General features: G+C 35.7%; 36 protein-coding genes, 1 long non-coding RNA gene and 1 pseudogene across 54 annotated transcripts in view; 24 read left to right on the top strand and 14 right to left on the bottom strand.

Annotated features, from left to right (window-relative positions):
- LOC110228607 overlaps nt 1-691 on the bottom strand; it is a 2,323-nt gene extending 1,632 nt beyond the window's left edge. Inside the window, 1 exon segment of the mRNA XM_021026362.1 lies at nt 9-691. Within this exon segment, the coding sequence (XP_020882021.1) occupies nt 9-651 (643 nt within the window). The 5' untranslated portion in view covers nt 652-691.
- Nucleotides 1-6,807, bottom strand: part of LOC110228606 (probable pre-mRNA-splicing factor ATP-dependent RNA helicase DEAH5) — a 9,688-nt gene extending 2,881 nt beyond the window's left edge. Inside the window, exons 1-3 of one of the 4 annotated variants that reach the window (XM_021026358.1) lie at nt 3,560-6,806; nt 3,057-3,466; nt 2,038-2,617 (exon numbers count right to left, since the gene is read on the bottom strand). In XM_021026358.1, coding sequence (XP_020882017.1) covers nt 3,073-3,466; nt 3,560-6,666 — 3,501 coding nt within the window. In that variant the 5' untranslated portion in view covers nt 6,667-6,806 and the 3' untranslated portion in view covers nt 2,038-2,617; nt 3,057-3,072. Of the gene's footprint in view, nt 1-2,037; nt 2,664-2,819; nt 3,467-3,559 lie in introns of those variants that run through there. The other 3 variants (XM_021026357.1, XM_021026359.1, XM_021026356.1) reach the window with 3 other exon arrangements.
- Nucleotides 6,808-13,478: 6,671 nt separating this feature from the next.
- On the top strand, nt 13,479-15,848 carry LOC9313052 (inorganic phosphate transporter 2-1, chloroplastic). 2 transcript variants are annotated; one of them, XM_021024434.1, is made up of 4 exons: nt 13,479-13,622; nt 13,694-14,445; nt 14,571-14,762; nt 14,880-15,848. In XM_021024434.1, the coding sequence occupies exons 1-4, from the start codon at nt 13,553-13,555 to the stop codon at nt 15,696-15,698; spliced, it is 1,833 nt and encodes a 610-aa protein (XP_020880093.1). In that variant the 5' UTR covers nt 13,479-13,552; the 3' UTR covers nt 15,699-15,848. The 2 variants fall into 2 exon arrangements, with proteins under 2 accessions (XP_020880093.1, XP_002875322.1); XM_002875276.2 differs by having other exon boundaries at nt 13,480-14,445.
- A 304-nt stretch (nt 15,849-16,152) lies between these two features.
- LOC9311391 lies at nt 16,153-17,884 on the top strand. Its single transcript, XM_021024435.1, has 4 exons — nt 16,153-16,757; nt 16,961-17,113; nt 17,209-17,414; nt 17,511-17,884. Exons 1-4 carry the CDS (start codon nt 16,275-16,277, stop codon nt 17,716-17,718), a joined length of 1,050 nt encoding a protein of 349 aa, XP_020880094.1. The 5' UTR covers nt 16,153-16,274; the 3' UTR covers nt 17,719-17,884.
- Nucleotides 17,885-25,440: 7,556 nt separating this feature from the next.
- LOC9311393 (protein DETOXIFICATION 29) lies at nt 25,441-29,129 on the bottom strand. Of its 2 annotated transcripts, XM_002876938.2 has the most exons (8): nt 28,769-29,129; nt 27,626-28,167; nt 27,466-27,552; nt 26,672-26,728; nt 26,341-26,579; nt 26,059-26,177; nt 25,843-25,929; nt 25,441-25,750 (listed from the first exon to the last, which is right to left on the bottom strand). In XM_002876938.2, exons 1-8 carry the CDS (start codon nt 29,066-29,068, stop codon nt 25,679-25,681), a joined length of 1,503 nt encoding a protein of 500 aa, XP_002876984.1. In that variant the 5' UTR covers nt 29,069-29,129; the 3' UTR covers nt 25,441-25,678. The 2 variants fall into 2 exon arrangements, with proteins under 2 accessions (XP_002876984.1, XP_020881702.1); XM_021026043.1 differs by lacking the exon at nt 25,441-25,750 and having other exon boundaries at nt 26,059-26,229.
- A 1,964-nt stretch (nt 29,130-31,093) lies between these two features.
- LOC110228440 lies at nt 31,094-32,201 on the bottom strand. The gene has a single exon (XM_021025997.1). The coding sequence runs from the start codon at nt 32,128-32,130 to the stop codon at nt 31,141-31,143; it is 990 nt and encodes a 329-aa protein (XP_020881656.1). The 5' UTR covers nt 32,131-32,201; the 3' UTR covers nt 31,094-31,140.
- A 3,153-nt stretch (nt 32,202-35,354) lies between these two features.
- LOC9313053 lies at nt 35,355-37,562 on the top strand. The gene has a single exon (XM_002875279.2). The coding sequence runs from the start codon at nt 35,529-35,531 to the stop codon at nt 37,371-37,373; it is 1,845 nt and encodes a 614-aa protein (XP_002875325.1). The 5' UTR covers nt 35,355-35,528; the 3' UTR covers nt 37,374-37,562.
- Nucleotides 37,563-42,812: 5,250 nt separating this feature from the next.
- On the top strand, nt 42,813-48,272 carry LOC9311394 (polygalacturonase At1g48100). Its single transcript, XM_021024323.1, has 7 exons — nt 42,813-43,638; nt 43,856-44,149; nt 44,329-44,364; nt 44,450-44,657; nt 47,026-47,107; nt 47,221-47,329; nt 47,697-48,272. The coding sequence occupies exons 1-7, from the start codon at nt 43,387-43,389 to the stop codon at nt 48,126-48,128; spliced, it is 1,413 nt and encodes a 470-aa protein (XP_020879982.1). The 5' UTR covers nt 42,813-43,386; the 3' UTR covers nt 48,129-48,272.
- Nucleotides 48,273-65,963: 17,691 nt separating this feature from the next.
- Nucleotides 65,964-66,813, top strand: LOC110228601. Its single transcript, XM_021026346.1, has 2 exons — nt 65,964-66,446; nt 66,540-66,813. The coding sequence occupies exons 1-2, from the start codon at nt 66,029-66,031 to the stop codon at nt 66,749-66,751; spliced, it is 630 nt and encodes a 209-aa protein (XP_020882005.1). The 5' UTR covers nt 65,964-66,028; the 3' UTR covers nt 66,752-66,813.
- A 3,604-nt stretch (nt 66,814-70,417) lies between these two features.
- On the top strand, nt 70,418-72,255 carry LOC9311395 (eukaryotic peptide chain release factor subunit 1-3). 2 transcript variants are annotated; one of them, XM_021024576.1, is made up of 2 exons: nt 70,418-70,511; nt 70,726-72,247. In XM_021024576.1, the coding sequence occupies exon 2, from the start codon at nt 70,743-70,745 to the stop codon at nt 72,048-72,050; it is 1,308 nt and encodes a 435-aa protein (XP_020880235.1). In that variant the 5' UTR covers nt 70,418-70,511; nt 70,726-70,742; the 3' UTR covers nt 72,051-72,247. The 2 variants fall into 2 exon arrangements, with proteins under 2 accessions (XP_020880235.1, XP_002875327.1); XM_002875281.2 differs by having other exon boundaries at nt 70,429-70,511; nt 70,700-72,255.
- Nucleotides 72,256-72,330: 75 nt separating this feature from the next.
- LOC9311396 (LOB domain-containing protein 24) lies at nt 72,331-73,222 on the top strand. Its single transcript, XM_002875282.2, has 2 exons — nt 72,331-72,653; nt 72,770-73,222. The coding sequence occupies exons 1-2, from the start codon at nt 72,501-72,503 to the stop codon at nt 72,980-72,982; spliced, it is 366 nt and encodes a 121-aa protein (XP_002875328.1). The 5' UTR covers nt 72,331-72,500; the 3' UTR covers nt 72,983-73,222.
- Nucleotides 73,131-74,840, bottom strand: LOC9311397 (pentatricopeptide repeat-containing protein At3g26630, chloroplastic). The gene has a single exon (XM_002876939.2). It carries the CDS (start codon nt 74,783-74,785, stop codon nt 73,430-73,432), a length of 1,356 nt encoding a protein of 451 aa, XP_002876985.1. The 5' UTR covers nt 74,786-74,840; the 3' UTR covers nt 73,131-73,429.
- A 306-nt stretch (nt 74,841-75,146) lies between these two features.
- Nucleotides 75,147-76,643, top strand: LOC9313054 (WD repeat-containing protein LWD2). Its single transcript, XM_002875283.2, has one exon. The coding sequence runs from the start codon at nt 75,199-75,201 to the stop codon at nt 76,237-76,239; it is 1,041 nt and encodes a 346-aa protein (XP_002875329.1). The 5' UTR covers nt 75,147-75,198; the 3' UTR covers nt 76,240-76,643.
- A 200-nt stretch (nt 76,644-76,843) lies between these two features.
- LOC9311398 (glyceraldehyde-3-phosphate dehydrogenase GAPA1, chloroplastic) lies at nt 76,844-78,979 on the top strand. 2 transcript variants are annotated; one of them, XM_002875284.2, is made up of 5 exons: nt 76,844-77,227; nt 77,296-77,403; nt 77,595-77,899; nt 77,984-78,228; nt 78,316-78,979. In XM_002875284.2, exons 1-5 carry the CDS (start codon nt 77,198-77,200, stop codon nt 78,816-78,818), a joined length of 1,191 nt encoding a protein of 396 aa, XP_002875330.1. In that variant the 5' UTR covers nt 76,844-77,197; the 3' UTR covers nt 78,819-78,979. The 2 variants fall into 2 exon arrangements, with proteins under 2 accessions (XP_002875330.1, XP_020880236.1); XM_021024577.1 differs by lacking the exons at nt 76,844-77,227; nt 77,296-77,403 and having other exon boundaries at nt 77,698-77,903.
- Nucleotides 78,980-84,192: 5,213 nt separating this feature from the next.
- On the bottom strand, nt 84,193-87,343 carry LOC9311399 (probable magnesium transporter NIPA8). 5 transcript variants are annotated; one of them, XM_021024575.1, is made up of 14 exons: nt 87,165-87,343; nt 87,024-87,064; nt 86,659-86,797; nt 86,494-86,572; nt 86,349-86,410; nt 86,168-86,253; nt 86,002-86,075; nt 85,825-85,927; nt 85,613-85,741; nt 85,438-85,537; nt 85,218-85,337; nt 84,913-85,076; nt 84,734-84,833; nt 84,193-84,653 (listed from the first exon to the last, which is right to left on the bottom strand). In XM_021024575.1, the coding sequence occupies exons 3-14, from the start codon at nt 86,749-86,751 to the stop codon at nt 84,438-84,440; spliced, it is 1,326 nt and encodes a 441-aa protein (XP_020880234.1). In that variant the 5' UTR covers nt 86,752-86,797; nt 87,024-87,064; nt 87,165-87,343; the 3' UTR covers nt 84,193-84,437. The 5 variants fall into 5 exon arrangements, with proteins under 5 accessions (XP_020880234.1, XP_020880233.1, XP_020880231.1 ...); XM_021024574.1 differs by having other exon boundaries at nt 86,659-86,804; XM_021024572.1 differs by having other exon boundaries at nt 86,659-86,857.
- Nucleotides 87,243-90,473, top strand: LOC9313055 (DNA cross-link repair protein SNM1). Its single transcript, XM_021024570.1, has 10 exons — nt 87,243-87,995; nt 88,082-88,262; nt 88,352-88,591; nt 88,685-88,829; nt 88,911-89,045; nt 89,135-89,201; nt 89,279-89,356; nt 89,496-89,548; nt 89,635-89,746; nt 89,832-90,473. The coding sequence occupies exons 1-9, from the start codon at nt 87,542-87,544 to the stop codon at nt 89,731-89,733; spliced, it is 1,452 nt and encodes a 483-aa protein (XP_020880229.1). The 5' UTR covers nt 87,243-87,541; the 3' UTR covers nt 89,734-89,746; nt 89,832-90,473.
- A 480-nt stretch (nt 90,474-90,953) lies between these two features.
- LOC9311401 (nudix hydrolase 13, mitochondrial) lies at nt 90,954-92,516 on the bottom strand. The gene is made up of 5 exons (XM_002876941.2): nt 92,034-92,516; nt 91,776-91,896; nt 91,611-91,694; nt 91,375-91,530; nt 90,954-91,281 (listed from the first exon to the last, which is right to left on the bottom strand). The coding sequence occupies exons 1-5, from the start codon at nt 92,102-92,104 to the stop codon at nt 91,105-91,107; spliced, it is 609 nt and encodes a 202-aa protein (XP_002876987.1). The 5' UTR covers nt 92,105-92,516; the 3' UTR covers nt 90,954-91,104.
- A 1,899-nt stretch (nt 92,517-94,415) lies between these two features.
- On the top strand, nt 94,416-97,524 carry LOC9313056 (nodulation receptor kinase). Of its 2 annotated transcripts, none has more exons than XM_021025531.1 (8): nt 94,416-94,715; nt 95,425-95,653; nt 95,771-95,979; nt 96,063-96,189; nt 96,303-96,377; nt 96,457-96,640; nt 96,719-96,851; nt 96,935-97,524. In XM_021025531.1, exons 2-8 carry the CDS (start codon nt 95,434-95,436, stop codon nt 97,196-97,198), a joined length of 1,212 nt encoding a protein of 403 aa, XP_020881190.1. In that variant the 5' UTR covers nt 94,416-94,715; nt 95,425-95,433; the 3' UTR covers nt 97,199-97,524. The 2 variants fall into 2 exon arrangements, with proteins under 2 accessions (XP_020881190.1, XP_020881189.1); XM_021025530.1 differs by lacking the exon at nt 94,416-94,715 and adding an exon at nt 94,731-95,205.
- Nucleotides 97,525-98,101: 577 nt separating this feature from the next.
- LOC9311402 (protein COFACTOR ASSEMBLY OF COMPLEX C SUBUNIT B CCB1, chloroplastic) lies at nt 98,102-99,652 on the top strand. The gene is made up of 4 exons (XM_021025532.1): nt 98,102-98,753; nt 98,850-98,971; nt 99,048-99,200; nt 99,290-99,652. Exons 1-4 carry the CDS (start codon nt 98,418-98,420, stop codon nt 99,480-99,482), a joined length of 804 nt encoding a protein of 267 aa, XP_020881191.1. The 5' UTR covers nt 98,102-98,417; the 3' UTR covers nt 99,483-99,652.
- Nucleotides 99,653-102,888: 3,236 nt separating this feature from the next.
- LOC9313057 (alpha-mannosidase At3g26720) lies at nt 102,889-109,483 on the top strand. The gene is made up of 29 exons (XM_021025504.1): nt 102,889-103,208; nt 103,300-103,383; nt 103,469-103,557; nt 103,640-103,814; nt 103,931-104,050; nt 104,133-104,216; nt 104,293-104,364; nt 104,450-104,563; nt 104,663-104,763; nt 104,845-104,938; nt 105,028-105,195; nt 105,291-105,380; nt 105,620-105,685; nt 105,779-105,835; nt 105,939-106,158; nt 106,328-106,461; nt 106,551-106,613; nt 106,701-106,760; nt 106,847-106,918; nt 107,024-107,071; nt 107,151-107,270; nt 107,367-107,432; nt 107,539-107,651; nt 107,738-107,822; nt 107,977-108,087; nt 108,175-108,270; nt 108,352-108,399; nt 108,960-109,028; nt 109,116-109,483. The coding sequence occupies exons 1-29, from the start codon at nt 103,005-103,007 to the stop codon at nt 109,347-109,349; spliced, it is 3,057 nt and encodes a 1,018-aa protein (XP_020881163.1). The 5' UTR covers nt 102,889-103,004; the 3' UTR covers nt 109,350-109,483.
- A 520-nt stretch (nt 109,484-110,003) lies between these two features.
- Nucleotides 110,004-113,844, top strand: LOC9311404 (RING finger protein 10). Of its 2 annotated transcripts, none has more exons than XM_021024547.1 (9): nt 110,004-110,296; nt 110,483-110,517; nt 110,617-111,924; nt 112,150-112,238; nt 112,543-112,645; nt 112,738-112,842; nt 113,065-113,185; nt 113,269-113,439; nt 113,506-113,844. In XM_021024547.1, exons 1-9 carry the CDS (start codon nt 110,110-110,112, stop codon nt 113,652-113,654), a joined length of 2,268 nt encoding a protein of 755 aa, XP_020880206.1. In that variant the 5' UTR covers nt 110,004-110,109; the 3' UTR covers nt 113,655-113,844. The 2 variants fall into 2 exon arrangements, with proteins under 2 accessions (XP_020880206.1, XP_020880204.1); XM_021024545.1 differs by having other exon boundaries at nt 110,005-110,296; nt 110,468-110,517.
- A 233-nt stretch (nt 113,845-114,077) lies between these two features.
- LOC9311405 (light-regulated protein) lies at nt 114,078-114,859 on the top strand. The gene is made up of 3 exons (XM_002875291.2): nt 114,078-114,343; nt 114,415-114,567; nt 114,666-114,859. Exons 1-3 carry the CDS (start codon nt 114,153-114,155, stop codon nt 114,739-114,741), a joined length of 420 nt encoding a protein of 139 aa, XP_002875337.1. The 5' UTR covers nt 114,078-114,152; the 3' UTR covers nt 114,742-114,859.
- A 5,069-nt stretch (nt 114,860-119,928) lies between these two features.
- LOC9311406 (transcription factor ICE1) lies at nt 119,929-122,441 on the bottom strand. Of its 2 annotated transcripts, none has more exons than XM_021025688.1 (5): nt 122,325-122,441; nt 121,013-122,086; nt 120,621-120,845; nt 120,358-120,528; nt 119,929-120,274 (listed from the first exon to the last, which is right to left on the bottom strand). In XM_021025688.1, exons 2-5 carry the CDS (start codon nt 122,015-122,017, stop codon nt 120,191-120,193), a joined length of 1,485 nt encoding a protein of 494 aa, XP_020881347.1. In that variant the 5' UTR covers nt 122,018-122,086; nt 122,325-122,441; the 3' UTR covers nt 119,929-120,190. The 2 variants fall into 2 exon arrangements, with proteins under 2 accessions (XP_020881347.1, XP_020881348.1); XM_021025689.1 differs by having other exon boundaries at nt 122,295-122,441.
- Nucleotides 122,442-124,732: 2,291 nt separating this feature from the next.
- On the bottom strand, nt 124,733-126,512 carry LOC9313058. The gene has a single exon (XM_021026811.1). It carries the CDS (start codon nt 126,428-126,430, stop codon nt 124,895-124,897), a length of 1,536 nt encoding a protein of 511 aa, XP_020882470.1. The 5' UTR covers nt 126,431-126,512; the 3' UTR covers nt 124,733-124,894.
- Nucleotides 126,513-138,974: 12,462 nt separating this feature from the next.
- Nucleotides 138,975-140,589, top strand: LOC9313060 (secoisolariciresinol dehydrogenase). Its single transcript, XM_021024106.1, has 4 exons — nt 138,975-139,167; nt 139,268-139,348; nt 139,450-139,718; nt 139,873-140,589. Exons 1-4 carry the CDS (start codon nt 139,148-139,150, stop codon nt 140,403-140,405), a joined length of 903 nt encoding a protein of 300 aa, XP_020879765.1. The 5' UTR covers nt 138,975-139,147; the 3' UTR covers nt 140,406-140,589.
- A 6,734-nt stretch (nt 140,590-147,323) lies between these two features.
- LOC9311407 (sex determination protein tasselseed-2) lies at nt 147,324-149,215 on the top strand. The gene is given in 5 exon segments (XM_021024229.1): nt 147,324-147,567; nt 147,691-147,768; nt 148,048-148,083; nt 148,085-148,419; nt 148,728-149,215. Coding segments are annotated over 5 exon segments (858 nt in total). The 5' UTR covers nt 147,324-147,535; the 3' UTR covers nt 149,105-149,215.
- An 85-nt stretch (nt 149,216-149,300) lies between these two features.
- On the bottom strand, nt 149,301-150,955 carry LOC110228085 (annotated as a pseudogene).
- A 1,513-nt stretch (nt 150,956-152,468) lies between these two features.
- On the top strand, nt 152,469-154,301 carry LOC9311408. Its single transcript, XM_002875294.2, has 2 exons — nt 152,469-153,116; nt 153,477-154,301. The coding sequence occupies exons 1-2, from the start codon at nt 152,589-152,591 to the stop codon at nt 154,131-154,133; spliced, it is 1,185 nt and encodes a 394-aa protein (XP_002875340.1). The 5' UTR covers nt 152,469-152,588; the 3' UTR covers nt 154,134-154,301.
- Nucleotides 154,302-154,440: 139 nt separating this feature from the next.
- Nucleotides 154,441-156,939, top strand: LOC9311409 (pentatricopeptide repeat-containing protein At3g26782, mitochondrial). The gene is made up of 2 exons (XM_021025366.1): nt 154,441-155,435; nt 155,534-156,939. The coding sequence occupies exons 1-2, from the start codon at nt 154,488-154,490 to the stop codon at nt 156,575-156,577; spliced, it is 1,992 nt and encodes a 663-aa protein (XP_020881025.1). The 5' UTR covers nt 154,441-154,487; the 3' UTR covers nt 156,578-156,939.
- Nucleotides 156,940-161,723: 4,784 nt separating this feature from the next.
- On the bottom strand, nt 161,724-168,788 carry LOC9311411 (B3 domain-containing transcription factor FUS3). 2 transcript variants are annotated; one of them, XM_021023960.1, is made up of 7 exons: nt 167,997-168,788; nt 163,500-163,778; nt 163,218-163,307; nt 163,017-163,117; nt 162,589-162,635; nt 162,406-162,482; nt 161,724-162,323 (listed from the first exon to the last, which is right to left on the bottom strand). In XM_021023960.1, exons 2-7 carry the CDS (start codon nt 163,749-163,751, stop codon nt 161,946-161,948), a joined length of 945 nt encoding a protein of 314 aa, XP_020879619.1. In that variant the 5' UTR covers nt 163,752-163,778; nt 167,997-168,788; the 3' UTR covers nt 161,724-161,945. The 2 variants fall into 2 exon arrangements, with proteins under 2 accessions (XP_020879619.1, XP_002876992.1); XM_002876946.2 differs by having other exon boundaries at nt 163,500-163,812.
- A 10,072-nt stretch (nt 168,789-178,860) lies between these two features.
- On the top strand, nt 178,861-181,826 carry LOC9313061 (protein AUXIN SIGNALING F-BOX 2). Its single transcript, XM_021025375.1, has 3 exons — nt 178,861-179,986; nt 180,249-180,744; nt 180,824-181,826. The coding sequence occupies exons 1-3, from the start codon at nt 179,535-179,537 to the stop codon at nt 181,601-181,603; spliced, it is 1,728 nt and encodes a 575-aa protein (XP_020881034.1). The 5' UTR covers nt 178,861-179,534; the 3' UTR covers nt 181,604-181,826.
- Nucleotides 181,827-185,840: 4,014 nt separating this feature from the next.
- Nucleotides 185,841-187,538, bottom strand: LOC110228425. The gene is made up of 2 exons (XR_002331974.1): nt 186,184-187,538; nt 185,841-185,954 (listed from the first exon to the last, which is right to left on the bottom strand). It is a non-coding gene; the product is annotated as an uncharacterized LOC110228425 (long non-coding RNA).
- Nucleotides 187,539-189,092: 1,554 nt separating this feature from the next.
- LOC110228263 lies at nt 189,093-192,566 on the top strand. Its single transcript, XM_021025042.1, has 5 exons — nt 189,093-189,144; nt 189,422-189,970; nt 190,011-190,018; nt 191,840-192,002; nt 192,105-192,566. Exons 2-5 carry the CDS (start codon nt 189,431-189,433, stop codon nt 192,384-192,386), a joined length of 993 nt encoding a protein of 330 aa, XP_020880701.1. The 5' UTR covers nt 189,093-189,144; nt 189,422-189,430; the 3' UTR covers nt 192,387-192,566.
- Nucleotides 192,567-209,013: 16,447 nt separating this feature from the next.
- Nucleotides 209,014-210,910, bottom strand: LOC110228264. The gene is made up of 4 exons (XM_021025043.1): nt 210,550-210,910; nt 209,751-210,050; nt 209,440-209,568; nt 209,014-209,350 (listed from the first exon to the last, which is right to left on the bottom strand). Exons 1-3 carry the CDS (start codon nt 210,908-210,910, stop codon nt 209,552-209,554), a joined length of 678 nt encoding a protein of 225 aa, XP_020880702.1. The 3' UTR covers nt 209,014-209,350; nt 209,440-209,551.
- A 3,451-nt stretch (nt 210,911-214,361) lies between these two features.
- Nucleotides 214,362-229,425, top strand: LOC9311413 (acyltransferase-like protein At3g26840, chloroplastic). Of its 3 annotated transcripts, XM_002875299.2 has the most exons (15): nt 214,362-214,901; nt 215,221-215,272; nt 215,488-215,543; nt 215,633-215,791; nt 215,888-215,992; nt 216,241-216,356; nt 216,482-216,603; nt 216,709-216,817; nt 216,984-217,114; nt 217,216-217,582; nt 217,684-217,797; nt 217,985-218,070; nt 218,157-218,266; nt 218,360-218,512; nt 229,177-229,425. In XM_002875299.2, exons 1-15 carry the CDS (start codon nt 214,511-214,513, stop codon nt 229,212-229,214), a joined length of 2,109 nt encoding a protein of 702 aa, XP_002875345.2. In that variant the 5' UTR covers nt 214,362-214,510; the 3' UTR covers nt 229,215-229,425. The 3 variants fall into 3 exon arrangements, with proteins under 3 accessions (XP_002875345.2, XP_020879818.1, XP_020879817.1); XM_021024159.1 differs by lacking the exons at nt 214,362-214,901; nt 215,221-215,272; nt 215,488-215,543; ... (9 more) ...; nt 218,157-218,266; nt 218,360-218,512 and adding exons at nt 225,426-225,834; nt 225,983-226,013; nt 226,153-226,208; ... (8 more) ...; nt 228,655-228,740; nt 228,831-228,940 and having other exon boundaries at nt 229,024-229,425; XM_021024158.1 differs by lacking the exons at nt 214,362-214,901; nt 215,221-215,272; nt 215,488-215,543; ... (9 more) ...; nt 218,157-218,266; nt 218,360-218,512 and adding exons at nt 225,427-225,834; nt 225,962-226,013; nt 226,153-226,208; ... (8 more) ...; nt 228,655-228,740; nt 228,831-228,940 and having other exon boundaries at nt 229,024-229,425.
- Nucleotides 219,939-221,691, top strand: LOC9311414 (bifunctional dihydrocamalexate synthase/camalexin synthase). The gene is made up of 2 exons (XM_002875300.2): nt 219,939-220,882; nt 220,983-221,691. The coding sequence occupies exons 1-2, from the start codon at nt 219,992-219,994 to the stop codon at nt 221,574-221,576; spliced, it is 1,485 nt and encodes a 494-aa protein (XP_002875346.1). The 5' UTR covers nt 219,939-219,991; the 3' UTR covers nt 221,577-221,691.
- Nucleotides 229,426-231,121: 1,696 nt separating the features above from the next.
- Nucleotides 231,122-235,445, top strand: LOC110228056 (acyltransferase-like protein At3g26840, chloroplastic). Its single transcript, XM_021024157.1, has 14 exons — nt 231,122-231,716; nt 232,033-232,084; nt 232,280-232,335; nt 232,420-232,578; nt 232,659-232,763; nt 232,910-233,025; nt 233,129-233,250; nt 233,360-233,468; nt 233,604-233,734; nt 233,853-234,219; nt 234,308-234,421; nt 234,685-234,770; nt 234,863-234,972; nt 235,061-235,445. Exons 1-14 carry the CDS (start codon nt 231,170-231,172, stop codon nt 235,249-235,251), a joined length of 2,265 nt encoding a protein of 754 aa, XP_020879816.1. The 5' UTR covers nt 231,122-231,169; the 3' UTR covers nt 235,252-235,445.
- LOC9311417 (zinc finger CCCH domain-containing protein 38) lies at nt 235,371-237,065 on the bottom strand. Its single transcript, XM_002876947.2, has 3 exons — nt 236,821-237,065; nt 235,772-236,619; nt 235,371-235,696 (listed from the first exon to the last, which is right to left on the bottom strand). Exons 2-3 carry the CDS (start codon nt 236,540-236,542, stop codon nt 235,667-235,669), a joined length of 801 nt encoding a protein of 266 aa, XP_002876993.1. The 5' UTR covers nt 236,543-236,619; nt 236,821-237,065; the 3' UTR covers nt 235,371-235,666.
- Between the last annotated feature and the right edge of the window lie 13,744 nt (nt 237,066-250,809).

Raw genomic sequence — 250,809 nt, forward strand, 5'->3', positions numbered from 1 at the left:
TTTAGGATGGTCGACAACAAAGGGTATCGGTTCCATTGCACAGATCGGGTCCATACTCAAATCGCATGTCGCACAATGATAAAACATGTTGGACACAAGTCTTCCACAACAGATGCACACCATATGCGTTGGATGACTATAAAGTCGAAGAGAGTGAAAAGGGTGGGAAGGGTGTTTGATCTCAAGGGGAGACTCTACACATTCTTTGTGAAACTTTTTTCCACATTCAAGACATGCATAATAGCTTGTGCTGGCCATTGACTCTTCGCATGCACCGCACTCGAATTCGTTACTATCAGGTTTTTTATTGTTGCACCAAAACAGAGGGACTACAGGGAACTTACAGATACTATGGTGGTCGCAATCAAGCAAATATTCGCCTTGTTGATCACCACTTCCTGTGCTTGGGAAGTGAGGGTAAGAATTGAATGGATGAAACTTGAAAAAATTAACACCATCATAGTTCTTCTCTACTTTGAGCTGATGAGATCTGATACGTGCATAAGGACATGAAAAAAGAGGTTGGAGAGAGAGCTCATCACCACTAGAATCCACAACGGAAGAGGTTGGGTGGTCTGTTTGTGTTGATGTGTATACTAAATACGACTTTTCATCTATTTCCACCTTATGAAATGCACCCACGGAACTCATGGCTGCTACAATGGTGATTTGGATTTTTGTAATACTCTTCTTCTCCTTCTCTCCCTTTATATATATATATATATATATATATTTTTCTTATAAGCTCGTAGTTGGTCTTAAACCTTGTTTGAAAAATCGCTAGGCGCTAGTCGGTCGCTCGGTATGGGCCTAGCGATTAATCGGAAAATCGGATTAAAATCGGAGATTAATCGGGAATTAGTTTTAGGGTTATTTTAATATTTTTATTGCAGTAAATACATAAAACTATATTTTGAGATAAATTTTTATGAGTTTTATCACAAATATATGATTTTTATTAAAAATTTGAACATAACTTATTGTAAAACGTCATAAACTCCCAATTTAAATGATTGAATAACAAAAATAAAAAGTTTTTTTATACTTGCAATCCAAAAATAATCGAGATATGTAAAATTAGGCGGGAAGTAATCGGATTAGGCGGGAAGTAATCGGGTAACTAATTTCTTTAGGGAATTAGTCATTAATCGAGGTAGATAGGGTGGATCTAGTGATTAAACGGAGAATAATCGGAGTAGGAGGAGATTTTTAGAATAGGATCTTGAATATAAAACTTGGGAATACAGTTAAGCTTGGTATTTTTATATTCTTTGTTATGGAAAAGTTGGTATTAATTGATTTCGAGTGACTGGCAAACGAAATAAACAATCTTTTTTCTTATTTCTTAATTATTAAACGGTTAGTTTATAAACGAAGTGGGTTGGTGACCGTATCTTCCGGATCTTGTCCCTAAAGTTTAGTTTTATAGTATATTATTAGGGCTGCCGGTAGCAATCCACCTATAACAATTTATCTGTAGTATATTATTAGGGCTGCTGGTAGCAATCTTAGGTAATAAGCAATCTTAGGTTCATATAATTGATGTCTATCTTTTCTTTTATGCATTAGTTGGTACAAAAGAGTAAACCACAATACCTTTTTTTCATCAAAACAGTGTTTAGACACAAATACTTAAATTTAAAAAATCGGATACTTCAAGCTAGGTCGTTTGAGCTAGAGTTTTTCCTAAGCTCGACCGGATATGAGTCAATACGAAAGCCCCGAACATAACTAACATTGATTGTCAAAATCCATTTTGTTGTTATACACTATTTTGTTGTCTGAATCTAACAAAAAAAAAAAATTCGATTTGGCACTTCAATTATCTAAGATTTGTAAAAGAAAAAAAAATCTAAAATAATTTTGTAGCCTTGCCCGGATCGAATCGAGCTTTAAAATATGAGCCCGCAAGTTTTGGTTGCTCCTACCACTCTCGGCTTGAGCTCGCTCAGCAGTTTATAAAATTTCAACTATCTATCCCATTTCCACTAATACCAATCACACTCTTAATGTTGTACATAAATTAAACACAGGATGTTCTTCAAATTCATTCTTATTACAAGACAATGACATAAACATACAATCGCACGGATGCTCATGGTTGTTTGTACACATCTGCGTTTGTACGAATACAGGCACAACTTACAATTGCTTATCTCTGTTTAAAGGATTTTTTTTTTTTTTTGGGCAAATGCTAATTTCATTAAGATAGTACTTAGATTGAATACAAAGAGACAGAAGATAAAGCAGCTTTCACTATCTCATCAGCCCTACCATTTTTCTCTCAAAGGGATAAAGATGAAGCTAGCTTCTGCGAAAACAATTGATAGAAAAAAGATATCGTGGAGAATCCCACAGAGCTCCTTCGGTTGGGCTCCCAAATTAAATGCTTTGATCAGCTATTGCGAATTTGAAGCAAATGAAATTGTTGTGTATCCAAGTTCTAAGGCTCTTTGGATAGCTGGAAGGAGGGTCGTAGCTTCCGCCATTAGAGGGGATTCCACATTCTTAGCTGCAGATCTTCCTTGGCTTTCATTCTCCTGGAGATGATCGGTAAAGGATCCAACCGAAGCCAGCGTCGTAGCTGATGAATTAGTGTTCTGGGCTAGAAACCAGGCTGATAAAGGATTCATTTTCTATGTTACTAGAAAATAAGGAAAATTCTGGAAAGAAAAGAAGAAAATCAAAATTTGTCGTACAATCTTTGATAAAAGCAAATCCAGCACGTAAACATTCAACTGCTCTATTATCATAGTTCTGAACTTCTGATTTGACATATCTAATAACTAATCACAAAAATGCCAATACTCACATCATACTTCATCTATATCCCTCTATATGAGTAAATAAACATATACCTAAATGTCCTACACAGATTTATAATCAATTTGGAGTAGCACAAGGAAAGATGAATTTTCATACATGTCAAGAAAAAACGATGATGCAGCTGTATTCTATGGCTCATCCATCACTTCTGTTAGCTTTTAGCTTTCAATACATAAAAAGAGTACATTTGAAGATGGCAAAACAAACGCAAGGAAGAAGAATAGATTTACCGAAAGGAAAAGTCTCTCAAGCACGTCTTTTGCTGAGACGCCATGAGTTAGGCTCGTGGTAACGATCATACAAAGGCTCAATCCGTTCTTGGCGCTTACGCTTGCTCATTTTTGTTGGGTCAGAGACTTTAAAGAACCTTGGAGCTAACTCAACAAGCCACTTTGGGTCAATCACAGTCACTTCCCTCATGTACTCTTTCGTAGTCATCACAAGATCATGATATATAACCCAGTCTGGTTGTCTCTGGAACAGCGCGCTGCTCGGGTGTATATAAACCGGTTGATTCTCCACCAGCGTCCTGTAACCTTCCTGTGGATCTTTTCTTGCTCCGTGGAAGAAGAATCCTGCCGTGATTGCTTTCCTTATCTTCGTGAAATTCTTTCCAGCACTTACCACGTCTAGTTTATACCTGCAAACATAGGAATCAAACGTTGAGAAACTGGACTTCGATTGTCATACATCATCATTACAAGCTGAGCTCAATAATAGTTTAAATACTTACTTGTCCATGATGCTGAGAAGTTGTTTCCTCACGTCTTGAGCACGTCGTAACGATCGTGACTGAATGAAGTTTTCAAAACACCATGGACCTGAGAAGTTTTTAGCCTTCCAAGCTTCATATACAGCTAGCAAAGTCAAGTGATCACCTTCGGGCTGGAAAAACTTTGCCCTTTTTTGGTCTGCTTGAGCTTGCTTCTCCCTTGGTCTATAAAATATGTTACCCGTCTGGATCATAGCAATCATCGTTAAAATCTCATCGCTGCACCCGAGATCCACACTAGCTAGCAACATTTTAGAGAGCGGCGGTTCAAGAGGAAACTCCGCCATTTTTCTACCTAGCTTTGTCAACAATCCTTCCTCATCCAAAGCTCCCAGGCTGTACAACTGTTCCATTGCAGATATCAGTGCTTGCGGCTGGGGTGGATCCATGAAGTCAAACGATAACAGGTCATTAATGCCCATTGCTTTCATGGTCAGGGTTGTCATTCCAAGATTGATTCTTTGGATTTCAGGGATTGATGTAGGAGGCATCTCATTACGATATGCGCTCTCTGTGTACAGACGATAACATTTCCCTGGCCCAGTACGACCAGCACGTCCAGCCCTTTGCTTCGCCGATGCCTGGGAAATTGGAGTAATGACTAGCGATTCCAGCCCTTGCTTTGGATTGTACACGTTCTGCTTAGCAAACCCAGGATCAACAACATAGTATATCCCATCTATTGTTAAAGAAGCTTCTGCAATATTTGTAGCTACAACCACTTTCCGTTTACCAGGAGGGGGAGGATCAAAAATTCTAGACTGCATTTCACTAGGAAGGGCACTGTAAACTGGAAGTATGATGAGTTCAGGAACATTTTTACCTAGACCTTTCATCCTCTCGTACAGAGACTGGCACGCAGAATCAATTTCTTCCTGTCCCGTCAAAAAGACCAGAATGTCACCCTCAGGTTCAGTCAAGTGTATCTGAAGGACTGTGATCAGAGCTGCATCCAAGTAATCTGTTTCTGGCTGTTTGGTATATAGTATCTCAACAGGAAAGGTTCTTCCAGGAATGGTAAAAATGTTACAGTTGAAGAAATACCCAGAGAACTTCTCTGCATCCAATGTGGCAGATGTGACTATCAGGCGAAGGTCGAGTCTACGTTTCATCAGCTTCTTTAGAAGACCAAACAGCACATCAGTGTGGATTGTCCGCTCGTGAGCTTCGTCAAGCATGATTACGGAGTATTGAGAGAGGTTTTCATCTATCAGAATCTCCCTAAGAAGCATACCATCAGTCATGTACTTGATCACTGTATCCGGTCCAGTACAATCCTCAAACCGAATCGCATACCCTACCTCCTCTCCTAAACGACAACCAAACTCCTCAGCTACTCTCTTGGCAACCGACATTGCAGCAACCCTACGAGGCTGAGTACACCCAATCTTTCCTTTTGTTGTGTAACCTGCTTCAGCAAGGTACTGAGTCACCTGCGTTGTCTTCCCAGACCCAGTCTCACCAATGACCACCAAAACTTGATTATCGTGCACAGCCTGTATCAGCTCCTTTTTCAACTTGTATATCGGAAGGCTCTCCCTTTGCTCCTGAATAGAAAGCTTTGATCTCTGCCCAAAGGTCGGAGTTTTACCAAAGGCATCCTTCTTCCACTCAGGCATGTCATAAGCTGATAACCCAACACCCCTAAGCTCTTGAGCAAGATGCCTTTCACCAGTTTCAGGCATAGGGTCCTCCCAGGGACGATTCAGATCCTTGGGGATTGAGTCAAGCATTGTTCTTTGCTGCTGTTCCCTCATTTCTCTCCTTTCCTTAGTGAGAGCGGACTGAAGTGCAGCTGCACGACTCAAGGAACCTTCTGGATTTTTAAAGATCTTAACCGGAGACATGTCAACAGAGTACCTGGTCTGCCCTTGCAAGAAAGCAGGTTCGTCTTCATTCATCTCAATCTCAAGTTCTTCTTCAGCACCTTCCTCTTGATAAAGCATCCCATCTCCATCCTCATCATACATTGGAAACTCATCCACTCTCAAAACACCAGAGGCAATCAACTGCTTCGCTTCCCATCTCTCAGGAGAGCTCATCTTCTTCAATGGTCTACGTGAAGGCGCAACATCATTCTCCTCCACAATCCTGATCCCCGAAATCCCAGTCTTAGTCACATGACCATCCTTAGTTCTATACGACGGATTACTCCTGGATGAATCATCTTCATCTGACGGCTTCCTCAAAGGAATCAAATCTCTACCAGTATTCTGATCAACATCTCTCATAGAAAGACTATATTTATCATTCGAAATAGATATAACTTTCACATAAACCTCCATATCCCTCTTCACAAACTCCTTAGCCTTATCAACCCTTCTAGTAGCCATCTGAGAAACATGAACTAAACCTTCTTTTCCTCTAAACTTATCAAACTGAACAAAACAACCCGCATCCATAACCCTAGTAACCCTCCCTTTATATACCTGATACAACTCCGGCTCATTCGCACCGCCTCTATCCTCCTCCACATACTCATCCTTCGCACGCCTATCTCTACGCCTATCTTCACCTTCATCATCACCACCACGAGCTCTTTCTCTATGCCTCCTATCACTTCTTCTATCTTCACCTTCATCATCTCCACGATTCCTCTCTCTATCCCTATGTCGATCTCTTCTATCATCACGATTCCTATCTCTATCTCTATCCCTACCCGAATCCCTCCGATCTCTATCCCTATTTCGATCCTCCTCTCTCCGTCGCTCTTCAGCTTCTCTTTCAATCTCTTTCTCAAGCTCCTTAACTTTATCCTTAGTATCCTTAATCGCCAAACCTTTGAATTTCTGATCATCACCTTCCTCTTTCTTCTTCTCCGACTTCGGCTTCGGAGGATAAATCCCGTGGATTGTAGTTAACAACGACCGGACGAAGTAATCCGGCATCTCTGCACCTTCCTCCTTAAGCTTCTTATCGAATTCATCGACAGTCTCAGAGTGACGACCAAGATCGATAATGAATTCAGCCAAAACTTTTTCTGCAGATCCTAGATGCGTTTCCAGTTCGTTGCAGACATTGGAGACGAGAGAGAGATGATTCAATTTGTTAAGCTCTTCTTTTTCCATTGACGATACCAAGGAAGGCAACAATAAGAGAGAATGGAAGAAGAAGAAGACACTGGGTTTCTGGATAATCGATTTCTAGGGTTTGTTTCTGATAGACGCTCGCAGATTACTGCTTTTGCTTCATTTTTTCTGAAATAGCCGACTCTTGAAATGCTGCGTTTTATTTTTAAACACAAAAACTTTTTTCTTTAGGTTTTGTATTTGGGCCGATGCAAACAGCTTTAAAATTTAATGGGCTTTTACAGTTACCTTTCAATTTGTATAATTGTCAGGGCCGGTCCAACAATAAAAAAAAAACATCTAGCTATTACTTTTTAAAACAACAAATTATTTGAAAAAATTTAGGGAAAAACTACTTTTTATAATAAAGAATTTTGGTTTAAATTTCTTCTTATTCTCAAATGAATAAATTTCTAATGAACAATTTGTTATTGACGATAGGAAGTAGTTTTTTTTTTTTTGAGAAAATGACAAGAGAAATCTATAATTTTTAGGATTTTTTTATTTGGTAAAGTTTTATAATTAGATATAATTCTTCTTTTGCTTCGAATTTGTATTATTTTTAATATATTGATAAGTGATAAATGCTATAATCAAATAAAAAGGGGAATATATACAAAAACGAAAGAAAACAAAATGGAAAACATGAAAAGAGTACATAGAAAGATATACTCGAACTCAAAACTTTAAAGTAAATGTAAGAAAAGTATAATAAGGCTAATCTAAGAAGTTAATTAAGTGCTCCCAAAATCCTTATTATAATGTGTGTCCCTAATCTTTTGCTTAGGTGGCTTGCCCAGCGGACCGACCCTTAATTATTATTGATTAATATATCTTAAGCGTTATTACATATTACATTGTTTAGAGAATAAAAAGAGGGAAATAAACAGCTTATCCCCAATAACATACACACATTAATGACAAAGTTTCCTGATCAAATAAGAATCAGATCTAACCATATCCAAAATCGCAAATAAGTATATGCGTGAAAGAAAATAATACTTTGTTATTAATCTTACAATGTCTTTCCTGAACTTACTGAAGAAGGCATCACATGTTTGCATTGTTTGGTAGGAAATCTTTACCAACGTTAAATTTTTGTTTATAGAATAGAGATTTATAAACAAGAAAGCAACAAATTGTATAAAAAAGTCGAAATACTAATCAAAAATTTCCTCTCTTCAGATGTGATCATGTCGTCTGAATCATTTACATACTACAATCTATAATATGGATAACAGTTATGAATTTGCTCGTCTTTTATATTCACATCTCTAGTAACATTTTTTCCCACAATTTTTTTTTATCTATGTTTTGGTAGAGTTATATCTAACTTAATGGCTCATATTTCTCCTTCTATCTAGAAAGACCGCAGAAGCATTGATCAAATCACAATGACAAAATCCCAACATAAGGGATGACCTTTTTGATTCCTTATGTATCCGGCAACAAACATGAACATGGTCAAACCTATCCCGTTCATAAGGCAGCCAAATCATCAGATTTAGGCCACCAAACATAAAGAAAAGTTTAGGCCCATATGTTTAAGGGGTTTGCTTTGGTCAGTTGGTTATGTATTTCACTAGATTTTAACCCGCGGTACACCGTGGGTCGACTTTTTAACTAAAAAGTTTTGAATTTTAAGTTGTAATTATTTTGTTAATATTATTTGTTTTGTTTAGTGTTTAAGATTATATATTGAATTTTGATTATTATTTCTAGGATTTTAACCCGTGGTATATCTTCCGGTATTATTATCGATCTAAACCCGTTCCACCATATAACCCCGTCCCGTGAAATTAAACATCATTTTTTTTTTAATAACACATTTGTTTAGAAAACATATAATTCGAGTCAATTTAAAAGTTTGCTTTTAAGTGGTTCCATAGTATAAATATTTATAATTTTTATAGTGTTCAAATATTATTAATATTATAAACTTTTTATGGAATTAAATATTATAGATACTTTAAATATTATTAATTTATACTTCTTATAAGGTTAAAATATTTATAATATTTGAAACCTTATAAATAATAATAATCTAAAGCAACATATTATTCTTTAGACATAAATAATCTTTATATATTTGGTAATAATTTTTTGGGGGTTAATCTAATTTATAAATAAACATTATTTATTGCCAAAATGAGTTTGGTTTAAAATAAGTAATATAGCCAAATGAGTTTGTCAAATAACGAATAGTAACCATAATTTAACTAATCTACATTAAAATAAATATATTTAGAAAATGATTTACTCAAAAAATTGATAAATATAGATTAATCTATAAAGGTTATTTTATCACATGATTTTTTCATTTGATGGTAAACCACTAAATATTTTTTAGTAAACAAACCAAAGAAAATTTTCAAATCAATACTAAGAGCATCTCCAAATCAATATTAAGAAGCTACAACGGATTATGGTTAACCCTGCAAATATTTTCACACTCAAACATGAACCAATATACCAAAACAATAAAAATCAGAATCATTTCCTCATTTGTCCAAACACAAAAACATGTAGATTAAGGTAACGTAGAAGGACCAGTTTCCGAATACACTGGGAAGCTCCTCAATTCAACGTGAGGCTATCAAACATAAAGCCATAGAAAGATGAAAGTGAGTGATTTATCAAAAAAAAAAAAGAGATGTAAGTGATTCAAATCAAAGAAGAATAGGAAGAACCTTAGTCCAAGACATGTAGAAAATTAGGTCTGAATCTATTAGAAAGAGGGAAATGAGTAGACTGTGGCGCTTAAGTGAAATTTTTGGCCAAAGTATTAGCGGAATAAATGATTTTACATTTCCATTTGCTAATTTGGTATCTTAACGTTGTTTCAATGCTATAATATAGTAATCAAATAATTTTTTTAGTTTTTATAGCAGTTGCGGAAAATGAGCTATGCTCACGTGCTATCAATGTGGATATTTCTTGTAGTGTTCTGTAATTGTTTTAGGAAATTATTTATTTTGCAATACATTTGTCGTTAGAAAGTTTTTAAAATAAAAGGAAATTATTGTTTTTATTTATTATTGCAATTAATGATGGATCTTTAATTATGAGAAATCATACCAAATATATTTGAAGATTACAGTAAATCACGGAATAGTTATTATCGAGATTTTTAAAGTAATTAGTTGGAGGAGATTTGAGGAACGATCTTTAGAATAATATCTTTAATTAATTTTTTCAAATCTTAAGAATTAACTCCAATGGCATTGTTTGTAAATACATTCCAACTCCAGGATTTATTTGCTAAAAGTCATCCAAAAATGTATATATAGATTATTGAGTCAACATGTGCCGGAGTAGAGATAATGTTTTAAATTCATTTACTAATTTTTGGTTTAATTCCTTTTTATTTTAACATCAAAATCTCCAAATATTTGATTTACCTTGGCTACTAGGTATTATGATGTTTAACTTCTTAAACAAAACTAAATTTAGACAATATTTTTAACATTAGTTTTTTTTACGTAGAAAATCACATTATTTAACTTTGCTTTAGACTACCAAAATCCAGTGTTCAAGAAAGCGCTAGGCGCTAAGCGGGCGGTGACCCAGTGCCTAGCGCCTAGAACGCCTAATCGGGGCCTAGACGATTTTTTAGGCGGTTTAGACGTTTATAACATAAAACATTATAAATATGATATTATATATAAAGGTTATATAAAATATCTATATAAAACTAAAAATTATAAAATTATAAACAAAAACTAGATAAAACATTTATTTATATTTATATTAAACAATATAAGAATATTTATAACTATATATATAAATAAAACTCTAATTGAAATTTTAAAAAAATATTAAACAAGATGTATGTAGTTTTAGGCGGTCAAAGCGGTTATCTAGGCGTCGCATGAGAGCCTAGCGCCTAGTCGGGGCCTAGGCGACCGCCTAGACCGCTTTTTAGAACATTGCCAAAATCCAAGGACGGGCTATGTATGGTTGTAGTTTCCTTCTTTGAAAAAAAAATTGAAGACAATAACCCAATACATGTGCATTTTTCATTAGAATCAAGGAGCATCAACTTCTCATATCCTTATATCTTTCCAGCACAAAGTTGTATCTTTCTTCACCAAGACAAAGTCTTACATAATAACGGCTGACGAAGTTTTGTATAGTAACGGCTGACAGAGGTTGATCTATTTTTTTCTTTCTCTTTCTATAACAAGGACATAATCGATATGTTCAACAAATCAGTTTAGAAAAGAACAAGTTAAATACCAAAGGATTAACAAAGAGTTTGGATTAAAATTAAAATCAATATCGGTATCAAATTGAACTACATAAACCTCCGAAGTAAATACCTAAATCTTATTTTATGCATTGATTTTAAATTTCTTCATCTGTTTGCTGATGTCCTAGTGTTGATGTTAAAATAAATGGGGTTATTACTGATTTAGGGCTTTATTGGCCCAAAACTTAAGAAAAAGGAACAAGTATCGGGACTTATAGTTTTAGGTATTTGTGGGTTTGGTGTTATGATTGTTTTGTCCCTATCATCTGTAACTCTTCTTCCTTGTTTCCTCCATCTCCATCGTGGGCAGTTCTCCGACCACCACCTTCTTTTTTCCGACCATAACCTTTACTTCTCATTGTCATGCTTCATTAACGCTATCTCCGTCACCTCCATCAACTTCATCACTTTCAACGCCATCAACACCATCTCTTTCATCTCCGATGCAAAAAACGTTTTCGTCACCAACACCGATCTCCTCCGATGAACTCATTCAATTGATTTCGTTTTGAATAAAAGAAGCTAAACCCTAAGGGGGTCGTGTGGCTAGTAAACCCAAGGGCTCCAATCATAGAAATTGATTGAATCAAATTTTCTAATTTATTATCAAATCTAAACAAAAATTGAAAATCAAATTTATAGATATATGAAAGAGATGGGTTTGAAGCTTTAATCTCTTGATCTTAACTTTTTCATTCCCCTGCGCTTAAATCCACTTCGTCACCGTATCTTCATCTTCAACAATATCTCTCACATCTCTCTTTCACAGACATGAAAGTTTTTAGCAGCTCTGTGTAAGGGTAAAGGAGACATTTCACCTAGGTTGGAAATGCCTAAAATGAAAGGTTTGGCAGATATACCGGATGTCGTAAGTTTGGCTGAGAAAAAGCCCATTCCCGTAATTTATTCTAAAATAAATTCAAAGAGAGAGAAAATAATGCAATATCCAGTAGCTGATGAGGACTTTTCATCACTATAAAAGTCGAGGATGAATAATTTTTCAATTCATTATATATAGTTAACTAAATTCAAAGAGAGAGAGAGAATAATGCAATATCCAGTAGCTGCAATGAGGACTTTTCATCACTATACCCCCAAAAAGTCGAGGATGAATAATTTTTCAATTCATTATATATAGTTAACTAAATACCGAGCATGTTCTCAAACTAACACTTGAATTACTATAATTTCTAACTGATGTGAACCGAACATGTTAATTTTATCGAGTGTTTGTAGTTCTATTTATGTACTAGGGATCTTTCAAAACGAATTTAACTCAAGATTTAACTTAAGATTACTCGTTAAAATATCCATGATAGGAAGATGATTGAATTAAAATGATCTCTTCTCTTACTCAAGAAAATTTTGGGCCGAAAACTCGAAATATTTTGGTAAAATCATGAAGAGGTTAAATTAATCCCCGGTTTTATTTTGTGTAATTATAGTATGATGGTTTTCAAATGACAAATTATAGATAAGTCGTTGCTTTTTTTTGAAATATAAGTTTCAACTGAATTTGTTGATCAATATGTGTATGCGATCGGTCCATCCCAATCTTCCACAAACGATCTTATATACTTTGGTCTAAAAATAGTTCAAAACATTTCTAAGGCATGATCTTTGGACCGTGATAAGAACTGGACCGATTTGGTCGACATGCATTAGGTCGGCCAAACCATTTTTTTTAATAGAAACACCACAAGTTTTAGATAAACCAAACTGAATGAAACTAAACAGATTCGAATATTTAAAAACCAAGCTGGGTAAGTCTATTAAAGTTTTGATGGAAAATGTATTAAAGATTTTTGATAAAAAAAAAAAAAAAAAGAAGCCATAATGGTAAGAGAAGATGGTGTCACCTAACTACCCAGCCTCACCTACCTCATAAACCACATGAAGAAATAGAGTTACCCATTGACACACTCCTGCCTCAACTCCAACTTTTTTTTATAACTGAAAATTTTGGTTTGACAATTTGTATATGTAATTGATCCGATTGTGTAAAAATTGGAGATTGATTTACTTTGACATAAGAGATATAATATCATTTTTGTTAAATCTTATATATATATATATATATATATATATATATATATATATATATATATAAATTTATGAGTGTAACATCTCAAACCGAAAATTTGTGTTTGAAACAAATTCAATTGTTTTGACTGATTTATAGAAACCACAAAATAAATTTTACAAAAACGCAAGCTTTGTGAGTGTGACTTCAGTTTTGAAAATGAGAAATTGGCTAAAATACTATATTTTATGTTTTTAAGATATTCAAAAATACTAAACTGAAAGTTAAAAAAAAAAGCTGATTTGCTTTAGAATGTGACAACAATTTAAGAAGTGAATCTAATTCTCTTCTTTCACTTCTTTGACTACATCCAAACAAAGAACAAAATTCCCAAATATATTTTTTTCTTCTTTTTTCCAAGTGGGCATTTGTGAGGTTGTGAGGCCCAACCAAAAGAGCCTCTCACTACATTCCACAAGAACCACACAAATTCAAAAGTCTCACTCTAACACAAAGAAGCATCCAAACGCAATCCTCTCACCTCCACCTCACATTCCCCTGTGCCACCATCACTTACCCTTTTCTCGTCTCTCCTGAAATCAAAATCCATTATGCAAATCCATTTTCATCAATATCATCACCATCTTCATTCTCATCATCCATGGCCCATTTCTCATCTATGTAGATTCTCATCTCTCTACCTTCTTCTCATTTTCTCCTCTTGATTCCCTCATTTTTCTTCTCCTTTTCAGACATGACTCTTCCTTATCGTTTCTCTTCGGTTAGAAACCACTCGCTACTACTTAAGACTTCTCATCTCTACACACCAAGATCAGCTCTTGGTTGTTTCTCTCCCAAGGAATCTCCTTTCTTCAAGAAGAACACTGCCCAATTCCTTTCTCCTCAGAAACACACTTCTCTTCCTCTGAAACTTGTCTGCCCTTTAGCTAGTTTCTCTTCTTATGCGGATTCTGAGGAAGAAGAGCAACACCATGCTGATCAACCGATACAGAATTCTCACGAATCTTCAACCGTTTCGAGTGGATCAGATGGGAAAGGTAATGCAGAAGCTACTGGCGACTTTTCTGGAATGGCTCAAGCCTTTCACATTTCGTCCACCACAGCGAGGGCAATCTCCATAGTCATCGCCTTCTCTGCTCTCACCCTTCCAATCTTCATGAAGTCCCTGGGACAAGGACTGGCTCTCAAGACCAAGCTTCTCTCTTACGCCACACTACTCTTTGGTTTCTACATGGCCTGGAACATCGGAGCTAATGATGTCGCCAATGCTATGGGGACTTCTGTTGGATCTGGAGCACTAACTATAAGACAAGCTGTGATGACGGCTGCAGTTCTTGAATTCTCAGGTGCCCTTTTGATGGGAACTCACGTGACGAGCACGATGCAGAAAGGGATTCTCATGGCTAATGTGTTCCAAGGGAAAGATATGTTGCTCTTTGCTGGTCTCCTCTCTTCCTTGGCTGCAGCTGGAACTTGGTTACAGGTTCCAACTTATCTTTTGCTTCTTCATCACTAGCTTCAAGACAGGATTTTAGTAAAGTTATTACCTTTTTAGGTTCACAAATGATACAAGTAGAGAACCTAATTGTGAAATTGTGAATATAACAGGTGGCTTCTTACTATGGATGGCCAGTATCGACCACTCACTGTATCGTCGGATCAATGGTTGGGTTTGGGCTTGTTTACGGAGGAGCTGGTGCTGTTTTTTGGAGTTCTCTAGCTAAAGTAGCTTCATCTTGGGTTATCTCTCCTCTATTGGGAGCTCTTGTCTCCTTTCTTGTCTACAAATGCATTAGGAGAGTAAGTAAACAAAACCAAACCAAACCAAGGAACTAAATTTCAATTTATGACACTACAATTCATGATGCTCAAGCTACCTTATGCAACTTTTGCACACTCTTCTCTTGTTCTGTGCAGTTTGTTTACAGTGCACCAAACCCGGGACAAGCAGCAGCTGCGGCTGCTCCGGTCGCTGTGTTCGTAGGTGTGGCCAGTATCTCCTCAGCCGCATTGCCTCTAAGTAAGATCTTTCCAATAGCTCTATCACAAGCCTTAGCCTGTGGAGTAGCAGGAGCCATTGTCTTCGACAGAATCATCCGCAAACAGCTCGGTCACCTTCTAGCTAAAACCAAATCACCAGAAACATCTCAAAACCAGCCCAAAACCATTGGTTTCCTCTCCGATATCGCAGGACCAACAGGTACACAACTCGAAATAGTCTACGGAATCTTTGGCTATATGCAAGTCCTCTCCGCTTGCTTCATGTCATTCGCTCACGGAGGCAACGATGTATCCAACGCAATCGGACCATTAGCCGCCGCATTAAGCATCCTCCAAAACGGAGCAGCTGCAGGAGGAGCCGAAATCGTTATCCCCATGGATGTTCTCGCTTGGGGAGGATTCGGAATCGTTGCTGGTCTCACAATGTGGGGATACAGAGTCATTGCAACGATAGGGAAGAAAATCACTGAGCTAACACCAACAAGAGGATTCGCGGCGGAATTCGCCGCCGCGTCGGTGGTTTTGTTTGCTTCGAAATTAGGGCTTCCGATTTCTGCGACTCATACACTTGTTGGAGCTGTGATGGGTGTTGGTTTCGCTAGAGGGCTTAATAGTGTCAGAGCTGAGACTGTGAGAGAAATTGTTGCTTCGTGGCTCGTCACCATTCCCGTCGGAGCTACACTCTCCGTCATCTACACTTGGATTTTCACCAAGATCTTATCTTTTGTGTTGTGAGTTTCGTTTTTTTTGGTTTTGTGATACGAAGAACATGAAATTGATCTTCTTCTATGTTCGTTTGAATGATTCGAATTTGAAAAAACCATAAAGTTATGATCTTTGGATTCAAATCTGAGTTTTTCACCCATCGGTGAAGCTATGATCAAAGCTTGAAGCTTTCTTTCTTGTTCAATGTTACCAAGAGAAAGATTCCAAACCAGCATACGCAAAGCAAAGAGCGGAAAGGTGCTTTGTACCTCATTTCGTTAATTCGAATTAGAGTGGATGTTGTTTTTTTTCCTTTAAAAACGTCTTGTTGTTTGTTTCTTAAACGTAAAAACGTCATAACTTTTTAAACGACATCGTTTTGTTTTCGAGTAAACGTGAGACGCGCGCATCTCTTGCTTTTCGTACACGCGTCTCAAACAAAGACTGACATGATTATCTTGTCTAATGACGAAACTACCCTTGCACGACATCCACATTAGCGATAAAATCGGAGGGTATTTGAGTCAAATAAAGAAATAGAAATATCTCTCTTGCTTCTCTGGTTCTACTTGTTCCTCTGTTTGGATTGTGGTGGTGGTGGTTCTCATGGCGGCGGTTATTGGTAACGTGGCGTTGTTACTAGACGTTAACTCTCACCGTACGGTGGTAACTGATCGGAGAATTCGTTTAACGGTGGTTGACGTCGTTCTGAATTTACCAAAGAGAGATTCGCACAGTCACGTTTCTCACTACGCTGCTCTTTCCTCCAATAAGCCTCTTGAATCAGACGGAGAGGCTCGGATTCGCCGGTTTTTAACTCGAGGTAAGGCGAATTCCAGGGCTAACGCCGTCGATTTCGACGATGCGGGATCCAGCGACGAGGAAAGCAGTGACGGAGGCGGTGGTGGTGGTGACGAGGAGGAGGAGGAAGACTTTGATGTGGAGAAGGAGAGGAAGAGGAGAGCTAAGGAATTTCAGGATATGAAGGAGCTTGAGAGGAAAGCAGAGGAGTTGCAGTATAAGATTGATGAAGAAGGAGATGATTCAGAGGAGAAGAAGAGGATGAGAGTGAAACGAGAGCTCCAAAAGGTTCGTTTCACATTCGTATTAGTTTAAAGCCTCCTGAATATGAAGTTTTTTGGCCATAGGCTCATAGTAGCAGTCTTAGATTAGTGTAGTTTACCTTAGTGAAGGCCATTTTCAGGATTCGAAGTCGAATTGTTTAAGAAAGTGTAAGTTAGTGGTGAGGTTTTAAGAGTTGATATGCTTATGGAAGAGGTTGGTGAGAGCAGGTAGCTCAGGAGCAAGCAGAGAGGAGAAAAACAGCAGAATTGATGTTTGAATTGGGTCAAAAGGCTTATGGTAAAGGAATGTACGGACGCGCGATCGAGTTTTTAGAAGGAGCTCTTACGATTATCCCAAGGCCAACGCTCTTTGGTGGTGAGGTTGGTTGAAAACACCAGAGTTTAGGTACCTTTTTTTTTTGGTTTTTGAAAGAGTTTTGATTGCTAATGTTCTGTGGGGGGGTTGATTTGGCCAGATTCAAATTTGGTTAGCTATGGCATATGAGGCCAATAATCGCCACGCTGATTGCATTGATCTTTATCAGCAATTAGAGAAGAAACATCCGAGTCCTGGTATTCGTCGTCAAGCTTCTGAGCTTCGGTATATCTTGCAAGCTCCTAAGCTTAAGATATCTCAGGAGGAAATGGTTACTATTCCCATGATCGGTTCAAGTTACGACAGGTAACACAAAAAGTTTCCAAATCAGTCACAATTCACTTCTCATGGCTAATGCATATATCGACATAACTTGAAATGGTCTTTGTGGTGTGTTCACAGCTATGCAGTGACATGGAGTGACAAGGACAGGGATAAGGAGCGGCGAATGAATGAATCGACTACGAATCAGCTCAACTCGAGTGAAGACTTTCTTGGAAAGCTCTTGGTATGGCGACCAGCGGTTGGTATGGAGAAGAACCGAGTCTTTTGGCTTGCTTTGACACTATGGTTTGGTTTGGTTGGTGCAGCACTCATCTTACAAAGATAAGTAGAAAGACATGTAAAAAACGTTTTTCATCGCTTTCAATTATGGTTTGGTACTGTTTCTTCTACATGTCGTGAAATTATATTTGATTTCATGTATAAATTTGTAAGCAGATGAATTCGTTGTATATATATATATATATATAGTATTTGATGGAAATATATATATATATATATATATATATTTATGTATTTGATTATGTGTTCTCTTTTTATAGTTAAATTGATCTTTTTTATTTATTTATTTGCGTTTGACAAGTATTATGGATTAAAAAAATTCCTAGTATTAGGCTCCAGTTATATTAATCACGCATATTATTAAGAGCAAAAAAAGGTTTCAATTATTTATTTCTCTATGCGACTCCTCCGCCGGCGATTTCATTGAAATCACTCTGTAAGTTCTTTTCCGAAATATATTCTTTACTTTTCGTCTGATTTTTGTTTTCTGAAATCGATGATTTATAAGAAGTTAGTAATTTTCGTAGTTGCGTTTTCAGAGTTTCAAAATTGCGTTCGAGTTTAATCGAAGACTTTCTTCTTCATCGAATTGTCTTCTTAGGGTTTCTGAATCTCTATAATCATTTTTGTTTTGATCAACTCGATTTCCTGGAAAATTAATCGAAAAGATCAACTTGTTAGGGTTTCAAAACCCAAGTATTCGAGTTAATTTCTTTCTCTCGCTTTTTGTGTTTCATTTACACTTAATTAACGATTTCTGCTTTTTGTTGTTGTTGTTGTTGCAGTTGAAAGTGGTATTTTTGGATCACAGAGAATTTCTCGAGGATACTTCTACAACAACAGTCTCCATAATCTCTTTAGGTACACTCTCTAAATTATGGTTTCCAATCCCAAAAGATGAAGCATACGAAATTGGAATGATAGTACCCACGACTTAAACCATTTTTCGGTTCAAAGGCTTAAAGATATCCCACAGATGTTTCCTAAATAAACACACTTTCATGCTGTGCCTGATTGGAGTTGCTTGTAAAGCCCACGGGCTTAAATTAGAAAGATAGTACATCTCCAACCCTACTCTATCTATACTAGTATAATCGCAGCACTTTTTGTGACGGATGGGTAAAAAAGCTTTCGGGTATATCGGATATCCGACCTATTTTAAAAAAAATTTCACAAAAAATTTGTTGGGTCGGGTTATATTTAACCCAACTCATACACCGGATATTCCATATATAATAATTTAGATTTTTAGAAGATTTGATTAAGATTTATAATTATGATTCTCCTATTATCTTTGTTTGATTTGTTTTTAGGGAGACTCATAAAAATGCCCTTTTTTCAATACCCCTTTTCAAAAATGCCCCCTTTGGATGTCCATTTTTAAAAATACCCATTTTATGTACAAAATGACTAAATTACCCTTCTTTTAATAAAAGATATCATAAATATATAAGGAAATATAACAAAATTAGGTCCACAAAATACAAAATATTTTTTGGCGGGAAAAGTGATCCCCCAATTTTTCCCGCCAAAACACTTGTAAAAATTTGTAAAATCTTTAAAATACCTTGTAAAATTTTCCCGTAAAATTTTTTCCCGCCAAAAAATTTTTTTTGCGGGAAAAGTGATTCCGCAAATTTTTTGGCGTTAAATTTTTGGCGGGAAAAATTTTCCCGCCAAAAATTTACAAGGTATTTTAAAGGTTTTTTACAAGATATTTATAAGGTTTTACAATGTATTTTAAAAGGTTTTACAACGTATTTACAAGGTATTTATAAGATATTATAAGATTTTACAAGCTATTTTATAAGGTTTTTACAAGTTATAAGGTTTTACAAGTTTTTTATAAGGTTTTACAAGTTATAAATACCTTATAAAACCTTATAAGTACCTTGTAAAACCTTTTAAAATACATTGTAAAACCTTACAAAACACTTGTAAATACTCTGTAAAACTTTAAAATACCTTGTAAATTTTTCCCGCCAAAAATTTTCCCGCCAAAAAAATTTCGCAAAAAAAAAATTGCGGAATCACTTTTCCCGCAAAAAAAATTTTTTGGCGGGAAAATTTTTTGGCGGGAAAAATTTTTACGGGAAAATTTTACAAGGTTTTTTAAAGGTTTTTACAAGTGTTTTGGCGGGAAAATTGCGGGATCACTTTTCCCGCCAAAAAATATTTTGTATTTTGTGGACCTAATTTTGTTTCAAATAAGGGTAAAATGGTCATTAAAAATTAAAAGAGGGCAAACTTAAAAATGGACTCTCAAAAGGGGCATTTTTGAAAAGGGGTATTGAAAAAGGGGCATTTTTAACAATTTCTCTTGTTTTTAACTGTTTTGAATCATCATATAATACATAAAGTAAAAAAAAATCAATTTTTTTTTCTGCATTTACTGTGATCGAAATTTTAAAAACGGACATATATTATCTAATTGACGAAAATGTGTGTTCAACGTTCTACATCGATTAAAATATTTAGACAATGATTCAGAATCATATCATAAATAAGAACATTAATAAAATAAATGAGTTTTTTGGCGGGATGGGTTTGGCGGGACGGGTTTTTGAATCAACAATAATAAAAAGGATTAAAATATCATTAATCCGCCGCTTCAATACGGATTTAATCCTTATTTTTTTTAATACAAATCACAGAACGGGTTAAGAAATTATGGAACGGGTTATATTTCGGAAATGATTTATATGGCGGACGAATTTGAATCAATATTTATATACCGCTTTAATACGGGTTAAATCCTCAGTTTATTAATAATTATCTCGTGGACTCGTGGTATACCGTTACTTAATAAAAATTGTAAACTATAATATAAATAAATATGTTATAAGGAGATACACTTTACAAAATATTTTTATACTAACTTTAAAATTAAATCATCCCGCGGTGTACCGCGGGTTAAAATCTAGTTTTAGAGTAAAAATGTGAAATTCTTCTCCAACTCTACTCTATAATTGACTCTAAAATAGAGATTTCTGCAGATTGACTCTATATATAGAGCAACTCTATTCTCAACTCTATTTTTGAGTTCAACTTTTTTATTTATACTTTAGTCCCTCAAATTTAAACTTTTTTATTTAATACATATAATCATTTTATAAACAACAATTACAACACATAACTTTATAAACTTAACAAGCAAACAAGTACTAAATTTAAAATAAACAACATAAGAAAACTAAAACATAAAACTAGTAATTTAATAGTTCGGTAAATTGCTTGTAGATCCGCCAAGATAGTTAAAATATTGTCCAAATGAAGTGGATGGAGGAGGAGTTTTTTTATCTTGATCTTGTTGTTGGACATGTCGTTTTTGTAAAATCCGTGCTTGTTCACTCTCAAAATATGCCCGAACATTTGGGTTTTGAAAGGAATTCAAATCACATTTATTTTGTTTTCTTCCTTTATCTCATTCAAAGCATAATATCCGGTTTCAAGAGTTTCTTGGTAGATTTAAAAAAATCAAAGATAAAGAAGCTCATTTCTCACTACCAAATGCTTTAATTGATCGTATGTAGGAAAAATATTCTAATGGTGTTATTTAAAATAAAATTTGTAATGTTTATTATTGTTATATGATGTAATGTTTTTTTTTTTAATAAATAATTAGTGTTTAATTTAAATAATTTCATATTTTATGGGAATTTTGCAAATCTATAATATATGGGGTCAAATTGTAAATTATATAATTAAAAAGCATTAGTATATAAAATAGAAATAGAATATTTCTAAGAATATTTTTTTTTAGAGTAGAAAATAGAGATATACATTGGAGAGAAACCCTCCTCTAAAATAGAGTAAGATATAGAGCTCTACATTGGAGATGGTCTTAGTCCCTTTTTCGGTTCAAAATCAAAAGTGGGGTATGGAATTTTGCAAAAGCTCCCTAAGAGCATGTGCAGTGGGGAGAACCCCTCTTAGTCTCTCAAATATATTATTTTAATAATTTTTATGTAAAATTTTATTTTATTTAAAATTTAAACTATAAATAAAATTTATAATCAATTATGTTGAGACATGTGTTAAATGAGTCTCTCACAAGGTTTTCAAAGTCTCTCATTTGATTCTCTCTCTTACTTTTTGATTATTTTATATTGTTTTGAGTGTGAAAGATTCATTGAGAGACTCCTACTAAACATGCTTTAAATGTTGTCACACAAGTCGCTGTCCCATCTGAGTTGATATCACAAAACCATCGGCTTAAAGTCGGTTTTCCGGTTTGAAATCAAAAGGGGTATGGGAATAGCAAAATGCTCCCTAAAGCTTATCACACAAGTCGTAATGTGTGAGCTCTATAATTAGAGTTGTCCCATCAGTTTTGGTATCACAAAACCAACGGCTTAAAGTCGGTTTTTCAGTTCGAAATCAAAGGGGGTATGGGGAATAGCAAGATGCTCCCTAAAGCTTAATAGTGCGATAACACAAAGAGGAAATAAGAACAGCAAAAGCCCCCAAATGGGGAATAGCAAAAGCTTACTAACTCGTCTGATTTTTTTGGGAGCTCTTTAACTAGAACAGTCCCATGAGAGTTGCCTTATGGTAACATAAACCAACGGCTTCAACCGGGACACAATTGTCTTGAAACTAGAAAGAAAAAACTCACGGCTTAGACCGTTTTTCGGTTCAAAATCAAAGGGGGTATGGGAATTGCAAAAGACCCAAAAGCTTATCACAAGTCAGAAAGTGTGAGCTCTATCATTAGAGTTGTCCCATCGGAGTTGCCTATTTATATAAAGAACCTGCGGCTTAGAATCGATTTTTCGGTTCGAAAAAACAAAGGGGTTATGGGAATTGCAGAACGCTCCTTAAAGCTTAACAATGTGAGCTTCTGAAGTTAAAACATCCCCATATTAAGTTGCCTAACAATCATAAAGGATTGTCCTGAAATTGGAAAGATAGTACCCACGGCTTAAACACACTGGGGGAAATGGGAATAGAAAAAGCCCCTAACTGTTCAAGTTTCAGAGTTCAAACACACTAACTCGTCTGTTTTTGTGAGCACTTTAATGAGAACAGTCCCATGGAAATTGCCTTATGGTAACATAAACAAGCGGCAAAACGCTTGAATATGAGAACTCTTAGAGAGAATGAAGTGTTCTTATAAAAATACAAACCTGCGGCTTAAAGGTGCTTGGACTATACACTTTATTAACGCAAAGGTAGTCCTTAAGAGAAATGAGAATTGCTAAAGCCTAAAGCCAGCTTATACACACTGAGATCACAAAAGCTCTAATAAAAGCAGTCATGATGTGATGTTCCTCAATTGATAACACAAACTAAAGGGAAATGAGAATTTTGAAAGCCTCTAAGAAGCTTCATGGGAGATTCTTAAATTAATAACACAAACCAACGAGTTAAAGAACTCTTTGGTTCGAAAATCAAGAGGATATGGAAATTGCAAAAGCCTCAAGCTAGCTTCTGGTTTTTGAGGAACTAAAGCAGTCTTTTTTTTTTTTTTTTTTTTCAGATATTTTGGAGACTCCGGAGAGATTTCAAAGTGTCTATAGACTTCAAGATAAGTATGTGTGATCTCCTGAACTTGTATTTATTAGTTTATATAGTTACAAACTTAAATTATGGCAGATATTAAAAAGCATATATATACAACAAGATCGTTATCATAATTAGATAACAAGTTTGGTTCTCTTACATTCTTGGTGATGATTAGAAACTATTTGATATAAGAATATGAAACTAGTGTAGGATAAGTCTATGTTTGTATTTGATTAGTTGATATTGTTACTAATGATAGAAATCTGAAGTTGACAAGCTTCTGCTTTGGATACAGTTCTGAAGTGAGCAACCACTCTTCTTAGTGACTGGATCGATGAGTTACAGTTGAGACATGTGACTGATGTTTTAAACAAAATCACAAGTTAAAGTATAGAGACATGTACATAATGTAAATATATAATTTTTCATGGAGCTGCTTGATAAGGTGTACAAATTCTTGGCGACGGTAAAAAGATTTCAAGCATAGAAAACGTTTTTGACACATAAGTGCTTCAATGTTAGGAATGAAATGCAGGGTATAGAATGAAAACATCAACTAAGATACTACAAGATCAGAATCAAAACATGAATCTGATAAAAGTGAAGTTGTTGCATTAAATGTAACCCTCTCAGGTAAGTAAACGGTTTAGACGAAAGTTATCCCTTACTTGTTAAGTATTACTACACAACTTTAGATTTTATAGTATCATTTTTATATTGGCATATGCATTGATTTTATTGGTTTTATTGGTTTTTTATGGTCTATTTCATGGGGCATCATTTATGCTTTGAAGTCATGGCTTTTGGTTTCTGTATAACAGTATAAGCATATGTGCTTTGATTCCAAAAAATTCTTGAATATGTTGTTTGGAGATTGAATATACTGATTTATGCATAGTCTATGATCGGAACCCATGACTTGAATTCTTTTGGTTGTTCTATGGTCTATGCTTCCAAGTTATGGCTTGAATCTTTTGGTTGTTTCGTGCTTTTTTCCTTACTTGAATTTGTGTGTTGTGTGATCGAATGCTAACTTGAATACGTTGGTTGCTTGCGTGGATTATGCTTTGACGATATGGCTTGAATCTGTTGGTTTGTGTTATTAATATAAGAATCTCCCAGGAGGCTTTTTAGAGGCTTTCAAAATTCTCATTTCCCTAAAAAAACACTACAAAAAATTGATAGAGAATAATCTATAACTCGTTTGCTTTATTTGTTGTTACATTTAACATTGAGTAGAGGTACTAATATAATTGGTGTATTTCTATTGTATCTTGTTCTATTGTAGTTTACATATAAAATCAAATGCAAAAGGAAGGTTATGGTTTATATGAAAGGGAACAAAACATTCATAACAAAAAAAAAAAAAAAAAAAAAAACATTCATAACAATATAACATGTATGAACTTGTTTTGTCGGCACAATTAAAGAGAAAATAAATATCCGTATGTGTTAGATAGAAAATAGAGGTGTACCTAATTAAGGCTCAATAATACAGAGGATCAGTACGACTACGATTCGTTTTTCACAGCTACTTTCATGTCTCTATCAAGTACTTCATTGAATAACTATTAAATTGTCTACAAAATGAAATTGGAAACTATAAGTTATATAATTAGTGATAATGGACATGATTGGTAACAGCTGTAGCTTTATATTTTTTGCTGTAGAAATATGACTGTAGGTTTATTTGTTGTGGCTGTAGATTTTATTGCTGTAGTATTTTGACTGTAGAATTTAAAATTTTGGAAAGTTGAAAATTATTTGTTTTAGGAAAAAAGGTTTTCTACAGCCAAAAAAATGAATTAAGAAAATATTTTGGCTATGAAAAAAAAAAAGCCAAAACTTCTAAAGCTTGATTGGATGTATTTCAAATCTTTAGAAATTTTTTTGCTTTGTAAAGACTTTAAAGCACTTGCCAGTCAGGCCCAATGATTAGAAAGAAATCAACTTTGTGGTTTTTATCTTCTCTTGAGTTTCTTTAGCTTGATGGGCTTGTTTGAGGCCCACTTGTTGTTTATCACTTACAATTAGTAGTAGTATTAGCAAACAGAATAAAGCTTTTAGTATGTTTTGTGGAGAAATATCCTACCTTGAAAAGAAGGAAAGAGACTTGAGTAATATATTAAGGATATGAACTTAATATAATAGTTTTGGCTTTGAATCCATTGAAATACCGTAAGATTTTTGAATTACTGAAGATCTTATTTTAATGTTTGGTAGAATTTGAAGATAATTTGTCTATAAAAGGTATAATCTCTTATAGAATTTAAATTTACATTTTTTTTTGGTTTTAATTTAAATTACATTAAAACTAAATCTTTATAGAGATGTTTAAGCGCATTAAAAAGAAAAAGAAAAAAAGAAAAGAAAAAACAGAAGGTGCTAATAATGTAATTTAGAGAAACTCTATCAAAGAGTTAACCAAAACAAAATAAAGATCTATTGTGACCAAACTACAAAGAGTGGGATAGATTTTCTATGAATACTAATGTCTTTTAGTTTATGAGTTGCTTTATTTCGGATACTTCTCCTCCCCATTCTCTTATCCTATCCTCAGCCATTGAAGCCTACATGACCACACATATCGCTTACATTAAAACATCGAAGGCTCAAGTCGAGACAACATATTGATTGATTTTAATATAAAAAAATTACTGACCTCTGTGTCCCAATTTGTTTTGCAGATCATCCATGTTAAAACTATTGTCTGAACCACGGTTCCCGTCAACATTCCACACCAGATTCCCTATTTTCGCATATTATCGGTCTTTTAGTTATGCTTCTTTAATATTTTCAAAGATTTGCAATGATGAAGATTTAAGATTCATTACCATAAAAAAAAAAAAAAAAAAAAAAAAAAAAAAAGATTCATTACCATTACACCAAAGTTAAGCTTGTATCCCAATAATAGACCAAATGGTATTCCAAACACGTAATAACAGACGATGTTCACGTAGGCCACCACTGCTTGCCATCCAGCTCCGACAGCCACACCTAATATTCCAGTTTATTACCACAGTGCCATCGAATTCATTAAGTTTCTTACCTAACCAAAGTCGTTTTTGTCAAATTTTCCTATTTAGTTAAACCGTATCAAATCAAACGAAATGACATTTTTTCAAACCGATTTGATTTGTGAGTTAAATAGACTGATTACCTGATAAGACAGGTTGGACATTGTTGATGACAATGGAGAGTGCAAGTATTGGCGTGAGTTCTTTAACAAGATTGATGACTTCTTCGTCTTTCACAAAAAGCGATGGATATTGATCTCTAAAGATGAGTAGAATCATTGATACAGTGAATCCGATCAACGTCGATGTTATCACTGCCACTAGTAGTGAAAATTTCGCGGTTCTTGGATGGTTAGCTCCTAGTTCATTAGACACTCTCACGCTGCACCATTTTAAGATTATGTTTAAGTTGTTATAGTATAATACCAAAGAGAGGTTTAGACAAAAAGAGTTTTGACTTTTGCACGTGTTTACCTTACGGCTGTGTTCATCCCAATAGCAATCATAGCAGTCCATCCCAAAATATTCATGCTTCATTTTCCATATTGTTTACAAGACCCAAAAAAAAGAAAGATTAAGAGTTAGTCGTGGATCCAAAAACTTATTCTTATGTATATAAATTTTAATAAAAAATAGTTACTATGAATAAAAATGTGCTGTGCACGTAGTGGGGTCACATAAGGACAAACAATCAACTAGTAACTTTATTTTTTACATTTTTATACATTTAAAAAATTATAATGATTGAACCGTTGTCAAATTTATAAAGGACCTATATAAAGTTAATATAAACTAGTTGTTAAAAAAAAAAAAGAAGTTAATATCAACTGTCAAATGTGTCCTTCTCGTTTCAACATAATTATTTCATGGGAGTACACAATTATTTACTTTTCTTATAACTAAAGAAGAAGAAAAACTATGATGAACAAGAAAACACATTTGACAGTCGATTTTTAGCTTTATTTTGTTTCTTTTGGGTTTATATATTTGTATAACTATATATGTCTAAAATTATAATGTTGCAGACAAACGGAATAAAACAAAAAAAGGTTCACAATTATAAATACAGGAAATTGTTTCACTGCCCAAGAAACCAACGACTAATTTAGTTGACAACGATACGATATAAGTCTACTACACACGACGAGTTAGTGCTACTTCCTAGAGATTCTTTATTAGAAACTGAACCAATCAAACAACGAATCTTATTAGAAACCTTAAATTACTTTATCACAATGAATACGTATTATTAAAAAAATTAAATTTACCAGATGGAGAGGGCAGCTACGGAGATTTCAGCATTCTTCAAATATCCAGCAAATAATATGATTGCCATAAAATACCACACCTCCAAACTTAAAAAATAATCAAATTAACAAATACATTATTAAATAATTGTTATAAAAAATTATCAAAAAAAAGACTCACCAGAGCATAACAGCAGAAGCCAAAGACAATCTAACGAAACTCCACAAATTATGAAAAGCTTCCCATGATAAACCAGACCAAGCTTCACCACACGTACCACTAAATATGTACACGAGCTGAGCCATGTCAATGAACACCCACGACGCGTTAAGCACGATGGCTAGACCCGGCATACCCCAATGGAGCTTCACAATGACAAACCACGTGAGAGGCACGTGTATAACAAGTGCAACAGCCGAGATCGCGGCCATGACCATTATCTTGCTTTGTGATTGCAAGAATTTAGCGGTTGGGAAATTAATCGCGTATGCGAAAATCTGAGGGATCATGTAGATGGAAAATATTCCGGCGGCGCTAGAGATCGCCGCCGTTTGACCTATGGACGCGAGGATTGGGGCGGCGAAAATGTATAGGAGAGAGAGGATAAGAGCGGTCACGTTTAGTATCACCCATGAACGTTGCAAGTAAATGCCGAGCATTGACAATTTCCCTGCTCCAAACGCTTGTCCACATAGCGTTTCTAACGCACTTCCCATTCCAAGCTAGTTGCGTTCACAAACACACACATTACAACTCAAATAAAAACAAAAATTTATCAAAAAAAACAAAATTTTATAAAAATTACAAAAATAGTAATAATAAGAATGTGAAATTTTTACAAAAATATTTATTATTATTATTTATCTCTTAAACTGTATAAAAATAATCCATTTGATAAAAAAATTATACTTTTGACTACAAACTGAATAATCACGAATTCAATTCTTTTTTTTAGGCGTTTGTATTTACATTTGTTAATGTTTATATGTGAATTTAACAATGGTTATTTTTAGTTTTGTTATTTTTGTGTTTTTTATTCCCTTTTCGAAATGATCTTTTGAAATGTTCTCTCTTTCTTTCTCTCATTTTGACGAAAAAAACAAAATATGATATTTTTGATAAAAAAATAATAAAATTAGAGAATTTTGCTTATAAAAATGTAGAATAAAACATTTTGAATGATTTAGACATCTCCCAACTTTTGGATCTTTGTGTGTTTTTAAGTTATTATATGAAACTTAGTCAAAGAAAGAAAAAAATGAAACCCACATTTTGGATAATAAATGTAAACCACAAATGTTTAAAGTTGTGGATGTAATTTACCATGATGCCGAATGAGAAGCCGGCAACGACGGAGTTTTCGACGGAGACGGCCGCAAGAGCGATGGTGCTGATGTGACCGGCGAAGACCTGAGTAATAGCGCCGAGAGAATATTGGTTCACGGACGTGAAAATGGCGGGGCCGGCCAAGTACCATAGCTTTTTGGTTTCCACGTTGAACTCCCTAACGAAGCCACCGACGGTGGTGATCGGAGGAATATCGTCGACGGATAAGAAAGGAAGATCAGGACGTTCTTCCGCCGCAGTGAGAAGCGTCTCCGTTATATCTTTGTCTTTTACCATCTTGAGAGAGAGAGGGGGATGGAGAGATTAAAGGAGGTCAAAGACGAAGAACCAACGAGTGCGGATCTTATGAGTTATGATTAATCATTCATGAATTATATAGATTTTTTAAAATATTTTTTTTACAAAAAATGCTTTAAGAAAGCATAGTATATATAAAGGGAAATAAATTATGTACCAACTAGCATTCAATAGATATCAATCACCAAATGTAGAAAAATAATGTTGTACATGTTGATAAAATTATAATAAAAATTGGATGTATTCAAATGTGTTTTGGTAATATTATTAAATGATATGTGTCAGTACTGAGTTTTGGTTTTTGGTTAAAACTCTGGTCAAATAATACTAATAATAGTCTACTACTAGGAATCATTTTTCATATTTATATTTATGTTAAAATGTTTAACCATTTTGAATAAGAAAATGTTGATGTTGTTCTACAAAAATAGCAAGAAAACAAAAATTTTATTTGAATTAATAATTATTTATTTGAATAACAAATTTGACGACATTATTTGAATCTTTTTTTTTTTTTTTTTTGGACAAGACACGGTTAATCTATTATATCGAAATACAGTAAACTTTTTAGAGGCTGCTATATGCGCTAATTTATCAATTAATTAATTGCGAGACTTTGAGTAAAAAACCCTACAAGTGTTAACAGAAAGCCAATCAACGACTTTTGCCTTTTAACCAACTACATGTGTAAAACGAAGAAAACTTATGTTTCATCTTTCTTAAAAACTATAATATATATCCACTAACCAATGTCTTTCACTCTCAACATAACTTGTTGTGTTACAAGACTCTCCCTTATATAAAGGATTACAAGTGGTTTAGACTTAACTATAAGATTATGATGAAATGTAACCAATCCGGTTAAACTCTCTAGCTAGTCTAATAATTTAACTGTTGATGTTCTTGTTATATTTTTAAGAGACGTATCTTTTTCAAGGATCTGATATACCAGTGGGTCGGAACAATTTCAGGTAAGTCCTCCAGACAATATTAATGATGATAACGAGTACGTCCTCGTGGTGGGAGCATCGTTTTGGTGTGAAAGAAGAAAACTGCGACATGACCATATGATTATGGTGGTTTAGAGTTATTACCGGAAATCAAAATGCGATTTTTAAGAATATATCATGTGATGATGGTACTACTAACCATTGATTGAAAAATCGCTAGGGGCTAGTCGAGCGTTCGATATAGATCTAGCGATTAATCGGAAAATCGGATTAAAATCGTGGATTAATCAGAGGCTAGTTTTAAGATTATTTTAATATTTTAGTATTATATTAATCTAATATTATTTTCAAAATTACATTAAACACATAAAAATATATTTTATGTGTTTATTGCAAAAGTGGTGTTTATTGCAAAAGTGGTGAAACCAGAGAAGATAACACAGTTCCGACCAATCAGCTTGTGCAACGTTCTGTTTAAGATAGGCCTGGGCATTCGGAAATTTGGGTCGGGTTTTTCGGGTTCGGGTTTTTCGGGTTTAGAAGACTAAGATCCGTTCGGATATTTTAAAACTTCGGGTTCGGGTCGGGTTCGGATCAGATATATATTTCGGGTTCGGATTCGGGTTTACCCGAAGTATCTACATATATTTTTAACTATGTACTTATATTTCGGTTATGTTCGGATACTTGTTCGGATTAGGGTTCGGATCGGATTCGGGTTCCGGTTTTCGGGTTGTGAAGTTTAGAATCCGTTCGGGTATTTTATAACATCGGTTCGGATTCGGATCGGGTTTTTCGGGTCGGGTTCGGTTCGGTTCTTCGGGTTTGGGTAATATGTCCAGGCCTAGTTTAAGACTTCATTTAGATTGATAAAATCTGACATAAACCCAAAATCTCACAATGCAAAAGTAACGTGACTATATCTAGAATCGAATTCTCTAATAGAGGTCGCAGAAATGGTCTTTTTTTTTTTTTTTTTTTTTTTTTAATTTTAAATTTCCATTAAATAAACATTACAAGGCCTAAGCCCAACAAAGTCACATGACCCAAAATAAAAACACAAACTGCAGACAACCTGCACGACAACAACAAACAAACAAGTTAAAGCGAAGCACCCCTGGTTTGAAACACACCAAACCAGGAGGAAAGGAGAGACCCTAAAGAAGAGGAGGGACGTCGAGCCCTAGACAAAGGATCGAGCCTGGCTCGAATCGTGAGGTTGATTTCCTTGATGATGGACTGAGAGGATCGATTTGAATCCGAATGTATGCGAGAATTTCGCTCCCTCCAAATAGCATAAATGGAGGCCTGAAATAGGAGTTTAGGAATGTAAGAGACATTCCTTTCGCGAGAAGCAGTCTGAAGCCAAATTAGGCAGTCCATAAATTGACTTGGAGGAGTTAAATTCGCCTTGCGTGTGTAATAACTCCAGATTCCAGAGCTAAACGCACACCTAAAAAAGAGATGGTCGCGAGATTCATCATGTGAGGAGCACAAAACGCAGGCAGAAGGGACAACCATGTTCCAGCTGCGGAGCCTATCCCGAGTGGGAAGACGATTCCATGCCACCACCCAGCAAATGAAAGCGTGTTTCGGGATCCGATCCTTAAACCAGACAGATTTGTGCCAAGGAATGATTGGGCTAATCGGGTTAAGAGCTAACCAAGTTTTTGCCGTGGAGAACCGGTTAGACGGTGCGTTTTGATCAGGTTTCCACAAATAAGTGTCGTCCTGCTCACAATCAACCATATTCTCAGGAGAAGGTAACAAATTCCGTAAGAGAGTAATTACTGGATTCCTGCTTCTGGAAGAAGAGATCCACCAGCTGCGACCCCTCAGTGCATCCCGCACCACAGCATTCGTAGGCAGTCCAGTAACACGAGGACCAAGAGGCCCAACCAGATCGATTAAAGGCCCATAATCAGTCCAGTTATCGTGCCAGAAGCTCGCGGTAATTCCGGACCCAATATCACAGACCAAAAAAGGCCTAGCACACATTCTTAGCTTACATAAGCTCCTCCAAATCCAACTTCCAGAAGTAGCGGGGTTTAGTTCCCAAAAATTCCTATTTCTTATCAAGTTAAGCCTCATCCAAGAAACCCAAAGAGATCCAGCAGCTGAAAAAAGAAGCCAAATCAATTTGAGACCAAAAATCTTGTTCCACTGAGTTAGACATTTCAGTCCCAAACCACCATTCTCTTTAGGAGAGCAAACAGTTTCCCAAGATATCTTTGCACCCCTAGCAGAATTGGGAGCACCACTCCACAAAAAAAGCATTACACATTTGCTCGAGCTTAAGAAGGCACTGGTTAGGGAGGAGGAAAACAGAATTCCAGAAGTTTATAGTGGAATAGATGACAGACTTGAGAAGCTGAAGGCGACCTGCAAAAGACAAATGCCTAGCAGTCCAAGAGGAGAACCGGTGGTTAACCTTGTCCAAGAGAGGCTGATAATCTTGGCGTCTCATCTTTTGAGACATTAAAGGGACCCCTAGATACCTGACAGGGAGAGCACCCTGAGAAACCCCAAACGTGATAGCCAGCTCCCTGGTCCTCTCAAAATCCCCTCCATCAATTAACAGAGAAGATTTCAGGCGGTTGATACCTAAGCTAGAGCCCTGCTTAAACTCCTCAACTATGTTAAGAATACCATTGAGAGAAAAATCAGATCCATCAAAAAATACCAGAACATCATCCGCAAAGCTAAGGTGAGTGATCATAGGTGCAAGGCAGTTTGGATGAAGATTAAAAAACCCGTTGACCGCACCGGAATCCAGTGACTTGGCCAAGATATCCATGACAAGGACAAAAAGATGAGAAGACATAGGATCACCTTGTCGAATGCCCTTCTTGCCTTGAAAGAAGCCAATAAGCTCACCGTTGAAAGCAATGCTATAAGAAGGAGAGGAGATGCAAACCCAAATCCAATTGATAAACTTAGCAGGTAGTTCCATCGCCTTAAGAATGTTAATGAGGAATTCCCAATTAACATTGTCGTAAGCCTTTGTAAGATCAATCTGCAGACACCCTCTAGAGACGTTACCAAGCACATGAAAATCCTGAACCAACTCCGAGGCAAGCAATACGTTTTCGCATAAAAGACGCCCCTTAATGAAGCCAACCTGGTTTGCTTGAACCGCGTCATCAACAAAGAGCTTGAGCCTCCTGGAAATGAGACGAGTGATAACTTTGTAGATGGTGGTACAACAGGCCACATGCCTAAACTGAGAAAGATGATCAGCACCTGTGATCTTAGGAATGAGCGTTATGGCTGTGGCATTGAATTTCTTGAGCAAATGGCCTGTAAGGAAGAACTCTTGGACCGCAGCAATAACAGAATCTTTAGCCACATGCCAAGTTTCCCAAAAGAACTCAATAGGAAAACCGTCAGGGCCAGGAGCCTTGCTTCTAGGCATAGAGAAGACAGTCTGAATAATCTCCTCAGCAGAAGGGATATCAACTAGCTGAGCAGCCAAAGAAGAATTACACCTGAAGGGATGAAGGCTCTGGATTCTGTCAACAGAGTAAGGATGTTGGATCTCACTCTCGGTCCCAAGAAGGTGAGTGTAATAAGTAACAATCATCTCTTTAACCTGTCCAACATTCTCGACTCTCACATCATCCACCCCTCTGAGGTATTTAATCAAGTTTTTTGCCTGATGAGCTAGCACAGCACGATGAAAAAATTTGGTGTTAGCATCACCCTCTTTATACCATCTGATACGCGATTTTCTGCCTGAAAAAAGATTCCTGAGCAGCAGCAAAGAAATCCCATTTCTTTCTTGCAATATGTTCCTCTCTGAACAGGGCATCAGTGGGATTGGAGAGAAGGGAAACCTGAACAGTTTCAAGATGGGACAGAGCATCACTGGTCCTCTTCTGAATGTTGCTGAAACTCTGCCTGTTAAAAGATCTACAGCAAGACTTAGCCGCTTTGAGGCGCTCACCCAGGGAGAACATAGCAGAACCAACCAAAGTCTCTTCCTCCCAAGAAGCCAACACAGAGGGAAGGAAGTTTGGATGTGAAGACAAAAAGGAAAAATATCTGAAACACTTCCTTGACCTTTCTGGAAGATTTTCCAAGACAATGATACAAGGAGCATGGTCAGAATCTCCTGGAGGATCGAAGATAGCCATTGCACTCGGAAAGGAAGAAAACCACTCTCCATTAGCCAAAGCTCTATCCAACTTCCGGATAATTGGATTATCCTCTTGATGATTTGACCAAGTATAAAACACGCCACGGCTGGGCATATCGGATAAATCACTATCCCGGAGGCAAGTCTGCAGATCCTCCATTCCCCGCAGAGGTAAGGAGGACTGAATAATAGAAAAGTGTTCGTTAGTAGAGGCAATTTGATTAAAATCCCCTACAAGAACCCAAGGAGTAGCTTGAAGCAAGGAAGAAGAAGCAAGAAGAGAAATATCATCCCAAAGGAGTCTTCTCTCAAGCTCCGTATTCCTCCCATAAACAAAAGCAACAACAATGGTCTTCTCTATGGGCTGAACTAAAAATGCCCACTACTAGCAAAACTAAAGCCCACGAAATATATTCAAAGTTCCACACGTGTAAAGCATATTCGAAAATCTATAATCAAATTATGGCAAATAAAAAAACTCACTCCACACGTTATTCTAGATCTTTTGCACTAAACGCAAACATAAAATTAGGCCTGGACAAATGTACTGAACCGAAACCGAAGTAAAAAAAATCGAATCGAACCGAACCAAAAATTTGAAAATAACCAAATGGATACTAAATTCTATAACCGTAACCGAATCGGTACCGAAGCGAAATATTTCGGGTAACCGAAATACCCGAAATACAATTATATTTTCAAAATAATTAGTTATTTATAGACCAAATAATCAAAAATATTTGAAAAATATATAAAAAAATAGTAAAAATACTCGAAAATAACCGAAATATATCCAAAAATATCCGAAAATACTCAAAAATAACCAAAATATCCTAAGCAAAATAACCGAATGGTTACTAAATTTTAAAACCGAAAGAACCAGAACCGAACCGAAACCGAACCGAAATTTCAAAATATCCGAATGGATACTAAATTTTGAAACCGAAAGAACCGAATCCGAATGGACCCAACCGATAACCGAACGGTTAACCGAAAGCCCAGGCCTACATAAAATTACCCATTTCCTAAAAATGATAAGAATATTTATGATCCTAATTAACCTCATTAACGCTTCTTAATTTTTACTTAAATCTTTCCAACGCATTAATTGTTCAAAAAGCAAACACACGTAAACCGTGTAGTTCACGCGCCGGTCAAATCGAAACTGTAGAAAAATCAAAGAAAAGAAGAAAAAAAACGGACTTGACTTAAAGAGAAAGACTTAACAATGGCGAAGAAGACGATGAACAACAACAACAATACACTAGTAACAACAGTAGCATCACCTTGAAAGAGAGAACAAATCCCTAGAAATCGAGAGAGATTGGTGGAAGATTTTCACCAGATTTTAATGGGAGAAGAGAGTCGAATTGGAGACGAGCTTTCGATTTTGGTACTCACGGCAGAGCGACTCCGTGTAGCGGTGGATGAAGCTGAATCGTTCAAAACAGAGTGCGGCGAGGTTGGTAAACAAGTAGATCGGCTTGCTCAAATGCTTCGAACACTTGCTCGATTCGTCTCTAGTTCTTCTCAACAGGTTTATGATCGGCCGATTCGTAGAGTTATCGTCGATGTTAAGAAGAATCTAGAACGAGGTTTTTCTCTGGTTCGTAAGTGTAGGAGACACAATATTATCCGGCGAGTTTGTACTATCATCAACGCTGCTGATTTTCGTAAGGTGATTAATCTTCTCGAATCTTCTAATGGTGATGTGAAATGGATTCTGAGTGTGTTTGATTCCGATGGAGATGGAAGTTTTGGTGGTGGAATTGTGATTTCGCTTCCTCCGATTGCTACGAATGATCCGATTTTGCCTTGGGTTTGGTCTTTGGTTGCGTCGATACAGATGGGGAAATTGGTGGATAAGATTGATGCGGCGAATCAGCTTGGTTCTCTTGCCGGAGATAATGATCGGAATAAGAAGATTATTGTTGATGAAGGTGGTGTTGCTCCGTTGTTGAGGCTTTTAAAGGAGAGTTCATCGGCGGAGGGGCAAATCGCGGCGGCTACTGCGTTAGGGTTATTGGCTTGTGATGAAGATAAGGTTAGGTCTATTGTTAATGAACTCGGTGTTCCGATTATTGTTCAGGTTCTTGGGGATGCTTCGGTTAGAGTTCAGATTAAGGTAGCTACATTGGTTGCTAGAATGGCTGAACATGATCCTGTTGCTCAAGATGAGTTTGCTAGGCAGAGTGTGATTAAGCCGCTAGTTACGTTGCTTTCGCTTGATGTTTTCTTCGATGATATTCATTTGAGTAAGCATAATAGTATTCACTCTCTTGTTCAGATGAACAAAGAGGTTGAGAAAGATCCGTCTTCGAAATTTTATAGGCCGCTTAAGAGTTCTAAGTCGAATGTGTATCGTGAGATTGGTGGTAGTGGAAGTAGAACTGGGAATTTCAAGAAAGAGAGGGATAATGAGAATCCTGAGGTGAAACATGAGCTTAAGGTTAATTGCGCGGAAGCTTTGTGGATGCTTGCTAGAGGGAATGTAGCGAATAGTAGGAGGATAACGGAAACAAAAGGGCTGCTTTCTTTGGCGAAGATAGTGGAAAAAGAAGTTGGAGAGTTGCAATACAATTGTTTGATGACTCTGATGGAGATAACCGCTGCTGCGGAGTCGAACGCTGACCTTAGACGAGCAGCTTTCAAGACCAATTCCCCGGCTGCTAAAGCTGTTATTGACCAGATGTTATGGATAATCAAAGAAGTTGATAACCCAATTTTGAAAATCCCAGCGATTCAATCTATCGGATCATTGGCACGGACATTCCCAGCAAGAGAAACGAGAATGATCCAGCCGTTGGTCGAGAAACTCGGTAGCAGCAACCAAGAAGTGGCGATAACAGCTGTAATTTCATTGCAGAAATTCGTCTGTCCTGAGAACTTCCTCTGCGCAGAGCACTCGAAGAACATAATCGAATACGGGGCAATCCCGTTACTGATGAAACTGATAAGAAACTTCGAGCAGCAAATGCAGTTACAGTGTCTAGCTCTGCTCTGTTACCTTTCAATAAACGCTAGTAACCACGAGCAATTGGAACAGGCCAAGGTTTTGACTGTGCTCGAAGGTGCAGAACGCTTGGCGGGTTTGCAGAATATGGAGTTGAGAGAACTCGTGTCGAAAGCGATATATCAGCTAAGTCTATACAATGCAGGAAGTCACAGTCAAATGCTATCGTATGTTGGTCCTTAAAGCAAGATACAGTTTATAGTGTGTTGGATTCATATGGTATAGGCAGAGATTCTTCATTGTTAGATTTACAGAGAAAGAGCAAAAGCAGAATCTCTCATTTTGTGATCGTTGATTGATCAAATCCTTCATTGTAAATGAAATGGAACAAAGATAATTAGATGGAAGGGTAATAAAACTAGCTTTACTCTCTCTGGTTTGCTTGGTTATGATGATTCCGAATTTTCTGGTATAGTTTTTTCATGATCTAAATTTTTGGAAAATGGTTTTTGTTGTAAATGTGGGAATGTGGGCTTTATTTTATTTTCTCTCCATCTAGAGTGTCCACATAGGCGACACATCAGCGTACACGTCATCATACATTTTTAATAGGTATAAAATGTTACCAAAAAGATTCGAACCCCTTACCCAATACATTTAATAGGTGCATTTCAAACCAAATTGCCATTTAAATCGTTTTGATTGATATCAAAATTTAAATTATATATATGACTTTATAAAACTTCCACTCAATTTATTTATTAAACGAAGAAACATTAAAAAAAAATTCACATACTTTTATATTATCATCTTTTAATAAAAGAAAATATTTTTTCATAAACAATAACATTGTTTAATATAAATAAAAAGTAATATAATATAACACACAAAAATATGTGAATAGAAGTTAATATACAAATAGATAATTCAAAAATAGAAGTTAATGAATTAATAAAACACAGCACAAAAATATATAAGATAAAAATATGAATAAAAATTAGAAGCATATAGATAATTTTCAAATACATATAATTTATATATGAGAAGTAGAAAACAAAAAAATATGTTATCACGCTAGAAAGACATTAACCTTTTCAAGAGTTATAAAATATTTAGATTAAAAAAAGGGAGACTCACAAAAATGCCCCTTTTTCAATACCCCTTTTCAAAAATGCCCCCTTTGGCTGTCCATTTTTAAAAATATCCCTTTTTATGTACAAAATGACTAAATTACCCTTCTTTTAATAAAAGATATCACAAATATATAAGGAAATATAACAAAATTAGGTCCACAAAATACAAAATATTTTTTGGCGGGAAAAGTGATCCCTCAATTTTTCCCGCCAAAACACTTGTAAAAAACCTTTAAAATACCTTGTAAAATTTTCCCGTAAAATTTTTTCCCGCCAAAAATTTTTCCCGCCAAAAAATTTTTTTTGCGGGAAAAGTGATTCCGTAATTTTTTTGGCGTTAAATTTTTGGCGGGAAAATTTTTGGCGGGAAAAATTTACAAGGTATTTTAAAGGTTTTTTACAGGGTATTTATAAGGTTTTACAATGTATTTTAAAAGGTTTTACAACGTATTTATAAGGTATTTATAAGATATTATAAGATTTTACAAGCTATTTTATAAAGTTTTACAAGTTATAAGATTTTACAAGTTTTTTATAAGGTTTTACAAGTTTTTTACAAGTTATAAATTCCTTATAAAACTTTATAAGTACCTTGTAAAACCTATTAATATACATTGTAAAACCTTACAAAACACTTGTAAATACTTCGTAAAACCTTTAAAATACCTTGTAAATTTTTCCCGCCAAAAAAATTTCGCCAAAAAAATTGCGGAATCACTTTTCCCGCAAAAAAAATTTTTTGGCGGGAAAATTTTTTGGCGGGAAAAATTTTTACGGGAAAATTTTACAAGGTATTTTAAAGGTTTTTTACAAGTGTTTTGGCGGAAAAATTGCGGGATCACTTTTCCTGCCAAAAAGTATTTTGTATTTTGTAGACCTAATTTTGTTTCAAATAAGAGTAAAATGGTCATTAAAAATTAAAAGAGGGCAAACTTAAAAATGGACTCTCAAAGGGGGCATTTTTGAAAAGGGGTATTGAAAAAGGGGCATTTTTAACAATTTTTCTTAAAAAAAGTTTATATGATAGTAAACTATAGAATTTAGATTACACGAAATAATAATATCTATTTTTCAAGAAAAAGTATGTATCCAAAATCAAGATAAAATATATATATAATTGTATAATATATTTAAGGAAAGAATTGTGATTTAAAAGTACAATTAGATACAAGATTTCTTTAAACAATAACGTTAGAGTGCAATGTTTCATGGAAAATGCAATGTATGAGAATAGGAAGAATCCAAATATAAAATTTAATATGTAGGAAAAAGAACATTTTATAATAGACAAGAAAAAATAAAATATAAAAATGAAATAGATAAAGAGAATATAATTTTAATATAAGTTTATAATGAATCAAAAATTTAATCAATTATTTTAACGAAAAGAACGTGAAAAGAGATAAAATGTCGCGAGGTGGACGACTGCATATTAGAATATGACGAATAAAATGACAGCGAAATAATTTCAAGAGAAATTGACTAAATTCAAAAAGATGTATGAACATGACATGGTCGAGATTGTATTATATTTCTCTGAATTTTTTCAACTAATTTTTTACCACGTGTTACCTAAAAATTTGTTGTTTTTTTCAAGAGAAACATTATTCTCAATAAAATCTATGTTATATATCATTTCATAAATAGGTTTATGTCATTATAGATTTATCTTTTAAAATTCAATATATATATTTATATTCACGGCTTATATTGTTAATAGCTTATAAGTAAAATCCCGCGCATTGCGCGGGGTCACAAATCTAGTCATCATAACCAAGCAAACCAGAGAGAGAGCAAAGCTAGTTTTAGTGTTCGGGTTCATTACAAAATATCAAAAATAGAGGCGTGTTGTTTTAGCCGTCATAAAATTTAGCAACCAATGGGGATCTGTTACGACATAATCGCTTAATGACATAAATTGCAAAAATAAAAATTTACAGTATAATTTTTTGCTGAATGAAAAATTACATAATAAAATAAGGGTGAATTAAAAATATATACCTAGACGACCAAATAATTAAGAATTTATACATGAAGACCGTTTATTTAGGTGGCTTTTTTTTTGCAAAATTAATATGACGAAAATACCCCTACATTACTGAAAAATTGTTACTGTTAAATATTTATGATTTAGTGTATAACTGTTTGGTTAACATGCTAAAACATATGATATCGCAATAAGTTTATATATTATGTGTTAAATACATGTTTATCTATTTAAATTTGTGAATCAATGTTTTATATTTATGTAAATATTAGTTTAATAAAAAAGAATTAGTCTTTTTCTTACACGATTAACATGATAACAATTATAATAACATGTTATATAAAATGATAACGTGCTAACATATTAAATATTCGAATAACATTTGTTTGAACATAGTAATATTTATATTAATGTGTAACCAAGAGCTGACATTCTACTTGATCGCCTCATCCATGGCTTCTTCCACACCTCTCACAAAATACTTTGAAACAGTCTGCTGCGATTTCTCCTCTAAATTTGGTTCGAGAGGAATAAGCTCAGCAGAATCAAACCAACCATAACTACTACCTCCGAAAAACGCAACAAGAACATGATCAATCCTCCTCATACGACGAACATAAGGAGACACAAAATTTTTAGTAAATATATGACCAGGTCACCAAGGCGGAGACTTTACCTTACCCAAACCAAATCTCCAACTTCAAACCCATAACTCAATGCCCTTGAAACTCCATGACCCATTTTCTCACTCGCAACATAATCATCAAACTCATATAAGAGAGATTTGTAATTAGAAACTCCTCGTTTCTCTTCCTTCAACCCCAAATCCAATTCTTTCTCATCAGTTTCAGAACCAAGCTCACTAGATTGATCATCAGAGCAATCATCATCTTCTTCTTCTTCTTTAAGCTTAGAAGTCTCATCATCTTTATCAATTGAAATATCTTTGCTTTTAATCTCAGATTTCGTTTCACTCATTATCATCTTCTTCCTCACTCCCTACGACACCATTTTTCTCCGATTTCTCACTTTCATAAACTCTAGCAACGCCATCGTCATTTGTAACCGTCGAATCGAGCTCCATAGGTGAAGAACCTCCAGCGTCATCATTCATCTTCAGTAGCTTCAATAGAATTTTTGATTTTTCCCCAAATTTGTTTTCTCTGGTCATAAATTAGATTTGCTAAAGGAATAAGGGTAAAAGAGTCAACAACATAGCTACAATAATGGCAAACAGTAACAAATATGTGTCAGTTAATTTCATGATCTTCTGAGTATAGATCTTGTAAATACCCATAAAATAAACAATTTTAAATTTATTTATTTGCATAGTGAGTTTTTATTGTATTTTTAAGAGAAAACGTAAATTCTATGTTTTGGTCCTTATTGTTTTCATTCTTATGAATATAATAACATAAGAATTCTAATTGGTACAGTATTTTAATTTCTATAATTGGTGAGCATTGTTTGCAATTTTTAAATTTATATGACCTCAACTTTACAATTTAAATTTATTAAATACTCACTAAAGCTCATTAGAGAAGTAGTGATGTATTGTCAACTTAAGTTTGTCCTAAACTCATAACTTTATAAATTCACCAAACTTTGGTTTTTGTCTTCTTTTGGCAAATTAATACTATTCAACTTTTGGATTAAGATATAAAAGGTGACAATTATTATTTGTGTACTAGATAATTAAGTGTTTCTTTCTATAGTTCATGTTTGTCTCTCCATATATAAATACTAATAAATTATTGTTTCGGAAAGTTTTTGTTACTTTATTCATTATTCTTTGTCTACAATTGAATTAACATACTAATATATCACATAAATCATGGATTGATCCGCAGTAACACGAAAACAATGGTAGTGGAAAGTGGAAACAATTAGATTTTACATATTTTCTTGACTTAACCGTAATAACAGATGTAAATTAATTTTCGTATACCTACAAGATATAATTTTTAAAAATGTATTATTTTATTAAAATTTAGATTTAATATAATGTTTCTTGATTAATTAAGCTAATTAAGCACATTTGAATTAGTTGAACTAGTGAAGTACATTTAAGATATTTAAATAATATTTGGGACCAAGTACTATTATTAATTTTTGGATAAGGTCTTTTTAGTTTTAAAATGTACTGAAGTGTACATAACGGTTGCTTATGATTGAGGAACATCAATTGCTACAGATCATTCCCCCCATTAACTCATTTTTATAATTATTACTCAACAATTCACCACCTTTTCTATTATTATTATCCATAACATAATCTATTTCATATTATTAATTATCAGCTCTTGGTTTTCTTTTTCCTACTAATATGTAGCCACCTTTCTTTATATAAAGTTAATTAAAATTAGGAGGTTTCATGCATCTTTTCTTAAACATATAAAGAATACATAGACATACATAAATACGGCATTGCAGATTCCTGATCATTTCAACGCTTTTCAGTTGGCATTTGTGTTACCATTTTGGATTTTGTGTAGCAACACATTAAAAATTGGTTCTTATCGTTAATTTTATTAATTTGGAACTAATTCTAGCATAAAAAAGGCTTAAAAATATTGTTCATAAGAATTATCAATTAACAATGGACCGAAAGAATGTATTTTAAGCCTCTGAAAAAGTGTTGAAGAAAGAAATTAAGTGTGTGTTTACACTAATTAAGATGTGTACATTGTACCTAAGTGTGTGTTTTTTTGTCGAGGAAATAAATTTTGTTGATCTTTTCGTAGATAAATGAGAATGCCAAGTTCTGAGGAGTGCAGTATTAGAACTTTAGAAGTAGGAGGGCAACAAAATAAAACTTTGGTTGTTGTGAATTTGTAATTCATATATGTTTATGGTACATGTAGGCAAATTATATGAGGGAATTGGCGTGAAAAATCTCTAGTTTATATATAAGTTATAACAATTGGGAGTTAGGACAGAAGATAAAAAAAAATTGGGATTTAGGACTTTCATAACATAAACTTTTTCTTTTCTTTAAAGGGCATTTCTGAAAATAACACAAGAGAAAAGGTCTATTAGTAAAACTATTGCTATATAATACCATTCATGTAACCATTTCCTTTCACCATACACCAAACAAAAATAATCAAAACATAACAAAAGGTTATAAGAAAATATGAAGACAGTAAAGAGTTTACCTCTTTTAGCTATGCTACTCGGTGTCATAATTGTAGCCGCAGCCATCTCCACCATCTCCGTCGAGGGCCGTAAACATCACGTCAAGAAGATTAAACCCAAACACCGTCGTCATTCCAAAAACACCCCTACCGGCTCACCGGCACCAGCTCCTTACCCGTCCACCCACGAGGGCGTTTTCAACATTATCTCCTTTGGTGCCAAGGGTGATGGAGTCTCCGACGACTCAAAGGTACTTCCATATATTTCAAACATCAACTTGATGTCGTCAAAGAAAAAATAAATGTTAGTATCTCAATTAATGTTTATATACGTTTGCGTTTGATTTTTCGTTTATATTTAGTGTCTAAAGTTTTTTTCCAAGTGAACTAATAATTACATAAAATATAATCATATCAACCAAAACTGTTTTTGTAATTGTACAACAAAATTAATAATTGAGTGGGCAGGCATTGGTAAGAGCGTGGAAGGCGGCTTGTGAAGTTGTCGGAGGGAAGGTGGAGATTCCGGCAGGGAAACAGTTTTTGGTGAAGGCAGTGACACTGCAAGGGCCGTGCAAGGAGGAGACGGTGGTTCAAATAGAAGGAACCTTAGTGGCTCCAGAGAAGATAGGGTCATGGCCTAAGTCAAGCTTGTTTCAATGGCTTAACATCAAATGGGTCAGTCATGTGACCATCCAAGGCTCAGGGACTCTTAACGGTCGTGGCTCTAACTGGTGGAACTTAGACACTTATCAAATTCAGGTACGCTTTATTTTTATTTAAGCCGTATACTAGGGACTTGATTCAACATAGTAAAAATCACTATACTAAATTAAAATCTTTTACTATACTTTGAAAGAAAGAAAAAAATTAAATGTTTTGTTATATGTTTTCAAATTGTATTTTGAGAAATTTAATTTTGGTTTGTTTTCTTTTTGCAGACAAGAAATAAGTATATCCCACCAATGAAACCAACGGTAAGTCTAGGCACTTTCACTAAATCATTTTATTTTCAGGATTTGTAAAATGTTTATTGATGGCTTATGTGAATTATTTGTATAGGCACTTAGATTTTATGCAGCTCATAACGTGACAGTCCGTGATATAAGTATCGTGAACAGTCCACTGTGCCATTTGAAGTTCGATGATTCCGACGGAGTCAAAGTCAACAACATAACGATTTCTTCGCCGGAGAACAGCCCTAACACCGACGGCATCCACCTCCAGAACACACGTAACGTCGAGATTCAACACTCTAACATCGCTTGTGGTAATTCATATTTGCTTACTTTAAATTTCATTTATTTGCTATATTAAGTAACTATATATATAGTTCCATAGATCATTAAAGATTAAATAAGGATTTAACATTAAAACGATTTTCTTAAGATATAAACCAGAACTTATAACTAAAAAAAGAAGATATTGTTATTACATTCATCATACAGTTATGAAATGATTTTTTTCTACCATAAATCATTCCATTGTCCTAGTATAATGCGACTCTTATCATTCTGAAATTTGAAATACATATATAGAAAAATACATGTATATATAATTGCACATAGTGGTTGTCACGTTGTAGACGCCAAAGTGAAAAAAATGTTAGGACGAAAAGATAATGTAATTTTTTCGTAAAGTATTGTAGAATAAAGAAAGGCATAAAACAGGAGAAGACATCATCTCTATACTATTAAAAGAAAAGTACAAATGAAAATGAATCAGGTTAAAATCAGAAAATTGACATGAAATTCTGAAATCGGATCTTTGAAATTTTTTTGGAATATAAATTCGAATTAATAATGAAAAATCGAAATAAAATCAAATATTTATGGAAATCAAATAAAATCTGATTGTACTTATGATAACTAATAATAAAAGCATATTCCAAACAATCTCTATACTATTAAAAGAGAAGTACAAATGAAAATGGGTCGGGTTAAAATCAGAAAATTGACCCGAAATTCTGAAATCGGATCTTTGAAATTTTTTTGGAATATAAATTTGAATTAATAATGAAAAATCGAAATAAAATCAAATATTTATGGAAATCAAATAAAATTTGATTGTACTTATGGTAACTAATAATAAAAGCATATTTCAAACAATATTATACATTAATTACGTATAATAAATTTGTTCATATATTTTTGGAACTAATTCCATAACAATCAACGTTTTTGTCATTAATTTCGCTCATTTTAGTCAATTATCATTAATTGAAAGATATTTTACTTGCTTCTAAAGATTTCTAGAAAATTTATCACAAATAATCCATCTGTTTTATAAATTAAATTAATATTTTTATTTTGGTCGTGTAAATTAAATAGATATTTTTATTTTAGTCGTGTAAATTAAATAGATATGAAATCCATGTAACTAATTTTAATTTAATTAGATTAAATCGAAATTATGATATTTTCATACCTATAGCTTACCAAAGAAGTTTAATTTTCAATTTATAAAGATTTCTTGAATATGATTTTAGAATTATTCAACAAGATGATAAGTATTTATTAAATTTTGTGAATAATGAAAAATAATAATTAATTTTTAATCATTATACTTCATCTTTCAATCTCTCATCTAACAAATAAGATACATATTCTATTATTAATATGTCCAAACTTCATTTTGTTGTATGACTAAATAATATTCCCATTATAACTGTCAAAACGAGTTGATTCGTCCCATTAAGTCCGTTTTGCGATAGACAAAAAATATTTTGACTTGTAGTTAGTCGGTCCGCACGACCCGCGGGTAGCATATATGAAATACAAACCCGTCCCGCGAATGTATGCGGATTTGCGGGATTATCCATGGATTTTGTTTAAATAATTTTAAAGTAACCAAAATTTAAAATACTACTAAAATAAATAAATAAATCAAAATACTATTAAAAGTTTGTTTAAATTACCACATGTTGAATAAATTATAATTTTACCAATAAATACTAATATGCGGGCTGATCCGCCAACCCGCGGATGAAAACTGATTAAACCTATGACCCACTGCGAATTAATCCATGTGGCCCGCTTATTTGCGGGTTTAATATATTTTCCCAAATCTGCCCCATAGTGAGATGATGTGGGCTGGACCCGCGGTTTTTGACCTATTTTGACTGCTCTAATTCCCTTACAATTTTAAAACACAAAATTCTATTTTGTAAATCATAATTATTACGATGGGTATATTTATAAACAATTTTACATTTTCTCTACAATTCGTTATTATGAATATTTATAAGTATACTACACGATTCGTTCTACTAAAAAACACACACAATATTAAACGCAACATATGTAAACCAATATTTTCCCGCGGTGGACCGCGGATCCGATCCTAGTTGGCTTAATTAAAAAAACAACATTTAATAACGGTATAACTGCCCCAAACTAACTTTTTATGCAAACAAGCAAGCATGCAGAGTGAAAAAGCTCACTTTTCTTTAATTTATTGCTAATAAATTAAGAAAGGTTACATGGTGGAGAGATTCTAAATGTTTAAATACAAAACACAAATCATATTATAATAACTTTAATAATCAACAATATGTTATATACATTCATCTATTTTGGGCAGGATTTAATTCTAAATTTCTATTTCAATCTTTTTAATAAGCATATTTTTATATACAGGAGATGACTGTGTATCCATTCAAACTGGTTCCTCCAATGTACATATTCACCACATCAATTGTGGCCCTGGCCATGGCATTAGGTATGTATACATATTAATAAATCTACAATTAACTTTCAATATATTATACCTTTTTCATTTTTTACTGATTTTTTGTTTGTTTGGTATATATTTGTTTTGGTTTGTGATCACAGCATAGGTGGACTAGGGAAAGATAAGAGTGTGGCATGTGTTTCTGATATCATTGTAGAGGATATCTCTATACAAAACACTCTTGCTGGTGTTCGAATCAAGACTTGGCAGGTACATATATATTCTAAATATAGAGACCACATTATAGCTTATAAAAAATGATATTATGATCCACAAGTAAATATATATGGTTCTAAAATTTGATATTATTGAAATATACAAAATAAAATAAAAAACTAAAACTAAAAGATATAAATGAGAGTATGAGACATTTGATGAAAATTTGTGTTTCTGAGAAAACGCATTAATCAACGCAAGCCTTTCAACAAAAATTTGTGTTCAATTTTTATGTTTTAATTTGCAGTTTTTTTTATATACATGAATCACGTTTATGTATGGTTTAATTCAGTTATTTTTTTATTAGATTGTAAAAAATGTTTGGTGAATGACGTGTATATTATGTTATATGTATTCGCAGGGAGGATTAGGAGTCGTCAAGAACCTAACATTTTCGAACATTCAAGTAACGGACGTGAAGGTACCGATAGTAATAGACCAATATTACTGCGACAAGTCCAAGTGTAAGAATCAGACCCGTGCTGTGTCGATTTCCGGTATTAAATACAACAACATTGTCGGTAGTTTCACGGTGCAACCAGTACGTATCGCATGCAGCAACAACGTGCCATGCATGGACGTGGATCTTATGGATATAAGGCTAAGACCTTCCGGAGGAATCAGAGGGTTACAAACTCATCAGCAACAACAAGCTTTGTGTTGGAACTCGTACGGCAAAACACAAGGGCCTTTGGTTCCTTCAAGTATTGGCTATTGCTTGAGGAAGAGTAATATTGGTGGTTATTATTCACAAAAAGTTTCTCGGTCCTATGACAAGATTTGCCCTTCATAAAAGTATAAAACCTTAAATCGAAATTCAATATTTAGGTTTTCGGCTAGAGGTCATCAGATAAATTCTAGATCAGTAATGCCATGCATCGATTCTAGGTATCTATGTTTTACTATATTTGCTATTTAATTTGTGTTTATTTTGGGAGGTCATGATGTATCCTTTTGCTTCCCTTCTGCAACTTTTTGTGGATGTGAGTGTAAGTGCACTCTATACCAGGAGCTCAGATAAGTGCACAAGTTGCCGGAACAGGATTGAAGCTGTTCTTGGATACAGGAGTAATGACTAAGTAATTGTCGCTGACGTGGAATAGGCGCCAAATGAATGAATGACGTGGTGATCACAACAGAATAAGTTCAGTTTGGCAAGAAGATATTCGATGGAGATTTGGAGAGATCCAAGATCGAGAAGACTAAACCTAGAAGATCTGAAGACCTCGTGAATATAAAAGGGGTGCTAAGGCTCTTGCTAGGGTTAGCCGTTTCTGAAGCAAAAAAGTATCGCAAGCTTTTTTGTTCTGTTAGAGAGTAAGTTTTACTCTGTTTGAGTTGCAAGAGAGATTAGAGAGTGTGTTCTTGTAATTCTCTTGTGAGTCTTAGAAATCTCAGGTGACAAGCTAAAAGTAGTTTTAGGTCTTGTGTAAAACCAGTTAAGAGAGTTGTAACTTCTTAACCAGATTTCTAATAAAGTAATACTCAGTGTTTCTGAGTTTGGGAAATACGGTTCTGAGTTCATCCAAATTTCACTTGGTATCAGAGCAGGCATCTGAACTAAGTTGTACTTGACAACAGGTGAGGATCCTGCGGAGAGGATGGACTACCCCAAGGAGTTTATTGCTATCGGTAAGTCAATCATGCTGGAAAAAGGAAACTACGGTCATTGGAAGGTGAAGATGAGAGCACTCATCCGTGGACTTGGAAAGGAAGCTTGGATTGCTACTAGCGTTGGATGGAAGCCCCCAGTCACTAAAGGTGAAGATGAAAAGGATGTGATTAAGTCAGAAGATCAGTGGACTGACGCAGAAGAAAAAACAGCTACAACAAACTCAAAAGCTTTGTCTCTGATTTTCAACTCTGTGAATCAGAATCAGTTTAAACGAATCCAAAACTGTGAATCTGCTAAGGAGGCTTGGGATAAACTTGCTAAAGCGTATGAAGGAACAAGCAGTGTAAAGCGATCTCGGATAGATATGTTGGCATCGCAGTTTGAAAATCTGACCATGGATGAGATGGAGACCATTGAGGAGTTTAGCGGCAAGATCAGTGCTATAGCTAGTGAAGCACACAACCTTGGTAAGCAGTATAAGGACAAGAAACTGGTTAAAAAACTACTGAGGTGTCTTCCTTCAAGGTTTGAGAGCAAGAGAACTGCTATGGGAACTTCACTGGACACGGATACAATTGAGTTTGAAGAAGTGGTTGGCATGCTTCAGGCATATGAGCTAGAAATCACTACTGGTAAAGGTGGTTCCTCTAAGGGCTTGGCCCTAACTGCGTCTGGTGAAAGGAATGAGATTCAAGAACTGAAGGATGAAATGAGCTTGATGGCTAAAAACTTTAATCGAGCAATCAGACGAGTCGAGAAGAGAGGATTTGTAAGAGGTCAGGGAGCTGATAGAGACAGAGATCGGAGTGGAAAGAGAAATGAGGTTCAATGCCATGAATGTCAGGGCTACGGACACATTAAAGCTGAGTGTCCATCTCTGAAGAGAAAAGAGCTGAAATGCTCAGAGTGTAAGGGAACTGGACACTCGAAATTTGACTGTGTTGGATCAAAATCCAAGCCGGAGAGATCATACATTGTTGAGAGCGATAGTGAATCTGAAGATGACGATTCAGATGATGATGTGAAAGGTTTCGTTTCATTTGTAGGAATCATAGAAAAAAACTCTGACAGTGATGTAGAAGACAGAGATAGTATTGTCCAAGCTGATGATGAATCAGAAATGGAAAAGGATCTTGATATTGATGGACAGTTCAGGAAAATGTATGACAACTGGTGTCTTCTGAGTAAAGAGAAGATTGCTTGGATGGAAGAGAAGCTAGCAATTTTGGAACTAAATGAAAAACTGAAAGCTGACTTGGCTCTGGAGAATCAGAAGAATAGTGAACTCGTTCAGAAACTCGGGTTGGAAGAGGAGAATGTCAGAGTGCTTTCTCAAGAACTCAGCGATACCCGCAAGAAGATACACATGTTGAACAGTGGAACAAAGAACTTGGATAGCATCTTAGCTTCTGGAAGAACAGGAAAATCCAACTTTGGATTGGGGTATCAAGGAGGAGAAACAAGTGGTAAGACGAATTTTGTTCCAAGCAAAGCTGTACCTGGTGTTCGAAGTCAGACAGGATTCAGAAACCAGACCAGAGCTGTTCCAGCAAGACAACAGTATCAGAACTACAATTATCGTCAGACAGGGTTTCAAAACCAGGCTGGAGCTGTTCCAGCAAGACGACAGTACCAGAACTTCAATCACAGGTCAGTGACAGGTTACGAATGCTACTACTGTGGACGACATGGTCACATTCAGAGATTCTGCTACAGATATGCAGCTAAGGTAAACCAGTTGAAACGACAAGGTAAGCTCTATCCACATCAACACAGAGCTTCAAAGATGTATGTTAAAAGGGACGATCTGTACTGTCATGTAGCATACACTTCAGCTGAAGCAGGTGGGTCAAGGCCGTGGTACTTTGACAGTGGAGCATCTCGACACATGACGGGAAGTCAGTCTAATCTTAACAACTACACTACTGTTAAGGAGAGTAAAGTCACATTCGGTGGTGGAGCTAAAGGAAGAATTAGAGGAAAAGGAGACTTGACTGAAGCTGAGAAACTGCAACTCACAAATGTTTACTTTGTGGAGGGACTTACTGCAAACTTGATAAGTGTAAGTCAGCTATGTGATGAAGGATTAACAGTGAGCTTCAACAGAGTCAAGTGTTGGGCTACAGATGAGAAGAATCAGAATGCTCTTTCAGGTGTTAGAACCGGTAACGACTGCTACATGTGGGAAGAACCAAAAGTTTGTCTTAGAGCTGAAAAAGATGACCCTGTCTTGTGGCATCAACGTCTTGGCCACATGAATGTCAGAAGCAAGTCCAAGCTGGTCAATAAGGAAATGGTTAGAGGTGTACCGGAGTTAAAGCATCTTGACAAGATCGTGTGTAGTGCTTGCAACCAAGGAAAACAGATTAGAGTTCAACACAAGAAGGTGGAGGGAGTGCAGACCACTCAAGTTTTAGATCTCATTCACATGGACCTAATGGGACCAATGCAGACAGAAAGCATTGCCGGAAAGAGATATGTTTTTGTCTTGGTTGATGATTTCTCACGTTATACTTGGGTAAGATTTATCAGGGAAAAATCTGAGACTGCCAACAGCTTCAAGATCTTAGCTCTTCAGCTGAAAAATGAGAAGAAGATGGGAATAAAACAAATCAGAAGTGATCGCGGAGGTGAGTTTCTAAGTGAAGCCTTTAACAGCTTCTGTGAGTCTCAAGGAATTTTCCACCAATACTCAGCACCTAGAACTCCACAGTCTAATGGTGTTGTTGAAAGGAAAAATCGAACTCTTCAAGAAATGGCCAGAGCCATGATTCATGGGAATGGAGTCCCTGAGAAGTTTTGGGCTGATGCCATTAGTACTGCATGCTATGTCATAAACCGAGTGTATGTCAGGATAGGGTCTGATAAAACTCCCTATGAGATCTGGAAGGGGAAGAAGCCAAATCTAAGTTACTTCTGAGTATTTGGATGTGTCTGTTACATCATGAATGATAAGGATCAGCTGGGAAAATTTGATTCTCGCAGTGAAGAAGGTTTCTTTCTTGGTTATGCTACCAACAGTTTGGCATATCGAGTTTGGAACAAGAGGAGGGGAAAGATAGAAGAGTCAATGAACGTTGTCTTTGATGATGGAAGTATGCCCACTTTGCAAATAATTGCAAGTAATAGTGGTGAAGCTCACAACTCAACTCCAAGGATCCAAGAAGTGGAAGGAAATGAGAATCAAAATGTCAGTGAAGCAAATGAATCAGAAGAAGAATCTGATGAGGAAGTTCACTCAATCCAAGTACACCGTAATCATTCTGCTGGGGATGTAATCGGAGATCTGAATGGTGAAAGAGTAACTGTGGAAGTCGAAACTAACACAATCGAGATTTGTCTAGGGTTTTCATTTAGGGATACGATTTGCGAGAATTCTCAAAGAACGACAGAATCAATTGATACCAAAGATGGTGTTCTTGATATTATTAAGAAAAAGATGACTTTGATCGTACAAGAGTTTGATCGTAAAAGAAAAAGGTGTTTGTGCTGTGAGAGCTTTGCGTAGTGTAAATTCTAGAGCGATATCCCTTGCCCCTTCGTTTGAGCCTTGAGTCTCTTTATATAGGGATGATAAACCGCCTCTCCAGCGATATTCTCGGAAGATTTCCATTTATCTTGAAGTCGGCCAGAATATCGCGGATTAGGACAATTTCCTTATTCTTCGGAGTTTTCGGAAGATTTCCTAATTTGAGTTGATCTTTCGCGATTCTTCCTTATCATTTCCGAGTTTATCGGAAATGATCCTTCTTTTTCGGAAATGATAACTTGCTTGGAAATGATACCTTTAGAGAAGAATATTTACTAAGTCTTTGCTTCGGGCGATGATGAAGACTTCGCCTCGGGGAACTTGTGCAACCGGCTCGGGGACAGGAGAGGCATGGCCCAGGTTCCCGAGGGAAACCGGCTCGGGTTTACAGAAAGAGCCAGCTCGGGGGTCTCGACACGAACCGGCTCGGTTTCTCGGAGTGAACTGGCTCGGGCACTTGAAGGGAGCCGGCTCGGGTTCACAAGCTTGCTGACGGACCCGAACAGACCACGGGTGTTCCCCAAGGCAACCAATGCAGTCTGACCCGAGGTGAATGGCAGTCTGACCCGAGGTGAATGGCAGTTTGACCCGAGGTGAATGACTGTTTGACCCGAGGTGAATGACAGTTTACACCGAGGTGTCTTCAGAAGTTCCCTGAGGCGTTCGAAGTTCGGCTCGGTGCTATGGGATGAAATCCGACCCCAACAGTTAGCCCCCCAGCTCGTTGGTTCGAAGAGCAACCGATGAGCTTCACGACTGTTAGTCCGAGCCGTTTTAAACTTTGTTCCGAGCCCATCCTTTGAAAATTTCGCGAAGCGTCCTTCGGTGATTAGTGTTCTTGACGACTCAAATCTCTTTGACGCTTCATCTTCTCCTAGCGCGTGTGACGGTTGAGATTCTACCTCGAGAAGTGGAAAAGTCTTCTGCTGATTCCCGAGACCCGTGCGGATGCGAAGTAGTTTAGTGTTGGTTACGCGCACCCGACGCGCCCGAGACTTGGGCGGATGCGAAATATTATTAAACTCGTGTGTACCCGACGCGCTGAAGCATTCTATAAATATCCGACTTCTGCTTCATTTTCTCATTTCGCAATCTGCAAGGAAAATTTCTAAGGTTCGCTTCTTTTCTCTCTGATCTTGATCTCTTTAATTTCCTCTGCTTTGCTTTATTTTCCGTCGTCCCTCCGCCGTGCCAGATCTTAGATTTGGTTTTTCCGATTTCGAATCTTCTTTTTCCGATTTCGAATCTTGTTTTTCCGATTCTTTTTGATTCACCCGAGCCGAAGATATCACTCTCTGATTCAAGTGATTCGTCCCGAGGCAGAAACATTCCTGTTCACGAAAGGAAAATGGTCTGGAGCAGTCCCTCGGAAGGAGCCGAGGCTAGTTTTTCAGATTGCTCCGAGCGGAACGGCGATAGTGAATCAAGGTCGTCACCTGTGGACCAAGATCCGAGCCGATTCATGGCTCGGGAAGATACAGTTGCGAATGTGGCTCGGGATTAGGATCTTCCTGATGATCCCGAGGCAACTTTAATTACGGGGAGAACGCATCCTCCGTCTAAGGACGAAGCTGGGGGCTCTTGTTGGCAAAAGGCGCCCGAGCCGTCTTCGCTCCCTGTAAAGGCCGAGGCGGTTTCCTATGATTCCGATGCAGAGGCGAGAATGCTTCAGGCCAGGATGCAGGCAGCTAAGGCTCTGCAGCTGAAGACGAAGCGAGCCAGAAAAGTAAAAAGGCCCGACCCCCCTGGTTCTACGCTATCCACCGAGGACTCCCTCAGAGAATTAAGAGCTCGGTTTGGTTTCAGCGAAGGAGTAACGATGAGGCTTCCGACTCCGAGTGAACGAGCCGATAATCCTCCCGAGGGGTTCTTCACGCTGTACGAGGGATTTTTCAGTTTTTGTTTCCTGTGGTTCCCTCTCCCGAGGCTGATCGTTGAGTATTTGTGGTCGTACAAGATTGCGTTGGCTCAGATCTCAACCCGCGGACTGCGGCATCTCATCGGGATTTTAGTTAGGAGTTTCGAGGCGGATAAAGTTTTGTCCCTCGGGCATCTAAGGAATTTCCTGGAGGTTCGTCGTAGCCCGGGTCCTCTGGAAAGATACTACATCTCGCCGAGCAAAAATAAAAAGATCATTGGCGGGTTCCCGAACAAGGACGAGAAATACACCGATCATTTCTTCTTCGTCGCGATTGACGAGGACTCCGTCCCCGAGGGATGCCTTGATAAAATTGTTGCGAAATGGGGCACAATCGGTAGTTTACCCGAAGCGTTTGAGTTTTTTTTTTTTTTTTTTTTTTTTTTTTTTTTTTTTTGTCGCGATTTGATCGATTTATTCTAACCGGTTTTGTTTTCGTTTTCAGATCGTAATCCGGCGTTCCTCGAGCTTATCCCCGAAGATCTTCTAGAAATTCACGAGGAGTTAGCTTCGCGGAAGTGTAACTGGACCAAACATTTCACGCTCAAAAGAGTTGAGAAAGCGTTGAGATTACTCCGAGGCGTGTCCTGTTCATCCTCGTCATCTTCTTCGGATCACCGACTAAGCGGCTACATGGAGATGCAAAAGGCGAAGATGACACTAAGGGAGAAAAAGGCTGCCGAGAAGGAAGCGGCCGAGCAGAAAAGAGCTCTCGAGGCGGCCTTCAAACCTTTGAGCAAGGGGTCTAGAAGGCCCGAGGCGGCCGATCTTCCCGAGGCATCTCGCAGGCCCGAAGCGGTTAAGAGCCCCGAACGATCTGGGGTTGACCGAGCGGTTAATTCGGTTCCTCCCGAAGCGGTTGACGATGTCCCAGCTGGGGACAGTGGAGTTCAAGCTCCCAAGGTCGAACACACCGAGGTTGTGGTTGGCTTGGCTGCTGGTAGACAGGCCAAGTCTAAAGGAAAGCGTCCTCGGGGCGAACACTCTACTGATAGGAGGAAAAGGTCGAAGAGCGACCACGGCAGCTCTCGACCGATTTACAAGGACAAGGTGGCTTCGGCCAATCTTGTCGCTTCGTGTGCATGGCCGTTGTTGACGGCCCTTGAGAATCTGGCCGAGGCGGAGAGATACGCCGAGACTTCGGCTAACTTTCTGAAGGTAATGATTTTTTGTTGAACCTCTTGTTTCGAAGTTCTTTTCCGTTCCTAACATGTCATTTTATCCCCAGGCTTTCTCCTCAATGAACACGCTGGTTCGTTCTTACGAATCCGTGAACCGTCAGCATGAAGCTGCCAACGAGCGGCTTGAAATAGCCCGTGCGGAATCGGAGAGGAGAATAGCCGAGGCGGCTACGGCGAGAGAAAATGCGGAGGCCCTTGTCGCAGCTGAGCAAGAGGCGAGGCAGAAAGAGGCCAAGGAGAATGCTCGAATTCGGCAAAAAACCGAAGCAGAGGTCGAGCGCCTCAAACGCCTGCTCGCCGAGGAGAAGTCTCTTCGGGAGGTCGAGGTAGCCCGAGCCAGGAAAGCTGCGAAAAGGGCGGTTACTGAGGAGTTCGCCAAGCAGATCGGGACGATCGAGGCGAAACTGGAACAGTTTGACCAAGTTACCGATCGTTACATGTACTTCTCCCAGGCCAAAGCAAACGCCGAGCTGATCGCCGAGCTCGAAGGGGGAAAGTCGATCGAGGATGAGAAGAAGGAGGTAGAGGCATGGAAAGAAGAGTTCGGGGATGCCGAAGCGGAGTATTCCTGGCTTGCGGTTGAATTGCTCGGAACCTTGAAGGTTCCTCCGGTTTCACCCGACTCCGCTCATGATAGCCTCGGAAATAGGTCGGTGGAAGGCGACACGACCGAAATCGGAGTTACCGATCAAGCAGGAACGTTCCTGGATCCTACGGCGACGCATGCCGAAGAGCGAGACGAATAAGCCCGAGGCGTCTCTAAAACTCCTTTTTCTTCTGTTTTGTTTTTTTTTTTTTTTTGTAAAACTTACGTCTGGACGGCTTTATCCATCCGAATGCAGTGTTGAGTAACTGGGTTTATGACATGCCCGTCGAGCCGTTTTAACTTCCCAATAGTATTAACTTCCGAACCGAATTATACACCAATGTCAACGTAATTGGGTTTTGGTAAAAATGAGTTTCGTCTCAGTAGAAGTTATCTTTCGGAATAGCGAACCAGTGTTAAGATAACTGGGTGATGTGAAAAAGCTAATTCTCCCGAACCGTTTCCACTTCCGAACTGAAAGCGAAATGGATCGTTCACCAATGTTAAGATAACTGGGTTTTGGTTATATAGGACTAATCTCTATCGGTTGCGACCCGAGCTGATATAGTCGAAGCCAGTGCTTAGAAGCGAACTGGGGTACCAGTGTCGAAGTCAACTGGGTTTTCTGAAGACAATTTCTTTATGGCAGGATATCTCCGACCGAATCGTCTCGATTGTTTATATAGCGCGCTGTAACCGAGGCGGTGAAAAGAGCTTTTTCTGTCCGAGGACGTGGCCATCGTCCGAACGAACTTTTAGCTTTATAGATCGATAAGATGACCGTTAAAATCTCCGAGGTGGATAAGATTGGTAACCCGAAGGGTAAAAACTTAGAGAATTTGAAAAATTTAGTGGGAGTATATAAGTATACGGACCCACTCCCCCCTTTTTTAATTAGGGGGGTAGCTGAACTCGTCCGAGGACGAGCTGCCTACGTACCCTTTTCAGGGATCAAGCCACCCCGTAGTTCAAGTACATGCGTACCTTAGGTTTTTAGCGGTAGTATTTCCTTAGATGCATTGCATTCCAGGATCTAGGTACCGCTTTGCCGTTCATGTTGATGAGTTCGTAGACACCGGGACGGATTACCTTTGCGATCGTGTAAGGTCCCTCCCAATTCGCGCCGAGTTTGCCTGCGTTCTGCTCGGCGGTATTCTGGAAAACTTTGCGCAGTACGAGATCTCCTTCGTGGAAACGGCGATGTTTAACGTGAGAGTTGTAATACCGAGCCGTTGCATTCTGATAGTTCTGCATTCGGACCAAAGCCGAATCTCTTCTTTCGTCAATTAAGTCCAGCTCGTCCAGCATCATCTGAGTGTTGGAATTTTCCTGCTCGGGGAGAAAACGTCTTCTCAGTCCCGGGATCTCGGCTTCGGTGGGAATCACACACTCCGTGCCGTAGACAAGGGCGAAAGGTGTTTCTCCCGTGGCTCGCCGTGGCGTGGTTCTGTGTGACCAGAGTACTCCTTCTAATTCGTCGGCCCAGCGGCCTTTCTTTGCGTCGAGGCGCTTTTTTATTCCGTCGAGAATCGTCTTGTTTGCCGCTTCGGCCTGTCCGTTCCCCTGAGGATACCGAGGCGTAGATTTGCTGAGGCGAATTCCCCATTTCTCACAGAATCCTTCGAACCGAGCCGAAATAAACTGCGATCCGTTGTCTGTAACGATCTCATAAGGTATCCCGTGGCGGCATATGATGTTCTTCCAGACGAAGTTTTCGACCTGCGCGTCTTTGATGCTGGCGTAGGAGTCTGCCTCGATCCACTTGGAGAAGTAGTCTGTTAGTACGAGGACCATCGCATGAACGGATAAGGCGAAGTGATGGAAGAGAGGAGCTCGGCGGGTTGATGAATGGTTGGTGCGTGCCTCTGGCATTTATCACACCGTTGAGAAAATTTCTCGCAGTCTTTGACCATCGTCGGCCAAAAATATCCGTGGCGTTTGATCTTTATGGCTAGGGCTCTCCCGCCGGAATGGTTTCCACAAGATCCGCCGTGTACTTCTTCCATGACTCTCCGAGCTTCGTTTCCTTCGACACAGATAAGGAGAGGACCAGAAAATCGCCATTTAAAGAGCTCTCCGTCGATCAGAGTATACCGAGCCGCTTTGGCCTTAAGCTTCCGAGCTGACATTACTACAACGAGGGCGAGCTTTTCAGTTTGCGGGTAGCGTGTTTCCGCGTTGGTGAAAGTTTGCGAGACATAAAATATCGGCTTCTGCTCTCCTCTGTCTTCCCTGACTATGACTCCACTTATAGCCGTATCAGAGACTGCGATGTACAGGAATAACGGCTCGCCCGGGACTGGTTTCGCTAAAACCGGTGGATTGGCCAAATACTTCTTTAGTTCCTGGAAAGCTTCTTCGCAGCGATCGGTCCATTCGAATTTCTTGTTCCCGCGCAGAGTATCGTAGAAAGCCAGGCATTTGTCAGTGGATCGCGAGATGAATCGGTTCAAGGCTGCAACTCTCCCGGTGAGACGTTGGACTTCGCGCTTGTTCTGCGGTGAGGGCATGTTTAGTAGAGCATCGATCTGCTTCGGGTTTGCCTCGATGCCTCGGTGAGTTACAAGATATCCCAAGAATTCTCCAGACTTTACCGCGAAACGACATTTTGCCGGGTTAAGCTTCATGTTGTGCTTATTGAGCTGACGGAAACAGTCGCGTAGATGGCCTATGTGATCGCTTTCTTGAAGGGATTTGACTAACATGTCGTCGATATAAACTTCCATCATCTTCCCGAGCTGTTCGGAGAACATCCTGTTGACGAGTCGCTGATACGTCGCGCCGGCGTTCTTGAGTCCGAAGGGCATGACTTTGTAACAGTAGATACCTCGGTCTGTGATGAATGCTGTCTTCTCGCGATCGTCGGGGTGCATGAGAATCTGATTGTATCCTGCGAAAGCATCCATGAATGATAGCAACTTATTTCCCGCGGTTGCTTCCACTAAACGATCGATATGTGGGAGCGGAAAACTATCTTTAGGGCAAGCTTTATTCAGATCGGTGAAATCGACGCAGACTCTCCACTTGCCGTTTTTCTTTTTAACCACGACAGGATTTGCTAACCAGTCCGGATATCTTGCTTCAGAGATCGAGCCGATCTTTAGGAGCTTTTCTACTTCAGCGTTCACTGCATCTGCGCGATCCCGACCCAATTTTCTTCGCTTCTGCTTGATGGGCTTGAAAGATGGGTCAACATTCAGCTCGTGGCAGATTACGTCGATGTTTACCCCAGGTAGATCTTCAGCCGAGCAGGCGAAGGTGTCGATGTTCTCTTTGAGGAATGAGATGAGCTCGGTCTTGATCTCCTCGGTTAAGTCGCTGCCAATTTCCACACATCAATCAGGCCGTTCGTCGTCAAGGCTAATGGAGATTACAGGTTCCGAGGTAGGCTTCTTCTCCTCGCGCGCCTCCTCGATCTGTAATTGCTATAACTGTTTTGATATAGCCTTCTCTTCACTCCGGCCAAGTTTTGATTTCTTGTGATCCGTTTCAGCCTTCACTTCAGTGACAGGGTTTCGGAGTTTGTGTGCTGCCATGAAACACATCCGAGAATTTTTCTGACTGCCCCATATCGTTTTCACGCCATTAGGGGTCGGGAACTTGACACACAGATGGTATGTTGATGCGACAGCTCGCATTAGGTTTAACCACGGGGTTCCCATTATGACGTTGTAGATGGTAGGTCGATCGGTGACTGAGAAGTTGACTATCTTTGTTACCCCGCCGGCTCGGACTGGTAGTTGGATGGTTCCAAGCGTCATCAAAGTTTCCCCTGAAAATCCGAGGACAGGCCTCGGGGTCGGAACCACCTGTGACATGTCGATGTTCATTCGTTGGAGCGTTTCGCGAAAGATCACGTCAATGGTGCTGCCGGTGTCAATTAATACTCGGTAAATATCGTGGTCTCCTATTGCTAAAGTGACGACGATTGGATCGTTATGAGGCATATCGAGCCCGTTTGTCTCGTTTTCTTCGAATGTGATCACGTCGTTAGGTCGATCAAAGCGTCTTGTCCAGTTGCTAGGTGTGTCGGCTCGGCGTTGATAAGCTTTGATTGCCGCTACAGTGTCAGGACAGTATGGCGATCCACCCATTATGGTAAGAACCTTCTTCCGCGTACCATCTCGGTCTTCGTCTTCCGACCCCCGGGTTCTTTTCTGAGACTCCTGGTTCCTTGGTTCGGGGTCTCTTCCTGGGTTGGTCTGCTCGGGCTCTGGTTCTGGCTCGAGGTCCTTAAGGGTTACGTTTGTCCCGAGCTCTCCAGCTAGGAATTTGGTTGCTAACTTGGCTCCGAGGCTTCGGCATCTCGAGGTATGATGGCCGAAAATTTTGTGGTGTTCGCAATATTCTTGATCATTGCTCGGTGGCTGATCCCTCGTCCAAGTGAAGGACTCTCTTCCACGCCCACGGCCTCGGCCTCTGCCGCGACCACGGCCTCGGGGCGTGTCAATCTGGTAGCTATGGTATCCTGAGAAATTGCGCCCTTCGTGATGCGTATACGTACCGCTCTCACGAGTTTTCTTCTGGACCGGAGGTATCGCTTGGGCTTTCTCGGTTTTCTCGGTTCGGGGCGCCTGTTTTGTTGGCTCGTGCCTCTTTGCTAATAGCGCCATTTCTTCTTCGTGGGCAACGAAATCCGAGGCTCGATGCAGCGCGTCGCGAATTGGTGTTGGTTTAGACAGGTTTAACTCTTTCCTGAATTCTGACTTGTACCAGAGAGCTTTCTTCAAAGCTGAGAGAGCTGCTACATCTGTAATTCCTTCGACCTTAGCTAGCGTCGATTTGAAGGTCTTGAGGAAATCCCTTAATGGCTCGGTGGGCTGCTGAGACAAGGACCACAGATCCGCGTCGGAAGTTCCAGGCTGGCTCTTTCTGATTCCTCGGCCCACCTTATGTTCTCCTCAGTTTCTTCATCGTCAGTGAGATCTGTTCGCTCGGCGGAGTTAGCTCCGGCTCGGGTACGCTCATCTTGCAGATCGTCTGGCTCGTCCGTTAAATCCACTGCGTCTGGCTCGGTGTGGTCATCTTGGTTCTCGCGTCTGGCAGGGTCGGCTCGGGTCGCGACTCTTGTGTTGCCGGTTAGTGTCGCGAACGTAAGTCTTGTCGGGTTGATGCCAGGTAAATCCCTCCGAGCTCGTGACGGCCGAGTCTGGAAACGCGTCGTTTTTGGTTGCCCACGCGTTGCGATTTCGTCGACTCGCTGCGCCAAGGTTTTGTTAGCTTTCTCTTGATCGTCAGCTTTCTTCTGGAATTTAACCATCAGGTCTTTCAGTTCGGCTAGAGTCGCTAGGATCGTTGGATCGGCTTGAGGATTCTGAGGGTTCGGAGGGTTTGGGATCCCTCCTCCAGCTGGTGGCGTCTGACGACCGTCTTCGTTCATCATCCTTTTCAGTAATCGAGTTCTGCGTCTTAGGGTAAGAGAATTCTAAAGTATCCCCACAGACGGCGCCAAACTGTGGAAGTCGAAACTAACACAATCGAGATTTGTCTAGGGTTTTCATTTAGGGATACGATTTGCGAGAATTCTCAAAGAACGACAGAATCAATTGATACCAAAGATGGTGTTCTTGATATTATTAAGAAAAAGATGACTTTGATCGTACAAGAGTTTGATCGTAAAAGAAAAAGGTGTTTGTGCTGTGAGAGCTTTGCGTAGTGTAAATTCTAGAGCGATATCCCTTGCCCCTTCGTTTGAGCCTTGAGTCTCTTTATATAGGGATGATAAACCGCCTCTCCAGCGATATTCTCGGAAGATTTCCATTTATCTTGAAGTCGGCCAGAATATCGCGGATTAGGACAATTTCCTTATTCTTCGGAGTTTTCGGAAGATTTCCTGATTTGAGTTGATCCTTCGCGATTCTTCCTTATCATTTCCGAGTTTATCGGAAATGATCCTTCTTTTTCGGAAATGATAACTTGCTTGGAAATGATACCTTTGGAGAAGAATATTTACTAAGTCTTTGCTTCGGGCGATGATGAAGACTTCGCCTCGGGGAACTTGTGCAACCGGCTCGGGGACAGGAGAGGCATGGCCCAGGTTCCCGAGGGAAACCGGCTCGGGTTTACAGAAAGAGCCAGCTCGGGGGTCTCGACACGAACCGGCTCGGTTTCTCGGAGTGAACCGGCTCGGGCACTTGAAGGGAGCCGGCTCGGGTTCACAAGCTTGCTGACGGACCCGAACAGACCACGGGTGTTCCCCGAGGCAACCAATGCAGTCTGACCCGAGGTGAATGGCAGTCTGACCCGAGGTGAATGGCAGTTTGACCCGAGGTGAATGACTGTTTGACCCGAGGTGAATGACAGTTTACACCGAGGTGTCTTCAGAAGTTCCCTGAGGCGTTCGAAGTTCGGCTCGGTGCTATGGGATGAAATCCGACCCCAACAGTAACAAGAGGGATAAAACAGAACTACAGACAAATGGCTTCGTTTGCAGGCTTTGAAGAGATCATGTTTTCATGTTTTGTTTCCATGACAGAACCTAAGAATGTCAAAGAAGCTTTGGATGATCATTTCTGGACTCTTGCAATGGAGGATGAATTAGAAGAATTCTCAAGAAATCAAGTTTGGTATTTGGTTCCACGGCCTCCAAAAGTGAATGTTATTGGAACTAAGTGGATCTTCAAAAACAAAAGTGATGAAGAAGGAAATATCATCAGAAACAAAGCTAGGCTTGTGGCACAAGGATACACTCAAGTTGAGGGACTAGACTACGATGAAACCTTTGCTCCGGTTGCAAGGCTCGAATGCATAAGGTTTCTTCTTGGCACAGCATGTGGTATGGGGTTTAAACTGCAGCAGATGGATGTCAAGAGCGCCTTTTTGAATGGCATCATACAGGAGGAAGTGTATGTAGAGCAGCCCAAAGGATTTGAGAGTCTTGAGTTTCCGGATCATGTGTTTAAATTGGAAAAAGCTCTGTACGGTTTGAAACAAGCACCTCGCGCATGGTATGAGAGACTTACTACTTTTCTGACTGTGGAAGGATACGTACGTGGGAGCGTTGATAAGACACTGTTTGTCAAAAGGGATAGTCATGGGATGATCATCATACAAATTTATGTAGATGATATCGTTTTTGGAGGAACATCCGACAAACTTGTCAAATCATTTGTAAAGGCAATGACAACTGAGTTCAAGATGAGTATGGTAGGAGAACTCAAGTATTTTTTGGGGTTGCAAGTGAACCAGACGGATGAAGGCATTACCATCTCACAGAGCACATATGCTCAAAATCTTGTAAAACGGTTTGGAATGTGTTCTAGCAAGTCCGCCAGAACTCCCATGAGTACTACGATGAAACTCTCCAAGGATGAGGCTGGTGAAAAGGTGGATGAAAAGGCATACAGAGGTATGATTGGAAGTCTCCTCTATCTCACTGCAAGTAGGCCGGACTTATGTCTCAGCGTAGGACTGTGTGCAAGATATCAAGCCAATCCCAAGGCTTCTCACTTAGCAGCTGTGAAGAGAATTGTCAAATATGTGAAAGGAACAGTGAACTACGGGCTTAGTTACACCAGGGATACTAGTCTGGCACTAGTTGGCTACTGTGACGCTGACTGGGCAGGGAATCTTGATGATCGTCGGAGTACTACTGGTGGTTTTTTTTTTCTAGGAAACAATCTCATCTCATGGCACAGTAAGAAGCAGAATTCTGTAGCACTGTCTACAGCCGAGTCTGAATATATTGCCCTTGGCAGCTGCTGCACTCAATCCTCTGGATGAAACAAATGGGCCTGGACTATGGTATGTCATTTCCTGAACCTTTACTTGTTAAATGTGATAATCAAAGTGCAATTGACATCTCTAAGAATCCTGTGCAGCATTCTAGAACTAAACACATTGAGATAAGGCATCATTTTGTTAGAGAATTAGTTGAAGAGAAACAAGTTATCATAGAACATGTACCCACTGGAATCCAACTTGCTGATATTTTCACTAAGCCTTTAGACTTTGACACGTTTGTGAACTTGCAAAAGTCCCTGGGTGTTTGTGAACTCTGACTATCTTCTCGTTGAGTGTTTGTGCTGAAACAGGGTTGGTTGTACAGTGAGAAGTGTGTTTTTCCAAGTGTTTCTGTGATTCACAAGTGTTTTGTTTAAAATTTTTTGCTGAAAAGTTCATCAAGAGAAAGAGCTACCTATCATGTGTTGGAGCTGCAAAGTCAGTAAATTGTGAGATGGACAATGTGTGTAGAGCATTCAGGAAGGCGTGAAATGCAGAAAGGAGCAGAAAGAGCATTTCATGTCATAAGATGAAACATGAGCTTATCTAAGTCACGGGGGACAAAGGAGAAATCTTGTCACTAACCCGAGGGAACAAAGGAGAAATCTTGTTTACCTAACAATATGTGAGAGGAGCAAACATCAATCAAAATAAAAGAGGTTCAGAAGCAGTCTTGTCATAATAAAAAGAAAAAAAAAAAAAAAAAAAAAGGAACTGCTGTCCTCTGGTTGCAATCTTCTCTCACTGCAGAAAGGAGCAGTATGATGCACATTCACAAGGTCTGAAACGCATTCTCAGCCTTGTGGTTACATAGAGCCTGAATGCTGCTGCACAGTCTATCACATTCCTTGTCAAAGGACTCGCTAGCTCTCTGATCCATGACAGTGTGAAGACTACTCTTGAAGAATCAACATTCTCATATGTGTTGGAACAGCAGATTATGTGTTTTTTTTTTAAAAAAAGGGGAAGCTTAGCACTGTACAATTAGCTTTGGGACTGCACAGATGTCAACATGTGGAAGAGACGGTTGCTGTTCTGAGTACACTGATAGGGACTTGTTCTATGTCAATCACTGTCTTGCATCAGAAAATTGAGTTGGATCTTCAGAGATACCGTGTTTAAAATTTTTTTAAAAAAAAAAAACTAAGAACTCTGTGTTTTCTTTTAGTGCTTACTCTGATTGATTCTTGATTAAACCGGTTTTATACCCGGTTAGCACTAATTTTTGGTTTTGAGTTTTTTGTTTGTCTAAAAGGAGAACACGCGGGATATCACAAGTTTTTGTGTTTCTTTCTTTTTGAGAGTCGTTCCCAATTCCTCTCTCAAACCCTAGCCATGGCGAGAACTCGCGCTGCTACTAAGCGCTCTCATCCCGATCGATTGGAGCTCAATGATTCTGATAGTTCAATTGAGGAAGTTCCCCCGAAAGCAGCTCGTCGATCCTCGAGTTCTGCTCCGCCACCAGATGCTGCGACTGACTCCGGCTCTGCTCCGCCAGACAAATCGATGCCATCTTCTTCGAAAGCGGCTGGCCACAAATCTGCACCGTCCTCCTCGCATCCCCCAATCAACGATCCGGTGCCAGATCTGCTGAAGAACTTCATGAAGACCCGCGGGAACGTTCCGTACAACTCATCAGACCGCTGCAGCATGCATCGCTATCATCAGGCAAAGAGGGATGCGGCTGACCCTTCGATTTGGAAGCCGCCCTATGCTCCGATGAACATTCGCTTCCTCACATCTCAGGGAATTGAAAGGTACAAAGATTTCACACACCGTGAATTTCATGACCAAAGGTATGTTCCGCGTGGTCCTGCTAGTACTACTGAGATGATGAAATTGATAGAGGAGAATCACTTGTCTGATACTGTTAGTGAGATTGATCCGTATGTCAAAGAAGTTGTGCTAGAATTTTACTCAAATTTCCACATATTCAATGAGGTAACCAAGAAGTCGCCTGTGTTTGTTCGAGGGAAAATGTACGAATTCTCACCACAGATGATCAACAAAGCGTTTCGTACTCCTGCTATCAAGTGGCATGCCAAGGCTGAGTATGAAAGAGCTGCATTGTCGAAGCATGCCTTTGCTAAGTATCTGTCAGAAGGTAAAGTTGTTACCTGGAAGGACCTGCGTACTCCTGTGATGCCTACACATCTAGCTGGCCTGTACTTGATTTGCTGCATTAATTGGCTTCCATCAAAGAACAATTCAAATGTGACGATTGATCGGGCTAAGCTTCTGTATCTTATCAATGAGAAAATCCCTTTCAATTATGGGAAGCTGGTATATGATCAAGTGGAAAGAGCTGCTCGCTTTCCAGGTCAGATTCTAAACATTCTGCCATTCCCGAACTTGATCTATCGGGTACTTATGTTTCAGAGGGAGATTACCTTGGAGAACTTTGAAAAACCTGATCCACCTCCAAAGAAGTTCAATCCAGAAGTGAGAGGTGGTATAGATCACCCAAGACGTCGAGGAGAGTATGTGTTTGGAACCTCATTGGCAGGAGACCTGAGACACGCATCCACTCTCCTGCTGAACATGGCTGTCCGGTTGGAAGGTACGTTTTCAAGTTTCTTTACTAGAGTCTTGAGTGCATAGGTGTAATCCTGGTAGAAGTTTTGTTTTTGACTCAATTGTGTCATACAAGCAGGGGGAGATTATGGGTTAGTACATCCTTCTTCTGATCAGTCTCAGGGTGTGAATGCTGATGCCGAGGCTCAAGGTTCTGAACCTGAAGCTGATGACTCTTATGCTGAGCCCGTTGATGAAGGCTGGCCTTCAGAGAACTCTAATTCGGATTCATTTGTGGATTCATTGGATGTTGACAATGAAGAAGGGTTTGAAGACACTCAGTCAGGATAATATAGACTAGTTTTGGAGACTGAGTGGTCTAGGATTTAGGGGGAGTCTTAACTTTTGGCATTACTTCGGATTGTTTTTTGTATGTATGCCATGTTTTCTCTGTTTTTTAGTATTTTGCGAACAAGGATCCTGTGTCTGAATATTTTTCGGAGTTAAGACTTAATTTTAATAATTCCGCTGTGCCTTGTTTTTCGTTGATATGATGTGTGCTTGTGAATCTTGAGAGAATCATTGCAGGATGGCTTGAATTGACAAATTGAATCAAAAAGGGGGAGATTGTAAGTGCACTCTATACCAGGAGCTCAGATAAGTGCACAAGTTGCCGGAACAGGATTGAAGCTGTTCTTGGATACAGGAGTAATGACTAAGTAATTGTCGCTGACGTGGAATAGGCGCCAAATGAATGAATGACGTGGTGATCACAACAGAATAAGTTCAGTTTGGCAAGAAGATATTCGATGGAGATTTGGAGAGATCCAAGATCGAGAAGACTAAACCTAGAAGATCTGAAGACCTCGTGAATATAAAAGGGGTGCTAAGGCTCTTGCTAGGGTTAGCCGTTTCTGAAGCAAAAAAGTATCGGAAGCTTTTTTGTTCTGTTAGAGAGTAAGCTTTACTCTGTTTGAGTTGCAAGAGAGATTAGAGAGTGTGTTCTTGTAATTTTCTTGTGAGTCTTAGAAATCTCAGGTGACAAGCTAAAAGTAGTTTTAGGTCTTGTGTAAAACCAGTTAAGAGAGTTGTAACTTCTTAACTAGATTTCTAATAAAGTAATACTCAGTGTTTCTGAGTTTGGGAAATACGGTTCTGAGTTCATCCAAATTTCAGTGAGAAGGTGATGGCTATTGCATCAGCTTTTTATTTTATTCCATAGACAATGCATAGTGTTATAATGTATGATTCCAATTTCAGAGGTTTAATATTGTTTTACATATGGCTTGTTATGTTTATTTAATATTAATGTTTTTTGAGTTTCTTATCTAATAGTTATCACTAATTATATAGGTACTATATATATTTCACCATCTAATTAGTCCAATGGAGTGTGGTATGTAAATTAACCGGAAATTGTTCATTTAGTTTCAAATATTGTTCAAGATTTATAACATCTTGGTTAAGCTATTTTTAATAGTTTATTAATATGCTAGTTGATATCTAAAAAGAAACAACACTGTAAAGTAAATGTGCAAGCTTTTCTTTTTATAAAAATTAAATTAGCAAGTTGACCATATTTATGTACGAAGAAAAGAAAACTAGAAAATGCTTCAACAAAAAACGTGGAAATTTGGGAAAGAAAATAGAAAAGAAAAAAAAAAGGCTTCATAAGTCAGAATTGAGAGAATATTATATACTCATTCACAAAAATATGAACGTAAGAACTTTTAATTTCATAAAAAGCTTCAAACAAAAAAGAGTCTTATAAATGATTTCTTAGTGGAGTTCAAACCAACTGATGATAATACTTTGCCTTTGGTGGAAAGGCCACATTCTCTTGTATAATAATGCTACTAACTAGGAAACCTAACTTCTAATATATATATATATTTTTTTGTTAATTACCTAACTTCTAATATAACGATAATCATCCATCAATCACAATATAGATTTGTTGTTCGAAAACTAAAATACATACTTATGTGTGAGCAAATCTCTCTGACGTTTTTTAGTGTCGAGTTGTAAAAAAAAATGAATTGTTATATACTAATTCGAATGATATTTTTGATATTCTGAAGTTCAAATTAGACAGAAGTTTTTAACTAAGAAAATCACATTTGAATGTAAAACACATACCCCGACTCGAATAATGTGGAAAGAAATTTGAGCAATTGAAGGTGGATTAAATCTACATATTTATGAATACAAAAGTCATGAGTATTGAGTAATGTGAGAGTCATATAGTGTCTTCACCGTCCATTTAGGCTCTCTCTTTAATCAAAATCTATGTCGCACGCGTATGTGATATGTATATCTTTTTTATTAGTTTCTACTTTAATTTCTACCAATATCTTTTACCTTTTTTCCTTTCTTTTTCCTTAATCTTTTTTCCAATTATATATTCCAACAAACATTATATTTTGTCTTCTATTAATTAGTTAAAGACTTGTGATACATTGTTTATATATATGTTAGGAGTTCACTTTCTAAATGCAACTTCTTGTAACATGGATGATTGATTGGGTTAGAGACTTTTTTTATTTTTTGGGTAGAGAATATTATTTATAGTTTAAGTTGCTGAGAGCATAAGATTTTACTGGTCTTAGGAATGTATGTATGGTAGTGTATAATCATCTGCCTTTGGTTTAGACTGTTAGCTAGATAAGGACTCGGTTACATAGTTCATCTCTTATATTATAAAGCACAAGTCACTTGTGCAATCAAATGTGGACATGTGAAAAAGAAACTAAATTTTTAAAAAATTACAAAAGAAAAAAAAACATGTTTTATTTCTTATTATCACATATGTAAACAACATTCCCAAGAAATAACTCTTTTGAGCGTTAATTGATTTTGGATGACAAAAAAAAAAAAAATTGAACTCTCCCTTTGAACTCCCCACTAACACTATGATCAAAATAACTTCTCCACGACTCCACCTCTTTTCTAAAAATAGTTACTCCTTTTCAGCAAATATTTCCATGTTACAAAAATCAACAAAAATTTATGCTAAGCAATAAATGTCGTCCATTATAATAAATGTTAAATGTTTTATCAAATAAATGTTTCAATATTGCTCAAAAAGCAAATTCTTTAAAATAATTTAAAAAAAAATTTACGATCCAAAATTTGTGATAAACATATTTAGTTTAATATTGTGTCAATCAATTTATTTTCCCAGGGGGAGAACAGGGGCGGAAGGAGAGAAGATTCATAGGGGTCAATTGACCCCGGTAAAATTTTTAAAAATAGTTGAACTTTTATATAAAAAAAATTATTGACCCCAATCCAATAAAAATATTGACCCCTATAAAAAAAATTTATGTTACAAACCCAATAATTACAAGAAAACATCTTTCACATCTTTTAGTATATCGACTTATAAAGCTACTTTTTATGCATCTTTTAGAAAGAAAAAAAAATTTGACCCCGATGAATAGATTTTCTGGCTCCGCCACTGGGGGAGAATACTAGTATAATCATATGTTAGGAGTTCATATTTGAAATGCAACTTCTTATAACATGGATGGAACATGATTACATGTATTCATCATCAATGAAGAACTTTTTACTTTCAACACATATTTGAAAGGAAAGAAAACATGAGAGATTCTCGGAAGTTCATGTTCGAGCATACCAATTTGAGCCATACCAATCGATCTACGCGCTTTTTTGTAGGGATGGGCACGGTAATTCGCGGGTAAACAAATATCATATCCTTTATTCGACTCAAAGCTGAATCGAATAATGAAATCAAGGATAGACGACGGGGTATAAATTCCAAGTCCTAATTGATATCAACATATCATATACCAAATAGGAATCATTCTTTTCGCAAGAAAATTACAAAAAATCAGTTCAAGAAAATACATTGTCCGTTTATAATGGGCTTTTCACGTTAAAGACAAGCCCATACATGATACATGACAGCCTATCCAATTTAGTACTGTAATTTTGGATTTAGGAAAGAATAATCCGTCCCGCGTTAAAAAAACAGAATCGAAATTACTTTAGATTTTCACGTGACAGTCACGTGTTCGGTACCAGGGGAAAAAAAACCCTAAAGGAGTCTCATTTCTGGATAGAGAAGAGAGATAGACTCACACAGGTACGTAAATCTCCACGCTTTCGATCTCTCTGTGTATCAAATCAATCTGTTCTTGTTAAAGTTTTGATTTTTTCTTCCAATTTCAATCTGGGTCTACTTAAATCAATCGAAATCGTTTCCTCCGTTTACTTAATTTCAAGCTGATGCTTACTTCTTCTAGAAAGTTTCGATTTTTGTTGTTGTTGTAGTTTTGATTCGCGTGCTCTGTCTTAAGCTTGAAGGGGGGAGAACATGGCGGACCAAGAATCAGATAAGAACATTGAGATTTGGAAGATTAAGAAGCTAATCAAAGGACTTGAAACCGCTAGAGGTAATGGAACAAGTATGATCTCTCTTATTATGCCTCCTAGAGATCAAGTAGCTCGTGTTACTAAGATGCTTGCTGATGAATACGGAACCGCCTCAAACATTAAGAGTCGAGTGAATCGTCAATCTGTTTTATCTGCCATTACTTCAGCTCAACAAAGATTGAAGCTTTACAACAAAGTTCCTCCCAATGGTCTTGTTCTGTATACTGGAACCATTGTTACTGATGATGGTAAAGAGAAGAAAGTGACGATTGATTTCGAGCCTTTTAAACCGATTAATGCTTCGTTGTATCTGTGTGACAATAAGTTTCATACCGAGCCTTTGAATGAGCTTTTGGAGTCTGATGATAAGTTTGGTTTCATTGTTATGGATGGAAATGGAACTCTGTTTGGTACTTTGAGTGGGAATACTAGAGAGGTTCTTCACAAGTTCACTGTCGATCTTCCTAAAAAGCACGGAAGAGGAGGACAATCTGCGTTGCGTTTTGCTCGTCTTAGGATGGAGAAGAGACATAACTATGTGAGGAAAACCGCGGAGCTTGCCACTCAGTTTTACATTAATCCAGCTACAAGTCAGCCTAATGTCTCTGGTCTTATACTTGCTGGTTCAGCGGATTTCAAGACTGAGCTAAGTCAATCAGAACTGTTTGATCCTCGTCTTCAGGCTAAGATATTGAATGTGGTTGATGTTTCTTACGGAGGAGAGAATGGTTTCAACCAAGCAATTGAGCTGTCTGCTGAGATTCTATCTAATGTGAAGTTCATACAGGAAAAGAAATTGATTGGGAAGTACTTTGAGGAGATCAGTCAAGACACTGGGAAATATGTTTTCGGTGTTGAGGATACTTTAAAGGCTCTAGAAATGGGTGCTGTTGAAACTCTTATAGTGTGGGAGAATCTAGATATCAATAGGTATGAGTTAAAGAACAACACGACCGGAGAAATTGTGATTAAGCATTTGGGAAAAGATCAAGAGAACAACCAAAGCAATTTCCATGAAGCAGAGACCAATGCGGAGTTAGAGGTTCAGGAGAAGATACCTCTGCTTGAATGGTTTGCTAATGAGTATAAACGTTTCGGTTGTACACTTGAGTTTGTGACTAACAAGTCCCAAGAAGGATCACAATTTTGCAGAGGCTTTGGCGGAATCGGTGGATTGTTGCGATACCAGCTTGATATGAGGACGTTCGACGAATTATCAGATGGTGATGTTTATGAAGATTCCGATTAAGTAAGAGAAAATGTGGTTTAAGATCTGAAGAAGGATTTGAAGTTTGGGGAAAAAAGAAAGACTCAGAACTTTTGTTTGTTTTACTTTGTCTCTCTCTATTATCTTCCATTTTCATGTTGCCTCTTCTTAAGTTTTTCTGAAACACTTTTGTTAAAATGTATGAAAAATTTGAGCTTCTATTTTGAAGACATTTCTTATTGGCTAATTGAGAATTACACAGCATTAATATTGCCTCAACGGTAATATTAGTCTAATCAGTCTCAATGAGAATCAACATAAATAGTGTTACCATAAGTAAATGTTCTCAGAATTCAGAAACTGGAAAGTAGCCGTTGGATTAATTGGAAAAGAAAGGAAACGAAAAGGGATACAAATAGCAAAATCTTTGGTATAAGATTTCACAATCTTTTGTGTTCTTTCTTTATATTTGTTTTCTGAGAAAATCTTGAGATGAATCCAAAAAGATGTGCAGCTTGCAAATATCTGAGAAGAAGATGTCCAAAAGATTGCATTTTCTCACCATATTTCCCCCCAAACGATCCTGCAAAATTTGCATGCATCCACAGAATCTATGGTGCTGGTAATGTTTCCAAAATGCTTCAGGTATTATATCTACACATCTTTTAGTGTATCATCTATTCTAAAATCCTACATAAGATCACGTTTATGCATATATTAAAGCATTTCATGGTTGGATTTTGGTGATCCTTTTTTGACAGCAACTTCCTGATCAGACAAGAGCAGAAGCAGTGGAATCTTTGTGCTTTGAAGCAAAATGCAGAGTAGATGATCCTGTTTATGGTTGTGTTGGCATTATTCATTTACTTCAAACTCAAATTCAGCAAACTCAGAATCAGTTGGCCAAAACTCAAGCTGAGATTGCTGTTGCTCAAACCAAATTTAGCCAAACCCATAATTCTGATTTTATGTAATATCTCTCTGTTTCATCAACACTTTCTTAATAGAATAATCGCGTTTTCTGTTTCTGATTGCGTCTACTAAAAAGATAATTATCCTCTTAGAATTCCACTAACTTTGATCAAGAGGCCATTAGCTACACTATAAACACAAAATGTAAACAAGTTTGAATCGAGTTTATTATTATCAAAAATCCATAACTCAGCTACAATTATACATTCTTGACCGATATTTTGAGAATCATAATGTAAAAAGATAAATGAAGATCTGTTTACAAAATACATGACATTATTACAAATCGAATTTACTATTTTCACTGCTTAAGCATATCTAAACTCCATTCCCTTTACAAGTACATGGGATTACACTACTTTTGCAGGAGATTTTCTTTTATAGTTACAAAGATGATCAATGAATTTGTTTAACGGACGAAAAAATATATGTCAAGAGACGCTGAACCTTCAAAATCGGCCTGTATCCCACTTGGAGAACATAATTTGATGCTGGCTCGGAGTTTCGTGCCTTTCATTCACTCGATCCGTGTATTCATTACCAAATGAAGAATTGAAGTTTGGATCAGAATCCATGGAATCAGAAGCTTTTTCCATTTCGAGCGCTTGCTCCAACAATTGGATCATACAAGCATTATGTTCCCGAATCGGAGAGATACCGTAAACTTGGATCATCCGTGTGAAGTACCTCAAACCATCCTTTACATTCCCGGTATTTGCACAAGCCGATAAGACACCAACAAACGTGATAGCATCTGGTTCTACACTTGCTTCTTCTTCCATCTCTTCAAACAGATACAAAGCTTCTTCTCCACATCCATGTACTCCCAAACTAGTGATCATCGAATTCCAAGTTGCTAAACTCTTACTCTGCATTACATCAAAGACTTTCCTTGCATCCTGCAAGCTTCCACATTTGCTATACATATCGATCAAAGCGGTTCCAAGATAACAATCAAGCACAAAACCATTTTTATGAGCATAGTCATGAACCCATCTTCCCATAGACAAGCTTCCTAATTGAGTAGAAGCTTGCAACAAATTAACAATCGTAAACTCATTAGGCTTAACATCATCAACCTGCATTCTCCTAAAGAGCTGAAACGCCTCATCGGGTCTACGGTTCTTGACATAAGCAGTGATCATCGCAGTCCACGAAACAACGTTTCTCGTTGGCATTTGATTGAATACAATCTCTGCAGAATCTAACTGAGAATTAGATACAAGACCATAAAGCATAGTAGTCCATGAAACAATACTTCTCCCAGGCATTTTATCAAACACCTTACGTCCACAATCTGGTTTCCCACACTTAAAGTAAAGATCCATAAGAGTGTTTTGGAAGAACACATCATTAAAAAACCCAGCTTTAATAGCTAAACCATGAACTTGAGTTCCTAAACGAAGAGAAGAAGAAGCGAGACAAGCTTTGATAACAAAAGGGAAAGTGAATTTATCAAACTGAGGTTGATGAGAGAGCATAAGAATAAAGAGAAGAAGAGCTTCACGAGGCTTGTGATTGAGTGAGAGAGATCGTATCATAAGGTTCCAAGTAAACGTAGAAGGAGATTGAAGTTGATTAAAGACGAGAGAAGCGTACTGGGTTTCTCCGAAGGAAGAAGAAACACTTATGAGCTGACGAACTAGTAATTGATCGTTGGTGAGATTGTGTTTGATGATTTTGGTGTGAATTTGTTTCAATTGAGAGAAATTTGAACAAGTTCGGAGAAAGTAAGAAGCTTCGGGAGATCGGAATGGTGGAGGAGAGAGAAGGTTTGGTGGCGAAGACGGCGACGGAGCCGCCATTGATTAACGATAATCTCTCTCCCCTCGATTGATCGTCTGTGGATGGATGACGATGAAGCTAGGCGTCGACTTATAAACCGAACCGAACCATAACTTAATTTGACTATTTCGGTTTAGTGTTAAACCAATCGGCCAGAGTAATGAAATGCTTCGATAACCGGTTCGGTTCAGAACCAAATTATCGAAATTTCACGTAAGTTTAAGGAAATTAAATGGATATTACCAAAATTAAATCGAAGTTTTGAAATTTATGTTAATATTAACCGAAATTGAATCAATTACCGAACTAAACCGAAATGTACCAAAGTTAACCGAAATATCTTCGCACTTAAACGTCGTCGTTTAGTCGAATATATCCATTAGAAGAAGACGAAGCAGAGGAATCTAGGGTTTATGCTTTCATTAAAGCAAAGATGGTAACGAGCAGCGATCAAATCCAAAATGGTTCCGATGAGCAATCAAAAAGATCAGAGATTTACACATACGAAGCACCATGGCAGATCTACGCAATGAACTGGAGCATTCGTCGAGACAAGAAGTATCGACTCGCAATCACAAGCCTCATCGAGCAATATCCGAATCGAGTCGAAATTGTTCAGCTTGACGAATCAAATGGTGAGATTCAATCAGATCCAAATCTTTGCTTCGAGCATCCTTACCCACCAACGAAAACCAGTTTCATTCCCGATAAAGAATGTCAAAGTCCCGATCTTTTAGCTACTTCTAGTGATTTTCTTCGTTTATGGCGAATCTCTGATGATGAATCTCGTGTTGAGCTTAGGTCTTGTCTTAGTAGTGATAAGAATAATGAGTTTAGTGGTCCAATTACTTCATTTGATTGGAATGAAGCTGAGCCTAGACGAATTGGGACTTCTAGTATTGATACGACTTGTACTATTTGGGATATAGAGCGTGAAGTTGTTGATACTCAGCTTATTGCTCATGATAAAGAGGTTTATGACATTGCTTGGGGTGGAGTTGGTGTTTTCGCCTCTGTTTCAGAAGATGGTTCCGTTAGAGTGTTCGATCTCCGTGATAAGGAGCATTCGACGATTATCTATGAGAGTGGCGAGCCGAGTACTCCTTTGGTGCGGCTTAGTTGGAACAAGCAGGATCCGAGGTATATGGCTACTGTTATCATGGGCAGTGCTAAAATTGTGGTGTTGGATATTCGGTTTCCGGCTCTTCCTGTTGTGGAGCTTCAGCGACATCAGGCTAGTGTCAATGCTATAGCTTGGGCTCCTCATAGCTCTTCCCACATCTGCACTGCTGGAGATGATTCTCAGGCGTTGATTTGGGATATTTCTTCAATGGGACAGCATGTTGAAGGTGGTTTGGATCCGATTCTGGCTTACACAGCCGGCGCTGAGGTTGAGCAGCTGCAATGGTCTTCTTCCCAGCCTGATTGGGTTGCCATTGCCTTCTCTAACAAGCTGCAGATTCTCAGGGTCTGATTATGGTTTCCAGATTTCTGTCAAATGTAAAAGACTCTTCGCTGTTGTTGATCCTTTGATCTTTGACTTTAAGCCTCAATCCTCATTGAGTTTCTTCTCATAGTATGATCTGTACATGGACTATGTACCTTCAAAATTGTGAATAACTAGCTTTAGCTTTGGGTTTGATTACATAACGGAGAACATGAAAACATCAGCATTTATGTTTCTATGCCCTCGAGCTGTTGGAGTTGCAGGATTCTGAAGGCGTGTATGAAGGTAGTTTTTAACAGAGTAATTTGTCTGTCTCATCATTGTATGAAATGTGTAGATTTCTTTGTTAGTTGTTGTAAGCTTTGTCTCTGATGTCCATGCCATATTTGCAAAGATACTTAAACACTTTACGGGTGTGTAGAACTGCGAAATCAGGCATTAGCAACAGTAAGTACAGATGATGTTCATTACTTGACATCAACAAAGGGCTAAAGACTCTCTGTCCAACTGAAAAATGACTAGGAGAGCTTCTATCGGCATCTTTAGACTATGGCAAACAAGTTCTTTGTGATTACCAAAGCCCGCTTTCTTTAATCCTTTGGCGGAGTTTGGCCAGTAGAGACTTATAAGAACCTCTTCTCCAAAAGTCTGAACTTTGAAAGGCAGACAAATGAAGACCAGCCTTATCCTCCTTATATAACCGTGACCACACACACAAATGAAGAAGCCCAAATGAAAGGCCCAAAAATCTAAAAAGAGGTGAAGGAGAGACTTTGTGAATGTGTGATCATAGAAAGTTAGAAACATGAAGAGACAAGAGAGTGATAAAACCACAACCATAGAAACAAGTAAGAAAGCTATCCAGAATCTAATCTTATTTGCCTCCAAGTCATCAATTCTTTATCCTATATTACCAATCTCTGCTTCACCAATCCTTTTTGCTCTCTGTCTGCTACAACCTTAACTTGGATTCTTTCTGGTCACCATGGCTTCGCTTACTTTCTCTGTGCCCAAGGTACCTCCCTTCTTCTCCTTTATGGTTTCTCTAACACAAGCTAAGTAAATGTTGTGTTTTGTTTTCAGGGTTTCACTGAATTCTCAGGATTGCGAAGCTCCTCTGCTTCTCTTCCCTTTGGCAAGAAACTTTCTTCCGATGAGTTTGTTTCCATCGTATCCTTCCAGACTTCTGCAGTGAGTACTCTGTTTTCCTCCAACATTGTCTATAGCTTGCGTGTTGTGCCTTATGATGATCATCAACTGTATGAAATGTTTGCACCTATAAGCATGTCTATCGATAAATTCTGTGATCAGACTTTGATCGTTTGCATCTGTTTCTCGCGGTTTTTTAAACTATTTGGATGGTTGTTTTGTTCGTGTGCCAGATGGGAAGCAGTGGTGGATACAGGAAAGGTGTGACTGAGGCCAAGCTTAAGGTGGCCATCAATGGATTCGGTAGGATTGGGAGGAACTTCTTGAGATGTTGGCATGGTCGCAAAGACTCTCCTCTTGATATCATTGCCATTAATGACACTGGTGGCGTCAAGCAGGCTTCCCATCTCCTTAAATACGACTCTACTCTCGGAATCTTTGATGCTGATGTCAAACCTTCTGGAGAGACTGCAATCTCTGTTGATGGAAAGATCATCCAAGTTGTTTCTAACCGAAACCCGTCTCTTCTCCCCTGGAAGTAAGTTGAAAAAGTACTTATGTGATCAGTCTTTATCTTATGTCCTAGATAAGCATTTGAATTTGGATATGGTTGATATCTTAGGGAGTTAGGAATTGACATTGTCATCGAAGGAACCGGAGTGTTTGTTGATAGAGAAGGTGCAGGGAAACACATTGAAGCTGGAGCCAAGAAGGTTATCATTACCGCTCCAGGGAAAGGAGATATTCCAACTTACGTCGTTGGTGTCAATGCAGATGCTTACAGTCATGATGAACCAATCATCAGCAATGCATCTTGCACTACTAACTGTCTTGCTCCCTTTGTCAAAGTTCTTGACCAGAAATTTGGTATGCAACAGTTCCGCTTTCGCTTTTCGTGTTCTCTCACGGGATCAATAAAACGATTTTTAATGTGTTTGTTTGTAACACTTGCAGGTATCATAAAGGGTACAATGACGACTACTCACTCTTACACCGGTGACCAGAGGTTGCTAGACGCAAGTCACCGTGATCTAAGGAGAGCAAGAGCAGCTGCTTTGAACATTGTTCCTACATCTACAGGAGCAGCTAAAGCCGTGGCTCTTGTGCTCCCTAACCTCAAGGGAAAACTCAACGGAATCGCTCTCCGTGTACCTACACCAAATGTATCAGTCGTTGATCTCGTTGTGCAGGTCTCAAAGAAAACTTTTGCTGAGGAAGTTAACGCTGCTTTCAGAGATTCTGCTGAGAAAGAGCTTAAAGGTATACTCGATGTCTGCGATGAGCCACTAGTGTCAGTTGATTTCAGATGCTCAGATTATTCAACGACCATTGATTCATCACTCACTATGGTTATGGGAGATGATATGGTTAAGGTGATTGCTTGGTATGATAATGAATGGGGTTACTCACAGAGAGTTGTTGACTTGGCTGACATTGTTGCCAACAACTGGAAGTGAATGTAACTTTTGAAATCAACTTTGTTTCATGTTTTTCCATTTTTTCTCTTTTCTCTTTTTTTTTTTTACATTATGATTCTCAAAATATCGGTGAAGACTGTATAATTGTAGTCCTGAGTTATGGATTTGTAATAATAATAAACTATTCAAACTTGTTTACATTTTGTGTTTTATGAAACACTTTTATAGTGTAGCTTATGGCTTCTTGATTAGTTTGATATATTAAAGTTGGAAATTAAAGAGGGTCATTATATTTTAATTAGACGCAATCAGAAACAGAAATTTTATTGAGAAAGTGTTGATGAAACTGAGAGATATTACATAAAATCAGAATTATGGGTTTGGCTAAGTTTGGTTTGAGCAACAGCAATCTCAGCTTGAGTTTTGGCCAACTGATTCTGAGTTTGCTGAATTTGAGTTTGAAGTAAATGAATAATGCCAACACAACCATAAACAGGATCATCTACTCTGCATTTTGCTTCAAAGCACAAAGATTCCGCTGCTTCAGCTCTTGTCTGATCAGGAAGTTGCTGTCAAAAAAGGATCACCAAAATCCAACCATGAATACTTACTTATATATATGCATAAACGTGATCTTATATAGGATTTTAGAATAGATGATACACTAAAAGATGTGTAGATATAAATACCTGAAGCATTTTGGAAACATTACCAGCACCATAGATTCTGTGGATGCATGCAAATTTTGCAGGATCGTTTGGAGGGAAATATGGTGAGAAAATGCAATCTTTTGGACATCTTCTTCTCAGATATTTGCAAGCTGCACATCTTTTTGGATTCATCTCAGATTTTCTCAGAAAACAAATATAAAGAAAGAACACAAAAGATTGTGAAATCTTAGACAAAGATTTGGCTATTTGTATCCCTTTTCGTTTCCTTTCTTTTCCAATTAATCCAACGGCTACTTTCCAGTTTCAGAATTCTGAGAACATTTACTTAAGGTAACACTATTTATGTTGATTCTCATTGAGACTAATTACACTAATATTACCGTTAGTATTACTGTTATGGCAATATTCATGTTGTGTAATTCTCTTTAGAGAAAATAAATTGCAGTGGGACAGAGTGGAGGAATTTGGCTTTTATGGAGGTCTGGTTTCGGCGACGGTGAGGTTGTGTCGAGTTCCACACAGTTCATACATGCCAAAGTGAAGACAGATACTGAGTGTATCCGATTAATTGTTGTTTACGCTGCCCCGTCTGTGACCCGAAGATGTGGTTTGTGGGACGAGCTGCGGAACACGTTGCAAAATGTAACAGATCCAGTGATAATTGGAGGAGATTTTAACACAATTGTCCGCCTGGATGAGAGAACAGGGGGCAATGGATGTTTGTCGCCGGATTCAATTGCTTTTGGTGATTGGATAAATGATTTATCCTTGATTGATATGGGGTATAAAGGGAACAAGTTCACTTGGAAGAGAGGGAGAGAGGAAAGAAATTTTGTTGCTAAGAGATTGGATAGGGTACTCTGTTGTGCGAGTACAAGACTGAGATGGCAAGAAGCTATTGTGACGCATCTCCCATTTCTATCTTCTGATCACACACCATTATTTATTCAGTTAGCCCCCGAAGCGAAAGGAAACCCAAGTAGAAGACCGTTTCGCTTCGAAGCCGCATGGCTGCAGCATGAGAGTTTTAAGGAATTGCTAGTAGCTTCTTGGAGTAATGACTTGTCAACTCCGGTTGCTTTAAGCAGGTTGAAAGAACAGCTCAAAAGGTGGAATAAGGAAGTGTTTGGAGATGTTCAAAAGAAGAAGGAGAAGCTGATGCATGAGATCAAGTGCATTCAAGATCAGTTAGACATCCACCAGACAGACGCCTTACTTGCTACGGAGGGAGAGCTGATTAAGGAGTTTGATGTGGTACTAGAGCAAGAAGAGATGATATGGTATCAGAAATCACGGGAAAAGTGGATAGCTTTTGGAGATCGAAATACAACATATTTTCACACATCCACAATAATCCGACGACGGCGAAATCGGATTGAAATGCTGAGAGCGGATGATGGGAGATGGGTTTCAGATGCTCACGAATTAGAGACATTAGCAGTAGATTATTACAAAAGGCTGTACTCGATGGTTGATGTAGATCAAGATGTCCCGCAGCTCCCGCAGGCAGGATTTGCGCAGATTACAGAATCTGACTTGACTGAGCTAAATAAGTCGTTTACACCAATGGAAGTAGAACGGTCTATACGAAGCATGGGAAAGTATAAGGCGCCAGGCCCGGATGGCTTTCAACCAGTCTTTTATCAGGAGTGTTGGGATGTGGTTGGGTCTTCAGTGGTGCAGTTTGTTCTGAACTTTTTTGAAACAGGAGAAATGCCGGCTGGAATGAATGATGCATTGGTAGTACTGATTGCTAAGGTGACAAAGCCGGAGAGAATAATGCAATTTAGACCAATAAGCTTGTGTAATGTCTTATTTAAGACAGTTACCAAAGCCATGGTTCTGCGTTTAAAGCGTGTGATGCCTTTGTTAATTGGACCGGCTCAAGCTAGTTTTATCCCGGGAAGACTTAGTACGGATAATATACTGATTGTCCAAGAAGCGGTTCATTCGATGAAAAGGAAGAAAGGTATGCAGGGTCGGATGTTACTTAAGCTGGATTTGGAGAAAGCTTATGATAGAATACGGTGGGATTTTCTTAAAGAAACTCTACAAGCAGCCAGGCTTCCGGATAATTGGATTGAATGGATTATGAAATGTGTAACTGGTCCGTCTATGAGTCTTCTATGGAATGGGGAAAAGACTGAAGAATTTAAGCCATCGAGAGGGCTTCGTCAAGGTGACCCATTGTCACCCTACCTCTTTGTTCTATGTCTTGAGAGACTTTGTCATCTAATTACGGAAGCTGTTGGTTTGAAGAAGTGGAAACCAATTAGCTTATCGAGGGGAGGGCCGAAGTTGTCTCACATATGTTTTGCGGATGATCTCATTTTGTTTGCGGAGGCTTCGGTAACATAAATAAGAGTCATTCGGCGGGTCTTGGAGCGATTTTGTGTAGCTTCCGGCCAAAAGGTGAGTCTTGAAAAGTCAAAAGTTTTCTTTTCTGACAATGTGAGTCGAGACCTATCGAAGCTTATTGTTGATGAAAGCGGAATCAAGTCCACAAGAGATCTTGGTAAGTATTTGGGTATGCCGGTTTTGCAGAAGCGATTGAACAAGGATACGTTTGGAGATGTGGTTGAAAGAGTGTCAACACGGTTATCAGGTTGGAAGGGACGGGTTTTGAGCCTTGCGGGTAGAATTACTTTGGCTAAAGCTGTCATACAAGCCATACCAATCCACTCTATGAGCACGATTTGTATGCCTAAGTCCACATTGGCAAGACTGGACAAGGTCTCTAGGAATTTTGTTTGGGGAAGCACAAGAGAAAAAAAGAAACAACATCTTATGTCCTGGAAGAGGCTGTGTAAGCCAAAAGCTGAAGGTGGTCTGGGGTTTAGAGCGGCGGAAGCTATGAACAAAGCTTTGGTAGCTAAAATTGGTTGGCGGATTATCAAGGAGAATACGGGGCTGTGGGCACGGGTGCTGCGAAGTAAATATAAAGTCGGGGATGTTTTTGATACTTCGTGGACCGCGGTGAAAAGTAATTGGTCCTCGACTTGGAGAAGTGTGGGAAGTGGTTTACGGGATGTGGTGTTGCCAGGAATGAGCTGGGTTCTTGGAGATGGGAGATGCATAAAGTTTTGGAAGGATAATTGGTTATTAAAAGATTCACTCAGGGATTGGTCTACGAGTGATGTGCCTCCGGAGTTGGTGGATCTAACAGTGCGAGACTTATGGATTGATGGCATTGGCTGGGATTGGGTACGAATCACACCGTGGGTCTCGCAATATGTCAGGTTGAATTTATCGGCGGTGGTCGTGGATACAGTGACTGGTGCAAAGGATAGGGTCGCATGGGGGTGGTCTCCGGAGGGCAAATTCTCAGTCAAGTCAGCTTATTCATTCTTGACTAGGGATACGTCTCCGAGACCAAACATGGAGACACTGTTTAAAAAGGTTTGGGGACTAATGGTTCCGGAAAGGGTGCGTGTCTTCTTCTGGTTAGCAGTAAACCAAGTGATCATGACCGATGAGGAGAGGAGACGGCGGCACTTGTGTGCATCTGGTATTTGTCAGGTTTGCAAGGGTGGTGTAGAAACAATATTACATGTCCTACGTGATTGCCCCGCGATGTCGGGTATTTGGGACCGCATTGTTCCAGCGAGTAAGAGGCGGGTTTTCTTTGATCAGTCCTTACTTGAATGGATTAATGGTAATATCATTGATGTTACAATGAGGGATGGCACACCGTGGGCTATACTCTTTGGTATGGCAGCTTGGTGGGGGTGGAAGTGGAGGTGTGGGAATGTTTTTGGTGAAAATGGGAAGTGCCGGGATAGAGTTCGATTTGTGAGGGATCTAGCCAAAGAGGTTTATCAAGCGTGGTGCTTTAGTGATGGCGGGACAGAGCAAAGTACACGGGTTGATAGGATGATTGGTTGGTTTCCTCCGTCGGTTGGCTGGGTCAAACTGAACACGGATGGTGCCTCACGCGGTAATCCAGGTTTGGCAACAGCGGGTGGAGTTATCAGGGATGGAGAGGGCCAATGGATTCAGGGATTCACCTTGAATATTGGTTTCTGCTCGGCACCGTTAGCGGAGCTATGGGGAGTATATTATGGGCTTTACTTAGCTTGGGACAAGCGGATTGCAAGGTTGGAGTTGGAAGTGGATTCGGAGACGGTGGTAGGGTTCCTAACGACGGGGATAAGTGATACTCATCCTTTGTCCTTCCTAGTACGACTGTGCTATGGCTTTCTTCAAAAGGACTGGTTAGTCCGTATATCACATGTGTATAGGGAGGCTAATCATCTTGCTGATGGGTTAGCGAACTATGCATTTGATCGACCTTTGGGCTTGCAGCTGTTGGACTCATGCCCGGAGAGTGTTTCTTCTGTTTTGTTAGACGATGCTCGTGGGTCTTCCTGGCCGCGGAGTGTTCGATTGTAATTTCTTTTTTCTTATGTTTTTAATAAATTAGGGGAGGCATTGCCTCCCCCATTCCTACCAAAAAAAAAAACTGTCTCGCTCCCTTTATCAAAGTTCTGGATCAGAAAATTTGGTATTCCCTTCCATAGTTCCGCTTCCACTTTCGTCCTCTCGGATCAATGAAACGGTATTTAATGTGGTTGTAATATTTGCAGGTATCATAAAGGGTTCAATGACGAATACTCGTCTTTAGATCGGTGACCAGAGGTTGTTAGACGTTTATTATCGAGCTCTAAGGAGAGCAAGCACAGCTGTTTACATTATGATTTTCAAAATATTGGCCGAGACTGTATAATTATATACCTGAGGTATGGATTTGTAATAACAATAAACTCGATTCAAACTTGGTTACATTTTGTGCATTATGAAACACTTTTCACAGGTCTCAAACAAAAAAATGAATATACAGAGATGTTATGTAATACAATTTGGTTCTTACAAGAATACACAATCGTGGGATGGTTTCCTAAGAACAGATTTTGCTACTAAAGCCATATATGATAAGAGAAGAATGTACATGAGATTCTGTCTCATGCTATCCGTTTTAACTACCTACTTAAGCCTTTGAAGACATGGTCTTTTCAAGCATTCTTGTTCCTTCTTCTTCCATGGCTAGTTTGCTCCATCCTGACCCTCTCATGGACAAAATCTTAGCCCGTTCGAGTCCATTTCCTCTAAACCCTGTAATCTTCGAAGATACCATTGGCATCACGAGAATCGCAGATGCATTTATAGAGTCTTCGCCAAAGCCCAATGCTGCTAAACAAGCAGCCTGCAACACAATGAAGTAAAGAGTTTTAACTAGTACTTTTGAATAAGCTCACAAATGAAGATGCTTTTGCTAGTGGGTACCTTTGTCTTGGCAATTAAATCAGCTGCTTTCATATACATTCCTTGTACAACTACTCTTGTGTCTTTGCTGTGTCCATCTTCAGATGATTGTGGCATCAACCTGTTTTTAAAGATCAAAATGGTTATAGTAGCTAATTCATGAAAAATTTCTGAATTTCTAATGAGAACACGTTTTTTACCTGTCCTCCTCAGTTGGCACACTCGAGGACACGATGGAGTCAAGAGATGATGAATTATCTCTTGTCTCATTGCCTCTTGTATCATCAGGTGCTAGTAAAGAAATGCCTATGAATACACACATCATTCCTAATATGAACATTGTTGTTCTCAGTGCATCGAAAACCTGTTTAAGGAAGAAGAAAATTATCTAAGCCTAAACCCACACCATTCTGTGACAAAATGATCAAACTAATCATCTAGATCCGTTTTAGCCCGAAGATAAAGAATGAGAGGAAAAACATCACGATGTAGTTAATAGATGAACCTGAAACTCTTGAAAGTAGATGAATCCTGTACAAATGGAGAAGAAAGTCCAAGCAATCTGAAACATCGGAACTATGAGAATTGCATCATATAGAGACAATCCTTCATTCAATCTTGTCATCTGCAACAGAAGCACATGAAAGACCTTTTTACTTCAGTAACTTTATCGTCTCAACGGCACAACGAAGCACCAAAAATTTCAGTAGCTTTACGGTTTTTACCCAGAATCCGGCTGTACTAAGAAATAAAAGAAGCATAGAGTATGTGAACCAGCTGTGCAATTGATAGCTACTAGACATGGCCAACCTCAGCAAGTTTGAGCTGCAAAATGAAACTCAAATTTAGCACCTGAAACTCTCTGATTTTCAAGTAAAGCCACTAGATTTGCAAACTCACAGTGACTTGGCAAATAATACCGAACATGATCCTATAGCACCCGAGACCACAGCATATGAGAAAGGAAGCAGCATTTTCCAATAGGAGCTGATTTCTTGTCCAGGTATAGATATCAAAACTTCTCCCTTCCTGAATATTTCGATTAAACTGATCACAAAAGAGGTCCGATAGTTGAAAAATAGTCGAGGAACAATTTCAAATGCAGGACTCACCTATAGAGGAAATGGTGCACGGCTACTATTAAAATCAAAATACCACAGTAGACCAAGAATGTTACATTGCTATATTTCTCTGCCAACTGTTCGGGTGTGAAAACTGAGGACAGAAGACTTCCATTAGGTCACGCTTCGTGAAAAAAAAGATAGACCAATCTGTTCAAGAACAGTTACCTGGTGACTGGTGATTACCAAAAGCAACAAGGAAAACGTTTCCAAGAACTATAAAGGCTGTAGCAACGAGTACTCTGTGACCAAGGCATACCAAATATATTAGAGGAGCAGAGACTTAGTAAATCGGTAATGCATGTTAAAGATTGCAGCGAGGTTGTTTGCATACTTGACAGTCACCATTTTGTTCAATACAACATAGGCAAATGCTATGTTAGATACAAATTGAATAGATCCAAGAGCTGCTAGAAGGGACTGCAAAGAGAGTGCGTAAAGGTAAGAAAACCAAAGAGAAACCAAAGAAATCTGAAAAATCGCGCAAGTAGGCAGTGTCGAGCAGATCATTTTACCTGAGCAGCATAACCAAAAGAAATGAAATTGAGGCAATTCCCAAGAAGAAAGACAAGAATCCCTGTAAAGATTCAAACAACATTGGACACAGAACTAGCTTCATAAAAACTTGCTAAGGGGAAAAAGTTTAAGACCAGAGCATACCAACTCTCCAAGTCTGAAAATGTATAATTGGCTTCAATGGCATCTTTCCTCCGCCATCTTGTAGAGCTAACCTTTCTCTCTGATAATACACAAAGTAAGAAAATACGCTTCACGTGACGAGATTAAATGTAATCAAACAGTAGTGGGGCTGAGGCAAATGCAGACCTCATTATGTCCCAATTTGAGAAGGTTTGTGCCAAAATTAATAGCAACACTTCCAAAAATGTTGATGAAAGCTCCGATGACCCACTCTCCCATTGGTAATTAAAGAATGAAGATGGCTTAGTTAAAGGATCATCTAAAGCTGCAAACTTGAAGCAATCAACTAGCTCAGGCCCTCATTTAAAATCTTAGCCTTCAAAATCTACAAGAGAAGAAGCATAAAACCTAAGAATGGCTATTTCATGGTTATTGCAAACACAAGCTTGTAGCTTTAACAAGGCAATAAAGAGAAACCCCTTCCCAAAATTGAATCCAATTGAAACAGAGATCAAATGGACAAAATTGAAACAAGGGTTTTCGGAGATTACCTGCGAAGAGACGATAGAGGAGCTTCAGATCCAGATCGACTCTAACAAAAGATGCAGATTGATTACAAGTCCTCTCCCAAACAAAGAAAACAAACAAAAAAAAAAAAACAATTTTTTTCCTTTATGAGATTTAAGCTTTACCAAACAAAATGGCGTCGAATAAAAGGAAGAAGAATAAAAATTGGATCTTTCCCCAAAAAATTGAAAATTCTAAAAGTTTTGATTTTTCGTAAGGAAGACCCAATCGCCGATAAAGCTTCAAGACGACGGTGACGGGAGACGACGACGATGGCGATTTTGGATGATAAAAATGACGTAGTGGTTGGGCCCTTTTGTGTTGTTAAATCTGTCTTCTTGCTGCTCCTCACGTTTTGTTTTGGGCTTTTTACCATTTTTACTCTCTTCTCTATTCTCTCTCTCGTTGAGAGACACTCAATGGCCAAATAGCAACCTTTGGTGGGCGGGTAAAAGTTGACTCTTTTGACCTTTCATTTTCATTGAATCTCTCTGGAGAAAAAATGGATTTTTCTGATGAAGAAGACGAAGACTGGTTTGGTTCTCGTTTCAACGACGGTGTTAATGAAGAAGAAGAAGAGGGTTTTGTGTTTTACGACGATGTTGGAGAAAATGAAGAAGAGGAGGGTTTTGCGTCTGATTTCTATAAGGCTGGTTCTGATTGGTCTTGTTTGGTGGAAGATGAAGAGACTGTTTGTTCTTCTGAGAAGAATAAGAAGATGAAACAAGCGAACTTGTTTCAGATTTGGGGTTTACAGGAGAATTCTCCTGATACAACGAAGAAGATGAAACAAACTGATTTGTTTCAGAGTTGGGGTTTGCAAAAGCCTTCTCCCTTCACTTCCCCTGCTTCGAATTCGTCGAAAAAGACGACGAGTGCTCTTGGAAAGAGACGTAGAGACTCTTCGTTTGGCAATGACTCACCACGACCATGTCCTTTTTACAAGAAACTTCCAGGTCTCTCTCTCTTTTTCATTGCATTCATATACATAAATGTGCTTCTCTCTTTGCCAATTTCATGAAGTTTATTTGATTATGTGTAGGAACACCGTTTACTGTGGATGCTTTTCGTTATGGTTGTGTTCAAGGATGTTCTGCTTATTTCCTTACTCATTTTCACGCTGATCATTACATTGGTCTCACTAAAGCTTGGTCTCATGGTCCTATTTACTGCTCCTCTCTCACTAGTCGTCTTCTTAGACTTAGTCTCTCTGTCGATCCCTCGTAAGCTTTATGTTAATGCTATCTATGTCTAAGGACTTGCTTCTTCAAATTGGTGTATTGAGTGTCTGTGTGGTGAATTCTGTGTGTAGGTTTATTCATCCATTGGAGCTAGATGTTGAATACACTATTAATGGGATTAAAGTCACTTTAATTGAAGCTAATCATTGCCCTGGTGCTGCTCTTATTCACTTTCGGCTCTTAGATGGAACGTGTTATCTGCATACTGGAGATTTCAGGGCTTCTAAAAAGATGCAAACGCATCCTCTCCTCTTTAACCAACGAGTTCATGTTCTGTATTTGGATACAACATATTGCAATCCGAGATACAAGTGAGAGCAAGAATTTTTCAAATAGAACTTATGATGGATTTGATGGAGCGTGCTCGTAATGTTTGTTCCAACGTTTTTCATGGTTTTGTTTAGATTCCCCTCTAAAGAAGATGTGTTAAGTTATGTTGTGAGAATCACAAAGGATTTCCTCAGGAAGCAACCGAAGACTCTGATTGTGGTTGGTTCTTATAGCATCGGAAAAGAATGTGTTTATCTTGCTATTGCCAAAGCTCTTGGGGTAAAAAAAATTGCTGGCATTCTCTTTCCGTTTTAGCCATCTTTTCTGGAATTGTATTTTCTAACTTTGTGGGTTTTTCAGGTTAAGATATTTGCAAATGCTTCAAGAAGACGGATACTGCAATCTTTTGGTTGGGATGATATTTCGAAGAATCTTTCTACAGATGGGAAAGCAACATGTCTTCACGTTCTGCCTATGTCATCACTGAAAGTTGAAGTATTTCTCTAAAACCTTAAGTATTCTTACATAGCTTCTCCATGTCAGCCTCTCATAATCTTATCTATGTGCTGATAACTTCTCTGAAGAGACTCGACGAACACTTGAAAGTTTATAGAGAACAGTATGGAGCAGTTTTGGCATTTAGGCCCACAGGTGAATTGTTTGCCTTGCTGTTCTATTTAAAGGTTTTTTAAAAAACTATTGGTAAGAAAAGTAAAGTTCATTTTCAGGTTGGACTTACTCCGAGAAGATAGGTGAACACCTTGATCTGATAAAACCAACTTGTAAGGGGAAAATCACCATTTATGGTAAGTTTGATTTTTGTAATGCACATTCTCTAGCAGCTTCAATGATATAATAAGCCCATTGCTCTAAGTATCATCGTGATATTATGATGACTCGTGGAGGCCGATTTGTCTGACTGTCGGTGATTATGTATCTTTCTAGGGGTTCCATATAGTGAGCATTCAAGCTTCACAGAACTTCGTGAGTTTGTTCAAGTATGTACTAGGAATGTTGATCATTTTATCTGTCCTGGATAAGTTTTACACTTCTTTTAGCATTAACTGATTTTGTGACGACGCAGTTTTTAAGGCCAGATAAGATTATTCCTACGGTGAACAATGCAAATGCTGGAACTCGTGAGAAAATGCAATCATGTTTCAGAGAATGGCTCAGACGCTGAGATTCAACTCTAGGTTGATGGATGATATTGCTTCCTATTAGTAAGAAAATCAATGGTTTGGGCCGTTCTATTTCTAATACTTTTTCCTTTCTCTGCAGTTTCTGAATCCCAATATGTTGATCATTGAAGCTTTTAAGGGAGGCTTGGTGCTTCTGTAAGATTTTGATATTGCAGTTGGTGAATACAGTAGAACTGAAGCACTTGAAGGATTCATAATATTCTTTGATCCAGAGGTTTTATTCTTCTCTTATACTAATCAAGTATATCTTCAAGTGGCTAATTCGATTAGTTATGAGGGTTGGGAAAGAGAAGAGTTCAAAGAGTAGACAATGCAAAGAGAGAATAAGGTAACCAAATCAGATACAAGAAGAGGGAGATTCAGAATCTGAAGATAAAGGATTGCCATTAACTTCATTGCAAAACTTGAATAGAGAACTCCGAAGATGGTTTCTATTGTAGTCATATTCAAAGCAATTAGCTTCATCTTACTTATCTCAGAAAGTTGCAAACGCCATAGCCGATAAGGCAATTTCCTTCCCCTATTTATGAGGTTATTCTTGAGAAGGATAAACATTGAACTTTGTACAGCTGAGATAAGCAGAGATGGGGTTGTTTGGATTCAGGGGATCCTTTAGCTTCCTACAAAACGTGAATGCAGTTAGTTTTTTTTTGTGTATTGTTTACTAACAAACATTAACTCTCAGCACTTTAATGGATTCAATTACAGTTACTATTAGTCAGTTTGCAGCCTTTATCTATCTATCATCTTAAGATTCTTAACTGTTATTCTACAACATGAAAGAATCTACAAATCTCACATGGAGTGAATTAGATAGTTGACAAATTCTATAGACAAGCCACTTTTCTCCCATTTTTTCTGGTGTAGAGCTGCGATCATTGGGGGATTCTTCATTATTAAAGCAGATTAAAATGTAATGTGGGTGCAGCTTGGAAGAATGATTTGAATACAAGTGGCATAGGTTGGGTTTTGAGAGTTGAGATAGGAGATATATGATGCTTTGGTGCTAAAAAGCCTTCCCTCATCGAGAACTTATTCAAGCAGTATCACAACCATAGGAATGAACGAGATTGCGAAGCTTTACACAAGAGATTGGTACTCAAGTGAGCAGGAATCTAAGCATCTTTACTTTCATCGGGAGATTAGCATTGGTCTATGAGTCCTAAAATCTGTTGGTTGTTTCAGAGAGCATCTAAAACAATGGATCCTCTGAATTATCTTTTTACTTTTGAGAAACCAATTAATCACAAGGTCTGAAATCATTTGCTTCTCAACTTTGTTTACAGAAGAAGTCTTTCAAGATGAATATATAACAATTGACAAGTTTGATATGCCTAGAGAAACCAAACTAGTTAGACTACAAAGCAGTACCAAGGATCAATTTGACGCTCTCCTCGATTTGAAATGCTGGAAATGGAAAGAGAGTCTTCCTTTGTGGTTCCTTCTTCTGCCATTACTCTTAGAAACTCTTCAAGAGCGCTCTGCATCCACTCATACCGACACAGTTCCAAAGCTTCTTTAACATTCAGCTGTGGCATTTACACAAACCCTTATCAGTCATTCATTCATATAACATATCTACTTTCCTCGCGGTTATCAAAAGCAAAGATTTGCGGTTTTACCCATCTCCTCTCGCGGTTATCTTGCTCTGGCCATGTAGCAAGTTCTTCCTTAACCTCTAACGCAAACATATAACCTTTGCATCCACCACCTAAGCAGCAATCAGCTTCCAAACTACTACTCTTGCTTCTAAATTCCCAAACTCCTAATGGATCTTCCTACATAACACACCAAAATACAATCCAATCTTAAAATCTATACAAGAACTTTCGAATAACGAATGACCGTGGAAACTTACTCTTAGTATTCCTTTAACTCCTGCTTCTTCCATAGCTTCACGAGAAGCAGCTTCAAGAACAGTTTCATCATCTTCCCATCCTCCCTAAACAAAACACACAAGTAAAAGATTTCATACAATAGCACTTTGCATTATAGTTTCAAGAATTTAAAGGAAAAGAAATACCTTAGGGAAGACAAGATCGTGTCGATTGGGAGATGAAATCATAAGAACTTGAAGCTTGTTTTCAAAGTCAACACTTGTTGAGTCCTCTTCTTCATCTTTCACCAGCCTATACGGAATGCATCTGTCATATCCCAATAATGGTTTGGATTAAAAAAGAACCAAACCAATAAAATATCAAATCAAGAAAGATTCAAGCTTTAAGGTCAACGACATGAAAGTGAAAGGAGATGTAAAAAAATGATGAAAAGGATTTAGTACCCAGAAACAAGACGGAAGTTGTTGTCATAACGTTGATGGTCTCGTCCTGTTCTTGCTGAAAGATTCGACATTTTTCTGTAAGATTGAATAAATCGAGAGAAAAAAAACAGAGAGGGAGTTACGGTGAAAATGCAGGTCCTAAGCTTTGAAAAAATCGTGTCTTTGTTTGTTGGTGTCAGCAAGAAACATCATCAAAGCTTGCATCCATGGCGAATCATCTTCTTGTTTCAAAAAAAAAAAATTATAATTTACCCAGAAGAACTAAAGAACCGATAACAGGTGAAACACAACCAAAAGCAAAACAAGAAAAATGGAAAAAGAAAGGAACGGTTTTGGTTTGTTGGCCCATACAGAGGAAGAAGGCAAAAGATGAGGTTTTTCCGGGGACAAAGTTAAGAGAGTCAGCTGACGAAGCAGAGCTTTTTTTATTTATTAGAAAAAAATGAATTGTTTACATTTTCGAAAACAGTGTTACCAACATTTTATTAGGAAAAATATTTTAAATTATGATATAATGAAACATTTTGGATTGTTTAATTTAGATTAAATCGAACAGAAAAAATAATATCAATCAGAAGGCGGGTTATAGCAGTAATTGTTTTTTTTTTTTTTTTTTTTGATATTTCTGGATCGACAAAGTTCGATCCATAGCCAAAATGCTACTATGCGGGGTAACGAGATTTAGTGGAATCGAACTCTGGTGAGAAAGACGGAGTCAAATGGACTTAACCACTTGACTAAAGGCACATCTCCAACGACATTAGTTACATATTAAAGATTGGCGAAATGAAAACTTTGAACAATGAGTTAGTTGGATCGATCTTATATGTTTATGGTACGTGACGAAAGAATAAGATTTACATTACTAAAAAAAAAATTGAACCAAAATCTGAATTGAATACCTCTACTTCTCTAGCTACGAATTCAAAAACTTAAGCAACAAGTAGGGATGAAAGAGACCAAGCACCAAACTAAACCAGGTTGACCCGGTTTGATTTGTTGATATCTTGGTTTTTTAGTAGCTTACCATAAAGGTTAAACCACAAACAAATCCAAAGATACTGAATAAGCCCAATAAATTGGCTAGATAGCCCATTAAGTTTCATTGTATGTAGAACGAATGTCCCATTTGATCAACAAAAAAAAAAACAACTTACTGGGCCTAAAATGGGCCTTTAAAATCGAGCTAGACGGTTGGTGCAGAAGACTATGATTGATTTGATTTTTTGAGTCACTTTTTCAATCATTTCCGATTTGTATGATTTATTCATGATGATGACCACGACCGCCGTTTCAATCATTGGTCTAATATTCCGAAATTCTCTAATTTTAAAAATGAAATAAAAAAAAAGTTTGAAAAAAAAGAAGAGAATAAAAAAAAAGTCAAGAGAAACGTTAAAACGCAGATTGAAACAAAACATAGAAAAACGCGACGCAGATCGTGGAAATGTGAGTTTTTGAAAAGTTAGCGTCAGAGAGAAGAAGCAAATGTATGTCGATACAGCTGGATTACGACCCCACCATTTTTACACTGTCGATGTGAGAAGAATTGTGGTCCTATATAATTATTTAATTTTGTTAAAAGTGAGTTTGTTGAATATTTTATGAATGTTTGTTCGCTGGATAATCTATTTGTCATTAATAACCACAAAAGGGTAATTATTTAATTTGCTTTCTAATAGTACTAGTTAAAACTACAGTTCTTTTTGCTATTATTGTTGGTGTATTTATGTTTTAATTAGTAGCAGTCTAAGATGTCCAAAAACTAAAATAAAAAAAAAATTAATAGCAGCAGATGTGAGTCATGTGACATCTAAACTATAAGAAACATGAACACTAGTATGAAAGATAATTAAATATTCTGCTTTGATTTATAACATTTTTAAATTATAATTTTGTATCAAAACGGTGAAATTATAAAATAATAATTTTTGATTGAACTAAAAAATTGTATTAATATAAACGCTCGATTTAGTAAAAAGAAGTATGATTAATAAATTGACTCATATTTTTAAGAACATAGAATGAACAAATCAATTGATAAGAACATAGTGTTATAACAAGTTTAAGCTCTTTTCCCTAAACCGAATACTATGCTAATATTTCACATATTGCAAATAAAAATCTTAAACTAAATGTAAATCTATGACATGACATAATCCTTTCTTTTATGTAATAAACATTAGAATAATAAGATAGTGCACAAAAAGCTGTGATTCCAATATAATTATGTGACTGATTGACTCAAAAAAAAACATATGAACTCTATAAAATTCTGTAGTTATGAATCCCATCTATCATTGGTTGCTTATTAATTTATGAGAAGAAAAAAAATTATAGAAAAACAAATAATTTTTTTTTTTTTTGGTAGTCTTAATATTCAGGTACGCATTTATTAAAGTAATAAAATAACCCATTTTAAGGACAAAAGAAAAACATACGAAAAAAAGAAAAAAAAGAAAAAAACAGAGAGATTTGCGGAGTAAAATAAAAAAAAAGGAGAAGAAGGCAGAGACAGAGTGGTGGTCTTGTTCTTCTTCTTTTAAAACTTGCGGCGGCGGAAACTGCGTTTCACGGCGGTCTTAGTTTCTTCTTTCTTTGAAAAAATAATAAAAAAGTTTGCTTTCGCTGTAATTGCAAACTGGCGAAGTACCCCACTTGCTTCTACTCTTGTCTTCAAAGGTTCTCTTTTTATTCCTTCTTTTTTTTTTCTCAAATTAAACAAATGGGTTTGGTGGTTGCACAAGAGTAATAACTAACCAAAGTAAAAAGCTTGATTCTTGTTGTTGTTGTTGCTGTTGATTCTTAGTTAAGTAAGTAAAATTTTCAGTGAGAGTCTTAAGAGAGAGAGAGTTGTTGTCTGAAACGATGTCACTTTCTGTCGGCATTGTCTGCGTTCCGACACAAGACTTGATTTCTTCTTCTTCTTACCCTTTACCTTCGAGTTCTAGAAGAAACTGCGGCGGTTTGATTTGATGTTTCATTGCTCTTCTTCTTCTTCTTCTTCTTGATAATCCCTTTTCCATTTTCACACAAAGCTTCTGATTAGAAAAAGAATTTGATTTCTTGAATCTGCCGATTTTAAGGAATGTGGGGAATCACGTCATCGATTGTTGAATTTTTGTGATATTTAATCGCCGATGAAGTTGAGATTTTCTGGAGATCTGTCAAGGTTTTTAAAAATCTTATATTTTACTTACTACTGCATGTTGATTGCTTGATTTTCACTAAAGAATCTTTATTCAATTTTTACAAAGTTGACAACTTTTTTTTTTTTTTAACCTCTTAAGCTCTGTTTGTTTTTAAAATTGTCTCTTCTTCTTCTTCTTCTTCTTTTTTTTTTTCTTTTCGCCGACATTCTTGTTTTATTCTTTCTTTTTTTTTTCTCCAGGGTTATCGCATGGTAGTAGTAGCTTGGAGCATCGGTGAGAAAAAGAGAAAGAGAGAGAGGGGCTGTTTTGTTTTCCAAATGTCAGCAATTCTTGCAGCTGCCATTGGTGGTGCTGTAGGAGCTCTTGCATTGATTGCTTTGTTTGTTTTTCTCCTTTGGTTTTGTGTCTTTCGTCGTAAGAATCTGTCAAGAACTTCTGAGACTGGCTCTTCTGATCCATCTACTCAAGGTAAATGTACAAATCACAAATCCCATCAATTCAATTCCTCTCTCTCTCTCTCTCTCTCTCTCTCTATTGACTTTCTTGGATGATAGCAAAATGATTTAGACTTTTTGCTTATTTCAGAAGGAAGAAATGTTGCAATTGAGTTATCAATGAGAGAAGCTAGAAGATTTGAAATGGAGGAACTTGCTCAAGCCACAAAGAGTTTTACCAATAAAAGTCTTATTGGTATTGGCAAATTCGGCGAGGTTTACAAAGGTTTGCTTCAAGATGGTGTTCTTGTAGCTATCAAGAAAAGACCTGGTTTGCCTACACAAGAATTCGTTAACGAGGTTTCTATAAATAAATCTTGTTCAAATGGTTGCTTATAGTCTTAGAGCAAGTGTTTTGATTGAGAGGATATGGTTTTTTTCAGGTTCGTTACCTATCATCTATCCATCACCGTAATCTTGTTACTCTTTTGGGGTTTTGCCAAGAAAGTAACACACAGTTTCTTGTCTACGAGTATGTTCCTAATGGAAGTGTTTCCAGTCACCTGTACGGTAACTCTCTGTCCTTAATAATAGAGATTAATGTTGTTCTCATTTGGTATTTAATCAGTTTGAGAAATGAGTTTGGACAATGTAAGCATCATTTAGGTCTTTTCCTCTATTAGGTGCTGGTGGTAAAGTACCTGGAAATAGACTAGAATTCAGACATAGGCTTGCAATATCTATAGGAGCTGCTAAAGGTAAATCCTCTGCAAAAGCTCATTGAAGCCAGCTCTAGCTTGTATCCTGATCTTGCATATACCCTTTTGTTATCTCTAGGCTTGGCACATCTTCACTCGTTGAGTCCTCGATTGATACACAAGGACTTCAAAACCGCTAATGTTCTGGTGGATGAAAATTTCATTGCTAAGGTTGCGGATGCAGGAGTTCGTAATTTCTTAGGAAGAGAGGAAGTTGGTACATCGTCTCACATTGTTGCAGATCAGATTTTCCTCTCCCCAGAGTAAATTAGATTTCACCTTTTAGGCTCTCATATGCTTCTTTTTGTATCAAAGTTTCTTAGATCCTCCCCTTTCTTCAGGGTTCAAGAGTTCAAAAGATTTTCAGAGAAAAGTGATGTCTATGCTTTTGGTGTATTCCTCTTGGAATTAGTAAGTGGAAGAGAAGCATCAGAACCATCCCCTTCAAGCTCAACGCAAACTCTAGTTGAATGGGTAATGTCTAATCAATCTCAGATCACGTAATGTTGCCAATGTAATCTATTTTGAATCTCACTTGTATGCACTGGGAGCTGCAGATGCAAAACTTAACGGATTACGCAGATATACCAGTGATGATCGATGAGCGACTAGGAGGTACATACACAGCAGAAGGAGTTGAGGAGCTTATTACATTGACACTAAGATGTGTTGATGTATCAAGTGAAAAGAGACCAACAATGAGTTTTGTTGTGACAGAGCTTGAGAGAATATTGGATAAGGAAGTGAGCTTAACAACAGTAATGGGTGAAGGTACTCCAACTGTTACTCTTGGAAGTCAGCTTTTTAAAGCAACCAAGTGATTATAAAGGAACCATCTTTTTACATATATATATATATATATACATATATATATATTATAAGATCTCTGAGACAAAAACCAATCAGAGAACTTAAGGAGGAGGAAGAAGAAGAAGACTGATCAGCTGTTTTGTGTTAAGTGTATAAAGAACAGCTGAGCTTATTATTATTATTCGTTTGTTTTTTTTTCTTTTCCTCCTTTTTTACTTCCTTTGGAGGTTATTATTTTCAGCAATTATTTTTTTGACAATGAGTGCAGAAAAATATAACTTTGTAAAAACATTATTTATATTGATATAAAGGAAGCAAAGAGTGGAATGTTGTGTGATTCTTTGTTCATTTGTTACATTTTACTTTCTCTACAAAAATGTCATAAACTTGTGGGAAATTTTGAACTTAGCTTCAAAGACTTTATTGCCAAGTTGGTTGGTTGAATAAGTTTTGATCAAAAGATTCCAATTGGCTAACTGTTGAACTAACAGAAGGTGATAACTCCCTGTCTGAAGAACTCTAATTATTATGTTTGTACAGAAAAACTCAGAGCTACTTTTTCCTATAAAGTAGCAATTTTGGGAAAGATTTTGACCTTTAGCTTCAACCTACCTATGCTTTATAGCCTTTATTGCCAAAGGGAGATATAATAACCAAGTTGGTCTCTAAAGTTTTGATCAAAGATTCCAATTGGATAACAACACTCTTGGACTAGTATAGTTCCTACATTTCTCCATTTGCTACTAGTGAAAATAATCTCATTGCTCTGATTTATTACTGTCCCTAGTTTTGCTAAAAACCTTTGTGGGCACACAGAACTATAAACAAACAGTCTTTGAGCAGTTTGCAATATCAAAATCATGTTTGGTCTGATTTTATGTCGGGAGAGAAGATCTAATGATAAAGACTCTTCTTCTGTAGATGGTGAACTCGTTAATGAATGAATTAGTGGGTCTCTCATTTAATCTTACCTTCCTGATTTTGACCTCACAGAAGAAAAAACACAGTACTGATTGAAAAGCTTAGAAAAGAAATTACAAAACCAGAGATTGTTTGATTCTTAGTTCTTAGATAGAAACAGAGCTAATGTTTTGTCATAAATATTAAAAACCATAAAAGTTTTATTTTTAATTGAGAAAAAATGAGAACCACTCGATTTTGGATAGACCCATCATGTAAAGGTTTAAGCTTTGTTAGCCAAAGCGAAAGCTTTTTTTAGTTCTCTTGACAATGGCGACGAAGCTGATTTCACCGCCGTTGTCTTGTCCATGGGTTACTTCAAGAGAGGTGTCAATCAAAGGGCTTCCACGGCGGAGAAGAGAATGGATGGTCACGAAGCGAAACAGAGTCTCTGCTGTCACCGCCATGTTTGTGGAGCCACTCTCTGTTGTTTCTTCTTCAGCGATTCAGATTCATCAATGGTGGGAACAAAACCCTAATTCGTTACTGTTAATGACGGAGGCTACTGGTGGTTACTCATTGGCTAGCTATTACACGTCTTTGGGTTTGTTTGTTATCTCTGTTCCTGGTCTTTGGTCTCTAATCAAACGCTCTGTTAAATCTAAGGTTCGAACTTTTCGAATTACAAAAACCCTAATTTTCACACCCAATTCACAGTTTCTTTGACTTTAAAAGTTTGAATCTAATGTTGGGGATTTGCAGATAGTGAGAAAGACGTTTGTTGTTAATGAAGTCAAGAAGGAACCAAAGCAAGTAGCTGGAGAGATTCTATCTTTCTTCACAAGGAAGAATTTTAACATCACTGATCGTGGAGAGACGATCACGTAAGCCACAAAAATATTTCATTTGGGGTTTTGTGTTTAGTTACTGACATTGTTGTGGGGGTTTTGATAAAATAAGGTTTGAAGGAAAGATGGTTCCAAGTAGAGGACAAGCTGCTCTGCTTACGTTTTGTACATGTATAAGCTTAGCAAGTGTTGGTCTTGTCTTAACCATTACAGTGCCTGATTTTGGAAACAATTGGTTCTTCATCATTCTCCTCAGCCCACTTGCGTGAGCTCTCTCTCTCTCTCTGTCTCTCTTTAAGGTCTCTGAGACTGTGTTTTTGTCAATGAAATGTGATATTTGTGTGTGTGTTGCAGAGGAGTGTATTACTGGAAAAAGGCGTCCAGGAAAGAGGAGATAAAAGTGAAGATGATGGTGGGAGAAAAAGGGAAATTGGATGAGATTGTGGTTCAAGGAGATGATGTTCAAGTAGAAGAAATGAGGAAGGAGCTTCAGCTTAGTGAGAAAGGCATGGTGTATGTTAAAGGTCTTTTTGAGAGATCATCATGATAACATTTTAGCCTCTCCCAATTTTGCCTTTTGGGGAATGTGTTTATACTTTAAGGATGAGATTTAATGACTTTTTAACTCATTTTCCATACTTCATACTAAACAAATCGATTTGAATATAATGTCATGAGGATGTAACGTTGATAAATATAGTTCATTTGATTGAGCAATTTTGTTATTTTGAAAGTGAAAATCCATTCTTTAATTACCAAACCCAACCAAAAAGCCACAAATTTACTAAGAATCGGTAAGTATGGTCTTCATGAGTGATCCGCTAGTACATGATTACCAAAGCCAAGGTTGGTTCAGTATATGTCCTCCTGTGATCCTCGATCAACTGTTCCACGAATTGGTTTAAAAACTCTCTTAAGATGCGTTCATAGTTTCTCGTCATGAGTTTATTTGGTACGATGGGTATGGTTTGTATTTGGTACTTGTGATTTCACCAGCTATAATATGGATGCCAAAATCAAGATGGAAAAGCTGAAACAAGAACCATATAGAGCTGGAAATAATGAACAATTCTTGAGTTCATCTCTAGGGTGAATCCTTTTATTCACCTCCTCTTATTCTAAATCAAAATCTCACATCTAATAAAAATAAATAAACTCATTTAATTGTAAAATCTAAACTCTAACCACAATTTTAAACCGATATTTAACCTCGTTTAATTGTAAAATCTCAACCCTAATTGTTCTTTATAAACCGTGCCCAAACCAACATTTAATCCCGTTTAATTGTAAAATCTAAACCCGTTTATAAATGCAAACCAATATTTAACCTTGTTTAATTAGAAAATATAAACCCTAACCCTCTCTTATAAACCTAAACCGATATATAATTTCGTTTTGTTGACAAATTAGATTTTACAATTAGATATATATATATATATATATATATATATATATATATATTTTTTTTTTTATTATTATTATTATTATTTTTAATTCAAAACAGAGTAGATATCATTGACTGTTTTGGAATAGAATATGTCTAAACGAACCACCAAACTCTTAGAATGGGATCAATAAGAGCAAAGGGGTAATGGAAATATTAATAGGAATAGAATATGTCTAAACGAAGTCTAGCACTTTATTACAAAATTTCATCAGATCTGAGTGTTCTCCGGTGCATTCTTGTCTTCAGGCTAAGTCTCATCCACGTCACTTTCATCAATGTCAGAAGATCCTAAGTGGGGAGGAGGAGATACCGACTCCAACTTGTCCCCCCACTCAAGCACACCAACAAACACGCTCTCCTTTTCTCCTTCAATCACCGCTTCCTCTTCTCCTCCAGTCTCCTTTGCTTCCTCAAACACACAAACAAACACATTCTCCTCTTCTCCTTCAGTCACCGCTTCCTCTTCTCCTCCAATGATCACCACTTCCTCAATCATCACCCTCTCCTCCATTCTTCTTAGCTTGCTTGATCATATGTCTCACGTAACCGAAAGTGATTGGATAAATTAGTGAATTTACCGAAACAACAAGCTGGTGGTTAGCAGCTTCGGGAGTAACATATGCTGGATCAAACGGCTTATTCAGCAAGAAATGTTTAAAGGTATCTTTTGGCCTGCTTTGATGGTGAGGCTCCCACCCGAAGATTGAAACAAGCGGAACAAGGTGAGCTATGGGATTGAATGAGAAGTTTTCGGGCCTGTCTCTTCCGGAGGCTGAAATTTGCTGAGTTCCCTTTTCAAGGTTACCAAGTCATCACTCGCCAAAGCACTCTAAAGATGATATCGAGAGCCGATAGTCCATAACCTTCTTCTGTCGGCTCGCAATAACGAGCTCATGCTTTAGTAGTTTTTTTGTCGTCTCATGGATGAGAGCGTGAACTTTCAGTTCAGCCTCTCTTAGCTGCTGAATTTTTTTTTTTTATTATGTGGCAGATTCTAATTGGTTGGATAAGGAGGAGCTGAACAAAAGGATTCACCCCTAACGAAAACTAGATCTCGCCAGATATATTGATCTCATGGTCAATCAGAATATTCACAATATATTACTTGTCAAAAGTAATATCACTAAATATATCCACTCATACTTGAGCAAGCAAAATTTTGTGGAGGTATGTTAATGGTATTCTCTACCTACCCACTTGTGTCATTTTCTCTATTTCTTACCTTTTACTTTTCAATTTTTAAAATGTTGCTTATTTTCTTAACTTTCTCTATGTTGAGATATGAGTGTAAGACATCAAACACATTTTCTTACTCATTTTCCTTTTGTTTAGTGAATGCAAACTTTGTGCATTCGATGTACATAAGTTTATATAGTTTGAATGATGTTAGTCACATTGTGTTTCATGTAAGGTTTTAGTGTCAAGTTTGTGACTAACAATATTCGAATTATGAATTTATGTATAATATTGACGGTGTTGAAAATAATAAAATGAAGATTTAACCGTATTGAAGCGGCGGATTAATGATATTTTAAATTTTTATTAATATTGATTCACACCCATCTTGCCATATAACATGTCCCGTGTTATTTTAATTTTTTTTTCATATGTTCAAATGTTCATAATATTTTAAACTTTTTACTGATTTTAAATATATTAATTATAATATGTTAAAATTTAATATTTGCGGTAAAATTAAATAGTCTAACTAAAAAACGAATTAAACCGTATACAAATTTTCAATTTGGATGCTTGTTAAGTTAAGTTTCCTTCTCATTCAAGTTTGAGTTCGTTTTGATTTTATATATAATATGACTCTGAATCATTCTAAACATTTTTAGACGATGTGAGACGTTGAGCATACAATTTTTTATTAATTGAGTAATATATGTCCCTTTTAAAAATTTCGAATCATAATTTATGGAGAGACAAAATTTGAGATTTTTCTTAGATTTATGTATTATATGACGATTTAAAACAGTTAAAAAAAATAAAAATAGGAGAATCATAATTTTAAATCTTAACCAAATCTTCTAAATATCTATATTATTATATATAGAATATTATATGGATATTTTTTTATTATTTTGTAATCATTATAGGTGCAAAGCATATACCATAAATATTTCCGAAAATTAGTATAGATATTCGGTTCACAATTTTGGATATTTATTTGACCCATCTAAGTACATCTTTAAAAAGGAAAATCATCAGCAATCATTCCATTAATTTATCTTGCAATATACAACTAAATTGGACCATCATTCCATTAATTTGTCTTGCAATATACAACTAAATTGGACCATTTGATCACTTCTTTCACAAGCAAACTCTACAGTTTTTTGTACTTTTAAGAAACACATTATTGAATTAGACTTTAATTATCTATATTGTCTCTTATTGGTTAGGAAGTGGATAAGATAAAGTCTAATCTAAATTAAATCATTAATACAAATAAGTTAAGACAAAAAAAATTAATTTAAATAAATTATCAGAAGAAGAGTGATAGTGATTCTTCACGCGCGTCTCTCTCTTCTTCGTCTTCTACAAAAACACTTGTCCTACATATTGTTCTTCACGATCCTCTCTGTATCATCTTCTGAGAAGCTCTCGCTCGTGTCTATGGAGGTAAACTATTTCTCTCTTTATCTGATTCTGGCGGCGATTGTAATCGGCGGCGTCAACTCTGAGTACATAGAGTACAACACAAAACCGAGAATCGTCCCTGAGAAAATCAATGTTCACTTAGTTCCTCACTCACACGACGACGTTGGTTGGCTTAAGACCGTTGATCAGTACTACGTCGGAGCTAATAACTCCATTAGGGTACTACTCTCTTCACATCTCTCTGTCTCTTTTCATGGATTCTGCGAATTTTTAGGGATTTGAGTTTTGTTTTGAATTTGATTTGAATCAGGGAGCTTGTGTTCAGAATGTATTGGATTCTGTAATTGCTTCATTGCTTGATGATGAAAATAGAAAGTTTATTTATGTTGAGATGGTAAGATTCAGATATTACCAAAAATGGAGATTTTGTTCTTTTGTCTTGCTTGATGAAATTAGTTATGGTTGAGTATTGTTTTTAGGCGTTTTTTCAAAGATGGTGGAGGCAACAAAGCAATGCTAAGAAAGTTAAAGTCAAGAAGCTTGTTGACTCTGGTCAACTAGAGTTCATGTGCGTTTGAGTGATCTTATCTTTTTTTGATGTCTCGTATGTATCTGTTGCTCTGTTGTGTTGATGTGTGTGGTTTTTGTAGAAATGGGGGAATGTGTATGCATGATGAGGCGACTCCACATTATATTGATATGATTGATCAGACTACATTAGGCCATCACTTTATTAAAACTGAGTTTGGTCAGGTTCCTAGAGTTGGTTGGCAGATTGATCCCTTTGGACATTCTGCAGTGCAAGCTTACTTGCTTGGTGCAGAGGTATAATTTGTTCATTTCGCTTCACAGAGAGTTTAGATGAGTTCAGTATGTGAGTGATTAGCCTATTTATCAGCTTAAGTTATTCTGATTGGACAACCTTTTGGTTTCTTCTACAGTTTGGCTTTGACTCGCTGTTTTTCGCTAGAATTGACTACCAAGATCGTGCAAAGAGATTGAGAGAGAAGACACTTGAGGTTATTTGGCAAGGTTCCAAGTCTCTTGGCTCATCTTCACAGGTTTAAACCATTAAACCTCACATTATAGTTCTGATGTTTCCATAGATAGCTTTGTCTCATTGCTATTTGATGTTACTTGTAGATATTCACTGGTGTATTCCCAAGACATTATGACCCTCCTGAAGGGTTCGTGTTTGAAATAAATGATGTATCAGCTCCTATCCAGGTAAAAGCAATTGAATCGACTGTGATGTTTTTTGAACTTTGTTTGAACCTGCACTGATGAAGCATATTGAATATAGGACGATTCTCTCCTTTTTGACTACAATGTTCAAGAGCGAGTCAACGACTTTGTAGCTGCAGCCCTCGCTCAGGTAAAAGATCATATCCATTTTTTCTTGAAATTAGCAAAAATCAAAGAAGCTTTGCTGTGATGTGACTTGGATGTCCCTTTTCAAGGTTAATGTGACCAGGACAAATCATATCATGTGGTTAATGGGAACTGACTTCCGTTACCAGTATGCATATTCTTGGTTCAGACAGATGGACAAGTTTATTCACTATGTTAACAAGGTACACTGGCTTTCTAGCAAACTCATATCAGTTGGATTTCACTAGTTTCAAGGTAAGAGAGATACCAATCTTGATTCTCTTGTCGTTTGGACAATCCAGGATGGGCGTCTCAATGTTCTGTACTCGACACCATCTATCTACACTGATGCAAAATATGCTGCAAACGAGTCCTGGCCCTTAAAGACTGATGATTTCTTCCCGTGAGTTTGATAGCTCAGGTTTTACTTTCAACAAATGCAATTGCGTGTTGACCAAATAAATAATACATGTACCTGTGCCAGATATGCGGACAAACCTAATGCATACTGGACAGGGTACTTTACGAGCAGGCCGGCCTTTAAAAAATACGTGAGGGATTTAAGTGGTTACTATCTGGTATGGCCTACAGTATTGTTTTAAAATTTGCAGAGATTTGTGGTTTTTTTTTTCTCCATTCTTACATGGCCTTATCTGTTTTGAAACAGGCAGCTCGACAATTAGAGTTCTTGAGAGGTAGGAATAGTTCAGGACCAACAACTGATATGCTAGCCGATGCTTTGGCAATTGCTCAACACCATGATGCAGTTAGTGGTACACAAAGACAGCATGTGGCTGCAGATTATGCTCTTAGACTCTCAATGGGTTATCTGCAGGTGCGTTTTAGTTAGGCATCTCATGTGTTGTTCATGCAATTTTTGTTTCTCTTGTGGGTACAGCGGTTTAAGAATTTCTCTATGATCATTACTAGGCCGAGAAATTGGTTGCATCTTCCCTTTCCTTTCTATCAGCAGCAAAATCAAGTACTGAAAAGAAGAATCCTGGCACAAAATTTCAGCAGGTAATGTGCTTGTTTAAGATTTTTCTAGGATTCTAATAATACTATGGCCGTGTTAGAAGAGTTGAAAAGACATTGAGATCGAATTTTGGTGGTGAAGGCAACATAGTTAGTAAGCTGTTGCCGAAGGCAACGTAGAAGTTTTAGTAAGCTGCTTTGTAGCATTTTCATAACTTGAACTCAAGTTCCAAAGACAGTGTCCTAAATTAAGCTGATTCTTATTTTGTACATCAAATTGGCAGTGTCCCCTGCTTAATATCAGTTACTGTCCTGCATCTGAAGCTCGTCTGTCCAGCGGGAAAAGCTTGGTAAGTCTATCAGACAGGCTTACTTTGAGTCTATGAAGTCTTGGACCTCTTGGTTAGTTTTTATCTTCTGTTCACATTGATCTCTCCTTGTAGGTGGTTGTTGCTTACAATTCTCTAGGATGGAAACGAGAGGAAGTTGTCCGAGTTCCTGTAAGTATTTTATTATCTACTTGGTTGACCAGTGTAGTTCTCACTTTATCTTTGTTTGTTATCCAATATTACTTACCAAATCTACCTTATAACTTCTTTATAGGTGTCGTCTGAAAATGTTATTGTGAAAGATGCATCTGGGAAAGAAGTCGTGTCTCAGCTTCTACCTCTTTCAGACATCGCTTTGAGAATAAGAAACGAGTATGTCAAAGCGTATCTGGGAGGATCACCAAGGGATACTGCAAAACACGTGCTTGCATTTACAGCTTCGGTACCACCTCTTGGGTTTAGCTCGTATGTCATCTCAGACACTGGACGAACAGGTATGTTTCAGAATTTTTAATATTGTGTCATATATTTATTGTGAATTATAGGATCTTGAATACAACTTCAGATGTTCTAGCTCTACTAGCCACAACTTCATATGGTTCGCCACTGATACCAACGGATGTTATGTATTTACTTGCATCTTCGTTTTCTAATTTGATTAAGCGCGTGGACTATCTGCTTCATATGTTACTTCTGGAAGCATGAATGAAAATGTAGAAGTTGGCCAGGGAAATCTAATGTTACGCTATTCGGAAGAGGGAGTGAAAATGACTCGTCACTTAAGTACTAAAAATCAGGTGTGTCTGTTTTTTTAAATCTTAACTTAACTATTTTTCCATTCGGATATGTAAACATCATATGATGTTGATTTGTGGTGCATTTTAAGGTTACTGCAGAACAATCATATGCTTATTACATTGGAAGCAATGGAACTGATAAGGATCCTCAGGTAGCTCAGCTCTTTAACAGATACAACCTTATCTACTTAGCTATCTTTTTGTTGTGTGTCTGAACCATTCTCATATACTTTTATAAGGCTTCTGGAGCTTACGTTTTTCGACCAGATGGTGTGCTTCCAATTAAATCTGTAGGAGAGGTAATACATATAAGTTGCATCTATAACCTTATTTCCGGACAGTATGTGAAAACACAAAAGAAAACTAATTGTCTTGCTTGACTCAGGCTCAATTAACTATTGTTCGAGGACCTCTGTTCGATGAAGTGCACCAGGAGCTTAACTCCTGGATATCACAGGTTTTTTTTCTCTTTGCAACTATTTATTGCTCTCGAACAGTTTAATTTCATCACAGTAGCTATAACTGTTTTGATCCATCTGGTTATGGGTCTGTTAATTTGCAGATTACCAGAGTGTACAAGGGAAAAAACCATGCTGAAATTGAGTTCACAGTGAGTTGATCTCTTTTCACAATTCTTCCTGTTAAACTGATGAAGAGAAATTTCAGTATTATTATTTCCTACTTTCTAGGTTGGGCCTATACCAGCTGATGATGGTATTAGCAAGGAGGTTATCACTAAACTTACAACCACCATGAAGACAAATGGAACATTTTACACAGACTCTAATGGCCGTGACTTCATCAAAAGGGTATTAGATGCAAACTTCATGTGTAGTAGTTTGTTTTTATTTTTGTAACAACTGTATTGTTTTTTATTGTAAGATACTTTGTTAAATTTCTTGCAGATTCGAGACTTCAGAACAGATTGGGACTTGCAAGTGTACCAACCGGTTGCTGGGAACTATTATCCCGTAAGGCATCAAATCCATCTGAGATTCCTTCTCGTTGTGTACTTAGGTCTCACACTCGACTGAGCCACATTATATATGCCTTTTGTATAATATATTTCTCTTTCAGATTAATCTCGGGATATACATGCAAGATAAAACCTCAGAGCTATCGGTGTTGGTGGATCGAGCTGTAGGTGGATCCAGCTTAGAGAACGGCCAGATTGAGTTGATGCTTCATCGGTCTGTCAACTAACTTTCTCTATATAAGCAAGACAAGCATATGTGTTTTTCTTGTGTTTTACCTTTTTTTTTTTTCATTCACCTAGGAGAATGCAGCATGATGACATTAGAGGTGTTGGCGAGATTCTTAATGAAACCGTCTGTCTCCCTGAAGGATGCAAAGGATTAACGGTAAGTTTAAGTTCTCATATCATTTTTAGCCGTCTAAGTTGCAATGTATCAGCTTTTAAGGGAACATGTGACAGAGCTCATTCCAAGGTGGTATTAAATCGGTTCTTTTTAGTTGGTATTATAACAGTTAAGGTAACTTTGAGTTGTTTTTCAGATACAAGGGAAGTTTTATGTACAGATAGATAAACCCGGAGATGGGGCAAAATGGCGTCGAACATTTGGTCAAGAAATTTATTCTCCACTACTTCTAGCATTCACAGAACAGGTTGCTCTTAAAATAGAAATATTTACATCCCTCCACTTCTATTAGATAGTGAGGTGAGATTAGGTACTTTTTTTTATTTTTTTGTAGGAAGGTGATAGTTGGATTAGTTCACATAAGACGACATTCTCCGCGTTTGAACCGTCATACTCATTACCAAAAAACGTCGCATTACTCACCCTCCAGGTTAGTTGGACTGTGTTCTGTAAATATATCAAAAAGACGTTTTATTAGTGACCACACTATGATTAATTCTGACATTTTCAGGAATTGGAAAATGGGGAAGTTCTTCTAAGGCTTGCTCACTTATTCGAGGTTCTTACGTGTTCTCTCTACGCGTTTCCACCGTTAATGTGTTATAGCTATGTGCTTTTTGGTTGTGGAAATGTAGTTTAACACTAGGCTGATTAAGATAGCGAGTAATTAGAGATATTGACAAACTTGCATTACTTAGAAAACCCAAATCTTGCAGTGCCAGGTAACCAAAACAATTTCTTGTATAAAATTAGTTCTTAGAACCAAACCGTAACGTTTAGAGTGTAATTTTAACCCAAATCAAACTGTTTTCATGCTTATACTTCTCAAAAACTGACTATGCAGTTGTTCTTCGTGCTATGTCATTTCTCACGACGATTATGTTTGGTTTATCTTAGTAAGATGAGACCTAAAGTAATCTAGAAGGCACATGGTCCAGTTCAATCATTACTAATTCGTTTCAAATTGAGAACCCATGAACTGTGACAGTTTTACCTTTTTAGAAACCTTTGGATCACTAAGCAGCGGTTAAAATCTAAAGTGGAATTTTTTTTATCTCCTCTTAATGGTTTCATTGAAGTTGAATCCTTCTGAGTCACTGTCTTGTTAACATTGTGAAGGTTGGGGAGGATAGTGAGTACTCAGTTTTGGCAAAAGTAGAGCTCAAGAAACTATTCCACAACAACAAGGTACGCCAAAAAAAGACGAGCCATCTCTTATTTGTCTTACTGTGTTTAACAAAAACAATTGCTGTTCTGTTTTATTTGTTTGCACAGATAAGCCAAGTGACGGAGACAAGTCTTTCAGGGAACCAAGAGAAGGCGGAGATGGAGAAAAGACGGCTAATCTGGAAAGTAGAAGGCTCGGCCGGGGAGGAAGTGAAGAGAGGAGAAGCGGTGGATGTGGAGAAGCTAGTGGTTGAGCTTGTTCCCATGGAAATCCGAACCTTCTTGATCAAGTTTGATAATCACATTGAAATGGTTGGTGACAAAGAGCAGCAACATACATAGGTTTTGAAATAACACACGTTGTGATCTAGAAAACAAAACAGTTTGAATGAAAGTGTCTGATGCAAGTTTAATTTGCATTGGTCTTTTAAATAAATCAATAAATGGATCAACCGTGGTCGGCGTATTTCGGGTAATTGCAACGATGACGAACGCAATTTTTGCGTTTAATAAGTTAATATACTTCCTCCGATTAAAAAAATCTACTTTTAAAAGTTCAACCAAACATAAAATGAACTGTATAATATAAATAATCATAAAATATTAAAATAATATACTTAACTTACATAGAAACTCTAAAATAATTTATATTGGAAAACAAAAATCTTTATCCAAAACGCTTATATGATAAAAACGAGAAAGTATATTATACTTTTTAGAAAATTCAGATACTTTAAAGTCTTTTTTTCTAACAATAAAAAGTTATTTAAAATGTAAACCCTCATTAACTAGGGTTTAAGGTTAAACTCTACATGTGTTGCATGTTGACAAAATATATATATTATCAAACCGAACACAAAAGTAGATAAACTCAAACCGGTGTTTTATTACATTAACTGTGTGATAAAGATTCGGGTATATCCGCCCGCGTAGGAATCATATTACGGGTTAACGGATCCGGGTCGGGTACGCAGAGCAGACTCTAAAAGAAAAATCAAAAGACGACGAGTTTTTTGGCCTTGGTTAAAAAAATTTAAAGTGAACACAGAAGAAGCGGTGGCTCTGAGCCGGCGAAATTCCCTCTCTCATCCCTAAAATTTTCATGTCCATCTTGCCTCCTCCGATTATCCAAGGTCACAATTCGTCTTCTTCTTCTTCTTCAGATTCCTCTCTAAACCCTAGCTCTGAGCATGGCAACAACTCTTCTCCTTCCCGGATCTCTTCTTCCACCGGAACTCGATTCGCCGCACATTCTGAATCCACTCACAATTTCTCCGGTGGCTCTAGGGGTAATGGAATTGATTGATAAACTTAGCTACTCGATTTTGCCCTAAATTTTAGGTTTTTTTTTTTTACATTGATTTTGTCTTTAGGGTTTCTTTTTAGCTTCTGGAGATATTTATAGTGTGTTATAGCTCACTTTATGTCTCAATTATGATTCTTTTTGTTTTTAACTGTAGAACCGATTGTTGCAGCTGAGGAGGGACATAGCCGTGGATCTTCCAAAGAGGTAAACTTTAGATACTTCTCAGTAAATGAGGAGACTTTAAGTTTAGTTTGCTTTGAATTTTTGTTGAATGATCGGTTCATTGTTGTTTCTATGCTGTAGATGACGCTAAATGGAGCAGGGAAGGAGAGTTTTTCCCCACCTAATGCAGATAAGCGTGACCATTTCCGATATGATGGTCGAAGGAATAGGTCTCGAGGGAGAGGTACTGGAGCTGCTGGTTCTTCTTCTTCTTCTTCTCAATTGCAGCATAATACCAGACCTTTTAATTCTCCTAGAGGCGGTGTTTCGCATCATAATCCAACTGGTAGAAGAGCTAATATGATAAGTGGGAATCATTTACTGAATTTTCAGTATGATCCGATTTCGCCGCCACAATCTAGGGGTCCTCCACCGCAAAGAAGGCAACAGTATAAGGGGAGGCCTTTTAACAAGGATTTGTTTCTTAAGGCCAATTATAAGTTTGTTGTTTTGGACACTGGAGATCATTCTCCTGATTCCATGGATCCTGATAAAATGCTGCAGTGGGATGATATTATTTGTGTTAGGTATTCTACTCCGTCTCCTGTCCAGTGCCCGATTTGCTTGGAGTATCCTCTATGTCCGCAGATAACTGCCTGTGGGCATATTTTCTGTTTCCCGTGTATTCTACAGTACCTGTTGATTGGTGTTGATAACCACAAGGTGGACTGCGTCAAGAGGTGTCCTTTGTGCTTTGTGATGATTTCTCCAAGAGAGTTATACACTGTTTATATCGAAAACGTCAAGCAGTGTTCTGTTGGAGATCCCATCGAGTTTGTACTTTTGACCCGCAAGAAAGATTCTTTTGCTCCAACTCGGAAAAATGAGCATGACTCGGCTGTTCCTAATGGTGAAAATGAGATATATGATCCGTTCTCAAAGTTCACTTTTACCCAAGATGTTGATCTCTCTGTCAGACAAGCAGTTTTGGAGTTAGACAGTTGGATTGCAAGAGCAGATCCCGAGCTCGTTGAAGACTTGGAGAAGCATCTATTTGTAAATGCTGCTTTGGAGCGTTTGGAGCAGAGAAAAATGTACTGGAATGAGCATAAGCTCTCTTATTACAGCAAATTGAGCACAACGGCTAGAAATCAGACACAATCATTCTCACCTCCTGATGTTTCTCGAGTTGGTTATCAAGCACCCAGCTGGGCGCATGGAGCAACAGATAGCGGCTCCAATGATCAAGATAAATCAGCTGAAGATTCTTCAGTGGATAAGTCCGATGGAGAATCTCAATCTAGTTTGGAAAAGAGTTGTGATAATGGTCATCCTCTAGATGACGTAGACGCACCATCATCTTCCTCATGCAATGAAAGTAAAGGTTTCCTGTCGCACCAAAATGACACCAAAGACCTGAAGGACAATGATGCTTACAACTTTTATCAGGTAATCAGTTTCTGATGCATACTGTTGTGTTTTCATAAAGTACTAATGAGCTGCATAATGTATGTTTTATTGCTATAGGCTGGTCGTTGAATATATTAGAGTCGGTCTCTTTAATGTTATTATCTGTTTTCGATAATCTAGGTGGTTTTGTTTAATAACTGTGGTGGTTCTATCGTAGATACTTAATTTTTCTTACCTTTGTGCTCTGGTTGTGTACCTATACAGTCTGTTGATGGTCAGCACATTATCCTTCACCCTTTGAATTTGAAGTGCCTTATGCATCACTATGGCAGCTATGACTTTCTTCCACCAAGGTAAGAGTCCCGGTCTGTAATATATCACAATTCTCATTTGTCAAAGACTAGGGAATAAGTTGCAATGGAAGCGTCTTCATTACCTAATCATTTCTGCATGGATTTGGGATGCTGATTCAAAAGTGTATGATATATGGCACCTTTCGTTTATTAATCAAGAACAAGAACAATAAAGACTCAACTGTTATTTAGTATGAAAAGCAAAACGGACAATACATTCAAGTAAAACTTGTTCAGTACAAGATGTTATCATTTGTAGTTTGTGGTCCTAATAGAGTTCTGATTTTGATCCATGAAACGATAGAGTGAGTGGAAAGATACTGGAAATGGAGACCGTTACCCAGTCAGAAGCGATAAGGAGACGCTACCGCTTTTTAAGTCATTTTTCTTTAACAACTACGTTTCAGGTATATGTTCTCTTGGTTACTCCTATCTTCGCATATGTTTCTAATCTTTACATTTTCTCATGAAGTTATCCTTGGTTTGGTAATCTTTTCAGATATGTGAGATTGATATGAGGGAATCTTTGCCTCCTGATGCCTTCGCTCCATTTATAGATGAAATTAAGAAGCGTGAGAAGCAGAGGAAAGACCGTGCTAGGAAGGTATTCCTCTTTCTAACCATGAAACACAAGTCATGGTCTCTTTATCTAATATCTTTCAGATTCCAACCTCCATTTGGCTTTGTTTGTTCACTTTTGTTAGTATTTTTTTTTCTTAACTTGATTACATATAGCAAATGATCCTGCTTTGTGTCTTACTCTCCTTTGAATTCTATTGTTAAAGGAAAATTCAGGGCTAAAAATCATATGATGTTCATTTTTCAGGATCGAAAAAATAAAATCAAAGCTGAAGTAGCTGCAGCTGCAGAGCTAGTACCATTGATGTCCAGTTTTGGACAGTCCTCTCGTGATGACTTTCCTCCATTTTCCTTGGATGACTTTGAAGGTAAACAATAAGAATCTCTGGCCTCTTAATTGGATTTTAGGTTTCGTGATCTAATAAGAAGCTTTTGTTGTGTTAATCTTAAGCTCTTGGAAACTCTGCCCCAATATCATCAAGCCCTCCAAACATTGGAGAGAGAAGTTCCTTCTCACATGTGACAAGGCTTGGTTTCGCAGCAGGCCATGACTCTCCCAACTTCAGTAAAGAGCCAACAAACGCTCAAAGCAGCAGCAGCGTAGTCACAAACGCAACCACAGGTAACCACTGTTTTAGCTCTGCAAATTCTTATATGATTCTCTGATGACCTCTAAACATGTTTTCAGGTGCAAGAAACACAAACATAACATCATTCGCAAGTGTAACATCAAGAACAACAACACCACCAATCGCACCAACCATCAAAGAGCCCGGAAAGAGAGGGAAGAAACCAAGCCGAGTGCTTCTATCGACAACCAGTGTACGCCGTTACTGAAAAGGACTTGAAAGAGCTATAGATTTGTTGTGTTATGTATAATAATCTTTTCTCCTAAGAAAAACTGAATAAATAAAGAACCAGAAATTGTGGTGAGTAAGTTTAAACTCAAACTTGGGCTTTGTTTCTTTTTGCAACCCATATGACTGATAATGAAGATGTCTCTCAGAGGACAATTATTGAGACTCAATCATATGATTTTGCTGACTCAGAGGAGTAGAAAAAACACATAAAATTCCAAAAAAGATTGGATAACTATCCGGTGATTTTCGTTCTCACATGTTACAACAACAAAGCATGAACCTTATCCTTTTAAAAATATATCTTCCTTCTGATCAAACTTTTATCTTCTTTGTTAAATAAATGTAGGAATCAAGTTTGGACCATTGATTTTAGTCTCTTTTGTTTGAAAAGTCTTCTATAATAAAGCATAAACTGTTCCAAAACAGAACCAAAATATCTAAAATCACTAAACGAAAAGATCAACTGATTACAAAAATGCAGGGCTCTCTGTTCATCAAACCAACAATTCTTCTTCCTCTTCCTTCTTCAGTTTCTTCTCCAAAGCTCACTTTTCTTCTTCCTCACGCAACCAAAGCTTCAAGACTCTCATCTCTCAGATCAAACAACGCATCATCTCCTTCAACTTCTGATCCTAACACCGTCGACTACAACTCCTCCCTCCTTTCGTAAGTCCTTGGATTACTTTTCCTCTTCTTTCTTTTCTCGTCTACTGACTCAATCACATCTGTATACTCAGTGTTTTCCCAGCTGAAGCATGCGAAGTAATTAGTGGATACGCTTGTTCTGCTGACATATACCCTGAAGTCAAGCTCGACACAAAGCCCGTCTCACGTCCCGTGGCTTCAGAGCCCGTTGACAGAGAATACGAAGAGTATAACAACCCTAAAACGTAAACTTCACGTTTTCTAAAACCCTTTCCTTTTCCTTATCTCTGATTCTTAGCTTGATTTTAAGTCTCTAATTGTGTGTTTTTGGACTTGGAAACAGGGTTTTCCGCGAAGAGGCCTGCGATGATCTTGGAGGAGAATTCTGTGAACCGGGCTATCAAAAAGATGCCAACTAGAAGAAACAAGATTTTATGTCATGTGAATATGTGTTTGTATCTCTAGAAGTCTTTGTAACCACTCCTTAATTAATGATATCTAGCTTCACTACTTAATCAAGATTGATGTTATGGATCAGACCCGAGTTCCCAAAGTTATTCAAACAGTATTTAATCGAATACTTGATAATTAAAATGATGAGAAATTTTGCATACTAAAAGGGTAGATCAAAGCTTTGTTCCATAGGCAATGTTCGTTTGTTCATCTGGATGATACATCCACATGATCCATTCAAATGATCCATCTAGATAATTTCATGTGGATATTGTTTGTTTCTGAATTAATTTGGTTGTGCATCTGGATGAACCATCTGAACGAAACTTTGTTCGATTTGTTTAGGTTGTAACAATTTGCATTTGCATATGAATGTATATGTAATATCAAAATGACTAAAATAGACATGTTTTTATCTTAAATATATTTTCATGATTAAAATTACATTTACTGCTAAATTATTATCAAATTATATATATATATATATATATATATAATAATTATTTTCTTATTACATTAAAAAAAAACTAGAGAAAATGTTTTAAATACATATTGTACTAAATTATAATTAAAAATGTACAATAATAAATAGAAATGCAAATCGTTAATACAAAATAGAAGTACACAAACACACATTTTGGTAAATTGTTTTCGTCTAAATAATCGCTAATATGGACGTCGATGTCCTCTTGTACTCTATTGATTGATTGTTTTGTCCTCGGTAACAAAAGTGGAGTTTTGGATGAGTTTGGTTTCAAATGTTAGGATCGTGTAGCATTGGTAATATGGTGTGTGTGAATTAGATTAAGTGCTTGGATGTTGTGCTCGAGAGGAATTAGCTTAGGCTAATATTAAGTTGGAATTTTGGGTTCTGAATTTTGAATTACTCGGTGTTGTTATTGATTATTGGTCTTGGATTCAATCTTTAACGAACGCTTAGCATTGAGTATTTTACTTCATGTCCTGATCGTGGCATTGCATTGACTTGTAGATGTGATCGTGGCATTGCATTGACTTGTAGAGTTGTGAATTGATGAATGATTTGTTGACGACATAAACAAACGCAACAAGCTCATCGGTCCAGAGGTAAACGAAGCTTGTTTTGGTTTCTTGATGTAGTTTTATTTGTTGAGAATCAATCAGATGTAAATCATCAGCTTTTGGTTTCTTTTTGGTTTAAATCTTGTTTTACAATTCTTCCATGTTCAAATACTTTTGGTTTATGAAGGTATACTAATTCAATTCTTCAATGTTCAAATATTAAGATGAGATTTTATTGTCCAGTTTAAAGGTAGCATTGCTTTGTCCAGCTAAAGTATTATAGTAGATTCATTAAGCCATTTGCATCGATCCATCTTTTGTTTCTTCACCTCAAAATGTGTTTATCAACACTTAAACACCAAACTTCACTTGTCTCTTCTCTATCTTTCTTTTCAAAACCTCGAAACAACAAACACCAAATAAAACTTTGAAATTGTTAAGAGCCCTACCATTGGACAAGATAATTGTTAAGAGCCCCAGTGAAGTTTCTAAACTTTAAAATTGTTAAAATTTAAAATTATAAAAATGGTAAGAGCCCCTCATGGCACTTACCATTGGAGATGGTCTAATATGCTGTGTTAAAAACCGTTTTCCATAAGATAGTTCTACATGTTTTTAAGAACTTGAAATGTGGATGGCCTATATTAGAAGTTTTTGATCAAACGGTATAAGTTCACCTTAAAAATAACATCAAGTGGTAAATAAATTTTTAAAAATTGGTAAAAATAAAATCATAGATAGTATAAAATACAATAAATAAGAAATATTGGCTAAAAACAACAAATAAGAAAAGGAATCTACATATTTTAAGAACTTGAAACGTGAACGACATATATTAGAAGACTTTAATCTAACGGTAGATGTTCACTTCGAAAATCAAGTCAATTTGGTAGAAATATTAATAAATAGATAGTAATATAAGAAATAATAATATAAAAACGTTGACCAAAAAAACAAATAAGAAATTTTTTTTACATATTTTAAAAAACTTGAAACGTGGACGTTATATATTAGAAGACTTTGATCTAACGGTAGATGTTCACCTCGAAAATTACCTCAATTTGGTAAAAATATTACTAAATAGATAGTAATATAAGAAACAATAAATAAAAACCGTTGACCAAGAAAACAAATAAGAAACAAAATCTACATGTTTTAAAAAACTTGAAACGTAGACGGCATATATTAGAAAACTTTGATCTAACGGTAGATTTTCACCTCGAAAATCATGTCAATTTGGTAAAAACATTTCTAAATAGATAGTAATATAAGAAACAATAAATAGAAAACGTTGACCAAGGAAACAAATAAGAAACAAAATCAACATGTTTTTTAAAAAAACTTGAAACGTGGACGGCATATATTAAAAAACTTTGATCTAACGGTAGATGTTCATCTCGAAAATTATGTCAATTTGGTAAAAATATTACTAAATAGATAGTAACATATGAAATAATAAATAAAAAAACGTTGACCAAGAAAACAAATAAGAAACAAAATCTATATGTTTAAAAAATTTGAAACGTGGATGGCATATATTAGAAGACTTTGATCTAACGGTAGATGTTCACCTCGAAAATCACGTCGATTTGGTAAAAACATTACTAAATAGATAGTAATTAAAAAAAAAGAAAAAACCTTGACTAAGAAAACAAATAAGAAACAAAATCTACATGTTTTACAAAAACTTGAAATGTGGACGGCATATATTAGAAGATTTTGATCTAACGGTAAATGTTTACCACGAAAATCACGTCAATTTGGTAAAAACATTACTAAATAGATAGTCATATAAGAAACAATAAATAAAAAACGTTGACCAAGAAAAAAATAAGAAACAAAATCTACATGTTTTTAAAAAAACTTGAAACGTGGATGACATATATCAGAAAACATTGATCCAACGGTAGATGTTCACCTTAAAAATAACACCAAATTAATTCTAAAACGCTATAAATTGAGGTTTTCGTTTTTCTTTCTTCTTCACACTTACATATCAAAAATCTATTCTCTGTTACATCCTTATTTTATTCACAATTTCATTCATTCTTTAAAACCTTTAAGAAAAAGTTATCCTTTCCCTCCCTTTCTATTGCTTACTATTTTTTTCAAAACTCTTAAGTCTCGTTCTAGTCTTTGAAGTAGTGATCATGAACATGTTTTCTCTCCTGCTCTTTGTTTTATCTTTTAGAAATCCAAATTTTCATTTCTCGTCTTCATTGTGTGATAATTTGAACCGTTTCTTTATATATTGTATTTATGTTATAACTTTTTTAAAAAAGTTCTTGTATCGATTGGAATCATATATTGATCTTTTATTTACTGACCTCATGGGAATGAATTTTTGTCTCTCATATTCTTATTGAATGTGAACAGAACACAAAGGTGAATTATGTTTTCGCATTAAACTTTTTCTTTTATTATTATTATTATTATTATTTGAAACATGTTTTACTATTGACAGAGTAAATATCTGATTATAGAAATCTTCTTATTTTTATCATAGATTCATAGGGATGAACCTCACTTCTGACTACTCTCATTTCATCATTCTCATTTCTTATATTTGATGTTAATGCAAGATTCCGTTTTCACTCTTTTTGTCACATGGTTGACCATTAGTGTATGCGCTTTCCCATTTCCCGTACTAACTAAATCCTCAAGATTCTAGAGAGTTTATATACGGAGATTGCGAAAGCGTAAACAAGAACGGTCAAGCATCTGATTAGGAGATTGCAAAGGGAATTGCCTAAGAAGCAAGTATAAAGACATGTAATGGAAGTGTGTGAGTGATCAAAGGCGACGAACATCCAAATGATAAAAGAGAAGATTTATAGCTTTGATTGGCTTTACTATGTTTAGGATTATATAGGAAAGCGAAAAAAAAAAAAAAAAAAACTAGTTTCAATGAGTTGAAGTTCAAAATGTTGATGAAATGTTGGGGTTCTTGTCCTTTACTTTTTAGTTGCAAAAATAAAGTTTTTTCACCATGTTAAAATTTTGTTTGGAAGTGCTTAAGACTGAAAACTACGGTTGGGGATTACTTTCTTGAGAACCAACTCGAACGGAAACTTTAATTTCCGAATTGGCTGGTGTTATTAAACTACAAGAGGAATTAATTAAGGTGATGAATACATGTTTGATATATACTTCTCGAGTTTAATAGCAAGTTTAGATGGAACAGTATTGTTCCATTGAAACGTGTTATAAACTCGAGAAGTATATAGTATCAAACATGTATATCCATCATCTTCTACCTCTTCTAGATTTCAAAGTTATTATTCTTAACCAGAAAGAAAGGGAAGAAACTTTTTTGTGACATGATATTGACAACAACTGATCTAAAGCCTATCATTGAGCTTCTTCCTCCTTCTCTCAGCCATTCTTTAGCTCATGGACTCGTACGTCTTGGTGGTAAAAACACAGGATTTGGAAATCGTGTTGAGATAAAATGATGAGTAAAAAGTAGTTTTTTTTTTACCGGAAAAGTTGAAAAGTTTGAATCCTTAAACGAGAAAGACTTTGGCAGAGAAAACGTTACATAAAAGAGTAGGAAACGGCTTGAATCATCAAAAACTAGAATCACGAGGACTTCATTAATACTAGAAAAGATAAATCATAGAAAATTCAGAGAAGCTAGCTAAAACCCTAAAAAAAAGGTTAGGTTTTTTGAAAGATTCAAAGGACCTACCACTTTTACTTTTCTTCTTTCATACTTCATCACATCCTCTACCTTCTCGTGACTCTCTCTTTCTATCTCTTCTGTCTCTAACCGCCATTAACTCTGTCTCCTCTCTATCTCTCTAAATCTTTATTTTGTACGGATACATACAACGTATGTATATAAAAGTTTTTAATTAAGCATTTAAAGAAAGAAGAAAAAAAAAACAAAATTTGTAGGGTTCTATTCTTTGCTCTGCCTCTTCCTTTACCATTCTTTTTCTCTGTTTATTCTTAAAATCTGAGTGTGTTCTTCATTCTTACATCATCTAAAAGCTCCAAGATTTTTATCATCAACTAATACCAAAACCTAAGTGTTTTGTCTGAATATGTGCAAATGTTTTGTCCATCTTCTTTGAGAAGTTCACTCATGAGAGCAAAGTTGAAGGAAATTCTTGATCATAGCTCTAAGATGAAACATAAATGGAAGTTAACATTGATAAAAAAAACAGGTTGAAGTTATGTATCCAACAACAACAACCCCAAGTTCTCAAAAGCTTAATTAAAAACAACTCTCATTTGCAATTGCATTACATGCTTAAATTGAAGTTAAGAAAAGAAAAAAAGTTGAGAAGAAAACTGCAGATTTAAAGGGACTTAGTTCTTCTAGCTCTGCTTCAACAGATGCTTAATGGACTCCAACTCAGGATCAGATCAGATCATACCAGCGTACCCTGCTGTATCGAAAAGCACTGCTTTGATTTGATCAGGCAATATCTCTTGCCCTTCTTGGCATTGCTGAATAGACAGAAAAATAAAACATGTTACTACTAAAATCTTCTACAAATCCTTAACTGTTTTAAGTTAGAGTAGATGATCACCTCAGCGCGGAAGACATCCAATGCAAACCCGTTGAAACAGCTGATCACGGCTTGTTGAACATCCAATCCAAGATTATCCAGAGCTTTCATGGTAGCGAGTAAGAGACCCGGTCTACGACCACAGAACATATGAATGTTCACTGCTCTTCCTTCCCTTAATCTAACCTCAACCTGCGAAAAAGAAGCAGAGTAAAGTATCAAACATGAATTTTTGTTTTCTTCTGTCCAGTCTAAGCAAAAGTTATACAGAATATAGTCCTTACTCTAGCTTGCTGGCCTTTAGGACTTGGCAAAGAAGATGGACATAACTCTTCTTTGACCCGGCAAGAAAGAGTCTGCGGTGTAGGCGTTAACGGATGGAAGCTTGATGAAGTTGGAGGCAAAGATCCAGGAGGAGTTGACTCAAGTTCGTTGTGAAGATCATTGATCCTTTGTAAAAGTTCCTTGAGATAATCAATTGCATCTCCAAGTATTGATGCTCTATCCATCTGCAAATTTATCCAAAATCCATAAAACACTATCACAAGCCTCTTCCTCAAAAGCTAATTGTTGTGTTCAAAAGCTACAACACAACAATTCTTTCTAACTAAGAGCAATAAGTAAATGATGAAGACAAAGCCCTTAAGGAGATAAAAGAAGAGAAGTAAGTGTTTACTTTGCTTATCTTGGGGACGACTGATCTAAGCATATAAAGCCTATCATTAAGCTTCTTCCTCCTTCTCCTCTCAGCCATCAGATTCTTAGCAGGCATTCCTTTCTTCTTACCCTTACCTCCTCCTCCAATCTGAACACTCTCAGCCGCTTTACCGCTCTCATTTAGCTCATCAGACTCATAATTCAACCCTGAAACCTCAATCCCAGTCTCATCCATATCTCCATCATCACTAAACCTCCTCATTCCCGAACTCTCCGAGTTTCCCATTTTGCTTCCAGAGCTCTGACGCATAGCTGCACGTTTCTGGAACAGAGTAGGCTGTGCACCAGACGATGCTAACACCTCCAAAGGCTTCAGAACTTTCGCTCTGTTCCCGACAAAACCGCCATTAGCAGGACTCCCAAATCCTTCTAACTCCAATGGAGCAGTGAATCCACCTCCTCCACCACATAACATTGTGTTGTTGTTGTTGCTTTCCGGCCCAAGAAGCGACCGAGCAGACAAGAAATCAGGAACAGAACTCAAATCCCGGTTCCCCAATTGTGTCAAAGAACCAAACCCCATCGAAATAGGAGCATGAATTTGACCAAGAAAACCAGATTCAGAACCAAACTCAAAAGCATTATCAAAAGGGTTTGCAGAAGAAGGAACATTGAGAAGACAAGACTTGTTATTAGTGGACAAGAACTGATTTTGCTGAGAAGGGTCAAGACTAAAAGCTTGAGAAGGAGAACAAGAAGAAGACGAATCAATAGAGTGTTGAAGAAGAAGATTATCATTAGGGTTAAAAGGAAAACCACCAAGAAATCTGAAATCTGGTTGATTCTGTAAAATTTGAAGATCTTGTGGATGTGTTTGGTTACTAAACCAATCACCTTCAAGCATTGGCTTGAACTGAGAAGAACCATCTTCTTGATTCCTACCCCATGAACCTTCCTCGTTCTCTTCCCTTTCTCCACCACCACCTAACCAAACCCCTCCACCATTGTTTCCGTCAAGAACCATCGCCAAAGTTGAGACCTTTACCACAAAGTCTCAACCTTTTAACTGAAATTTGGAAGCTTGAAGACAATTCTGCAAAAGTTTTACTTTGAATATTCAGAGACTTAAAAGTAAAAGAAGCATTAAAGTAGAATCACGAGTATTTCATGAATTGAAGAAGCGAAATCTGAAAAGGAAGATAGAGATAGAGAGAGAGAATGATAGATTCATTTCTCATAGCTTTCAAAAATTGAAACTTTTTTTTAGGTAAAAGAAGAAGATGGATTCAATTTTCGCCCACCATGAAATTGCTTTATCATTGAACACATACCCCAGATTTCTCGTGACTCTCTTTGCTTTGCTTCGCTTCGATTACAGTCTCTCTCACCGTCACTATTTCTCCATTTTTGTTTAATTTGGCTTAAGCTTATCTCTCTGTCTCTGTTGTCACTGTCTCTGTCTTTATATAGAGAGTGTTAAAGTAAGTTAATGATGATAATTTGTGTCATTAGCATCGTTCATGCAACGCGTGTCTTCCATGCATTTCCTTAACTGATATTATTACCTAATTATTAGTATGTTCAAATTATTTCAATTTAATTTTGTAAAACAAAAAATTGTTTTGCATTTTTATTATTTTGGAATTAATCATGTTGTAACGCTTCAGTTCTATGCTGATATTTTTTTATTCAAGCATCAAGTATGGTGTGGTGTGCATTCTATCTGTTTTATGTGAATATTGATTTTGTAAGTTTGTACACATTAACTTTTTTTTTTTTTTTGTTCAAATCATTATTTTAATACTCCCTCTCTTCCTCCTAATTTGATGTTTTAGTTTATTATTTTGTTCCACAAAAATTGATGTTTCTACAAAACATCATTACTATTTTCATTTGAAACCAATAGAAGGGAGAAAGAAATAGAATTAACATTATTAAAATAACAAAAAAAAATAATAAAATATAAGTATAAATTTTTTTTTTTTTTTTAAATTGTGTGAAAACCCAAAACATCATTCTTTGAAAAACAGAGAGGGTACTTTTTCTAATCATTATATACATGCATGATTTCAATACAAAACACTTCCCAATAATTATAAACCAATATTCGCTCTGTTTAAAATTGTGTGTCGTTTGAAAATAATTTTTTATTTTAAATACAAAATTTAGTATAAATCTAAGTTAACCTCAAATCTATTGAAAAATAGAATACCAAGAATCAATTTAATTTTATAGGGTATAGTAAAAATATTAATATGTTTCCTCAATTTATTGGAAAAGTGTCAAAATGACATTTAGTGTAAAACAGAGACAGTAGACATGTCGATTAAGGCTAAAGTTTACGGTATATTCCGGTCTAATCCTAAAAAACAGCGGGTTCAGATTTAAGAATATATATATATATATATATATATCAAAACACTCGAGAAGGTGAAATTTTGAATTAGAGCGATTTCAAACCGTATAAAGCGGTACAAAACAATTTATATGATTAGTATCAAACAATGTTCAAGAAAGCGCTAGACACTAAGCGGGCGATGACTCATCTTCTAGAACGTTTAATTGGGGCTTACGCGATTTTAAGTGGTGTAGGCGTTACAACATAAAACATTATAAATATAATATTATATGTAAAAAGTATACCAAAACATCCATTAGAAAAATAAAAATACTAAATCATAGAAAAAAACATTCATATCAAACAACATATGAATGTTTATACTTTATAATCATGTATGAGTTAAAACATATAAATATAAACCTATGTAGTTTGAAATTGGAAAAATACACCACTTAAAAGCACTTAGGATCGCTTTAAACCCCTTGAATCCGTTTAATAACAAAAATGCATAATCCCAACTAGGCCTGGGCAAAATACCCGGAACCGAATACCCGAACCGAAAAATCCGAACAATACCCGAACCGAACCCGAACCCGATTTTTAAAAATACCCGAATGAGTCCTAACCTCCTACCCGAAAAAAACCCGAACCGAACCCGAACCGAATCCAATACCCGAATGTACCCGAATACAAATATACACCTAAAAATATTAGTTATTTTTATATTTATAATACCCGAAATACCTAAAATTACAATCATAAATCCGAATATATTAGGTATTTTAGATATTTTTGGTTATATTTGGATAAAGAGTAACCAATGTATTTTCGAGAAATCGGATATTTCGGTTAGATTTGGGTATATATGAGTTATAAACCCGAACCCGACCCGAACCCGAAAATATTCCGGGTATTTTTTTGTTATTTTCGGGTATTTTGCTTTTTTATTAAAATACCCGAACCGACCCGAACCCGAACCGAACCCGAACCGAATTTTTAGAATATCCGAATGGGTCTTGACCCCCTACCCGAATAGACCCGATACCCGAAAAAAAAGAACCGAACCCGAACGGGTACCCGAATGCCCATGCCTAATCCCAACATGTAGAAAGTAACCGCCACGGTCTAGGCAGACACGTCTAGGTGTTGCTTGAGCGTCTGGCCTAAACGACCTCCTAAACCGCTTTTAACACTGGTATCAAACAAACACGTGTTGCCGCAACCGCCTGTCAAGTTGGCGGCAAACCAATCAAGCTCTAGACTGTAATTTTGCACCCGTTTCAATTAAACAGAGGAAAACACATTTTCACTTCATCTCCTCTGTTAGCTTTCGATCCCAGGTTTAACATCAGTTTATATTTCAAACTTCAGATCTTGAATCATTATCAGAGAAGACAATGTGGAAGAAATATTCCTTTCATTCAATTGAAAACAGGCAAAAAAGCGTACAAAAGTTAGAAACAAAGTCAATAACCAAAACTAAACCAAAACCAAATGTTGTTACTAAACAAGTCAAAACTGAACCAGAAAAAACTTGAAAAAGTGAAGAAAGATTCATTATCATCGATGCATTGATGAGACAAGTGAGCCCTGAAGATATGTATACGAAGATGGAAGACATTTGCTCGCATATTTTATTAACTCTATCAACTCCTCTCCTTGTCCCTTCAAAATGTAAACTTCTTCATCAATCTTCTTTGCTACCGAGCTGTTGCAATCTGAAAACAGAACCTTCACAATAGCGCTTAACTCTAATGTGGAATCTGGTTCATCTCGGCTCGAGCAAAGACCAGTCGAGGACCAAGAGTTTGGATTCAGGATAACGATATTGAACAGAGGGGATTTGGTTGTCAGATCTTTGACCAACACATGAAATGATAACTCTTCTTTGGCGCATTCCACTAGCTGATTGGTAAACATTCTTTCCAATGTGTATTTCCTGAAAACATTTAAGGATTCACCCGTCACCGATGATGTAGAAATATAACATTTGAAGAGTCTAACTCCACCATCTATGGGTTTATCCTTGCTTCCACCACCAGAAGGATAAGCTCCAAGAGGAGAGTAACACTTTGGGCAAGCAAATTCAATCCAGTCGACATTCTTCGACACATTCGATGCTTTCGCCATAAAAACATCCTCAAGAAACCCATCAAGAAGAAACTTCTTATCAAGTGTAAGTTTCTGCTCCAACTGAAAACTCTCATTAGAGTCAGGCAAGTCATGTACACAACATCCAGGTAGTGATTCATTACCTATACAACGCAAAATCGAGTCATCCGCTTGACCACAAACACTCTCACTTCCATTCTCATGACTCTCAGCATTTCCTTCACTACTTCTAGAACCCGGTTCAACTACACCAAGATCACAACTCAGAGCTAAACTCGAATCAAATTCGTCTACAATTCCACCTTTATCAGAAAAGCTACACTCTACAAGATCATCCTTGCTAAGCAAAACAGTAGTAGCACTAAGTAAACACAACCCACTAGAGCAAGTATACGAATTCGTGTACTTAACTACCATCTTCTCACTAATTCCACCAAATGAACAACAACAAGTACCAAACCAATTATCAGCAGATTCTCTCCAATTAATAGACGGCATTTCAGAGAAATCGAAAAGTTCCTTCTTTGTTAACCTATTTGAGCAATTTCTACAGTAAAAGTGAACTCCTCCCATTAAAGATAGAGTCTTTAGATCATAACCCATCACTAAAGGCTTCGACTTTTCTCTAGAATCAGTCACTAAATTGAAGTCTGAGACTAGAGGATGATCAACAGGGAGTAACAGAACAAGTCTTACCTCGATGTGATCCTCTAAAGCTTTGAAATTTACATGAGATTCAGTATCAAGTAAAACCTTAGGAATCGGAACATGAAGAGAAACAATCTCTTCTTTGCGTGTGGCTTCTTCATTGATCCATGTGACGAGAAGTTGAGATTTTTCGAGGATGATTGAGACATTGAGGATTTTGCAGTGGATCTTAGGGTTTGTTGTGGAATCGAAAAGAAAGAGACGAAGATTAGGAGAATGAGATTGAGCTTCCCATGTGTATCTCCATGTCCTCTGGGTTTTAGGGTTTTGCTCCATTGAAAATTGCTCTGTTTCGATGTTTTTCCATTGATAAATTAGACGGGTTTTCAAACCCGACCTGGTTCAACCCGACCCGTATTCATCTTGAGTTTTTAATTTGTTTTTGTGCAAATCATATACTCTCTCTATTCATGGAAGTTTGATGTTATAGTGGGTCTGATTGGTAACAAGCTGTTAGCTGTTAGCTGGAGCGGTTAGCTGGAGCTGTTAGCTGTTAGAGAATACTGCAAAGCTGTACAAAAGAATAAAACACGAAAGCTGTACAAAAAATTAACGCAGAACAAATTTTAAAATTTATTCTGATTGGAAACATCATAGCGGTACACATAATAAATAATATTAAGAATTTAGAAAGAAAGAAAAAATTATATAGAAATATACTTTAGTATATAATTATATATGAAAATTAAGATTATATAGAATGAACAATATTTTATTGTTAGAATAATAATATGAATTTACTAGTCCTATAATAAATAAAATTTTCTTTATTTTGAGCAATATAACATTCCAAAATAATTTTTTGAGAAAAAAACCATTATTTCTAATGAGATTTTTTCATAGGCTGTATTATTTACTTTTTCGGAAATCTTTATCTGAACATTCGAGACTTTTTTTTTTGCATTATACATAGTTACAATTATATTTTATAAAGTTTAATTATGCGGTTAATAATACGGTTAACCATGCGGCTAATCGTACTGTTAAATAACGGTTTTGATACGTTTCCGGTATATTAACGGTTACAGTTAGTATATTTTTTTTAACCATAACTAATTTAGTTTTACGGTGAATGGTTATGGTTTTCAACTGTTTTATACAGTTACGGTTGAAAAACGGTCCAGTTACGATCCAAAATACGGTTATGGTTAGCTTTTGGTCATGCTTACTAGGCATGACCAAAAGCTAACCGTAACCATATGTTGTACCGTAACCGGACCGTTTCTCAACCGTAACCGTATAAAATGGTTAAAAACCGTAACCGTAAAAAATAATTAGTTACAGTTAAAAAATATATTAACCGTAACCGTTAATTAACGGTAAATATATGAAAACCGTTATTTAACCATATGGTTAACCGCATAGTTAAAACTTTAAAAATATAATTGTAACTCCATATAATGCAAAAAAATTATCGAATATTCAGATTAAGATTTTCAAAAAAGTAAATGATACCGCATATGAAAAAATCTACGTTCTAAAAAATGGTCTTTTTCTCAAACAAATATGTTATACTGTTATTTTGCTCGAAATGAAGAAAATTTGGTTTGTAACATATTTTTTGATTTATGAAAAGTATTATAATAAGTTAGGTAACTCGTAAGATTTTGCCTCCGATATTAACCGTATTGTAGTCATCAAATAACTATAACCATAATTATCCGTAACCGTTGTAACCGTAACCGTATTTAACCGTAACTGTTATAACCGTATTTAACCGTAACTGTTATAACCGTATTTAACCGTAACCGTTATAACCGTATTTAACCGTAACCGTTATAACCGTATTTAATCGTAACTGTATTTAACCGTAACCGTTTTAATTTATTTTTGTTTTTGTCCAAAAAAACAGTTTTTTTTTTATAGTGTACCGCTTTTCATAAAGTTTTTGTGATTGGTAACTGTCAAAGCTGTATAAAGCTGTACAGCTTTAAAATTGGATACCAATAATAGCCAGTGTTTTTTTTTTTTTTTTGTCATCCGCAATTAATTAGAGCTCAAAAGACTCATTCCTGAGGAATGTTGTTTACATAGGTGATATGAAGCGGTTCTGTACGAACTTTTCGTGCCAGATTATCCGCCTTACTATTAGCCCTACGAGAAATTAAAGATAAAGAAAAAGATGAAAACTCCTCTTTGTCGCTATGAAATTCCTCCAAATACACTGAAAACGTCGGCCATTCGGTTGGAGAAGACACCATCTTCACTAGGTCTGAACAGTCTGTAAAGAACGCTACCTCTTGGTTATCTACACCAATCATACACATCATCGCCCAGAGAAGGGCCTCGACTTCGGCATGTAGTGGAGATAGACTTCTACGGAGTTTCGCAGCTCCCATGGTTGGCGGCTCTCCATTTGACGATGTACAGAACCAGCCTGTACCAGAGAACCTATCACATTCTTTCCATGATCCATCCACAAAACAACGGTATTCCGAATACTCCGCCTCAAGTGAAATATCCCTCACTCGATCTTCATTTACCAAGTCCACAGAACCATGATTTTCATTATGGAGCTCAATTTGAGCTGACTGCCACAATTGTGCCTCTTTTTCCGCTAATCGTAATACTTCTGCTGGGTCTGTATCTATGTTTTCAAAGATCTTTTCGTTCCTTGCTTTCCAAATATACCAAATAATCCATGGGAAGGCTGATGAATCAAATTCCGTAGGTATTCTCCAAAATAAATGATCCAAATTCGTAAAATTAGATTCTGTGGGGAAAATCCCCATAGCCGTAGGAATCTGTGAAAGTGCCCAAATCTGTCGTGCCGAGTGGCACTGAAAGAGTGTATGATTGATCGTTTCCTCTGATGCGCCACATCTGGCACACCCCGTGTCACAATCAATTCCTCTTTTCTGCAGATTTTCCGAAACCGGTACACATCCCGTTAAGATTTGCCATATGAAATGGCGTATCTTAGGTGGACACTACACTTGCCAAGAATATGCTTTTAACGGGTTGATGTTAGAGCCAAAAAAGTTTAAATTGGTCTCCGACTTCTCCATCCGTGTAGAATGATATCCCGATTTGACTGTATATTTTCCGGATTTTGTAAAATGCCAACCCAAAGAATCTTCTTTTGTTGGCGCACCCACAGGTATGGCGCTTATTAGAGCGACATCTTCTAGATTAAAGATCGCTTTTAAGAGATCAATATTCCAAAAGTTCGACCGACTATCTATAAGGTCTTTGACTTTTAAAGATGGGTCAGTAACTGAACCATTACTTTTTGCTGGTCTCGGGAATTGAGCTGGAATCCAGGGATCCTCCCACACTGAGATGGATGTCCCAGATCCGACTCTTTTAATAAGTCCTTTATTAACCAGAGATCTAGCTGAACATATACTCCGCCATCCATATGATGGAGAATATGATTTTATATTTTCCAAAGGATTGGATTTCCTAAAATATCGTCCTTTAAACACTTTTGCGAATAGAGAATCTGGAATCGTAATCAACCCCCATAATTGTTTTGCTAGTAAAGCTGAATTAAAATCGTCCACATTCCGAAATCCTAACCCCCCGTCCGATTTGCTATTGCACAATTTGTTCCATGCCATCCAGTGCATACCTCTGGAGTCACCATTTGAGCTCCACCAGAAATTTGCTACCGCGCTAGTAAGTTTATAAGTGATTGTTTTCGGTAGTCTGAAGCACGACATAACATAAGTTGGTAGTGCTGCAGCTACCGATTTAATCATCACTTCTTTTCCCCCTTTTGATAAAAATTTGCCGACCATCCGTTAATCCTTGTTTGTAGTCTATCTCTGACAAAAGAGAAAATTTTTGTCTTAGAGCCCCCTAAACTCTCCGGCAATCCGAGATAAGAACCCATACCACCGATATTAGTGATACCTAAGGTAGATTTGATTTTTTCCTTGATATCATCATCTACCTTGTGTCCAAACTGAATCGAGGATTTTAAAAAATTGATCTGCTGTCCCGAGACCTCTTCATACTTCTTTAAAATCCCCAAAATTATCCCGCATTGGTCCTTGTTAGCCTTGCAAAAAAATAAACTATCATCCGCAAATAACAAATGTGAAACCGAAGGGCTTGCATTTGCCACTTTGATGCCCGTTATTAATATTTCCCGTTCAGCTTTCCGAATATTTGCAATGAGCACTTCTGTGCAAAGGATGAATAAATAAGGTGAGAGCGGGTCTCCTTGCCGTAAACCCCTCTCTGGTACTATTAGTCTTCTAGGTTGTCCATTAAGGAGAACTCTATATTGGACCGTTGTAATACACCACATTATCCATTTAATCCATTTCACGGAAACCCAACTTTCTTAAGACCTTCTCGATGAAAATCCATTATACCCTATCGTAAGCCTTGCTCATATCCGTTTTAATGGCCATAAATTTGCCTTTACAAGACGGGTTAGTTCTCAACCCATGGAACATCTCTTTTGCAATGAGAATATTATCCGAAATCAAGCGTCCTTCTACAAAAGCCGATTGTGTTTCCGAAATCAGTTTTGGGAGCACCGTCTTAAGTCTTTGGCAAAGGATCTTTGATATAATTTTATACCCAACATTGCAAAGACTAATAGGCCGTAATTCCGTCATCCGTGTTGGTCTTTCCGTTTTTGGAATCAGACAAATATTAGTCGTATTTAGCCGTTTATCAAAAATTTCATCCTCTAAAAAGGAGTTAACCAGACAAAGAAGATCTGTTTTAATAGTAAACCAAGCCTTTTGGAAAAATAAAGCTGTCATACCATCAGGTCCAGGCGCTTTTTCCGGGTGCATCATAAACAGAGCCGTTCTCACCTCACACTCCGTCGCGGGTACCGTTAGAAAATTATTAATTTGATCCGTAATCAAAGTTTGCACTTCTGCGAAAGATTCCTCAAAAGCCTCAGGATTAGTTGTAGTAAATAATTCCTTAAAATAAGACACCGCTATATTTTGAACATCTTTATCCTTTGCCGACCAAACCCCGTTTTCATCATGTAACCCCGTTATTCGATTCCTAGCCCGTCTTTGTTTTGTTAGTGCATGGAAATAATTTGAATTATTATCCCCTAATTGCATCCAACAGCACCTACTTTTCTGATGCCAATACAATTCCTCATCTCGATAAGCCTCTTGCAACCGCAAAGTTAATTCTGTAATCTCCTCCCTTGGTCTCTTATCATCTCTCTGTGCCACAAGTAATTCCGATTTTAATTCCTCAATTGTTTGCCGCCCATAGGGAGTTAAATCTCTCATCCACTGCGAGATAGCCCGCCTACAATTCTTCAAGTTTTCCACAAAATTTTCCTCTCCTAACTTAGAATTCCAACCATTTGAAATTGCCTCGAGTAATCCTTCTTTCCCAATCCATCTTTTATCAAACCTGAAATTTCTTTTTCCACGTGGGACCTTATCCATAAGCGTAGCTACCACCGGTGAATGGTCGGAAGCTACCATTGGTAAATATTCAATGAACGAATTGCAGAATAATTCATGCCAATCTTCGTTTGCTAAAGCTCTATCCAAACGACACCGAATTGGTTTCTTATCCCGCCAACCCCGCCATGATAACCAATCTCCGATATATGGGAATTCCAAAAGACTGCAATTCTGGATCATTAAATTAAAAGGGATAAAAGAAGATGCATGTCTTAAATTACCCCCTCTTTTCTCGTGATTTCCAGTTAACTCATTAAAATCGCCTATTAAAAACCAGGGTGTGTCTCTAATCAAAGCGATCCGTGTTAACCGTTCCCAAACTTGATCTCTATTTTTCGGGACCGGATCACCATAAACAAAAGTAAGATGTATTGTTTTTCCTTTTACCACCGCCTCAACATCAATTAAACGATTACTTTCATAAATAATTGAAACATTAAAATCATTATTATAATAAAGAGCTAAACCGCCACTACAACCAATAGGATCAACCGTTTTTAAATTTTTGTAACCAAAATGACCGATAAATTTTTCCATAAACCAAGAAGGTTGTTTTGTTTCTGAGAGAAATAAAAAGTCTGGCCGGTATTGTTTCCATATATCCCGAAGATAACCGATAGTTGCCTTATTCCCAAATCTTTGACAGTTCCAACTCAAAACCTTCATAAAATAATTTGATATTTTTGTGAGAATTGCACCTTCCCAGGTACAACACTTCTCTTTTCCCGGGATCTCCAGGTTGCATCTATGACCGATTTATAATTCATTTTCATTTCCTTCCCCAGACGAACCATGAATACTCCATAAATTAAAAACCTTATTGTAGGAGTAGACAACGTAATTATATAAATCCATCCCCAAAGCGCAATATATATCCATAAGAACCATCTACTATTAACATATTTTTGTTTCCACATTAAAACCCAAGATTCCAAAATAATGTATAACCGATAAAATATGAAAATAAACAAAGTTGTCTCCAAACTCCAAACCCACATTGTATCCGAGAATTTGTCTTGCCCTGCTGATGCATTTCCCAGTTGATTCCATAAGCCAATCACCTCTATGAACTTTCGTATCACCCCTAAATTTGAAATCCGGTTATACCTATTAGATAGACCATGAAAGAGAACCAGCTTACTCCTCCGCTGTAGAAAACGATAGTAACACAAATCGATCATTTGTCTACATACACCACCGAGTACAAGCAGTCCGAGACATGATGTACCCAAATCCACCAGCACGATAGCCAACCCCAATTGACAATTCCCCGGATCTTTTCTCTCTGACTCCGATATTGATATTCTTGCATTTTCCATGGCTACCGGAGCTTGCAGATCCTTACAGAAAAGAAGCCAAACGTACCCGGAAATCTCCTTCATCATTTGTAACCGAGCAGAGTCTGGTTTCACTACCAAGACCCCTTTGCCAATTGAAACGGCCTCACAAGCCAGCATCAACAAAGCCCGATCGGAACCCTTTAAGCCACCGAGACTCGAAATCATGTACGCAAAACCCCAAATTTCCTCAACTCCTCTCCAGATCTGATGAAAATTCACCGAATAAAGCCATAGTTTTCTGAAAACAAACCAGAACATGAAGGATTTTGTCCTTTCCCCAAAACAAAACCTGATAATCCGAGACTCAAGATCCAATTGAACCTTGAAAAAACTAAACCATCCGAAACCACCGCACAAACCATACAATCCGACAAAAAACCATGATAAAACCATAGAAAGACCACCGGAGCAACGCCGCTCATCGTCGGGAATCAGCTCCCTAGAGTCTCCACCGTCATCGTCTTTTCAGTTTTGAGTTTGTTCCACAAAAATTGATTTTATAGATTTTATTTTTTAATTAATTGATTTTAATAAATAGTAGATTTCAAGACGTAATGATTAACTGTTTCAGATTACTATTGGTTTATAGTTTATTAAAAAATATTTAATAAAAGTAAATAATTAAACAATGATTGTTTCTTAAGAAATATGAAATTTCTAAAAAATCAATCTTCTAGGAACAGAAGTAGTATCATTTTATTAAGATACTAGAATTTAACCCGCGGTGTACCGCGGGACTATATTTTTTTTTAAAATGTAACGTTATTTTTTAAAAGATTAACTGAAGATATATCATATAAGTTTTTATTTTAAAATATATATATATCTATCTATGTATTATTTAGTGTATAATTACTATTGTTTAGGTTAATTTTTAAGTATAGATACGAAAACATACATTTTTTTAAGTAACGATGTATGGTCAATTTTAAAATTTTGAATATTTTACTCTGCGGTATATTGTGGGTCGATTTTTTTATTACTAAAATTTTTAAATTTTAAGTTGTATTTGTTTTGTAAATATTATATGTTTTGTTTTGTGTTTAAGGTTATATAATTATATTTTGATTGTTAATTTTAAGACTACTATTGGTGACAAAAAAAGAACAATAGGAACATGAAAAAAAAAAGAATGAAAATGAATAAAAAGGAAAGGAAACTAACCAAAATCAGGAACCAAAAGGAACATAAGAATTGAACAAATGATTATGGTAAAGGGAGACTCACAAAAATGCCCCTTTTTCAATACCCCTTTTCAAAAATGCCCTATTTGGCTGTCTATTTTTAAAAATACCCTTTTTTATGTACAAAATGACTAAATTACCCTTCTTTTAATAAAAGATATCACAAATATATAAGGAAAACATGAGAATGTGCACACATCAAAATTACAAATTTGATTTTGTAAAAACTTGTAAAACCTTTAAAATACCTTGTAAAATTTTCCCGTTAAAAGTTTTCCCGCCAAAAATTTTTTTTTGCGGGAAAAGTGATTCCGCAATTTTTTTGGCGTTAAATTTTTGGCGGGAAATTTTTTGGCGGGAAAAATTTACAAGATATTTTAAAGGTTTTTTACAGGATATTTATAAGGTTTTACAATGTATTTTAAAAGGTTTTACAACGTATTTATAAGGTATTTATAAGATATTATAAGATTTTACAAGCTATTTTATAAGGTTTTACAAATTATAAGGTTTTACAAGTTTTTTATAAGGTTTAACAAGTTATAAATACCTTATAAAACCTTATAAGTACCTTGTAAAACCTTTTAAAATACATTGTAAAACCTTACAAAACACTTGTAAATACTCTGTAAAACCTTTAAAATACCTTGTAAATTTTTCCCGCCAAAAAAATTGCTGAATCACTTTTCCCGCAAAAAACATTTTTTGGCGGGAAAAATTTTTACGGGAAAATTTTACAAGGTATTTTAAAGGTTTTACAAGTTTTTACAAGTGTTTTGGCGGGAAAATTGCGATATCACTTTTCCCGCCAAAAAATATTTTGTATTTTGTGGACCTAATTTTGTTTCAAATAAGGGTAAAATGGTCATTAAAAATTAAAAGAGGGCAAACTTAAAAATGGACTCTCAAAGGGGGCATTTTTTTAAAGGGGTATTGAAAAATGGGCATTTTTAACAATTTCTCTACGGTAAATGGTAACAAAAAAATTGAATAAATATTTAACATAATAATTATTAAAAAAATCATATAATTTATTTAGTTTATAAATTTTATTTAAAATTAATGTTTTATATAAATTTAAATAAAATATGGAATAAATTCAAATATTTTATTTAAAAAATAATATAAATTTCACTTGAAATCATTTATTTAAGTATAAATACTAATTTAAAACAAAGTCATAACATTCATTTAAATTAAATTTTTGATAAAAAAAATTTTATACATAAATATATAATAAAAATATAGAAAATATTTATGTATAGAAATGTAAATATTATAATAAAAGCTATTTTAAAATTATTTAAAAATTTAAAACGAATTTTTAATTGTTGTTCCTTTTTGTTCCTCTATAATTTTTGGGAGGAACAATTTTGTTCTATCATTCTTTTTTTTTTTGGTGGAATAAAGAGGAAAAATGTAGGACCCACATCTCTGAAAATGGAACAAAAATTCCTTATAAATGGTACTCAAAAAAAAATGAGGAACATATAGAATATGACATTCCTACTCATTATTTTCCTCAAAATTGGTTACCAATTGGAGCCTAAGATTTCATCATTGATATACCGTTCTTTATTAATATCGACCCAAACCCGTCATCTCATATAAACTCATCTATATTATCCCGTTAGCTAAATTATTAGTATTATAAAATATAAGAAAATAAATTATTATTATTATAAACTCCAATAATTTTAGGATCTCACTCGTGGTATACCGTTCCTTGAACGATTTTAAATTTATACTACTAATATATATTTCAAATTTATCATATAAATTATATGATTTTTCTATGAATATTTTGATTATTATAAATTAATAGTTTTATTTTTATGCAAAATGTTAATATAAATATTTGCTATAAATCGGTTTTATGCATATTTTGTGGAGTAAAATTCACGAAATTTTTTTTTGAAGATATATGCAAAGATTGTGTAGAGAGATTTTTAGAAACAAATTAGGCAAGATATCGAATGGTTAATATCTTTTATTTAAATTTTGTAAAACTAAATAATAAATGCCAATGACATGGACTCATAAATAAAGTGGAACTCCAGGATTTATTTGCTAAAGATACTCCAAAAATGTATATATAGGTAAGGCTCTCTTCAAGAGAGAGTTGATCCATAACTAGTCCTGGGCGTTCGGTTGTTCGGTTCGGTTCGGTTCGGTTATTCATAACTAGGCACTTGGGATCCATAAGAGAACCGAAAACATTTTGGTTCGGTTCGGTTAGCCTTCAGTTCAGTTCGATTTGAATACTTGAGAAGAGAACCATAAGATACCTGAAATACCTTCGGGTATGGTTTGGTTTGGATATTTACCCACCAAATAACCGAACAATCCAAATAACCGAACCATTACCCGAATAAAAAGAGATTGTAATACTAATAATGTATGCCAATATGAACCAAAAGCTTCAAAATGCAATAATTCAAGTTGCAAATCCAAAAAAAGAGTCTACACATTTCATTCCAGAGAGATCCGATCCATAACAAACTAACAATATTCTAGAGTTCCTCCGGAACAAAATAACAAAGTTCAAACTTCAAAGAGACTTAAGAGTTGAAACCGCAACAAAATAATCAAGTTCAAAAGAGACTTGAGAAAGAAAGAAAGAGAGAAAGATAGATTAGAGTATAGATTATTAGATCCTACAAGCATCTTCAAGTCCTTTGTGATAAACCGAAGATGATGAATTGATGAGGTGAAGAACCGAAAATGATGACTGGTGAATGGATTTGGAGGTGATGAGTGGTGAATGAAAGGGTTTCGTTTTTGTGATCTGGGGATCGGGACTCGGGAATCGGGAGAAGATAAAGACGAGTGAAATGTTTTGTTGTTGTGTCGTGGGTAGGGTTAGGGTATAAGGCAAAAAGGGTTTGGGCTTAATGGGTTTAGGGGATAAGAGAAATGAGTTTGGGCTTAATGGGTTTAGGTGTAGGCCTCTTTAGTCAAATGTGTTTGGTTTAAAATGGATATCCATGGATATCGGTTCGGTTCGGTTAATAACCGATATCCATGGATAGTTAAGATGAGAACCATTCGGTTATTTAGCAATACCCGAAACCGAAAATTTCAGATACTCTCGATTCGGTTCGGTTCGGTTTTTCGGATTCGGTTTTTATGCCCAAGGCTATCCATAACCGATGAGTTTACATGAAAAAATAAAGAACCTCGTGCTTTTGCTCTCTTTTGAATCATAATCTCTTACTTTTGATTCTAGATTAACCGTCATGTTAACTAAACATGTTTGTTTTTGAGTTGTGTGGCAAATACCGCGATAACGATGCATGGGACAAGGCTTGTGATTCACAAGGCTTTGCCACCTAGTTAATCAAAAAAAATTTCGTTGTTGATAAAGATTCACTCTCACAAAAATCGTCATGACAACTTGTCAACTTCTAATATACTTATTATTGTTGCGTGAATTGTTGTTCAGAAATTATCCTTAACTTCACAAAAGATTCTGAAATTCTACGAATTATTCATTACACTTATGTTAAAGCTGATTTTTACCGAACTATTGAGAGCTTAAATAGTGGTTTTTAGTTATCAGAATTTCTTGATTTTATCTTATCATCCAATTCCGTCATATTGACACCCCTAATTAAGATAAGAAGATCAGCCCAAGAAGAATATGTGTTTAGGCCTATAGAAGTCTTATACATTTAGGGCCCGTGGTGGATCAAAATCACGTGTACCCACGTGACCAAAAAAAGAGAGAGATACTGTTGCTGTAGTAAAACGAGACAAAAAGTCTATAAAAAGACAAGAGTGATAGAGCTTGCTTTGTCTAAAGGCTGTCTCCTTCCATACGGAAGATGACAAAACAAAAGAGGTTTTGATTTTATCCAAGATTTTTAATCAATAAGTTACCCAATAATTTCACACTGATTAGTTATCTTAATCGTAACTAAAATCATAGAAAAAGAGAGGTTTGTGAGTTGTGGAGAAGTAAAGCCTGTAAAACGGTGTGTTATTGCCTTTATTGTCTCTAGAAATGTAGACAAAACTCTCTATTTTTATAACATGATTAAACCTACTCAACAAAAGTTAGTGGCCACTAACATGAATTATTTTTCATTTGTTAATCCTTTTTTATCTTTCGGTTTTAGGTCAACCACTTTTCAGTGGATTTTAGCTAGCTTTTTGAGAATCTCTGTCTTATCCAAGATTCTCTTCTTCTTCTTCATTTTTTAATGATTTCTTTTATATATTCTTATCTGCTCGATGTGTACATTGGTTGAATGAATTAATGGAGAGTCAGCATCGTTATTTGGGTTTAAATTAGTCTAAGATTTTTTGTATTATTAAAGCACTAGAATGAAAAGAATATGTGTACTAACTAACTAATCAAGTATATATATATAATGCTAAAGTATAACTTTTCTTTTTAGAAGAATGTGTGAAATTTTTACATTGCACCGACTCTAAAAAATTCACACACGTATGTTATGTATATTCGATCCTCTAACAAAATTCAGTCCAACGAAACAAAAACAAATTAAAATGTATCTTTAAACGACATACTAAAAAGGTTTATATATTTCAGTTGGTGTAAATATAATTAATTTAAAATGTGTTTTGATGCAAAATTAAAGTTTTCAAACAAAACAAAAAAATCTGAATGCCATAAAAAATAATCCACCAGTCAATTCTAGTTTTTTTGAGTATTCATTCAAAGCCTTACATTGAGAAAGATATATAGAATGATCAAGTATAGAACATTATAAATTATATTTATTCATTTTCATTTGATTGAAAATATAGAATTCAATAAACCTTTCATTTTTTTTACTTATAAATCATGTGTTATTAGATGCATAGCTAAGCTATGTGGAAAGTGGAATGAAACTTTGAAGATTAAAGAATGTAAAAGAATAATAGAAAGAAAAAGAAAATATTTGTTAATGAAAATGGGATCTCGATAGATATAATCTACACTGCTTCTCCCAACCTTTTCTCTCGTTGTTTCCCATGATAAAAAACTTTAAGACTCTTGCACCAAAAAGATCTCAATTCACGTTCACATAGTAATTAAGAAGAGGCAGAAGCAAAAAAATGTTGAGGTCATTCGCAAGGTAAAAACACTCGCAAGACATGCGTCTAATCTCTTCTTAATTACCTAATAAAAAAATTCGTCTCCATTTCAATTTTCTCCTCCGTGGCTTCTCTTTGCAGAAGCTTCAAACTCATTAATGTGCCAAATGGTTTGATATCCAAGCCAATTAGCTCCACTCTCCTCTATTCAACTTCTTCAAGGTCGATCTTATATATATAAACGAGATTCGATCTTTTAATCTTTGTTTAAACAGAAAAAAACCCTCTTAACATTTTTGCTTCGAATATATATGTATTTATAGAAAGTTAGAAGGAAAAGTAGCGGTCATAACCGGCGGTGCAAGCGGCCTAGGGAAGGCCACTGCGGAGGAATTTGTGAGCCAAGGTGCGCAAGTGTTTATCGTAGATATAGATGAAGAGACTGGTCATAAGGTCGCGACCGAACTTGGCTCAGCCGCACATTTCTTAAGATGTGATGTCACTGAGGAGGAACAAATCGCTAAGGCCGTGGAGACCGCCGTTTCTCGTCATGGGAAGCTTGACATAATGCTCAACAGTGCTGGAATATCATGTAAGAACACATAAAAGAATCAAATCTGAATTTATTTTTCAAAATTTATTTATACGTATTAAGATAAAAAAAAATCAAACATTACTTCTATAATTCTATATATACATATCTTTATAAAATTAAATTGCTCATGTATGTTCGACATACAATGCAGGCTCCATATCACCACCAAGCATAGCGGACCTAGACATGGACACTTACGACAAAGTGATGCGTCTCAACGTGCGAGGTACTGTCTTAGGGATAAAGCACGCGGCTCGAGCCATGATCCCCGCAGGCTCGGGTTCCATCCTTTGCCTCTCTAGCATCAGCGGCTTGATGGGCGGTCTAGGCCCACACGCATACTCAATCTCTAAATTCACAATCCCTGGTGTGGTCAAGACGGTTGCTAGCGAGCTGTGTAAGCACGGATTGAGAATCAATTGTATATCACCCGCGGGCATCCCGACGCCTCTAACCCTGAGGATGTTTCGGGAGGCGTTTGCGGGTCATAACATTCCGGAGGAACAACTTTTGGGGATTGTGAACGCGACGGGAGAGCTAAAGGGAGAGAAGTGTGAGGAGATAGATGTGGCTAAAGCGGCTTTGTATTTGGCATCGGATGATGCTAAGTTTGTGACGGGGCATAACCTTGTTGTTGATGGTGGATTTACTTGTTTCAAGTCTCTGAATCTCCCTTCTGCTTAATTAATTAATAAAGTTAACTAAAGTCTTTTTTTTCTTTTTAGTTCTCTCATGTGGTTATTATGAGTGTTTTGGCCTTTTGGGTCATTGTTGATGTGATCGTTTGTAATCTATGGGACACTAGTCACACTATATGTATGGTTGGAACTTTGGAATTATAAATTTAGCTCTCTTTGGAGTTTCAACATTTATATCACTAGTATAGTTGACCATATTAGTGATAAAATATTTTGCATGGGGCACAATATTTTTTTGTTATAAAAAATTGATTCAAAATACTTAATATATCATATATTATTGAAATATTACATACTTGCAAAATTTATTGTTTAACTAACTAAAGACAGAATAATAAAAATAAATTTAGATTTGACATTTAAATAACTAATTTAATAAACTGTTTAGAAAAATGAAAAGTAAAAACAACAGAAAGAGAGGAAGATGTGATCGAACTTGAGATGTGAGGGAAACATTGATATGACACAACCAAAAATGCATAATCAGTTCATTCAATCCTTAACACAAAAACACAAAGATATAAATTTAGGCCCTGAATGGTGACAAGGAAAGGTGCGGAATTCAAGTGTAGTTTTTGAAAAACGTCTTTTGTCACCAATCAGTTATCTTTTTAGGTAATCTGTGGTTTTTTAAAAAGAAAGAAAAAATTTGTTCACGGTTTTCAAAACAAGGTTTTAACACTTGGACCGCAGTAGTGTTTTCCAACAACCAATTACCCAGTGGTTTTACAAATTCCGCAGTAGATAAAACGAAATATTAATCTCTTTATTTATTTTTATTTTTTTTAACAACTGAAACAGTCACTAATTTCTAAATAGGTAGTACAAAAAGCAAAATAACCAAAATGGTGGTCACGTGTAAGTTTGATACAGAGAGCATAATGTGAAAGCTTATTAATTTATAGAATAATTAGTAAATAGGAGTTAATTTTTTTTTTCAGAATAAATGGGAGTTAATAACCACCACATATTTTAAGTTTTTAACAAAAAAACTCTTAATAATGCATAATTTTTTAAACATGTCTTTTTTAGAATTTTTTTTAACTTACTTCACTATTTTTCATAAACTATAAAATAATCAGTTTTATTACGGAAAAAAACAGATTTATAGAAATATAAAGAAACTATAGTCATTTTTGTTAAAAATATGGTTAAATGATTTCATATTAATTATATAATAAATATTTAAATTATTTTTTTGTTAAATAATTTTAGTGTAAATAATATACTTACTAAATGATCTACTATATTTCATATTGTGATATTAACATATTGATTTATAATATATGGTTTAAATTTTAAAACAAAAAATTAAATTTATATTTTGATCAATTTGTGTATTACTAATGATTTATAAATTTATGTTATTGTTTATTTATTAACAAAAAAATTAATTATTAATATATATATATAAAACCGCACTTGTCCCGCAAATAGCTTTTTTCACCAATCAAATTTTATTTCGTACCGCTTATTTTATACAAACCGCACTTGTCCCGCAAATATATTTCTCCCGCACGTCCCGCAGTTGAACCGTACGGCAATGTAATACTGCACTTCTCCCGTACCGCAAAACGCAGTTACCATTCGGAGCCTTAGTGTGCTCCACCTCCCTCTAACCTACATCCTCCCTGATATCAGTCAACTTAGTATTAGTCTATTAGATAATCATTATGTGTAATTGTGAGAGTGATTCATTTTTTCTTTTTCTTAAAATGATAATTATATTGTCGGGCTAGAATAAGTGTGTTTTTTCTAAAACCTCAGAGTTTTTCAAATTCTATTATATTAATGAGAAACTTACAGAATCTCTCCCCAATAAAAGAAAAAAATAAAATAAAAAACCTTTTAATATTAAGAATAATAATATTATATTAATAAAAGATTTAATAGATATTTCACCAATACATGCTCTTACATGCTACAACTACAAGCTTCAACGCCTCAAGACTCGCATCAACAGTACGTTTGACATTACTAAACTGTACCGTACAGTTTACCATTTACAAGAAAACCACATTTTAGGACTACATGTTTTGACTTTTTTTTGGTCCCAAATATTTGTAATTATTTTGCGACTAATAAACGACTACACAAAGAATAGTAACATACCAATCACAAATTTATGACTAAAACATGTAGTCAGCAAATAGTCTCATATTCGAGACTGTTATCAGACTATTAGTTGATTGTATTGTTGTGGTTACAAAATAATCGTAAATTGAGACGAATTAGAGACAATTTTTTAGGCGGAATATTTAGTCACAATGTAGTCCCAAATTTGAACGTATTTGTGACTTCAAGTGTTTTAGCCATATCAAGTTTTTACTCATTAAACTGAGATCTCATTTAGAATTCTAACATTGAGTGATTGTAGAATCATATGTACATTTTTTTTACTCTTATACTTTAACATTCATGTGGTTTGTGTCATAAAATAGAAGATTACTCTTATAGTACTATTTTGCGACTACGCTGCAACCCTCGTGATTTTATTTAGATATTTACCAATAGAAAATTATGAATATGTTAAGTTTTAAGGTTTTACAACATTTGAACTACTATAGATACTGAATCATGATAATACCAAAGAAAGACTTGAAGGTTTTAATGTTTTAAACAATTTTCTAAACTAATATAAATATTATATGTGATGTTAACTAATGATTTTTGAAATTTCTTAATTTTCTTTGCATTTCATGTTTTTGAGACACAACATACCTTTATGTTTCCACTTTTGTATATTATATTGGGTTGGCTGATTTTTCAACCCTAAACTATTTGCAAACTCAACGTTCTCCGGCCCCTATACTTTTTCGCTCTTAAAAAACAAACAATAACTACATTTTTCTCAATAAACCAACATATACTTTCGGATTGATCTTAAAAAATATGCCTCCAATTGAACCGGTCATTAAACCGGGTTTAACCACAAATCCGCGTTTACTATACCGCGATTAGGATTGCCCATGTAATTATTCAGGACCCGTTAAGCAACGACGTCGTTTTACAATTGGTTTTACTTCTCAAAAACTAAGCGAAAATGACGTCTTTGTTATTTATTCTTGTATATAAAATCGATTTGGAGTTGTCTCCTCCTCCATCACTATCACCGTCGGAGTCGTCTCCTCCTTCACTATCGTTCTCGCCATCTCCCTCATCTCTGCTTTCACTTCCACTGTCGACCACATCACTCTCACTCTCCGGATCCTCGAATTCAGGATCATCATGACCGCTCTGATAAACTAATTCTTTCCACGGCGTCTAATCCGATGTATCCCCAACCCAGAAAGACATAATTTCAAACTCTAAACCCAGAAATCGCAAAAATTCCCTTTCCCCTTTTCTCTGAAGAACCCTAATTTTGAAATTAAACAATGACGATTCTCGATTCAAGATTAACCTAAGTTTGTCAACTATGTATACGACGTCGTTTTGGTTTCGTTTTAAGAAATTGAGAGAAGAGTGAAATGACATCTTTTCTTAGCGGGTCTTGGATAATTAAATGGGCAATCCTTATCGCGGTACAATAAACGCGGATTTGTGGTTAAACCCGATTTAATGACCGGTTCAATTGGAGGCATATTTTTCAAGATGAATCCGAAAGTATATGTTGGTTTATTGAGAAAAATGTTAGTTGTTGGTGGTTTTTAAGAGCGAAAATATAGGGGAGAAAGTTGAGTTTGCAAATAGTTTAGGGCTAAAAAATCAGTCAACCCTATATTTATGAAAACTCTTTTAAGGATAGTTAAAAACTTAAAATGCTTGTAGTAAGATAATTGAATAATCTTAGAGAATATAAAGTATAATTTTTAATGTATTTTTCGGTTGTAAAAAAGATAATTTGTTATAGAGTATAGAGTCATTAATATTTGAGTGCTCTCAGTTCCAAATAAGATAAGTTTGGTCTTAGGTGGATGAATTGTATAAGGGGCAGTTAGGGACATATTTTGGAGCCTCTAAATGAAGAAGATGATCTTTTGGTTTCTATACAAAGCCTTGGGATACGCCCAACTAAAGAAAAATGCAACTTTCCTTAAGCGGCTTTGCGTATCATGCGCGAGAAGATTGGAGGATCCAAGGTCGAGTCAAGTAAGGTATTGGTTTGGTCTCCATTGGCATGGTCTAGTTGTCAAGAATGCATACCTGATTTTTTCGGGGTTGACCGGATTTGTATGGTTTTGAATACTTCAAAGGTTGCCATACTAATTTGTGAGTATGGGTAACCCGTAACCGGAATGCGTGTGGTCTTTTTGGCCATCTCTTGATTTAGTCCAATCCGTGGTATTATTTTTTTTGATAAATGGTTTCAAAATTATCGGGTAGGTTGGCAATGAATTTGAAAACCGAAGTGAATTTATCATTACAGTTAACGTTTGATCGATAACCAAATATTTACCATCTAAGATTTTTGATATTTCTACAAAACAACAATCAAAATTAGAAGTTTAATTACTTATGCATTTGCATAATATAGCAAATCAGTATATTGATTCATTTACAATTACCATACGATACTAAAGCATATAATATTACAACTACAAAGTTCTTGCTCGTATTGAAATTTTACATATATATATATATGTTTGCATAGCTAAAACACTTTTGAAGCATAGTACACCAACTGGTAAATAATAATATATTATAAAAAAAAATCTTCCCTCTGTTCTTAAAAGATTGTTGTTCTACATTTTATTGGTTGTTTCACAAAGATTGATTTTCTAGCATTTTTCTTTATTTTTATTAACTTATAATATAGTAAATTGTAAATTTCAAGATATAATGATTATAAATCATTAATTTTTTTAGACTACTTTTGGTTGATAATTATTAAAAATATTTAAAACTAAAACCAATGTTAAAATAATTAAACAATGATTGAGTTTTTAATATGTGTGAAAACTTCAAAACATCAAACTATTAGGAACAGATGGAGTATAGAATAACCCTCCGAGAAAAGCTGGACATAACTAACATTAATTTTTTTTTTTTTTTTTAATGAATCATGAGACAAATCATGTAGAGCATGAGCATCATGATTTCTATCAATTTCATTAATAACGAAATTATATGGAATCGAAATAAAATCAAATACAAAAATGACTAAAAAATTGTATATTGTATACGTTATCATATAAGTATTTAACCCGTTGTTAGTTTGTCACTATGCATGCATGGACAGTAATACCTTTTCTTTTTCTTTTTTGGCTAAAGGTGTACAACGTTCAACTTCACTTTGAAGAAAAACATAAATCAAAGGCTTCTCGAATGAATTAATTACGGGAATGAGCTTTTTCCCCAGGAAAATTATCAATTTAGGACTGATTGCAAGGTCTTACGTATTTAGGAATTTCTACTATAAGGGAAAAGACATTTTTACCCTCCCCTTCTCACATCCTCAACCTCTGTTATCTCTCTTTCTCTCTTCTCGCCTCTGTTATCTCTCTCTCTCTCCCAAGCCAAATTTCCTTTTAGCTACACAAAATCAAACGAAATTTTGAGCTTCTATCTAATTTGGAAAGATATTTTCACTACGACCTCGGATCTACGATTTCGATTCAGAATTTTGAGGAGTGAAATTCAGATTGATCTGGGCACGTATAAGATACCGATCCGGTGATGACGATGATGAGATCCAGTGAACGAGATTGTGGTGACGCTGATTAGATCTCCGATGAGATCCGGTAACGATGACGATGGTGAGCTCCGAATCGATTATGGTGACGATCGCCGTCAAAGCTTCAATCGTCTCGCCGTGAAGAGCTTCAATCGTCTCGCTTGATTTTCTTCAAGATTTGTCAATTGCAAACATGTAATTTTTTTAATTTGGTTTAGATTTAAATATGAATTGGAAATTTGATTTGATAAGAGTTTATGATAGAAGCCCTTGGGTTTACTAAATATTATCCTAGGGTTTAGTTTTCTTCTTCAAAAAGCAATAATTGTTGTGGCCGGAAAATCAAAATTGTCATCGGAGAAATACGGTGGTTGTGGTCGGAGAAGAAGAAGCAATGAGTAGATTGTACAAAAGGAAAGGATAGATTGGTAATAACACTTACTCAAGAAATGCCTAAAACGTGAAGACCTGATATCCATTCCATTTCTCAAATTTTTGGAGCAAAAAATGCTCAAATCAGCAATATTCCCCTTCTCGAATTGTCGTCTCTATAACACTTTACTTTTTATTTTGTTAGGGTTATTTATGTGACTGCCGTCATCAGGAAGCTAGTAATTAGAGGCTTAGATTATGTAATATAATATCCTATCTTGTTAAAGCAATGATTGAATACTTCTAGTTTTTTTGGTGAAGCTCAATAATTTAGCCTTTTTTTATATACACATCCAAATCACTAACAATTTAATATATATATATATATATATATATATATATATATATATATATATAGACTGAAAAAGGAAAATTTTCATTTTTGTGGAGGCCATTGGCCTATTTGTGAAAGCCTTAAAGGTTTTAAAATTCTTGGTTCAATTCTTAGAGGACGCAAGTTTTTGCAGAATATTTATGAAAAGCTTATCGGAGGTTTCAAAACATACTGCAAGCAGAGGTATTCATCGTGGTCCCAAGAGTTATAAGGATAGATTGTCCATCAAATAACATATATGCAGAACCGTCAGTTGTGGATTCTAGTATTGCAGAAAAATCTGCATCGTAGAATCGTTGTTCATGAAAATTGTTCATCGTAATCGTATATATTGTTTGTAGTCTAGCTATCATTATAATAAGATTAGATTAAATATTTATAATGATAATATAACAGACGACAAAAGCAAAACTAATTTATAAAGTGTAAAGAAAAAAACTTCTATATTTTATATTGAATTTTTACTTCATTTCTTTATATATATAAAACAGCCTATCTATAACTTCTTGCATAATTTTTTTTTTTTATGTATTTCTACTTATGGTCATATGAGATTATAGAGATGCATCCACGTGATATAGTATTTTCACTGCATCCAAATATAGAATATTAAAATATTGTAACTAATAGGTAATATTGTACCTATTAGGTGCCACACTGCCACTACACCAAGCTCTTCTGACTTTGTATCCATCAATACTAGAAACTCTTTGATCTCAACAAGCAGTCTTCCATGGCGGCCGTACTGATCAGATCCGTCGTTAGGTAAATTTAGATCATCTCTCGATTACTACTAATTACGTACTATTTACTAATTTGTTTTAATAATTTATTTTCCTAATTAAAAGGCTAAAGATCAGCTTAATTTTGTTTCTTCTTCTCATTCAGAAACTTTAAACGGCCAGCCACCGCAGCCTCAGCCGCTTACTCGACAGGTGGTGGTGGCTGCGGTTGTACTTTTACGAAGTAAGTCTCTTCTTCTGTCTCTCATCTCTGATTTTGATTGGACCAAATCGATCGATCTTATAGTATCACATTTAAATGAAAAAGCACCTATTGATCAAAATTTTAACTCAATGGGTCTTGATCTAATCTATATTATATATTGATCGTAACTCCTAAGTCAACTTTAATTAGATAGATTTTTTATAAATTTGAATTATAGCACGGTGAGGACATTAATACAAATCACTAAGATTATATATATATACATGTTGCACTAATACAAATCACTAAATTATGCAGTAAAAAGCTAGAAGGAAAAATAGCTCTCATAACTGGTAGTGATCGCCGACTTAGATGCGGAAACCGGGATTATAACCGCTAAAGAGCTGGGCTCAGCGGCAGAGTTTGTGCGGTGTGATGTCACGGTGGAGGCGGATATCGCTAGAGCTGTGGAAATGACGGTGGAGCGGTACGGGAAGCTAGACGTGATGTACAATAACGCTGGGATTGTTGGACCCATGACTCCGGCCAGCATATCGGAGCTTGATATGAAGGAGTTCGAGAGAGTGATGAGGGTTAATGTTTTTGGGGTTGCCTCCGGCATCAAACACGCCGCCAAGTTTATGATTCCGGCTAGGTCAGGATGCATTTTGTGCACATCAAGCGTTGCAGGTATTAACATTAAATTAGATTAGATAGAAGTACCTTACATTAAACCAAAAAAATGGTTAATTAGTACATTTAACAACTGCATAAGTTTATGGAATCTTAGTCAGAAACCATACTTCCATTTTACATTTATCTTTTTAATTTTAAGTGTTTAAGTTTTTGTGACTTTGGTCATTATGAAGCGTTTTAGATTTTTAATTAAAGCTTAATATAATAGCCTACCGTATTAATCAACGCTTGGTTAAATACTTCAAATTTCAATTTGTGGTCGACGCTCAAATTTGACTTTTGTTATGGACCAAACAATGCAGGCGTGACTGGAGGGTTGGCTCCACATTCATATACAATCTCAAAGTTCACAATTCCCGGAATAGTCAAGTCGGCAGCAAGCGAGCTCTGCCAACACGGAGTGCGTATCAACTGTATCTCACCGGCTACGGTGGCTACACCGCTCACTCTCCGTTACCTTCGTAAAGTGTTCCCGAAGGTATCGGAGGAGAAGCTACGCGAAACAGTGAAAGGAATGGGTGAGTTAAAAGGAGCTGAGTGTGAAGAAGCTGACGTTGCTAAAGCTGCTCTGTATTTGGCCTCCAACGACGGTAAATACGTTACTGGCCATAACTTGGTCGTGGACGGTGGCATGACTGCTTTCAAAATAGCTGGTTTTCCTTTTCCTTCGGAATCATGATCTATCATTTGTATCTTCTATAAATAAGTTTTGTGTTCAAGATTTCAAATCCGGATTTTAACATTTAATAAATTTTAAAAGCAACTCTCCAAATACATAAGTTCATTTGAATTATTGAATACAAGCTGGCATGAACTTGAAGCCTTGATCACAGTTTCCAACTCCTCGACCATCGCAACTCTCTCTTCCGAGGTAAGGTGTTTTATGAAGAAAGTTGCTTTCTCCAAACGACTTGCGTTACTAAGGATATATTTCGTCACCTCTTTTCATTTTCTTGCCATTCGTAATCTTTCCATACTAATGTCTTGAGATTGAGTACCAAACATTTAGGAACATTCTTTGGCTGAATCCATTTTCCCAAGGGTGCGCCAAATACAACCTTATGCCATAACTGTGGCTGAGACCAATAGCGAGTAAACACAAAGTAAATTATATATATTAAATCATCAAACCCCAATATAAGCGGGAAAATTGCTAAAAGGTGAATTTACAATGCTTACACCGATGAGCTTGAGGACTTGTAAATTAGGAGAAGTATCGAGCATGAACGTTAGTAGATTCCACCAATCTGCTCTATTTATACACATCTCCAAATATACTAACTGGTAAAATATACTACCAGTAGGAAATGGAATCTATACATGAAGGCAATATTATTAGTAGAGTAACAATGCGATAATAAGTAAACTAAATAATTACAAGAAAACTTTACCTCCAAGGCTAATATGTTCAAGGAGAGACGTTTGACTGAAGTGAGTGATCCCATAATGAAACTTGTATCATTGGTGACAATATTTGCCTCCAACAGCATAGGTGCATTCTCAATAAGACAAGACCCAATACCATCAAGCCACATAATATTCAAGTATTTCAAAGAAGGAGCATTTATCACATAGCCCGCATGCCGTATATCATTACTATGACAAATTGATAGTCTTTGTAAGGATGGAATTGCAATAGTGAAAGGCTTCACACTGCCTTTTGGTGTTCCATGCATATCCAAGTTTTCAAGATTAGGACAGCCAGATAAAAGGTTAAGAGCTGATGTGTCGTTTATGAAGTCCACATATATAGTGAAGGTGCAGAGTTCTAAGAGATTTAAGAGAAACTGAAGAAGGGACAACCATAAGAACCGAAAACTTGACTTTCAAGGACTCTAGTGTTTCACAATTGTACAAGCTTTCAGGAAATATGAACCGTTCCCCAAGTTCAACTTCAAGTACCAGCTTGCGCACATTGCGGGAAAATGCAATTCCGATCAACATTGCAGTGTCCTTTGCATTACATTTATCTAAACTAATTTTGAGATGCAAACTCTGTAGAACCGTGTTAGAATTTGTGTCCATGATTAAATCTTGTAATATCATATATGTTATATATAGTTTGTATGTAAAGTCAACGGATGTTATGTGCTACATGTTACTTACTACGAAAGGGTGTGAGTAAGACACGTAACTTGTCGGAAAAGTTACAACTCTTACCAACGGTTACGTAGAGTAGTTAGTTATGTACACATCTATATAAGTGTGTATGTTGTCTTATGTAAAAACTGTCGAGAATAATAAAGAAGTTTTTCCACTTTTCAATTCTTTGTTTTCTCTACCATGCTCTGTATTTGAAGCAATGACTTCTACAATTATACAAGAGCAAAAACACCAACAAACCGGAGCCATATATGAAAGCAAAGCCTTGCGAACATTCTTTGAAAATGTCCCGAGTTCACCATTGTGATCATTATAATTAAATTCGAGTTTAGGCAACATCTTCCAAAGAGACTGCCATCGTTTAGACAAAACACTCGTGGCTATACCTTTTTTTGTAGGAAGATGAGACAATATCTCCAGAATCAAAGCTTCATGCAACTCACTGATCCTGTCTGCATTCACAACATCTTGGTTTCTCATACTCTCCCTATCTCTTTTGCTGCCAAACACCATAACAAAACACGAGTTTGTTTTGAAGTTTTGGAGATGACACTTAATTAATGAATCTAGAGCATACAAAGAAACTAACCATTGTTTCATTGGCAAAGCTTGAATAGAAGAATTTTCTGTGGTGCTGTTCAACGCTTTTTCGACCTCCAAACACAGATGGTGAAATTCAATTGCGATGAGAGAATAAGAAATTAATCGGCAGAGATGACATAACTATACGGCGTTAGTTAGGGTTAGGGTTTCGGAGGAGGAGGTTGCGACTGGGTAGGGTTTTGAGATTTTACCCTCTCGTTCTAGCTACATAAATGAAAGTTTGACAATGTATATTCCTCCAAAATTCGAAAATCGAGTTGTATCCCCTTCTCGTTAATGGCTAACAATTTATACACAAATAACTATGTATTATATATATTTTTTTTTTGATAATCCAGTATCCAGATCACACAGTGATCTGACTAGCCCACTGGGCCTAAGCCCACGTCACAGGGATTTTTAAGCCTCCACTTAAGGGCCCCCTGATAAACTGGTGGTCTGGGGTTGCGACTGGGTAGGGTTTTGAGATTTTACCCTCTCGTTCTAGCTACATAAATGAAAGTTTGACAATGTATATTCCTCCAACATTCGAAAATCGAGTTGTATCCCCTTCTCGTTAATGGCTAACAATTTATACACAAATAACTATGTATTATATTATCGATCATTTTCGAACGAGAAACAACATTCAAAGAAATTGGGATTGGGATTAACAAAATTAATTTTGTATAGAAAGTGATTTTTAGGTGCTAAAAAGATTTATAAGAAAATATATATTTGTCATTTTAATTGAGGTTAAAATGAATTCATTAAATTTAAAAATGACGCTCTATTTATGTAACAAAAATTTTATGCTAAAATGATTTTTTTGTGAATGGATTATTTTACTAAAACAGAAAAAGTTAACAAACAGAAATTTAGAACATAACTTAAGGTTTTAGAGTCCTATCCGATCTTCGATCCGATCCGGTCTGAAAATTACGATATGTAGAGTTTTCGAATCCAAAGCTGTTTTTTTAAATATAATTTGTATATATATATATATACAGTATATTGCAAGTTAGAAATATATTTATAAATTGATATGTATATATTATATAATTAATAGAATTAAAATATGTCAAAATATCATCAAAAATAAACTTTTATGCTACAAAATTTAGTGTATTTTTAGAAACCAAATACTAAAATGTTCTAAAAATTAATGAAAATAAATTTAAAATCTTAATATAACATTTTCTAATAATTATTACTATTATTTTAGTATTTTTTAGCTACATTGAACTGGATATCGCGGATTAGCTACTATAAAATTCCAGCGTATACAAGGCCAGACGTTTTACCCTGTAACGGGCCGGGCCCAATATTTAAACCTGTTAGCTGACACAGAGGTTTTGCTTTAGATCTGTTAAATGGTGGAGCCATCAAAGCAAAGCCATGTGATGTGATCGCTTTAAGCTAAAACAAAAAGCTCTCTTCTTCTTCTTCAGTTTCTCCGATCACTATTGACAAAGAAGATGGGTTCTTCACAATCTGCGGAAGTAGGAGACGAAGGTGAAGAAGAGGAAACTGACAATGAAGAAGAAGAAGAAGAAGATAATGGCAGATCAAACACAAGAGAATTAGACAATCTCCTAGTAAAGAAAGTTCTAGAACAAGAGCCTGAGATGTTACCATGTCATGCTTCAGCTTCACCACTCTCACCACAACTATCATCTCTCGGAACTCCAAGGCTTGGACCATCGATTAAAATCTGGGATCCTTATAACGTCCTCTCTCCGCCGCCGTCTATCTTCTCTCGCATCGCGTCTGGTGATGAAGATCGAGCTGTGACGGAGGTTTATCTGATTAGTCATGGTGAGTGTGATCTTAATCTAAGACCTGATTTGATTGGTGGGAGATGTCATGTAGCTGCTCTTACTGGTAATGGTAAACGTCAAGCTAGGGCTCTTGCTGTTTTCTTTAAATCTCAAGGTGTTCGATTCAATTCTGTTTTCTCTTCTCCTTTGGATCGAGCTAGATCCATGGCTGTTTTGGTTTGTCAGGTAAAGTTTCTTAGTCTCTTCTCTTGGATCTAAGTTTTAACAATGTTGCCTAATTTGTTGAGATTGATCTGAGAAATTTCTTGGGAATGAATTTGGTAAGAGTTGATTGTTATAATGTTGAAGAGACTTGAGCAACATAAATCCATTGAAACCACTAAGTACTACTGTTAGTGCTCTTTGTTTTAGCTTTATAGCCGTGTTCGTTTGCCTGTCGCTGGAAAATACAGAGCCTATCTTGTTCATGGTTTATTAAGGAAGGCACGATTCGTTGTTTGTTAGTCTTTATATATCAATGGATCCTTTAGTGAAAGAAATGAGTATGAAAGTGGTTATTGAATTGCACACATTTTGTTTTTGAAGGAAATGAGTTTTCCGGAGGAGCATGTACAATCGTCAGATGCTATTATTGAGATGAGTTTAGGGGATTGGGAAGGTTGCAATCAAGCAGAGATTTATATTCCCGAGACTTTGAGTTTGATTGAAAGATGCCAGCCTGATTTTACTGCTCCATCTGGAGAATCACTCAGGCAAGTAGAGTTTCGAATGGTTCAGTTTCTAAACGGGACAGTCTCAGGACTTGCAGAGAAGCTCAGGTCTGATTATTCGTCCACTACAAATCACAATGAAACCCATGAGCGTGATGGTGGTTCGTCACTTCCTTTGACTAACTGGGACTTACTTCACAAGCATCGTCCCAGTCTTACAAGGAAGAAATCTGGTAAAAGCAGACTTCAAGTAATGACCAATCACGAACCTGAAGATGAATCCCCAAGGGAAGATGTTAATCGCAATCACAATGACCTAAGTGATTCCGCTTCGTTAATCACGAATTGCATCGGGGTTTTCACGCATTCTTTGCCTATAAAGTGTCTTCTAACCGGAATCCTCGGTTGCAGTCCGGTAATGACTCACAAAATCTGTGTAGAAGACTCTTCAGTGACTGTATTACAACATTCATGGAGAAATGGGTGGCAGATCAAACGAATGAATGATACTGCTCATCTTAGATTGTTGTAGCGTTATTTACCGATAAATTATTTGGAAAAACGAGGATCCATATATGTATACACCATGAATCTGCAGAAGCTCAAGAACAAAGGTTTCACAGATGATGAAATGCCACGGCCTCTTTGTAATGTTTTGTTTGTGAAATGAGTAAAAAAGATAACAAAAACGATTTATTGATTTTGATATTTGTTCTTGTTTTTGGTTTTGCAAGCTTTATGATTTACTATTTTTTTGTCATGTACTAGATTAAGAACAAAAGCATTTGTGTTATTGCTTAATTCTCGAACAAAATAAAATAATCGAATTTTGTCTGATATTTAAGTATGAAATTAGTCAAAATATTAATTTGAGACAAAAGAATGAATGAAGGTTCCGAGTAAAAAAGCACTGTTCTGTTCCGTCTCTCGTCTTCTCCACACGGAGAGACACACAGAGAGACAAAACCTAACGACTTTGTTCAACAGATATGTCGACAAAACAGATGTCTTCTCATGGAACTCTGTCATCGCCGACCTCGCTCGTAGCGGTGATTCTGCTGAAGCTCTTCGAGCTTTTTCCTCAATGCGAAAACTCTCTCTATACCCAACTCGCTCTAGCTTTCCTTGCGCCATTAAAGCATGTTCGTCTCTTCTTGATATCTTCTCCGGAAAACAGACCCATCAGCAAGCTTTTGTCTTCGGTTATCAATCTGACATCTTTGTGTCTTCGGCTTTGATCGTTATGTATTCAACTTGTGGGAAACTTGAGGATGCACGGAAGGTGTTCGACGAAATTCCCAAGAGAAATATTGTTTCTTGGACTTCGATGATTCGAGGGTATGATCTTAACGGTAACGCCCTTGATGCTGTTTCTCTATTTAAGGATTTATTGATCGAAGAAAATGATGTAGATCATGAGGATGACGCTACAATGTTTCTTGATTCTATGGGTATGGTTTCGGTAATCTCGGCTTGTTCTCGTGTTGCTGCTAAGGGTTTAACGGAATCTATCCATAGCTTTGTGATAAAAAGAGGGTTTGATAGAGGAGTGAGTGTTGGTAATACTCTTTTGGATGCTTATGCCAAGGGTGGAGAAGGAGGTGTAGCTGTGGCGAGAAAAATCTTTGATCAGATTGTGGATAAGGATCGTGTTTCGTATAATTCGATTATGAGTGTGTATGCTCAGAGTGGGATGTCTAATGAGGCTTTTGATGTTTTTCGTAGACTGATTAAGGAGAAAGTTGTGACCTTTAACTGCATTACATTGTCTACTGTGTTGTTAGCGGTTTCGCATTCGGGTGCTCTCCGTATTGGAAAGTGTATACATGATCAGGTGATTTGACTCTTGTCATAATTTCAAATTATTTTGGATGATGTGTATGTGTATCGATGAATGTGTCTAATTTGCAAAGATATAATGTGCATATGCAGGTAATAAGGATGGGTCTTGAGGATGACGTGATAGTTGGGACATCGATAATTGATATGTATTGCAAATGTGGAAGAGTGGAGACGGCAAGATTAGCATTTGATCGAATGAAAAACAAGAATGTTAGGTCGTGGACCGCCATGATTGCTGGATATGGAATGCATGGCCATGCGGCTAAAGCGTTAGAGTTATTCCCTGCTATGATCGATTCAGGGGTTAGACCAAATTACATTACTTTTGTATCGGTGTTAGCCGCTTGCAGTCACGCGGGTCTTCATGATGTAGGCTGGCACTGGTTTAACGCGATGAAGGGAAGATTTGGTGTGGAACCGGGTTTAGAACACTACGGTTGTATGGTTGATCTTCTAGGTCGAGCTGGGTTTCTTCAAAAAGCTTATGATTTGATTCAGAAAATGAAGATGGAGCCGGACTCTATCATCTGGAGCTCACTTCTTGCAGCTTGTAGAATTCACAAGAATGTGGAGCTCGCTGAGATATCCGTGGCACGTTTGTTCGAATTGGATCCTTCGAACTGCGGTTATTACATGCTGCTTTCGCATATCTACGCTGATTCGGGGCGTTGGAAAGATGTTGAGAGGGTGAGAATGACAATGAAGAATCGTGGATTGGTGAAACCCCCGGGTTTTAGCCTACTTGAGTTAAATGGTGAGGTTCATGTGTTCTTGATAGGAGACGAAGAGCATCCTCAACGCGAGAAGATTTACGAGTTTTTAGCAGAACTGAACAGGAAGCTGTTAGAGGCAGGTTACGTATCGAACACGTCATCTGTATGTCATGATGTTGATGAGGAAGAAAAAGAGATGACACTGAGAGTTCACAGCGAGAAACTAGCGATTGCGTTTGGGATCATGAACACGGTTCCTGGCTCGACGGTTAATGTGGTTAAGAATCTGAGAGTTTGCAGCGATTGTCACAATGTGATCAAGTTGATTTCAAAGATTGTTGATAGAGAGTTTGTGGTTAGAGATGCGAAGCGGTTTCACCATTTCAAAGATGGGTTTTGTTCTTGTGGAGATTATTGGTGATTCGATATTATTATAATTTCGTTGGGTTTCGAATTTGATGAGTAATTTTTTCTCGTGTTTAATCGGATTAGTGTAAGAAAGTACTAAAACGATTTTGCAAATCTATTGGTTTTGTTAACCTTTAAACTTAAAAATATGGTACTTGACTAGAGTCTAGCTGATACAATAAAACAAAGTAAAGGTGATACGTAACGCCGAACTCTTGTAGTTCGTCTGGTCTGCGATGGCACTCTAAGTGCTACGTGTGACAAGTTCGATGCTTGAGTAAGGCATTGAGAGAGAGAGAGACAAAGAAAGAGAAGAAGAAGAAGATGATAAAATCAAAACAGTGATCATATGAGGTATTATTAAATATCTCTTTTTTTTTTGAAAAAAACAAAGTACATCCCAGAAAATATTTTTAAAATTCTTTTACTTCAAATGTGTAGCTATATTTTTGTATTGTATTTGAACAAATTAATCAAACTTCTTTTAAATGAAGTAATTAATTAATATAAGTATATAAATCAAGAAATTCATCATAATAATTAAAATAAATTAACATATGCGAGAAATTAAATCATTTATTTAATAACAACTTATTATGTTTTATATTTGACTAGAACGTTATCATTTGTAGAAACATTATCATCTTTTGTATTCTTCTCACATCTTTAATTTCTCTTGTCGATAAAAACAGTTTGTAAAGGTTTTTTTAAGTAATCAATTTCACATTTCATCAAAAAAAAAAAAAACATTATCATCTGGTATGAGATAAAAGGAGAAGAATTTTCTCAATTTTTTTTTTACTAAAAGAAAATTTCTACTAAAAAAATAAAAATTTATTCGATAACAAAAATATTTTTCTTATCATGCAAATAATTTTTTTTTCTAATATGGTGGGGGAGATGGGTTATTTTTCTTCTCTTTACCATATTAGTTGATGTGTTCTAAATTGTTTGCCTTTTTTAATTAGTGATACAGTAACTAGATTTTGTCTACAACATGTACGGGATTAAATTTCTAGTAAATTCCATATAACTAGATTTTGTACCTGCGCGTTGCGCGGGATTTTAATTTTTAAAATTTCTTTTACTAATACAAAATTTGAGCATAAAATAATGTGAATATACCCAATTTATGAACATTATTTAGTGTAAAAACACATCTATAATATCATGTTGCTATAACCGTTTTAGCAAAGCTTTTTTTACCCACTGAAGCAAGTGCATGGTGCTATAAGAGAATTCTCGACTAAGTTATCAATGTGTCTATTTTATCTAACTTTTCATGATTACACGACCAAACGGTTAATCCCAACTTTGAATCTAATAATCTGTTTAATAATGTGTGTCATGTATTTTTAAAAAAACTCATTCGTTTCACACAATGCATGAAATCTCAAAGAATTTGACCTTATTCATGTGCATTATATTTCTAAGTTTTAGAAATTTATTTTCAAACACTTTTAACTACCAATTCTTTCGTCATCTTCTATGATGCACTCGTTGACTCTCGACATCTACTTTCTTTTCACCTTCTATTAACTCATATATTATATATATTGGACTATAAATTGATTTTCAAGACATATCATTAACTATTTCTCCTTAATTACTATCTTTCAATACTCAAATTTTTGGGTTCAAAGCATTTGATTCAATTGAGGAATATCAATCTTGTTTTTCTTTTCGATCATGTTATAAACTTGTAGTTGCACTTGAGAATATGCTATACAAATTTCATATCACTTTTTTTAATGGCTTACATTTCATTTTCTGTATAGTTTGTGTAGAACTCATGAATAATGTGATTCGTAAATTAGAGTTGAGTTTAGTAATCTTTTATTTTTATTTAAGTAAAAATTTAATACTAAATAAAAATATGTGGTATATTTATTTAGAAGCTAATGGTTCAGTTTAAATTTTATTTTCTTGTTTAAAATCTAACATATAGAATTACATAGATTTTTTTTATTCTACCATGTATTTAAAATATACTTCTATTCTAAAACTCATTAACACATTTAAAGATTTGAAGTATGATCATTTGTAATTTTTATCTATTAAAAATGGAAGTATATTATTACTATTAATAATATTTTTATAGTTTTTTTATTATTTTAACATCTCATTTATTTTACATAATTCGTTTTTTATTTATTTCTTTTTTTTATTAATTATAAGGAACATAAATATGCACTAAATGAGTGTTTAAAATGTATTTTAATGTAAAATAAATAATATTGCTTAGGTGGATGCTTAGGTGGATAGACTAGATGAAGAGAAGACTCTCCCATTACATATATAGATTTATAGATACAGATAACATTGATGTAGCTTAATACAAACTTTACAAGCATGAAATGATTTTATCAACATATAAATTTTCTATAGTATTTTTTGTTAATATGTAAAACTTTATAAGTCTCTCTCCATCACGAAGACGCCTGTTCACCAACAATACCCCTCTGATCTCCATAGTTTCCGGCCGGCGTCGGCTTCTCTGGCGTCGGTCGGCACCTCTCTCCTCCTTTAGTCTCTTCACATAGTTTTTGCATAGATTTCGTTTCTAATAATGGCTAATCGTGAACATCAAAATCACGCCCTTTGCCTCTTAGAATCCGTGGTGGTACATGTCTTCATTCCGGCGATCTCAATTCAAATGCCGACTTCGATACTGGCACCATCTTTTCTTCTCCATACCCTTTCTCCGTTGAAAGATGTCTATTTATGCGATCATCGTATTCGTTTTCTCTTCATCCAGAAGAGTGTTTGTCCGGAATCTGTTTTCTGTTTTCATTGGATCAGACATGTCGGTGTTAGTCCGTTGAGTGAAATCTCTGACGGTTGGTGGAAATTATCCCTCTTGGATAAAGTTCGATCCCCTAAGCCACCATGGATGTCCTCTACTTTTCACGCCTCTTCGAGACTATGGGATAGAACCACAATCTTCATATTGCGTGCAAGGAGGATCACTATTGTCGGTAAGACCAATGGTGGTTGTGAATTATATCGACGACGCCTTCACCGTTTGAGATGCTTTGTCAAGGATTACGATCGGGGTAAAGTTGGATTGGAATTATTCCTTCACATGTCTCATGTGGTGGATTTGGATTACAGAATTTGTTCTACTCAAACGTATGACGTGCGTTGGATGGGAACTCATGAATCTAGTCTGAAATATTTGGAAGATGCTCTTGGTTTTGAAAAATATCTGACGCAACAACTGTGGAAGAGAGGGCATTGTGGAAGGAAGGAGAAAACCATAGCCAATATGCGGAAACGACATCAAAGGTTGATTTCAAAGAAAATAATCTCAAAGTTAAATCTCCATAGAACGACTCGGTTACGGATGTGTTGGTATCCGATAGTCATAGCTCCAGAATGTATGATGGAAGCATTAGGTTTAACCATGCAGTGTGCAATTTGGAGATCAGGCCAAGAAAAGCTATCCACGCACACAGTTCGCATCATAGCGAGATCGAACATAGAGAAAAAAAATAATAGATTTAATAATCCGTTAGCGAATAAGGCTTATCTGCGGAAAGCATCGTCAAATTTACTTCTTTTGTGTATCTCTCATTATATGGCGCATATATCTGCTTATGTAATAATTTGTTTCTAAAAGTTTCTGTACCGACTTTGTAACCTTGATTTGATATCAATGAATTTAGAAGGGAAAAAAAAACAAAAAAAAAATGTAAAACTTTATAAGTAATGAGTATAAATATATATATAGTTTAGTTGAATGCGCATATTATGATTTAATTATAAGTTAGATGTGTTGCTTTGCTTAAAACAAAAATGTATTATTTATTTTTAAACTTTTTTGACATCTTTGGATCGACAAGATCCGATCCATAACTAATTCCTATTACGCGGGATAACGCGATTTAGTGGAATCGAATTCCGGTGGAGAAAGCGGAGTCAAATGGACTTGACTAAAGACACATCTCCATTGATGCGGAAAAAGTTTACATTGAATCTTTTCAATCCTTAATTTGTCAAACCTATTGATGCGGAAAAAAAGTTGTGATCTCTTTTCCCAAATTATAGAATGCGACAAGGTCTGTTCACGAAAAAAGAAATTATTTTTATCAGATACCATTCGTGTTAAGGTTTGTCAGCGTCTTTCATTGAAAAGAACTCCAAAAAGTTAAACCTCGACATTCTTGGCTTCCCGTTGTTCTTCCTCGCAAGATTATTATATCTCAAATTCAGTGCCGGCTCAGATAGGAGGGCGGGCGGTGCGACGGCCAGGGGTCCAACCCCGTGTTCTAATAATTAAAGGGTCCATTTAAAATTTTTTTATTTATAAAAGTGTTAAAAAATTAGAATATAACATAAAAATAAAATTTAGAAGGGCCCATAATTTTTTTTATTTGTTGTTTTTAGTATTAATAATTATTTTTGTTAATATAAATAGCATACAAATTTTTTTTATAGGAAAAAACATTTAAAAAAACAAAATTAAAGGCCCAAATTTTTTTTTTGCTCCAGGGCCCATAAAAATGTTGAGCCGGTCCTGCTCGAATTCTCGATTATGGATTACAAAGCTAATACTCCCTCTGTATTTGAAAAAATGTCGTTTCAACTGTTTTTGGGTGAATTAAGAAAGGGCACAGAATTTTATGAAAATCGATTCGTATCTGTAGTTTTGGTAATTTAGACTGATTAATTATGATCAATTAATTGAGGGTAATTTAGGAAATTTTATGCAAAAGTTGTTAAAATGACAACTAATTAAAAACACAGAAAAAAGGCTAGAACGACATTTATTCAAATACGGAGGGAGTATTGATAACGAGAGTCTAAGATTACAGCTGGAATATAGATTTATAGAAAAATGGAAATATATAGAGTGGGTTTACAATAGATACAATTCTATTATGATCATTTAAGCACTTCTATCTTAAGTTGCATATATTGTAAACAAGGTCTTTTTTCGTTGAATAAAATTTAACATTTTAATTTGAAAATTTAATTCTAACACTTCAAAATCGTGATAAAATTAATTTTAATGTATTATTTTTAAACTGGAACCCATTTATCATGTGGTTTTAATCTAGTATATAATGGTTAACAATGCAAGAGAAACAAAAAATCTCCCATAAAAATAAAAGTATTATATATCTTCTTTTTTTTCTGTTGGGCAAGGATTAATATATTAAAGCCGTTACACTAAATAACATTTATTCATCAAACACAACACAACACACCTTCATATGACTCCCATCTAGCTATAATTTTCATATAAACTGTAATGTAATACTGAACACTTGATAATATATATGCCAAATGCACTTAATTCTTATAGGGTATCTATTATAAGGAAATAAAATAGTTGATCACCATTAACAATCATCATGAGCCCATCGATTGATCATCTAGTAGAAGTCATCGAGAGATATATTCTCAACGGAGCCCAAACCATCGAATGTTCCAAACTTGGAATAATAATTATTAGTAGTCGTCGTATGTCCACCCAAAAAATCGAGAGGAGTGTCGTTGGAGGTTAAAGCCGTCGTGTCGTAGACAAAAGAACCAGTGGTTGTAGTGACATCGTCGATGATGGGATAATAGTAAGAACATTTGTTGCTGTTGTTGTTGTTGTTGTTGTTGTTGGTGTTGTGATGATTAAAATCTTGGAGGAGAAGATCGTTAACGACCGTGTTTTCGATCCTTGTTAAGTTTGTGTAAACGTCGTCTTCTTCAACATTGGTTACGTCTCCTTCTTCTTCTGATGCCTTTCTTGCTTGTATAACCTAAATTAAAATAAATGAATAAAATTGGGCATAACATGTAACACGTTTTGTAGAATATTCTTTTTAGTAGCGTGTAACGTACGTAATTGTTTGAGTAGAGATCTTGGTAAACCATGATGAAGTCACCTAGCTGCAGACCATGAGCGTTCACAAAATCGCCTGGAAATAATACCCAGCTCGACCCGATAATTTTAACAATTGATTCCATTGTTTATTTTCGGGATATAATTATAAAAAAAGAAACCAGGATTGTCGGTAAGGTTACCTGTGTTTTCTAGCACGTACATTCTGCTATTGTTGTTTGGCCAGTACCTAATGATCACAACATTAGGCCAAGACTCAAACATCAAATTTCTTTTAAAGATCTCATTTACTTTAGGTTAGTCTTAAATGAAATGATGCTATATTATTCCATCATGGAGACGAATTGAAAGCTCCTAGCTATTAGTTATAAAGACTATGGATATATCATATATATATATATATATATATTTTGAAGATCTTAAGATCGACATGGATAAGTGAATGCTTTCAAAATGATTGATCTACCAAGAATTATCCATATAGATTCGTACTAGCCAATTTTGAAATTCTTGCTAACTAAATTTGTAACTGAATAGTTGATTCAACTATATAACCTATGCTTTGTTACATAACATTGATTAAGAGTAAAATGATCAAAGGTAAAAGTACCTATACTTGAAGGTCCAAACGTGAAGACCATTCAAATCTTCCATTCTTATTGGAATCCCTTCCTTGCATTCCAGTGCCGGCAAGTGAGCCTCTGCCGCTTTCTACATCGATCATCATCATCATCAAGACATCAACATCATTATCATCATCATCATCATCAAAAGTTCAAAACCATCATGATCAAATATAATCAAAGATCACCTTGGGGAGTATCATACGGCGGAGGGAGCTGACGTCACTGTTCTTGAGTTCCTTTTGGAAGAGGAATCTTAGCTTTGTTGGGTCAATTTTCTGACATCATCACAATTTTCATTAATTGAATCTTTTTAATAAAAGCAATCCAATAGAAATATACAAAACTCTAAATCTATTTTTATTTGGATCCACACAGATTTTATAAAAATAACATAAATAGTTTTGTTTTTTTTTTGAATTAATAATATTTAGAGAGAGAGGGGGAAAGTATAAGATTGAGGAGCTTACACGTGCGGGGAGAGGAGTTTGCACGTGGGAAATAGGAGGCATAGGAGGAGGAAAAGAGAGAAGGTTAAAGGAAGAAGAAGATCGTCTCTGTCTTGGCATCCTTCTCTTCTTCCAGTTAACACCAAGCAGAGGCACAGACGCCGATAACCCATGATGATCATGACCCGACCCGGATCCAAACCCATGATGATCATGATCAACACTTGCCACTAAAGTAGAGGCCTTGGTTTCCACATTTTCATCAACCATCATTTTTCTCTCTCAATTGGTTAACACTGCCTAGTAAAAAGGAAGTGTGGAAGAAAACAGTTCTCTGTATGAAGGAAAAAAGAACAAATGGTGGATCTCTTTGGGTTTCAGTGATAGAGATAGAGAGAGAGAAAGAGAAGATAGAGAGAGACTGTGGTTTGTGTTGTGTTGTGTGTATGTGTGTTGTGCAGATCGAAACAGAGGCTTAAAATGGACGCTGGGCAATCAGAGATTTGGGTTTACCATAACAAAGTTTTTGATTTTGATTTTTTATTTTTTACTATTTATGGTAAGGAAGTGACATTTGTATAACCTACATTCATGAATCTAGGGTTTTGTAAGAGTAAGATTTTCAAAATCTTGATAAGATTATTATGATGATAGTAACGCAACAAGATCTAATGTCACTTAATTAACACTCAACCATAGTTTAGAAGATAGGTTAGGTTAAAGTTTGAAACCAAGAGCAAAGAGACGAGTGGAATTTGCATGGTGAACAAGTGTTGCAAAAGTTCTGTATCTTCCTTTTTTCCAGAATTCAATGGCGTCTTCCTCTCTCTCTCTACCACATTAAACTCTAGGTTTTAAAGTCCATTTAACTCTCATTACTTACTGGTCAACATGTGATTTGTATATACGTAGATTCTACGACTTATTTTTAGGGGAAAAGAACATTTTGTGACCAAGAATAAAGGCTTTTTGTTTCTACAGACTCAGACGATAACTGATTTGGAAGAGAAGAGGAGGATTCATTGTACCTTTGAGATTACTTGACTTAGGTTGAAATAGCAAATTTGTCTCATAGCTTAAAGCTAGAATATCAAACTCCATACGAAAATCGTTACTTGATTTTCATTTAGTAACGCCCGTATCAGAGAAAAAATGGAAAGTGAATGGAACAATATATATTAGTTATACAGAAAGAAAAAAAAATGTAATCCACCAAAGATATGTTTTTTTATTAAAATTAAATCATAGAAAATAAAGAAACATGAATTGGAATTTGTAAAGTTATGCATCTAGATAATACTATGGAAATGTGTTATCATTCGTTAATCATTCAATATTCTACGAATTGTAGATTACGACATAGTTATGATATTTGTTAGTACAACCTGACAACAATTACTTTATTATATACTTAGATTGACAAAAAAAATTAAATCAGTGCTATTATTTATCAATCTATATTGTTGTTATTTTTACTAACAAATACCATTTATATGTCATAATCTATAATTCGTGGAATGATTTTTTTTTCTTTTTGTCAACAACTTTTAATTAAAAATAAAAAAAATCATTCCTGGGAAATGTTGTTTACATAAGTGATATGATGCGGTTCGGTACGAACTTTTCGTGCCAAATTATCCGCTTTAACATTTGCACTACGAGGAATTCGTGGAATGATTGATTAACGAAATGAATAACACATTTTCCATGGTTTTTAAACTAGATGCATAATTTTTCAAAATTTCAATTATTGTTTCGTTATTTTTCTATGATTTAAATTTAACAAAAAAAACATATATGTTTGGTCGATGAAGATTTTTTTCTCTGAAATTTAATAAATATATTGTTCCATTCTACTTTAATTTCCATTTTTCCTGATAAGGGAGTTACTAAATGAAAATCAGGTAACGATTTTGGCAATCTAAGTAATATACTAAAATAATTTTCGACTCTGTACGGAATATTTTCGGGGAAAGTATGGGGTGAGGACAAGTGGAAACGATTCTCTCCAAATTTAATAAAAGATTCTTCTCTCTTTTTATCATGACTTTAAAACTCTAATTAATCTGCTAAAACAAAAAGAATATTAAATAGTTATTCATTTTAGCGTACACTGTATATGTATAATGAATTTTTTTTACAACTATAATGATAGTTCATGATTTTTGAATGAAAACTCGTCAATCAATATTGACAACTAAGTAAAGAATCCTTTAGTTATAATTTTAAAGTTCATAAAGAAAGAAAAAGAAAAATTCACTCATTAAATTTGGAGAGAATGGTTTCCACTTATCCATGAAACATTTTTCATTATAACACAAAAGACGTATAATTAGCAAATCGAAGCTATATTTCATTTGATTTTACTTGACTTTTGTTTGATTAGAAAACTATCTCAGGTCTTAATATAAACTCAACATTATAGATTGCATATTAATCGGAGACTAATTAAACTTTTTCCAGTAAGCTACAAAAATATACTTAAATAATTCTTCGACTCTAAATGGATACTTTTTGGAATGGTGTTGGATGGGGAGGAATCTACTATACATTTTTGCAGCAGTTTTTGGGGTATCCAAATCGGGTCAAATTTATTTAATTTTGACCCGGCAATCTTCAATCGGATCTTTCCTTAAATTTTGGCAAAATTAAAAAACGAAAATAATTAATAAAATCTAAAATATATATACTTTCTCAACTAATTACTATATTTAAACGCTTTATTTATGGTATATTCTCCACGATTTTTATAGATAAAGAAATCAAATATGATGATTTAATGCTAATATAACAAATTTGCACTAATTTCCTAAAACCTCTACCTAATTTAAACATAAATATATGATTCTTATTTCACTTTTATTTGATCTTATATTTATATTATTTTAAATTATTATAAAATATATAAATAGTTAGTAAATTTTAGTTTTTTTTTTCTGCATATGTTACAATTCAAATTTTTTTAAAAGGACATATATTACTCAATCGATGAATAAAAATATGTGTGTAATCTATATTAACATTTTTAAGAACAAATTGAGCATTTAATCATGTCGTTATTTTATTCAGACCCGAAATTGAGTCATTCGGATCTTTCTTTAATTTTTATAATTATCTAAAATGGGACAGTATATCACGGGTGAAATCCTAATTAGTATTTTAAGATACAATTATAAATTGTTTTTACGGGTTGGTCCAAAAACACACACTAATTTAAAAATATACATGGAAACTATTTGAAAGCAACTTTCAAATTAACTCGAATTATATAACATTTAAATAAAAGTGTTATTAAAAAAATAACAAAATGATGTTTAATTTCATTTTAGATTATATGGTTGGACGGGTTTGGGTCAATATTAATACGAGACAATATACCAATACAACTTAAACATTAAACAAAACAAATACAACTTAAATTTTTTTATTTTAGATACAACGCATGTTACCCGCGGTATACAACAAAAAATATTATACACAATAAATTCATCAATTTATAAAAATAAAAAAATCAAATAATTAACCCGCGGTGTACCGCGGATCATAACCTAGTTGAAGAGTTAAAAATATATTAAAATAATCTCAAACTGGGTAAGAAAAAAAAAAAAAAAAAAATTCTCTCATTAAGTTTAGAGAGATTACATGCCACTTTCCATGCACAAAAGTAGCATGTAATCTCTATAAACTTAATGAGAGAATCTTTTTTTTTTTTTGGGTTCTTTCTTACTCACTCAAAAATTTAGTTAAGTAATAGTATATGAAATAGAGATACATAAATATATTTGACTACTATAATATGCACATGTATTTAAAAGAGAAATATTGTATTGATTTTCTTTTTAAAATAAACAGTATTGTATATACATATGATATACTGTATTGGAACATAAACGTGTATCATGCAAGAGGAGTAACGTCTATTTCAATTATGATCTGAAACTCTGAAACTTTTAGTTTAAATTTTTTAAGTTTTTAAGAATTTGTTAATAAATTTAGAAATTCTATGTATGATTAGGATTTTTAAAAATATACTTAGAAAATTCGTTTTCTTTCCATATAATTTAATATTTTTTATTTAAATACTAATACTTTTTATTAAAAAGTTGAAAAAAGTTAAATAGACGTTAAAAAAAAACTAATTTTTTTCAACTTTTTATTATATTTAACGTCTATTCTAATAAACTATAGAATATATTATATTTCATAGAATTTTAACTCCACTAATTTTTTTTGATGCTCTATATGAAATTGTGTTTTCTTATATATCTTTGTTTTGCTTTTGGTTTTCATTTATCTTAATTTTTACTGTTATTTATGTATTATTTAGATTATTTTTCAAAATCAAAAATCAAAAGATATGTTTATTGTATTATAACATTATTCCAAAAGATATGTTTCTACTATTTAAAAATTATTATATTTGTTTTAGTTAATATAATATTTATATAGTAGAAACATATCTTTTGGAATAATGTTATAATACAATGAATTAAATATATAAGCGATTCCACCACATACCTATTTTTCGGAAAAAAACGCATCGGCGATTCCAGATGTTTCACTTTCGTGTACTCACTTCCAATTTCATGCAACCTACAATCAATTATCATTCAAGCTTAATCGTAACAACTCCAAACAAGAAAAAACATGCATGCAAATTCAGTCATCTATCGACAATATATATTATTAATGTGATATAATGGAATAAAAATGGTAAGACCAATGTAATAAATGAAAAAAAGGGACGAATTTTTTTTTTTGGGTCATTTCATCATCCATAGATAATAATTTTTTAGTAAGTCTCTAATGTGTTTGTTAATAGAATTAAAGAAAGTAAAGATCAAAAAAGTATTACATAGCATCACAAATTTTTCATCATGTGAATTTCGATTTTGGAAAGCAAAAGAAATTGCTCACTAATAAGAATTTAGGATATATAACTTCAAGATCTTTATTATTGTAAATAGTAGATCCTTCGTGCTAGGTTATTAACCAAAAATAAAAACTTATCTCTAGCAGATTCGTAATAGATGATTGAGTTTTGAATTCCGGTCCATATTATTTGACGGTATGTCGATTTTGGCCGCATTTTGCAGTGGTTTCCAGGATTCACTTTCATTGGCGGTGCCGATTTTCTTCAGATATCACTCCAAGGCATTGATGGAAAGATGTTATATCTCCGTTGATTGCAAGCCGAGCTTCACCAAAGAAGGCAACAATAGTGTGATTTTCTGGCGATTTACTCTCTTTGAAATAATACTTTAATTCTCACAGAATCCTTTTTTTCTTTTGCGTTATAGCGTGATTTTTCACACTTCTCACGCACACGATGCCTTTTAGTTTTAAAGTGATAAGTGCGGTTACTTTTGTCGATGCTTTCTATCTATATCAAGCCACGCGTACGATTCACGATGACGTCTATTGATAGAATACCTTCGATTAAATTTTTGTCGTCTTCATAATAAATACCATATATTGAACAATCTTTTTCTTCGGATTTTCAGAAATTTTCACTTCAATTACCTTTCTAGGTAATATCATGACAAGCTATCTTGCCCTTCATTTGCCATTTTCTAAGTTCATATTTTATGTTCCAAATTACAACTCTTTACTCTTGGCCACCATTTGACACTTCGAGTATGATCGATTCTTTCAATGTTTTTTCATAGGTTGACTTGACAACTTAATCCTCTTGTATAACCAAAAATATTCTTGTACACTAGGCTTCTTCTTCGACTAATGTCATACAATCTACATCTCACTAGACTCATTGCGTCTACGTCAAATTTCTCCATCTTGAACAACTTATGTTGGTGAATTTTCTTACATTTGGTATTAGTTTTCTCATAGATAAGGTTAATGTTCGGAATGATGCAGCTAAGCAGAGTCGGCCCTTGGGCCAAGCCCATGAAACATTTGCTTGTGATCCTGAATTATATAAATAATTTTTGGCTTTAATTATTCATATAGTTTACTTTAGTTTTGTGGTCTTGATTTTTGTTTTGTGGGAGTGATGTCTCCAAGCCCTTAGTAACATTTTTTTTTATAAATAAAACAATATATTAAAACAAAAATTAGTTTACTTAATGAAAACTACAAGACAAGGCAACAATCTGTTTTTCGTTTCTCTCCTTTTTCCTCCTTGCGATCGTCGTTGTTGTCTTTTCCAGACTCTCTTCAACCTTGCAATTTCCAACAAGGCTGTTTTGGTTTTCTTGTCAATTTTTATTTATCTATGAATATGTAAACATAAAACATCCCATTTTCTTTTATTTGTTTCTGACCTTTCAAAACTTAGAGCCGGCTCTGCACCAAAGTCAAGAACTACACAATCGATCAATCTATCAACCAATAATATGAGATTGACAGTTTATAATCACATCATGAGTTTTACTTTGATTATAATCGATGCATGCATCAACAATCACGTGTATATCTGCTTTCGCTCCATCCTCTTTGTTCTCAAACAATTTTCTTGATTTACCATGCTTTAACACAATTTCAACACTTTCGTTAGTTGTTTTATCTTGGACTTAACCCTTCCAAACTTTGATTTTTCAATTTTGGTTTATGCTTAGTTTTCTACATTGAGAACAAAGCTCAACACTGTCTCACAGAGTTGATCTCTAAAATCATCGAATTTAAAAATCTGATTACCCAACAAATTACTAATTTTTACCCTCATTAGCTCAAAAGGGACTAGCATAGACAATACAAAACCAGTGCTCGCACTTCATTTTCAAAGTTGATATACATAACCACTTTTACCCATCATTAGGTGAACAATTATTTCTATGTGACACACCTTATTATTAACTAATATAATTTTATAATTTATCTAAAGTTTTAGTTTAAGCAACATAATTAGAATCTTTATCGACAAAGGTCTTTTCTAGTTACTCTCCCTTCCATTTGCCATAGAGATGGCATGAAGACCACTAATGCTTTGAGTATTCTGATTTCAACATTGGTGATTCTCCCAATCAGATTCATACGGTTAACACCTATAAATATGGTTTCTTCGGTGCCCATGATTAGTCTTTGGGCCTAGAAAGCTTTTAGAATCACCTGAGTTGATCAATAAAAAGTTGTATGCATTTGGTATCTGAATGGGAGTTTCTTTTACCCATCTAGCTACTAGAGTTTGCCATTCCCTTTCCTTCTTAGATTTAGAATAGTGACGACTCATAATCATATATAGATGAACTTGGACTCCTTCAATATTAAGATGGAGAGGAGCTTGTTCCCAAGGGAGAAAGCTCAGTAATTAATAAAGAGGAAGAGAATAGCAACAATTCCATTAGTCTTTCTAGAGATATTTTTTAAGATGAGTGTTGTGAGGTCAAAGTAAAAAGATAGTCTTCTAAGCTACACTAAGATTTTGAAATAGTTAAAAAAAAAATCAAATAGGTGAAACATGTAGAGGCTAAAGACATGATTCACACACAAAATTTGAGAGAAGATCGAGAATGAGATACGATTGATTTGCACTGGACAATAAGATATGCGACACAAACACTCAAACTAGGACAATGGAGGGATATCTATCTCAAGAGGTGGAAGAGACGACCAATCGAAGCTCAGAACTAGAAGAAGAGAAAGGCTAGCTAGATTCAAGAAATTTTTCATGTAAGATGACCTAGACACCTCACGAGTCAAGGGAAGGTGTACTTTTACCTAGGTGGCAAGGGACCGGAGGGGAGGAGATGAGAAGAAAAAAGAAAACGACCGGTCGAAAAGCTTCGATTAAAAAATCGTTAAAATCTTTTTATTTTGGTAATAGTAGTTTAGAATGAATAATCTTTTGTATTGTATGATAAATTATATATTTGAAAAATATGGAAACCTATTTACCCTTCAAACTTAGAAAATAATTAATTTCACAATATTAGTTGTAAATTGCATATGTAAACACAAAATCTATTCTTTTCATTTGCTTTCTTGTTTGTAAATAAATATAGCCTCTGCTTGTACTATTAAAGGAAAAAAAACATGATTCAAAGGTAATGAAATTTAATAAGATGATCGATAAAAAGAGCAGAGAGGACCACCTAGAGGGACAAATCAAAAGGGACACATCTTATGTTTTCATTTTTCAATATGAAATATATATGTATACGTTTTGTTTGTATGTATTATGTAAATATAGTGTAAATGTGTTTTTTCTTATGTACTAAGTAGGCATTCTTTAATGTAAGACCACTAAGGCATGATTTGGGTCTTTTTTGGGCTTAACCTTTGATTTCACATGAACTAGCAAAATCCTCTGTAAAGAAAAGAGATATTGTTACTGTAAAAAAAAAAGAGGAGATAGATATTGTAACGTTGATTTGATTTGGGGTTGGAGGTGATTTTGTTAATTGGTTCTTTCAACCAAATGCTAAGATGTTTTTTCTATATACTAACAAAACTCAGCTCAACTACGTATATAACCAAACTTTTGACAAATGCGGACATGGACACGATCTGTCATGCACTACAAAAAAAATTATATATATTTTGACAAAGTAATCATAAGTCATAACCAAATAAGAGAAAATTTTGGGTTGAATTTATTTTATCTTATTTTAAACTATCAAATAGAAAGATTTTGGACTCAATATACTTGTTAGATTGACTAACAAACAATGACTATTGAATTGTAATATCTCCAAGTGGATCGAACCCTTTACGAGATGATCATTTAAAAGTAAAAACAGAAAAATATATAATTACTTGAAGGCCGCAAGCCCAAGCTTGTCTCGTTTGGGCTCATGGACGACTGTGTCTATAGTGCATGATATCAACAAATTAAACAACCAAATATCAACACAAAAAGTCAAGAACTACATATTTTATTTGGCTGATGAACATAAAAAAAGAAAGTCAAAGATACTTTACCAACAACTGTCAAAGACGAATCGACCTTAGGAGCACGCTCGCTGTGTTTTACTTCAAGCACCTTAATATTTTTTACTCTGCTAATGCACATCAAGAGAAACAATGCACCTCAAGAAAAACATGATACCAAAATAACACAAAACATGAAACTTTGACGCGTCAGCGATCATCCAACTCTTTATAAAAAGGTAGCTCTCTAAGGAGCGCAGTCCTTGACCTCCAATTTTTTTTTTATAAGCTATCACAGCAAACCTAATTTTCTTTTGAATTTCCACCACACACACCTTCTCATTGCCATCAACCTATTGTAGAATGTTGGATATAGGAATGTTTACTCAATAAACAAGGTTATCCCATTAGTGTACAAAAGTACAATTGCAAAAAGGCTTAGCAGATGCCAAGAAAACTTTTCACGAATTGATGCAACCTCCATTATAGAGCTAAACTGATCACCCTTCCGGTCTCTATCTTCATAAATAATTTTGTTCTGAATACGACATCATATTGGTCAGGACATACGTAGATATAAATATGTAAACACATATTCAAGTCAGTTGAAAGAGCTAATTAACCTTTTTTCTCATAAATAACACTTATGAAAGTTGTAGATGAACAAGTCTAATAGCTGAGTTACTCTTTAAGTGTATATGAGTTAGGATATATCAAACCGCGCATAATATGTACTTTATGGGCTCATCAGACTAAACTTTTCCAAATACCACAACAGCGAAAGGCAGGCCTGACACTAAAGCGGGTGAAGCCATTGTTTTAGGCATCAAAAAGTATATATAGTAGTAAAATGCATCAATTTTGAAAAAAATTCGTAGTATCGTTGTTAATTTCAAGGTACATATCATTCTGGTGCATGGTTTGAACCTCGGTTCTGTTATTTTGTAATTGATTTTTTTATTAAATGGACTTAACGATGTTTTAGGCAGCAAAATCGGTTGGATCAGCCCTGGCGAAAGGTTTGGTACTTTTTCAACTTTTTACCTGAGAGAACCAAATGCTAAGATGTGTTTTCTAAAACATAATTTTTTTTTTTGGGTGCACCATAGAATACTGAGTTTTACTAACCACAAATTTTGCAATCACAAAGTGTTACTATTTCATAAGACTAATGAATAACTAAAACAAACTCGCCATTCCATAGTTTTTATGAAGGACTGTTTCATAAGTTATATATTTTAATTATTGGGATTATTACGGATTTTACCATTTGCACTCAAATTTTAAGGATTTGCATTTTTTCGCACTTCAAAATTAATACATTAATGATTTTTTTTATAATATACATTCTTAATAACAAACATTAAACTCTAAAAAAAGAAACCAAATAAACTTAAGCATAATGTGAAAAATTGTATTTTTAGATCTTTAAAAATAGCAGATCTAAAAATTTGAAGGTAAAATGGCAAAATCAACAAATATATTATTAAGAAAAAGGGTTTTTCCCTAATAGATTCTTATGTTATTACTTAAAAATGTTTGCACTATGGTATTACATTTTTATTGGTCTCTATTTTTTATAGTAATTTACGATTTCATAGTTCTAAACATTATCAATCAAAACGTCTGTGTATATTTGGTAGTAACTAACAAATACATCAAGTTATTTGGCTTAAATTAGTTTGGTTGGAAAAGTTATATAGATGAGTTTTGTTTTTGAAATTCATTTGTCTAATATCTTTTGTATTCAACATTTATTATTTCTGCATATAAAGTATAGCCTTATAAGAGATTCGACCTATCAAAATGTGTTTATACATCTACTGATGACTTGAGATTTCAATCAATAGAGTGAAACCAGCAAATTACGGCTAGGAAATGATTTACGAAAACTCGAGATGATGAAGTGGAACAGGGGAGCTTCGGGGGACTGCGTTTTGTGTAACCAATGCACGGAAACTCGAGACCATCTCTTTTTTTCTTGCAGCTATGCTTCGGAAGTCTGGGAGGCACTAGCTAAAGGCGTGTTTAGATCTCATTATTCAACCGACTGGACCCAAATCCTCCATCATGTCTCTGATCACCATCAATGCCGGGTCGAGAGTTTCTTGACAAAATACGTTTTCCAGGCCACTTTCTACACCATTTGGAGGGAGCGGAATGGCCGGAGACACGGGGAAGCGCCGAACAGTACGGCTCAGCTAACAAAGTGGATCGATGCTCAAGTTCGAAACCAGATCACAACCATTCGAAAACTGCCGGACCGTCGATACGAAGCCTGTTTTCAAGCTTGGCTACAAAGCCGAATATAAGTCTTAGAAATCTCAAACACAATTTCAGTTCTTAAATTTCTCAAACTCCCGATGCACTAGTTGTAACAACGTATATTTTTTCTTTTGAATATAATTTAACATTAAATTCAAAAAAAATGATTTACGAAAACAAAAACTGCAATTATGCTTAATTTAGGGTAATAATGAAAATTTGACATAGGATTATATAAAGGGGAAAGAGAGAGAAATTAAGTGGTGGTCTTCACATGGCAGCCATTTTTAGAATATGATGAGATACAAGAGATGAGTGGACCTATCCACAAAAACAACAATGCCAATCCACCAATATTCCCATTTATATCCATACATTCTTACATTAACATATCATAAAGAGTTTAAATTAAACAAAACATGTCTTGACAAAATTAGACATGAATTAATTGCCCCAATTAGATCTTCAACATTCAGCGAACGATTTTATTTTTGGTATTAACATAAATTTACTAATTATTATTATCTTTCTGATCCACTAGTGGTACTTTTTTTGCAATAATATTAAAGTGATACTCTTCCATGGTTAAAAAAAAACGAACTGTTTGTAAATTTGTAAACTAGATTTCTACATTTATGAATGTAAGGAATGATTGCAAAGATCCATCTAACAAAAGATGTAAGTCATTTGTAGGATAATATAATATTATGGATGTATAGAAGAATATGCATAAAAAAAAAAAAAAAAAAAAAAAAAAAAAAAAAAAAAAGAAGAATATGCAATAATATGTATTTTATTAATGTTTCTATCCCACTGATGTATTTTACACTTCAATTGCTAATTCATTCTAATTTAGTTATTGTTAGCTAATTAATTAGTCTTATATCAAATATTTTCTCTAAAAAGTAAAAACAACTAAACAAAAGTTTGGTGGTCAGAGCCTCAGAGGCAAGGAAGTGAGTCTTCTCTTTCAACCAATAATAATACTTTTGTTTTGTGTGTTCCCTTTTGTAATTATATGCAAGTGGGTCTATAATTGAGTTTGATTATGAAGGCTGCACACATCTTTTTTTCATTATTTTTTACACACATATATATATATATATATATATATATATAGTTATATATATAATATTCTTTTGTATTTTCACTTTAAAGTTTTATTGGCCAAGGATGGTTGATGTGTTTAGTGTGTTCATCTTCTTCTGTCACCATTGAGAAAATATGGTTAACAGCTCCAAAGTTTTTTTAAATATTTTTGTAAGCATTGGTGTGAATAATGAATAATTTGTATATGTAAATATGATTGTCTTGAATATTTGTTTCATCTATATTTCTCAATAGTAAAAAAAATATATTTTCGTTTGCTTTCTTAATCGGACAAAATTAACAACAATTGTCGTAGATTCCTTAACATTTTTTTCATGTATCATTTAATATTTCAGCCGACCGTTTCAAGTTTCAACCATGTGTACACTGTTTTTTTCACAATTACCACAAGCTAGCATATTCATTTCAATTGTTGCCACCATTTTTATACCTAAATTAATTATTTTTGTTTTTTATAACAAAAAATTATTTGAGTGGCGTTTGGATTTATTTGGTATGAAAAAAGGAATTTAATACTAAATTTGCTAATGTCATCACCTACTGACTACGTATGTCCACGGATGGTGTATGTCCTCATAACCAGACAAATTCAGCCAGCCTTGCTTTTCTTCTTTTTCCTCCTTTAACACCCAAAAATTAATATGAAAATCTCAAACTGTGATTTGTGTAATTAACTACGTCGCCTCTGAAATTAAAATCTTAAAAAACAAACTATTAATAATAACTTAATAAGAAGTGTCAAATAGGTGGTTTATGGAAGAGCTCAAATCCTATCTCATTTTTGAGCCAAAATGTGTATATATATATCTACTTCATTTTGAATATATACACGAATATATAGATGAACAAATAGTATTTTAAAATACAAAATATCAAAAATAAAATTTATCCTCGCTTTCGGAAATAAAACATAGATATGAATATAATAAACATTTTCGTATAAAAAATCGATTGACAGTATGTTTAGATGGAATGCGTAAAACTTATTCACGCTTTGTCCACTTTTTTAGATATGAACATCTTCATTGCAAATATATAGATGATCAAATACAGTAGTATTTTAAAATACTAAATATCAAAAATGAAATTTATACTCATTTTATTCGGGGAAATAAACATTGATATGAATATAATGAACATCTTCGTGTAAATATTCGATTGACAATATGTTTAGATGGAATACGTAGAACTTATTCATGCTTTGTCCAATTTTTTAGATATGTAGAATTTAGTTTCCTCTAAGACATGTTTCACATCGTTAACTAAGCACAGGGCCATGGCTACGTTACCCAAAATGAAACCTTCGCCTACGGCCCCATTTTAATTAAAAAATTCAACAGCATATTAGTGTAAATTTAAACCAAAGTTTTACTATAGAAACGTGATGCTTTTGATTTTTTTTTCTGGCTTCTAAACATGATATGTTTGATAAATCGGGTTAGTGAGATTTTTTCTCTTCAAAATTTAGTAATTAGTTAGAAATTTAAAATAATAAAGTGATACAAGGTCCCTTGACGACCATTGCTTCTTTTATTAACAATGGATTTGAACTTTCTTTATATTTTTGATGTTTTAACTATCTTCGCTATTCACAAAAATATTATAAATTATTGATTTTGAAAATTTATTTAACGATTTTCGATAAAATCATTACGTTTCAGAATTAATATTTTATGTTTACTTCAAAAAAATTAGATTAGAAGAGATGATTAGTATTTTGATTTTTTTTCTTATGTAAGCATATCTAAGATTATGTATGCTAATGTTATTTGAGAAATTGTTAAAAATGCCCCTTTTTCAATACTCCTTTTCAAAAATGCCGTTTTTGAGAGTCCATTTTTAAGTTTGCCCTCTTTTAATTTTTAATGACCATTTTACCCTTATTTGAAACAAAATTAGGTCCACAAAATACAAAATATTTTTTGGCGGGAAAAGTGATCCCACAATTTTCCCGCCAAAACACTTGTAAAAACCTTTAAAATACCTTGTAAAATTTTCCCGTAAAAATTTTTCCCGCCAAAAATTTTTTTTTGCGGGAAAAGTGATTCCGCAAATTTTTTGCCGAAATTTTTTTGGCGGGAAAATTTTTGGCGGGAAAAATTTACAAGGTATTTTAAAGGTTTTACGGAGTATTTACAAGTGTTTTGTAAGGTTTTACAATGTATTTTAAAAGGTTTTACAAGGGACTTATAAGGTTTTATAAGGTATTTATAACTTGTAAGACCTTATAAAAAACTTGTAAAACCTTATAACTTGTAAAACCTTATAAAATAGCTTGTAAAAGCGTATAATATCTTAGAAATACTTTATAAATACGTTGTAAAACCTTTTAAAATACATTGTAGAACCTGATAAAGACCCTGTAAAAACTTGTTAGAACGCCTTTAATATATTTCCCGCGAGAAATTTTCCCGCCGTAATCTGTTCACAACATTGAAGATCACAGCCAAAGACTCCGCGGAATCACGCCTCCCGCAAAATGCACCATTTGGAGGGACAAAAATTGTAAGGGAAAATTTACAAGGTATTTAAAGGTTTTACAAATTTTACAAGTGTGGGTGGCGGGAAAAATTGGGGGATCACTTTTTCCGCCAAAAAATATTTTGTATTTTGTGGACCTAATTTTGTTATATTTCTTTATATATTTATGATATCTTTTATTAAAAGAAGGGTAATTTAGTCATTTTGTAAATAAAAGGGGTATTTTTAAAAATGGACATCCAAATGGAGCATTTTTGAAAATGGGTATTGAAAAAGGGGTATTTTTATGAGTCTCCCATGTTATTTCTGTTAACTTTGTTTTTTTTGATCAAACTATCCATTGATTTTTTTAGAGCAAATAAGTGTGGTTGAAAAAAAACTATCAATAGAGAAAAAGTGAATGGTTAATTTAGTTACATAGTCTTTAAATAATCACTAATCAATCTTTAATCACATAAATTCGTTGAATAATTGATAATTATTAAAAGTAAGTACTCTTTATAATGACTTTTTTCTGCGAGTATAGAAATCTCTCTTACTCGCCCAGACGACAATAATGGCATATCTCCGTAATTAAAGCAAAAACCAAGGGCAATTACAAAATCTCTCTCAAGTCTGACACTACAACATCACCTTCTATTTTTTTTTTTCTCTTTGGCGAATGGCCTCGTAACCAGTGATTAGGACACATGCATGCCATTTCCCATCAACGGTCAAGATCCATCTCCTCTTCTTCTTCTTCAAACTAATCTCCACCGTTAGATCATCTCTAAACCTAACCACGGTTTAATCTTTAACCACGGTTTGTTTCGGTCAGCCAGGTAGGGGCCTCTGTGATGTCCTTCAAGACTTTTTATTTTCTCTCCATTACCAAAGTCACCAAGAAAACAGAAGAAAGAGAGAGAGAGAGAGAGAGAGAGTTTTGTTCTTCTTCTTTCTGGTCTTTTGCTTTGCTTTGGTTACGTGATCTCTCTCATCAATCTTCTGAAAATCATCATTCTCATCATCATTAGCTTCTTGATTTTTTTCTTTTTTTGTTTCAAGAAACTAAGCAAAGTTTCTATTTATGGTTTTCTGATTTTCTTCTACAGATCTATTATTTGATTCTCTTTGATCATTGTCAACGTTTTCTTCTTTTGTATTAATCATCACAGTTCTTGAGAATTTCTTCATTTTTTTTTCTTAAACTGATTCGAGTTCCTTCTTCTTCAGTCTTGTTCTTGATAGATCTAGTATTTGTTTTTACTCTCCAGATCTATAGATCTGTTGAATTCACTTCTTTAAGTCATCTCTGTGTTCTTGAGCTCCTATGTTCTAAGTCAAACTCAAGTTCAAGATCTGGTGAATTGAATCTTGCTGCTGAAGTTAGAGATGAATTATTTCCCAGATGAAGTAATAGAGCACGTATTCGACTTCGTAACATCTCACAAAGACAGGAATGCTATATCTCTTGTATGCAAATCATGGTACAAGATTGAAAGATTCAGTAGGCAAAAGGTTTTCATTGGAAACTGTTATGCCATTAATCCAGAGAGGTTGCTTCGGAGATTCCCATGTTTAAAGTCTTTGACTTTGAAAGGAAAACCTCATTTTGCGGATTTCAATTTGGTTCCTCATGAATGGGGAGGTTTTGTGCTACCTTGGATTGAGGCTTTAGCTAGAAGTCGTGTAGGACTTGAGGAGCTTAGGTTGAAGAGGATGGTTGTTACTGATGAGAGTCTTGAGCTGCTTTCTCGTTCTTTTGTGAATTTTAAGTCTTTGGTGCTTGTTAGCTGTGAAGGTTTTACTACTGATGGTCTTGCCTCTATTGCCGCTAATTGCAGGTATTAGTTTGTTTTGCAATATTAGCTTTGATATCTCTGACTTAAGCTTGAATATTAGATGCTTTGTTTCATTGTGGTTTCGAGCTTTTGATTGAACAATAATATCCGATTTACGGTTAAAATAGGTGGAATAATCAGTTTAGTTATTGCAATGGTTCCTCTTGGTTGTGACTTACAAATGTCTAGTGGTGTTTGTTGAGGGTTATAAGTATATTTGTATTAGTTCTGTAACTCTGTTTTATGAATTCTGTTTTCTTTGTAGGCATCTTCGGGATCTTGACTTGCAAGAGAATGAAATCGATGATCATAGAGGTCAATGGTTAAGTTGTTTCCCCGACACTTGTACGACCCTTGTCACGCTTAACTTTGCCTGTCTTGAAGGAGAAACAAATCTGGTTGCTCTAGAGAGGCTTGTTGCTAGGTCTCCAAACCTAAAGAGTCTGAAGCTAAACCGTGCAGTGCCGTTAGATGCACTTGCAAGGTTAATGGCGTGTGCGCCGCAGATAGTTGATTTAGGAGTAGGGTCGTATGAGAATGACCCAGATTCAGAGTCTTACATGAAACTCAAGGCTGCTATAAAGAAATGCACTTCGTTAAGGAGTTTGTCGGGTTTTCTAGAGGCTGCTCCTCACTGTCTCTCAGCTTTCCACCCAATATGTCATAACCTTACCTCCTTGAATCTTAGTTATGCAGCTGAGATTCATGGCAGCCACCTTATTAAGCTTATTCAGCATTGCAAGAAACTTCAGCGGTTATGGGTAAGCTAATGTTTCATAAAGTGTATATATGAACCGAGCAGATAGATTTATATGTAATGCTTTCGATGTTTTATTGCAGATATTGGATAGTATAGGTGACAAAGGGCTTGAAGTTGTAGCTTCTACATGTAAAGAGTTACAAGAGCTTAGAGTTTTTCCATCTGATTTACTCGGTGGAGGCAACACAGCTGTGACCGAAGAAGGTCTAGTTGCCATCTCCGCGGGTTGCCCTAAGCTTCACTCGATACTATACTTCTGCCAGCAGATGACAAACGCAGCTCTCGTAACCGTTGCCAAGAACTGTCCAAATTTCATCCGGTTTAGACTCTGCATCCTGGAGCCAAACAAACCCGATCACGTGACATCTCAACCTCTGGACGAAGGGTTTGGAGCAATTGTGAAAGCCTGCAAGAGCCTGAGACGGCTTTCCCACTCAGGTCTCCTCACAGACCAAGTCTTCCTCTACATCGGTATGTATGCGAATCAGCTCGAGATGCTCTCAATAGCTTTCGCAGGGGATACAGACAAAGGCATGCTTTATGTGTTGAATGGTTGCAAAAAGATGAAAAAGCTAGAGATTCGGGATAGTCCGTTTGGCGACACGGCGCTTCTTGCTGATGTGAGCAAGTACGAAACAATGCGATCCCTTTGGATGTCGTCATGTGAAGTCACACTCAGCGGATGCAAAAGGCTCGCACAGAAAGCGCCATGGCTCAATGTTGAGATCATAAACGAGAATGATAATAACCGGATGGAGGAAAACGGACACGAAGGAAGACAGAAAGTTGATAAAATGTATCTCTACCGGACTGTGGTTGGGACAAGAATGGATGCGCCGCCATTTGTGTGGATTCTCTAGTCCTTTTCAGACCAAAACATGGAACTGGTTCAATGCTTCTGGTTTCTGAGATTCTGATTGGTTTAGTGTGTCCTTCCCAAATTAGGTGTATGTTTTTTTTTTTTTTTCTTTAAATTAAGACAAGAACTGATTCTTCTGTGAAAGCCATTCTGTTTTTGTTTTTGACTTTCCTCCGTTGATTTATTGTTTCTTAGTTATTATTACAAGTGCTACGTTTTTTCTTTTTCTTTTTCTTATAAGCTTGTTTTTAGATTAGGTTTTACTTTTTACTTTCACCTTGCAAGGAATATACAAGATAAAGAAAAAAACTTGTACATAATATAAATTGAATCAAGTAATCATAGTTTGAGACCAAGTATTAAGTATCCTGAGTCCCTTAATCCAATGTTTTAAATAGTAATTTTGGATTTCTCGTTTAATTTACTAAAATGCCATTTTCCCGGCGTGAAGGTGAGTGAGAACGTCAATTTTTTTAACCCGACCCGGACTGCCTTCTGGATCATCGGGTCAATAAGTCAACCGGATTCGACTACGGGTCAATTGATTCAAATTTATAATGTATTTATTAATTATAAAAATTTTATAGTTATATAAAATAAAAAAAAAATCATTCCATGGTTAATAAAATATGAAGTCTAACAATAATTATGAAGTAATTAAATTTTTTAAATCTAAATAAAACCGTTTACAAAAACCGAAGAACTAAAAAAGTTAAAAATAATAATTGAATAGTAAATACACTAAAAGCCTAAAACATTAATTTTATTACAGAAAACCAAAAATCAAATGAATTTCTTTAAACTCAGGCCCGGCCAGTTCAACCAGTGTCCGGGTCGCGGGTTAACAGGTCGGACCGGACTGTTCGGGTCGGGCATGAAAACACTAGAGAACGAAATTCGGAGGAAGAAATCGGTTTTATCTAAACCGGCCCCGGTTATATTTAAACTGACACCGGTTTTATCTAAACTGGCACCTTTTGCTGGATACCGATCAGAAATCATGCGATCAATATTTTGTCTATGTCCTTTCGGGTGGGGAATATGGAGTCCAAGGTTAGTGGAATCTGCCGTGTCAGGTTGTGTTCCCGTGGTTATCGCCAACGGGATTCAGTTACCGTTTTCGGAGATTGTACGGTGGCCAGAGATCTTACTAATGATGGCGAAGAAAGACGATATGAATCTACAAAAGATTTAAAACATTTGGCGGCTAATAATTTGTCTGTGATACACTAAAACTTACATGAACCGATGTTTGAGCGGCCCTCTTGTACACTGTGCCGATGAAAGAAGGAGACGCCACGTGGCATATTCTCAATTTTTTTCTCTTCTGGATATGGAAAAGTAGTTTAACAGGAGATATACCCTAGAGAAAGTACATATATCGATAACTGTAAATATTTTTTATACACGATATACCCTAGATATTCTCTAGAACATTATTGTGATTTGGTACAGTAACAAGTTAATTGGTTTTACTTTATTGTGATTTGATTCAACTTTTTTCTATGTTGTACATGATGATTTGGATATGAAGCAGTGGTTTAACAGGAGACGAGGAGACTGTCAAACCGTTAAGGCTATCGAAAGCACTTACAATACCAGTAACCACAACTATGTATGAAGCTTGTAAAAGGACTCGTCTACCACGCCCATCACTCTTCAGCACGAAGAGAGCTCATCCTCTATGTGCCATTGGTCGTGGAAACAAGAACGATTGGGTTCATATGGGGAAAGATGCTCATGTCCTAATTTCGTTCATTCTCTCTGGGTTAGTGTTTTTTTCGCTATCTTCTGTGCATGGTTTACTGCCTGGTTGGTGTTGCCCTATACTCTGAAGATGATTCACAAGTTTACCAAGTAATATGAACCTTATGAAGGAGTATGGGATTCATTTGAAGAGCCACTGCGTTACGTTATCTCTTTCATCGCCTTTCTCTATGTGTGAGTGTTTCTTTTCATCATTTAGATGCATCCTTTTAACTGCTTCCAATTCTATTTTTATGTCTTTGCAGGACCATGATTATGGTTCCCAAATCAGTTCCACCTAAGAAGAACGTACCGCTAATCCGGTTAGTATTTTGGGTTGCAGTTAAAAAGAACACAATGTAATTAGGGAGTATTAAAATTTTATACAAAATTACTATTTAAAACTAGATTTTAACCCGCGGTACACCGCGGGGCTATATTTTCTTAAAAAAATCAAAATGTAATTTGTTTGATAGATTATTTTGATTGTTAATTTTAGGATTTCACCCGTGGTATACTATCTTTTATAAATATCAATCCAAACCCGTCCCATCATATTACCCGTCCCATCATATTACCCGTCCCGTGAAATGGTTCCCATAAGATATATATACATATATATTAAATTTGTATAGAGTTGAAATAATATTAATATTACAAACTTTTTATATAATATAAATATTATAAATATTTTTAAAAATATGCAATATATATTTTTTGTTATTGAATAAGAGGATATTATGTGTAAGAAATGTAGAAAATAAGAGTTTAATATTTTTATTATGGAGTCGCAAGAAAAATCGTTTATTTCTATACATGTTATTCGTTTATTAATAATAAAAGAAAACAAATTCTTTAAATTAGATATTAACTAAAATAAACGCACCATAATTACTTATTAAGTAACAACCAATAAATTCACCAGGTAACAACCAATAAATTCTAAACGCAGTAATTAAAGAATGAGATATTAAAAATAATATCAAATAAGATATAAGAATCTTAAAATAATTGAATATCTAAATAATTTAATTGTTAGCGTAATGCCTTCATTAATGTGGATTTTTTTTTTAGAGAGAAATATTTCCTAAAGATTATCACATTAATGACTCAGAAAATTAAGGAAGATATGAATTTATGATTCTCGAAATCGTGTTGGTAATATCTTTAATTAATATTTTTCAAATTTAAATAATTAATGCCAATGGCATTCATCCGTAAATACATTCCAACTCCAGGATTTATTTGCTAAAAGTCATCCAAAAATGTATATATAGATTATATAAAAACCTTAAAAATTGTTTTCAAACAAATTATATAATATCACAAACTTGGAGAACAAACAAAATGCTGTAATATCACATTCAAATATAACTTAGGTCATAACATTTTTAAATTTTATACAAAATTACTATATAAAATCATAGAATTCTAAAAAGAATTATTATTTGTAAAACAACATGGTAATTGTCGATTGTATATATCTTGTACAAAATAGTGGGTTTTTTTTCTTAAAAATCTAATTTCGTAGGAAAAATAAAATTATTAATCCATGTAAATTCATCTTTTTATGCAAAGAAATAAATTTTACAAAGGAAGGATACAATGACTTTGTTTTTGTCGACATATTGTTCTGAACTAATCAAAGATGTGCCTTCTTCAACTTCTGAAAAAATAATACCTCTTTGCGACACTTTAACATTTTCAAGCTTTCTATTATTTCCAGAAAATAAATGTTAAAGGTGATTACTAGCTTGTCAACTAGAACTAAGTTTTCAAATATTAATTTTAATTATGCAAGTGTTACTAAATAATATGTGATGCCTTTCTCTATTCAGTAGCCACAATATATACAAGTGCGCTGGAACGTTTTATAAGTAAGAAATATACATTATAAGGTAAATGCTTTATTATGAAAAAAAAAAAAAAAAAAAGGTAAATGCTTTATACAATTCTTTATGGCTCTGCTTAGAGGAATAGGACTAGAACAACGTTGTTGTCAGGTCGATTACGTATTTTTATGGCTCTGCTTGGAGGCTGGATCAAAACTTAGTGAAAAAGGAGTTGGGAACGCTTTTGTGAATATGGTATATTGATGGGAAGGGAGGACATGGAGTACACGAACCATACCACATGTCTTACAAGTACTATATATGATCCAAAATGAGATTTCGTGTGGTTTAAATCCTAGTTGTAAAAAAAAACCTTTTAAAAAAGAGAATAATAAAACAAATTTTGAATTAGATAAATTATAAGATTATAAAAAAATAAAAGATTGTCGCAAACCAACTTTAAAATATTTCTACATGATTAAAGTAGTTCTGTTATTGGTATGATTCGAAAGATACAAGGAAAAAAATAAAAGTCAACTACAAATGAGAAAGGTCTCCATAAAGGGAAATCTTTTGCTAATATGAATAGGTTATAAAAGCTTTAATTAATTCTCTACGCTTCTCCTACCAAAAAAAATTCTCTACGCTTCTTTTTGCATCCTTTTTTTTTTTTTTTTTTTTTTGCTTCCCTTTGATGGAGTTGCGATCAAAATAAACAAACGTCACAATAATTGATATCACTGAGACTTGAGGTCCAAATCTACCCACCAATCTCTGCATCCAAAATCACAATCATAAGATAACATTAATATGCTCGAATATGATGCTAAAATTGTTTGCGTAGGGTCATGCATCATAACGTTGGATGGATGTTAAATTAACTGCCACAGTGCCACATATCTTGTGTGTATCTTCATACACTTTTGATGTAATATTCACCAAATTTCCACTATTCAGAAACTACGTTAAACGGATTGAGATAAGAGATATGAATTTGACATACCTTTGCCTGATTCCGATCTCCATTTTCTCTGATTCTCCGATGCTCACTCACTAGTTCAGGCCTGAGACAGGAAGCTATGTAAGTAAAATACTAATTCACGACACGTCGTTTTATTCGCTCTGCGTCAAAGACAAACAAAGAGAGACACAAATTAATTCGTAAATAACAAAAAAAGTGTAGACTAGTCTGTGAGTAAAAATATGATTAGGAGAGCAAATTTTTTGGATATCAATAAAAGTCTGCAAATCTGAAATGTTTTCAAAAAAAAAAAAAAAACATGATTGGAAAGTTATCTCCGTTTTAAAAGTGATCTCAATCTGTGTTTAAATAGAAGGTGGAGCGTTGAACAAAAAAGATGAGGACGTTCAATATATTCTTCTTCCTTGTATAACAACCTTAAAATATCTATCTAGCTATAGCTATCTCTATGTCGTCGTATATGAGTTTAGAACATATTTGTCTTAAAGAGCTTCCGTAACCGTAAAATTAATGTATTACATTACATATATATAGACATGCAAAAAGCTCAAAGTCATCAACATTGTCTTTCGATGATCATTCATGTCATGCCTCTCTTATTTTGGATGAAGATGAATGTCTGAGATGAAAGAGAAGAACATATAAGGATATCCAAGGAGACTGCCTGACATCTTTTTTATAAGCAAAATGGTCATCGCTTGATGTAATTGATAGTCACTTTGTCAAACATGACACTAACCATTTTACGCAAAGGAATCAGGCAAGTCATCCTTGGCTACCAAATATGATTCTCCTACTCATCTTTGACATCTCCTTCTAAATAATCACTCATCAAAACACTATTAAAAATGCATTCGAAACCAATGCGAAAAATTGACATTTTCAACATTTGAGATACCCTAATAAAGATTGAGTTTTGTTTTGTTCTACGAAGAGACTTAATAGTGACTTTAGAGACAGAAAGAAAAACAGGTATAACATGGATGAAAAAAGCATGTCAAGATAGCCAAGGAGACTGCCTGAAACCTAACCCGCATGATTCAACATGATTTTCGAATTATTATACCTTTTAGATGCATAATAATCCAAAACGCATGAACTTCAAATTGAATCATGGAGGTGAAAAAGATCAGGCAAGTCATCCTTGGCTATTAAACATGACTCTTTTCGCCATGTTAGACCTCTCTTCCTCATTATACACTCCATTACTCAATATGTTTTGCCTCATTCCTCACATGGATGTGCTCTCTTTTTATAACCCTTTAGAAGGAATATATGCATATTGAGTAATGAAGTGTATAAGGAATATATGATCTCTTTTCTTTTTGCATGGGCTAAATATAGTCAACTTTGAATTCCCCATCACGGGAATATATTCCTTTAAATGAACCATTTTTCGGGTCACTAAAATAATATTCTTGTCGGTTCATTCACATAATTATATATTGCATTTCATTGGTGGGTCTAAGAGTTTCCACAATGTACTTAACATTGTTGAATCATATAGGGTTTGTTTGTATAAATTAAAATGATGTGAGTTCAATTAAAACGATCAATCAAATGCAGATAAGATTTCAGTCTGTATATTCGAATATATATACAAATATATTTTTTAAGTTTGAATGTAGTAGTTTATGATTTATAGAACCGCATGATAATATTAAGTATTATTAAAAGATAGTCTCAAACCTAAATAATATATTGGCTAAAGATAAAAAGCTTTTCAACATATATATAAACGTGGGTTGTTAACTCATTGTGGTTGATCAAATGTTCTTAATTAATTTATTTTATATTGCTCCTTTTTTTGTTAAAATTTTCATATTGCTTATTATTCTCACTACTTCGCATGCATACTTTTTACTATTTAGTTGATATACTAATAATTACTAAATCAAGTATATATATGTTCCCTTTTATAATTAGCGCAATGTGTAAAAAAAAATATGTTCCTTTGAATTGATGCTTCTGCCTTATGGTATGGGCAAGTTGTTCTTCATCTCTAATTAAAAATAAAAATCATTTTCCTTAGAATTTCTAAAATAGGAAATTTTTTATGATGGGTTGCATTTTTCTATTACCTATTTTGGATATTGTTATATAGAATGATAGGTTTGACCATTAAATTAAAGAATCAGTACTGTTGTATATGGGACATTGCCGAATCAATCCACGCCTATTCATTTTCAAAAGTAGTCGATTCTCTTTTCTATCATCCATATCTTGTTCATTACCGATTTGATTTGGTTCGAATGTCATCATCATAACATCATGTCATTTTAGTAAGTTTTCACAAATATTATTCACTCGTCTCGGAAAAATTGTAACAAGCGTAGTCTGCAGAAGAATGTTCATTTTTTTCTTTCGAATTTAAAAACGTATGTTTTATTTTCTCATAAAAAGATAGAATAATAATATGTATACAGTATAACATCTACAAATTAATACTCGATAAATTAATACCTCGAGAAATCAATACATTTTTTCGGTCCCAAATTTGGTTTTCGAGGTAATTAATATATCGATAAATTAATAATTCGATAAATTAATAAAATATCATAGTCCCAACTGTATTAATTTATAGATTTTCTACTGTATTAGAGCATCAGAAGACTTGTATGTGAATGTGGGTATTGATAGCACTAAAAGATAGCGTTTTTTATGTCTCTGCTATGTTTTACTTAATAGATAGCGTTTTCTGAATTGTAAACGCTATAAATGATTGAAGCGGGATATATGCAATTCACGCGGCCAATTTTCGGGTTACTAAAGTCTCTTTCCCGCTATTGAAAATGTTAAGAGGGAAAATTGTGAAATTTTGTCTAAGGCAAAATAAAAGAAAACTTTTTCATTTTTTCCCTAAAGCAAAAAAAAAATCTAACTTCTTCTCTCGACTTCACTCGACTTCTCTAACAGAGAACAAAAAAAATCTTCAACTCATCTCCCTCTCGATCTAAGTCGGTTTCTATCGATCTCGAACAGGTATGTTCTCATTCGATCTGAGCCGTTTAATTTCTTTGTTCTCTGGAAAACTAATTTGATTTGGGGTTGTGTGAAATCGATTTTGAATTCCAAATTCAAAATCGATTTTGATTTTGGGTTTTCATTCTTACATTTAGTTAACATGCATGTCGAAGTCTGGCACATATATTGTTTCAATTGTGAAATCGATTTTGATTTTGGGTTTTAATTCGAAGTTTGGGTTTTGATTATGATTTTTGGTTTCGATTTTATGTTGATTGAAACTGTTCTTCATCAGTTTCAGAAAATGGCAAAGACAAGAGGAGGAGGTCAAGTTTGTGCTCGTCGTAGTAGGCGTAATCAAGGCTTGGAGGTAGAAGATGTTGCTCCTGCAACAACACTAAAGGTTAATAAGAAGGTGAATAAGAAGAAAACAACAAATAAAGTGGCTCGGAGAAGAAGTAGTACTAGAGCCAAGAAAGTGGCTGCTATAGATGATGAGGTAGAAGATGTTACACCGAAAGTGGCTGCTGTAGATGATGAGGTAGAAGATGTAACACCAGAAGCTGTGGAAGAAGAAAAGGGTAATGACAAAGATATAACACCGGAGGCTGATCAGACTGAGAAAGCAATGTGTGAAGATGAGAATGAAGGAGAAGGATGTTTGACTGGACAGGGCCAGGAGGAGGATGAAGAAGAAGTTGCCAATATAGAAGAAGAAGCTTGTTTGACTGGACAGGACCAGCAGGAGTATCATCAAGAAGAAGCTGCCACTATGGAAGTAGCTGCGAATAATGAAGAAGTTGCCAATATGGAAGAAGATGGTGTTGGCAATGGTCAAGATAAAGCGATTTCTACCAACACTGATGAAGGAAGTCAGGTACCAGAAGAAAGAGTGAAAGTAAGAAGAAAAAGAGGACCAACAAAGATGCGTAAAGTGGCTGAAAATCCTAATGAAAGGGTTTCAGTTTCTTTCACTGACTTTGGTGATCATGTTGGAACTGGTTCAGTAAGATTATCATCTTTTCTTGGGGTCCTCGTGAGTCAATTCATTCCGGTTACAATTTCTGATTGGAGAGAAGTTGATGCAGCGACTAAAGAAACATTGTGGGAACAAATTCAGGTATATATTTATATATATGCAACTAATTTTTTGTTTAACAGATATGAAACATGTTTGACCTTTGCTTGTTGTACTTGATGCAGGGGAGGTTTAACATGGAAGAAGAATGGAAAAAAGCTGTTATTATGAAGCAAATGTGTAATATCTTTAGGGGTATGAAGTCAAGGCTAGTGACAAAAGTACGTGCTGCTGAGACAGCTACTGATATACTAGCTTTAAAACCCAGCAACATCCCATCCATTCAAGTGTGGAACTCTTGGGTTAAGAGCAAGACTAGCAAAGCTTTTACGGTTAGTATGAAGTTTATATGTTTATATGTCATGTCTTATAGATTTAATCACACTCATATTTATAATGTAGGAAGTAAGTAACAAGATGAGGAAGTTGAGACATGATCAGATTCCTCAAACCTCCAGCCGCAAAGGATTGGTTCGTTTAGCTGATGATATGGTAATAATAGTTGTCAATATCTATATATATTGTATATCTTGTTAGCATAATATGGTACTGAGATATGTATATGTACTTTATATAGAAAAAAAAGAGTTCAAACCCAAGTAAGGTGACTAGGACTAAGGTATGGTTAGCGGGACACACTCATGCTGATGGTAGACCTGTGAAGCCTCAATTTGCTGAGACTATTGTAAGAATTCTGGAACTTGTTATATTGTGTGTAAGTAATGCATCATGATCAATGAGTTTTAATATTATGTTTGAATGTTTGTCTCAGAAACAAATACAATCACTTGATAGTGAAATGGACTCTACATCAGCTGCTGATAACATAAGGGAAGATGCTGTGAGCCAGATTTTGGGAAAAGACAAACCTGGACGAGTAAGGGGGTTTGGTAGAGGGATCACGGCTACTAAGTTAGCGTTTATGCAAGCTAGAGACGCAAAAATGGCAGAAATGAAAAGTGAGATTGATGAGTTGAAGGGAATGTTTAGAGACTTAGCTGGAAAGAAGGTAATCCTTTTCATTACATTTAGTCAATTGGTCTGGTTTTAAGACATTAACAAAATTCCTTTTCCTTATCTCAGAAAAGTTATTGTGAGACTGAAACATGTGAGAGTAGTGGTGTATTCAAAGTAGGAGATAGAGTACAACTACTGGATTGGATTCATTCAAGAGAAGTAGTTGTTGGTGAAGGAGAATTCTGTTCTGATGAACCGATGTACAAAATTGGTCGTGTACCAATTGGTCCTAATGCAGTGGTTGTCATTGTTAGTTCTGTACTAAGCTCAACAGCTTCTCTCTGGAGGCCTACATCAGATGTGTTATATCTTAAGGAAGCTGTTGGATGCAAAATATCTTGGCCAATGGACAAAGTGCTTAGGGCTCCATTCACTTCTGAAGATGTATCCTTAGGGGTAAAGTTTTAAATTCCAATATCATTTTCTTTTGGTGAATTGATATATATCTAATCATTAGCCTCTTACATTTTAGCCAAACAAGGAAGGTGAAACTCGAAGCTGCAAAATATTTGATTGGGAAAATATAGAGAATGATGAGCTTATTGCTGAAGGTATCGTGTGCTCATCTAACTCCAAAGAGAGGGTTAACAATATTCCTCTAGGTCCTGGTGCTGTTAGTCTTCAAGTTGTGAAGGTGTTCAATTTTAATGCTCCTTTGTGGAGGCCAACTGCTGATATTAGTGTAATTGGTGAAGCAATTCATGAAAAAATCGCATGGCCAGTCCTAAAGATTGATGTCACGGCTACAGCCACTCCAGAACCAACACTAACTAAATCAGTGGTATGTTATTGAAATTAAGTTTTTCATTTGTTTGTCTGTTGATTGATGTTGGGACTTTCATTGATGTTGGAACTTGCTTCTATTATTTGCTTTGAGTTGTAGAGTCCAGGCAGCAATAGTTCCACCAAAAGTCCAAAGCAGAAGTGTGTTCTTTTAGACTGCAACAATTCTGGTCGTATTGTAGCTGAAGGAACAGTGATGTCAACAGATCCAGAAGATAAGTGCCATAATGTGCCCCTCGGTCCAAATGCAAGCAAGGTCTCTGTAGATTTGATTAAGATTGGTAATGCAAAGGTCTGGAGGCCAAATTCAGAGTTTGTATTCATTTCTGATGCAGTAGGTTCAGTTGTACCTTGGCCAACCGAGAAAGTGAAGTTTGTGTGAAACTTAGCCAATTGTGATATTGGTATTGTATTGGTATTGCCGGTTATGGATATTAGATTGTATAATATTTGTATTGTGATATTAGCATATTTGTATTGTGATATTAGCATATTGGTATTGTGATATTAGATTATGGTATTGGTACTTTGTGTAATATTATGGTATAAATTAAACTCTAAATTAAAGTTAAAATCTTAAATTAAATCTCTAAACCCTAAACCCTAAACCCTAAACCCTAAACCCTAACCCTAAATTAAAGTTAAAATCCTAATTAAATTAAATCTTTAAACTCTAAATTAAAGTTTAAACTATAACACATAAATACTTGAGTAAAAAAATCTAAATCCCAAAGTTTAAACCCTAAACCCTAACCCTAAACCCTAAACCCTAAACTCTAAATTAAAGTTAAAATCCTAATTAAATTAAATCTTTAAAACTCTAAATTAAAGTTTAAACTATAAAACATAAATACTTGAGTAAAAAAATCTAAATTCCAAAGTTTAAACCCTAAACCCTAAACTATGCCTTAGTGTATATGAACATATAAGTTAGATAGTTGGAATACTAACCTATATTAATTGTTCTTAATTTTAAAATTTTATACTTATAAGAAAAAATATTCTAAAAATTGAAATACATATATTGTATTTTTAAAGAAATAATTTATATTTTTTTCATTAATAAAAAATTTTATATGATAATTTTATGATTTTTTCATTACTAGCCAATGAGAACTCACCTCCCACATTGTGGGACGAATCTTGCACCGTTAGATCGCGCCGACTTTGATCTGAGCCGTCCTTTCTTATTGTTGACGCGATTAATATACACCCTTGATCTGTATCGCTGATTTGATCTGAGCCGTTCATGTTCTTAGCCAATAAGCAGTAACTACCGAGATTGCAAGCTTATTGAACCTAGACCGTTGATTCGTTTCACTAATTTTGATCCCAGCCGTTCATTTTTTATACTTTCAGACAATTCCAACAGAACTCGATTTAGGGTTTATCATTTCAGAACACAAATTTTCAGAGAACTCGATTTCCCCAACTCGATTTTACCAAAAGTTCATCATTTCAGAACGGATTCATCTCCATCGTGACCAAATGGATAAGACGTGGATCTCGCTGCCAAGGTATACACTTAATTCTATCGAGCTTACTTATATTATCTGATTGAAAGAAATCTGAATTCTTTTCCAATTGACAATGTAGGAATACTATCGAGTACTCAGAAGGAGCAACGAATTTCGCCAATTCATCTGCAAGAAGATTGGGAAATCTATCTGAAATGTTATGCCCATGTAGAGATTGCCGCAATTTATGCCATCAGTCTATAGAGGAAATTGTTGAGCATCTAGTGCTTAGGGGTATGGATAAGAAGTATAAGACTTCTTGTTGGAATTTTCATGGTGAAAAAAGAGCAGATACAGAAGACAATGCTCCTCAACATGAAACAGAGGCATTTGACTTGTTTAAGACAGCATTTTCTATGGGTGATGATGATGATGATGAAGCATTAGAGGCAAACGACGATGAAGCAGTAGAGGAAACTGAGTTTAGGAAAAAGTTAAGAGAAGCTTAAACTCCATTGTACTCTGATTGTATCAAATACACAAAGGTTTCAGCAATTATGGGACTTTACAGATTCAAGGTTAAGAGTGGTGTGTCGGAGAACTACTTTGATCAGCTGTTGGGTTTAATTCAGGACATGCTACCTGAAGACAATATACTTCCGAAGAGTTTAGCTGCAATCAAGAAATTACTGAAGATATTTGGTTTCGGATATGAAAATATTCATGCTTGCAAGAACGATTGCATACTATATAGGAAGGAGTTTGAGAAGTTAGATAGCTGTCCAAGATGCAAAGTTTCAAGATGGGAAAAGGATAAGCATAGTAATGAGATAAAGGTTGGGATTCCAGCAAAGGTCCTTAGATATTTTCCAATCAAGGACAGATTTAAGAGGATGTTTAGATCAAAAAAGATGGCTGAAGATTTGAGGTGGCACTATACGAATGGCACTGAAGATGGTACAATGCGACACCCCGTTGATTCTATCCAGTGTGCACAAGTGAATGATAAATGGCCAGACTTTGCTGCTGAACCAAGGAATCTTCGACTTGGAATTTCTTCAGATGGGATGAACCCTTTCTCCATGCAAAACACCAATCACAGCACATGGCCAGTGATGTTGGTGAACTATAACACGCCTCCAACTATGTGTATGAAGGCTGAGAATATAATGTTGACTTTGTTGATCCCTGGTCCAACAGCTCCTGGTAATAACATAGATGTTTACTTGGCACCACTGATAGACGATTTAAAAGATTTGTGGGCTGAGGGTATTGAAGTGTATGACTCATTTGCAAAGGAGAATTTCACACTTAGAGCCATGCTGCTTTGGAGTATCAGTGACTATCCAGCCTTAGGAACATTGTCTGGATGTAAAGTGAAAGGGAAACAAGCTTGCAATGTATGTGGAAAGCATACACCTTCCAGATGGCTTAAGTTTAGCCGTAAGTTTGTCTATATGGGGAATAGAAAGAGACTACCGCCTGGCCATCGTTACAGATATAAAAAAGCTTGGTTTGACAACACTGTTGAGGAAGGGACTGCCAATAGGATACAAACTGGCTCTGAAATATATGAGACACTACAAGCTTTTAGGAATGATTTTGGAAAACCTCTAGATAAGGAAACTAAAAGAAAAAGAACTGAGTTGGATCAAGATGAGGTGGTTGAAGAAGAAGAGTGTGAAGAATCAAATGATATATGGCGGTGGAAGAAGAGATCAATATTCTTTGAACTATCTTACTGGAAGGTAATGTAAACTATTTGAACTATATTCTCTTATTGTTGGATCTGAATAAGCCTAACAGTTTCTTATTTAATGTGTTAGGATTTGCTTGTTCGTCACAATATTGATGTTATGCACGTAGAAAAGAACGTCTCAGATGCTATATTGTCTATCTTGATGCAAAGTGCTAAGTCAAAAGATGGTTTGAAAGCAAGAAAAGACTTAGAAGATATTGGAATCAGAAATCACTTGCACACAGAGGTCCGGGGAAAGAAAACATACTTACCTCCAGCAGCCTATTGGTTATCCAAGAAAGAGAAGACAATTTTCTGCCAAAGATTATCTAAGTTTAGAGGTCCTGATGGTTATTGTGGTAATATTGCAAATAGTGTTTCAGTTACCCCTCCAAATATAGGTAGTTTAAAGTCGCATGATCATCATGTCCTAGTACAGAACTTGTTACCAGCTGCATTAAGAGGGTTGTTACATAAGGGTCCTAGGATTACCATAAATAGATTATGCAGTTACTTCAACAGGTTGTGTCAGCGCATCATCGACCCGGAGAAACTTATGACAATGGAGACAGAGTTTGTGGAAACAATGTGTCAACTGGAGCGCTTCTTCCCTCTATCCCTTTTTGATATCATGTTCCACCTTCCAATACATCTATCAAAAGAAGCACGTTTGGGAGGACCAGTACACTTTCGCTGGATGTATCCATTTGAAAGGTTTGATATATGTACTCATTTGATTCAATATATGTATTTACTGCAATGATATTGGACTAATATTCATTTCTTGACTGAGTTATAGGTACATGAAAACACTTAAGGCTTTTGTTAAGAATCATGCAAGGCCAGAAGCATGTATGGCTGAGGGGTATTTAGCTGGAGAATGCGTTGCATTTTGTTTAGAGTTCCTTAAAGATTCAGTACCAGTTCAAGAAACAGCTAATCGCAATGAAGATATTGAGGCTGATAGAAGCGTGGTTGAAGGTCGACCTCTGCAGAAGGGTATAGAAGTTACCCTATCAGATAAAGATAGAGACAATGCACATCGCTATGTGCTAATGAACATGGCATCTTTGGATCCTTATGTAGAGTAAGAGGTTACCCTTTATGTCTCATCTACTAATTATGATTATAATTTCATTCTCAAGACTGTTGTTTAATGTAAAATCAGGATGCATTTGGAAGAATTACAAGCTAATGATGCTCGATGTGCTAAAAGTGAAACTTTGTTATGGAAAAACCATACTGAGCAGTTTGCACAATGGCTTAAAAAAAAGGTTTACAGCTGCAACTTGTCTTCTTGATTATTTGTTATACAGCTTGTTAAATTGACTGGTTAGCTTGATGTCTGGTTTTCTTGGCACAGAATTGTTAGCTTCATGATCATGTTTTGCTTAATGACTGGTTAGCTTAGCTTGTAGCTTGATGTCTGGTTTTCTTGGCACAGAATTGTTAGCTTCATGATCATGTTTTGCTTAATGACTGGTTAGCTTAGCTTGTAGCTTGATGTCTGGTTTTCTTGGCACAAAATTGTTAGCTTCATGATCACGTTTTGCTTAATGACTGGTTAGCTTAGCTTGTAGCTTGATGTCTGGTTTTCTTGGCACAGATTAATTGTTAGCTTCCTGATCATGTTTTGCTGTTGCAGATTCATTCAGACTCAAGAAATAGTCATTCTAAGGAGATAAGGTGGTTGGCATTTGGACCAAGAAATGTTGCTTTAGCACATAAAGGATTTATCGTTAATGGGCAACGGTTTCGTACAGATGCGGTTAAGCGGAAGACACAAAACAGTGGCATAACTTATGAAGCATTTAGCATGTGTAGATCAAGTGCTCGAGATATGAGACAAGTCGCTAATGTGCTTACATATTATGGAGTGATAAAGGAGATTTTACTTATGGACTATGACATGTTCAAAGTGCCGCTGTTTAGATGCAATTGGGCCAACACAGGGAATGGTGTGAAGGAGGAAGATGGTTTCACTCTTGTTAACCTTCATATGAACCAAACAGCCTATTTGAAAGATCCATTCATTCTACCTTCTCAAGCAAAACAGGTTTTCTATTCTAGGGAAGATGATAATTCAAATTGGTATGTTGTTATGAGAGCATCACCTAGAGGCTATCATGAATTGGAAACAGAAAAGGATTTAGGTGGTGCACCTTTGCCTGTACAAGAAGTCGATGATTTGGATGATGAAGCTTTTGATGATGATAGTGTTTATGTTAGGGATGATTGTGAAGGCTTGTTAGTGGTAGATTGATAGGTATGTTTGTGGTTTTTGTAAACAATGAAAATTGAAATGGGTTATTAAACATTTTAATGGTATTTTTATTTTTACAAATATTCGAAATTAATTTTTTTTTACAAATATTATATTTAAATTAAAATATAATTCGTAATTATTTATTATTTTGAATAATTTAAAAACAAACTAATAACACAAAACAGATGCTATCTTTGCTATAGGTAAAATCTAATTAACGAGTTTTAATAACATCTTTATCACGCTATTATAAACATTAACAATTGCACAAAAGACAACGCTATCGTTATATACTTAACTATTGCACAACTAAAAACCGCTATCAAAAGTGTCCGACTTTCTATAACGGGCGATATCAGAGCGCTTAAGGAAACGCTATGGTAGATGAATAATTGCGTTTTTTGGCCGCTATTAATACCCACATTTCCTGTAGTGGTAGTTTCTGTTCTCTGGTTTTGTTTTGATGACCACTGTTTCTTATACCGTTAGTGTTGACGAACATGTAGGTGATGCTTGCGGCTGTTCAATTATTATAATTGCAAAATTATACTCTACTATAGGTGCGATGGCGGAGTTCAAGTCGTTTTATTTCAATGCGACTGATTTTATTTCAGAAGATTTATATTCATAGATAAAAGAAGATTTTTTGAACCGATGAAGGCTTACAATTTGTAGAAGCAAACACTATTTTAAGAAATCTTATCCTTACTGCCGATGAACTTACTTCTACTCGCCTTCAAGAATTTTGACACTTTCATTTACAGTGCAATTTCAAAGGGATCTCTCTTTCAATGATAATATTTGGGAGCAACAAGCAATTAAAAATTATTTTGGTTCATGGAATCTCATACCAAGACCGGCTACTCAAGATTCAATTAATTATTTGCAACGGTTGACATATCAGACCAAAGAAGCGTAGAAGAAAACAACACAATGTCTGTTATTTGTCAAGAAGAGTTTGTCAATGAACAAATCCTTTTGAAATTGCCATGCGGTCATGTTTTTGATGTTGAATGCCTTGTCAAATGGTTTGAGACAAATCATAAGTTTCCATGTTGTCGATTTGAGTTACCTTCTACGATTAATTAGATTAGTTTGAATTAATTTTTGTAATCTTTAATATTTTAGTAATTAGAGTTTGAGAATACGATGTCCTTATTAAATTTGATGTACTATATTTATTTTCAAAAGATATGTTTTGCTTCAAAGAAATTTATTCATATATTTATCGAGACAAAAACAAATGTGCAAAATAAATCATAACGGGTTTGATTGGTAACAGCTTTGTAACATACAACTTTGACAGTTACCAATCACAAAAACTTTATCAAAAGCGTTACAAACAGTTTTACTCTTGCTTTTTTGTACAGCTTTCTTGTACAAATCTTTCATACAGTTTTGCACTATTCCGGTAAAGCTTACAGCTCCAACTAACAGCTAAAAAATTTGTACAGCTTTTGGTTACCAATCAGACCCAACCATTTCTTAGAGTGCTTTACTTATTCAGTGAAAAAATGGAAAACTAAATGATCCAAGTAAATGATTTTAAAATAACAATATAAAAAATAATGTTTCTTTTGAGTATTATATTAGCAACATCATAGATATATATTATATTATTATTATAAGTTATTACATAAAATAATCATATAAAACTAGTCAAAAATATAAATTTATAAAATGAGTTTCCGCGCGACATCGCTCGGGTTCAATTCCTAGTTAGTATAATATTTAAGATCGCAAGCATAATGATTGATGGGTTTATCCCAAAGCCCGGCTCTGTTCACAGGTTCTTCTATCTCTTTTTTTTTCCCATAAGCGAGCTGTTTTCTGTAGGTTCTTGGCCCTCCTTTTTAATTTGTTTCCCTTTTGTTGAGGTTATGTCTCCCAATTCCTTTGGTGCTTTGTTTTTATAGGACGGTGTCATGCCGGCTATGTATTTCAAAGTTAATGGTTTGGCTTTTGTTCGGGTTCTCATTAGATAGAAGCCTTTTGTTGGCCGAGATGATTCTTTTTAAGTTGTTGCTCATGTAACATTACATTTGTAGTTTTACACATTCAGAAAAGAAAAACAAGCATCAGAAAACAACAATTGGTTTTCGATGAACTGTTTCGAGTTAGTATAAATGACGGATTCCTACCTATTGGTTTGCCTTTTCAACGAACATAAATAAATGAGTTCCTGATGAGCAAAAATCGTTTTTCCTTCATTATATTTTACTCGATATAAATTCTAAGGTTTTTTTTTTTTAGTCTGTAGCATTATTAGACTTCATGATTATATATATATATATATATATATATATATATATATATATATATATATATATATCAAGATGCGCTGCATCAAAACAATATCCTAAGAGGAGATTTCCATGAAGCTTGATGGCGAGACTTATTCGACTCGACCAGTCATATAGATATATTGATGTATACCCAAAATGTAATATATATATTGTCTCTCCTATTTTGGACGAAGGTAAATGTCTGAGATGAGAAAGAAGAACATATAAGGATAGCCAAGGAGACTGCCTGATGTCTTTTTATAAGCAAAATGTCATTCTTGATATAACTTGTAGTCACATCAAACATGACACCAACCATTTTGTTCAAAGAAACAGGCAAGTCATCCTTGGCTACCAAATGTGGTTCTCTTATTCATCTTTGACATCTCCTTCTAAATAATGTGTACACTTACCTCATATACTATGAAGAAATGCTTTAGAAACTAAACGCTGAAGTTTGATATTTTCGAAACATAAAACCTTACACATAATAGCACTCTAACAATTGAAACTAAGTATATTTATAGTGATTTGGAAGACAAAAATGTCAAACTCCAGAATATATGAATGAATGACTTATCTTGCTTAGACTCAAAGGTCTTGTATTTATACAAAGAGAAGAGAACTCTCATCTAAAACCCTAGCTAAAGGAAAAGGTAAATATACAAAATAGAGATTTGGTTATATCTACAAGATTAGGAAAATATCCTCAAATATCCTCAATACCCCCCCTCAAGTTGGAGCGTACAAGTTTCGGATGCCCAACTTGAGAAGGAATGCATCAAACTCTTTACGTCCTAAAGCCTTGGTGAGTATATCCGCAAGCTGTGCCGTGGTAGAGACATGCTGCGGTTTGACGACCCCTTTAATGATTTCATCCCGTACAAAATGACAGTCCCGTTCAATATGTTTCGTGCGTTCGTGAAAGACCGGGTTAGAACTGATGTGAATAGCCGGCTTACTATCACATTGAATAGTCATTGGTTCACGATGATCAAAACCAAGATCCTGAAGAAGTTCCTTAAGCCATTTCAACTCTTTAGTAACTTCATTCATAGCCCTATATTCAGCCTCCGCAGACGACATAGAGACCACGTCTTGTTTCTTTGTTTTCCATGAAATCGGAGAAGAGCCAAGTTGCACAAACCAGCCCGTGAGTGATCGTCGAGACAACGGGCAGCCAGATAGATCGGAATCACACCAGCCCGTGATGTGGAGTGGTGAGTCGGAGCGAAGGAGAATCCCTTGACCAAGGGTCCCTTTGAGATATCGAACAACTTTGAGAGCAGCTAGCCAATGTTCTTCTCGTGGTGTAGTCATAAATTGAGATAGAACATGGATCGCATAAGTAAGATCCGGACGTGTAGCAAGAAGATAGATCAGGCGACCAACCAAGCGACGATAGGTATGAGGATCCGCGAGCTCGGGACCAGTAGCAAGAGACAGCCGATGATTCTGATCTATAGGAGAGCCGGCCGGTTGACATCCAAGTAGGCCAGCTTCCGCAACAATCTCCGTTGAGTATTTTTGTTGACTTAAATAAATACCCGCAGGACTTCTTGCCACTTCTATACCCAAGAAATATTTTAAGAAACCCAAATCCTTCATGTAGAAACAAGTCGATAAGTAATTCTTAAAACTCTTGATTTCCGTTGGTGAATTCCCCGAAATAATCAAATCATCAACGTATACCAAAATCCGAAGAGAAACACCTTTCTTCGAGTAGACAAAGAGAGAATAATCCGAGCGAGTTTGTGAAAATCCATACTTGAGAAGAGCATCCACAAGCTTAGCAAACCAACACCTAGGAGCTTGTTTTAAACCGTATAACGATTTACGTAGACGACACACACGCTTATCTCCAGGAGAAGAAAAACCTTGTGGTATTTTCATATAAACTTCTTCATGGAGATCACCATGGAGAAAAGCGTTGTGAACGTCCATTTGATGGACCTCATGATTTTTCTTGGAAGCGTAATCGAGAAACATGCGCACCGTAGTCATCTTGGCCACCGGACAAAATGTTTCCGTATAATCAATACCCTCTTTCTGATGATTACCGAGAACAACGAGACGAGCTTTATGTCTTTCAATAGTACCATCCGAACGAAGCTTGATTGTGAAAACCCACTTGCTGCCAAGAGCTTTCTTATCGGGTGGTAATTCTTCAAGATCCCACGTATGATTTCGTTGCAAGGCATCAATCTCAGACCCCATAGCATTCTTCCAAACTTCATATTTCATTGCCTCATGAAAAGAGCGTGGTTCGGTGGTAGTAGTAAGAGCCGCTAGATAACTGCGATGCTTAGTAGAAAACTTATCATATGAGAGGTAATCAGAAAGAGGATACAACGAACCTGAGGAAGGCTGAAGAGTGGATGACGAGGGAGAGAGAATGGGTGAAGAGACGGAAGCTGAACCAACAACATAACCATCAAGACGAACATTTGGTATTTTCTTTCGTTTTCCCTGGCCAAGCTCTTCAACAATTGGCGTCGCAGCCGTATCCGGAACAATAGTGACCTCCGGTTCCGTAGTAGCTTTAGGATCCGGAGGAGTAGTGTGTAAAGTCGTTACACTTTCTTCACGAACCGTGTCATTAAACAACTCTGGATCATCAGTGTCAGCTTGGGAAACGACCCCAGTAATCGGAGGAGGAAGAGTATTGGCAGCCGAGAGAGTAGATGTGGTGATAGTAGACAGCGGAAAAACATTTTCTTGAAATGTTACATCACGAGAAACAAAAAATATCTCTCGGTCCAAGTCATAGAGCTGCCATCCTTTCTTACCGTAAGGGTACCCTAAGAAAATGCAACGTCGGCTTCTTGAAGCAAATTTATCTCCTCGATGATCAATGTTATGAGCATACGCAAGACAACCAAAAACCCGTAAATGTGTATAAGACGGAGCATGACCATATAATTTCTCAAACGGTGTTAAACCATGAAGCAGCTGAGACGGTGTTCGGTTTATAAGATACCCAGCGGTAAGTATGCATTCTCCCCAATGATCAAGTGGTAAGCTGGCTTGAAATCGCAAAGCTCGAGCAACATTCAAAATGTGTCGATGTTTTCGTTCGACACGACCATTCTGCTGCGGAGTATACACACAAGAAGTTTCATGAACAATCCCTTCTTCTCGAAAAAACTTTGTAAGACACATAAACTCACTTCCATTATCACTCCGGATGGATCGTATTTTCTTGGAAAATTGGCGCTCGATTAATGCCAAAAATTCACGAATGTATCTAGAAACTTGCGTCTTGTCAAGAAGAAGATAAAGCCAGACCGCACGAGAATGATCATCAACTATGGTCAGAAAATAACGTGAGCCACAAAATGCCGTAGTACGATACGGTCCCCATAGATCAACATGAATTAAATCAAAAACTGCTTTTGCATTATTAGAACTGTCGGAAAAAGACTGTCGAGTTTGCTTAGCTCTTAAACACACATCACAATTCTTAAAAAACTCACTACTATTATTAGAAAGCCCACGAACATCAGGGATCATTCCAGTAACACGAGACGACGGGTGCCCAAGACGATTATGCCACAAAACCACATCGTCTTTAACACTTGTTTGTAATGCCGCCACTGTCTCAATCCCGCGAAACCGGTACAACCCCTCTCCCTCTCGTTCACCCGACCCAATCAGCGTCCTCGTGATGCGGTCCTGTAGAATCATAAGTCGATCAGTTACTTGTCCCACAAGATAATTATCGGTGACTAGCTGGCCAAAAGAGATCAAATTGATATGAAAACCAGGGACCAAATAAACATTATTAATTGACAATTTAGAAGTTAATTTCACGGTCCCCTGTTTTGTTGCAATGGCGTCTTTGCCGGCTGGAAGAGCAACCGATACCGGAGCAATGTCATGAAGATCCGTCAAGAGATCAAGGCAGCCCGTCATGTGATGCGTTGCTCCGGTATCCAAAAACCAAACAACGTCGTTAGTCTTACCACTTAGTTGAGAGGATCCTTTGCCAGCATTGAGAACTTTTTCCACTATCTTCCATTGCTCATCAGTCATCCCCAACACACCTTGTCGATCATTCTCAGTAATTTCGGAAGATCCAATAGCAGCGGAGTTAGCATTCACAATTTGTGTGAGATTTGCGCGGGGAGCACTGCCACGTCCGCGGCCAGCAGAAAAACTCGGAGAGCTCCGAGTATCATTCCGGTTGCGTGGTCGATCACCCCACCACTCCGGGTAACCCACAACCTTAAAACATGAAGAAGCTTCATGGCCCATACGGCCACAAGCAGAACACTGTCGGGATGGGTCTTTGTTGCCAGGTCCAAAACGAGACGGTCCGGAGAAACTAGTGTTGCGTTTCGTCACATCACGTGTAAAAACCGGATTGAAATTTTGAGAGGAGCTCATACCTGAAACCTGAGAAGCAAAACCCATCACAACCACATCATTCGTCACATTGGATCGTATCGTTTCATTTTGAGTAATGGTTTGATAAACCGTATCCAAATCAGGGAGTGGAGTGATAGCACAAATCTGAGAACGTATAGCACCATGGGTGGAGTCGTCGAGACCAGAGAGGAAGTCGTGGATACGTAGTGTCTCCTGTTCCTTGTCAAGAGCTGTGTTGAGATCACACTCACACTTGCCACAGCTGCATCGTTTTGAATTCATACAGTCGGAGATACCATCCCAAAGCTTCGTGAGGCGTCCGAAATATTCATCCACCGTAGAACCATTCTGCTTGCAATTCGCCAAACAATTCCGGAGCTGTTGAAGACGAGCCCCACTCTTAACAGAAAACCGCTTCTTAATGATGTCCCAGAGATCCTTGGCTACTTCACGGGTAGAGATGGTCGACCGGATCTTGGGCTCAATGGTTTGCTTGATCCATCCAACCAACAAGTGATTGTTTGCAGTCCAATCTTCAAGTTCATGAGAACCAGCAGCCGGCTTTGATATGCTTCCATCAATGAAGCCAAACTTTTTCCTAGAGCTGAGAGCCATACGTAGATTAAGTGCCCACTCGTCATAGTTCAAGCCGGTGAGAAGTGGTTGAGAGATCACTGCCCCCGGATTGTCATTTGAGGTTAAATCGTAGGGAGAGATAGTTTTGTGTTTCGGATTTGTGGTTGCTAAAGCCATCGTGAGTACTCTGTTTTGATGTAAAAAAAAAACAGAGTAAGAGAAGGAGAACAGAGATTTGCCGAGAGGCACGAAATCGAGAAGAAGCCGAGAGGCTGTAACAAAGAAGAACGCCGAGAGGCAGAAAAGAAGAAAAGAAGGCCGAGAGGCTAAAGAAACACGAGATTCGCAAGGGCGATTTCAAAGAAAATTTTCGTGCTCTGATACCATGTCAAACTCCAGAATATATGAATGAATGACTTATCTTGCTTAGACTCAAAGGTCTTGTATTTATACAAAGAGAAGAGAACTCTCATCTAAAACCCTAGCTAAAGGAAAAGGTAAATATACAAAATAGAGATTTGGTTATATCTACAAGATTAGGAAAATATCCTCAAATATCCTCAATAAAAAAAGAAAATTAGGTATAACATGGATGAAAAGAGTATGTCAAGATAGCCAAGGAGACTGCCTGAAACCTAACCCGCAAGATTCAACTTGATTTTCGAATTATTACACCTTTTAGATGCATAATAATCCAAAACCCATGAAATTCAAATTGAATCATGGAGGTGAAAAAGATCAGGCAAGTCATCCTTGGCTATTAAACATGACTCTTTTCGCCATGTTAGACCTCTCATCTTCATCATACATTTCTTAACTCTATGTATGTATGATTCCTCGCATGTATGCGCTCTCTTTTTATAACCCTTGAAAGAAGGAATATAGGCATATTGATTTCTAAATTTATCTTTCTCTCTTTTCTTTTTTTTTTTGCATGGGATAAATATAGTCAACTTTGAATTCTTTATCACTGGAATATCCGAATATGTTCCTTTAAATGGACCATTTTTCGGGTCATTTAGATAATATTCTTGTCGTTTCATTCACAAAATTATACATTATTTCATTTGTGGGTGTAAGCGTTTCCACAATGTAGAAACTTTACGTTGTCAAATCATCTAGATTTTGTTTCTATAAAATAAAACAATGTACATTTTATGTGAGTTTAATTAAATCGACGAATCAAAAATGCAGATTTAGATGTGGTTATATCAATCAGTATGAAACAACTGTTTCAGTTTGTAAATTCCAACCACTACAAGACAAGTCAACATTCTTAACTCACGATAAACACTATAATGTTAAGTTTATGATTTATAGAACCGCACATATATTATTAGCAGATAGATACAGTCCCCTTTATCTAAGGGAAATGTGTAAGAAAATATGTTCCTTCGAATTGATGCTTCTGCTTTATGGTATAGGCAAGTTGTTCTTCACTTTTAATTTCCTCTAATTTAAAAAAGAAAAAAAAAAAAACTATTTTCCCTTTCAATTCTAAAATAGGAAATTATTAAATTCCAAAATAGGAAATTTTGATGCTATATCACCTCTTTTGGATATTAAAAAAGTTTGATCATCAAATGAAAGAATCAGAGGACCTTCGGACAATATAGCCCGATCAATTCACGCCTACACATTTTCTAAAGTACTCGATTCTCATATCTTTTCCATTACCTATCGTTGAGAATGTGATTTGATTTGGCTCGAATGTCATTATCATAACATCATGTCCTTTTAGTAAATTTTCACAAATATTATTTCACTGGCCCCGCTCGGAAATTTTTAACAAGCATAGTCCCGCAGAACAATAAATTTTCACAAATATTATTTCACTGTCCCCGCTCGGACAAGAATTCTTTTTTCTTTGATGAACTGTTTCGAGTTAGTAAAGATGATGTCTTCCCACTGCCTATTATTTGCCTTCTCGACATGAATTCATGAAGAAAAACAAAATTGGTATAAATATTGTTTTTTGTCATCTTCAACATATTAAATCAAATATGGCCTTAAGGGAGCCAAGATAATTAACACACGTAATTGTGTCTCAAAAGAGAAATACAAATAAGCTAGTCTATTCTCCTACCATTTGAAGTCTCGAGCAATATAAGATTGGTGACGGCCTTCTTTTGGAACACTTCGGGCAGTTGATCTAACACACGGTTTTGTAGATTTAGGTTCATAGATGATTTTCCTTTTCCCAAAATTAATTAAAAACCCGTTTAATTACATTCCTCCCAACACTATATTGAAAGGACAAGTTCTCTGGAGGATTGATCGCTCTGACGAAATCCCTTCTTGTTGAGGAGAATATAACCCAACCCGGTGTCATTGTGAGTAAGCTTAAGGAAGCACAAAGAAGACTTTGAATTTCTGCTCCATGGAAAGTGGTATTATATCAAGTCATTTCCCGTCCACATTTATACACTACTTTGATTTATAACCTTTTTCTTATATTTTGTTCCAATTGACAAAAACAACACAATTATGGCTATACAAAAAATTAATGAATTGAATTGAAAGAAAAGAATAATACACAAAAATGGTCCCTCCTAACTTTCCATGATTATGTGGGAGACTTTAGTCTCCTCTCCTTACCAAAAAAAAAAAAAAAAACCTTTCCATGATTGTGGCTTAGCTTTCATGATTAATGCAGTAATCTTAACTTTCCATGGTATGATCACCAAATACCATGCAGCACCATAGAGATTCCAATTATAGCATTCCAAGAGAATTCTAGGTTGCACTTGAACCATACCTTAAGAGGAGCTTTCCGTGAAACTCGATGGCGTGACTCATTCAAAGTTGGTTGGCTCATCAAATCAGGTTTTCTTGTCCCGCTATCTTATTTTAGATGAAGGTTAACGTCTGAGATGAGACAGAAGAACATATAAGGATAGCCAAGAAGACTGCCTCATGTCTTTTGATGAGTAAAATGGTCGTTACTTGATATAACTTATAGTCACTTGTCAAACATGACAATAACCATTTTACTCAAAGAAACAGGCAAGTCATCCTTGGCTACCAAATATGATTCTCCTATTCATCTTTGACATTTCCTTCTAAATAATGAGTACATACACCTCATAACCTATTCATTTATGAAACGTAATACTTTAACAAAGATTGAAAGTTTTTGAAGTGTGAATTTGTAGTGGTTTTGAAGACAGAAAGAAAAATAGGTATAACATGAATGAAAAAAGCATGTCAAGATAGCCAAAGAGACTGCCTGAAACCTAACCCGCAAGATTCAACATGATTTTCGAACTATTATGCTTTTAAAATGCATAATAATCCAAAACCCATGGAATTCAAATTGAATCATGGAGGTGAAAAAGATCAGGCAAGTCATCTTTGGCTACTAAACATGACTCTTTTCGCCATGTTAGACCTCTTTTCCTCGTTATACACTTCATTACTCTCTATACGTTTTGCCTTATGCCTTACATGCAGTGCTCTCTTTTTGTAACCCTTGAGAGTTGAGAAGGAATATGTGCATATCGATTTCTAAAATTATCTCTTTTCTTTTTGCATGGGCTAAATGTAGTCAACTTTATATTCTCCATCACGGGAATATGTTCCTTCAAATGGACCATTTTTCGGGTCACTAACATAATCTTCTTGTCGGTTCATTCACTAAATTATATCGTTGTCCATTGGTGGGTTTAAGAGTTTCCACAATATATATACAAACATCATGTTCTCGAATCCTCTAGATGTTGTCTATAATATTAAAACAATTGAATGCAAATTTAGAATTGGTTAGTTCATTTAGTCTGAAGGAATTGTTTCAAATTTGTAAACTCGAACATATTTTGAAGTATTAGGCTATGTTTTAATATAATTATGATTTATAGATCCACATATTTATTATTAATTAATAGGTAATTTAAAAGCTAAATAATATACTATAGGCAAAGAAATTTCAACTAATATATACATGCGCACTATAGGAAATGTGGGTATTAATAGCGGCCGATAAACGCTATTATTCATCTACCATAGCGTTTCTTTAAGCGCTCTGTCATCGCCCGTTATAGAAAGTCGGACACTTTTGATAGCGGTTTTTCGTTGTGCTATAGTTAAGTATACAACGATAGCGTTGTCTATTGTGCAATTGTTAATGTTTATAATAGCGTGATAAAGATGTTATTAAAACTCGTGAATTAGATTTTACCTTTAGCAAAAATAGCAAATGTTTTGTGTTATTAGTTTGTTTTTAAATTATTCAAAATAATAAATAATTACGAATTATTTTTTAATTTAAATATAATATTTGTAAAAAAAAATTAATTTCGAATATTTGTAAAAAAAAATACCATTAAAATTAATACAAAATACCATTCAAATTTCATTGTTTACAAAAACCACAAACATACCTATCAATATACCACTAACAAGCCTTCACAATCATCCCTAACATAAACAATATCATCATCAAAAGCTTCATCATCCAAATCATCGACTTCTTGGACAGGCAAATGTGCACCACCTAAATCCTCTTCTGTTTCCAACTCATCATAGCCTCTACGTGGTGCTCTCATCACAACATACCAGGAACAAAGCCACGTTCTGCAAGTTCTTCCATTTCAGTAAAGCCCTCAAGCATCTCTACCTGTTGCTGGTAATAATCTGCCACATTGTCTTCCGGACCTGAAACCAGCAAGACACATAGCTTTTCAATTCTCAAACACATCACAAGAAATCCCCAAAATACAGAACATATAGTATAAGAATCATACACTTAGCCTTATGTTAGCCTCCATAAGAAACTCCAAGATCCCAGCAGTGATCTCCTTACAATCATATGATGGTTTACATTTCCATCTCCACTCAAGCTTAGTCTCTTCTTTCTCAAACGTCCAAGTGAGCTTTAACCAAAACACAATCAAAGAGATAAAAATTAAGAAACCGTTTTTTCAGCAAACAAAACTTCAGAGAGTAAACTGAAATGATCAAAAGAATTAACATTTTTCATCAACTGATCTGTTTAGATCCCTCAAGAGCATCAGAGAAACCATAGACTGAATTAAGATGTCGAAACTCTAAGTACCTCTTAGCGAGCTCCAAATACACTTTGATACAAGCTTGAACACAGTAGAGCGGATATCACGACCCCCTGGTGATGATGTTGTCTTTGAATAAGCAGCAGAACATAGGTCAACCAGACCAAATATGCAGGCTTTAGCAGTTTGAAAAGCAACACCATCAGTATCTTGTCCTCTCTTTAAAGCTTCCACGCTGAAGTTATGCATGTCGATAACAGCTTGCAATGCATCTCCGACAGCAGTAGGGCAGTATAGTGCATACCGAAGAATGAGATCAGCCACAAGGCGCTTAACGCTAGTACAGCCTGCAAGTATAAGCAACTAACTAAATCATTACTCCAAGAGACTCCATTATAAGGCTTCTATTCTTTAGGACTAAAATTTTGTAAATTTCATCTGTGCACTAGTTTTCCTTCCATAGATGATTTCCAGATAACTACACACCACCCCCACCTTACATATGAATGGAACTACAGTCTACAGATTGTGAAACCCCACAAGAACAGGCTTAAAAGTAACATTAATGGGAAGGAACACATAAAAGCTGACACAGTGTGATATGGACTACAAAGAAACACCACAACCAGCATATACATGGCTTTATCAAGCTTCGAGAATGGTTGAGAAATCTAATTCCAGCCAAGAGACTATAAAACAATATGCTTGGTGATGTTCTAACTACAAATACTCGAATTGAAAATAAAAAATCGAATTCCATCAACTCCGACAAATAGCAAATAATTAATCATCCAATTGGTAAAACTAAATCGAACGAAAGAGAAGGGCTAAGAGTGCGAGATAAACCTCTGGAAGCGGATATGAGGGAACGATACGCTTGCTCAAGATTCGCAGAGCACCCACCAACATCTCTCTGACCAATAGAAGATTTGAGACGCTTATAGTAGTCATGCACTCTTCGAATCTCTTCTTTGTTCCTGCTTCTGGTTTGAATTTCCTCCTGAGATGGAGGCGACGGCGTCACCGGAGCTGGGAACGAGCTAACCACCGTAGAAGGGGATTGGGATTCTAATTGCGGTGGCGGAGGCTGAGATTCAGGAAGAGAAGGGCTAAGAGTGCGAGATAAACCTCTGGAAGCGGAGATGAGGGAGTGATACGCTTGCTCAAGATTCGCAGAGTTTGATTTTGGGACCTTTGATTTTCTCATACGAAGAGAAGAGGCAAAAGGAAAAGAAGTTTTAACCAAAAAAAAAAAAAAAAGAAGGAGAAAATCTTAACCGTTGGATTTAATTCATCAATGGTGGAGAATAAGCCAAAGTTCAATTCTGGAGGTTAATGCTCATTGGCTAAGAAAAAAACGGCTCAGATCAAAGTTATCAAGACAGATCAACGGTGTACATTAATCACATCAACAATAAGAATGGACGGCAGAGATCAAAGACGGCGCTATCTAACGGTGTAGGATTAGTCCCACAATCTGGGAGGTTACTTCCCATCGGCTATTAATGAAAAAATCAGAAAATTATCATATAAAATAGTTTATTAATGAAAAAAATAGAAATTATTTCTTTAAAAATTTAATATAAGTATTTCAATTTTTAGAATATTTTTTCTTATAAGTATAAAATTTTAAAATTAAGAACAATTAATATAAGTTAGTATTCCAACTATCTAACTTATATGTTCATAAACACTAGGGCATAGTTTAGGGTTTAGGGTTTAAACTTTGGGGTTTAGATTTTTTTACTCAAGTTAGATAGTTTTTGGATTTTAATTTAGGATTTTAACTTTAATTTAGGGTTTAAAGATTTAATTTAATTAGGATTTTAACTTTAATTTAGGGTTTAGGGTTTAGGGTTTAGGGTTTAGGGTTTAGGGTTTAGGGTTTAGGGTTAGAGATTTAATTTAATTAGGATTTTAAATTTCATTTAAGGTTTAAAGATTTAATTTAATTAGGATTTTAAAGATTTAATTTAATTAGGATTTTAATTTTAATTTAGGGTTTAGAGATTTAATTTAGGAATTTAAAATATGTGGATTTTAACTTTAACTTTAATTGTGCTTGCATTCTCAAATATGTGGTTTGTATCAAAAGTCAAGTGCATTCAACAATAGAAAACAAAGTGTTCTACATAACATTCTAGATATATAAAACACAGTACTTTAATTCACGATTACAATTTCATTATCCCGCTTAAACAAATTACTATTTACTATAGCGTTTACAATTTACAAAACGTTATCTTTAATTCACAATTCAGTCAAACATAGCATATATAAAAAAAACGCTATCTTATTGTGCTATTAATACCCACATTTCCTGTAGTGGCGGTTAACTCATTGTGGTCGATAAAATGTTCTCAATTTATTTAGGGCTTATTATTCTCACTACTTTAATTTTCATACATTTTCTTTTTACTCTTTAGATATTTGAAATTCAAATATATATATATGGTCCCTTTAGTCCTAGTGCAATGTGTAAAATATGTTCCTCTGAACTGGTGCTTCCGCCTTATGGTATGTGCAAGTTGTTTTCGACTTTTTCTCTAATTTAAAATGAAAATTTGTTTTCCTTAAAAATCCAAATTAGGAAATTTGCATGATATGTTACATCTTTATCATTTAACTACGTTTGGATATAAAAGGTTTGACCGTTAAATTAAAGAATCAGAATACCTTTGGCATATTTTTTTAGGACATTGCCGAATCTCATTTGAAAGTCTTCGATTCTCTTTTCTTTCATCCATATCTTTTTCATTACCGATTGACAATTGTTGAGATTTGATTTGGTTCGAATGTCATCATCATGTCGTTTCAGTAAGTTTACACAAATATTATTCACTGGCACGACTGAGGATAAATTGTAACATTATTCTTCATTATCTTTCCAATGAAAAAATTGGTATATCTAAATTCTAAAACAACTATACAAAAAAAAAAAAAGGATCGTCATGTTAGGTTATATACCCCAACAGTATTAAATATGGGCTAACTTTTAATTGGGCTAAAGCCTGTCACTTGCTATTAAATTATGGGCTAATTTTGAGTTGGGCTCGAGCCTATAACATAATTATTGGTTTATTTATCCCCAATCGTTAAAATATAGAGGTTGTTCTCTCTCAAACCTTTTTTTTTGGTTTAATTTAAAGTTTCTCTCAAACTTGAATAAAACGAAGCTCCATTCCCTCTTACAATTCACACCTTTCTCGGTCTTTTGGCTAAGGTCAAATGTAGTATATGATCTTATCAATTTAATATCTGATATATAGACTATTGGTTCGCACGATACTCTATTTTTAAATTACAAAGTCTCATTAAAATAGCTTATCTAAATTTTCGCGAGTGATCCATGCGTTGCGTTACATTATTGCACAGACTTGGCTCATTCCCACCACCAAATATAGTCCAAATTTTTATGTAAAGACAAAAATCTGGGCTTTGGTGGTCTCAGACAACTTGTCTCCAATCTCCCTCCATCTGAGTTTTGTTTTTGAAATTTTTCTATGTTAGAAAGATTTTTAGTGATGAAACTCTATCATATATCCAACACTTCCCCCTAAAAGTCATTTGTTTCCGTTTCTGCATAATTCCAGTTGCACACAAAGTGCATGCTTCCATCAAGTGATTGTAGGAAAGAAAAAAGCATTTGTTCACAAACTATTTTCTTTCATTTTTGGATGGATATAGTGTATATATATATATATATATGTGACAACGAGTAACTAGCTTTTTTGGAGTATCTTGTTCAAATTTTTGAAATATGGAGTTTTTTTGTATACTACTATATATTTTATTTGACTGTATGTTTTAATAAATAAACGGATATTGACACATATAGATGGTTTTCAAAATCATATGGATCTTGAGACATATGGATTTATTTGTACGTGAGATTTGGCTCACCTTGCCAATTAAAGTTCAACTAACGTTAGTTTGTAAATTTTGTTTTGTTTATAGAAAATTGAGAAGGCGAAACTTGTACGTCTAAATTTGTATATAAATTATAACAAGATCCAAAAGGTCATTTTTTTTGTCATGTTTATATTTGTTTCTTTTTATTTTTGCTCTAAACTCTCTCTTATATACAAGTCAAAAGAGGTGGTAAATATGGACTTTTATTCTAACTAAATACAGAAAGATGGAAACACAACTTTCTCAAATAAGCCTTGCAGAATTTTTGAAAGTGAGATATTGCAAATTAGGTTGTATATATCCTATATTTTTCTTTTATTAGCATTACTCTTATTATTATCAAACTTTTATTCTCATTTGATGTCGGCTGGTCGATTATAGTGTCCCACGTCGTTTTCATTTATAGGATCGTAAGTCATTTAATTAGCAAGTGTGAGATTACCACACATTCTATGATGTTATTATTAACTTTTGACAAAGATGTTAATCTTTTAGGTTGACCACTTCGTATCTTGGTCGAATTTAAATCAATCAATTTACCGATTTATAAGTTTGACTAGCCATATTAGCATATTGGTAACTAATTGATTTTCACCTGCTAAAAATAGTTAGTAAAACAAATTACTATCCACAAACTACTAAATTACATGTTTTGATCACTCATGTCTAGTTGATTTGTATTATTGTTATAATGATTAAATGTTATCAACTTATCATAAATTAATATCACTATTTTTTTTGGACAAACAAATTAATATCACATGTCCAAATATGTTTATTATTATTTGTTTTCAAAAAGAAAACAATAAAGTTTTTATTTTCCGCGCCTCTTTGTTTGGACGAGTTTGTCGTATTCTTGTTATAAACACAGAAAAACGGCAAAACTCTCACACAAATGGGGGTTACACTACTTCGCTCAATCTTCGGTCTCTGTGCCGTCTCTTCTTCATCAAGAGAAACAGATTTCTACTATTCAACGAGGTCAAATCTCCGACGCCGGACCTCCGCCTCGAAGCAACAACTCACGGCGATCAAATCCGTGACATCCACTCCTCCTCCTCCTTCTAGGGGTATTCGAAGTAGACGGAAGAATAAAGATGAAAACGTGGTGGAGAATCCATATTCGAAAATGGAGATGGCGGGTCCCGATTTGCGGAAAAGCTTGTCGGATTTTTTGGAGGAAGCGAGAGATTTCGTTGGAGATGGAGGAGGTCCACCTCGTTGGTTCTCTCCGTTGGAATGCAGGGCTCAAGCTCAAGGCTCTCCTCTCCTCCTATTTTTACCAGGTTCGTCCTATAAATATTCTTTCGCCTTTCTATCGTAATACGAATGAATTTCAACTTGCGTGTGGTGGTTGAGGATCCGGCTTTCAAGACGTAAACTCGCAGAGGTTCCCAGTTGGATGAGTTTAGATAGGGTGATCAGTTTGCGGTAACATGCAAAGATCATGGTTCTCCGGATTAGTCGGGCTTGACCTAGACACGATACCGATAATTCAGTTTAGTTGAGTTGGGATAGTTTCTACGGATTTGAACTTTTATCTCATTTCCATAATTCCACGGAACTTTGAAATGTTAACAAAACTGAGAAAACTATAACTTGCAGGGATCGATGGTACTGGACTAGGGCTCATTCGCCATCACAAGAAACTTGGGGAGTAAGTTATTTTAATTTTTTTTTGTCTATATGGTTTATTCATTTCCCTAAACGTTTGCATTAGCTTTTCCATTTTTTGCAACATTCACTGTATCTAAAAGGATATGTTTTTTTTTTTTTTTTTTTTTTTCTGTTTTTGTAACTTTGATTTTAGGTAGTTTTGAAGGATTGACATCTTAAGGGATCTTTATTTTTAATGTTTTGGTCTTTGAATAGGATTTTTGATATATGGTGCCTTCACATTCCAGTCAGTGACCGTACTCCATTTAAAGGTGCCTTTTTAACCCCCTTGTAAGCACCAAAATGGTTATCTAACCGAGAAGATAGCTAATGCCGTTTAAACCCTTTTGTTTGTGTTCAGACTTAGTGAAGCTTATTGAGAGGACAGTTAAGTCGGAGAACTACCGTTTCCCAAATAGACCAATATATTTAGTTGGAGAATCTATTGGAGCATGTCTTGCGTTAGATGTTGCAGCCAGGAATCCCAACATCGATCTTTCTCTGATCTTGGTTAATCCAGGTACACTAAGCTAGGTCTGCCAGATTCTTATTTTGTCGCTAAATGTTACGAAATATGTACATCTTTTTTCATCATAGACAGTTTTTTTTATTGCAGCCACACATGTCAACAACTTCATGTCACAACCTCTATCAGGAATGCTGAATGTTTTACCAGATGGAATTCCCACACTATTAGAAGACGTATTTGGTTTTAAGAAAGGTACACTTTTGTTCTTTACACATATTTTATCTTGAATCATAAGTTAACCCATTTCTTGAGTTTCAAGTTTGATCTTTAAAATGGTTCCAAGTTATGTTTTAGCATCTTCTTGATTTTATTTAGAAAGCAGTGACGGGCTGAGACGGCTATCAAATGTTATACAACATCAGTTTCATGTACATGAAGAACTTATTAAAACATGATCACAAACTTGTTTTTTCTTTGTTCCTGGGGGCTTTATTACGTAGGTGATCCATTGACTGGAATGTTAGACGCTTTGTCAAATGAATTTTCTGTCCAGCGAATGGGCGGAGTGGGTGGGGGGATGCTAAGAGATCTCTTTGCAGTTTCAGCTAATCTTCCTGTAAGTATTCATCCTTAGGAACTCTTGATCTATGCGTTTTACAGTTTATAGTGTATACATTTTCAGTTTCAGTTCTCGTGTTCATCAAGTAATATGATTCAACACCTTGAAAAATATATTTTCAGACTTTGAGTAGGATGTTCCCTAAGGAGACACTGCTTTGGAAGCTTGAGATGCTTAAGTGTGCCATTTCATCTGTAAATTCTCACATATACTCGGTCAGAGCTGAAACACTGATACTTCCAAGGTCCAATAAGTTTCTTTGTTTCAGAAATTCTGAATCTCTTTTACTTTTAAAGAGATGTTCTAGCTTGTAGCTAGCATAAATGTAATGTGATTATGAATATTGCAGTGGACGCGATCAATGGATGCATAATGAGGAAGACATAGTCAGATACTCGCGAACGTTGCCAAAATGTATTGTCCGTAAGCTTGATGACAATGGACAGTTTCCGCTTTTGGTAAGCGATCTCTCCTCATCCAACAAAGAAGAAAGATGCTACGATACTTTGGGTCTAATAATGATACTACTATTCAATAGGTTCTTGAAATTTCTTCATATCAATTGAGGATATTGATTCATTTTATAACCTACACTTCAATTATCTATTTTATATCTCATGGTAGGAGGACAGCCTAGATCTGGCTACTATCATCAAGCTTACTTGTTTTTATCGCCGTGGGAAGTCTCATGATTACATTTCAGATTACATTAAACCTACCCCTTTTGAGTTACAACAACAATTAGACGAGCACCGGTAAAATGCCTTACTGATTGCTATATCTTAGTTTTTCTGTATGCCTAGCAAAAGAAATAAAAGGTTATAGTAAATACTGAATGATATATTCCGCGATGCAGATTGCTAATGGATGCTATTTCACCTGTAATGCTATCAACTCTAGAAGACGGTAGAATTGTAAGGAGCCTTGAAGGATTACCTTCACAGGGACCGGTTGTATATGTTGGCTATCACATGATATTAGGATTTGAGTTGGCTCCAATGGTAGGTTTACTCCTGAAAGAGAGGAACATTCACATGCGTGGTTTGACACATCCTATGGTATTTATGTATATCCAAGACTCGTTAGTCGACCCGAAAATGTTTGACAAATATAAGTTAATGGGTGGAGTTCCTGTCTCCAATATGAATTTCTACAAACTAATGCGTGAAAAGTCTCATGTGCTTTTGTATCCTGGAGGTGTCCGTGAAGCCTTGCATAGAAAGGTGATGATGGAAATATGCATGCAGTTTGTGACCTTTTTGCGGTTTTCGCGATCTTCAAAATTTCGGTTTTAGAGGCTTACATCTAAAGAGAGACTTCGCAGGGTGAAGAATACAAGCTGTTCTGGCCAGAACAATCCGAGTTTGTGAGAGTTGCATCTAAATTTGGAGCAAAAATCGTTCCTTTTGGTGTTGTTGGAGAAGACGACATCTTCAATGTAAGCTTTCTATACTCAATTATGTGATCTAAGTTATATTATAATCCTAAACTCTAGTCTATTCCATTTCCTTCATGTTTAGCAAATCAACAACCAAGAATATATGCATTATGGTTATATTCATATTTCTACACTCCTCATTTCTCGGTTTTAAGTAACTTTAGTTTGGACATTGAATGATTCTCAGATAGTCCTGGATTCTAATGATCAAAGGAACATCCCTATCTTGAACGATTTAATGGAAAAGGCAACAAAGGACGCTGGCAACCTAAGGTGTTTTCATCACATACACACTCTATATATATACTCTTACAAGTAAAACTCATATGAACATTGATTTTGAACGTCATAATTGTCAGGGAAGGCGATGAAAGCGAATTGGGAAACCAAGATTGCTATATCCCAGGGCTTGTACCTAAGATTCCAGGGCGGTTCTACTATTACTTTGGAAAACCAATAGAATTAGCAGGTATATATGTATATAAATCTAAGTGTATGCTCTCTACTTCAAATCACTGACCTCAATACTTGCAATAATGGCGGGTTTTGTTTTCCGTGGCAGGTAAGGAGAAAGAGCTGAAAGACAAAGAAAAGGCACAAGAGGTTTACTTGCAAGCAAAGTCTGAGGTCGAACAATGCATTGCCTATTTAAAAATGAAAAGAGAGAGTGATCCTTACAGACACTTGTTGCCAAGGATGTTGTATCAAGCCTCACATGGTTGGTCTTGTGAAATCCCAACGTTTGATCTCTAAATTATAGTGTGGCTATATATGTTGTAGACATCTAATCATATGATGTTTAGAGGCTCTACGATTCTTTAGAGAACTAAAGATCTTTTATTTGTTCATGGAAAATAAGCAGACAAGCTATTTAACTGAATGTACATGACATGAATGTATCTATTACTTTCGTAAAATTTCAAGTTTTACTTTATTTTTTGAATGTATTGTTAAATTAGATTCAAAGAAATATTATCACAAATCTGATGACGTTCTTTTGAAAAATATGATATTCGTAATCGTACATCACGTGTGACATACTTTTGAAAATATGTGCATTCTTTTGGAAAATATGATATTCTATATCAAGTGTGACAGTCTTTTGAAAAACCTACATTCTTTAGAAAAATATGTATCATACGTTTTTATATTACATAAAGTGTGACATTCTTTTGAAAAATCTGAAACTATTATAAGAATTTGAGATTTTAGTTTCTAGATTCAAACCAAACTTGGAGGCCTTTACATGTATCTCTTATCACCAATCGCTCCGGTTTATGAAAGTTTTAATGAATGCAGTCGTATGTAATCTGGCTTTAGAATCAAAAACAATCATTTCAATTACCCTGTTTTTTTTTTCTTTATTCAAACAATTACCCTGTTTATAAAATGATGGATTCTTGATTTACATGCAATCAAGGTAATAGAGGTAATTTATTTCATTGCAAAACTAACAACCGAAGAAGGTTGCATATTGGATCTTAAAGTATGTAGATAGTTTTCTAAAATCAAATTAAAAATCTAAAAAATATAAAACGTTAAGAAAATAAATAGCCAAAGACACATACACACACAAAACCCAAACAACTTTATGATTTTAAGCTATTCGTTTGATTGATAATTTTAGGAACTGGCCTAGAAAAGATATCAATTGAAAAAAAAAAAATCTTATCGTGAATAGTTTATTGATGGCTTTCTTTTTTGGAAACTCCCAAATAAACAAAACATATGAAGTTTTAGAATAGCCTTTGACTCAGCAAGTGCCGTGCTCATTGCTCAACATTGTGGCAAAAAGGCATTTGCCTAAGGCTACCAACATTTGACAATTTAAAAGGCCACATTTTGAAAATGGTAGTTTGAAAAGTGTTCAGTGTGTTGATCACTACTTTGGATTCGATTTTGGGTTAATTGATTTTGTTTTTGTTTAAATCAGTTTTGGTTGAAAAGTGTTCAGTTTTGTTTAAAAGGAGTCACTTTTGAAAAGTATTCACTTTGAAAAGTGTTTCCTATGAAAAGTGTTCAGTTTTGTCTGTTGATTATTACTCACATGCTACAGCGGATAGTAGTGACTTATGAAAGTATGAGTTTGAATTTTCCCTCAAAAGGAATGAATTACATTATAAATAGATTGTTAACCTTCCTAAATTAAATAGAGAACACAGAACAAAAAAAAAACAAGAACAAAGCCAGTAAAATGTCGGTCTTCCTCTTTTTCCTCTTCCTCTTCCTCTTACCCCTTATCTCAATCTTCTTGAACGTTTTCAAACGTCCGAAATGGAAGCTTCCTCCAGGTCCAAAGAAGCTTCCCATCATCGGAAACTTGCACCAACGCGGGAAACTACATCCCAGGAATCGCCGTAATATCTCCGAAATGTATGGACCAGTGGTGCATCTCCAATACGGATTCATCCCCGTGGTCGTGGTCTCTTCGAAAGAAGCAGCAGAGGAAGTTCTAAAGATCAACGATCTTGAGTGTTGTACTCGACCAGAGGCGGCCGGGATGAGAGCAACTTTTTACAACTTCAAAGACATCGGGATGGCACCCTTCGGCGACGAGTGGAGTCTGATGCGGAAGCTCTCGGTGGTAGAGCTCTTCAGCGTGAAAAAGCTTCAGTCTTTCAAGTATATCAGAGACGAAGAGAATGACTTGTTTGTCAAGAAAATCTCTGAGTTTGCTACGAGACGATCTCCAGTGAATCTTGAGAGAGCCGTTTTCACTTTAGTCGGAAATACAATTTGTCGGATCGGGTACGGGATAAATCTCTATGAGTGTGAGTTCTTTGATGAAGAAAGCGTCGTGGATCTTGTGCTAAAGGCTGAAGCAGTCATAAGAGAAACTGTGTTCTCTGATTTCTTTCCCGGAAGAATCGGTAGGCTCGTCGACAGGATCTCCGGTCAGAACAAGAGATTGAACAATAAATTCTCGGAAGTAGACACTTTCTTTCAGAATATTCTTGACGAGCATCTTAAGCCTGGAAGAGAGAGCTCTGATATTATTGACATGATGATCGATATGAAGAAGAAGCAAGAGAAAGATGGAGATTCTCTCAAGTTCACCACTGAACATCTCAAAGGGATGATCTCGGTACGTAAACCTTTAGTCTTTTTCAAGTTATTTATATTCCACAGTGGTTAAAAAATCTTGCAACATACTAATAATATTTGTGACTTTGTGTTTATGTCAGGACATATTTGTAGCAGGAATTGGCGGAGTCGCTGGCATAACACTATGGGGAATGACCGAGCTGATCAGAAACCCGAGAGTGATGAAGAAAGTGCAAGACGAGATTCGGACAACACTTGGGGACAAGAAGGAGAGAATCAAAGAAGAAGATCTAAACCAACTTCACTACTTTAAGCTCATGGTCAAGGAGATATTAAGGTTACATCCAACAACTCCACTCTTGCTCCCAAGAGAGGCATCGTCTCATTTCAAGGTCCAAGGCTACGATATTCCTGCGAAAACACAGATCCTAGTCAACCTTTATGCGATGGGTCGTGATCCAAAACTCTGGGAAAATGCGGATGAGTTTAACCCTGACAGGTTCCTCGACAGTTCCATTGATTATAAAGGAAAAAACTATGAGTTGCTACCGTTTGGATCTGGTAGGAGAATATGTCCTGGGATGGCAATGGGAACCATGCTTGTTGAGTTGGCATTGTTGAATTTGCTTTACTTCTTCGATTGGGGATTGCCGGAGAAGGATGAAGCCAAAAAGATCGTTACTCGGGACGGTGAAGAGACTTTTCTTGCCTACTTTCAAGTTCTTCACCACTGAATATGGTTTGGTTATGTACACTAGATTCTAAGATAATAAATGACAACTATTTCTGTTGTATGTGTTTTGGTTGCAATAAAAATAAAAACTGATGGTCCAGTTGGAAGCTGCATAATGCATAATGCATATAGCCATATATATACACATTCACAAAAACAAAAAAAATATAAAACATATATACTGTCGTTGCTTCACTCTGTGATGTTGTTGTTGTTTTCACTTCAGAGATGATATGTCGGATGAGCCATTATTTGAAAATATGGAAACATTTCTAAATAGAATTTTGTTTATTTACAACTAAACGTCCTTACGATTTTAAATTTGGATTAAACGAACTGTTAAATCATTCATATATATATATATATATATATATATATATATATATATATATATATATATATATATATTAAATCGTTCAAATATATTTTAAAAGAAATTTTCAATAACCTAAAAACATGTTAATATTAGTATAAGAAAATATGAATTTTAGTTTAAAAGAACAGGAAAAATACAACTAAAAGATGAAAAAAAATAAGACTAAACAACAAAATGGAAAATATATTCCATTTACAATACAAAAGAAAATAAGTTAATGATAGTCGAAGAAACTTTAAGTTTAAAACAAAAGGGAAATAGTCTACTTAGCAACTTAGCAGCAAGAAGGAAAACAGAAAACGTTTAGTTTCTAAATTCTAAAGTGGTGATTTACGTATAAATAGCTATCTAAAACTGAGAATGAAACATAAATATTTGAAAGATCAAAAATGTTCAGTTCTTGTGAGCTCTAAACCTCTAACAGAGAACTCACATGATTGCAATGGCACATGCAACTTCTTCTCCTTCCACTCGCCACTCGCTATTTCCCTCCTTGGTTTTTGATGAGTTAGCTAAAGGTTTTTTAATAAAGGAGTGGATTATTTTCATGTTTGCCATTTAGCAAAACAGAAGAAGTTATATTTTCCCTCTCCCAATAACATTTGTAATACAAACTTTGAAATGTTGCATCTTGATACTTGGGGCCCATTTTCATGTTGCGAATTGGGAAACCAGGATTGCTATATCCCAGGACTTGTACCTAAGATTCCAGGGCGGTTCTACTATTACTTTGGAAACCCACTAGACTTAGTAGGTATGTATTTAATCTAAATGTTGCTCTCTACTTCAAATCACCGATCTGAATACTTGCAATAATAGCGGGTTTTACTTTTGTGGTAGGTAAGAAGAAAGAGCTCAAAGACAAAGATAAGGCACAAAAGCTTTACTTGCAAGTCAAGTCTGAGGTCGAAGAATGCATCGCCTATTTAAAAGTGAAAAGAGAGAGTGATCCTTACAGAAACTTGTTGCCAAGGATGATGTATCAAGCCTCGCATGGTTGGTCTTCTGAAATTCCAACGTTTGATCTCTAAATTTATCTCTTTGATTATATAAATTATACTGTGGCTATATATGTTACACATCTAATCATGATGTCTAGAGGTTCTAAGATTCTTTAGAGATCTAACATCTTTATTTTGTCTACGGAAAATAAGACAAGATTATTTAGTTAAATGTTCATGATCAGTCTGTCTTTTATTCCGTAAGATGTCAAGTTTAAACCAATACGAAGGGTTTTTTTTTGTTTTTTTTTTACTATAGAGGTTTTATGAATATAGTCATATGTGATTTGGCTTTAGGATCGGAGCACAAGTATTCAAACTACTCTATTTAAAATGATGGATTCCTCGTTTACATGTTATCAAGGTAGAGGTAATTCTTCATTGTAAAACTCACAACCCAAGTAAAGCAAATTAAACACCTTCAAAATACACAATGCTCAACAAGAAAAAAAAATGAAACACATGTGATCAAACCCAGCCAATGAAATTAAAGGTCAACTAACGATAGTTTGTGAATTTTGTTTTGTTTGTAGAAATTTCAGAAGACGAAACTTGCACGTCTAGATTTGTATCTAAAATTATAATGAGATCCAAAAGGTCACTGTTGTTGGTGTTTATAATTGTATTCTTTTTATTTTTGCGCTAAACTCTCTTAAATAGAGGAGGTGGTAAATATGGACTTTTAGTCTAAACTAGATAGACAGATGGAACAAAAACTATCTCAATTATGCTGGAGTTTTGCCTTAAATAAACTTTGTTACAAATTTTCTAGATGTTAGAAACAAATAAGGTTGTATCCTACATGTAAACTTTGTTCCAACTACTTTATGTTTTACAACAATTTTCACTGTTTAGTTATATGCATCATGCATGAAACATATTCACTTTTAACAGCCGGCCCAATGTTACGAGGGTCCTACTCAAGATTTCAAATTTTTTTTTCTTTTTTTTTTTTTTCATTTTTGAATGTTATAAACTAAATAAATAGGAGAAGTTCAATAATAACGATAAAAAAAAATACAAATCATCAAAACCAAATTTTTTTATATAACAAAAGTCTTTTCTACTTTTACATCCAAAGAATTCTCATAGTGGCGGCAAGTAATGATTATTTAGTTAATTAGTTTATTGTTAAACGTTTTGAAGGAAAAAAGTCTTGAGAGGGGTTAGAATATCCAGATTTGAGTATTATTTGCCAAACATGGATATAACCATTCCGGTTAGTCGTTGCTCCACGTGGAGGTAACGAAAGTTTGCTATTGCAGTGTGAAGAATAGTCATAATCAAAATCGTATTTTGCGTTTACCATTAGAGATGATCCAATGATTATATTATATCCAACATACACAATTAATTCTCATTGTGGTAGTAAGTAAAGATTTTTTAGTTTATTGTTAAATGTTTAACAGACGTGTGTAAAGTATAATAATCTAAGTCGATCGAATCTGGGCTTAGATTGATGTCGGCTGCTAGATTTTAGTGTCCCACGTCGGTTTTCATTTGTAAGGATGGAATTCATTTAAATTAGAAAGTTTGATATTACCACACATCCTATGATGTTCATTATATTTTATTTGGGACAAATACTAGTATATTAGTTTAACTTGTTAATGATTTAAGTAACAAATTGTTAACTAATGATTTACAACGAATTGTTACTTGATAAAAATTAATTAGTCAAACGAATAGCAATTTCTTAATTTAAATTATTTGGTAAATTTCTAATACTTCTCTTGTTTTCTAAGATTACAAACAACTCTTCTTATTTTTCATGCATGATTTAAACGTGAATAAGTGACAACATAGGTTCGCAACATTACCCAAATCATTAACATAGGTCCGCAACATTACCCAAATCATTTCCTGATCATTCATGTCTAGCGGATGTATTCTTATTCAAACATGCCTATTATCACTAGGTTTGTTTCATTATATATAGATTTATTTATCCACCAGTTTTGTTAATCAAATTATTCACCAATTATTACCGCTTAAATAAAATAATACCAATGTGACATGTCCATATTTATAATTATTAAATTATTTCAAGAAAAGAAATGCTTCAGTTTTATTTTCCAACAAAAACAATTCTTTTTTTTTCTTCTTGCAATTCAAGATGTTTTTTCTCATACATGATGCGAATTTAAAGTAAATGGTAACACAATGACGATACACACCCACATATCGAAGATCAATGTGGTATAGTGGATTTGAAATTCTTTTTTCAATCATATCTATTATCACTAGATATATTTCCTGTATTCTCTATTTTTAATCAATTATCCACCAATTATTACCTCTTGAATTGTAGTAAAAATACCACATGTGTCATGTGACATGTCCAATATTGTTGTTGTTTTTTTTCAAAAAGGAAATACTAAAGTTTTAATTTCCGCGCACTTTCTTGGCTCTTTGTTCGGAATGTAGTTTTTGTCGTATTCTTCTTACTATAAGCAAATACAAAACGGAAAAAAACAAAAACTCTTTCTTTTAGAGCTTCTCACAAATGGCGGTTACAGTATTTCTCTCCGTCTCCGGTCTCTCTGCCGTCGCATCTTCATCAAACCTACGACGTCTGACCTCTGCCTCGAATCATCGACTCACGGCGATCAAATCCGTAACATCGACTCCTCTTCCTCCTTCTAGTGGTGTTCAACGGAGTCGGAAAAATAATGATGAAAACAGAGCCACGGTGGCGAAGGTGGTGGAGAATCCGTATTCGAAAATTGAGTCGGCGCAACCGGATTTGCAGAAGAGCTTGTCGGACTTTTTGGAAGAAGCTAGAGATTTCGTCGGAGATAGAGGAGGTCCACCTCGTTGGTTCTCTCCGTTGGAGTGTAGCGCTCAAGCTCCAAACTCTCCTCTTCTCCTATACTTACCTGGTTCGTCTTCTAAAACTTCTTTCGCCTTCCAATTTCTATGGATTTAGACTTTAATTCCATTTCCATGGAACTCTGAAATGTTAAACCTTTTCAAGTTAAAAAAAAATGAGAAAACTAAAACTTGCAGGGATCGATGGTACTGGACTAGGTCTCATTCGGCATCACAAGAAACTTGGGGAGTAAGTAATATGGTTCCTCTGTTTCTAGAAAATTCCTCTGTTTTTTCCTTTTGGTTTGTCCAAAAACTTTGATTTTAGGTAGTTTTGAAGTATTGACATGTTAGGGATCTTTATTTCTGATGTTGTTGTCTTTGAGTAGGATTTTTGATATATGGTGCCTTCACATTCCAGTCAGCGATCGTACTCCTGTTAAAGGTACCTTTCGTTGCCCACCACCGAGAAGATAGTTAATGCGAGTTAAAGCCTTTTTGTTTATGTTCTGTTGTATTCAGACTTAGTGAAGCTTATTCAGCAGACTGTTAAGTCGGAGTACTATCGTTTCCCAAATAGACCAATATATTTAGTTGGAGAATCTATTGGAGCATGTCTTGCGTTAGATGTTGCAGCCAGGAATCCCAACATCGATCTTTCTCTGATCTTGGTTAATCCAGGTACAAAGCTCTCGGTCCATGAGTTTTGTCGGTGAATGTGACGAATGTTTCTCATCATAAACATTGTATGTTGCAGCCACACATGTCAACAACTTCACGTCGCAACCTCTATCAGGAATGCTGAATGTTTTACCAAATGATATTCCAACACTATTGGAAGATATATTTGGTTTTATTAAGCAAGGTACACTTTTGTTCTCTTCTCATATTCTATCTCGAATTATAAATTAAACCAACTAATGGAATTTCAGTTGGATCTTTAAAATGTTATCTTCAGTTTTAGCATCTTCTTGATTCTACTTAGAGAGCAGTGACAGCATCAGTTCCTTGTAGATCAAGAACTTATTGAAACGTGACAAAAATGTGTTTCTTTGTTACGGTAGGCGATCCACTGACCGGGATGTTAGATGCTTTGTCAAATGAATTTTCTGTCCAGCAAATGGGTGGAGGGATGCTAAGAGATCTCCTTGCTGTTTCAGCTAATCTTCCCGTAAGTTTTCCTTCTTAGAAACTCATGATCTAAACGTTTTTCCGTTTATCATCTACAAATTTTCAATACTAGTTCTAGTGTTCATCTAGTATTGTGAATTTGTGATCATAATATATTTTCAGACTCTTAGTAGGATGTTCCCTAAGGAGACACTGCTTTGGAAGCTGGAAATGCTAAAGTCTGCTATTGCTTATGTGAATTCTCACATATACTCAGTCAGAGCGGAAACACTCATACTTCTGAGGTCCAATAAGTTTCTCTGTTTCACTGATCAGCATAAGTATCTTTTACATGTAAAGAGGTATTTTAGCTTGGAGCATAAGTGTAAGGGCTATCTGGTTATGACTATTGCAGTGGACGCGATCAATGGCTGCTGAACAAGGAAGACATTGACAGATACTCGCGCACGTTGCCAAAATGTATTGTCCGTAAGCTCGATGACAATGGACAGTTTCCCCTTTTGGTAAGTGATCTATCTCCATCCAATACAGAATTATTGATACTAGTTTTCCTCATGAATATCGGATCATTCGTAATCTACACTTCAACTATCTTTTGTATCTCATGTTAGGAGGACGGCGTAGATCTGGCTACTATCATCAAGTGTACTTGTTTTTATCGCCGTGGGAAGTCTCATGATCACATTACAGATTATATTATGCCTACTACATTTGAGTTAAAACAACAAATAGACGACCACCGGTAAATGCCAAACTAATATCTTAGTTTTTTTGTGTATGCTAAGAAAAACAAATCAGATTATCAAGTAAAGAGTTATAGGGGATACTGAATGATATATTCCACGGTGCAGATTACTAATGGATGGTACTTCTCCTGTAATGTTGTCAACTTTAGAAGATGACACAGTTGTAAGGAGCCTAGAAGGATTACCTTCAGAGGGACCTGTTCTGTACGTTGGCTATCACATGATATTGGGATTTGAGTTAGCTTCAATGGTAACTCAACTCATGAAAGAGAGGAACATTCACCTGCGGGGTTTGGCACATCCGATGATATTTAAGAATCTTCAAGACTCGTTGGTCGACACGAAGATGTTTGACAAATATAAGATAATGGGTGGAGTTCCAGTCTCCCAGTTCAATATCTACAAACTACTTCGTGAAAAGGCTCATGTGCTTTTGTATCCTGGAGGTGTCCGTGAAGCTTTGCATAGAAAGGTGATGTATAGTTTGTGAACTTTTTTCGGGTTTCTGCATTCTTGAAACTTCTTATTTTAGAGGCTTAAATGTACAAAGAGACTTTGCAGGGTGAAGAATATAAGCTGTTTTGGCCAGAACGATCTGAGTTTGTAAGAGTTGCATCTAAATTTGGAGCGAAAATTGTTCCTTTCGGTGTTGTTGGAGAAGACGACATCTGCGAAGTAAGATTTCTCTACTCTATTCCACTTCCTTCAAGTTACACGCTAGCAAATCATCAACTACTAAGTCTATCTACATTATACTCGACATTTTCAGTTTCTACCTACATTCTACTTAGAGACAATTTTGCACACTCATAATTAAATTACATTAAAACTAATTATAAAACAAATCTTTAGACACCCACCAAAGAATGATCAATAGAGAATTAGAGATGGTCGTAGCGTACTAGCAAGAAGGAGTGTCTCTGTATTCAAATGATGATAAACTCTACATATGCTCTACTTTATATTTACCCGAACCTCGGTTTAATTTTGGTTTGGACATTGAATGATTCTCAGATTGTCCTAGATTCCAATGATCAAAGAAACATCCCTATCCTAAAGGATTTAATGGAAAAGGCAACAAAGGACGCTGGCAACCTAAGGTGTTTTCATCACATACACACTCTATATATATAATTACTCTTACAAGTAAAACTCATATGAACATTGATTTTGAACGTCATAATTATTAGGGAAGGCGACGAGAGCGAATTGGGAAACCAAGATACCTATTTCCCAGGACTTGTACCTAAGATTCCGGGGCGGTTCTACTATTACTTTGGAAAACCAATAGAAACAGCAGGTATGTATGTCTTAATGTTTCTCTCTACTTCAAATCACCGATATAAATACATGCAATAATGGCGGGTTTTCTTTTCGTGGCAGGTAAGGAGAAAGAGCTGAAAGACAAAGAAAAGGCACAAGAGCTTTACTTGCAAGTCAAGTCTGAGGTCGAACAATGCATTGCCTATTTAAAAGTAAAAAGAGAGAGTGATCCTTACAGACACTTGTTGCCAAGGATGTTGTATCAAGCCTCACATGGTTGGTCTTCTGAAATTCCGACGTTTGATCTCTAAATTCTCTCTTTGATTATTGACGTTATACTGTGGCTAGATATGTTGTACACATCTAATCATGATGTTTAGAGGTTCTAAGATTCTTTAGGGATCTAAGATCTTTACTTGTGCATGGAAAAATAAGACAAGATTATTTAATTGAATTACTTTGGGATTTCAAGTTTTAACCAATTTGAGGTGGACTTAATATGAAAGTTTTGTGAATGCTGTATGTAATGTGGCTTTAGGATCAAACAAGCATTTCAATTACTCTGTTTAAAATGATGGATTCTTGATTTATATGCGATCAAGGTAGAGGTAATTTTTTTCATTGCCAAACTCACAACCGAAGAAGATCGATGATCTTTAAGTCTAGATAGTTTTCTAAAATCAAGTTAAATACCTTTAAAATACATATAAGGTTAAGAAAAGAAAAAAACCAATTGAAGTTCAAACTAATTAATAGTTTCTAAAATTTTGCTTTTGTTTTGTAGAAATTTCAGAAGAGGAAACTTGCACGTCTAAATTTAGTTTCTAAATTATAACAAGATCCAAAAGGTCACTGTTGTTGCGATGTGTTTATATCCAAAAAATGTATTTATTTTTGCTCTAAACTCATCTAAATACAACAGAAGGTGTGAAATATGGACTTTTAGTCTAGCTATATACAGACAGATGAAAACAAAACATTCTCAATTTTGCTGGAGTTTTTGCCTTGCTGAAACAAATAAGGTTGTATCCTAATAGATATATGTTCGGAAACGTCCTAAGATATACATATACATATGAAACATATCCGGGTTTTTTTTCTATAATAAGGGTTCTATCTATTTATATATATACAGAGAACTTTCAACGTGGTAGCTAGGCCTTGACAAATTTTCCGACCCAGAATATCTGAAGTGGAACCAAACCGAAAAAGGGTTCGGATCAGTTTTAGATCCTTCAAAATATATCAATTGGATCTCGGCTTCAACTACTTTTGGGTATCGGTTCAGTTCAGTTAATACCCGAGGTCCACTTAGTACCCGAATATATCTGAACCTTAGTAAGTATATACATATTTCCCCTTTTAGTATGCGAACCTAAACTTATGTCTACTTTGCTCTCATGAAGAACTTAAACCTATCCGAACCTTAGTAAGTATACATATTCCCCTCTTTAGTACGCGAACCTAAACTTATGGTTTCTTTATTTTGGTATGATTATTATAATTTCATGTAATTTTAATTTAGTTTTCCAACTTATATTTCGAATTATTTTGGTTTTAATCGGTTGAAAGTACTTATACAGAACCGTAACAACAAAATATCGGGTATATATACCTGAACCCAAAAAAGATCGAACCGAATACGAACATAATTTTTGTAATATCCTAATCATTCCAAAACATCTAGTACCGAAATACCCGAACTGAACGTGAACCGATACCCAATTATTGTTAAAAGTACGTTTAACAACTTTATGTTAAAATATTTAATTCGATCGAATCAGGCTTACATTGATGTCGGCTAGCTCTGATAGATTATAATGTCCCACGTCGGTTGCACATTTGTAAGGATGGTATTTATTTCAATTAGAAAGTTTGAGATGGAAGTAAAAAAAAAAGTTTGAGATTACCACATATGACACATTTTATGATGTTCAACTATGTTAAATTTTTAGGTTGGCTACTTATAAGTCTAATCAATCGATCAGTTTAGAACCTGGACTAATCAATTCAGAACATTGACTAGCCATACAAGAATATTTGACTAGCCAAATTATCATTTCTTTATTTGCAAAACTACCTGATAATTATATAATTTTTTGGCATTTCCAAACGACCCTCTTTCTAATTTTCATGCATGATTTCAATGTGGGGTGACAAACATAGGTCCACAATGATACACAGCATTTCTTGATCATTGAGGTCCAGTGAATTTTTATATCCAATTATATCACCTCTTAATACCACATGACATTACACATGTGACATGTCCAATAGTATTTATTTTTTCCTTTTGATTGTTTCTTTTCAAAATGGAAATACTAAAGTGTTTATTTCCGCGCACTATCTTGGCTCTTTGTTCGGAATCGTTTGTCAAATTCTGACTATAAGCAAATACAAACGGCCAAAACTCTCTCTTCAGAGCTTTTCACAAATGGAGACTACAACAGTACTTCGCTCAACCTTCGGTCTCTATGCCTTCTCATCTTCATCAAATCTACGACAACGGACCTCAGCCGCGAAGCATCGACTCACTTCGGTCAAATCGGTAACATCTACTACTCCTCATCCTTCTAGGGGTGTTGGACGGAGACGGAAGAATAATGATGAAAACGGAGCCACGGTGGCGAATGTGGTCGAGAACCCGTATTCGAAAGTGGAGGCGGCGCTTCCTGATTTGAGGAAGAGCTTGTCGGATTTTTTGGAGGAAGCGAGAGATTTCGTGGGAGATGGAGGAGGTCCACCTCGGTGGTTCTCTCAGTTGGAGTGTGGCGCTCAAGCTCGAGGCTCTCCTCTCCTCCTCTTTTTACCTGGTTCGTCCTATAAATCTTCATTCGCCTTTCTATCGTAATATATATGAATGGATCTCAACTCGCTTGTGGTGGTTGAGGATCCGGGTTTCAAGACGTAAACTTGCAGAGGTTCCCGGTTGGTTGAGTTTAGTTAGGGTGAGTTTGTGGTAACATGCAAAGAGCATGGTCACCTTCGGATTAGTCGGAATTGACCTAGACATGATACCGATAATTCACTTTAGTTGAGTTGGGATAGTTTCTACGGATTTGAACTTTTATTTCATTTCCGTGGAACTTTGAAATGTTTTAACAAAACTGAGAAAACTAAAACTTGCAGGGATCGATGGTACTGGACTAGGGCTCATTCGCCATCACAAGAAACTTGGGGCGTAAGTTATTTTACTTTTTTTTTTCTTTTTCTATATGGTTTATTCATTTCCTTAAACGTTTGCATTAGCTTTTCCATTTTTTGCAACATTCCCTGTATCTTCAAGAATATGGTTTCTCTGTTTTTGTAACTTTGCTTTTAGGTAGTTTTGAAGTATAAGGGATCTTTATTTGTAAAGAATTTTGTCTTTGTATAGGATTTTTGATATATGGTGCCTTCACATTCCAGTCAGCGATCGTACTCCTGTTAAAGGTACCTTTTCGTCGCCCCTTCGAAGCACTACCGAGAAGATAGTTAATGCGAGTTAAAGCCTTTTCGTTTGTGTTCTGTTTTCAGAGTTGGTGAAGCTTATTGAGAAGACTGTTAAGTCGGAGCACTATCGTTTCCCAAATAGACCAATATATTTAGTTGGAGAATCTATTGGAGCATGTCTTGCTTTAGATGTTGCTGCCAGGAATCCTGATATTGATCTTTCTCTGATCTTGGTTAATCCAGGTACAAATCTCTCGGTCTATAGGATTCTTAGTCGGTGAATGTCAAAAATCTTTTCTCATCATAGATACTGTTTGTTGCAGCCACACATGTCAACAACTTCATATCGCAACCTCTATCCGGAATGCTGAATGTTTTACCAGATGGTATTCCAACACTATTGGAAGATATCTTCGGTGTTAAGCAAGGTACACCTTTATTCTCTTCTCATATTCTATCTTGAATCATCAGTTAACCAACTAATTGAGTTTCAAGTTGGATCTTAAAACGTTATGTTCAGTTTTAGCAACTTGTTCAAGAACTTATTCAAACACGTGTTTCTTTGTCACGGTAGGCGATCCGCTGACTGGAATGTTAGACGCTTTGTCAAATGAATTTTCTAGCCAGCGAATGGGCGGAGGAGGTGGAGGGATGCTAAGAGACCTCCTTGCTGTTTCAGCTAATCTTCCTGTAAGTATTCCTTCTTAGAAACTCATGATCTATGCGTTTTTCCGTTTATCGTTTACACATTTTCAATTCCAGTTCTAGTATTGTGATCACAATGTATTTGCAGACTCTGAGTAGGATGTTTCCTAAGGACACACTGCTTTGGAAGCTGGAAATGCTAAAGTCTGCTATTGCTTCTGTGAATTCTCACATATATTCAGTCAGAGCGGGAACACTCATACTTCTGAGGTCCAATAAGTTTTCCTGTTTCAGAAATTCTGAATATCGTTTACTTGTAAAGAGGTATTATAGCTTGGAGCATAAGTGTTCATGAATATCTGGTTGTTGACTATTGCAGTGGACGCAATCAATGGCTACTGAACGAGGAAGACATTGACAGATACTCGCGCACGTTGCCAAAATGTATAGTCCGTAAGCTTGATGACAATGGACAGTTTCCCCTTTTGGTTAGTGATCTCTCTTCATTCAATAAACAAGAAATATGATACTTAGGGTCAAGTATTGATACTAGTTTCCTCATGTTAGAATATTGGATCATTTATAAACTACACTTCAACTATCTCTTTTACATCTCTCGTTAGGAGGACGGCGTAGATCTGGCTAATATCATCAAGTGTACTTGTTTTTATCGCCGTGGGAAGGCTCATGATCACATTTCGGATTACCTTATGCCTACCACATATGAGTTAAAACAACAAATAGACAATGACCGGTAAAATGCCTCACTAATTGCTCTGAGACATATTTTAGTTTTTCTGTATGCTTAGCAAAATAAATCAGACTATCAAGTAAAAGTTAGTGGATACCGAATGATAAATTCTGCAGTGCAGATTGCTAGTGGATGGTACTTCCCCTGTAATGCTGTCAACTCTAGAAGACGGCACAATTGTACGGAGCCTCGAAGGATTACCTTTAGAGGGACCTGTTCTGTACGTTGGCTATCACATGCTATTGGGACTTGACCTGGTTCCAATGGTATCTCAAATCCTAAAAGAGAGGAACATTCACCTGCGGGGTTTGGCACATCCAATGTTTTTTAAGAATCTCAAAGACTCAATAGTCGACACAAAGATGTTTGACAAATATAAGATAATGGGTGGAGTTCCGGTCTCTAATTTCAGTATCTACAAACTATTGCGTGAAAAGGCTCATGTGCTTTTGTATCCTGGAGGTGTCCGTGAAGCATTGCATAGAAAGGTGATGTATAGTTTGTGAACTTTTCACGGTTTCTGCATTCTTGGAAAATTTTATTTTAGAGGCTTAAATGTACAGAGTGACTTTGCAGGGTGAAGAATACCAGCTGTTTTGGCCAGAACAATCCGAGTTTGTGAGAGTTGCATCTAAATTTGGAGCGAAAATCGTTCCTTTTGGTGTTGTTGGAGTAGACAACGTCTGCGAAGTAAGCTTTCTCTACTCTATTCCGCTTACTTCATGTTTACACGTTAGCAAATCAGTTACCAAGAACTCGATTGCATTATATGCCCATTCAAATTTCTACATTACTCGACATTCTCAGCATCTACTCATTCTACTCTATTTGCTTTAGAGTACTAGTAAGAGGCAGAAACAGTGTGTCTGTATTCAAAATGATGATAACTCTACATAGGCTTTACTCTATGTCAACCCGAACCTCGGTTTTGAGTAACATTGAATGATTCTCAGATTGTCCTGGATTCCAATGATCAAAGGAAAATCCCTATCTTGAAGGATTTAGTGGAATGGGCAACAAAGGAAGCTGGCAACATAAGGTGTTTCATTACACACTATTTCTCACAATATTTATAGATTGTTCTCAATACTTCCAAGTAATACTCATTTGAACATTGATTTTGAATGCCAGGGAAGGCGACGAGAGCGAATTGGGAAACCAAGATATCTATATCCCAGGAGTTGTACCTAAGATTCCAGGGCGGTTCTACTATTACTTTGGCAAACCAATAGAAACAGCAGGTATGTATATAATCTAAATGTATGCTCTCTACATCAAATCACTGACCTCAATACTTACAATAATGGCGGGTTTTCTTTTTCATGGCAGGTAAGGAGAAAGAGCTGAAAGACAAAGAGAAGGCACAAGAGCTTTACTTGCAAGTAAAGTCTGAGGTCGAACAATGCGTTGCCTATTTAAAAGTAAAAAGAGAGAGTGATCCTTACAGACACTTGTTGCCAAGGATGTTGTATCAAGCCTCACATGGTTGGTCTTCTGAAATTCCAACTTTTGATCTCTAAATTCTCTCTTTCATTATCTTAAGTATACTGTGGCTAGATATGTTGTACATATCTAATCATGATGTTTAGAGGTTCTAAGATTATGTAGAGGTCTAAGATCGTTATTGGATCATGCAAAATTAGACAAAATATTTTAAATCGAATGTGGTTGTACTTGTACATGAATCTATCAAATAAAGGTTTTCTGAAATGCAGTCATATGTGATGTGGCTACAAGCGATTCAACTACTTTTTTTAAAATGATGGATTCTTCAATTACATGTTATGAAGGTAGAGGTAAATTCCTCATTGTAAAACTCACAACCGGAAGAAGAACAGTTCTGACTAAACATCGTCTGCAGACAAGACAAAGGTCTAACCTTCTCCAACTGCAAAAAGCTGTGTTATGGGAAATTTCCTTTGATTCTCTTATCTTCTATGCTTTGACATACTTGTCTACATAACCCTGCCAAAACAAGTAAAGAACCATGACGAGTCTGGTTCGGTAAATGATGGATTTTGAGGGGATTCTATTTCTTACCATGACCAGTTTGGTCAGCTTCTGCTGTGAAGAATCAATGTACCTATCGATCTTAGCTCTTGATTTGGGTATACGATGACCCTCCATTGAGTTTGACACTTTATCCACCACTCTCTTCACAATAGTCTTAAACGCCTCTTTGCTCATATTCCCTTGTCTCCACGATGGTTTTAGAAGATCCTTGACGAATTTTGTAAGCACAACTTTGAAAAGCTTCATGGACCTTGACGAATCTCTCTCTTTTGATTTCTCTCGAGACTTTTTCTGCGTGTTATCGCCTTCATGTACATTGTTCTCTACCTTCGGATTCTCGTTATCAGAGTTTGGAGTCAAAGTCTCATGGCTGTTACATTCTCTTCGGTTGTCCACATTCTCACCAAACTCATCATTCTCTCCAGAAACAACTACTCCAATCTCAATTCCAGCGGTGTTTTCTTCAACATCAGCTGGTTTGTTGGAGGAAAAACTGACCCGAGCAGTCACGTCTGACTCACTTAGAGCTTGCTTATCAACACCTTGGTTGTTTTCTTCCATACTAAGCGGTCTATTCGAGGAAATGCTCGCCTTTGGTACAATGCACAAGACTTCGTTATCTGGTTCACGCTCCTGAACACAATCTAATTTCACAGATGCTGGTTCAAAGCTGTCTACAAAAGGATCATACATGTCACCAACAAGACCACATTCAGGAACAATCTTTGCTTTTCCAGAGTAAGGCGAAGAAGAAGCTTGTCTAGAACCATCATCAGGAACCTCTGTCTGAAAATTCATGTTGTGATATAGCTAAAAGATACGTCAATTCGAGAAGTCGGAGATGCTTGATTCTTGTGGTCTCAAGCTAAACGCCACTGCAGAAAAAAAAAATCAAAGCTTTAAGAAAATCAATTCATGGGTTACTTCCATTAAAGCCCTAAAACATGAATCATAGCAATGCTGCAACACAAATATCAAAAAAGTTCAAGACTTTAAGAACCCTAAAACCCTAAACTCGGATTGAAATTGAAATTGATCAAAAAAAAAACAAAGTCAGATGCAAAAGAGAAACATACTCCTTTATGTGATTGAAGATGAACAGAAGCTAAATCGCGTCTAGTGATGATTACATGTCCTTTGTTTAATTCAACGAAGAAACCAGTTTCTACTTGTGAAGTTGTCATCTTTCTGATGTTTTTTTTTTTCTTTCTATTCGTTACAAAATCAAATCCACCATTACAAGAGACAATTTCGGAGAAAATCAAGAGAATTGAATAAGAAGAGATGATATTGATACCTAAATGTCTTTGGATCGAATTCCTCAGACGAATGAAAATTACATTTTATATATGAAAGACGAAAGAAGAACCCTAACTCTTTTCTTTGGGCCTTTGTTTGGGCCTTAAAGTTTGGGTTTGGTGTTGAGACTTAAACTGTGTAGCTAATTTTTTTTTTTTTTTTTTCCTTCCTTAAGCTGAGTAATCGACATCATTGTTAAAATGGTTTTCTAGAAACCGAGGACAACAACGATAAATGGACCAATGGTTATTACAACTGATTGATTATATTGACCCATTTTAACAGGATTATTTACACATCAAAGACTACTATCTATATTAGTATTTCTAAAGTATATTTTGTACCGGATAGATTAAAAATTTATTGAGATTGTTAGTACCTGATCCGGTGAAAACTTTGCTTCAAATTCTTATACCGGATATTCCATATTTTTTTTTTGAATTGGGTTAACTAAAAAATTAAGTATACCGTTACTTAATAACAATTGTAAACTATAAAATATAAATATCTTATAAAATGGTATAATTTCCAAATTTTAATATATAATAGATAATCATTAAATTTTATCATTAAATCGTCTCGTGGACCGTGGTATACCGCGGATTAAAATCTAGTTTCATCTAAACATATTTCATCTTTTTTTTAACTTAAACCATAATTCAACTTTTCTTCTTTGGGAGGGCAAACATTGTCAAAGAAGAAAATTCTTTCATGACAATCAAGGAACAAAGACACTTAGAAAGTCAGAAGTACAAAACAAACGTGGTGAAAAAAGATAGGAATGCATATAGGAATGCATAGGCTAAGGGGAAAGCTAACATCTCGGTAAGGACATGGGGAGCAGCCATAAACTCTTCCATTGGTGTGATAGAGGCTTTGGGATATTCAACGTCAAATACAACGGTTCCTATTGGAACTCCATGATGGAATCGAAAGATCACCCAATCAACAACCGCCGCGAATGAACCTGCTGCATAAGAATTAGAGCCATGGGGAAACCGTTCGTTACTCCACAAGAAGGCAGTGATATATAGAAAGGTTTTTTTAAAAAAATTGTTAATATATTAATGTTACAGCAAAACGTTATAAAGAAATCACACGTGCAAGTTAACACGTGCGAAGTCAAGTTGAATAAAATGGAATCTCAGATAGACGCGTGGCAGGGGACGATTGGTTGGCGCAAGAAGGCCGTTGCGTTCTATAAGAGATGTGTGTTGCTCACTTTTCCATTTATCGAATAATCTGTAATCTCTGTGTTTTCCAGAATTCTTGTAAAAGCTAGGTTTCTCTCATCTTGAGAGCTAGCTCGTTATCGTTTTGGTGTTTATTATGAACATCAGATCGATTGTTGGATTTTGGTATTAAAAATCGGAGATCGGAGTTATTCAATTTGATTATGTGAAGTTTACTGTGTTAAAGGTATCAGAGCTGTGTCGTTTCTCGGAACTATGGCTATCACGAGGTCACATGATGAAGATCTAAAGGGAAAAGGAGCAGAGATGGAAGATCTGATGGATGCGCGTATGAAGAGGTTGGAGGATTTGGTTGCGGAGCAAAACAAGGCGATGATGAAGCATATGGCGGAAATGTTTGGTGCGATGAGTCGATCTACAGCTCCTTAGCTGGTGGATGATCAGTCACACTTAGATCGGAGTGCTTCGATGTCCTCGCAGTCGATGGAGAACAGATCTGGTTGCTCCGATCAGTTTCACGATCATCGCCAACATCAAGGACGATCAGATGTGCGTAATAACTATGGGAATCTTACACGGTTGGGGAAGATTGATTTTCCCAGGTTTGATGGCACACGGATCAAGGAATGGCTCTTTAAGGTGGAAGAATTTTTTGGTATTGATCGTATCTGAAAGTTAAAATGGTTGCGATTCACCTTGATAGTCATGCTTCTACATGGCATCAATCGTTTATTCAGTCTAGTGTTGGTCTTGAAGTGTTATATGATTGGAAAGGGTATGTGAAACTTTTGAAAGAACGATTTGAGGATGAGTGTGATGATCCTATGGCAGAATTAAAAAAGTTACAGGAAACTGGTGGAATCGTGGAATATCATCAGAAGTTTGAGTTAATTAAAACAAGAGTTAACCTCTCTGAGGAATATTTGGTGAGTATATATTTGGCAGGATTGAGAGTGGACACTCAAATGCATGTGAGAATGTTCCAACCACAAACTGTGAGGCATTGCTTCTTTTTGGGCAGGATGTATGAGAAGGCTCATCCAACTAAACTGGCCTCCTCTTCTTGGACTCCTAGAACTGATAATGGGACTGGTTTTGTTAAAAATACTAAGGTGGGAATGTCAAGACCAGAATAGTCTACTAAAACTTCTTTTAAGCCGGCTACTCAACAACCTAAGAGGATGTCACAGTAGGAGATGAGTGACAGGAGGGCAAAGGGACTTTGTTATTTTTTTGATGAAAAGTACACTCCAGAACATTATTTGGTTCACAGGAAAACTCAGTTGTTTTGTTTGGATGTTGATGATGAATTTGAGGATGCAGTGGAGGAATTGTTGAATGAAGAAGAACAGAATATACCACAAATTTCGGTTAATGCAGTGTCTGGTATTGCGGGCTACAGGACAATGCGTGTTAAAGGAACACATGATAAAAGAATTTTGTTCATACTTATTGATTCTGGCTCAACACACAACTTTATTGATTCTAATGTTGCAGCTAAATTGGGGTGTAAGATTGATAAGGTGGGGTTAACTCGTGTTTCTGTAGCTGATGGGAGAAAACTGCGAGTTGATGGCAAAATCAATGACTTTAATTAGAAATTACAGACTACTTCATTCACATCTGATATTTTATTAATACCATCACAAGGAATTGATATGGTACTGGGGGTGCAATGATTGGAGACGTTAGGTCGTATATCATGGGAGTTTAAAAAATTGGAGATGGGATTCAAGATTAATAATCAAAAGGTGTTGTTACATGGTCTGAAGGAAGGATCTGTTAGGGAAGTTAAAGCTCAGAAATTGCAGAAGTTACAAGAGAACCATGTTCAGCTTGCTATGTTATGTGTGCAAGAATTTCACGAAGATGAAAGACAGGAAATTTGTTCACTTAACACTTTATCTTGTGAAGAGGGTGAAGAATCTGGTGTAGAAACAATTGTCAATGCTTTTCCGGGCATATTTGAGGAACCTACTGACTTACCTCCGTTTAGAGCACAACATGATCACAAGATCAAACTATTGGAAGGCTCTAACCCGGTAAATCAACGTCCCTATAGATATGCAGTCCATCAAAAGAACGAGATAGACAAAATTGTGGAGGATATGCTTCAAGGTGGTACTATTCAAGTTACCTCTAGTCCTTATGCATCTCCAGTGGTGTTGGTTAAAAAAAAAGATGGAACATGGAGATTATGTGTGGATTACAGGGAGTTAAATGGTATGACTGTGAAGGATAGATTTCCTATTCCTCTAATAGAAGATCTAATGGATGAATTAGGTGGTTCAAGTGTGTATTCTAAGATCGATTTGCGAGCTGGGTACCATCTGGTGCGTATGGACCCGTTGGATATACACAAGACTGCTTTCAAGACCCACAGTGGTCACTATGAGTATTTAGTAATGCCTTTTGGCCTTACTAATGCTCTAGCAACTTTTCAAAGTCTCATGAACTCTGTTTTCAAAGCATTTCTGAGGAAGTTTGTGTTAGTATTTTTTGATGACATCCTTATCTATAGCTCATCAGTGCAAGAACATGCTCAGCATGTTCAGAGTGTTTTTGAGTTAATGCAACAAAACCAATTGTTTGCGAAAAGGAGTAAGTGTGCATTTGCTGTCCAGAAGGTGGAGTATTTGGGGCATTTCATTAGTGCAGAAGGCATAGCTACAGATCCAGCCAAGTTATAGGCAGTGCGGGAGTGGCCTATACCAGCTAACCTTAAATAATTGCGTGGGTTTTTGGGCTTGGCTGGCTATTACAGGCGGTTTGTTAAAAGTTTTGGTACAATTGCAGGTCCATTACACGCATTAACCAAGACTGATGCATTTGTATGGTCTGTAGTGGCACAAAAAGCATTTGAGGAGCTTAAAGATGCTTTGTGTAATGCTCCTGTGTTGGCTTTACCAATGTTTGATAAGCTGTTTGTTGTGGAGACTGATGCATGTGGGCAAGGAATTGGGGCTGTGTTGATGCAGGAAGGCCATCCTCTCGCTTATATCAGTCGTCAACTTAAAGGAAAGCAACTTCACTTGTCAATTTATGAAAAGGAACTCTTAGCCGTCATTTTTGCAGTGAGAAAGTGGAGACACTATTTGCTATCTGGTCATTTTATCATTAAAACTGATCAGAGGAGTCTTAAGTATTTACTGGAACAAAGACTGAATACTCCTATTCAACAACAGTGGCTTCCTAAGTTCCTAGAGTTTGATTATGAGATTCAGTATAGGCAGGGAAAGGAGAATTTGGTGGCTGATGCCTTGTCTAGAGTTGAGGGAGCAGAAGTGTTGCATATGGCTTTATCATTGGTGGAGTGTGACTTAATGAAAGAGATCCAAGCAGGGTACGCCAATGATGTTGTTCTTCAGGACATTATTACTGCTCTACAACAAAAGCCGGATTCAAAGAGACATTACTCATGGGTTCAAGGCATTTTGCGCAGAAAGAGTAAGATTGTGATACCATCAGATGGGAAATTGAAAGATACTATCTTACAATGGTTACATTGCTCTGGGGTGGGAGGCCACTCAGGACGTGATGTTACTCATCAGAAAGTTAAGGGTCTGTTTTATTGGAAGGGTATGGTGAAAGATATTCAATCCTTTATCAGGAGTTGTAGTGTGTGTCAGCAGTGTAAAAGTGATAATGCAGCATATCCTGGTTTGTTGCAGCCATTGCCAATTCCTGAGAAAGTTTGGAGTGATCTGTCAATGGACTTTATTGATGGGTTGCCTGTGTCTGCTGGAAAATCGGTGATCATGGTGGTAGTGGATCGTTTGAGTAAAGCAGCTCATTTTATTGCCTTAGCTCATCCCTACAGTGCTCTCTCTGTTGCTCAGGCTTACTTGGATAATGTGTTCAAACTCCATGGATGTCCTAATTCTATTGTCAGTGACAGGGACTCTATTTTTACAAGTGAGTTTTGGAAAAAATTCTTTTCTCTTCAAGGAGTTACATTAAAGATGACTAGTGCATATCACCCTCAAAGTGATGGCCAAACAGAGGTAGTGAATAGATGTTTGGAGACTTATTTGCGGTGTATGTGTCATGCTAGACCTGAATGGTGGAGCAAATGGTTAGCTTTAGCAGAGTACTGGTACAATACTAACTATCATTCTTCCAGCAGAATGACTCCTTTTGAGATTGTGTATGGTCAGCCTCCTCCTGTTCATTTACCTTACTTACCAGGAGAGTCCAAGGTTGCAGTGGTGGCTCGTTCATTGCAGGAGAGGGAACAAATGATACTTTTTCTGAAGTTCCATTTGATGAGGGCACAACATCGGATGAAGCAGTTTGTGGATCAGTACATGACAGAGCGTAATTTTGACATTGGGGACTTTGTGTATGTCAAGCTTCAGCCTTATAGACAAAATTCAGTGGTAATGCGCAACAAACATAAGTTAGCTCCTAAATACTATGGACCCTATAAGATCATTGACAAATGTGGTGAAGTAGCGTACAAGTTGCAGTTACCAACATCTTCTCAAATCCATCCTATGTTCCATGTATCACAATTGAAGATCTTGGTAGGAAATGTACCTACTGCTACGCAGTTACCTTCTGTGCTCCAAGACGTGTTTGTGAAGGAACCAGAGGTAATTCTTGAAAGGAAGATGGTTAATCGCCAGGGAAGAGCTGTGACTAAGGTGTTGGTGAAATGGTTTAATGAGCCGGTGGAAGAGGCTACATGGGAGTTTCTCTTTGATCTTCAGAAGAAATTCCCTGACTTTGTTGCTTAAAACCTTGAGGTCAAGGTTCTGTGGAGAGGGGGAGATTTGTTACAGCAAAACGTTATGAAGAAATCACACGTGCGAGTTAACACGTGCGAAGTCAAGTTTAATAAAATGGAATCTCAGATAGACGCGTGGCGGGGGACGATTGGTTGACGCAAGAAGGCCGTTGCGTTCTATAAGAGATGTGTGTTGCTCATTTTTCCATTTATCGAATAATCTGTAATCTCTGTGTTTTCCAGAATTCTTGTAAAAGCTAGGTTTCTCTCATCTTGAGAGCTAGCTCGTTATCGTTTTGGTGTTTATTATGAACATCGGATCGATTGTTGGATTTTGGTATTAAAAATCGGAGATCGGAGTTATTCAATTTGATTATGTGAAGTTTACTGTGTTAATTAAACTATTAACATAATTGAAACGCAAATTCTTGTTGATTAATTATGCAAGGCTTATCAGATGTTCAGAGTGTGCCAAATATAGAGTTGTGCGTAGTGGTCTCGAATATTACGGGGAGAGTATGTCTATCATGGAGATGTCGTACATGCAGAACCGTTCGTTGAAGATCTGAATGGTGTGGGAAGAGCTGCGCTATGGAATCGTTTTTGTGGGAATTATGCTACATGGCATATATCGTTGTTCGGCATCAACCGTTTAAACTGAACCGAACAAACCGATGATTTTGGTTTTCGGTTTCAAACCGATTAACTATTATTGTAAACCGATTTGGCGGAATTTTTAAATTGATTTCGGTTTTCCGTTTTCATGATTCGGTGCATCAAAACCGATCTGTTTTTCAGATACTTTATAAAAACAAAAAAACAAAAACCTAGATCTATCACTTCATCTTTTCTTTTGTTTTCTAATATCTCCTCCTCACGAAACCCCTTCTTTTCTGCTCTTCAACCCCTTTTCATCTTTGACTTTCTAATACTTCTTCCTTCTTCTTTTCCTTGTTCGTTCTTCTTCTCCACCATATTGTTTCGTAGGTATCTTCTATCCAGCCGCCGCTACATCGATCCTCTCCGGCGTCCACTTCAACAACAACGATTTCATGCATGGTTCTCTACATCTCTTCCCGCCACCGCGTTGCACATTTTCTCTACATCTTCTCTGTTTTCACAATTCTTCTTCTTCATCTCACCGTTGTTTTTCTTCACTTCACTCTGTTCCGTTTTCTCGCCTTCAAACATATTTGGGCTTTGAAAAACTTAGCCCTTTATGCATAAACTTGATTTAAACATATTCGTTTAACCAATTAAAACCGATCCGATTAATCTATTAAAAAAAATTGGTTCAAATCGGCGAATTATATCTTAGTGACCGAACCAAGAAAACCGAGAACCGACCGACCTGAATTTTTATTCATTTCAATTCGACAGAATTTTCGTATACTGAAAAAACTGAAAAGCCAAAAAATAAGCTGAACCTTTTAACCTGATTAAACCGAATGTCCAAGTCTAGTTTCGTGTTTATTATCAAGATGTGACAAATTGTGTTTGTTTAAATGTTGTTAACTAAGAGCAACAACATCGTTAAATTTATCTAATGATCATTAACGACTGCGAAACTGCAAAAGTAATACTTAGTAATTCTGATGAACTAACAATTGTGAAATATATAAAAAAAAAGTTGTTAACGACTATAAATGAAGAAGAAAAAAGTGTTGCTAGTTACAATCACAGCTGCTGCGAAACGAATCTGTCTTCAAATTCTCGACATCGAAATTAAACTGTAAATACAAAGATTCAATATAATCTTACATTTGACTTTTTTTAATATAAATTTTAAATAGAAGAGGATTATTTTAGAACCCTTCTTACAATAATTCGTAACTAGAAAAATTATATACTTTGAATAACATATTTTTTTATTATAGACTAGGGGAGGTCCCCGCGCCCAGCGCGGGGTTGTATGTTGATTAAGACCAGAATTAATAATTAATATTTAGGGTTATCAAGTTAGGGATATTTATTGAATTAATTTTGTCAAGAGTCTAATTTTTATAACGACATTAATATAGAATTATGGTAAAACGCTATAACTTTTGATATATATTATTAGTAATCAACAATTAATAGTGTTTTTGAATCACAAACAATTATTAGTGTTTATATCTTGATATATATAATAGAATTAAATATAAAAAATCTATATATTTAAACCAACAATATATTAGCAACGCCCCGACCGCCACTGTCCATGGGTTCCCACGTCCAGTCTCGGTCTTTAGGCCCATCTTCTTTGTTTTGTCGTACTCTTGATTTTATGACATATTCATGCTTACTCGTTTCTTTCATATTAGCAACGCCCCGACCGCCACTGTCCGTGGGCTCCCCACGTCCAGTTTCGGTCTTTAGGCCCATCTTCTTTGTTTTGTCGTACTCTTGATTTTATGACATATTCATGCTTACTCGTTTCTTTCATATTTGTAATGCCACGACCGCCACTGTCTGTGGGTTCCCACGTCCAGTTTCGTTCTTTGAGCACATCTTCTTGGTTTTGTAGTACTCTTGGTTTTATGACATATTCACGCTTCCTCGTTTCTTTCATATTTGTAATGCTCCGACCGCCACTGTCTGTGGGTTCCCCACGTCCAGTTTCGGACTTTAATTTGGGCCCATCTTCCTGGTTTTTGTTGTATTCTTGATTTTATGACATATTCATGCTTTTAGATTGTATGTCACTGGAGTTTTTCGTAGTTGGAAACAAATAATTGAAAAATATAATCTCTTACCATATCTCTTACCTATCAAGTAAGTCATCTTGCTCTTTGAAGTAGTTATGTACGTAAAATTTCAATGGTATAGAAACAGGCATCTCTTTTGTATATATCGTGTCATATTTATCGTCCCTATTGTAGTATCTTTGTCTCTACCTTCGCCATTGGTCGCTGCGTAACCCTTCAGTTGATCTCTTGTTTATAAAACCCATATAAAAAGTTGTAAGAGAAATATCATTTTCTTAACTGTATCGTATATGTATTTGTAGTATATTGATCTGAGATTGCAAAGATGTATGCCTATCAAGAAGCTCTTAGCAAAGTAAACACTGAAGATAGGTACTAAAAATGAGAGGATTACAGAGAGCAAGTATCTATCCCTTAGAAACCACTATGTGCAACTGAGAATAATTCATATATGTACATACATACACATGTATACAACATATTGAAGCTTTTAAATTTAAATATCGAATGCTACAAAACTGGAAAATTGCTTGTGGAGAGAGCAATATGAACATGGCCACATATATAACAAATAACCGATTATGCTTGTCGTAGATCATTCTCTTTCAAACCAAAAGTTTTACCTAAACAACATATCAAGTGACTCACAAGAGATACATAAGAGCCATATCCTAAAAATATCCGGCAAAGCAAAAACGCTCCAGGTTCGAGAAGGAAGTCATTGGAAAATTTGAGTATATACCAAACTGGAGAGTAATTCGGCTACAAAGAGAGATGTGTTGGCTTTGAAGAAAAAGTTATGTGATGTTCTACCTTTTATTTATGAATTTTATGCTATGAATATATGTTTTTGTTAGGGTTCAACTTCAGTCTCCGGATTAGAGACTTATATTCATCCGACAAACAATTCGATGTCACAATCAACGCTACAAAATTGGTGGGTTCTCTCTATTAACAAACAAAAAAAAATTCTGGGGTATATATATTTTTTTTGTTTTGTTAGATCCATACGACGAAGAACATGACGAAGAACACCAAAAATTCTCATCAATCCGGTACGTTTGATCTTATTTTTATTAGTTTAACAATTACGGTTATGTCCGAATCTGAAATAACCATGGCTCCAGACTCCTTCACACCATGGCCACATATCACCGGAGTGGAGACGATTTCAAATTCGGAGCTTCTCTTCGCATATAAAATCATACATATGGTCTCTTTGTTTCGGGTTCCCTCTACAATAATTAGTACATATTTCAAACTGAGCTACAAAAGAGCACATTGGATTTTGGTAAACATCAAGATTGCTTCCTACCTTCCAAGAAACATGATAGACTAATTCACATCCAAGACCAAACATTAGCCACATAAAGCCTGAATCAAATTAAACGATCTTAGGATGCTCTTCATAATCCGTAAGTTAAAGAGACTTGCATTAATATTGCAAATTAGACTCTAGAGGTGCACAATGGTTAATCAGAGTGTATCAAAGACGACGAATAAAGCATGAATTAGAATATCAGCAGAGGAAGCACACAAATATTCAATAAACATAATCAATCACTGAGAATATCATGGACCCAACTTTTGAAAGATTCATAAAAAAGGAAGATTTTTCCTATGCAACAATATTCAAACAATGAGAAGATCAATGATTGATGACTAACCATACAACCGAAGCAAAGCCATAAACAGAAACGAAAGTACTAAAGAGCCACAACAGCAGTGATACGACATTTGCTTCCTCGCACTGGAAACAATGACGTGCTTCCATAAATCCAATCTAGTTTTTATGGAAAACAAACCTGCATTCATAATAAACACTACTATTAATTATTATTTTTTATGCAAGAATTAAATGGCAGTATAAAAAATTCAATGGTTAGTGCCGAAAAAAAAAGCAAGGATTAGTTATGATATCAAATCAAAATTAAATATCAAGCAAGGTATTTACATAAAATTAAGGCAGTGGAGGATCTAAGAATTTTTTATATGACAATATCTACAACTAAACAAAGAAAATTTATATATTTTTAAAACAGAATCATTATTTGTTTTTTGGTAAGATTAAAACCGAATCATTATCATATTAGTAAAATTATCATTTATTTATTATTATCCACGTTAATTTAAAAGTTTAAGAGAATATCTGCTTTTTCTCATAAAAGGATGGAATAATAACATAACTCTTTTAGATTTATAACTATATTTGACATTATCATATTAAATCTATTAAGATAAATATATTTCTTTTTGAAAAATATAAATAAAATGATAATATAATTATTATAGATTTACAATTATATTATTATCCATGTCAAAATTTTAAAACATTTTACTTTTTTCTCACATAGGAAGATAGAACAATAACGTAACAGTTTAAGATTTACAACATAAAAATAATATCAGAATTGGAACGCCAAATCATAATCAACACAATTAACACAACTCTAATGGGAAATTAGAGTTATCTTGTGATTAAAATACTAAACAAACAAAACTAACCGAAACAAAACAAAAGTCTTCCTTTCAAAATCATTAACGTGACGGATTGCTGACTGATTAAATTGAATTTTAGGCATTTAAAGATCTAGAAAGATGATTAAGGTTAAACATTTTTATTTATTTTAAACAACGTTTGAATGTTGACAAAAAAAGAAGAAGAGAGTGTTGGGACCATCGGGAGAGACAACGTTGAGCAGCTGCGAAAGAAGCCAACGTTGTCTAATATGTTCCTCACAGTGTTTGATTTGACTTTTGATGACATTACACTCCTGTCCACTTGTTGTCTCGAAAGTTCATGCAATGGAAAATTATTAAACAAAACAATTTACTTTTATGTATAAATCCTAGGGAAGAACCGATCAAGCTAAGATCAATGGTTGTGGTTTTAGTACCGTATACTTCTCAAATATACCCGTTGAATAACGGAAATCCGCAAGACGGGGAGGAGACGAAGTCAACCTAGCTGGCAAAGGAGCTAACCCAACTCCTTTGGTCTTATTTATGGTCATATGTATTTAGCAAAATATGGTATACAAACCGAACCAATCAACAACAAAACCTGGTTTTAAATTGTTGTATATTTCTCAAAAGTCAAAACCCATAATAACCAATGGAACAGAAGAAGCTAAAAACGCATCAGAGCATGGAAAGAAACCTAAAAACCAATAAATTAAACAATAATTAAATCTTAGTGCATGGAAAACGAATCCTATACATACCAAAGTCCGAATCTCAGTGCCTTAGAATGACCTCGATACCAAAAACTTTAAGTTACTACTTCCATATATGTAATATATTAGTTTGGGGAGAGAGATTGGCAACGAAGAGTAATTCCTGAATTTAACAGCCAAGTTTGTTATCCCTAATCTAAAGAGAGGAATACTTAAATTGTATTAACGACAAAAATTAGCCTCCTCTGAAGATTCATCCCTGAAATAAGTCATCTTTCTGACTTTGTGACAACTGTGTTATCAAAAGTTGAGTGTTTCTTCTGAGAAAAGACATATTTGAAAATAATAAGAACATGTACCTCAACAAAATCGGGAGGTACTTCATCTTTTTACAACAAAAAGAAACATACCAAACCATCGATGATTACCTTCTCAAAAGTTGAAACCAAACTTTTTGATTATAAAAATTGATTAGTGGTGAAAATAGTGAAACCATAAATACAAAAAAAAAAAAAATCAAATTTGTACATATAAACTATAAGATCACCTGTTTATTCATTGAATTAGGTCCAAATTTTCCATACACCAGTTCACATCGTCCCCTCCATACATCCACCCTACAATAAAAAGAAAAATTAAAATTAGGTAGAAGCAAAAAAAAGTTTGAAAAAAAAGAACAAAAAAACAAAGGTTAGTTATGATCTGAAATTGAATACCATGAGCAAGGTATTTATATTGAATAGGAGGCGGTGCATGATTTAGAGTTTCTAAATTTTTCGACGATAAATACAAAAAAAGAAAAGAAAATTTACATATTTTAATAAGCAAATCACTATCATAATAATAAATATTTGTAAAACTGCCATTTATTCATTGTTATCCATGTTTATTTAAAATAATATTTACTTTTTTCGGTAAAAATATAGAATAATAACAACTATTTTAGATTTACTACTATATCTGATACTATCTTATAAAATATATTAAAATTTAAGGAAAAATTTCTTTCTGTTTCAAAAATAAGGCGGAACAATAATATAATTTTTGATTTACAAAAGATAGACATGCATGGTATCCATATGCGTCATGTCACGCTGATCCATATTTTTTTCCAAAACTCGATCTAATTGCTATTATGTGCAAAAATCACCACCGTTCACGTTCATGTTCACGTTAGCACTCCATACCTTAATTCACATGTAAACCTCTCTGCCTATCTCTGACTTCAGCTCTCTCATCTTCGAGTCTCCCCAAGAAAGTTTTGACACCACACCAACATTTCATTCGTCAAAATTAAATCGAGTTTGCACAAGGTTACAACCGATTAATAGGTGGTCTTCTACCTTCTATTTACGATTTTATGCTATGAATATATGTTTTTGTCAGGGTTCAAGTCAATCTCCGGATTAGAGACTTATAATCATCCGACGAACAATACGATGGCGTGATAACCGTTTCTAAATTGGTGGGTTCTCTTTCATTGATCTACATATTATTTTTTTTGTTCGTTTTTTTTTCCAAATATTTAGATTGAAACGACGACGACGAACACGACGATCATACCAAAAATTTCATCTATTCTACATATTATTTTTTTTGTTCGTTTTTTTTTCCAAATATTTAGATTGAAACGACGACGACGAACACGACGATCATACCAAAAATTTCATCTATTCCGGTACGTTTGATCTTTATTTTAATTAGTTTAACAATTAATAGCCGTTTACGATTAATTTCGGATATCTAAATCTTATTAATTTGAGTAAGGTTAGAATAGTATTCTTTTATGTTTATATTAATGCTCCGATTAATAATTTTCGGATATTTGACATTATCATCTTAAATATATCAATATTATAATAAATATTTTCCTTTTCCGATTTTTTTTTTATGGTATAATTCCTTTTCCGATAAATTATGAAACAGATCTGTTTACACAAAAGGTAAAAAAAAACAAACAAAAAAGGAAAAAAAAAAAAAA

Source organism: Arabidopsis lyrata (assembly GCF_000004255.2).
Source record: "Arabidopsis lyrata subsp. lyrata unplaced genomic scaffold ARALYscaffold_5, whole genome shotgun sequence".
Classification (NCBI taxonomy): Eukaryota; Viridiplantae; Streptophyta; class Magnoliopsida; order Brassicales; family Brassicaceae; genus Arabidopsis; species Arabidopsis lyrata.

Excerpts from the sequence above, each read along its gene's own strand:
- LOC9313057 (XM_021025504.1), top strand. The coding sequence starts at position 103,005 with ATGGAGGTAAACTATTTCTCTCTTTATCTGATTCTGGCGGCGATTGTA. Across the intron at positions 104,365-104,449 it reads TAGCTGCAGCCCTCGCTCAG|GTTAATGTGACCAGGACAAA; the intron begins GTAAAAGATCAT and ends TCCCTTTTCAAG. Across the intron at positions 108,088-108,174 it reads TTCTAGCATTCACAGAACAG|GAAGGTGATAGTTGGATTAG; the intron begins GTTGCTCTTAAA and ends ATTTTTTTGTAG.
- LOC9311395 (XM_021024576.1), top strand. The coding sequence starts at position 70,743 with ATGGCGGACCAAGAATCAGATAAGAACATTGAGATTTGGAAGATTAAG.
- LOC110228264 (XM_021025043.1), bottom strand. The coding sequence starts at position 210,910 with ATGAGAAAATCAAAGGTCCCAAAATCAAACTCTGCGAATCTTGAGCAA. Across the intron at positions 210,051-210,549 it reads CCTCATATCCGCTTCCAGAG|GCTGTACTAGCGTTAAGCGC; the intron begins GTTTATCTCGCA and ends TTATACTTGCAG.
- LOC9311406 (XM_021025688.1), bottom strand. The coding sequence starts at position 122,017 with ATGGTTCTTGACGGAAACAATGGTGGAGGGGTTTGGTTAGGTGGTGGT. Across the intron at positions 120,846-121,012 it reads TCGTCCCCAAGATAAGCAAA|ATGGATAGAGCATCAATACT; the intron begins GTAAACACTTAC and ends ATAAATTTGCAG. Across the intron at positions 120,275-120,357 it reads TGGATGTCTTCCGCGCTGAG|CAATGCCAAGAAGGGCAAGA; the intron begins GTGATCATCTAC and ends CTGTCTATTCAG.
- LOC9311401 (XM_002876941.2), bottom strand. The coding sequence starts at position 92,104 with ATGTCGAATCTTTCAGCAAGAACAGGACGAGACCATCAACGTTATGAC. Across the intron at positions 91,897-92,033 it reads AACTTCCGTCTTGTTTCTGG|ATGCATTCCGTATAGGCTGG; the intron begins GTACTAAATCCT and ends GGGATATGACAG. Across the intron at positions 91,531-91,610 it reads GAGTTAAAGGAATACTAAGA|GAAGATCCATTAGGAGTTTG; the intron begins GTAAGTTTCCAC and ends TGTGTTATGTAG.
- LOC9313058 (XM_021026811.1), bottom strand. The coding sequence starts at position 126,430 with ATGGAGCAAAACCCTAAAACCCAGAGGACATGGAGATACACATGGGAA.
- LOC9313053 (XM_002875279.2), top strand. The coding sequence starts at position 35,529 with ATGGGAGAAGAGAGTCGAATTGGAGACGAGCTTTCGATTTTGGTACTC.
- LOC9311393 (XM_002876938.2), bottom strand. The coding sequence starts at position 29,068 with ATGGTAAAAGACAAAGATATAACGGAGACGCTTCTCACTGCGGCGGAA. Across the intron at positions 26,580-26,671 it reads GGGATGAACACAGCCGTAAG|CGTGAGAGTGTCTAATGAAC; the intron begins GTAAACACGTGC and ends AAAATGGTGCAG. Across the intron at positions 25,751-25,842 it reads AAACAAATTGGGACACAGAG|GCTTCAATGGCTGAGGATAG; the intron begins GTCAGTAATTTT and ends GTGGTCATGTAG.
- LOC9311409 (XM_021025366.1), top strand. The coding sequence starts at position 154,488 with ATGAAGGTTCCGAGTAAAAAAGCACTGTTCTGTTCCGTCTCTCGTCTT. Across the intron at positions 155,436-155,533 it reads GAAAGTGTATACATGATCAG|GTAATAAGGATGGGTCTTGA; the intron begins GTGATTTGACTC and ends GTGCATATGCAG.
- LOC110228056 (XM_021024157.1), top strand. The coding sequence starts at position 231,170 with ATGTCCAATAGTATTTATTTTTTCCTTTTGATTGTTTCTTTTCAAAAT. Across the intron at positions 232,579-232,658 it reads TCTGATCTTGGTTAATCCAG|CCACACATGTCAACAACTTC; the intron begins GTACAAATCTCT and ends TGTTTGTTGCAG. Across the intron at positions 233,251-233,359 it reads GGAACACTCATACTTCTGAG|TGGACGCAATCAATGGCTAC; the intron begins GTCCAATAAGTT and ends TGACTATTGCAG.
- LOC9311414 (XM_002875300.2), top strand. The coding sequence starts at position 219,992 with ATGTCGGTCTTCCTCTTTTTCCTCTTCCTCTTCCTCTTACCCCTTATC. Across the intron at positions 220,883-220,982 it reads ATCTCAAAGGGATGATCTCG|GACATATTTGTAGCAGGAAT; the intron begins GTACGTAAACCT and ends TGTTTATGTCAG.
- LOC9313060 (XM_021024106.1), top strand. The coding sequence starts at position 139,148 with ATGTTGAGGTCATTCGCAAG. Across the intron at positions 139,168-139,267 it reads ATGTTGAGGTCATTCGCAAG|AAGCTTCAAACTCATTAATG; the intron begins GTAAAAACACTC and ends TTCTCTTTGCAG. Across the intron at positions 139,719-139,872 it reads CAACAGTGCTGGAATATCAT|GCTCCATATCACCACCAAGC; the intron begins GTAAGAACACAT and ends CATACAATGCAG.
- LOC110228263 (XM_021025042.1), top strand. The coding sequence starts at position 189,431 with ATGGCAAAGACAAGAGGAGGAGGTCAAGTTTGTGCTCGTCGTAGTAGG. Across the intron at positions 192,003-192,104 it reads CAACACTAACTAAATCAGTG|AGTCCAGGCAGCAATAGTTC; the intron begins GTATGTTATTGA and ends TTTGAGTTGTAG.
- LOC9311413 (XM_002875299.2), top strand. The coding sequence starts at position 214,511 with ATGGGGGTTACACTACTTCGCTCAATCTTCGGTCTCTGTGCCGTCTCT. Across the intron at positions 217,115-217,215 it reads CAACAATTAGACGAGCACCG|ATTGCTAATGGATGCTATTT; the intron begins GTAAAATGCCTT and ends TCCGCGATGCAG. Across the intron at positions 218,513-229,176 it reads GATGTTGTATCAAGCCTCAC|ATGGTTGGTCTTCTGAAATT; the intron begins ATGGTTGGTCTT and ends ATCAAGCCTCAC.
- LOC9311417 (XM_002876947.2), bottom strand. The coding sequence starts at position 236,542 with ATGAATTTTCAGACAGAGGTTCCTGATGATGGTTCTAGACAAGCTTCT. Across the intron at positions 235,697-235,771 it reads AGCTGACCAAACTGGTCATG|GGTTATGTAGACAAGTATGT; the intron begins GTAAGAAATAGA and ends TTGTTTTGGCAG.
- LOC9313055 (XM_021024570.1), top strand. The coding sequence starts at position 87,542 with ATGGATTTTTCTGATGAAGAAGACGAAGACTGGTTTGGTTCTCGTTTC. Across the intron at positions 88,830-88,910 it reads CTATTGCCAAAGCTCTTGGG|GTTAAGATATTTGCAAATGC; the intron begins GTAAAAAAAATT and ends TGGGTTTTTCAG. Across the intron at positions 89,046-89,134 it reads TGTCATCACTGAAAGTTGAA|AGACTCGACGAACACTTGAA; the intron begins GTATTTCTCTAA and ends ACTTCTCTGAAG.
- LOC110228440 (XM_021025997.1), bottom strand. The coding sequence starts at position 32,130 with ATGAGGCTTAACTTGATAAGAAATAGGAATTTTTGGGAACTAAACCCC.
- LOC9311404 (XM_021024545.1), top strand. The coding sequence starts at position 110,110 with ATGTCCATCTTGCCTCCTCCGATTATCCAAGGTCACAATTCGTCTTCT. Across the intron at positions 110,297-110,467 it reads TTTCTCCGGTGGCTCTAGGG|AACCGATTGTTGCAGCTGAG; the intron begins GTAATGGAATTG and ends TTTTAACTGTAG. Across the intron at positions 111,925-112,149 it reads ATGCTTACAACTTTTATCAG|TCTGTTGATGGTCAGCACAT; the intron begins GTAATCAGTTTC and ends GTACCTATACAG.
- LOC9311408 (XM_002875294.2), top strand. The coding sequence starts at position 152,589 with ATGGGTTCTTCACAATCTGCGGAAGTAGGAGACGAAGGTGAAGAAGAG. Across the intron at positions 153,117-153,476 it reads TGGCTGTTTTGGTTTGTCAG|GAAATGAGTTTTCCGGAGGA; the intron begins GTAAAGTTTCTT and ends TTGTTTTTGAAG.
- LOC9311405 (XM_002875291.2), top strand. The coding sequence starts at position 114,153 with ATGCAGGGCTCTCTGTTCATCAAACCAACAATTCTTCTTCCTCTTCCT. Across the intron at positions 114,344-114,414 it reads TACAACTCCTCCCTCCTTTC|TGTTTTCCCAGCTGAAGCAT; the intron begins GTAAGTCCTTGG and ends CTGTATACTCAG. Across the intron at positions 114,568-114,665 it reads GAGTATAACAACCCTAAAAC|GGTTTTCCGCGAAGAGGCCT; the intron begins GTAAACTTCACG and ends ACTTGGAAACAG.
- LOC9311411 (XM_021023960.1), bottom strand. The coding sequence starts at position 163,751 with ATGATGGTTGATGAAAATGTGGAAACCAAGGCCTCTACTTTAGTGGCA. Across the intron at positions 163,118-163,217 it reads GCCGTATGATACTCCCCAAG|AAAGCGGCAGAGGCTCACTT; the intron begins GTGATCTTTGAT and ends TGATCGATGTAG. Across the intron at positions 162,483-162,588 it reads GTACGTGCTAGAAAACACAG|GCGATTTTGTGAACGCTCAT; the intron begins GTAACCTTACCG and ends TATTATTTCCAG.
- LOC9311394 (XM_021024323.1), top strand. The coding sequence starts at position 43,387 with ATGAAGACAGTAAAGAGTTTACCTCTTTTAGCTATGCTACTCGGTGTC. Across the intron at positions 44,150-44,328 it reads TAGACACTTATCAAATTCAG|ACAAGAAATAAGTATATCCC; the intron begins GTACGCTTTATT and ends TTCTTTTTGCAG. Across the intron at positions 44,658-47,025 it reads ACACTCTAACATCGCTTGTG|GAGATGACTGTGTATCCATT; the intron begins GTAATTCATATT and ends TTTTATATACAG.
- LOC9313056 (XM_021025531.1), top strand. The coding sequence starts at position 95,434 with ATGGTAGTAGTAGCTTGGAGCATCGGTGAGAAAAAGAGAAAGAGAGAG. Across the intron at positions 95,654-95,770 it reads TTCTGATCCATCTACTCAAG|AAGGAAGAAATGTTGCAATT; the intron begins GTAAATGTACAA and ends TGCTTATTTCAG. Across the intron at positions 96,378-96,456 it reads ATCTATAGGAGCTGCTAAAG|GCTTGGCACATCTTCACTCG; the intron begins GTAAATCCTCTG and ends TGTTATCTCTAG.
- LOC9313061 (XM_021025375.1), top strand. The coding sequence starts at position 179,535 with ATGAATTATTTCCCAGATGAAGTAATAGAGCACGTATTCGACTTCGTA. Across the intron at positions 179,987-180,248 it reads TCTATTGCCGCTAATTGCAG|GCATCTTCGGGATCTTGACT; the intron begins GTATTAGTTTGT and ends TTTTCTTTGTAG. Across the intron at positions 180,745-180,823 it reads AGAAACTTCAGCGGTTATGG|ATATTGGATAGTATAGGTGA; the intron begins GTAAGCTAATGT and ends GTTTTATTGCAG.
- LOC9311399 (XM_021024575.1), bottom strand. The coding sequence starts at position 86,751 with ATGGGAGAGTGGGTCATCGGAGCTTTCATCAACATTTTTGGAAGTGTT. Across the intron at positions 86,076-86,167 it reads AACAAAATGGTGACTGTCAA|AGTACTCGTTGCTACAGCCT; the intron begins GTATGCAAACAA and ends CCTTGGTCACAG. Across the intron at positions 85,742-85,824 it reads GTGCACCATTTCCTCTATAG|GAAGGGAGAAGTTTTGATAT; the intron begins GTGAGTCCTGCA and ends CGAAATATTCAG.
- LOC9311402 (XM_021025532.1), top strand. The coding sequence starts at position 98,418 with ATGGCGACGAAGCTGATTTCACCGCCGTTGTCTTGTCCATGGGTTACT. Across the intron at positions 98,754-98,849 it reads AACGCTCTGTTAAATCTAAG|ATAGTGAGAAAGACGTTTGT; the intron begins GTTCGAACTTTT and ends GGGGATTTGCAG. Across the intron at positions 99,201-99,289 it reads ATTCTCCTCAGCCCACTTGC|AGGAGTGTATTACTGGAAAA; the intron begins GTGAGCTCTCTC and ends TGTGTGTTGCAG.
- LOC110228601 (XM_021026346.1), top strand. The coding sequence starts at position 66,029 with ATGCCTACACATCTAGCTGGCCTGTACTTGATTTGCTGCATTAATTGG. Across the intron at positions 66,447-66,539 it reads CATGGCTGTCCGGTTGGAAG|GGGGAGATTATGGGTTAGTA; the intron begins GTACGTTTTCAA and ends TCATACAAGCAG.
- LOC9311391 (XM_021024435.1), top strand. The coding sequence starts at position 16,275 with ATGGCGGCGGTTATTGGTAACGTGGCGTTGTTACTAGACGTTAACTCT. Across the intron at positions 16,758-16,960 it reads TGAAACGAGAGCTCCAAAAG|GTAGCTCAGGAGCAAGCAGA; the intron begins GTTCGTTTCACA and ends TGGTGAGAGCAG. Across the intron at positions 17,114-17,208 it reads CAACGCTCTTTGGTGGTGAG|ATTCAAATTTGGTTAGCTAT; the intron begins GTTGGTTGAAAA and ends TGATTTGGCCAG.
- LOC9311398 (XM_002875284.2), top strand. The coding sequence starts at position 77,198 with ATGGCTTCGCTTACTTTCTCTGTGCCCAAG. Across the intron at positions 77,228-77,295 it reads TTACTTTCTCTGTGCCCAAG|GGTTTCACTGAATTCTCAGG; the intron begins GTACCTCCCTTC and ends TTTTGTTTTCAG. Across the intron at positions 78,229-78,315 it reads AGTTCTTGACCAGAAATTTG|GTATCATAAAGGGTACAATG; the intron begins GTATGCAACAGT and ends TAACACTTGCAG.
- LOC9311396 (XM_002875282.2), top strand. The coding sequence starts at position 72,501 with ATGAATCCAAAAAGATGTGCAGCTTGCAAATATCTGAGAAGAAGATGT. Across the intron at positions 72,654-72,769 it reads ATGTTTCCAAAATGCTTCAG|CAACTTCCTGATCAGACAAG; the intron begins GTATTATATCTA and ends CTTTTTTGACAG.
- LOC9313052 (XM_021024434.1), top strand. The coding sequence starts at position 13,553 with ATGCAAATCCATTTTCATCAATATCATCACCATCTTCATTCTCATCAT. Across the intron at positions 13,623-13,693 it reads ATGGCCCATTTCTCATCTAT|ACATGACTCTTCCTTATCGT; the intron begins GTAGATTCTCAT and ends TCTCCTTTTCAG. Across the intron at positions 14,446-14,570 it reads CAGCTGGAACTTGGTTACAG|GTGGCTTCTTACTATGGATG; the intron begins GTTCCAACTTAT and ends TGAATATAACAG.
- LOC9313054 (XM_002875283.2), top strand. The coding sequence starts at position 75,199 with ATGGTAACGAGCAGCGATCAAATCCAAAATGGTTCCGATGAGCAATCA.
- LOC9311397 (XM_002876939.2), bottom strand. The coding sequence starts at position 74,785 with ATGGCGGCTCCGTCGCCGTCTTCGCCACCAAACCTTCTCTCTCCTCCA.